General features: G+C 44.9%; 2 protein-coding genes across 2 annotated transcripts; one reads left to right on the forward strand and one right to left on the reverse strand.

Moving 5' to 3' along the window:
- The first annotated feature begins 17231 nt into the window (after positions 1–17231).
- SOBP (sine oculis binding protein homolog) lies at positions 17232–134882 on the forward strand. Its single transcript, XM_074150715.1, has 7 exons — positions 17232–17327; positions 26652–26790; positions 28703–28888; positions 41057–41208; positions 80857–80952; positions 115849–117803; positions 133167–134882. The coding sequence occupies exons 1-6, from the start codon at positions 17232–17234 to the stop codon at positions 117799–117801; spliced, it is 2622 nt and encodes an 873-aa protein (XP_074006816.1). The 3' UTR covers positions 117802–117803; positions 133167–134882.
- Positions 134883–171185: 36303 nt separating this feature from the next.
- On the reverse strand, positions 171186–219802 carry SCML4 (Scm polycomb group protein like 4). The gene is made up of 7 exons (XM_074150947.1): positions 219602–219802; positions 211916–212045; positions 209153–209353; positions 205554–205748; positions 190270–190536; positions 176488–176633; positions 171186–171311 (listed from the first exon to the last, which is right to left on the reverse strand). Exons 1-7 carry the CDS (start codon positions 219800–219802, stop codon positions 171186–171188), a joined length of 1266 nt encoding a protein of 421 aa, XP_074007048.1.
- Between the last annotated feature and the right edge of the window lie 36949 nt (positions 219803–256751).

Raw genomic sequence — 256751 nt, forward strand, 5'->3', positions numbered from 1 at the left:
CAGCTAATTTGGAGTGCCCAGCTGAAGATGTTTGGGTCCTGTGATTCCACGGCGTGGTCTACTGTGTTTCATGTAGTCTTTCACTTATTCTGAGCACAGCCATCACTTAACCCCTCTTCACAGCTACATGCAGCCAAAGCTTTTGTGAATTCAGAGAATAGATTTTCTGTACACTGTAGGGGAGGAAAATTCACTGGCTGTCTTCAGAAGTGGAATTTAGGTGACTCGCTCAATTCCACAAGCAAGAACATGATTTATTGTGTCTTTACAATCACTTACATCCATTCCTCCTATAACTTCCAGGCTCTGTTAGAGAAAACAGTCCCATTGACAACACATGAAAAATGAGGACGTTATGTTTCTTACCTTTACAAATACAAGATACAGGTCACTTTGTTTTGCTTGCATTATTCTACATGATTAAAAGAGTTACATTGAAGGATACTGTAAAGCAAGGTGCAAGTAGCGAACAAAACTATTACACAGAAAGACCAAGTGCAGCCCAGGAAAGCACAAATAACTCTTGAAGTTACAAGGGGAGATCTGCTAAAAGGGAATGCCCTTACCTGCTTCTAGTGACAATGACAAGGTGTTTATTGTTCTTACACCTGAGACCACTCATAATGGGCACCATAACATTAGGTGCAATGTCACTGTCTGAAGGAAGGGGGTTTGACTATGGAGTCGACAATTGCTGGACATGCCTGTGGCATCTCATAAGGGGGTTTCTCCCAAACTGGAGAGGGGAAAACTAGGATGAAGAGAAGCTACAAAAACTGGAAAGATAACAGGACAGTTAAGGTTCTGCTGTCAAATCTTTGCTTTCTGTGCTACCTGTCTCTGAGAGAATAAAGCTTTTGCTTTGAAGGAGCTGCCATTGAGACAGTTTAGTTAGCTAGTGTCACACAACAAACTGTTGCTAAATAGGGAGTTTCAGCTTACAAACACAGTCTAAAAATGACAGAATGAAATGGCATGTTTCTGTGCAGAAAAGCTAAGTTAATGAAAATTGCCAGAGGGATGCACTTAAGAGGTGCTACCAGGGCACCTCATCCTGTAATGGTGACAAGTTCCTTGATTCATTTCCTGAGCCATATCCATTCTTGCACTTAATGTGGTAAGTGTTCTGTGAAAAACTAACACGATTATGCAATTAAAGTCTGCTTAAAATTACATATATAAACTGAGGAGAATTAGGGTTCTCTGGGCAGTAAACCTACCATCTCCTAATGTGTGAGATTTCAGCTTTTCAAAATCACTGTTCTGTGTGTTACAGTCTAAGGAACTGAACACCTCTGCCCCCTTTATGTAGAATTCTGCTATGTCTAAATGGTTTAGAAGTAGGGCAAGACCCTTGATATCCACAATGCCACATGCTGCCACTAGAGCTTCCTCAGGATTCACCAGCAGTAGGTTGATGTTCTTTAAATGCAGCAGTCACTGGAGAAATAAAGCATACATTTTGTCAGTGAGTTTCACAGCTATTTTTGACCACAGAGACTCTTTGAAAGGATTATACTGTAAAACCCGAGGAACCTCTGTCTTTCACTCTCAGCCCAATGCCCTCATCCCTTTCCCTTCTCTCAACAACGTAACGTTCTTACTTCAGTAGTCCATTTCTGACTCCTGGTCCAAGTTCATGGTTTCTTTTTCCCAACCTCCTCACTTCTTCACTTGAGTCCCATACATCATCCTTACTGGCTACTGGTTTTTCATACTTGTCCCAGCCTCCTCATCTTTTTCTCATTAAGTCCTAATCATCCTCTGGTCTGCACAGCCTGCATCCTAGTCATGGACTCTTCTTTTCATACATGTGTATGGGTGGAACTGTGGGGAGCAACAGCAGAACCCTCTCTCAGTTTTTGTGCTCAGCTCCACAAAGGCCTCTGTTGCAAGGAAAAAACATTGCTGGAAAGTCTTGCCCATCCCCACTAAACCTACAGCAGATATCCATTACTGTTGGACTTTTCAGACAGTAGGATGTGGAAAGACCATTCTATATTTATGTTATTTAATGGAAACAGTCTCAGACGTCCCCTTCCCATCAAATCCCTGGCAAATTCTTTGCCAAATTTCAGTTTTATAGCATGGAGCTAGGAGAGTTTCTCAGTCATGCAGTCCAACAATATTTTTTAATGTGAGCAAAATGTATTTTTCAACAACCTCATTTTGCAAACTGACAACTATTTTAAAAATCAGCTTCAGGCTGACACACCAATCGCAGAAAAAATCTTTACAAATTAGTTAATATTTGACAGTTACAGGCATCAAAAGCCAGGGTCTTATAATGGGTAGTGATGGACCAACTTACCCATAGGCATTGCTGCTTGTGCTGCCTGTAATTTAGAGTTTCTCAGTTTTTCTCTCAAAAAAAACCCATCAGAAGTGAAAGTATGATGTACTTACCATATTTTAAGTTGTGGACAAAAGAGTGTGCTTTTTTTTTTTTTTCTTTTTTCCTTTTTCCCCTTCTTGGCTCATTTCCCCTCAGGATTTGAGAGAAAAACCCACACTATTTCAAGAGCCTCAGTGACTGTACAATGGATGTGTCTATTTCTTTAGAGTCTTAAGTAGGGAAGAAAAATGAAGCTCTTTTATTCTCTATCAGTTGACTTTGTTAAGCCTCCCCAGGAGGAGAAAGAAGCCACTGCAGGGGGGCAGTATCAAAGTTGAAGAACAAAGATGAAAGGTGAAGAGACACTTCTGTTTACAGCAGCATGCTCTGGACTAATATAACAGAGAATACATCAAAGCCACCACTAATGACAGCTCTGGATATCTTTTCTAACAAATGAAATGTGGAAATACTTTCCTGACTGCCATCTAAAGTAAAACAATTGCAAAGTACTCTCATTTGATTTGCAACATTTGACCTTTCAATCTTTCACAGTTACTCTGGCCTTATCCAAAATAAATGATGTCCATAGGAGAATGAGACTAGTTAATATGTTATACTTACTATACCTTGCCTATATAACTTGTTCTTCTAGATGTTGCTTCATTTTTTAATATGTTAAAGCTCAGGTGCACTCTAAGGCTGTTTACAAAAATGAAAGCTAGCAGAAATATATTTGTTCCTTCCAAAGTATCCATCTAGTTCCCCCTGCCCCGTACATATAGAGAGTTGATTTACTCCATAATATCCTGGGGAAGTAGACAGTGATGATCATTTCCAATTTAGAAGTCAGGAAGTTTAAGAGGTTGTGTGATTTGTCCAAGGCTTCACAAGACCCCTAAGGCAAACTGAGAAAAGAATCCACTTCTCTTGACCTGGTTGTCTGTCTTGACAACAAGGCTGCCTGTCTTCCTACTAGCTGACAGACTACCAAGAAGGACGAAGGTCTTATTGATCAGTTAGATGCTGAAAAAACAACATTGTTTAGCATCAGTTGATTTCAGTAGGAGTCACATCCCTTGGACAGAATTTGGCACTAAAAGGTATTAATTTTTAAGCCTTAATATACCTACTGAGATACCAATATCAGAACATTATGTGTTGCTGGCTAACAAATGATAATAAATGCATAATTATTTTGATTTTATGTAACAAATAAATAGATACAGCTGTGATATGTAGCGATCCTTTGTATGGGTAGGTGTATGTTACCCCTTTCACTCTGCACACAACATGCAGCGATACAGTAGCTCGTCAGTGCAGGGCACGGATGAGAAGCCGAAGCTCCCGGCAGCTCTCGGCAGCGCTGCGCAGGCAGTGGGATGTGCCCCTCCTGTGCCGTATGCTCGCAGAACACAGCTCCTTTCTCACTGGCTCGCCAGCTACCACTGCAAAGAAAACAAAATCAATTGAAATCCCTCCATTTCAGCCAGCTGAGTAGGAACAGAAGCAGACGAGTGTGCAGCTGATAACGCCCCTCCTTCCTAGAGTCACTGTTTTTTCACCTCCCAACCCAATTCCAGTTGTAAGACAGCCTCTTAGGCCATCTCCTCTGACGGGCAGTGCTCCACTCGGGAATTCGGACAGAGATTCTCAAAACAGCAATGTTTTGGAGCCGAGTAATCTACGGAAGAAGGAGGAGGAAGATAAGCACAATGTTAGTTCTGGTCATATGCAATTGAAGCTGACAAAGCATCCATCATCCTGTACAAAATTATCCTTGAAATATTCAGCTTTATCAGTTCTCCCATTCCTAATCCATCATTAACCACCCCATGAAGCTTCAGCTGATTAACCCCACCTCTGCAGCCTGGCAACCTATTAACTATTTATTATTTGTATTTAATTGGACTCTGGTAGCAGTGGAAAACTCCAACCAGACACATTTCAAAACTGGAACAAAGGAGATGGTCCCTTGCTGAAGGAGTTCATGGTCTGGGCAAGAGTGAAATGCAGCAAAGAGGAAATGACAGCCATGCTGAACAAAGGCTTACTCACATGTCCTCTATTAAACTCCCTGCCCCACAAATCTATGGATTTTCTATGTTGTTTTTTTTTTTCCAGTGAGTTCCATCTCAGCATCCCTTAAAATCACAGAAGATGATGTGATTTGGGAAGGTCCAGCAGAAAAAAAATGGGATTTTGTATGGTAGGTGAAAAATAGATTGAAAAATTCTACCTAAATCATTCCTCAATTACTGAGTAGTGACACAACCCAGGGATTAAAGTCATAGCATAGTAGGAAACTGGCAAACATATACAACATACATATTTCATATGGATCTAAATAAATAAATGGAAGCATTTCTCAGTTAAAATTCTTATTTCTCAGGGACTAAATATATGTAATTTATGAAGTGTTATTTGTATTTTGCAGCTTACTATTCACATGCATAATCAAAACATAGATACAATACTAAATGTTCTTTCTGCTGGGAATGCTGGATTTGTGGGGGGAAGATCAGTACACCTTTTTCTGTCTTTCTCTATTTTTCGACTTTGACGGGAAGCTGTGTATTCTCCGCCAAGGCTGGCTGCACATTTCCTCTGAAGTAAACTTTGCAGAAGTCAACCCGTGCCTTTGTTACCTCCACCTGGGTTCCTGTACCTTTCTATTTATGAGTCCCCTTTGAAGCGTGCCTGAAAGATCCAGTTCCTGAAAAAGCCACTGCCCCGCTCCCTGAGCAGTGCGGCACAGCACGAGCACTTCGTGCCGGAGACTCGGCACTGGCTGGCTGTTTACTGATCAACTTGAAAGCCCAGAGCACTTGAAGAAATAGTGATCTTAGGGGCTCCTCTCACTCTGTGCCCACTGCCTGCCTCGCTGTCAGGTGGAGAGTAACGTCTTTCCTGGAACCAAGTCTCAATACACGAAAGCCAACTTGGATGATAAAGAAAATGGTTTTAAAATTTGAGCTAGAAAACCCAAGTTAAACAAAATCATTTGAATCCATCCTTGTAATTTTCTGCCTGAGCAAAGTAATGTCTTTTAAGTAGCACTGACTAAATGGCTTTTGGGAAAATTAAAGCAACATAAACAAAGGTATTAATCTATACTATTCTGTACTATCGATACATTTTCCCCCCTGGTCTAGGTAAACCCTTCTGTTCAATATAGGTGTTTTTCACTATGATTCCCTCTGCTTTTGAATTTGTCCTGATGTCAGTCTGTTGGAGACAAAGAGCGATGACCCTCAGGGTATAGGGGGCAATGCATTTATTTTTACCTAGCACTTGACTCACTTGCATCTGTTCTCATTTTAATCCCTGTAATTAAAATGCCTGCCTGCCACTTCAGTACATGCTCTAGAATGATTAAAATTTGAACATTATAGTAATCATAGTTACTGCTGCTGTACAAGAGGAAGAACAATTGATCTAGGCCAACACAGTTAAGCTACGGAAGGGAAACCATAAGCTACTAATGCAAAATAGAATAGAAGAGTATTGGGTCGGATGAAAGGAGCATCTAAGGTATTACACCCTGTCTCTGATAGGAGCCAGTATGAAATGCTTAAGGGAAGAGAATGAAAAATTGAGCAAGTATGGAGAAGTATGTCCTGTGGCGTGTCTGCCCAGCTTCTACCTGACCACACTTTAGAGACTTCTTGAGCCAGATGCTTTATCAAGTCTGTCATGTTTAATAAACCAAAATGGATCTATGCTCTAGAACTTCCAGGTCTGGCTTGTCTAAGCTCTTCTTTGAAGCCGTTTAGACTTTTGCTCCCCTGAACATTCTGTGGACTGTTCCACAGTTTTATTGTGCATTATGTGGAAAAAAACCCCACTTCACCATGTTTATTTTAAGCCTCCTAACTAACAGTTTGCATTCAGAGCCAAGGAGGCGTGCCCAAGCTAGTCTAAAAGGAGGCTTGAACAACATCTCCATCCCTTTCTGTTTTATTTATTCACCCATCTTCCTTTTTTTCTCTCTCATTCCCTCTTTCTTTGTATTATCTCTGGAGGGTGTTACAAGATACACAGGCAATCTGATTTACAAATGCCTGCCTATTACGTATCAAAATTCAAAAGACCAAAAGCATGGCAGTCCTTCAGAGACACACGCTTCCACGATGGTGTCACTTGCTTGTAAGTTTAGTCTTAAACTTTGGCACCTTCGTTCCTTTCTGAGCTCCCGAGTGACAGTGACCTGGTTTTTGGAGGTGCTTAGCACACCCACCGCCTCCCGGGGGGAGCTGCAGGCGCTCGGTGCGCACAAGAGAACACTTTTATGCAGAGCATCTGCCTGGCTCTGGGCACTCAAGTATTAAATTGTTATTCTGGATTCAGCTTCACAGTGTAGTGACACAGGAAATCGTCAGCCCCAGAGTGAAATTCAGAACCTTAGGACAGACGGTGCAACCCTTACTTATGATGATTTAAGGTAAGCAGTCCTCTTGAATTAAATGTTACTAAATGTGAATCTTCTGATTTTTTCAGGATCAGTGGCAAATGCTACAGAGTACAATCATCTTACAGACTTTGTGTAGTATAAATGTATAGGTCATAGCTATATGAGGAAGAACCGACATCTGATTTTCAGCTTTGTATCTGTTTCCACAGTAAAACACACCAAAACTTGAACTTACCTGTTCGCCTGCACAATCATCCAACAGATACACTTTTCATCTGCCCTATAATTTTTCCTTCTTTCTCTGTTCTTCTCTCACTCTTGGAATTTGCTCAGACCTGTTCCTAGCCAAATGTCTCTTTTTTTTTCTTTCTTTTTTTTTTTTTTTTCCCTTCAGTGTACTCCTCTTTGCATTTCCTTTTGCTTTCTCGCCACCTTTCTATGTGTCAGCCTTGTTCCAGTTCTTCTCCCCAACGGCATTCAGAACTCCTGCTACTTTCATACACTCTCACCATTTTAAGCCGCTTTCCCACATGCTCCCTTTCACGGAATACCTTCCTTCCACTGATTTCCAAAGCACAGATGCTTGTTCGCTTTCCATGATGGCAACAACAGCTCTAAAAGAAACATATCATTTCCCCTCCTGCAATTCATGCACAAATGCCTGGCATGTGCTGCCTGGAGGAAGCCTTTCGACTCTGAATTTCCTTGCCTTTGTGGAATCTGTGAAAAAGTCTGATAAATTACAGCTTTGGCAGTTATTTCAAATAACTTTATTTGCAGCCAACTGAGGCAAAATCTGTCAATGGTGCCATCCCTGTGTTCTTTCAAAGGTCATTGGCGTTCCATGAGTGAGCTCAAAGTCAAGCTGGTTCAAAGGGAGTCTCACGTTTCATTTTCTTCCAAGGAGGTTAGATTACATGTTCTAATGGTGACAGGACTGTCCTACAAGACATAAGAGCTGGGTTCTAGTTGAGGCCATGAGGCTCTTCAAGTACATGTGTTTTGTCACTTTATCTCTCTCCCGATGATTTCTCATCTGCAAAATAACTGTAATACTAACTGGTAGTTGTAATATCAGTTAACAACACACAAGAAGACCCCAACTAATCATATGGGTGGCTAGGAGCTGAAGTTGGCCTTGGACCTGGTTTTGGTGTTCACAGTTCAGGTAAAGCCAGTAAAGCTCCTCCCAACAGGCACTTAGGAGGCTGTGACACACCTACGATATGTGAGAGAGAATATTTCTCACGTTTCCCTGGGGGGTGAGGGGAAGCAATAATATAGAACCTTGGCTCTGCAAGCCAACTGAATTGCTGCCTGAGCATGCAGGAGTGATGGGGCACCTGGGGACCTCTAGTGACACTCAGAACAAACCACAGCATGGCAGGGGTTGACATGTTATGTGGGCAAGATGTCAATGCATGCTGATCAAGATATGCATGGAGCTCCTGGCCCTCGACTCCCTGAAGTTACCCGGAGCTGAAGCCTTGTGGCAAGCCTTTCCCATGCCAGCTGGGTGGGATGGAAACTGCCTGTGATCATCTCCCATCAGCACCCTCTGGTGATCCGAAAGGGAGTGGTGAGGACATGTCAATTCTGCTTTAGCTAGTAATTTTGTGAAAAGAAATTGATAACGACACGTGACTTCAAGAATCTCAGATGGAGATGGATACATACATTGATCCTGTTTTAAGGCAAAAAATCCTCCCTGTGTAGAGAAGGATTCTCAGGACTGTCTTTGAGCAAAATCTATTTTCGGTTATGGCAGTAAGAGACAAGATTATTATCATTAATATTACGTGCATGATTTAATTAGGCAAAGCAACACAGTTCAGGAAAACAAAATCTTTCCAGATAATAGTTATACTAATTACCTCAAAGATCATAAATCAAAGCAAACTGAATAAATTACAGGACAAATGGGCTGACAAGAATCTCATGAAGTTCAGCAAAGAAATGTGAAGTTCTGCACCTGGAGAGGAATACTATAGGTGGGGGACCGAATAGAAAGCAGCTTTGCAGAGAAGGTCCTGGGGACCCTGGGATTCAACAAGTTGAACACGAGCCAGCAGCGTGCCCTTGCAGCAGAGAGGGTTGGTGTGCATTAAGAAGAGCACCTCTGGCAGGTTGAGGGAGGTGATCCCTCCTCTCTGCTCAGCCCTGGTGAGACACGTCTGGAGTGTTGGGTCCAGGTCTGGGATCCCCAATGGAAGAGAGACATGGACACACTGGAACAAGGACAGCGAAGGGCCATGGATATGATTAAAGAACTGGAGCATCTGACATATGAGAGGCTGAGAGTTTTGGGGTTGTTTAGCCACAAGAGAAGGCTCAGGGGAGATCTGATTAATGTGTATAAATACTGATGCAGGGGAGGAAGTAGAGATGGTGGAGGCAGGCTCTTCTCTGTGAAAGGACAAGGGGCACATGGGCACAAATTGAAATACAGCAAATTCCATTTAAACGTAAGGAAAAGCTTTTTTTTACTGTGAAGGTGGTCAAATACTGGAACAGGTAGCCCAGAGATGCTGTGGAGTCTCCATCCTTGCAGATATTCAAAACATGACTGGACACAGAGCCAGCCTGCTCTGCTTTGAGCAGGGAGGTTGGACTATATGATCTCCAGAGGTCCCATCCAACCTCAGCTATTCTTTGATTTGCTGAATAAAGAACATTTTCCTATGCTGAAAATATGTGCTACATCCTAGTCCTGAATATATTTCTGCTCTACATTCCCAAGATATGTTTGGGATTTTGTTTGACAGACTTTTCGCCACAGCAATGTGGATGCATTGCCATTATATATTAGGATGTGTAAAATTCATGTAAATATAACTGAGAAGATCAAGAGATTGAATCACATGTCATGTAGGATTCTGGTGAGATGCTGGCAGGGAAGCAAGCATTGCAGTAGAAGAGTAATTGTCAAATAATGACATGTCAAAGCCCAACTTTACCCAAGTCTAAATCATTTAGTATGTGTCACTGTAGATACTTTGACATGTTTCTTTGGGTCCAGGACAGAAATGAATAACCCACTGTATCTTGTATATGCAATGCAGGGGGTAATTTGGACAAAATGATGTAATGTTTTTGAAAGCATGACAAGAAAATTAAGGATGAAGTAACTCCAGAATGACTTTTATGAATGAAAAGAACCTGTAATTGTTTTCCATCCCTTGACAGATGTTACTTAAACTGACACACTATATCATGCAACAAAGCTCACAGGGGGAATACAGGATTATAAGAAAATGTATAAACCACTATCTTTATTATAAAAAAATCTTTTATTCTTCACAGAAAGACAAAGAGAGGAGGGATTCCTTTTAGGAAGAACTTGATGCAGATTACTGTAATAATATTTTCAGGAACGTATCAGCACAATTGATCTACTTAAAAAAAAAGAATGTAGTTAAAAAGAAGGGAGAACTTTCCACCATATCCCAGTCCCACACAATCTCTCCCTTTCTCTCCTGTCATTGTAGCATCTGGGAGACTTACCTGTTTCTTGAAGTGAAAACCAGAAGACTCTCTTCTGCTGCCTCTGCGTGGACAAGTAAAAGCAATGGGAAGGGGTGGAAATGGCTGTTGTTGAGAAATGACAGGCAAAGAAATGAGTTTGCCTTGGCTGTAAATATTCTCATTTCAACTCGGAGGGAGGTTTACAGCTGTGGGACAGCTGCAGAGAGCACAAGTCTCCACCTCTCACCGGTTTTGCTTCTGGCTTTGACAGTTGCCTGCTTTCAGGGTGTGTGAGAAACAGAGGCATAGAGAGTAGGAGGGTCTCTTGGGTACCTCAGACCTTCTCCAAAGTAGCCTTTGGAGGTCAGCATTTCGGGTGTCAGTGCGAGGAAATAAGAAGTCCACAGGAAAGTAGGGTTTGGTATATGCTCTTACCAACCTGTATGACAGAGCAAGTGGACCACTCTTTTAAACCAAGTGAAACTTTTAAAGTTTCCCAAGTTTCATTCGGAGGTACAGTCTTTAACTGCCATGAAGTCTAGAGGCTGCAAATGCATAGTTTGTCACAGCCAAGTTCCAGTCTGGTGTAATGTGTCTAAGTTTCTTGCTCATCCATAGGTCCTTCATTTTCCTCTACCTGATCCTTGGCATTATATTCAGTATGGAAACGTCACAGCAGAGTCACTGAATAACCGTAGTGGACAGATAGGGTGTAGCAGTAGACAGATGACAAAGATTTTTCCCCAAAGTCAATACTGATGTCCAGAGCATATTTTACTAATTTGGTTTTTAATGCATTGCTGATACCTTTTTAAAGGTTTAATATTGATTGATTTTTAATGGCATGGGTGTTCGATGCTAAAGAAGGAAAAGACCTGCCCTTGCTTACTTTTGGTGTAGGGAACGTCAGAAATGAAACAAGAAAGAAAAAGGCATTTTAACAGAAGACTTGAAAGTATTTAACAAAGAACCACAGAAACAAGTTAACATTTCTTTCTGTTTATTAAATTATGTGACATTTCAGGCAAGAAGAGCAATCATTAATTAATGATTTAATAACTTAAACAAAGTTGCTCTCTGTTTGCCAGAACTTTAGAAAGCATTAACAGTATTAAGGCTCTATCTTGCCATTAATCTGTACAGATTTGACACTGATACCCTAAAGCAGCACCAAAAAAATGAAATATTCATCAATATTAAAATACCTCCAAGCATTTCCAGACTTTCACATTTGGAAAGCCGCCACTACTCCCATTTCAACTGCCATACTGTGTCTGCTTTGGAGTGGCTACCTTTTGACATTTTGCAGAACAGCCTCTAATCATCTAAGGAAACTCTGGACTGAGGTTAGTATCCACAGCAAAAAGAAATCTACAGACACTACTGTGTGTGAGTAATGCTGTGGGCGTTCATCCAAGCTCAGGAATGAGTGGAATGTACCCCTTCTCAAAGGTATGGGTGAAATAACATCACTGAAGTGGAAGTGGGGATTGGGTGGAACTGAAGCAAGAGAGAAGTTTACATGCGTGTTTTCCATGTGTATGAAAATGGCTGGCTGTACTAAAAAAACATTTAAAAATTGGGAGCCAGTATTTTAATTATTCAGTGCATTTATTTGCTTCTGATGGCATAAATAATCTATTGCCTTAGCGTGTCATACAAAAAGTCAAGGGAACGTTTCCACTTCAAATCAAATGAAAAAAAAATTTGAAAAATCAACGTAACGGTACTTTTCTATGAACACATATAATGAATTTCTTTGTTTAATTAAACACTTCAGCAAACCAAATACCTGAATTTAAATTGCTGTTTATTATGGTTTCGCCTTGGATACAGGTGAAACGAGAACAGGTTAGCTTGTGAAAGACTGCGTAGACATATGTTTCCCACATTGACTGGCATTACTAAGCAACCTGATGGAGAGCTGACAACATCTTGGCAAGCAGAGAACAATAAGGTAAATTATCAGCAATATTAAGAGAAACCAGTTAAGAGCCACATCTTTACACTGGCCTGCGACGTCTGTGGCTGTTATTTGGGAAAAACCACAAGAGCCTCCCTTTTTACCTTCGGCTTTCTCCCTATATGTGTGGGTGTACATGTGTGTTTATACGTGCATAAACGCACGCAGACTTGTGCTTACACACGTTTTGGTATCCGAGGTTCCATGATGCGTTTCCCACCGTGCCGAGAAGGAGAGAAACAGGAGGGGGAGCTCTCGCCGCAGCCGCCGCGGCGGCAGCCCGGGCTGAACCGGGCAGGGATGCTCTCCCGGGCAGGGATGCTCCCGGGCAGGGACGATCCCTGGGCCAGGGGTGGCGGGGCCTCGGCTCCTGCCTCCAACGGGGCAGCACAACTGCTGCAGTAATTACCCCGGTTGTCCCAATTTTGGGTCTGAAAAACCATCCCGTCATTTCCAGTGTGCCCACAGAGTGCCATTTGTTTGATGCCGTTGCCTTTTAAAACCTTTCCCTTTGAAGCCATCCTGCCCGCTTACATATTTACCAGCTGGAAAATCAAGCCTGCTTGTTTATCTCGTCCTCTCTGGTAGGCAATAATGAGAAGAAATAGCTCAATAATAATATTAAAGAGAGTTACACATTAATAAAGACTAAATTGAAGAACTTATACCAAAGTGTTGCTTTCATGTTATCTAAAAAGCAACTCCGGTAAGTGGATAGGTGCCCTTTTAAAACTTGTAAATACTAATAAATAGGAATATGAATAATAGAATACAAATTAAACCTGGGGTGATTTATTTTAGGCAACTCATTTGCACCTGTTGTTTTATGAACAATATTTGTTTTTCAGAGGTCCAAATTACTGCACTTGCAAAAAAACTCAAGTGCAAATTCAGAGCTGGAAATGCAAAGCTGTGACAGAACAAAAATAGGGAGCTTGGCAAAGCACCTTGGGTGTAAAACATGCGCTTGGGCAATGGAAGGAAAAGCTCAGGTTCCTGCCATCACTCGGATGCAGCAGGGACCTGAACCTTAGTCTTGGAGGTGACCTAGCAACCACCGAAAAATGTATCACGTGGCTATTTTCTTCCCAACTTTGAAAATAACTGCTGAGTGGAGCAAAAGAAACGCAGGCCCAAACCCTTCAACGGGTGAGGCAGTGAGTAACTTACTCTGTTGCAGCGTGGTTAGAGCATGCACTCATCGTGGGAAGCCTCATATGCAGGTCCTACTCCCTTTCGAGATGAATTACAATAAGGAATATGAAGCTTTTTTTCCCCCTTAGACTGAAAAATCTTATTTTTGCTTGAATGAGAATGGAAACGTATTTTGAAAACCCTGCATTTTTTTTGCCTTTTTTTTTTTTTTTTTTTTTTTAGAACATGGGATTCTTGGTTTCCAATGCACACTGTCTAATAAATTGATTTAAAATCACCTTGGAAATTTCACATGGAATTTGGTCTCCTTAAAATCAAATCTTCACTGACTTCTGCAGGATCAGAATTTCATTTTGGGCTGAAAACTGCTTTCTGATACCATGTACCCCAGTATCTGGTAGAATAAATGCGAGCAGCCCTGTTGATCCAATCAGGCACCCTTATTCACCTGTTCAAGATGTTTGCAGAATCCGTATAGAGCACTGCTGAACCAGGTTTCTTTACCAAAAATACAGGTTTTCACACAAGGAATATGTGCTGTCACAGTTCAGTAAATGTATTTAATGTTAAGGTCTCTGCAATGTAAATACCAGATTTATTTTCTCATAACTTTTTGGAGACGTTCAGATCAATGCCATTGTAAAACTGACAAATTCATGGCTTCCATAGATTCTGATAATCTGCCTGCCCTTACAAGTTCACAAGCTACCATTAAAACCTGAAAATGTTCCTTTCTGCTAGTCATTCGCTCCCCAGTAACAAGTGGAATAATTAGACAGTTTCCAAAACTTATTTCGGTAGCTACGATGTGTGTCAGATGATAACGTCTGAGCACTCTAAATGCATGAACTTCTGTGTTGACAGTTGATGGTCCTCCATATGCTATCACTAGAAGAACAACTTCCCAAGAATATGTAGTATAATAATATGCAATATGTAAAGGTAATAACAGCTCTAGAAAAATAGGAATTGTGACAGATGCAGACATAATCTGCTGTCAGATGAAGAGATATTATTAGGACACAGAGAGGTAGAACTTTTGCATCCATCCAAAGCCTATATTAGATACTGAGAAAAACAGGATATGCTCTAAGACCATGGCGTTCATCTGGTGGGTGATGAGGTTCTGAGCTACTGTAGGCTGGTTTTAAGGAGCTTACCAGAAGTAACTGAGAAAAGTGAGCATAAATTCAGGGGGCATAAATTCACATCTCCATTCAAAAGTATTTGGAGTGTGCAACCGGAAAAAAAAAAAAAAACTAACTGAAAGGTACTATTTTTGGTGATCAAAAAGTGAGGATCAGCATTCAGAATTGGTAGCAAGAGGGATGGGAAGAGCTTCAATTTACAACCTAACCTTCGGCCGTCAGTCAGGAAAACTGGAATGACAAATTTGATCCTGAAGACATTCTTTTGGTCTTCTCACTGTAACCTGCTGAAGACAATTGGCACCCTTTGGGCTTCCAGATACACTCTCCAAAGCCCCTCCCAATAATAAAGGAAATGCTGTCTATGCTGGGAATTCTGGATTAATCGTTTTGTCAGATTATCGACTCTGTTAAACTTATGCAGTGAAACAGAGCTTTATTACAATACGTACAGTAATGTTGAGAAGTAGCCTTCAGATCTTTCGCTGAATGAGAACCATTTGAGGCAATCCTCAGAAGTTTAGCAGAAGTTCTAAGGTTTTTTATTAAAACTCTGCTGTCAGCTCTTCAGAGAAACTAGTGATATAACCCTAATGCAAGCATTAATTTTACCTTTTTCGTTTGAATGGCTTTGTGTATCAGCAAGGTGGTGGCGATTCAAAGCAGAATAGTTGTCTGAGGTTGGCTCGCTTTTTCCAGCCAAAGGTTTCAAAGAGCTCCCAGGCTACGTGTGACTGTGTTTATAAGCAACTTCCCCTTGCGTTGCCTGTCTTATCCCTACTGTGCGAGAAAATACATTGAGATTCTGGGAATATCTCCCGTACTTGATGAGAGATCAACCATACCAATTCGTTTTTAATAAAATACGGTGAACAAAACATAGAGATGAGGTTGCTGGTGGTGGTGGTGAGGCACAGAAGGAGGGAAATCTCCCTGCTAAGCACCATCTTCTGGAGGTGACCCGTAGAGTCACAAGTTAGTTTCCCCAAGTTTCAGAACTCACTGTCTTTTAAAATATTACAGTCAAGGAAAAAAAAAAAAAAAAAAGAAAGAAATCTCAGCTCTTTCTCATGCTCGCTGCTGGTGAGGCTGAGGGCAGACCTTGTGTTCCTGGTGTGCAGAACAGACGGAGCCCACGGCACGACCCCTTCTGCGGCAGGCTCCTGCAGTTCCTCGCCGCCGGCAGAGCCTTCTCGAGGGTCTCCGTGAGGTCCTGCCGCTCTGCGAAAACAAACGCGGATCAGATCTGCTTTTTCCCAACATCTGCCTGATTCTTGCAGGCAGCGAGGGGAGTGGCAGCACCTTCGCTTCACAGCGGCCGTGACCTTACCGCTGCAGATGGGCTCTTGGATTTTACAGGCTGAGGTCTGGTTGCTATCTCTCCTTTCGATGCTCGCTGCTCTAACGGCTAAGGCTGTGCAAAATCCCAGTTTCTTCCTATTTTCAGTGCCACAGGGGAGAATATGCTCCGCGTCTCTAATCACTCTGCCATCTGAAAGCAGGCGAGCGAGGCTCATTTTAGTCACGAAAGGAGCAAAAGGAGTTCTGCTCAACTTTTCATACTGAAAAATGTCAGTGGTTTAAGCTTCAGAAACAGAGAATGTTAATTAGACATTGTTGCACGCAAAATGAACTTATCTTTGACAGGCTAAACAGAGATTTTTATGGGGAGCCTACTCATACCCACGCGGAACGCAGTTTATCTTTCAACTGCGGGGTTTCTTAAAAAAATAAGTGTAATTTTAAGGTGTACCGCAGTCATCATGAGAAGCCCCGTACAATTACAATTTTGACTAATGGAACAATGGACACCCCCGTACCGTACTGTATTGTATCGGGTGATTAGGGAACTGCCAGGGAGCAGGAAAGCACAACCCAGGAATAATCAATGTATCCCCCGCAGTGTGTGCTGTAATCCAGCACCTCGTCCCACCGAACCATTCATCCTCCCTTCCCAGGCGCGGATGAAGGGGAAAAAAACAGGAGTAATCGCACCTCGGCACGCCGGGGAGCCCCGTCCGACTGCGGCGGGGACGGGACGGCAGCGCGGGGAAGGGGGGTTCCGGGCACGCAGGGAGGGGGGCACGGCGGCGGCACCCCGGTGCGAGGCGCAGGCGGGGCCGACCCCCCGGGTGTGCGGGGACACACACACACACACACGGCCCCCCTCCCCCATCCTGGCTGTGGGCGGGTGCGGGAGCGCACCGCCCCCTCCCCTCCGCTCCGCCCGGTGCTCGCCGCCGCGTCCCCCCCTCCTTTCAACGCCCCCCCCCCCCCCCGCCCCGGGCTCCCATGGCGGGCAGCGGCGGCCGATTCGGTGCCGGCAAGCCCCGCCCGCCGGCGGGCCGAGGCCGGCCCCCCCTTTCCCTCCGCCGCCCCCTCCGCGGCAGCCCGCCAGCAGCGCCACAGCAGGCGCGGGGCCGGCTCGCTCCGCGCTGCCTCCTCGCCCGCTCGCCCGCCCGCTCGCCCCGCCGCCCCGCCGCTCCCATGCAGGCCGGCGGCGAGGCAGAAGATGGCTGACTCGCCGGGGCACCCGCGCCCCTGCCCGCCCGCGACCCCCGCCCGCCCGCCGCCGCCGCCGCCACCGCCACCGCCGCGCTCCCCCCGGGCCCTTCGCGGCGCCGCCTGCCACCACTGAGAGCCGCCGCCGCCGCCACCCCCGCCACCCCCCCACCCCGCGCCCCTCCCGGCCCCCCCAAGAGCACCAGCAGCCATTTCATCTCCACCACCACCACCAAGTAGGCGCAAAAAATGGCAGAAATGGAGAAAGAAGGGAGACCTCCCGAAAATAAAAGGAGCAGGAAGCCGGCTCACCCGGTGAAGCGGGAGATCAACGAGGAGATGAAGGTAGGTGCCTGTGATGGGGAAGGGAGCGGGGGGCTCCCCCCCCCACCGCCCCCCCGCCTCCGTGCATGGCAATGAAATAAGAAAGGATCTCTTGTCATTTTTTTTTTTTTTGTAGGATGCACTGAATGTGTCTCAACTCCGCCTCCTGGGCTGAAAACAGAGACGAATTCACAGGCTGCAAATCCTGTTCATTGACCAGCTTTGATTTATTTATTTTTTAAAAAAACCCTCTCCCTCGTTGGGCTTTTAAGCTCTTTGGGTGACAGTGATGAACCTTTTTTTTTTCCTTTTTTTTTTTTTTTTTCTTTCTTTCTCTAGCCATGCCCTCAGGTAGCTGGGAAGCCCTAAAGTTAGGAAAGAAAGGGACCTCTTTTAAACACTGCCTTTCTCTCCTTTTTTTTTTTTTTTTTTTTTTTTTTTTTCGGTAGCCGGCTGCAACTGTGTAATTAAATTGTCAAAGTGAAATGTTGCGGGCTGAGCCGCGCATCCTTCTCGCACTTAAGCGCGGAGACCCCTCGTCTCTCCGTCTGCCTCTCGCTGCCTCCCCTGCTTTCCCTGCCCCGCTTCCCAGCCCGTCGCGGCGGCGGAGGGCCTGCTGAAAGGGGGCTGTCCGGGGGCTGCTTTGGGGATGGAAGTGTATTTATCGTGCGGAGGAGGGAGGGCTGTCCTGCCTGATAGGAAGCTGTGCCAATCCAGCTGTGCGCTGGAGGTAGCGCTTGAGGCGGCCGCTCCAGATGTTAGGATGGCTGCGATCGCACAAAAACGTTATTTCGGGATTTCTTTTATCATTAGGTTGCTGCTCCAGCCTTGACTGGTCCTGTTTTTTTTGCGCCTGTTTTTCACGTCTGTTCTGTGTCTGTTTGTTTTACGTCTCTAATTTCCCAAAGTTGGGAACACCGTATTGCGAGACTTCAGCTGAACTTGTTGTTGTTGTTTAATGCACAGATAAAGTGACTAAAACGGCATAGTCTGGTTATAAGATAAAGCTGCTGTCATTTCATTTGAATATGTCATTTATTATGAGGCTGATTGTAAGTGGAGGACTGCCTGGAAAATGTCACACACTTGCATAGTATGTATACTATATAGACGAGTATATAAATACGCATGCTTCCTAGTGAAAATATTTTTGCTTTCTGGAGCATTGATCTCCCCATGTGAAATTAAAGGGGAATGCACAATCCCCTCCCCTCTCCACTCTTTTACACGCCACTAATTTTGGTTAGGTGCCCTTTCCTGCCTAAGGCAGGCATTGGGGCTCCTGCTGCCTGTGTGATGAGCGCGTACACAGTTCTGCGTGTGCATCAGCTGGGGATGTGGACAAGAGTAGTATTAGGGGAACGAACAAAATAACGTGTCGGGTGCATCTCTTCGGAAATAAACCGTCCTCGTTTCAAGTCCCGAGGAGCGGCGGTATTATTCTTTGCGAGATATATGACACATCCTATTTTGGGAGAGGGCTCTGTACAGGCACCGGAGAGTAAGAGTCATTGCTCATGGTAATCCCACGTAGTTTTGAGGACTGCGGAGGTCTGTAGTATAGGGCATTGGCCCCTCAGAGCATCGCCTAATGCGATCTATATGGATTGCAGCTTTTAAGTTTCATAGGTTCTAGAATTACAAATTAGCTAATTTTAATCAAAACATGTGAAATGTTATCCTGGCTGGATATAAAGGCTGACTGTGCTGGATCCTCTGGGTTTGTTTTGTTTACTTTGGCTGCAGGCACACTCAGCGGTTTGGGAGATAGTTGTTCTTCTACAGTATAACAGATGTTTGTCTGAAAGGGTGAGGAAGAAACAAAAACAACATTGTGTGAAGGAGAAAAATTACACAATTTTAAACTAATGCTTTGGTATTAAGCACTGGCGTTAACCTTCACGTAGAGAGTTTCTCTTTTTTTAACCATGGGTAGCTGCTTAAGGTTAGAAACCTCAAGATTTCAGCTGACTTAAAAATTAAAGGCAGGTAAAAATGGCATTTTGAACCAGTGTGATTTCTGGTTGAGAGTGAGATAGCTGATGGCAGAACCTTTCACAAAACACGGGCTATCTTTCGATGTAAATTGTGCTACATATGCTGTGCTGGGAGGCTGCATTTTTAGTAGGACAGTTGGCTGCTGTCATCCAAGAGGGGGAAAGAGAGAGGAAGAAAAAGGAGAAAAAAAAAAAAAAAAGTGGCTTGAATTTTTGACTTGTTGAGAAAGTTAAAATCCTGTCGCGGTCCCTCACTCTTTTTCTTTACTGATGAATTAAGATGTCTGGTTGTTCTCGGTAAACCCGGGGAATACAATAATGTAACAAATTGGTTACACTGTGCAAAATGTTTGCAGCGAAATGACAGAGGGAGCACAATGTGCCCTTGTGTAGGTTCATATCTGTAATGTTCAAACAGACTGGCTGTTTCCCTTCATCTGAACTGCTTTCATCTGGACCAGTGTAAAATAAGCTCTGGTAAGTAATCACGGCAGAGCAGAAAGAAAGGAATGTATACAGCAATAGACAGCCTAAGCTGTAAAAACTGTAACCCGAGTATCAGCAGCAGATCAGATATCAAGGCTTTAAGGTAGGGGAAATGAAAGAGATGAAGGGGAGGAAAAGACGAGAGAGAGGGAATGGAAAAGTCAGCTTGGAAAGTGAAGGAGAAGTAGGAGGGCCCCCTCAGGGAAATTTGGCTCAGGGATTAGGGAATTTTATCATGGTGTACAGTGACCTACTCAGGTTTCAGCCCACGTTGGATCAAATTGCCTCCCTTTGCTAGCAGAAAGAAAAAGGACTGGTGTATATGTGATTTTTTTTTTTTTTTTTTCCCTTCGGGTAATAAAAAGGCCATTGGTACAAGTGTCTATTTTAAGTACAGCAAATGCAGGGCACTATGAATGAGCAATAAAATTACCTCATCCCAGAGACTTCCTTCAAGATTTGCTGTTTGATACAGTCAGATATTTACTCGAGAAGGATCACAACACCTAACTGCTTGGTTTGTTGTCTTCCGACAGTAGTGTCACAGCTCAGTTTTAACACGACTGGATGGATATTCAGGTTGCTTGCTCTTTCCTTATGCCAGATATTAAGTTACATTTTTGTTATCTCTAACCTAATGTACATGATGGTCATAACAAATTTTAATACGATACAATGTTTTGTGCAAAAAGCGCATTACTGCACAGTTTTCTGATATTACATTTCAATGAAAAATATATTCAGGAGGAATTGTTTTGTTTTGCTGTGACCTTCACAGCCTCTCTTTCTTTTTTCTGATTATTGTTTTCTTTTGTCCCCTTTCCTCCTTCAGATGATACTCACCATTTTTATTTCCAGGGGTAGCATTGTTCACCTCCTTCAGTGCAGTGCCATTTCTCACCCACTGGTGAATAACAGAACACCTAATAGATAACAGATCCAAAGCTATTGTAATCAGGGAACCCAATACTATTTTAAGACTAAAATATTTTTTACGGTTTAACTGATGAAAGTGCCTGTCAAGGCGCGGTGATGGCTTCCCCATCCATCCCCCCTCAGCTTATTTCTATTTGCTGTCCTGCTGCTCAGGAGCAGCCTGGTGTTGTGAAATGAAGTTACATCCAGTATGGATTGCACTGGAAGTTCTCCTGCACAAACAAGACAATGTATCTGCACATCTCTGTCAGTTGAAAGGCGAGCAATTAATTTGTGCTGTAATTTCACAGGGCTGCTCTGTGCGCCCAAGGAGTTTACCATCTATAAATATTCTCAATAACTAATTTGTATCTAAAATTGGGCTTCGTTCCCGATGCCTAGAGCTTAAGACAGCCCCATCTGTTATAGTTTAATAGTAAACTCATCAGAAGATCTTTCAGTTTAGTGTTTTAATATCCCCCATTTGGCATTTAAAAGTACTACTGTCGGAAGGAGGAAAGCGGTGAAGCAGGCGTAGCAGCGCTGCGCCTGGAGCCAGTCAGAGCGCTCTGAGCGCTCAGAAGATTCCAAGGAAACTCCTCCCTTCTCTCCTGAAAAGCAAAAAAATCTCTTTGGCAAAGTGGAAAAGCAGACAGACTTTATCAATTGTACTATTTCAGGAGACCGAGGTGGGTTTGGATTTGGTTTTGGGTTTTTTGCGGAGTCTGCATGGAAGGAGTTTTGTGGGATGGCTGCAAAAGGGAGCTGTGTTGTCTGTGCAGGGAGCCTCACCTGCCTGTGCATCCTAGAAACAGCACTTCCCCGAACAACCTGGGTGTTATGGAACCAAAGGTGTATGTGGGAGGACAAAGGAAATTAAAGCATCAAGAAATTTTGCTTTCTGATAGCCTAAAGGTCTAACCATAAAATGCAATATGGCGACAACATAAATAAGTGAAGAAAGTGAGGGCTGGTAAAAAAAAAAAAAATAAAAAAAAATCCAAGTTCGTATTGTGGCTCTAGAAACATTTATATTTCCTCGGTGCAGTGAAAGTGAAAAGTGAATTTGTGGGGCTCTGCACCGAGTGGGTTCTGCAGGCAAGGAAATGGAATGGAGCCATCGTGCTTCCTCCCAGATCTGAAATAAACATTCAGCAGTAAAACCTAGAAGAAAATGAGTCTGACAGACTCATTCTCCCCTGCGTTTCCTGCCTCCATGTTTGCCAGGCCTCGTTCGGTGAAGCCAGGCCTTGCCCCCTGTGAATAAGGTTCATAGAGAAGGAAAGGCGAGAGGTCTAAGATGGAAAGAGAAGCGTGGCTCAGCTTCAAAATGTATTAATTAGTGAAGATTTGGGAAAATGATGCATTGCAATGTAAAAAATCAAGCTGTAGGTGTACTGTTACGATGAAACGAGTCCTAAAGTGGGGATAAATGTGATTATATTTTTACTGTGTAGTGTATAAGTCAGCCTCACAAAGGAGAGAAACCATAGTCTGGCGAGTTAACACACTCTTCTTCATCTTTGCCATGAATAGGAAGCAAATTCAAGTCAAAATACCAACGAGCATAACAGTTAGTTAGTTATCCTGGCTCTTCCAGGAGGGAGGATATTTCTACATAGTACAAGAATAGAGAAATCATACAGTTAAAACATGCAAATTACACATTGCCCCGCAGTGGTGATAAGTGGTTTGGGACTTAGCAGGGGGGCGACGAAAGAATTGCCATCTATGAGGAAGGGAGGGCTTTGGCAGTGCTGTGTGAGTGGGGCCACTGGAGTGTTTTGGGGCCAGTTTCTTCGGCAGGGACGAGCCCGTTGTGCTGCAGCCATGGCAAATGCTCTGGCAGCTGCCACGGTGTGTGGCTGCACACCCGCACTGTCGGCCAGAGGAGCGCGGGAGATTTGGCTCTGGTGGGATGTCAACCCACTGCCTGCGTGCAGTCTGAAGAGGAGGCTGAAGAGGTTATCGGTGTTTTCCACCGCAGGCTCTGGAGCACAAGAGGCTGAGCGTGGCGTGGTGGTGTGAGCACAGAAGGATGCAGGGCAGGATTTCTGTACTCGTCTTCTCAGCTCCGACACTGGCCCACGCTGTGAGCGGGACCGGGGCTCGGTCCCTCGGTTCCCCTGCGAGGGACTGAGCGTTGCCTCCCTGGCAGGGTGAAGTTGGCTTCGGTGCTGTAATTTCGCAGTGCAATCCACGGACCCCTGCAGGACTCCTCTTGGGTTCAGTCGGATTCACTCTGAGCTCAAGGGTCCCAGCTTGGCAGTGTGATTGCTGACTTGGGATTTTATTGAGGATGGGCAAGGTTTTCCCTGGTGTGCTGGTCTTCTGTGTCATGCCAGCCCTCTGGCAGGGCTGTGGGGCTGGGGTGGCAGTCTCCATCCTGCAGGCCCTCCACATCCTTTTGGGGAATGGGTCTGAAAGTAGACATGGACTAGCTCAGTGCTTCTACTCTCCCGTTCCTGAAAAACCTTGAAATTGCAGCTCCTTGCACATCCTACATCTGGTCACCCACACTTGTTTTCTCCCTGGGCTTTGGCAGGCCCATTGTCTCTCAGTTCAGCTGATTACTTTCTAGCCTGCTCCATCACTGCTTCTTCTGCTCTCCTGGTCCAACATCAGGCCCCGCATTCTTGCTCTTCTCAAGCACCATGGTTACAATCATCACCTTTCTTTTCACTAAGCCTTTGAAGCTTGTACATCCTTCAGTGAGCTTCTGCTCTGCACATACAGGTTATGTATTAATTGGCTTGCTTCCTTTCCTTAACTTCATCAAGGACTGGGCTTTTTTTTTTCCCCTCTGCATTCAGACAGAGAAAAATTGTCTCCTCTCATCTCATCAGTTTTATTTTGACTATTGCCACCACACCGGTCTTTACGTGTCCCATCTTGTTATCTGTCTTGAATCCGCATAGACTGGGCCTATCACTGAAATGGAAAGAAGGAAGAATACATGGAAACAATGAAGTAATAGTGGTCATCTCCAGGGCAGCAGCTTCAGCAAGCACGTGACCCGGGCGACCATCATCTTGATGGAGAGGGTGTTAGATATGGCTGCAAATGGGTTTTGTAGTCAGGAGTCTGGGGGATGGTGATGTCATAGTTCTGTGGACTCCCATCTGTGTGAGAGGGTTGATGTGGAAGGAAACATTTCTCAGCTTTGACCGTCAGCTTGTTGAGGATGGGATCATCCTCTTGGTTTGCTGTGTACAGTGTGCTGTGTAATGAAGCCCTGGCTGTGAGCCACCAGGAGAATAGTATTAAGAGTGATCACTACCATTGTAATATGTAAGATAAATTATGAAGGAGAACGGCTTAATTGTTTCTTTTATCCAAGCATCCTTGTTGAGAAATCACAGTGCTTACTTTTGTTACTGATAATATGTAACCTCATTCTACTCTCACTGAAGTTAATAGCAAAGGTTCCCAGTCATTTTTATTATTTTTTTTAAAGAGTCAGGTCTATTATGAGTAATTTCAAAATCAAATGTACTTTTTTGTCATTACGACTGTTCATTTTTGTGTCTCACTCATCATGGATGGTAAGATGAGGCTTGTAAGGTACTGAAACTTTGTGCCATTACAAGCCCAACCATCACTTTGACTAGATTCTGAAGAGACATATACATGTATGAATTTTCAGGAAAAAATAAACATATATGCAGCCTTGCTTGCATATTTCTTGATGAGTAATTAGAAATTACTCATTGCCTGAGTTGATCAACAGTGCAAATAAAATACAGAGCATCCACAGGAGGCAAATTTAGAGCTACTCAATTAATTTGGTTGCATGGGGTTTAAGTCAGGAAGGCTTTGGTCTCTACCTTGCTAGATCAGTCTCTTGGGCTGCATCTCCATCATTGAAACTCAGCAAAGCAAGGGAAGCTGGTGGAGCTTGTCTTTGGGCATCCATGGACCCATCGGGCCATTCTGGGTGAGCTGCAGTGGCGAGGTTTCACTCTCCATCCCCACGTCATTTTGTTGTTGGATTCCCATGGGTTAGAGACAGGGTTTATGCATTGGGTCTTTCAGCGCTGTGAGAAAGATTTTCCAAAAAGCTAAAAACCAAAAAAATTCGGAAAAAAATCCCATTTTTGCCAGTATTTAAAACACTTACAACACTGCATCATTCAAATGAGCTTATATATATAATTTTAGAAATGACTGTAGGTATTAGCCACAATACACTGCATTGTATACGCTGTTGCAAACTGTAGTAGTGACATAACGGGTTGTCGTACTTACAGTGCTAACAGTAGAGGTAGAGGTGGAATGATATGATGTTTTCCAGCAATTTGGGGCTGCAGAGGACAGCCACGGAACCGAGACTTTCAGCAGGAGGTCAAGTGAAAATGAAAGGGGAAAACCAGAGGGGAAATTGATGCTCCAAGGGTCTGCTGTGGCATTTTGTTTTGTTTTTTTTCTTTTCCTGAAACATGTGTTTGTAGCACAGTTGCACAGAGGATACTCCTGGAAGAGTATAAATTGCTTGTGTTTATTGCTTATAGCTGCTTTACAGCGCTCCTTGAGTGACAGGAACACCTATGCAATCTGGTGTGATGAATGAGCCAGGAGCAGTGAAGCTCTGACATTCCAGGGCAGAGCGCCTGCTGTAGCTTTGAATTCAGAAGCAATTATCATCTGATTAATTTTATTTATTTATTTAAATGACTGGAGAATTGCTGTGTTTTATCATTAGACTTGCTCCCACTCAAAAATTAAGCTAGAGCAGTTACTAGACAAAATCTAGCAACCTGCAAATTTGACACGTACCATTTGTTTTGAATTGGTGTTGTATTCTCCTTGTTCCTTTGCTGGTAGCCAGAGTCCCAGAAGAGAGCGCATATCAGGAGCATTATTTTAGATGTCAAGATCTTACAGGAAAACGAAGTTTGGAATTTGTTTTGAAAGAATGATAATAAAAAAATGCAGAGACCGAATCGGAAGGCTTTGTGTGTGGCTTTTTCGTTTCATTTTATAGTTGTCATACTACTTTAAACTGGTCTTTGCCGTCACAATAATTCATTAGCTGGTTTCCTTTGGTAGTTCCCTAAATCCGTAAGCCCTAGAGCTCCATGGCACTATTTGGTTTCAGAAAGCTTTGTTGCCTGGCTGCAGATTTCTTAAGTTGCTCCACTAAATCTCCTGGCCCAGTAATGAGCGTTTTCTACAGAAATATTTTTGCCACATGACCTAGAGGATGTGTTTTTAATAGAACTTGAGAGTTATGACAGTCATGTTCCATATTTTGCATTTCCATACAAACATAAAATGTAACCACACGTCTGCTTGGAAATCGGTTTGAAAATAAATATGGCAAAACTGAGAAAGGTTTTCTTAAGCAAATATAAGAGGTGTTTATCTGAAACATTATGGTAAAATGATTTCATGATGAAGAGTTTTTAAGTGGTTTGACTATGCAAGGCCTTATAACTCTGAGGAAAAACGTCTTTGCTGTGATTTTATTTGATTTGGTTCATGGGCAACTCAAGGAACTGTAATTGTGTCAGTGACCTGCTCCAGCTGAAAAGACTGTAGCGCAGTAAGATTGATTAACTGCTGGTTGAAAAAAATCCTAGTTTTCTGTTATTCTCTTGCTGCAGTCTTAAATATTTTATGGCAACACAGACAAGTTTGTGTGACGAATGTATGTTAAAATATTTCTGACATTGAATGCCGGAGCAAAAGTCATAAATATCTCTCCTTTTCATTTTCTTTAAATTACAGACGTATGAGTCTCTGTCGTAATTACACGTGCCAGTCAGAGATTTAAATGCATTACACTTTATGCACTTGACTTATGAAACGAACATTAGTCTTTGAGGAGGTGGGCCAAACCTGACACTTCCTCGTGTAGCACAGATACAGTTCGATTTATGCAGTCCTCCCTTCCTTCCAAATGGTTATTGATTACATAAATAAGTAGGTAATTTTTCTCTTTCAGAACTTTGCAGAAAACACTATGAATGAGCTCCTTGGCTGGTACGGTTATGATAAGGTTGAATTGAAAGATGGAGAAGATATTGAATTCAGGAACTACTCGGCAGACGGGGAAAGCCGCCAGCACATTTCTGTTCTCAAAGGTAATGAGACTTAATGTTTCTGTGTTCAGGCAAAGAAGGATTAATATCTCAACCTGTCTGAATTGGCGTGGACTGGGAAGTGTGTTCTGCTGCTTGCTTCGTGGTTGGTTTAAATAAAAATATCGGAGAGTCCCTTCTAGTACAAGGAAGCCAATAGACTACGGGGAAAATCGCTTAACAAAATTGCTGTCTGTAGGCACTTACTAACCTGTCTTCACAAATAATACCTTTTGTGAGTCAGTTAAAAGTCATTTACCTGTGGTACCAATGAACTGCTCACAACTGGAAAAAAGAAAGAGCACTTTCCGAGCTCTGTGGCTTTAAGGAACCCTTTTGCTTCCAAAACTAAGGCTTTTTTGCCTATGGCTTTTTGAAATGCTGAAAGATTTTGAGCTGGAATATTCACAGCACATGTGGGAATCACTGTGAATGTTCACAAAAGGCTCCTCAGGGATGTTTGTACCATAGTGTCTTCTGCAAGTGCTGCAGAAGTTCTCCAGGGGTGGAATTTGTTTGGGACAGTGCTAGATCTTCATGTAGTATGAGATAACTCAAAATGTGAAGGACGGGATCCAGTCTTTTTGTTCAGCCGTTCGGTTGCTGCCTTCTGACTCCGCAGCCACAGCAAAGGGGCAGGGACTTGCGACCAGAGTGAAGCGAAGAGTAGGAAATTGCTGCATCTTAACTTATCCAACAAGAGTTCCTCAAAGGTGAGGTAAAGAGAGGAAATTGCAGCAGCTTTTATGCTCCCGGACTGCCACTTATTCACTGCCTTTGTGGCCAGCAGGGTTTGGGTTTTCTTTCTGAAGGCCAGCAGCAGTGCTGTATTCAGAGAGTGTTACAATGAGTACTGATACCAGAGACCAATTCTGAAGTAGAGGTGGCTAGAAAAAAGGTAGAAAAATTAGAGGTAAGGTGAAACAACCTAATTGTGTTAAAATTGAACGTTTGCAGCTTGTTAGTTCTATAGTGACATTGGTGATGAATATTTATTTTTCATTGAAAATACAATGTCATTAAGCCACCTTTGAAGAAACTTGTTCCTATGCAGTAATGCAATTAATTTATTTATGTTTTAATAAATAGATCTTTTATTGAATGATTTGTGGCTCCAGTCTATGCTTGATGAAATTTGTGACATTTTTTTTCTGTAGACACATGATACAAACCATATGTTTTATGTACCAAACAAAGATGTCGAATACTCGTGCCAGGTAGAAACTTTTGGTGTATGCAGTCTGTGGGAGGGAAAAAAGTGTGTTTCTTTTTCTGAGAGATGGGAGGAGAGGGAATAATAAGAATTAAGTCCTGCCCCATAGCTAACTGAGGTGCATTAGAGAAATTTCTACAAATAAGAATCCTGAGGTGATTTGGGATTAAAGAATTAGAATAATAACTGTCATCATTTCATGCACACTTTGCTGTAATTTCAATATTTTGTTCCTTTCTTTAAATCCTTTCCATTACTACTACTGCTACTAGTATTACTGATAGAGAATTAGGAATTCTTTTATTTTTCAGTGTATGCTTCCTGCATGGGTGAAGTCACAGTACACTGAGTGTGATGACCATGCAAATGGTGGACATGAAGGACACGAATAGGGTATCATTGATTAAATCAGGCATACTAAGGATATATATTACAAAATAATCTCACCTTTAAAAAAAAAAAGTATAGTTGTGTTTAGTGTGAGTTTGATTTATTAAAATGGAGCATTTCTGAAGAATACTGGAAAGTATCCATATTTTAAAAGGGAAAATATCTGGGGAGGGTTGTGCACTCTTCTTCTCCGTATTAGGGAGAAGTAATGTATTAGGGTAAGTAATTTAATGAACGGATTGGTGAAAGTATGGAGGGGCATTTAAGAAAGATATTTGTCATACTGTACAATGTGTTCTTTGTGTTTTACAGAAAATTCTTTGCCAAAACCAAAATTACCTGAGGACAGTGTTATTTCACCGTACAATATAAACCCAGGCTACCCAGGGCTTGCCACAGGAAATGGACTTTCAGACTCACCAGCAGGGTCGAAGGATCACGGGAATGTACCTATTATTGTCCCATTAATTCCACCACCTTTCATAAAGCCACCAGCAGGTAAATCCTAATGAACATTTCAAAATGGTAACTGTCATTGACACGTGTCCTGAGATTGCTAGATTATGATGTCATTTTAAGAGAGCTGATTACAAAGTCTTTAAAAACCAGTCACAGGGAACTTTAAGACCATGGGAGAGTGACTTTTTTGTTACTATTCTTGAAAAACTTCTGAAAACGCAATGACAACAGACCTGTGCTGCTTGTGACACTTTGTGTGCTGAATTATATTCTCAGCATTTCAACAACCTCTGCTTTTAGGAAAAAAAAAAGAAAAAGATTTTGTTTTGATGAATAAAGCCTTTAAATAAATTAATGGAAGATGATTAGATTAAAAATAGGCTACATGAAGGAAATGGCAAAAGAGACAAAGCTATCAAATCAATATCATGTCTTTATATCAGGTTAACAAGCTCATCCTGGGAAAACTGTCTCTTGATTCTCATTGAAATCCCTGACCGTTGTCTCTTGAGGGTTTAATATGATCTTGACTCTACCCAGGAGACTGTACTGAGATGTTTTACATTTTCATTAGATTTTTATCAGGAGTGATTTTATAACATGCCATTCCTCAGAGTTTGCGTGAAAAATGATTTATTCCACACTGTGTGCTGCTTACCATAATCTGTGAAAGTAACTCTTATGGCTACACCAGGGTGATTAATTGCTGTGTTATTGTTTACTGCTGTACACAGTGCAATAATTGGTGAATGTAGGTAGCAGCAGGCTCAGTCCTGCTTCTGTGGATGTCTCTGGGTGTTGTTCTGGGTGCTCTTGGGTGACCGAGGCGCTGAGGAGTTCAGGGTGACCTGCAATACCTTCCCGAGAACAGGAGCTCGCCGCACACAGGGAGGCAGCTTGGCTGAAGAGTCCCCATGGGCTGTGAGGACGCTTCTGCAGAGGCAGAGCAGCTTGTAGCATCGGGTCCCAGGTGTTAGATGGTCACCTCTGCCCTTCATTGCATTGACTAAAGGTAACTGTAAAATACCGATTGGTCCAACAAATTGTTTGCCTCTTGACAGTCACGTGAGAGAGTAGAGTTGCCCCTCTCAAATTATTTTTATGCCACTGAGTTTTATCTCTAAAGAAGTATACTAATATGCTTTGAATAATTTTCAAATGTTACTCAATATGCATTCCCTGCCAAAGACTTTTCATCTATTTTATACGATATTTGCTAATTACCAAAGCTATTTGGGCCCATTCCTGTAGCCTTTACACAGCTAAAGATCTCGGGCCATATGGGCTGGATCCTCAGCTGTTGTTGATTTGGCCCTAAAGCTTTAATCAAGGGCTTGTGCCATCCCAAGCTATTTTCTCCTCCAATCTGAATCATGAATGAATCCAGAATGCTGAATTTGTGGTACACGAACACAAGGCTATAACATGCATTGTGCAAACTGCCAGAGTTGCTGGATTTTTATGACATCAAACAAGCAGGAGGAGATGGAACTATGAAGTAGAAAAACAAATTACTGCAACAGTAGTTAAGTGGACGCAGGGGAACCTTGGCCAAGTCAACTGCCTTCTGTTCTTTGCCCATCCACCTACCACGTGTGATCCCGTGTTCAAATGTACTGCTAAGGGTAATGTGCAGAGAAGGCTTTTTGGAAGTATTTCCCCAGTTTAGATTTTTATTTCAATAATTCATAATCGTTGTTTTACTCATATAGGGGAAATGAACGCATAGTCTCTGCCTCCTTTGACTTTATCCCATCATCAGTAATGAACGTGAGATTACTATGACTTCTGAGCAAATGAGCATATTTTTCTCACCTTTATTTTAGAGAGCAAAGTTTGGGAGGACCGGAGGGGAAGGAGAATCTTTGTGGGATTTGCAATAAGCATCGGTAGAAATTGTTTTGTTTTATCTTAGGGCGTAGGTGCCCTAGTCATGATCACCCCAAAGAGCCTGGCAAGAAGCAACTGGTGAATACAAGTAGAAAAGGGAGTACAAAGGAGCCAGGAGAACCAGCATGCGAGGCAGTGGTCTTGGCACTGCACTTTGACAGCGTTTTGTGGGCACTACATCAAAGTAGAAAACTTCAGAGTGATAGAAAGCCAGACAAGAGTAACTCTGGGGATGTTTTCTCGGAGCCCCTCACAAACACAGGGGGTGACTTTGGAAACAGCACAAAGGTACTTCTATGTAAGTACCTTCTATGTAAGGCAAATGAAAAAGATTCACATAATTAATTGCTGTAGCTGAAAATCAACATTTTCAGCATGGAAGAGAGACAGGCTATGACTGACCTGCCACAAGAACAGAAGCAGCTTACATTTGCTCGGGTTGATAAATGAAGAAATGGGACAGAAGGGAGAGGCAGAAAGAGTCCAAGAGAAAGCTTCAAGGTTAAAATGGTGGGCAGAGAAAGGGATCTTTGCAGCACAGTTTGAACAGATGTGCATGGAACAAGGTTACATTAGAGGCCAGAGAAAAAACTAGGTAGTGATGCACTGCAGTGATTGAGATGCTGAGAATCGGGATGAGTCCAGACTTGTACATGGATGGGGAAAGCTTTTAGATATTCTACAGGAGAAAAATCTACAAGATTTAAATATAGCTCAAAAGAGAGTGCCCACAGATGAAAATGATATCTAAATCATGAACCTGAAGGACAGGAAAGATGACGGTGTGGTCCACCGATATTGAGCAAATAGTATGGAGTGAGCTCTCAGGGAGAAATTATTAAGACTTTAATTCTTGCCATATTGATCTTGAACTGAAGGGTCAGCACCAGTAAAGAAGTGTCAGAGAGACAGGCTGAGGTATTCCTTTGGACAGGAGAGAAACGGTCTGGAGAGCGTAAGCAGATCCAAGAAACAGTCACAATGAGTTATTAGTTGAATAATTTTTTGCAGATAAGAGGGAGAAGAGAAAGAGCAGAGCATGGGGAATGCTCACAGAAGCCTGAAGGGAGAAGTAGGAAGGATACTCTGCAATGTGCACTGATGTAGCCGTTGCAGAGGCAGAAAAAACACCGGGGGAAGACAGAATCAGGAGGCCAAGGGAAACAGGATTTCCAGGGAGCCAGATATGATTCTTGGTATCAGAAACAGCTACCAGCTTGAGGAGGACGAGGAAGGAGTACTGGTCCTGAACTATGTCTAGAAAGCAGTCATTGAAGATTTCAGCAGATTAGGTCTACCTTGAGCATGCTGGAAAACTTTGAAGTGTCCTATCTGCACTCATATTTTGTATGAACAGGCTAACACCTTGAACAGTTAACAAAATTTCCTTTCCCCCTCCCCCCCCCGCTTATTTCACAGTAAAGTGTTTTTTTTTTTCTTTTGAAAACCAAAAAATTTTGAGCAGTCTGACTAAAATTTTATTTCCAATCTGTTCAGCTTTCTGTTTTAGTCAAGTGAAATATTAGGTAAAAATTTGCCTGTACTATCCTGGAATACATTAGACCACTACCTGGCCAAATATAAACAGCTCCAATAAAGGCACTCTCTCCTTGCCATATCTCAAAATTACACCTGAAAAAGGCTGACTTAAACACACGGGCCCTATGTGATGCACTGACCATCTACAGACTCAGGTTACGGCATGTCAGTGGAGGATACTAAGTCCAGTCATGGGAAGCCTCGACAAGAAGGATCCCAGTTTGGGATCCTGGAGACTGTTTGCCGGATCACTCCACTGACCTGCACTACCAGGCAGATAGACCATGCTCAGGTGGTGCCAAAATCAAAAGGGGCTTTGTCAGTAAACATCAGCCATCCAACCTGCACCTGGGAGCAAATGAAAAGTTAGTGCAGCCTCCAGAGAGTTGGTGTAATAGTCTCTTTGTGGCTGATAACCATACATGGCCACAGCAAGCTGGTAGCTACGTTTAGTGCCAGCAGCAGATTCTGAGTGATCTTCAGAGTTAGTCTAAAGTACAACCCGTTGTGACAACCTGGTACTAAGATTAGTTCTTCTTGGTGTTGGAACATTGTTATTTTTTACACAGCAATGTAAAGAAAGTTTTTGGTTGTTTTTTTCAGTTAAACAAATTACATAGAAATAGCAAGAAACAGAAAAGCAATAGCCGGGAATGATCTAGAAATAAAAGTCCCACCGCAGTTGTGCAGGGTGTACGGCCATAGTATGCAGCCATCCCAGCTGTTGTTCTGCAGCCCGTAGCGATAGAGTCAGTCTGAGAGGGCACTTAGGGTGACTCTGCCCCTTTGCTCAGACAAGTTTGGATGGCTGTTGTTACATGGGATGAAGGAGGGCTAAAATCAAGGCTAGTCAAAGAAGAATGCAAAAAATTCTTTCAATGCAGGTGAGAACATGCAGCCTCCTTCCCCTGGCACCTGCTGGAGGCTATGGTCTCTCAATTTCCCCGTTTTTTTAAGAGCGCTCTTTGGTTTACTTTCTCTTGTGATCCCCATGGCAGTGCCTCGGTAGGGGTGGTACAACTGCTGGTTGGTCTAGCCCTTGAGCAGGGGTGTCGGCAAAACCCTTCCCTTTCCTGCCTCCTTCTGTGTCCCAGTGATGCACAGAGTACATCGGCTGTTCTAAGCACCCCAAAAAAGAACCGTCTCCCTGCTGTGCTGTGCTGCGCTGCGCTGCGAGGGGAGCTCACTGTCAAGGAACGTGGTGGAAGGGGAGGCAGAGAGGGTGATACCGTGCTGTTGACTGAGCTTTCCACAGGGGAAAGAATTACAAGGGAAAAATAATGCTCCCTCCCAGGGTTTTCACAAGATAACGAGCACATTTGAGAAAGCAAAAGGGATTTAAATCCTCCAACACAGAGATCAGTGCCTCTACATAATGTTTGGTTCAGTGACTTCCAAATGGTAACAATTGGGGTGGTACCAAAAGTTATCAGAAACTGGTGAAAGTGAAGGAGGAATGTGCTGGAGGAACTGTATCTGGTGAGGAAAAATGTCTTAAAGGAGTAACAGAAGCATTTCTCGTTACTGAGTACCTTGTAAGGTAGGCCTGTGACCTAAGTTAGCAAGGAGATGTCATATTCAAATACTAAACCGAGTAATTAGGTATTTTATAGAAAGGAACGAGTGATTTTGTGTCTTATGGCTTAACATAACTTTAGAATTAAAGTTTACAGGATTTTTTTTTTGTAAATGTAAGTGCACAGGAGTAACTTGGTGCAACATGTGGGATTAAGCAGAGCCCCTGCCCTACGAACACTCTGGAACCTCTCTCAATATCTAAATTGTGTTGGAGGAATCTGGAAGCATAAAAGATGTTTTAACTGGTAGTTAGCAGGGCAGTAAAAAATTATTTCCAAGATCATCTGTCTGAATTCACAGAGGAATTGGTTCTATGACTGCATTACCAAGAAGTCTGATTCCAGGCAGGACCCAGTGGCAATTTTCCTTAAATAAAGACCATATTATCAGATCTAATTAAGCCTATATATTGAGGAGACTTTCATTTTACTACACTCTGTATCCCGCTTCAGCATTTCCCAAAGCTTACTCCAGTTGCTGAACAGCATTACAATTTCTCTAACTGCAGGTTTAGCTCTATAATAAAGACTGCTGCAACAAATCCTATAGTCACTACTCTTCAAATTCATTCTCTTGTTTTCAGTTTGAAATATCATCTCATTTACGCTGATCGTAGGGTTATTAGTGCCTGTGTTTTAAAATGTCAAGGGTTGCCAGGATGCCTGCCCCATCTAGCCCACTGTTGATGTCTTTTGCTCTCTGTGGAGGGCCAAGTGTTTCCTTTGTGCTAAAAGGAAAATCACAAAGTCCACGTATGCACTTTAATAGCATATATTCAAAATACACAGGGAGTTCCCCCCCTATTAGCTGAAATAGGTGTTTTTTTGTTTGCGTGTTTAAAACCTGCCTAAATGCCAGCTTTTATTTGTGTTGTGCATCCAGTCCTTACTGAACTATGCATGAGAATGTGCCTCAACTCATGCATAGAAAATGTAGGCAGGCCGTGGTTCCCCAAAATGATTTTTTTAAAAGGAGCTGGGACACTTTGCATTATTGGCAGAGTAGTGAACTTCAAGAGACTGGTCCTTAAAAGGAAGCACATTGTAGAGCCCCTGAGGTATTTTCATAGCAGTGGTTGCAGCAAGCTTTCTGTTATCATCCCTGTTTTTAAATTTTCCTCTTGTAATTACTTTTTCCAAGGTACTTTTTGTACCTTAGGTTTGTCACACACCCCATCTATTTATTTAGAGGATCGGCGCTTAAGTACTATCGCAAAGGGGGTCTGCAGCAATGTTCAGGAGTTTTGTTTGTTCATTTTTTAGTTTGAGGTTAATCAGATAAAGCTTCTTGGATGTAAGAAAAATGACTGTAATGGTGTTTCTACCTTGCTTTGGATCATCAGCCTCAGGAACTGCTTTGGGGTGAAAAGTCCAACCCAACAAAAGTCCAACATGCTACTGGTATTTCTTCAATGGCAAGCTGGGGTTTCAGGAGGGGCAGGCGAGTAACTTGGAATTAACCATTCTGAAATTCTGGTAGGTCCCAATGGAAACAGTGAGCCCTTATTGTTAATACTGCAGATTCTAGAGTCAAGTTGAGATCTAATGTCTTTAAAAAGGAAGCTTTGCAGCTTTTCATTAGAAAGTAGTAGTGAAAGCAACTAAAATATTTAAAGATGTATATCAGTGGGTTAAGCACAGTTCCCAGCGTTGGGTAAAAGGGTTATTCTAGCTCCCCTCAAAACCCCTGAGATCCAAATTGCCTGTGTGACGGGATGGGACTCAACAAAGAGAAAAGAAAGGAGAAAAGAAGAAAGCAGTAGTGTGGCGACGGGGCTGCTGATAGCTGTGGTGGAAGGAAACTCACATGCCAGGAAGAGATGGGCAGTGGGGAGACATCGAGGAGGGATGGGGTGCCAAAATATTTTCTGTATCAGATCACAGGTACAACCACAGCCAAGGCAGAGGTATCACACAGGCTCACTCAGTCCAGCGGACGTACCCTTTAAGATCTCAGTCCCAAACCCTGGGCCCATGTGGTATTCTTTCTGCACAACAGGACTTCTTCAGTACTGCAGTTGGGCACCTTCAGGAGTGGTATTTTCTTCTTGCTAGAAGAGCTGAGTATCTTGTGCTGAATTTCTTGCAAGGAAATGTGGAAAGTAAGGTTTTGGAGTACTTGTCCAGGGATCATCATCATCTGCAGGATTAGAGTTGTAGCTGCATTTAGTTTCACCCAAATTCTTGAAACTGGAGTTAAAGTTGAAAATGCGTATTAGTTAGTTCAAAACAGTATTAGTAGAATATTGGAACCTAAAAGTTAGTAAACTGCTCAGGATTTAACTCCAGAATTGTAGGGATTTTAGGATCATCCAGCTAAACACTGTAGGCCATGCTGGTTTTCTTAGTTAAAGGGACAGAGCTGTACATGATGGATTGACTCTGTTGTAGCTGTTGCCTTCCTTCTCTCCCCCCTACCTCTCCAAATTATTGTTCCATATAAGATCGATTAGTCTAAACTGCTGCTCATTGGGCTTAAGAGGAACAATTTTCTGCAGCTCCTTCACACTGGTTTGAAAGGAAAAAAACAACCAAGCATTCTGCTTAATTAAGACCTAAAGAGGCGGTGCAAACTTTTGATGATTAATTGAAGCATGCTTTAGACTGATGCATATTTAGTTATTATAATGTGATAATTTTATCTTGTTATACAAACTGCTCCCTTTGGGAACATGATTTAACACTGCAAACATTCTGTGTTTATTGCATTGTTCATTATGAAAAATACACAGGCTAAAAACCACAAGGAGATGTATCTGAGCACTATCTGTGCGGTGGGTGCAGGGAGTACTTCTTCAACCTGTAATGACATGACCCAGGGGCAGAAAAACATGGTATTGGAACTCCCACAATAGCTCTCCCTATGAAGAGTTGAGTACTCAGAAAAGCAGAGGCTGGAAATTCAGATCTTGTACTGTATGTGTAAGGAATATGTCTTTCTATTACCTGGTGTAATTATGGAAGACAGCGGTATGGATGTTCTGCTGAAAACTCTTCTGTGACTATTCAGTTGTCTCTCTGCCAGCTCCTCTTTGTCTCACCTGTGTGAGTACCCACGCTCCCTGTTGTAAGTGTGACGGATCCGAGAGCATGCTAAGCACATTGCAAGAGCAGGTCATAAAGTCGCAAGCCCAGATGGGAAAAAAAAATGCAGTTATTAAAAAATGTTTTCTTTCACTTCAAAATTATCTGTACCAGGACTTGCAAACGTTATTTTCGTGCTTTACAAACATGTGTCAGCCTAGCTATGTGAGTCCTGAAAGTGATGGTCAGGGGTCGTCATCAGAAGAGCTGCTCCAGCGAACGCTCACATGATGGACACCAACCTGCTGCCAGGGTGAGCTCACGTTGCTCCAGCAGATACGCTCAGCTAGGCTGCCAGCAAAAGTTTGTCTGTGAGCAAAGGAGGGCATTGCCGATGTAGTATACTGATGTCATTACTTAGTGCAGACCCAATCAGAAAAAGATTAGAATAAAGATTCAGGACAGATAAGTGGTCTCAAACTACTGGATTTGAAATTCCCCGCTTCCTTGCTTTCTTGTTGCAATAGGTTCTTCTTGCTGAGTGCTCTAGGGATGGGGATTTGATACATTTTCCTGAAAGGAGGACAAGAGTCTGGTAAAGTGATTTTTAAAGAATTTGGCCTTACGAAACAAAGGTCTGTGAAAAAGTGAGAGGAATCTCATCTTGAATGGAAGATTTGAATTGCTGGTTTTGGATTATTCCAGTTTGTGTTTAGCAGAAGACAGTAATTAAATCACCAGCCTTTGGCTTTCCTTATTTCACAGAATCTTAATTTTTCTTTTTTTTTTTATACGTTATCACTTCCCACTGCTGTGGATTGTGACGGTAGAAATACATGGACTATTACTTCTCTGTTAATGTTGCAGTCCTCTTGTTCAGTCACTAAACTTAAAACACTGTAATAAAACAATGCTGTTAGTTATTTTTACAACTTCTTTTCGGATCTCTACTGCAACCAATGTGAAGAAGGAAAGCACCTGATCAGGTTTGGAGCTTCATCATTGTCCCCAGCTGTCATCCATACCCATAAGGCATGGCTTTGGTCCTTCTCTCTGCTATTCGTAGCTCCACTTGAAGCTAAAAGAAAGGGATTCATTTTAGAGCAAATCTTCCTCGTGCTAGGCTCCACAGGGCTCTTGTTGGTGGTCCACAGGGAATTAGTTGCATGATATCGGATGTTTTCCTTTTTTCACCTGATGAATCGCATTACAAGCAGAGTTGCATCAAAAGTGTACTTGCGCAAACCTACACCTGATGGAGCAACGGTGACTTAAAAGAGACGTATTAGTGTACTGTTCCAGGAAGCGCATGCTCTGAAGTACTGTTGTTTCCTGGCTGCTTTACGTGGCTATACTCAGCTAATCCCTTTGTAGCCATGTTCCCGAGTCTTTTAAATGGAAAGGCATCTAGTTTTATTGCTGCTGTTACTATTAAAAGGACTATATTGCATATGACCATTCTTTGATGACTGAGGGAGAAGGGAGTTGAAGAGAGAAATAATTCAAGTTCTTTTTATTTAGGCAGACTCTTTCTCTCCCTTTCTCCCTTCTTTCTTTCAAAATGATGAACATTTTGATTAATATTGATGATGCCTTCTGGATATCAGCTGTCTCTTCCTGGACGTGCAGACAGCAGCTGGAAGTAGTTTGTGGACCATTCTCTGCTGTTTTATTGACTATCAGATCCACGGACCACAAGTGAAGCAATGCTACTTCAAAGGATTCCGCATGAAGTGGTGGTGGAGTTCTGCTGGTCAGGGCATGGACAGACAACAACTTGACAGAGTAGGTGCCTCTCCTTCTCCTCTCCTCTTCTTGCCAGGGACTTAGAGAAGTCTTTAGCAGAAGGAGGTGGATTGAGCCTTTCTGTCTTGCATAACCTCCTACAGAGATGTGTAATGCACCTTTTCCACGTAGATAGTTGTTGCTGCTGCTGGGATGCTGTGTAACTGAAAAGGGATGATTTTGTGGTCTTTCTCATCACCCATGGGAGACAGTTCATGGGTGTCAGTGAGCAGGGAGTTGAATGGTAGCTGTGGTGCTTCCCCTGTGAAGACAGGCATGAAAGCCCCTGAAAATCCCAGTGGTGGAGCTCTGTGCTTCTCCTTAAAAACTGTGCCCCAGAAGCCAATCTGCTTCAAAAAGAAGTACTCTAGCACCTACGTTGCCAGTGAACTCTCTTTCAGCTCTGTAATTTTTTTTTGCCATTTATGACAGTTACTCTTGCCAGAAATGAAGGCTATTATAAAGGTATCACTGGTAGATCTTCTATTTTCCAGAGAAAAAATACTTATCAGTAGGAGAGTGTATGTTGCTGTTATCTGAAACGAGGTTGCCGTCTGTTTCCTTTGGTTTGCAGGACTTTCTGTTGTCCTGAGACGTTCAAAGGGGTAAGTTCAGTCTGCAAGGAATCGGTTTGCTATGGTGCAAAAGGAGCGGACACCTTTGTCAAAGCTTAGCACTTCAGATGGCTCAGGATAAAAATGGTGGGAAGAGCTCTTGGGCTGTGCTGTAGTAGTCAGCACCCTGGGCAAGACTGGTCCGGAGGGAAGGCTGTGACAGCACCACGCAACACCACCGTAACAGCCCTGTGGTCCCATGCGCCTGGCTCAAGGACAGGCTTCTTCACCCTATAGGTGGCTAGTGATAATTTTGGCCAAAATGTTTTGATTTCCCTTCATGTTCAGTATGTGAAAGCATTTATAATATTGGCAAATCCCACTCTAAAGGGTAAGTGATAAAATATATTAAACGCAAATCTGTGTTGTAACTTAGCCTTAAATATAGGTTTCAAGGTAGACAGTCTGATTAAAACTAAAAGGTCATTATTTTACATTGTACAATTTTATTTGTAGCTATAAATCATAACACAATTTGTGGAAGGAAAAAAGTTATTAAACTGGCAGTATTTATTCCGTTAAGGTGAATAAAATGCAGCACGTAGTTCTGAGTTATGATAGCCGGGGAAAGGAGCCAAATCACTCTGCTAAAAATTAGTTTGCCAATAATTTTACAGAACGATGACAGCGTAGCTTCAAAAACAAATCCTTTATAGGGAAATGGGATGGCTGCATGACAGACTCTCTGAGCTATGAATTCTCCACAGCTCGTGGACCAGGAACTGCTTTAACAATTAGTCTTCAGGGATTATTTTTTTTTTTCCAGAAGTTAGACAATGGCTGCTGTCTGTAACTGAAAGGTCACGCTGTGTTATAGACTGGACATAAGAACTGAAGAATTCTGAGTTTTAAGTCAGAAAGATTCCTGCTAACTTACTGTCTTGATCTGTTTAGGAGGCTTAACTATTCACTGCCCTCGTCTGTGAAGCTGGGGTGGGAGTGATGAGCACACAAGGATATTGCTAGCACTTTAGCAATAAGACCTGTTTGGTTTTTTTGTTTGTTTGGGTGTTTTTTTTAAATTACATGGCAGAAGGCATACATGCCACATTCGTAACACATGTTAGAGAAGAGCTCGAAAGAGACTCGGGAACTCTGTCTGAATTGAAATTTGACTGATGAGCATAAAGACCGGAAAATAACCCGGCAGACTTTACCACAGTGCTGCATCTTCCTTCCTGGTCGGGTTTGTGTTTCTGTGACTGCTGTATTCACAAAAAAGCTCCCTGTTTTGTACGCTAGTCATTATTGTGAAACAACACTGAGAAGGGGTATTTCATGGTTCTTCTTATTTGGAAGAGGGTTCTTGTTAGAGGCCCGCCTTGGTGCAGTACCTTCTGGGGGTGTTTTATCACCAGCTTGCTGAGCAGAACATCTCAGGGGCTCACTACAACAGACTGTAAGTAACAAGAACAAAGCAGCAATACTCATTAAGCCTCTAGTCTTGGTTACTCGTTTAATAAAGAGTTGTGCGCTCTTAAACATGCTAAAGAGCTCTCGAGATTTCCAGTGCTTTTCAGCAATGCACCATTTTTTAAGCTAATAATCTTTTCCAGCCATCTTAGAAGCTTTGCCAATCTGCTGAGCCTGGCTGGCACAGGTCACTGGCTGCCTGAGGACAAAGCTGGTGGTCGCAGGCATGCACAGTTCTGCTCTCAGACAGTGAGGATTTAGAAATAAGATGAGCCGGTGCTGGTAGTATCTAAAAGTAAGCGTGCAGATGTCTGAGGAAGGTGTTTTCATCTCGTGTAAACATTGTTCTTATATTTTTATTGTAGAAGATGATGTGTCAAATGTACAAATAATGTGTGCCTGGTGCCAGAAAGTTGGAATCAAGCGCTATTCCCTGAGTATGGGAAGTGAAGTGAAATGCTTCTGCAGCGAGAAGTGCTTTGCAGCTTGCCGAAGAGCATATTTCAAGAGAAACAAGGTAAGAGAAATAAGGAAAGATGTAACCTACATAGACATAGTTTTAATCAGGCCCAACCTGGGTCTCATTTAGCATCTAATAGAAGCTCTTTTCTTTTGTTTTCTCTGTCTCACCTAGACCCTCCACTTTCCATCTGTATTGTCTGTTGGACTGTCAGCCCTTTACTAACCCTGTTTCTTTCAGTTTCCTTCAGCTCAATGCTTGGGTTTTGTGAGAGTCAGGGAATTTAAACACTAATAAGCAGTAAAGTAAGAGTCCCAATTTGGCCCTAGAGTCCCAGGATACTTGCTGCATATACACAACCAAGAGGGGGAATCATGAAAATAGAGTAGAGGAGGGTTGCATGTGGCAGTGTCACTAAGTCCCATGACGTTGGGATCATGGCTAGCGAGTAAACACTTTTAGGGCCTAAGTCTAGGTCCTGTCACAATAGCGGATATCTTCCCGCTGCTGCTAGTGAGCTCTAGTTTCATCCTTTTAAAGTGTATGATTACTAATAAATTATCATTGCTGCAAAATTCAGAGACTATACAAGTTTTGGGTTGGGGTAAGCAGTGTTAGAACATCTAGAGTCACATGAAAACCCCTCCTACTCAATTTAATTTTAACTCTGTCTAAAATTAGAATGCAATCCTAATATTGAATGTCTACAAAAATTGCTGTAATCACTGAAGTACAGTGCCTGAAAATGTCCCCTAGGTTACTTCAGCAGCTGTTTCTGCAGCAGAATGTGTGCTATGTCATTTAAAGGAAAATAACGAAGGAATGCTCCAGCATTTTTAGTTGTTGAAAAAGTAACTGTGTCCTTTCAGTTCTTAATAGTGTGAGTCTTTGGGTAGCCTTTATTGTCTTAGAAATATCTATTATTCATAGAACCCTTTGCATTTTGTTTTTATAAATGGTACCATTTTCCCTCATGCTACAGAACATACAAAGCCTGTCAAGTTCAAACTGAATTCAGGTCTCTAAATCTGGTCTTTTACATCTGTGGTAATAACAAATAAGTACATATGGATCCTAGATTCAGGACATAATGTTATAGCAAATCACCCTCCTTTATGAATTTGGGTCACATCATCCTGCCAAAAAAAAAAAAAAAGGAAAAAAATGCCTGAAGAATTAGGTTGCAAAAATCAGTAGAGTGGAATTTTAGTGGCAGTCTTGGAGAATCAAGCTCATAATATCTGCTGAAGCAGACAGGCAAGTTAAAGTCACATGAGTCTTCTGCGAGGAGTGGTGTTTACATCATCTAGAAAAAGTGTAGAGGATGGAAATACACGCTCCTCAGATGCTCCTCATTTGAAAACAAGTTCTCATGGATGTATGTGTATGTGCACACATGCGTGTTTATGCACATGTAGTTCCCTGTGCCTTACAATGTGTAAGACTTTCTGGGGTGACAGGATCCAGATCACTGTCAGCTGATGCTCCTGTGACTTTCAGTCACAAATGTACATGGGTGAGATAGTTCATAGCAATGGAGGCATTGTCAGTGGTCCTAGTTAGGTAGTTCTGTATGTCCAGCAGTGATGAGTACCAGATAATTTGGGAAACCTTGGGGAGGCAGATGAACAACAACCAGTGCGTGGTGGATTCTCCTTCATCTACAGCTTAGATGCTGAAATAGGAGGTTTAGATCCCTTTCTAAATCAAAATAAATACATGTTAATATAATGCATAGGTGTACTTCAACCTTCTGCTAACCCACGAGTAGTAGACTCAGTAATAGTTTATGGCCATGAATTCAATCAGTTGGGCAATATATGAAAAAGTTCCCTTTTACCTGACTTACAATTTATCACCCATGTGCTTTGTTGGAGGCCTTCTTGTCCTTGTATTATGAAAAAGGATGAATTAGAGCATCTCATTCCCTCTGGTTCCCTTTCCTACACCTCTGTTAACTCCTTCTGGAAGCTAAAAGGTGCTGAATATTTCCATCCAGAAGGCTCTCTGTATTCTTTATACTGTATATATCTAAATAACAATAGGTGTTCCTAATATTTTCATATACCATCATGTCTCAGTGAAGTGTCCTATTCTTCACTAAAGAAGTTGCAAATTAACAAAATGTCATATGGGAGGACTTGGCAAAACGTGGCAAGATAACGTATAATTGATAATATGTTGGTTGCTACATTGGCTCCGCTTCAAAGCTAAGCAAGTGAGTCAGATTTTCTTCCTCTTTGCACCTATGGAATCTGGAATTGCACAGGATCTGACCCAGCAGGGGAAATCTGGAGCTGCTCCTTGCATGTGCATTTATGGCATTAGGTGATCTGAGGACAGAATATTTAGGAAATTCTGCTGTTAAATTAAGACAGGTACAGTAGAAATCATCAGACCCTCATGCTTCTTAAGTTGCACTCCACCTGTTGGTAACAGAGTGGAGTCTTGAGGAACAGGATCAAAGGAAAAGGCTGCAATAGTTTCAGATTTAACCACTGACCTCTAATCTGTTGTTACTAGTCCGACAGCATACCTGTCTTCTCCATGAGTCTAATGCTTATTTATGTATTTGAGAAATTATGCCACTCTACACTTTCTCATTTTTCAAACAGAGAAGTAAAATAGTCACGTTTCACCTGCCTTATGTATGTTTTAAACAGCGGATCTCCGCAACAATATAGTGTTGTATTACATTAAATATGTACAGCTGCTGCATTTCTGGGAGCTGATAGGACTTTGTGGTCACTTCATTTCAGGCTTGAATTTCCTAATGGATTGTGTTAAGCAGTCTTCCCTCCCTCCCCTAGATAAGAAATGCTGTAATAAGCACTTGCTTAAAATGATAGGACTGTTTAAACAGTAAAGAATAAGTCATTGCTAATGTCTCAAAACGGCACTAGGTAATGCTGCAAATTATCCATCCCTGAATGCCAATTGCTGTGTTCAGAATTAGGATTTTTGTCGTCATCTGATAACCAAATGCTCTCCCATACACAGGGCAGATGTGGGCTGAAGCGACACATGCCTGTGAATTCCCAGCTGGGAGAAGGCTAGGCATGAGGCTAATGGAGAGCAAAGAAAGTGCTCAAAAAAAGCCCCAGCTTAGGTGGGCACTGAATGCTCCCAGCCTCTAACTCTTTCCCAGCCCTCTCCCACAGTCAGTTTAGCAAGATCTTGCCGGCCTCAGGAGTGTTTCAACCCAAGCAGTTTATTTGGAGGTGTACATCAGTCCTTCCTGCCTTTTATCCCAGGGTAGTTGAGTCTGTCTGTGGTCCAGAATCTGTGTCCCTGCACCCTCTGCATCCATACGTAGCCAGGGTTGTCAGGGACCTTCACGGATGGGACAGGGAAGTTTTAAAGAAAACGACTTGCACGATTGTAGGTTGCTTTTCTCATAAGGAATGCAAATTTTGCCCCAGGTATCCTGCAGTCATGACCATTTAAAATCATCTAATTAGCAACTATGCCTTGCAAGAATAGAAATATATATATATTGAAATTACAATGGGTCTCCCCAAAGAGTGTAATTTAATCTAAATTACTAGAAATAAATGAAGGAAAAATTGGGGGTTTTACCCCTATAGGCAAAGAGTGAAGTGTTTAGACTATATCCGATTTAGAAAAAAACCTAAAAATATACCACTCCACCACCCCCACCCTGAACAAAAATAACCCAAATCTGTATTCCTGATCCTGTTTGGTCTAGTATGCATAGTCAAATACACATAATGAACTAGTGTATAATGATAACCTGTTGTGCATAATAATACCAATTAAAAGGAAGTGTAGCAGGAAAAGGGAGCATTTCATACTAATGCTTGCAACTGAAGATTTAAGGTTTGGAGCTGTTCTGATGCTCCCATCCTTAGAGATGTAATTTTACAAGCCAACTAGTATAAAGTTAAGTACCAAAGAGGCACATAAGGGCAAAAAGCACTAGACCACCAAGTTTCAGAATATTAAACTTAAAGGAAACAATTGGATTCATAATTGGATCCAGTGAGTTTGAAGCCTGAAAAGATTAATTTTGAAATTAAGTTTATTGACTCAATGGGTCAGAAAACAAACTTATTATGACCAAATAGCCAAACCTAGAATGAGGACTGAATTCATAGAGGTTATAGGCTCTATTCACATATATATTAAAGGATAATCTACTCGATTTGACTAAGACATGGGAGACAAAGTGACTGCAAGGTTGTCAGATGGCGTTTTATACTTGACCTTGTTCCTGTTTCATGCTGCCTCCCAATCAGGAAAAAAAGATGATAGATGTTTTTGTTTACAGTGCAGTCAAATTTCATTTATACTAATAAACAAAAAGGCATCAATCAAAAAGTAAAAGTAAACTGCTGTTTAGCAACAAGAAGAAGTAAACGATGATGGCTCTTCTCCCTGTCCGGGACAGTGATGGGCAGCACCGTGTGAGTTGGTAGCACAGACGGGCGGTGTGATTTATGCCCTTTTATCGCATCTGTGTAGCAAGAATGAAAGTGGACAATCAAATTGGGCTGTAAAAGGTAATCTGCATTTATTTAGTTCTGAGTTCTGTTGCATTAAGAGAATTCCTTACGTTTCCAAATTATATTTAAAGACAATAAAGTGCACACAACATCAATACGCCTTGGTACTCCTGCATGAATTGTTTTTTGGTTGATTAATGTGTATCACTATGTGATTAATGTGGACATGTATATACAAACACTTACTAAAAACTGGGAGTAAACAGAAGCTATCATTCCCCCAAATTATTACCAAGGGTTGTCAGAGAAAGTTCTCTTGATTTCAAGCTTAATTGTGCAGCCTAACAGTGCATAAGAAACATTTAACAATCTCCCTGTTAAGTCAATGTGTAACGGCAAAAAAAAATGTTACTTTCTTCTCTTACGCACCTGCAAAATTTAATTTGTAAAATGATCATCATTCATGGAAATTTGGAAAATTGCTCAAAGCAACCTGATACAAATAATGCCCCAGAGGAGAAAAAGAGAAAAAAAAAAAAAAAGCTTAGCTGTTACATTTTCCTTTAGAGTCCCTTTCCACCCTTTCCATAAGAAGTTTTGAAACACAAGGGGGTCTGAATAGAAAACCTATTTCTCCTAGAGGTTTAACTTCCATTAATTAGGTGTTCAGAAAGGTAGAAAGGTCACTGTAGAGCAGGGATCCTACTTGGTTTGTGTGAAATCATCTCTACTTGGTTCTGCGGAGCTGTAGAGCAGTGGGATTTAGTAAATGGATCACAAAGTTTCTTCTTCTGCTGTGGGTTTGCGCAGAATATGCACAAGTGTATTTATGTGTGCTTGTGTGCAGTATGCGCTTGTGTGCACACCTGCATGTGTGCGTATGTGGATTTGCCACAGAAGCCATAAGCCAATTAATAAGGCCAATTAATAAGGTCTCTTGCCAATGCTTGAAGGTAGAAGGGGAAAAGGTGACAAACTTCTCCACAGCTATGATTGCTGTGTTGAGATATAAATGAGTGCTGATGAATGACTGCAGATGAGACGCTGAGTCTGCAGAGGAAATAGTTTGAGCGTGGGGCACGATTGGAAACTTCTTTGAGGAACTGTGTGGAGAAGGAGGGGGAAGGAAAATATCCTCCCTCAGAGGATGTTTTTAAAGGTTGTGGAGGGTAGAAGGCTGCAGACAGCGACCAAGAATCTGGAATAGATACTGAGATATGAGTTGTGAAAGAGATGGGTGGCATCAGTCGGAAAGGAGAAGAGTCGGCATCGTTGTCCAGCTGTCATCAGCTGGCCTCTTCACTTACTGGATACTAAACCCAGAAATCTCATAAAGCTCCTTCCCAAAACCAGCACTAGGATGTTTCATGATTAGAAGAGGCAAATGAAACTCCAAATTAACCTACTGAGACCATCAGTCAGAACATCTCATTGCTCACCCACACCAAAGCAAAATGTGTTATTGCGAACGATGAAATGCATCAGCACCTTACTGATGCCACCAATGACTTAATGAAGGGATCTGGCAAACCCAGTGTGCTTGTCAGTTTGCAAACTCAATGGACATTTTACTGTCCATCTGCTGCCATTTAATACTATAAATTTGAATCAAATTCCCATTGTCTGAATTACTAGCAGGTATCCAATCCAATTAAAAGGCGTGTTCACTTTTAATTTTAACCACCATGTCACATTACATCAGTCGTGTTGCATTCTGGCTACTTTGTTTATATCAAGATGAATATGCTAATTACAGCTTGAGAATCTGCTGCCTCTTGGACAGCAGTCATTTGATTCAAACGAAGCACCCAGTTTACATGAGCCATCAGTTCTGAACAGCCTCAGCGACTGCATCTCTCCTTCTTGCCAGAAGTAGGCTTTGTTTACATACAGATGTTACAACAAAGCACCACTAATTGCATTACAACTTGACTAGAAATGCTTTTAAGGTTTTCGTGCACTAGGTTGTACGCAGTTTAGACCAATGATTTGGATTTAAATAGATGTCATGACACCTCGATATTGGAGACGCGGAAGAAGTTGCTGCCTGCCAGAGTGACTGAGTGGCTGGTAGTCATTTTTGTGGAGGTTAGTAAGGTGCTTAGCTGGAGTCTTAAATCACTGAGGGCAAATTTTTGAAGGGGAGAGGCAGACACGAGGGGAAAAACAGACATTTTGCTCCATTAAAACGTTTGGCAAGATAGACTTCATGATCTGTATCCAGGACATTTTTACATCACCAAGGGATTTTTGATTAAAGAGTTTAGATGCATAACAGTGACGCATTCAGAAAATGAGCAGATATAATACACATGGGTGCTTACTTTACCTCTGAACCCTTTTGGCTCCAACCTACGTGAGCTAGGCAATCGCTCAAAAAAATACCGCTCTCCCTACGTTCCATGTCTGGGTTCACGTTACGTTAGATTAGCCCACATTGCCTTGGCCTCTCATGAAATTAGGCACCTTCCTGCTTTGTTTCCATGTGATCGACACAAAATGAGCATCAGTTCTTTATTCTGAGGAAAACTTAGGGTAGATCTCCAAAGTGAATCTAATTTGCACAGATTATATTTGGTGCCACTTTTCCCTTTCCTAATGAGCACATCAATCATTAATACTAATATGAGCTGGGCAAATAATGAAATGCATATTAAATAATATGTTTGTTCAAAAATATCATGACATTTGAATAAATTATTGCCTTAATGCATCTGTTCACTTATCAGTCAGCTCATTAACTTAGGGAAATATTGAAAAAGGAGCTTGAGTATTTTTTTCACTCTATATCTTTTTATGTAAAAATGAAAATTAAGCAAATATGTTTTCAAAAATATGTTTGGATTAGGAACAATGTTGTGAGTGCCACCCTTTGTACACGCTCCTTGAAAGGACGTATGGAATATTACAATTAACGGCATAGTTTAATGGGGTTAAACTCTGCGCAGGCAGGGGACCACAGTGGGCAGCAGTAGAAAGCCTGAGGGGCCCAGCTGAAGGTGGAAGGTCATTTCTAGTCCTGAATTTTCTTGGGAGCACAAGTTGCTGTCACACTTTGCTAGTGGCAAAAGCATTTGTGCAGGTGAGGCTGCAGTTCAGTGGAGTTGGGGCATTTCTTGTCAGCTGATGGTCTGTATTTAATTACTCTCTTACTCTTCCGAAGTGGTGACTTCCCTCTCCACCATGCATAGAGATCTTGGGACAAATTCAAGGATGCAACGGAGTCAGACTGAGGGAGTAAATCACATGGTATATCTTTTGCCCCCTCTAGGACAGAAAGTTTCATCCCTTTTAGGTTTGTTTGCAAACATGTGCTGGTTTATGGGAAGACTGAGGAAACCCTTACACACGTTAACCTTGAATCTGGCCTCGTGAGTCTAAATGAGGCTAGGAGAGGCCAAATGGATATAATTTATAAGCTGCCGGATGAACAGGAAAAATCTACTACCGGGAATTGTTAGTTAAAGTCAGCTTCTCGCTGTATATCAAGCCATGCTCAACGTGCAAGTGTTAAACTTGCTGGAACAACGAGGTGGGTTTTATGGGGCAAAAGTCTGAACATGTCAAGTATCTTTCCTGTAGAAAATTGTTTCTGCAATAATAAAAGAGAGTTTGCTGGCCAGCTAAGTTCAGTGATGGGCTGCTCTCCGTCAAAAACCCCAAGCATTTACAACTCTCCCATTTGAATTTAAATTGGGCTGGAAGTGAGCACATGTTGCAAGTTGTCAGCCTGGATGCAATTTTGTATCTAAAGTAAATGTACTCATCTGTTTAATAATTTTTAGAAACGGTCATAAAGTATCTCATGTTTTGGGGAGTGGGAGGGGTGTGTGTGTGTGCGTGTGGCTTCAGATGGTTTTGGTTAATTTAATCCCCTGCCTAGGAAGCAGGAGGCCTGACTCTGCCTCCGATGCACGGAGGGGCTGGTGGAGATGCTCAGGCAGGAGACGTGGCCCTGTGGTGGTCCATTTACTTTAAAAGCAAAGCAGAGCATCTCTCTGGCTCTTTTCTGAGCTTTGCGAGGGGAAGGATCTTCAGTGGGGTATGGTAGCCCAGCACAGCTTTACCGAGGAACGTGTGAGACCATCAAGGACTCAGCTTCCCCATTAGCGCTGGTCAAACACAGCAATTTTCCCCGTATTGCATAGATGGATACGGTGGTGCCGTGTCCCCTACATCTGTGGCCCCTCCCTCCCCTGAAATTTGCCCTGTCAAATCAAAAGGGAGACCTGTTGAGTTAGAAATCAAACATCAGCCCAGTCTCAATTAGTCTTATTATTTTTAATTTAGTCCCCAGGCTTTCACAGTGGTGGTGCACGGTGCTACTAAATCAGGTGGAAGAGAGCTCCTAGAGCTAAATATAAGTCTTGAAAGCTTAATCTAGAGATTTAGACAGAACACTGACATTTAGATATTTATGAGGAGGTAGGTTTGAGTAGTTTCACGGTGTAGAAGTAATAATGGTCAGCTCTGTCGAATGGTTCAGTCTCGTGCCTCCATTTGCAGGAGCAATTTATCAGTATCAGGGCCTTGATAAGGCAGCTCCCCACTGAGTTTTGTCGGGTGGCTGTACTCCCAACTTCCCCGTTGGAAGTTGGTAAATTTATCCTAAAGAAAGGAAGGACCGGGAGCTCTGAAAGAGAAGGCTCTAAAATACCAAGGAAAAGGGTTAACCAAGAGAAAGTTTTAAAAAAAGGAAAAAAAAAAAAAAAAGAAGCATTGAATCACTCTGGAGGCTATTTAAGAACACCATATTAGATGCACAGATGGTACGTATACCTCTGAGCAAGGAAAAAGTAGAAAGGGGAGAGTAAATCTGGCATAGTTTAGTGAAGAAGTGCATAAGCTTAAAGGGACACTGTCAACTTAAAAATCGCACTTTTATTGGAAAATTTGTTACCTACTACTGTTGCAAACAACACCTATGATTACTGTAACTGAAAGATGAGACAAAAAGCCTCCCTCTGATTTTTATTGTGCTTCCTTTGGGCCTGATCCAAATTCCATCGGCGTCAGTGGGTGACGTCCCATTGCTTGTGATGAGTTCCAGGTCGGCCCTGTGCATATTTGCCTGTACATTGTGTACGGGCAGTTTCACTAATTTGCATGCAGGCTGTTTTCTTATTGTTTCTGTGGTTTTTCACACAGCAAGAGAGGAAAAAACCATTTTTTTCCAAATTGGAAGTGTATTTGTTAAACTGTGGAAATGCCAACAGGGTCCCAGGCACACTTGTACCAGAAATACCAACTGTTTTGTGTTTTTAAGACAAAACTCATTCTTCAAAGAATTTGAAAACGTGATCAAGTCAGTTATAACCAAAGGTCTCTGTGATAAAATGCATGAATAAAAGGACAAGGAAATTATCTGAAAGGCGTGTGTACAAGGCACTGTGGAAGGTGTAGGAAAAAACAAAAACCACCTGTAAGTCCCCCGCTCCCTTGGGCCACCCAGCTGAAACTCTTGCCCCTTCTGAAAAAGCGGGAGAGCAGAAAAATTAAATTAAATTTTCTGTGTCCATCTTCACTGCAGAGGATGATGAGGAAATTTCTGTTCCAAGGGCACTTTTCACAGGAAATCAGAGTGTGGCCTCATAACAAAAATTGAAGTCTCTTAGGAGGAAGTTACGGAGCAACTTCAGCAACTCGAGAGCAGTAAATCACCAGGAGCAGATGGTACTCAGCTGAGTGTTCCTAAGGAAATAAAAGTGTGAAGCAGCAGAGATATTGACAAGGATCTGCAATATATCATTAAAACCAGCAACTGTTCCTGAAAATTTGGAAGTAATTTGTATAGTGCTTAAAAAAAAAAAAAAAAAAGAGAGAAGAAGGTTGCTTTCTTCTTGAGCGTAGGAAATGAAGCTGAGAGTTCCTGAGTAATTTTTGTTTAATTTGCTTAATGGCAGAATAAAGTAACTTTCAGTTAGGCATGACCTGGCAGGTTGTAACATTGTAAAGAACAGCTGGGATATAATTTTTATACATAACAGCTTTTAGAAAAAGATATTTAGGTGAACATAGTTTATTTGGACTCAGGATCATGTTTGCTGGATAAAGTTGTTTATTTTTGATGTGTTATTTGGTGTCTATGGCTAGTTTGATGCCCTCCACGGAAAAAATGAATGCATTTTGGCACAGCAGCGTACCTCAGTCCACATTTTCATAGCAAGCTGGACATTTAAATAAGAAGCTGATTGCAATCCAAAGGACTCGAGTTCAGTGCCAACACAAAAATTACTTTATAATGCAGAGGAATGTTTTTATATGTGCTATGAAAGTTTTTAATTCAATTTGGTACAGAAAAATTATTTGTTTTTAGAAAAAAGTTGAATTTTTCAACAAAAAGCAGATACTTCAAAGCACAAATCCACTCAACTAAATCCCCATTTTCTGCAGTTATACCATATGGGCAAGGAGGAACAGAGGAGTACAGAAGTTTTGCCAAGCAAACACAGCTAGTATGTACACACACGCACGGAAATCAGCTGAGGGAGGGAAATTAGAAGTTCTAATGGATTTGGAATTTAGTAAAGCACTTGAAATAGCATCTCATGAAATCTTACCCTCAGATTAATTCAAATTACTTTGGATATGAACACTGTCAAGTGGCCTGAAAACAGGCTCAAGGAATAAAGTAAAGGGTGGTGATAAAGAGCAGCATATCAGGTTGTAGATAGAGAAGTGCCGGAGGGACTTTCATGAGGTTGGTCTTGTTTCATATTTCGTTAATGATCTCCAGGAGAGAACAGAGAACAATTTCACAAACTCAGCAGATGATACTAAACTAGGGGAGGAGTTGCAGATACTAGACAGGACAGAAAATAATTCTCTGGAGGAATTAGAAATAATGGGAAAAGGCAACTAAATTGCTTGTACTTTGACAAAAGTGAGTAAATATGTCAAGAGGAAAAAAAAACCAACCAACTGAACCTGAAAAAAGTATCTTAGTGGAATGAGTGAAGCTGGACAAGAGGTTGAAGCCGAGGATAGGAAAGGGCAGTAAGTTGGACTGTACAAATGTAATGGTAGTTAAATGGCCATAGCTAGGGTCTGGAGCCTGAGGGTGTTGAGGAGGATAATTGAGTAGCTGCTTAAACATGGATAGAACAAGGAGGGGCAAGATTTGCAGGGAGTTTGGACAGGCAGGGTTAAGGGATGAGCAGAGTCAAAGATGAGTTGGGGAATATGAAGGCATTAAGCCTGAGGAGAAGGCTGGAAGAAGTTAATCTTTTGCAATTTTGATGTATAATACTTCAATGTGTTAAGCACTTGGAACTGTGGCCTGAAATGAGCCGCTTTTCTTGGTATGGCCTAAGCTGGGACGAGCAAACTCTAGTAAATACAGAAGCTGGCACTGGCAGAGGGAACACATACACCGTCTTCTGTGTATTTTCCATCTCTGACTTCTGCAGAAATGAAAGGATAGCCTACTTGGATTCACCAATGGTATTACTTCCCAAAATTACACTGCCCATTTTTAGTCTGAACTATCACAAATAGTAGTTAAAGGTCTGAGCCACAAGCCGCTGAAGTAAACAGGAGTGCTCTGTCCGCATGAGCAGTTGAACTGGGCCTTAAATTCAATGGTATAGTTGCATAGGTTTGATAAAACTGATGGTTATTAGCAAAACTTATAGCTAAGCCAAGTAAAAGAGCAACGGAAACCAAACCTCATTCATCAGAGATACTGCCTGCCAGTGTAAGCCCCAGATGCATCCTATGACTATGTAGATTATAGGATATTTTTCACTCCTTCCTTCAGGTATTGGCTACTGTCAGCTGCAATTTGCCAGACGAGATGAGCAAATGGGCTGATCACTATGGCGAGACCCATCTTCCTAATCAGAGCGGTTGCACTGATGGCATAGCAAGCGTGAAGGGCTCCGTGACATAATCCAAATCTAAATTGACATGTCCCATTTGGTCGGCCAAATACATAACTGGTGTAAGCAGGCGTAGCTTTATTAAAACCATTGGGGCTGCTTACGTCAGCTGTGATTTTGGCCCCATGTGGGAATTGTAATAGCTCCATTTAGTTCTTACTGGGTCTGGAGAAGCAAGAAGTTTGCTGTGGTGTCACTGGAAATTTTTTTTTTATTATTATCATTAAAATGAAAATGTTTTGTCTCACTTTCAATCATGCTCAAATATCTCAAAAATTTTCAACATTCATAACGTGGTTATCAGTGTCACCACACTGCTTTTTGGAAGAATTTTGAAAATGTCAGTATTTTCTAGTATTTACTGTTGATACAAATATAGCAAGTGTGGAAGACTTTTTATAAAAAGATTAAAGCAATATGTGAGATTGTGTTCAATCTCACATAATAAGGGCTATTTTTAAAGAAGTGTTGTGTAGAACTCCAATTCATTGTATCTGGACATTTCAGCATTGTGTAGCACCTTTGCTATGCCTGACACAACTAGAGATATTAGAGCGTGTTCCATAGTTTATTCACCCTTGAATTTAGGTTTGAATAAGTCAATATACATTGCAGAACAGAATATGCTGGTACTGACCACCAGTAAAGGAGGTATTTTGGTCCTGTGGATATCAGGGGCAACATTTCCATGCACATCAGTGGGATGAGATTGAATCCCAAGCTAAAGCAAATAGTGGCATTTTAACAGGAAAAATGAGGAATTAGATATTTGTCTGTGTACTTCATGATCTACAACTAGCACTTTTTGCTGATAAAGCTGTGTAAGATATTTTAATTTGACCTAATTTATGTTAAATAAAATAAAGCCCAAGTCTGCCACACTTAGTCAGGCTGGATAGCTCTTTATTCTCCGGTAGCCCAGGGCAGGGAGGTAATGCACATTTTTCCTCCTTCAACATTCTGCCTTATCCTTTCCCTTGCTTTATTAAGTGGAACCTTTCTAGCCTTTGCAATAGAGCTACCAAACTTTTAACCTCTTTCTGGCTGTGTCTCCCTACATTTCCTAGTCTATTTCTGCATTTTCACGGGCGAGATTAGGATAAGGCATGGCGTTTACTGTTCCATGTTGTGTTCTGTATTTGCAGCATGTCTTGTGTTGTCTTATGGATGTTTTCTTTTTTTTTGGTGAGAGGTACTGAGGAGATTCTCAGTTGTTTTTCCTCTGTGCCCTTAACGGGGTTTAACTTATCACCCCATTAAACAGTCATTTCTTAATGTGCAATTGTAATTACTGGAATGTAGGTTGCTACTATTAATCATCATTCCATTCGTACCATTACATTAATCATGTGAGGAGACGCGGGTGTAAGTTTGGATCCAGCAGGATGACAACTTCTTATTCACGGTGATCCGAAATTCAACCCGTGAAGCAAAGAATGACTTTTACAAGTCATTTTCATGTTTGCCAATTTTGAAGGCGGCTCTGTGCCATTTTGCAGTACTCCATGCTAATTGCGACCCGTGTGGATTTAGGGATTTCATGAATAATACAAGAGACGCAGGAGCAGTTGGAAGAAACCAGTTTCGCACGTTGTTTGTGTCAGGGCTCAGTAATGGATTTACCCTCAAAGGCAGCCACCGCTAAGAAGACATTCTGGTTTCCAGGGCCTCACATGGCGCACGCAGGAGTCATTTCAGTGTTGCACGCCCGGCTCTCTAGCTGCTCTCTCCCTTTGTTCCCAAATAGCGCGTGCTCTGCCACGGACATGTGCCCTCGGATATTCCTACAGGAAATCTACTTTCACGCCCAAGAGGAAGAAAGTCTAGCACGTTTTCTGCAAATAAGCGTATTCCTTCGGGAAGCGTGCTTGCGGAGGAGCAAAGAGGACAGTACAGCTGTAAACATTCTGCTCGGAGATAATCAGCGCCCCAGCAGGAGCACCTTCCCCACACAGCTGTACAATTCCCTTTGCTCTCTAGAAGGCACTGCACCCTACGTGCAGTTTCCAAGCTACATTTAACACAATTGACCATCAGCACTTAGGAAGCAGTTACCACAGAAACCCAGCAGAGACCAATTAGTCACATGATTAAATTAATTAAAATAACCCAGGGTATCTGCCATCTTGCTTCTTTCTGCTACGCGTAGCGCATGACCCAGGCGGAGCTGTAATTGGGCAGCGTTATTGTGCCTTTTAATCCTAGAATCTTCTTCATACTGTAGTGGAGGTGGTCTTTGATTTTTCCTTTTCCAGTGGTTTGCGTAAATCCCTTCCCAGAGATCCGCATTATTCCCTTTCCGCAGAGATGCATTATTCCTTTTCTGGAGATCTGTGTTACTGCACAAAAACATTCTCCAGCCCCCTCAATAAGCCAAGTAGTATCAAATTTACAAAACATCAGATTTAACAACAGTGAGATTTGTTATGTTTGGGATAAGAGGATTTGGAAACATTTTCAATTGCACAGCTAAGACTTTTGGAGGTCTTTAATGACAGCTCTAACAATACTTGCCAGAGAGAGCTCTGTAATATGTATTAGCACTTGACCTGAGAACTGTAAAGCACTAAGAAAAGACTGTATGTTGTGTCTTGATTTCCCAAGTAATGCTGTTATTGCAGTGGGGCGCATTTAAGTGGAACAAGCTGTCTGCCTTGTAAAACTGCTTCCTGGGAAAGGCAGGCAGTTCTGTTGCCTCGCTTGCTTTTAAAACCTAGAAATGCACTGTCATATTCTAACTTAGTAAATGAGTCCTTTGTCCTTGGTCCTTTGGCTGCTCTGATAATGACATCCCCCGAATATCCGTGTCAACTAGAAGGGTTTTCTTCTATTATATCAGTGTCATACTTCTGCATGCACACAAATCATCTCTACCTGAAATGACATAAGCCACGGGACAGTGCAATTTCCATCTCATCAAAGATTTGCTGGTGACTGCTCTGAAGTTACCTTGATCCATGGCACCAAAGGGAAAAAAAATATAAAATTAATACTATTTCTGGCCTCAGAGTACAGAGCAGCTTGCCTCTCCAAAGCAGATTCCATACAAACAGACTTGACAAAATAGCACGCATAAATTACACGGCTCTGATGCATTAATTCGTGCCTAACAGAGCAAGTGGCAACAACACTACATCTACAATGGGTGGGTATAAGATGGAAGAAATGAAGTCTGTGGGTTAATGTATAAATAATCAACTGTTACGGAATTTGCAAATATTATGGAAGAAAGCTAGCAGGTTTTGCGCGTGCTGTATTGCTAAAGCGCCGTGCACACACACATTTGATAGGCTTAACTGCCTCTGACTGGCCTGTCAGGAAGGATGTACATGTTTGGCAGTGCCGAGGCACAGATGCTCCAATACGAGGTAGGGTCTGCTCGTGAAATGAGGTCTCTGTCCCCCCAGAGTAGTGTCACTGAAAAAAGTGAGCCTGCACCAAGTCATAGGACATTTCCCGAGGTGAAGCAAGCCTTGTGCCAGGTGTAATGTGGCTCTGTGATTTTATAGACATCACCTACATCCAGGGGACACACACAGGGGTTACTGGGTATAAATGAAACCAGTGCTCAGAATGTTTCCATTTTGCTTGTGTTTTACTTGCAAATTATCATGGGCTGCTGCAGTGTGTGTAATACCCGCTGAAAAATTGCCTCTTGTGTAATGCTTGATCTTGCTATTTTTGCAATAAGTGACAATAAGAACACTGAGAAAAAAATTCTTTGTGGGATCACCCAGTTTTACAGTGTAGTAGTCCTATAGAAATTGGTTGGATTATATTTCTATAAAACTGAAGTAAACTAGTGGAAAATCTGGTCTGAAGATTGCAGATGCAGTGGCCACATGCTGTCGTTTCCAGAATTAAAAATTTCCCCTAAATACACTCATGAAAAGGATCACGAGAAGGATGCTTTCTGTTTTCATATTTAAAGTGCTTCGTCAACAGACCTGCCTACTAATTTCTCAAAGCTTTTCTTCCTTTGTAACTCAGAAGAAAAAGCATTTTTTTCCAGACTAGAGCAATGAAAAGTTTTGACTGCTGTTTCTTGTCATGCTACATAAAATAAATGTGGCTGAAAGCAAAGGACAGGCTTTTCTGTAACAGCCAAAATGATGGCAAAGGCTGAGGTGGCTGTTTTGAAGTTTCCTTCCAGGAAGGGAAGGGTTTTGCTTTGATGTACAGGGTCTCTATGTTCTTGATGCAAGTTCCTTGGTATGGGTTTCTAGCTTTACCCAGGGAAAAGGCAGGCCCTGTCAGCTGAGTGTTATGCAGGAGCAAATGGCGATGGAAATATGGGTCCTTCTCCCAGTCGTCCTTGGAGTGGGATTCGTAAACAAGAGAGCAGAGACTGAAATGGGTCAGTACATACCTCTGTGCCATATCTGCATTTGAGAGTGATGTGCTGACCTCTTCCAAAAGCAGGAGATGGAGCTGTCCCATGGGCACTGTTCCCCTCACAGGGCAGTCGGGGGGTTCATAGGGGCGTTTCTGAAATACAGGCACTGAGCTGCTGCTGGGATGGTCACTCCGGGAGCACACAGATTAGAGGTAGGGATTACAGAAAAAGAGAAGTACTGGGGAGTAAAGAACATAATGTTTCAGTTGTGGAGGTATTGGGCAGTGGGAGGTTTGCAAAGGACTTCAGCAGGATTCCAGGCTTCCTTTATAAAAAGGCGAATAAATTATATTTGCCCTCCTTGGAATAGGAAAAAGGGAGGATATAAAAGGAAACTTGATGAAGTGCAAGCAATTTTGAAAAAACTATTGTGAATTAATGTTATAAACACACAGCGTATTCCATGCCAGAATAAATGAAAGCAAATCAAGATAGCAAAAGAAATTGTGGTGGTATATTTTCTGCTCACCACAGTAGCTGAAGCAAAGAGTAAAGAGCCATATCGCAACGATTTGATTTTTCTAGGTGTTGTGAACACCTCATCTCTCAGGAACTGTGATGGGGCTTACAGCTAGACATCCACATTTATGAAAGTCAGGTCATCTTTGGCCCATTTGTAGGCAGGCTGAAGTCAATAGGAAGCCTGAGCCAAGTGGCAGTAAGTCATTAGCATTTTTTAATCATGATTTTAAACAGGAGGAATGGATAAAACATGTACTTCTGAATCATTTATGTATAATTTTTTTGTGTGGTAGAGGACATATAAGGTAGTCTTCAGGCCTAAGTAAATAATGTGATGCATCGCATGAGAAGAAGTGCCAGTGAAAGAGAAATGCTATGCCCTCTGAGTCAGAGAGAAGGTAATATAGGTGAGAGGAAGATAATTTTGGGGGGTTCCTTTTTGCAAGAAGTCACTGCTCTAGTTCAGAAAGAGCTGGTGATCCTACAGCAGTCAGATATCCAGGATTCATCCATCCCTAATCTTTCCACTCATTTGTATTCCCAAAATGTCTCTGACATAGAAGTAGTTAGGACAGAAATAACCTTCTGAAGGCCATCCAGGCATTTCCCTACATTGCAAGAGGGTCTGTTTAATTTAATCCTAGTCTATCCTCATGGCATTACTCGACAAAAGCTATAATAAATAGTCTGAGAGACTGTGATGAGGTACTCTCTCTTTGGATATATTTCAGTAGCTTTTCTCAACTCCATGAAGTCCAGAAAGTTTAACAGAATAAGCAAAAGTTGACAGCTAACTTTCCCAGTTTGTATATAGTATTAACTATGTATGTGGGGTTGAATTCTGGTCATTCCCATCAGTTTGTCTTGAGTGATTTTAATAGATTAACTATTTATTTTGGAACAGCTGTATTCACAAGTGGGCCATTGCTTTAGGCATGGACCTGCTAGCATGAAGGATGTTTCTGGTATTCTTGATTAGAAAGAGCGTATGATTTTGGATGAATGTCAGGTGAGAATTATCTAACTCAAAGCAGGGGACACCTTTTCTAGTCAGCTGGGATAAATGCAGATCCAGTTGATTCCAGTTTAGACAGATACAGCTTGTTCTGAAGCGATTTGGATTGGACCCAGTTTCCAAAGCTGTATCCTGTATGGCTTGTGTTATCATTTAGGCTTTATGTAAAATGGACAGGAGAATTTTGCCGTTGCCTATTTCTCCAAAATTCCTTTGTCTGAAGGCTCCACACTTTTTACTTTTCTCAGCAGCATTTCCATTAGTCTTGATTTCCTTTGCCTGTCCTTCTCCCTCTCCTGCCATCAGCTTCTGCTCACTCCCTTGCCTCTTCCCATCTGTCGTACCTGCTCTGTCTATCTGCCCTCACGGATCCTGGCAATTCCTGTGCGCCACTGACACTTAAATTCCATGAGAAATCAGAAGAAAACTGTTTCTAAATTCCAGATAACTAAGACTTTTTTTTTTTTTTCCCCCCAGAAGCAGTAGCTTGTCTTTTAACGTATATTTGTACATATTCCTTGTGCTAGGAAGCGATAGTAACTGTGTCCCTGTTATTCCCCTGCCGCTGTCAGTAGATTCATTGCACGATGGCAAAATAACATCTCTGCCTCAGGAGCTGACTACCACTGCACATGGCAAATGCCAAATAAGTAATGCTTCTATTTACATGTTTTCAACAGATTCCCCCCACATTTCTGCAGAAAAAAACTGATCTCCATGACGAGCAGGGAGTGACTCTGGGTGAAGTTTTAGTTTATAGATGCAGTCTGTGGATTTTCATGACCCTTTTGCTCTCCAGCTGTCCCCTCTGCTTCCCTCTGAGCACATGGTACTGTTCCTTTTCCTTTCACAACTCTCTGGGGTCTAAATCCCGTCCCCTTTGAAAGTCAAGGGTAAAACTCAATTGTCTTCAGAAGGGCTGGATTTTAGCTCAGCCACTCTGGCTGAGCCGATGCCTGTCCCACATTGCGGGAGGGTGTGCGTGGTTCTCTGCTGGGACGAGGGAGCCGTGTAGCAGGGTCAGTCTAGGGAGAACATGCCAGCGAGTGCCAGAGGAGAGGCTGAGGACACTAAAGCAAGATACCTCTGTGTTATTATCTCTGCCTTTCTGAGCTGCTTGTAGCACCGCATGCTCCTCTGTCAGTTCCACTCAGATTAAAAACTACAGTGAAATGTTCTTTTTTGTGCTTCTGAATGGGAAATCAGAGATAACTTAGATACCTAATATGTATCTGAAAAGATAAGTGTGGGTTTTTTTCCCCTCCATTGAAGAGTGTTGCAGAAAGAAACAGTTGTCATGAACTATCTATAAGATGGTTCCCTTCTCCAGAGAGTTTATTACCCTTCATCTTTCATTACCCTAGGATATTTACAGGTAGCATATTCATTACCTTGAACACTCCTGCATGCTTGTATGAGCACACAGTGTACAGATGCTGGGAGACAGGCTCCTTTGCGCCCAAAGACAGGGTATTCTCATTTAACGTTTTCATTTCACTGCACCAAACTGTGGAGCTGCAACATAAGCAGCTTCGGACTTATTTACTCAGCGTGCGAGGCTCAGCGACACGGGGAGTTTTGACTGGTCACATTACGTGTCATGTTAAAGAGCCTTTTGTCTCCATTCAAGCTTTCTGAAACAAGACAAATTATGATATTTTCCTGTTAATTTCTGTTAATTTCTTTCCTTAATGAGTTTCATTAAAATCAAAGCTTCCGGAAGCCTGAGCCATGACAGCTGTCTAAAGACTGTTTCACTTGCTATGGGCTGTTTGGGCTGAATAATTATTTCAGCTTTGTGAGGATTATTTCTTTAAATAAGAACAATGAAGCTGTGTTTGGGAAGAGAAACAAATCCTTGGAGTGGTGCAGCATAATTTCGTAGTGCTGACTTGTAGTACTCAATGTCTTTCAGGAATACCTGGGAAAAACACATCTCTCTCACTCTGACACATTTTTTAATGATTTCACTTAAGGATACAAAGGCAGCTATTTCAGCTGGCAAGAGAAGGAGGGCTTGGCTTTTAACGAAGCAAATCAGTTCTTCGAAAGAGAGAGGGGCTTATTCTTTACTGTTGCATTGCAGTGAATGTGACCCAAGAATGAAAAATCAAGTCTTTCTGGTTTGCCATTCATAAAATATTCCTGTAAGCTACAGGCTTGATACTTTGATAAGATAATGGCACATATTTTAATTCTTTCATATACCAACACTGTAAAATCTTAAAGATATATTGTGTAGTTCGCACCTATTGTAATTCAAAAGGCGAGGCTTTTACAACATATTTCAGTCTGTTTGCTGAGCTGACCATTTTCTTTTGACATGGAAATTCTTAAATCAAGGGGTGGGAAGATGGGAATTTTACAGTAGTCCACTGCTTCCAAGTCTGAACTGGACACTCACCACCTGTTTTCACGAGCTGTTGCACCGAATTCCTTGTCAGAGTTGCAGAAAACCCGCCTGGTTTGACGGAGCTCGTGTTCCTATTGTGAGTCTCAGATTTCAAGACCCAAATGGTAGATTTTTGCTTGGGGAAAGTGAGCGTTTTCTGAGGTTTTGTGACACCCTCTCAGCTTCCCAAATCCTTGCTCCCTGGTCCCTGTTTCTAATCCTATGTCCTTCCTGGTGCTGATTTTATCACAATACTCTTATTCCTTGGAGGATAGAGGCCAGTGACCTCTGCTTAACGTGAGATTGTAGTTAAGAAAGTGGTTATTTAGAAATGGCACCTTCTTGTTTAACAAAGAGACTCTGCCTGCTCTATGTGCTTCCTGTGTTGACCCAGATGTATCTTGTCCCTGTCAGTGTGGCTGGAGAATGAGTAGATGACTTCCCACCTCAGCATCATCAGGATAACGGTCAAGAAAGCCTGACACGCAAATTTTTTACTACCAGGAGTGGCAAAACACCAAAAGAGCACAGCTTAATTTTTGAATCCCGGATTGATTTTATCAGACAGACAGAAAAGCACAACCCTATCCGCCCTCAGAAAGCCACCGCTGTAATGAAAAGCGAAGCCGAGCGTATCTGATGTAGTAACTGTCAGAAGGGAAGTCAGGCTTATGTCGGTACCGCGGGACTGGTCTCACGCAGCAGCTGCTGCTTGATGGATACCCAGGACACAGCACAGGTCAAGTGTTTAAGGTAATTGTTTGTGAACTGGCCAGCTGACAGCTGAGGGTCTGTGGTGAATTTGCAGCTTGGCTGGAGTTTCGTCGGGAGCAGCCTCTCCCACCACCAAACGGCTACAGATGAGGAGAAGATGGGCTTCTGCCATTTTATTTTCCTTTCTGATCGATGGCTGTCGCAGTCGGAGAGGTGCGTGCTCCCAGCAGGAGAGGAAAGGCGCCCACAAAGGCACGCTGGAAGCCACATGGGTGCTCCTGCACCACGTGAGCACCTTCCTCCACTGAGCACCCGCTAAAGGAGCAGGAGGGCGTCCCACCACTCCAAGGGGAGCACCAGTCCTGAGCAGCCCTGATGCAGCCAGGCATTTGTGGCCAGTCCTGTCATTGTCACAGCTCTGGAATGAGGAAAAATATTTCCTTTGTTCCTCTCCCCAAGGCTGGGATTTCTCAAAGTATGGGACAAAATGAAGCCACCAATTTCTCTTGAGAAAAGCAAATAATGCGCTTTGTTTGCTTAACCTACACCAGGTCTTCTGAGAACCCAAGCCCAAGTGGGTCACATGGGCAAGAGGGAATCACACGGGCTTTCGGCTCTGGCACTGTCGTATAAATCCAGAATCCACATTGTAATCTCCTTCTGTCATGTCTTAATTACTGTTGTGACATACTTTTAATGGGAAATTTCTGCAAGAAATTGGTCCCTCTTAAAACTTTCTTCTGATGAAAAATGAGAGTGAAAGATGTAGTTTTGGGCTGATTTGAGGAAGGAGACTTACTCATTGCTAGGAAGGCCAGAACTGTCGCAATTTTCTCCTCATGCTCGTGCTAACATGATCTTCCTTTTACTTCTATTTAAAAAAAAAAATATCCCCCAAACCAGAAGGGCCACTTTTCAGTCTGTCACTTTGTAGGCATCCAGTGTCAAAAAAAGCAGGTGTGTGTAAGCCTGTTTATAAAAAATACACCCACAATTGCCTTTTTTTCTAGTTCATATATTCTAAGAACCCTAGATTTAGTTGTTGTCTAATTTCAAGTATTAGCACCATAAAATTAGTCGCATTTAAATGCTTTTCTTGAAAGAGGTGCTGTCTTTCCAATCAGTTGTTGGCTTGTTTTGCTCCAGGAGTTTGGGCCCTGCCCCTCCGCCTTTGCCGTTTCATGAAGTTTCACTGCGGAGACTTGATCTCCAACCATGAAAGCTATTTCAGATTTGCCGAGAGCCCCGCAGCTTCTGTGCCCAGGGAGCCCGTGGAATGAAAGCCTTTGCGTGTGTGGCGGGCTCGGCTCTGCCGCTTTCTGCTCCGCGGCTAAAAGTAGCCGGCGTAAAAATTCACTGCCTTTCTTGTTGAGTGGCGGCTTTTAGAAATCAGTCCATCTCCTGCATATCAGACCTAACGGGTCTGAAGGGGCCACGTGCTTTGTTATCACGAGAAGATGTCCTCGGAGGGCTGTTTAGAGTGCAGGCTCCTTCCAAAAGCGTTGGTTATGTTTTTGTGGTAATCGCCACCAGCCAGTACCCACCCTGGCAGAGAAACTCCAGAAGTCTGTGCTTTCAGCCTCGGTGGGTGAACCTGGAACCCAGTTGTTTTTAGCACGTATTGTTCATGGATGCCTAGCTGCCTCTCAATGATGTAAAAGCTCTTAATTGAATGTAATCCATGAAAGATTTATTCTCCCGATCAGCTTTCTCGGAGGAAGTGATTTTAGGCTCATCAGATTCCAGCTGTTGCTTAAATCCATTCAGCCATCAAGCCTGTCAACTTTATTGTGAGTATTCCAGGTCGGTTCCCTGCAGAGGCCTAGATGTGGGCCTCCAATTCTTTTGTTTTCCATTTAAGTCAATCTATAGAGTAACACAGGTCTTCCCTGGTGTGTGGGGAGACGAGCAAGGATGTGGAAAAAATGGAAGTTGATCTGATATAGCTGATCCAACAAGGGCGGTTTAAAAACCTCTTTTCGGCTTTGTTCTTAAGATCTTCTGCTTCCTGCAGTGATCTTTCTACAGCAGCCAGCACTTCATAGCCAAAAGGGATGAAAAATGATTAAAAAAGGTAATAAAAAACACATGGACTTTTGTGACCTCTCAAAGCATTTGACCAACGTCAGCTACATGTGGCAGCTCCACCCGTTTGTGAAGCAACTCAGTTGTAGTTTTAGGATGGTAAAGGTTGACTTTAAAGTTTCCAATTTCTTCTCACGAGTGGTGGAACTAAACCTAGAGATTCATGCTCATCCACGCGTATATGCACACAGCAAGGCCACTGTACCTTTTCCTCGGAACCATCTAAAAAGAAATAGCGTATCTGGGCACAGCCAGTAGGTTTTACTTATTTTCTATCACCACATTCTCCTTTTCGTGTCTCAGAGCTGCATAAATGTTCCCCATTTCACCTGTTACCACAGCATGTGACTGAGAGTAGCAAGAGACTGTGGATTTGAGGGTCTCATAGAAACCAACGGAGCTATTGAAGATGATTTTGAAAGACCTGGGTGATATAGCTAGTAAAACTGTAATATCAAAGTTTGTTAAAAATGGCTCCAAGGCTAGTATTTTCTTTTTTTTTTTTGAATCCCAGTTTTAATAAAGAAAATGTTAAAGGTCTTGCTGAGGGTCTAGACAAAATAATTTCCTGACATCTATAATAGCCCTTTCCCCTCCTGCTCATATGTTACAGGGAAAGTGTCTGTGTAGTTGGTAATACTTTAGCAAGCTCCCATTCCAGTAGTGGTGTTTTCTAGGATATTCATTTGTAATTGTCTGAATTCCTCTGAGCAGCTCTGCATTCCTTAGATTGGGAGAGAAAGATTTAAACTCCTGCTGAAAGACATCATGACAGTGATGACATTTCCGGTTACTTCATGTATCTCTAGGAGTATAATCTAAGTTGGTTTCCTGGACAACTATGTAACTGAACTCAGAAATGCAGGAAAAATGGAAGAAAGAAAAATTAGGAATCAGAGTGAAATTTATCTCTCTTGTACTCCTCATTATATTTGTATGTTTCCATGTGGATATTTATATGTTTGACGTCCAGTTGTCTCATTTTGGCCTGTCAGGATATTCAAAAATTGTTGAGTTTCAAGAGCGCTGCTCTTTCTCACAACATGAGTAGAGCAGGTGTGCTTGCTCTGCATGTTGAATTCAACCCCTGTCTCTGAAGTCTTTCACCAGTTTCAGGAACAAATTATTTACCTTTTTCTGGAGGTAGAAATGATAGCCCCAAGTAATTTCCGTGGGTGACTTTCGGGGTTTGAAAACAGATCCAGAGGTCCCATCTCCAAAGTCCCTTTCTAGAGCTTGACTGCAGAGAGGCATGAGTATCCTGAAACTCCGGCTGAAGTCAGCCTGCACCCCGCAGGTCAGGCTCATGGCTCTTTACATCGAGGCCATCTCTCTACCGGTTCCTTCAAACTACTCTAGTGTGGGAGCGCTTGTACCATTGTTGTTAATAGCGGATGAATGTGTCCTTCCAGAATGCGTTACGCTCCTCCTGGATTGGTGTGTCCTTTTGGCCTGCACACTACCTAGCTTGGTGACTTGTTCTGCAAGGAGTTATTTTCTTTCTTTTTTTTTTTTTTTTTTTTTTTTTTACGTTTATTGAACCTCTAGCTTTTTGCATTGTGAGAAACAATGGATAGTTAATGGATAGTTAGTAGCCACTTTTTTTGGTAACAAAAGTATTGGAGTTTTTTTGGTAACATAAAAATATAGCAGCCTACATAGGCTACTATCATACTCATTCTCGTGGTTTTGTGTTTTTTTTTTCCAAGTGGATAAGTCCTTGTTATTTAATATCTTACGTAAGAGCTGTTCCAAACCTCTGATTACCCTTCGCTGATACTATTTCCTTTAGTGCAGACCATGGTCTGGTTTTAAGGAGGAGCCTGCCATGTATTTAAAATAATGTTTGAAAAAGAAGGTTTATCTAGTGTGGAGGTGCAATTAAAGTCAGTTGTTGAAAATGAACTAACATGAACAGCAATTAGTGCTCAAGGCAAGAACTTGTTATTTTCCCCTTTCCTTGCTTCTCTTTTATTTCCATATCTTTGATAGAAGAGGTGACAAAATGTCTGGCTGAGCCTTAAATTACTGTTTCTTATCTGTCTCCCCCCAAAAGTGTGACAGCTGTGTCCCTTTTCCCCTTTGCTGTGGAGTAGGCAGGTAGTCACGCAAAGGGCTAGGATAGAAGGTGGTGGACACGGGGCGATGGCAGAGCCATGCAGCCGTGCTCCCAGGAGATGAGGCAGACAAGCTAAACTTAGCTGGGGGTTGTATTTCGTCCTCCCCAGTGACGCACTGTGCAAGGCGGTCATCCTTCCAGGGGAGCTTCCAGGGCTGCGGTGGGAGCAGGCTGAGAGCCAGTGCCCTGCTGCAGGACTCCTCCAACTCCTCTTGGGCAGCCCTGAGGAGCAGCTGGGTTTGGAGGTGTCGTCATGACTGTGTTGGAGGAGGAAAGCCCCCTCTCAGCCAAGGGATTTGGTGGAGGGTAGGAGAAAGCTTCCTCATGGGATGCCTTTCTCCTTCGGTTCCTGTTGGCAGAATGGTGAAGCTCCCCTTTCCCCTTGGGGTCAGGTGGGCTCTCGACTGACAGAAATAAGTTTGCGTGAGAAGCAGAAAAGAGTGTGATTCTGGGGTGCTCTCCCACCATGAGGTTGTGCTCTCCACAACCTGCAGCCGTCAAGGAAGCTGCTGGAGCCAGAGGCCCACGTTGGGACCTGGTACCATCTCAGGCAGTGATGGGGCTGAACAGGAGGGATTTTTTCCCAGACATTAGCCGAGGCTTCCTCTGGCCAGGGAGCCCTCACAGCACCCAGGGGAAGCGCACAGGTCATCCCTGATGGCTCCAGCACTCAGCTGCATAAGGAGTTCATTCCTATGGGATCAGCGGGGAAATACGATGTCTCCAGTCATGGCTTTCTTATTGGGGCAGTTCCTCTGCATTCTAAAAATGCCATCTCACCTTGTGTTTCCCTTTCCTCTTTTGCTTCCTCACCACGGTTCCTCTACCTACACATACATGCACATGTGGAGTCCATCAGTAGGTAAGAAAGGAGATGGACTACTATCTCACCTAGTTCAGTACTGCACAGTGCGATATATGTAAAAAAATCCAGGAACAGTGGATGTACAGGCCAAACTCACTTGGCCTCACACAAACCTCTCACACACCCGCTCCCAGTGCCCTCACGGCAGGTCTGTACCCTTGGAAGGACTGGTGGCCCATTGCTCCTCAGACTGTGTTCAGGAGGGTGATACTGGCGGCTGCTGCTGGAGACAAGCCTGGGCTAGGGTACCTTAGATCTGACCCAGTGTGGCTGTTCTTGCTCAGATTAAAATAAAGAGTCCCTGTTTCAAGGTTGTGGTGGAAAAATAAATCCTACCAGACATCTGGTCCAACCAGCACAGGAGAGTTTCCTACCATATGTTTCCACTACCTTCAGAGCTGGGGGAGTAGGAGACACAGGACTGATCACAGCTTGAAGGCTACTGTGCTGGGCGAGGAAGAGACCCACGACCGCTTCTTGGCTCTTGCCCACCTCCTCCTTGAATCCCTTCCTAGTGCAGGCTGCGGCGAGCGCAGTGGGGCACTGGAGGGATGATGTGCGTGTTTGCTTGCCGGTCGCTCACTGGAAGCCACCCGCTGGGACTGGGAATCATTGTCCTGGAACAAAACAGTGATGCTGTTTGTGACCCACGGCAGCGAAAGGCCAAAACATGAAGTTAGGGCTGAGGTTCCCTCTTTAACTTGAGCCGCTGTGCTTTTCATCACGGTGCCAGGAGTTGTCAGCTTTAACTCCGGCTTTTTTTGGCTTGTGTCACAACCTAATAAGTTATAGGCCAGCTTCTCCTGTCGATGTTTTTGCTGCACAGAAGGCTTCACATTTTGTAAGCTTTTACAGCACAGCTGTGCTCAGAGATAAAACAGAATGTGTATACAGTACAGTATGCATTCAGCTGATGCACTAGATTCTTCCCACCATATGTATGGAGTGGTGTGCATTTCACTCCGATACCTCACTGCCAAAACTGCCAGAAGCAAATAAACAAATGGCGGAAGAGAGACACCATATGACGCAGTGCCAGGCACATGACCTAGGCTTTCTGAAAGAGACCCGGGCTGCTTTTAAAGGATTATAGTGGTCCGATTTGCTGAACTTCGCTTCCTACCGTGTGAAACGTTCTGCCAGTGTATGCTGTGAAGTGTGCCGGTTGTTAAAGAACGCTCATAGATTTCCCCTTCCTGTTAAGCAGCTGATGTTGGAGCTCCTCGTGCTCAGCACACATTTCCCTTTTCTCCGATGCCAGTAATTCCCCATCAGGTTTCTCAACCGAGAGAGAGGAACAATGGAGATGTGTGAAGTAGGCTAATGCTGGAAGGAATGCTACTGTAAAAAGACAGAACACATGTAATTAGGATAATGAGATTAATAATATTACTAACAATTTAACGATTAATATATAAACAATGCAAGTGAGACAAATGGCTGTTCCATCTCGTTCCCCACAAAAAAAGTCACTAAGTTGCATTTCACAGCATCGATGGTGAAGATGCCTGTAATAAACTGACACAAACGTTAATTACATGGATTACATGGTTAGATGTAATTAATTTAAATTGTAACTCTATTCCTGGAACTCACACTCTGAGTATGAAAAGAGATTCCTTAGCTTCTTCTCTCTGACCAGCCTGTTGCTAAAGAAAAAACAATGACAGCCACCACCACGGTGCTTCACCTGCTAGTAGTACTGGGAGACACGGGTGGATTTTCCTGTCTATTGGCCTCAATCTTATGTTAGGCTGAACATCTGTCACTAGCCCGGTGGTCATCTTGCTAGCTCAGGCCTTTGCCTAAGCTTAGCTTTACTGGTGATTGCATGAAGGGCAAGCGGGTGCTTTCGTCACTTTAGAGAAGCTTTAGGTGCAGATTGAAAAAGTGCACTAAGAACAACAGAGGTCAAGACTGTTACCGCACTTTACGAAGCTGATACCCACTGCAAAGCAGTCTGGATGCAGGCGAGAGAAGTGGGTCTTGGATTTTGATGGAATCAGATATGGAATAGAAAATTATGTTAAGTTTTTCAGATAGGAGCAGTATTCAGTAGAGTAAAAAAGTGCTTAAAGTGTTTATTTAGAGCTGGTTCTTTGCTTGATGCTTTTGTACTTCTGTGTAGTGGTAGTAATAAGAGCATCAGTTTCCCCCAAGCCTTACTGCCTCTTGCTGTAATATACACTGTGACCAAGATAAAGACCTCTACATCTTGGCCAAACAATGGGGAATTTGTGGAGCTGTGCACCATGGCTGAAAGGCCAAAGGCCACATTTCTGCAAATTTCTCCAGACTCTGCTTAGACAGAGATGTCATTTCGACTCTGCCCTAAAATGAGACAGATAAGTCTCTGCTCCAGTGACAGAAAAGGCAAGCGCTCGATTTAAAGCCTGGGAATGGAGAAACACCAGGAGTGCTTCGCTCTCCAAATACTGCAAAGCCCACCTGGCCGCTTCAAGCCCAACCCTTGAATGGAGGAGCCAGGGGCACTCAGTGTGCAGGGACAGCGATTTTGGCAGCTCCCAGCTCTGTAGCTGTGGTAACCGGATTGCAGAGGAATGTCCTAGCTCCATCTCTTCTCTTCCCTGTGGAAGCAGTAGCTCCGTCTGAGGAAAATGGGACAGACCTATTGCAGCAGACCTATTGCCTCGGCCACCAGCTGGACTTCAGTGGGCCCAGCAGCACAATGGGTATGCATTTGAGGGGACACCAAATAGTCCATTGGACAGTGAGAAAACATTAAAGGACAGAGCTGTAAACAACGTTATTGGCTAAGTACTTGTTGGAGGTGTTGGGTGAGTAGGAGTTATATAAGGGACCTGCACATGAGAGGCTGGATTAAACCCATGGGAACTTTACAAAATTGATAGTGCCACCCTGAAATGGTAAGGATCCATGGACATACTCATGCAGACACATGAAGAGACAGCAGTGCTAGCTGGGAGTGTTGCAGGAGTCTGGTGCAGCCTCAAGGGATGCTTTCCAAGACAGGTGCTGTGAGTGAGAAGTAGGAAAGAGCAAGTCAGGATTGCAGGAGAGGTGGCAAACCAGCAAAACATGCAAGCCTCTGCCGTGTGGTAAGGGGCCAGGCAGGTCGGGTTAGGGATAGAGGCAGGAAACAAGTCATTTGAGTCAATGCAGAAGACAAAAAGATGGTGAATGTGTTTCTGCCTGCTCCTCTTTCCAGTGGAAAAGGTGGAATCCCCATCTTTAAGCCTCTCTTTAAGAGTTAGAGTAGGTTGTTTTTTTTTTTCTGTAATAACAATGCACAGGTTGAAAACAAAGATGTAGTCTGATAAACTGCTGGGAATAGTTAGAAGTGCATTCCTTTAGCTCAGAAACATGGCCAAAGATCTACCTGCAACTGCTCCCCTTGGAAGATGGTAGTGAAAGGAACTGGGAAGACAAAGGTGTTTTTCAGCATGTTTCATCTTCTTGTAACAGAAAGGAGAAAGCTCAGAATAGGACTTCTCAAATCCCAAGGCAAGTTGGGAAGATGATAAATTATAGTTAGTTGCCTCCCATTGCCTGAGAAGATCTGTGTGCTTTGAACTTTCTTATGAGTTTGAACAGACAGTTGCCTGGTTTTAGACGTGATAAATATTACTGGAATCCCACTGTCTGACAGAGGGTTGCGGTGGGCAGTGGAAAACACAGACACACCACTGTGATTTAGAAATAACTTTTGCCAGTGTTGGGAGCAAGCTCAGAGGTGTTTGAGTTATGTCCCATTTGTCAGTGAGAGCGTGGCATCCCCCGTGGTCATCACTTCTTCTTCTTTAAAGAAGAGTGGAAATGCTGGAAAAGGAGGGCTACCTCACTTGGACTATATCAGCCTATTACTCTGCGAAATGCCTTTGAAGGTAAAACTTTGAATAAAAGCCTCAAAAAAAGGTGGCAGGAGAGGAGGGAGAAGTACTGTACCTGGTATTAGACCCAAAGGCAGTGGCAATTTCATGACCTCAGACCCTGACCTCCAGCTGGGCTGTCGGGAATTATAACGAATGCTCCTCACCACCAACCAGGTTTTGCTTTTGTCCTGCTTATAACTGCCACTATCCCACCTTTTATTGCAGCCATTCATCATCGTCAGAAAGACTGGGAGATGATATTAAGGTTGTAGAAGATGTCATTTGTATCAAAGCTTCCCCTCTTTTCTCTTCACCCTCTCCTTGCCTGTTCTCCTGCATATGCTCCATTCCTGTGGGGTTTTGCCCCCCTATCCAGACTGGTCATCCCTTCACCCAGCTCATAAATGATTGCTTTCATAGTATTACAGCCCCTCCATTTTCATGTGTGAATGGCCCAAGTGGTGTGTTGCTCCTAAGGAAAGCAGGGAGAGATTTCTATTTTCAGTCTTTAAAAGGCCACAGAAAATACAGAGAATAGGATCCTGCCTGTCATGCACTGATCCCAGACAAGCATATATTGCTGTGGAGCAGCTTGCAGGCACAGCCCATTTGAGGGAAGGCTTTACCAACCAGACCTGGCCATTGTTTTTCCTCCTCCACATTTATTCAAAGTGCAGAACTGTTTATATACCACAAAGATGGGAATTAAAGAAAAAGAGTACATGTAGAATTTACCAGCTGTTTTAAGTCTTATTGTTACCTTCTGGATCGATGAAATCCGTTGCCTCTTAATTGGATATTGACTGTTGTGAAGCAAATAAGGCAAGCTGTCAGAGAGGGGAGGGATGGGGCGCGAGGTTTATCTTAATGGTATGTTGATCATGACTAGTCTATAAAAGCCAGTGGGAGAGGAGTTCATTAAACCAGCCTGCAATTGCTTTAAAAAAAATATGCTCTGAGTCAAGATGATTAATCATATATGTGACACCGCAATCGGAGAAAATCCGCATTGTTGCTCTGGTATTTACAACGCTGAAGCTTGAAATAAGCAGATGCATTGAAACAAATTCATTAGGGACAGTGATTTGTTTGGTCTGTGAGCCTTAGCTAACCGTAACCAGCATTTGAGGGTTTGGTTTTTCTCCCCCTTTTTTTTTTCTTTTCCTTGGTGTTGTGTTTTGTTTTTCTGCCTCCCTGCTTCTCTGGCAGGCCGATTGGAAATGTGTGCTTGCCCTGCACAGGAGACTCTCTGGGAACCTCTGCTGGGGAACCCTTGTAGAAATGGCAGCAGCGAGAAGGGATACTTGAGCTACCTGACAGTGAACAACACTTTGGAAAATGCTTTTATCTCATAAATTATAGTAAGCAGGGAATGCAAAGAGAGAGGAAAAGCTTATCGGCTATGCTGGTGGGAGCTACCCATTACAAAAATGGAATCTGCTGGGAAGCCTGTAGTATATTTTCATTTCTTTCCTAGCCATATTTTAGGCTGTGTATTGAATATGTTGCGATAACTGTCAAGCACGGTCCATTAGTGTCTCTGGATCAGGCCTGTCGTGAATCAGAAGGGAGATTAGTAGGACAGGCTCACTTTTGTGAAGGTCCCATGCAGCTGCGGCTTATCAAAGAAACATTCAAAGGGGCAATAAACAAAGTTTATTTCAAATTATCTCAATGTTATGTATTTGTTATCATATTTGTTCTTTGACAATTCGGAACTGGTTATTAAAAATTTATGACATGGGTAAAGGTTTTTGCGGTTTGAAAAATGAGCTTTTGAGGCAGCCACCTGAACACTTCTCATATATCACCGTGCCATGAACTGTCAGGGAGAGGGTAGCACAATCCCACGGAAGCCAGTAAAGCTGCAGAAACTGCCTAGTTATTGGCCAACAGAGGAAGGAAAAAGGTGCATAAGTCTGGAATGCAGTGGGAAAATGAGGTTTAATGGGGAGTTTTCATTTGAAAGCATAAAGCAGCTGGATCAAGGCTGGACCACCTTCCCTTGCTTGTGGGCTCGAGTCATTTAACATCTCAATCATTCTTGTCCTCTTCCAATAAAAATTAGAAGAGTGGTCCAGTAGACACCGCTATTTTTGCTTCAGTTGCTCTTTCTGGATGTATTGTGAAACTGGAGGCGATCATCAGTTTTTCCTAAGTATTTTATGACTGTGGTAGAAGGTACCACAGTAAAAGAAAATCCTGATTTTGCCTGGAAGGATGAGAAGTCCAGCAGAAAGTCAGTGTTCTTCTATAAAGTATATGAAACAAAACTGGGTGGAGGGGAGAAAAAGGTATATAAAATCCAGAAAGCTGAATCCTCCTCTTTTTTTTTTTGGTGTAAGTTTTGAGTGACTTTTAAATGCAGTAGGATGAAAGTTATGACTTTAGCAGGCACTAGGGTAGTACTGTTATTAGTATTTCCTTTTGATTCACTTATAATATTACTTACATTATAATAGAGTTTGCAGCTTGCATTTAAAATATAAACTGTGGATGATTTTATACCATGAAATTCTGAGTGAGAAATTTAATACATAAAGCTGGACCATTGGAAGCCATGGAAGACAAGCATTATTCAAAAAAAGGAAAGATCCATAAATAACTGTTTATCAGATTTTCAGGCATATTGTTTGGATTTTTTAGTGTGCTTCAGTTATGCAAGAAAATGAATGTGACATTCCTCAGTTGCTTTGACGAGGATAATTTCAGAAACACTGCCCTATCATTCCACAGATTGGCACTTTCTCCTTTGTCATAATGCATTTTTTCTGGGGCGGCTTTTCTCAGCAAAACTGCCTGTTTCCCAGGAGTTTTACACCTGTTCAGAAAGGGACAATGAGGAGGTGTGGGCTGGGCTTGGGTAGAACAGCAGGTTCAACCTAGTGACTATTTATTTTTAAAGTCAGGGAGTATTTCTTCTGTCAGCACAATGGAAAAGATTGCAGCATATTCCGAATGATGTATTTTCTCTGGTTTTAATCACACTAGACAGATCGCTAGCTCCTGAAGACATTTCTACACCAAACCTTCTCCTAAACGTGTGGGCTCAAAATGCTTTTCTCATCCAGTCTGCCATTAGTGGTGGTCTGTTCAGATTTTATATTCACTTTTGACAGCAGTAGAAATGAAATAGCAATCAAAATGTGAACACAGCTTAGAGTTTGGGTCTAGATCCATCACTGTCTATAATGGACGTACCACAGTAAAGCATAAGCAGGTCTTACCAAGAGATACATCAACTATAGGGTCCCTTGTCTTGCTGGGGATGCCTGCAGGGAATCAAACCTCAGGCTCTACTTCAGGACTACATCTTTGCAGGGACATCTTTGCTCCTTCTCAGTGACCATGTAACTTCGCTCTCTGTGAAAGGGACTCTGCAGCTGTGGAAATCTGTACTGTAATGCGTAGGAGCCAGAAGCAGCTGAGTGCCAGGGAGAGATTTCAAGGAAGGCTGTGGATAGATCCCAGGCAACAAAATGGCACAAAACTGTCTCCAGCGGTGCACTCTCTGCTCAGGGCCTGTGAAGAGCTGCATGCACAGTCCTGAGGTTTTGCTTGCTGCACTGATGTTGTTCCACTGTTTTTTGTCCACTGGTGACTTCTTCCAGGGTAGACAATCTCAATTCCTATTTTAAATAATGGTTGGAGATTCACGTATGTGTGTTTGTTCACATGTTCATGTGTGTCTTGGGGCGGCATTTGTGGGGAGAGAGGAGAGAGGGCAGCAAAAGAAGTCAGTGAAAACCCTTCTGGTTTTCCTCTGCATACTTAATAAAGAAGTTATAAGAGGGCATAGTCCCAAATTCGTTTTAACTTTGTAGATCACCTCCAGCAGACAGATTGTCTCGTGGACCACTTCCCCTCCCCTTGGCGATCAAATAACATTCCTGTGGTGACTATAGCAGTTGCTTACATGGAAAAGTAACATTAGGAAAGTATTTAATGTATTTTTAGCTGTCTTTAAATGCATTTTAGCAGCTGGAAACAAGGGGACTTAGTAGCACGTGACCTGCAAGCTCTCCATAGACCACCAGCAAGTGTGCAGAGAGCCACTACTGGCAGAGAGACCTCAGGCTGGGAGACATCGGGTAGGGTGATCACCTCTAATCTGGGGTGGCCATGGGAGGTCAGGCAAAAGGGATAACCTTGATTTTAGTAGGATGTAAATGATAATGATGTGATAAAAAACCAGTGTGATTTTAGATTTTCACTGTTCCGAGTTTGGGGAGATTTTATGAAACATTATTTTGACGTTTCAAAATACCTGGGACTTTTTTGAAAAGCTTGAGAAGATTTTAGAGGCTTGGAGTGGCAAAATATTACAGCTGTAGAGATTAGTGAATAGAGCACAGCTGAGAGAGGCAACAAGCTAATAAATACCGCTTATTCCATCACGCCGCGAATCAGGAAAATCCTGAAATCCTCGAGAAGAGCAAACCTCTTGTCAAACATTAGTGGGGGCTTTCCCTGAGGGAAGACGAGCCCAGGGCTCGCTCACTTCTATAACTGCACAGTTGCTGAATCAGGGAGGGTCTCTCTGGACCGTTGTCCCTGGCCCTGTTCCACTCCCAGCACGGAGCCACGACCCGACACTCTTATGTCAAGCTCCCCCGCCACCCCAGCGCACACCAAGTACATTCATGTTTCTGGGAAGAGTGTACTGAACAGATGGAAGTTTAGTACTATTTTTACCATTGCTGGTTCAGTGAATGTAGAGAGCATGATAATTGATTATCTGGGACAACAGAAATGCACAGGAACTAGAATTTCAAGGATTAGGGTCTCCCCCAGGATTTCCTTCGAGTTTGAGTGAAGGGAGAGATAACCTTTGTGGTGGAAACGGAAACATGGCTTTCAGTTCCCATCTGTGGCCAGCCTCCGGAGACAATAGTATTAAGGGTGATGTGAACTTCCTCTGTTCATCGCCATGGGATGGGAGCCTCGACGCAGTTATCTGCGCTTCTATAGCAACGCTGTTCAACTTCTCAGAGCTTTTTTTTGTGTCCTACTAGAGGCATTCAACTAATGCCTGTGTTTAATGTGTCTGGGGGTAACGGTCCCATGTTTCATCTGTTTTAAAGGACATTTATGGAAATTAGGTGGCAATTTTATCCTAAGTAAGCAGGCTAATATTCTGTCACTCTGCATTACTCAAGTGGCAGTTGCTCTTAGAAAATAGATGTTAGGTGCTTTCAGTTAAGTGGCATTAAACTTTTGTGGACCGAGCAGTAGGATTTCATTGCAAATGCATTGTCCCATTTTAGTGGAAGCTTTGCATTAACAAGTACCATCTTAATAAATTATTCTGTTCAACCTACCTTGTGACTTATACTATCATATGATCCTGCCCTTAATATTAGAATGTAAGCACATATTTCCTCTCCCAAGGCTAAGGCTGCATGAAAAGACTTACACCAAAGCTAAGAAATCCTGTCTGGATCAAGATAACTTTTCTCTGAGAATAAGGAAAAACAGATATCCATGCACTTCAGAGAGGAGGAAATTCTGCTGTAGATTGTTCTTCCTCCGTCATGTTAAAAAAAGGAATCTTGACTTAATATATAGTCTGTTTCCAAACTATTGGCATCTTTCACAAATATAGGCTGGCTGGCTTGTGAATGAACAGCGCAGTTTGTGTAGCCAAAGATGGTTGTCATTGTGCACTTATTAATGAGTACACATATCTTTGAACATCAAATGCTGTGCTGTTTTCAGAGAGGTCCTTTCAGATCCTATTTTCTGTTCTTTTTTTTAATTTTTTTTTTCCTTACCCTCCTGCCATTTTCCTTCAAAGCTCAGTGGCAGAAATCAGAGAGGAAAGGGACCTGGGAAAGGCGATGTTCTCATCCGTCCAGCTTCCCCGTGTCAGGAGTTACTCTGTGCATGTCATTCCTGACAGATGTTTGCCTAATCTGCTCTTAAAAAACTCCAGTGATGGGGCTTTGACAGTCTCCTTAGGCAATCTGCTCTAGTGCTTTGCCGTACCCATCATTAAGAAGAGTTTCCTTATATCTAACCCGCAATTAAAGGCCACGATTTCCTGCGCAGCCCATCATCAGGCTGACCTTCCAGCCAAGACAGCTCCACCAAGTTGACTGCAGTTTCCTAGCTAGACCTTCCTTGCCAGCACTGCTCCTTGGGTAACGTGCCCTCTTCTGCCAGGACCAGCCGGGGAGGTGCGAGTGCCACCGCTTTTGTGGAGTGTCCAGCCCTGCATCCCACGGGCCAGCGATGGGCAGGTTTCCCTCTCGGATCCTGCGCAGCTGACGGGAAGGCGGCTGCCTGCCAGTGCAGGCTATTGAATTCGGAGATCCAGTAAATCCCAGGAGAGGCTCTGCCACAGTGAAGTTGCAGCAGTTTTGCGCTGATAAAACCGGCAGCGCTCACCATGGTCCCAGGCCTCAGAACAGGAGCTGAAGCCTTTTGTCCTGGAACAAAATGTGCTGTTGAGAGTGGTTGTACCATATATTTCATATATGCAATCAATCACACCTAGCATTTTGGACATATAAATATATATATTTTTTTTTAAATAAGAGCATTTCTATAATGATTTTAGCAGTTTAAAAGCATTTTAAAAAATCAGAGAGATCACAGGTTTGGCTTGGGTTTTTTTCAGTTGCTTTCTTTTAAACAATAGCAGACAAAATACATCCTGTGGCAGCCAGGCCTGATGGAGAAGCTGTGAGTGAGGTCGGGATGCTGGGGAGCTGAGACAGTCACTTACTGGTGTGCAGCAGCGACTGAGAGTGACTCAGTGTAGATACAGGCGTATCACAATATGACCATGGCAAGATAAACTCTGAGCCACTTCTTTAACGCTCTTAGAACAGTGCTGAAAATTGTTTCCTTCTGCAAATTATTTACGACTGGAAGATGGTAGTAACGAATTAATGTAAAGCAACTGGAGAATTAGCCCTGACTGCTGAGAATAGGTATTTTTTACAATGGAAACCAGCTAGCTAAACTAGGTATACTTTTGCTGCCTGAGTAAATTATAGCAGTATGTAGCTAAACTGGTTTTGAAACTAGGAAATTATAGTGGCATCCAGAGTTAAATAAAATAAGGTTCGGATCAGTAGGGGGGAATAACCTTTGCGTAACTGGCAATTTTGGTAAGCGGGTGAAGGTCAGTGGGGTTTGTCCCTATATTTTGACACATGCAGTACAAACACCCTGATATCCATTTCATTTTACAAGGTGTGTGCGTGCACTAAGATAATGCTCCAAAGGGTCACCGGCAGGTTACAATGTGCCAGCCGTCACGTGCACAGTGTGGTGTGCACCACAGAATGGTGCCAAGATACGAATTCAGGGGTCTGGGGGGCGCTGATAGCATGCAGTGCCCCACGCAACGTCTCGCCAGCTCTCTGTCACTGAGCATCCCGTTGGCACCTGTGATCCCGAGCTGACAGGTCCGTTTCTATTTGTGCAAGGCATTTTTAGGGCATTCGTTCCCCATTTGTCTTCTAGATGACCTGGAAGAGCTTCGTCGAGTTGCCCATATTCCTTCATGGAGGAAAGGAAAGGACAAAGTTTGTTTTCAAAATGAGAACTGGGGTGGTTTTTTTACAAAACACGGCCAAATTTGAACTTTGTACTCCACGCAGCATGGGAGGCAGATTTATTGTGTGGGAGAGGTTTCAGTTTCAAACTAGTAATTAGAAGAATACATTTAAACCTTTGTCAGTATAAAAGTGATTTCAGGTGCTCAGGAATGCTCTGCCTCTTCCTTGTGGTTTTAAGGAAAAATTTTAAACATTTTCCACCCTGCAGCTATTGAGGGCAGTGAAAGAAAATTCCTATAAGCTGTTAGGAAACGTAGAGAATAAACTCGTTTCCCACTTCCCACTTCTTGTAATAATCATCAATTGTAGGTGCTACTCAAAACATACTTTTAGACAAACTGTACACTTTTAAAAATGGTATTTTCTGTTAGGCAGTGTTTGTTCACGCCCCATGGCTGACAAGCAGAGGTCCAAGTCAAAGCCTGCTGGAGTCAATGGGCTTTCATTGAGGTGCAACCCATCCATGTTTTCCTAAAAATCCCCTGTGCTGTTACCCCACGGCTCCCCTTTCCCACCCCGTCTCTCTCTGGGGAGAGGCAGAAGCCTATTTGAAGGCAAACAAGCCGTAGAGTCTACAAGGTGTAAATATCTTTCATAAATGCCAACGCTGAAAAAGCTTGGGCGCCGGGAGTGTGACACACGACGACAGGCAGTTCACGCAGCGCGAGGGGGGGACGGTGTGGCAGCGCTGCCGCAGCCGCCGAGATGCGAGTGCATTGCATTTGGGCATCCCTGGACCCCTCTGCCCCGGGGAAGGGGGACGTGGGGCAGCTGGAGGGACGGGGAGCAGGACTACCTGCTCCTCGCCCCATTGCCTCCACCTGCTCCCCTCGTCCCCATTCCGGTCACAACCTACCCATCCCTTCCTCCCCTTTTCTGCCCTCCTCCTCTCCCCGGCTTCTTCGGGCAAGGGGCTGATTTAAATAGGTTGGCAGGGAGCCAGGAGCTCATCATTTTAATGCAGTGTAAAATGGAATGTGCATAATTATATGCAAGCCATATGTGAGGGAGACAGCTCAGCTGTGAATTTCGGGAGGCTGCGAGAGGGAGAGAGCGAACAGTCAGGGATCAGATGAGATGGAGCGGAACGGAGTGCAAGTGTCACCCAAATGAACAGTGTAATGAGTGTATTGCTGACACTCCTCCTTTCACCTGCTTCTCCCTTTTGCTTTAACTCGAAAGCAGAAAATGCTGTAGATGAGAAGGGAAAAATACTATATGCAAGCAGGATTGCTAATGGGCTCTGGTAATGTCTCCATTTAAACTTCAGCTTTCTTAATTAACAGTGCAGTTCCAAATAACCAGTAACTTTTAATGCATCTTTGTCATTAAATATTTTGACCGCATTTGACTGAAGGATCATTGTTCTTGCTAGATGATTGCTCCTTTCAAAGCTTCACTTAAACATGGAGGGGGAATCCATTTATCTATAATAGTAATACATGTAAATTATGAGTATGAAAACTTACTTTTTTTTTTGGCCTTGCTGTTAAACTTAAAATACAAGTACATTATCTAGGGATTGCTTAATCATGTCAAAAAGTTTAAACAAGTACATATGTAATGTAATCCTGAAAAATGCAATGGAGTAAATTGAAACCCTGAGTTACAGTTTCCAGCTCAAATATTTTGTTTGGGGTTTGTCTTTTGTTGTTCTAATTATTACACCACAATGAATTTGCATGTTCAACCTAAGCTATGTAAGAAAACAGCATCCCAAGTTCTCATATCTAAAAGGTGTACTAAGCATTTAAAGAAGCTTTTTAATAATGTTGTATTTGGGGATTCCCGTCTGTTTTAATGATCTGAGCTGTTATGCTTTTAGCTATTTTTTTTTCCTTCCATTATTTGTAAGTCCCTAAATAGGCCATTATATTTCCCTTCAGGCTAGAGATGAAGATGGACATGCTGAAAATTTTCCCCAGCAGCACTATGCTAAGGAAACTCCAAGACTTGCCTTCAAGAATAACTGCGAACTACTTGTAAGAATAACATACTTACAACAAGTCTAGATTGTTACTTTAGCACAGTGAAAACCGTTTTTTTTTTTTTTTGAAAGGCTTTTGTTCATTATGACATACATTATGAAATATGATAGGTTTTTTTTTTTCCTGTTTAGCGTTCTAATGCTAGTTCTGCTATCCATGAACAATTTAAGATCTCAAATTGCTTGAAAAATCTCTTATATTTGATGACAGCACGTGAATGGCCTTGTCGTACTACCTTGTCTCGCACGGTAAATCAGGGAGAGCCATGCAGGGAGCGGATGGGTGATGCACGAAAAGTCCCCCCCCCTCTCCGAGACGCCCCAGAACTCCCATCCACCTTTTAGCTCTGCCTTGGTTTTGGGCGGTGGCGGCGGGTTTTGCTCTGCTGACACGCAGTACTCCCTTTAGAGCTCGCCTATTCCTCCCCTTCCTAGCTGCATGCAGGTGGGAGCATCCTCTCCTCTCCTCTCCTCTCCACTCCTCTCCTCTCCACTCCTCTCCACTGCTGCTGGGAAAGAGTGAAAGCCAGGAAAGCACATACAGGGAGCCTGGAGTGTTTACAAGCCGTAAGAGAGATGATGTCAGCTGTGAAAGGATCTCTGTTCCAAGGCAGGGTTAATTCTCTGTTCATTTTAGCATTTGCAGCTAGGCAAGATTAAAAGCAAGCAGGAATGCCTATTATATTTCTATTAAATGAATCTGTTGGGACCTAATGTTCTTGATTAGCTTGCGAAAATGAGTGCTCCACGATGAGTTTTTCTGTTTGCCTAAAGTAAACAGAGAATGAATTGTAATACATTTAAGAGAGATTCACGCATGGCTTTCCAAAAGGGAGTTTTAGATGAATTGGTAGATCTCTCCCTCGCATTCGCCTTTCTTCTCAGCCATACTTAAGTAAAATGTATCGTTTGGTTAAATGGAAATATTTGTGGAAAGTCAGAACACGGGGTCATATTTTGAAAAAGCAACACTTTTTTTCTCATTCTAACTACAGAAGAGGTGAGTGGCAACGGAGGAGCAAGCTCCATTTCCTCTGCATTAAAACCCGTGTCTGCCTCCCCCGTAAAGGATGCAGGGCCAAACGCTAACCTTGGTGTCCCAGGTGTAACATCCAGCAAAGTCGAGCAGATGAGCTGACGTAACCCAGTGTCGAAGCCGGCCCCCAGATTCAGGCAGTTGATCAGAGAAGCCCAGACTGGAAGGCAGCAGCCCAGGGGTGGTGGCCAGTCCCCACTCCTGGCACTAGCCACTGCACAGAACATCTTGGTCATACCTGTGCTAGTGGGCGCACAGGCTCTCCTACCCCCAAGTGTCCCCTGTGCTGAGCCAACCCCTGGTTAGGTAGTGACAATGCTTTTTAGAGCCACGGGTGTCACTCGGAAGGGTCGGTTTGTTCCCAGTATAATTCTCCTCAGCCAAAAGCAACGTGACCCCTAAGACCTGATCTTGTTTTCTCCCCAACCCTTTGCAAAGTTCCTGTTGGTTTCAGGGGCAGCAGTTTACGTCCTAAGGGGATGAAATTGGACAAACATAAAAAGTGATTCCCCGGTGCAGTCACAATTCTTGTGCCAAATAAGTGAAACTGTTTTTCCAAGGCCATGATTAATTACTGTGCCGCGGGTCAAATCAGGCCTGAGGAACCATCACAGTGCACCAAGATGCCCCTGAAGTCAATAGGGCTTCTTGGTGCTGGAGAAGTTTAGGACTAGAGTTGGGAGACAATGCAATATAAAATGTCATGTATTATTTCAGTTTAAAATCTGCTTTATTTTTAGTGCAAGCAATCAATGAACCAATTAACCCCCTTAGTGCTATTAAAATCAAGCATTCATTTAATGCCCAGTTAATTATTCCTCTATTGGTATGCATTTAGGTTTTTGCTTTATTATATCACTCCTGTGCCTGGCAAAAGCTCAAGTTATCCAAGTTAGTCTTTCATGTGCTTTTTTGGACAAGTTTCAGTTCTTGTTTAAGGAAGTAATAAAAGCAATTTGTTATAGTTTTATTTTTCCTATGCTATTGGAAACAAAATTGGCAGGGATGTAATCTTTATTATATTTGCATGTGAAAAAAAAAAAGTAGATGAATAATGAATGTGTACCTCTGCTATCTTTAAAGATGTATTTTAGGAACTTTCAGTGAAAATATGATGTTGATCCTAGGCTTTGGTGGTGGGGAAACGAGTGTTATTTGTCAAAGATGCTATGTGTTTCACCGAGGTAGTGGTTTTCCTTCTGTATTTTTACTTTTTGGGAAACAATGCTGTATTAAAATGTGCTCGAGAGTAAAGTGGATTTCACAGGAACTGGCCATTAAGACAGCATCTTTCTTCTAAAGGCTAGTCAGTATTCCTACGTTTGTGCTAGGAATTGTCTCCTTGAGAGGAGAGAGGGGAAAAAATAGGAAAGAGAGGAGTGGGGACAGCTGCTTCCTCTAAAAAAATGTATTTTCCCAATGGTAAAAACTTACCCAGAGTCTAACAGTGCAAGTCAGATGCTGGCTGAGCAAAAAGCTGAGATTTTTTAAATGAAAGAGAAACTGAAACTTGTTTATATGCTTTTGAGAATCGAGAAATCCTTAGAGTTTTCTCAGTGCGGTTGAGAGTGAGTACTGTAATAGCCTGTCAGGTGAAACTGGAGGCTTCCGCTCAAAAGTGCTTTCTTTGCTTTAGGGTTCAGCTGCCATTTTCCAGCAAGGTTTGTACCAGCAAGCGCGGGCTCCTCTGTTTGGGAAATGCTCGTGCTGGGATCCAGGGGCTGGGTCTGCGTGCCAGGGCTCTCCCACAAGAGCTGCGCTACACCGGCTGAATCTTAACATCCCAGGTCACCAGCATGCATGACAAGCTTTAACTCCTCAGTACTTGGAGGGACTTGAAAGCATAGTGACACAGAATATTACAGATTGTATGCTTTCTTCATTGCTTCCTCCTCAGAAGAGGAAATAATTTGGTTAGTGAGGTACAACTCAGCTATTTGGGGTTTTGTGTTTTTTTTTTTGAGAGAGAGCGCTTGATAGGAAATAGGACGAAGAAAGAGGTATAATTTAGGCGAAAGAAACCCCTGAAGTGCTTAGGGTAGTTCGGTGCATTAAGAAAAGCAGTGGCAATTAAAGGTTTTGGTAGGGTATAGAAAGCCATTGTGCAGTCACGGCGTTAGGGTATTCCTTTCCTGCGCTAAATCCAGGTACGTTGTGTCATGCCCATTTGTTGTAGAGCACAGAAAATAAAGCAGTTAAGATGCTCTAGTCAATGAGGACATCACATTTTTCTTGTGAACTTTTCAGTATTTTTGAGAATCGTGTTTTTTTAAGTTTAGCTAACCATGATAAATACTGGGAACTACATAAAACAAAGCTATTTTTAAAGAGCCAGGCTAGCATGCCGTCTTGGCCAGCCGTACAGCCTTCTCCCATAGGCACTGCCTCAGGATTTTAATTTCTTATTCCACGAGTGGCTGGAAGCTTTTCTTTCAGACACATTTCTTTGTTTCCAGAAGGAAAAGGCAGAATTTAGTCCTCTGGAAGCCGATTGTCAAGGAGCAGTACAGTCCAGCTAATAGTGGATGTGGGGAGAGAGATGGGATTAACTGCAGAGAAAGGGTAGGCTGAAGTGAAAAGGCCAGTGAAAAGCCCATGAACAGCCCAGTGAACAGCCTGGCTCTAGCCAGCTGAAATTCCTAAGCCATTGCCTAGAGAAAGGAAAAATCCATCTGGCACCTACCCAGGTTAGTCAGGGTAGGAAGAGCCATGCTTGGATGCCTTTTAACAAAAGTCGAAAAGAAAAAACAACAGTTCGTCCTTCCCCACCCCCAGTTCCCCAGAATATTGAATCAAGGTTTCAGATTGGCACGCTGCTGTATGAGCAAAGGAGGGTTTGATGGGTTAAGGAAATTAAACGCCAGGTTGCTTTCCAGATCATTTGTTTATGAAGATGATCTGAGTACCACCCACCACTATGGGATTATATGTAAAGCAAATAAATAACCAAACAAAATATAAACACCCTGAAAAAAATAGTTCATTATCAGTCCCACACCCAGCTGTGATCCACAGTTTTCCTGCAGTAAAATCATGATCTTTTCCACTTTGAAATCAGAAGGTTTGCTCCTAGTAGTTCTGCTCTGGGAGGATAAATTCTTGAGTCCAGTATGTGATGAATTATAAGGTAGTCCTGGTGTTTGAAAGCTGTTATGTAAAAGACACAAAATAAAACATGTTTGTTACTGGATTTAATGCAGATTCACCTACGGCCAGTTATCTTCAATCACTAACAAAAAGAGGCAGAGAAAGCTCTGAAAACAGATCTGCAACTCAAACATGAAATGCAAAACGTTCTCCCACAAGCAAAAGGCCTTTGGGGAGGCTATGGCAAGGCTGAGAAGAACCAAAGCTACAGCTGATGCTTCGCTTGAAGTTCCATCACTAGAGGCAGGGTCAGGAATCATGGCACATGTGGGGCATCTGGCCAGGGCGGCAAGGATGCAGGCAGGTTAACCTCAGCATTACAGTACTGGAATATGGGAAACATTTCATGCCTACAAGCTGGTTTTAAAAAGCAGTGAGAATATTTGTGATCAAATGAGGCCAGTAAGTTTTGTAGTCATAGTCAAGTTAAATGTAAATATGCATATTGGTATCCTTTGGAGGCCGTGAGAGTTTTGGTTTCAGAAAATGAAGTTTGAATTCTTTTTTTAAAGGTACCTGATCTGTTTCCTGTGTCCCAGCGTCAAGCAAAGCCGCTCCCTGTTAGTACTTCAGCATTAAAAGAAAGTACTTCTCAGTCCATTTATAATCACAGTGCCTTCAAATGAGGCCTGAATTAGGGGGAGATAGCTTTGCTCATCCCCTCTCTTGCCTTTACACCCTTTTAATCTTCCACGCTGCCTCCTTATTCTTAGCAGAGAGGAGAGAGAAAGCAAAGTCTGTTCCCTGTTCCCCCTGTAGCTCTCCCTGGCTCTTCCTTCATCCTGTTAGGTGCAAACCAGCAGAGAGAGAGGGAGAGCACTTCCTTCATCCTGACCCAGGCTTTGGGACATGCAGAGCTTTTGGCCAGAAAGCTGGAGCGGTACTGCCGCCCAGCAGCTCTGAGGGATGCAGGGCCGCATCTAGCCTTTAAGGTACCAACCTTGAGGTCAGGAGGTGATTTTGCCACCCTGGAGAGGCAGAGGGGGAAAGGGACATGAAACCTGTGACACCCTGTGGAGCTCCAGGTCATATTGCTACTGGTACCAAGCCTGCTGAGAGTTAAAACCTCCACAGTGGTGCCTGCCACTCTTTAAGCATCGCTCGATGTTTGCTGCGTCTCATCGCTGGTGCTACTTTTTGGTGGTTTACCGATGGATTTCATCAGTTTCTTGCTCAGTTTGCCGGTGCAGTCTGAGAGCAACCGGTCCCGCTCCATCAGCTGCCCCGTGGCGTGCGCAGTGATTCGAGCAAATGGCCATGCAAAACCCATAACAGCCGACGGAAAGCCCGCCATTGGTTTCAGGGACTTTGGACCAGGCACAGAGAGCTGTCAGAATGGCAGTTATGGCTCTGGAACAGAAGTATTGAGAAAAACAATTGTAGCAGTGAATTGATACTCATTTTCTTAAAACCTCAGTAATCTTGGCCACATGAAATTCAACCTTTCTTGTGACTGAAATAACAGTGAGGCTTAGGTCATATCGTAGGCTGTAATGTTTCATTTTCAAAAACGAAATTGTTCATGAGTTATAGTGGAATATTTTAAAAAGAACCTCCCCAAAACCCCACCAAAAAAACTGGCATTCTGCTTCTTTTCAAGCAAGGGCAACAAACCAGGCAAAATTACTATAAAGGGTTTTTTTGGCCCTTAATTGCTGCCAGGCTAAATGGAGGGCTATGTGGTGTTCACCTTACGCACGCTCCTGGAGACTGTTGGAAGTCCTCGGGCACTGGGTGAACACACTGAAAAAAGGCAGCACTCAGCCCACGGGCAGATTTGCAGCCCTGGGGGGAGAGGGGAGCCCCAAAACCTGGCTCTGGCTGACCCTCCCTGCCTGCTGCCTGCCTGTGCCCTGATAGGCATCTCACTGGGATAATGCAGGACCAAATGCAGAGCTGCAGCCTGCCAGCCGCCCTGCGATATGCCATCCCCGGGAAGTGATAGGCTCTATGCCTGTCTACACAGATCTATTTACTGTTTTAGAACAAATGCGTCCACTGTCTTGCCCGGTCTTTCTTGCCCTGCTTTTTAATTGTATGTTTTTCTACCCTGTAATGGAAATGAAGGCTGTTGCTCGCATTGCGGCAGGATGGGCTGGACTTGGAAAGTTTGGGTCCTATTCCTGGGGCTGCAGCAGACCTTCTTGGGGTTCTTGAGAGATCTCCTTGGTCTTTCAGGCCTTCTGTTCCCCTTCCCCTGTCCTGCAGCACTATCCTGCTAAAGAAGTAAGTATTTTTTCCTTGACTCACGCCATATTTAGGACTCCACAACCTCTGATCCAAAGCCCAGTGAAATCAATAGGATCTCTCCTGTTAACTTTAAGTGGGCTCTGAATGACACCCTGTATTCTGCAGACAAGAAAGGTCGAATGACTGCTTTGAGACATCTTCCCACTCTCTGACCAAAAATTGCTGTAGGACAGCTAACAGCTAATTTGAAGTGTAGAAAACATGATCTTTATTAATAATGTTTAAGCTGAAGGCTGCAATCAGAGACCGGCTGTAGGAACTCAGAGAAAATACAACCCTGTCATAGCAAGTCTGAGATAGAAGCTGTACTGGAAACAAGACCCAAACCTCACTCCTTTTATACTTGGGGATAGCGAGTGACCATGACCTACAGCATTAAGGAGGGTGAGGGATTCCCCACACCTCCGGCAGAGGTGGGCAGGGGAGTGCCATTAACCCTTGAGAGCAGCAAGGAGGATAAGTCTCTGCCCATTCCCAGCAACACAGAAAATACAAGGTATAAAATGCCCGGGAGCATGGGGAGCAGGGGGGAAGGAAGGGAAGGAGATGGGGATAAAAAGAGCGAAGCTACCCCCAGTAGCTCTATGTAATCCCCACCTTTTCCGTCCAGTGAACCGAATTAAGGAAGACAATTCAGGGAGCTAAAGGGATGGAATAGCAGGTGTGACAGCGAGAGGGGAAGGTGGCATGGGAAGATGGGCAATGGGAAGGGGGCAGATTTGGGAAAGACCATGGCTACCGCTGGTGGGTGTTTGGCTTCCCAGACTCAAGAGCAAGTCATATCCCCTTTCCTGCAGCACTCGCCTCGGGTACGCTAGAAATAGCAAGCAACTTCGCCCCAGTGTCTCTGGTTTAGCATTTTCCTTCATACCAATACAGGCGCATTATTTTAGGATGTGACACTTGACAGTTTGTGAGCACAAGCCTGCCTTTCCTCAGAAGGAGGCATGTTTTCTAATTTTTAACATCACCGTTATTATTATTATTTTGACAGAGAAGCAAAATGCATGTGTTAAAAAGGAAAATAATTAAAACCCCATTACAGCTCCAATTCTGTCATCTTCCTTCCCAGAAGAAGCATTAAATTTTTTATTAATAAATATGCAATTACTAGTGACCTCTGAATAATTTCTCCAACCTTAATTTCTCCTCACTGCAATACTGTGTTGTATTACTCTATTTTTACTCTTTGCTTTCCTCATTTGATGCTTTTACTGAAGTTATAATTTTCATATTAAACATGTTCTTGCTGAAAAATTGCTTTTTCAAAAATTATTTTAAAAAAATATCAATCTTTTTATTGACCAGGAATTTAAACTAGTAAAAATTTAAGAAACTGTTGGCTGAAAACACATTTTTAGCAGGCTACTTCTTAATAACCATTTCAATAAATTTTAAAGTAAAAAAGCCTGAAAAATACTGTCAGTCTTCCCCCCACCCAAATCTCTATAAAACTGGGGAAATAAAGCAGGTTTGTGTCCCTTGGAAAGAAAACCAGTTGTGAATCGTGGCTTTGCTTTATGAAACTGGCATTCATAACCAATTTAAATAAAATTCAGACAGTTTTTATAGAACGTTAAAGAATAAAGATATGCCTTGTTCCGAAGGAAGTGAAGTGTGGTGAAATAAAATTCATTGGATTTCCTTCCACATAAATTGGAAATAAAATTTCCAAAGTCATCACCCAGAGCTATAAATATTTTCTTCCTGGGGTCTGTGCAGGAGATGCAGATGACTCAGTAGGGCGCGTGGGGCGTCCCGGCAGCTCCCTGGGAGGAGCCGTCCCTCGCACCCCATCTCGCCACGGCCGTACCTGCAGCACAGGGGCAGGGCATAAAACTGGCTTGAGTCCGCTGGTGCTCAGGTCCTTTGGCACCTCTGACCCTGACTCTCACTCCTGCATGGTGTTAATGAGAAGGGGGTTTGTCAGTTCTGAAAAGATGCCTACGGAGACCAGAGTGACTTTCTATTAATGGTACAATTGGCTTATTCCTCATCTTGCTGCATGCGTTGTCCTCCTCATTAAAAAAGAAAAGAGTTTGAAGGCTTTGACCCCTTTAAGAGCCAACAGGCAGCAGTAAGAGAATGGGATTTTGAAAATCAGGAGCCCGTGCTCTCTGTATTTCTCAGAGTTAAGATCCAGCTGGTGGGAATGAGGGTTGCAAAGAGCCTGGCCACCATTCATCTGGACTCCAGGGAGACTTGGGGGTGCTCTGGGATATCAAGTGTGTGGCCCTCTCTCTTTGGGAAACCTTAGGACTGTGCAGGACTTCCAGGAATGACATCCCAAGGAGGCAGATTAACATCATGCAGTTATCTGAAGGCACACTGAAGAAAATCTTCTCTGCAAGGAGTGGGTCTCTCACTGCTGGCTGTAGCAGACACCATTTTTACATCTCAGCAGTGACATGTATTATATTGCTTTCAGGATGGGAAAAAAAAAACCCAAAATATAAATCCTGCATTTTATTATAGAAGTTAATACCAATAATTACTTAAAATTTAATGAATTTCAGTTCTCACTTAATTGCTTTTGAGTAGTTCACTTAACTTATTAAAAAGAAGCAAGGACATATTCATTTAATGAGCAGCAGCAGCCTTGGCCTAGCATCTGCCTACATTCTCTTTTCAATTAATCAATTATAGTCCAATGGTGTGTAATTACACATTAAGAAAGTTATTGGATATCGCAGCATGGCTGTCCCAGGGGGCTCATGAATACACTAATATAACACACCTGTAATGACCTGTTCTCAGATCTGCAAATTGCTCCCATTTCTCTCTCTCTCTCATTGCTAAATGAAGATGAGAGCAATTACCATTAACTTTTTGAGTCACATCTAGTCAATGAGAGAGAAAAAAGATCCCTACCAGCATTCATAATAAATCTGCCTGTTGGTACTGAGTATTTTAACTGCACCAGGCATGGAGTTGGAAGGCAGTAAATGCACATCGGGATGGCACAGGACTGTGGGGATCCCAGGGCCGGTTTGGGCTGAGCACACTCTTCTCCTGTAGACAAGAGAAACAGGCAAGCAGGAAAACATCCTCTGATCACATCCAGGCATAATTTGTCTAGCTTGGTTCGAATCAAACCAAACTCTGGAACTGATCCCTATGCAGTGGCTCTAAGTCTTTGCGTAGCAACTAAGCCGTGTTGCTGTTGTGTTGAGGTTTTTTTCGAAGGCTAGAAAGAACAAAATTTACTATGTAATGGCAGAAAGGCTTTGGTTGTGTGAGAGGATACAGTCACTGATGCTCTCTTATTAATGCATAACAAATGAAACCAAGGAGAGACTCTTAATCTGCATAATGAAGTCTGACAGATTCTAAATTGGTGATTTAGTCAACTAAAGGGTCCAAAAATGCTCCGTGGAAGTGAGCTTTTGATGGCTCCATAAGTCAAACGGGGGATATCTGTTTCAACATTTGATTTATATTCAAATGTTGATATCTGTCAACATTTTTATAAATGTTGTCTTGCACAGTGTGATTTCAATGTGCTGGTGTCTCTCTCTGGGAAGAAGTGTCTGTTTCCCTACATGAAGTTTTCTTGTTCATGCTCTCATTTGCAGACTGAGATCTTTCAGGTGGGTGTACATGCAGATCAACGTGCAGCAATACCTTGAGCACAGCTGTTCTTTACAAGCAGGGTCCATTTTGCTCATAGTAATCTGAATTATTCCATGCTGTAAGCCTTGCAGCAAACTAGCATTAACGACTTCAGTGAAACCTTCATCATGCTGGAGGTTACTTCCCTTTTTAAGGACCGTGCATGTCTCCTTGTGCTTGATATCCCTCAGAAAAACACTGTTGTAGGATTCAGGTGGTCAAACGTTGCTCTCAGCTGCAGCCACGGTGAGGCAATGGATGTTTCAGTCTGAGCCTCAACTGGGTCCACATTTCATTCTGGTTTTCACCTGTGCCACATTTCTTCCCAGTTCCACAGCACCCTTTGGTTTAAGACACAGTTCGGTTCACATGCCTAGCAGTAGCATCTCAGTATTTGATATCTCTCTCTAGGTCCCATTGATGGTTAACAGAGGAAGGCAACGACTTCTAGAGTGTGATTTACTCAAAATAATTAGGTGCTGATTTGGGATTGGTTAAACAAGGCCAAGTGCAAGGTCCTGCACGTGGGTCAGGGCAATCCCAAGCACAAATACAGGCTGGGCAGAGAATGGATTAAAAGCAGCCCTGAGGAGAAGAACCTGGGGGTGTTGGTTGACGAGAAGCTCAACATGAGCCGGCAATGTGTGCTCACAGCCCAGAAATGCAACCGCATCCTGGGCTGCATCAAAAGAAGCATGGCCAGCAGGTTGAGGGAGGTGATTCTCCTCCTCTACTCTGCTCTGATGAGACCCCACCTGGAGTATTGCATCCAGCCTTGGAGCCCCCAACATAAGAAGGACATGGGCCTGTTGGAGTGAGTCCAGAGGAGGGCCACAAAGATGATCAGAGGGCTGGAGCACCTCTCCTGTGAGGACAGGCTGAGAGAGTAGGGGTTGTACAGCCTGGAAAAGAGAAGGCTCTGGGGAGACCTTCTAGCGGCCTTGCAGTACTTAAAGGGAGTCTACAGGAAAGATGGGGAGGGACTCTTTAACAGGGACTGTAGTGATAGGACAAGGAGTAACAGTTTTAAACTGAAAGAGGGGAGATTTAGATTAGACATTAGGAAGAAATTCTTTACTGTGAGGGTGGTGAGACAGTGGAACAGGTTGCCCAGACAAGCTGTGGATGCCCCATCCCTGGAGATGTACAAGGCGAGGTTGGGCAGGGCTTTGAGCAACCTGGTCTACTGGGAGGTGTCCCTGCCTATGGCAAGGGGGCTGGAACTAGGTGATCTTTAAGGCCCCTTCCAACCCAAATGAATCCATGATTCTATGAAACCACCTTTAGATGTGCCTATATCTGTTCATTAACCATATAAATACCCCATTAGCTACAGTCATGAGTTGAACTGCATATTTCTGCATATAGAAATGACTCATAGAGTCATTCAATTCAAACAGGGGGACTGCTTGTATGCTTGAAGTTAGGTATCTGCTAACTTTGTGTTTAGATGTCTGGTCTCCAGCTTTGAAATGGGGATGCTGTTGTTTAATTGCCTTTCCATGCAATTTGAGATTGAGATTAAAATGTTAGAAGTGCAAAATGTATTATTTAATGTTGTGTTATACTCCAAATAGCTAACAATAGCACCCTTGGTATTCGCAGAGTAAGTTCATTTATTATGAATTATTATTTGACACAATAGGAGAAAACAGGTTCTGAAGTTTACTTTTCGGTATTTAAAAACAAATTGACTGCCCAGGCAATGCATAGGAACTGAAGCAAGCAGAGCAGTGACTGTGGATCCCACAAAGTGATCAAAGTGTGCATGTGTGCAGTATCCCCAAATTCTGCTCAATGCACAGCTTTGTTTATGCTTGGGACCAAAATTCAATTCTGTGCTTTTTTTTTTTTTTTTATCGGTGCCTGAATGATCAATTAAAAATGTTTTAAACAGAGAAAGGAACACAATTATAGTCTAGAGCTTTAATATACAATACAATTTTTGGTTATGTTTGGTTGTACAGGCTAGTTAAATATTGGTCCTAAAATACCTGCCAGTTGGCTCTTAAGCTGTGTAGTTTTTGTGTGTCTGATGGGGAGAAAGGGTGGTATTTCATTCAGCTGCAAAAATCCGTTGCTAGCTGCAAAAATTCATTTCTAGCTGTATTCTCCGCAAGAGGCTGTAACTCTTTGCGTGTCACTTTCCTAATTGAGCAATAAACTCTGCATTGTACTAATACTTTTTATTAAGAGGAATAAACATGCTTCTTCTAGGCAGGCAGAGGAATAATTGACCACCTGTGGCCAGTCCTGAATGAACATTATTGCTCATGCCGCTGAAATTAATGTCTTCTTAGTCGAGACGGGAAACAGACAGTTTTTGAGAGATTTTTTTTGTGGTTAGGAAGCTAACACACCCCATACATTTCCACTTTCTAACAACGTGGATTCCCGACTGCCAAGGGAAGAAGCGCTCGGTGCTCATTCGGTTACTGACCCTCCCTCTGTCTTCAGGATTCAAACAGCAGCTTCATTTGTTAAACGCATTAAGCAAAGGGCCAGATTCTGGCTCGAGCCAGGGATGTCTTTACCTCACTCTGGCAAGAGGAAGAAGTCTCAAAAGGTGGTGTGCATGTAATGGACTCCCGTGGCCCCTTTCTGCTGCCAGAGTGGTGCAAAGGAGTTTCCAAGGGGATGAGAATCTGTCCCAAACACGGGTTTATGCAATGCCGGAAGATAGCGCTAGGACATTGTGCTGGTATATCGTGTTACAGCTGGCACGGCACCAGGTCCTAAGGGCTGCTGAAGGATGCTGGAAACTAAAATATTAAAGAGCTAAGAGATTGACTCGGTAGAGAGAAATGGTAAATGCTTCTCTTATCAGTTATTTTTCACTTTGTATTAATAAATCTCTGAGACCATATCTCACGCAAACTGCCAGATCCCTCAGGATCCGGTCTCCTCTTCAAGTTAGAAGCGGGGATTGCCGTCAGAGAAGCAGGCAGGTGAGACTCCCGGGGGTGCACCCACCCGCCGCACACTGTGCCCCCGTCTCAGCACGTGCCCGGGGAGGAACGGTGTTCCCCCAGCTGCACGCACACCCTGACGGGCACAGCGGTTGTGTGGGGCCTGGAAAACGTGTCCAGCCTTACCTTACTCATATCCTATTTCTTCTTTCCCAAGAGACTTTAGGGGGCTGTGTTGAGCGAGTGCTTTTCTCCCCAGCGGGTGTGCTCAATGTATTGCCACAGGACCTGTGCTGTTGTCCTTCCAAGTCACCACGCCATGTTCATTTAATGAGGGGTTACAGCTGAAGTGCTTGCACGATCTGGCAGTCCAGCTTTAGGTCTCTTCTTCCTCCAGCCACAAGCTAGGGCTGAAAGTCTCCCCGGTAGCAAGGCATGGCCAAGGCCTGGCTGAGTGCAGGCTGTCCAAAGTTCAAACTAGATTAGCTCAAGATCACTGCCATCGGTGAAAGGAAATAGCCAGAGGGCCGGGCTGCTGACATGCCCCCCGCAGATGAAGATACTTGCCCACATTGGTTATCAAAACCCTTCCTTAGGGACCTCACTGAATCTCAGCTGCCCTAAGTCACCACAGAGCAGCGGTGACAGAAGTGGTGGCTTCTTTCTGTCCAGGAGCAGAGAGCTTTTCTCCCCAGTGTCACCCTGGTGAGATGTGTCCCTTTGGTGTCCCCAGGCTGCTGTCCCTCTGTGACCACCTCTGCGCTCAGCCAGGAGATGGGGACCGACTGGACCGTAGTAGCCTGCTTGGGTGAGCTGCAGTACCTTGCTTGTGTACTTGGAAAGCAGGCTGTGCTTGCCACCATCAAATTTACTATAATCCCACCGCTGTTTGCCTCCAGCTCAGCTGAGTCAGTGTGAGAGCTGGGAGGAGCCATCATGTAGACAAGTTTGGCCCAGTTTCCCACCCATGCTGTTGGAAAGAAAAACCAGCAAATCTTATTAACACAGTGGAGAAAATAGCTCTGCTGTAAAACGCTGAGGATTGCCACTAGTGCAGGTGCATTGCAAGGAGATGTAGAAATAGCTTTTTGAATTTTCGTGGACTGATGGGCACTGCCATTTCATGGTCTGTGCCGGCTGTCTGCGGGTTCCCAGGTGCCGAGTTAGCAAAATCCAGCGTGACCTGGGGAACCTGCCTTTTATTTTCAAAGCTGCTTTTTGAATGTCAGTGTTGGCAGCACATGGATACCATGGTGCACTACCACAGCAGGAGTGTCGTGGAGGTACCGCATCCCTGGTGTGCAAAGCCCTGGTCCCACACCAGAATCCATCCGGAAGAATGCAGGTACCCATGGCCGAGGTATGAGCTGCTGCAGGCATGGGGACCTCCCAGTGCTCTCAGGGTTAGAAAACCACAAAGAGGGCAAATCCAAAATAGCCTGGACCTTGTTGATCCTCCAGGAACTCCATGTAGCTCTGCCTTAGAAAAGGGATTTGGAGAGTGCCCAGATTGCAGCACTCGCTCAGAGGGAATCAGAAGTGTCTAGATTTCACATGGTGTGTTTTCTCACTGCTGCTTGTTTCCTGGGTGGGATTTGCTCCATTTCATTGCAGTAAACACAGTGCCTGGGTGAGCTCTGGGAGGAGCCTGACTCCAAGCAGGTCACCCTGAAATTGAGACAAGTGCTTCATCTGACTATATATACAGTGAAAAAACTAGAAATGGAAAAGATCTATTAGTTCCTCCAGCCAGGGCTTCTATTCAAAAGCGTATCTGTAATGTGCTGTAGGCTGAAGGAGCAAGGGGGGGGAAGAGAAAAATGCTCACTTTTCTGTAAATGGAGAAGAAGTGAGTATCACGATCTGGGCTGAGAGAGACCGTTCCGCAGTCTCGACAGTGTATTCTCCCTTTTAGACAACCTCACTCTTCAGTGAAGGTGTTGGGGGCATTTGAAGCTGTGCCTGGCGCCCCTGACTGTAAGCATAGATAAAGAGAGCAAGTGAGAGGAGAAGAGAGAGAAAAGGGCACAGGCTTTTGGTGAGGACAGGGAAGTGATTTCAGGTGTTTGTGACGCCACATGAACCTTGCGTGTTTAGTGTCTTCCTGAGCACAATATACCCTGGAGGCAATGGTAGAGATGGGGTCAAGGGAGCAAAAACTACCTGCAGACATGGCCTCTGAAAAAATGCAGAGACCATGCGACTATTTCTAGCAAAAGTGCAAACAGTGATAGATGCCACAGGGCTGCTGTCACTAAAATTTGGCTATAAGCAACATATTCATATTTAAACAAAAGTCAGCTTTGCAGATTGAAATGAGCAAACACTGTCTCTGTGCTTGTTTGTTTGTTGTGCAGAAGCCATCAGCTTCTCTCCTTATCCCTTCACCGTGGTGGTGATGTGGAGTCACGATGATGGATCAGCTGTCTATCTAGCTTATCTGCAAGGCCACAAAACATTTATATCTTGTACGGCATGGTAGGCTGTTCTCGTGCAACAGTGGAAAATAGGAATTTGGGGCTGCCCTTGCAAAAAGTACCGTCTCCTGCACAACATTGCCATTCTGGTAAGCTCACTTGGCACAGTTTGTACAGCTAAGCGCATCCACTGTGAAACCTAACACTGGGATGCACATGAATAAAATCACACAAAATCAGGAGCGGAGCGAGCATCAGAGAAGCTTTTGAACGCAGGGGGCAAACCAGCAAGGATGGAGTTCCTGCAGTTTCTCTCCTGCTTAGAGCAGGCCTGTGTCACCTCTGGTAAAAGGCCTCCAGCTTAGACCAGCATTATACGTGGCCAATTATCTTATTTAGGTATCTCGTATATATTTAGGTCTTGAAAAGGTCAACAGCAGAGCATGGCTGGGCAGGGTTTTTTGAAGCTATAGGACTGGAAGCTTTGCTTCTAGCATCATTAGAAAATAATTGCTTGTGAATGTCCAGGGATTTGAATCTACATGTTGGAGCTCTGAAAAGGAGGCCAGGAAGGTTTAAAACATGATCGAAACAGCTGCTGCTAATGTTAGACGCCGAGCAGGGAGCAAGAGGAGCGCACTGGGGGAGCACAGTGGCTGTGCCTCCCCTGCCTTGGTACCCTTGTGCTGGGAGCCCCTCTCCTCGGGATTCTCCTCCTCTGACTGTCCCCGGCACAAACACATTTTGTGTGTTCTGTGATTCTGTGGTTCTGTTCCTCCGTCCAGAAGTCACACAAGCTGGTGCATGTTTATCGAAAGCTGCAGTGAGGCAGGTATCGTCCCTGTGGCACTCCAGCTGAGATGTTTTCACTTAAGTATATCTGCTGCTCTTCCATTTTACATTATTTTTGTCCTTTGCTTTTGGTTTTCTGCTCCTTGCAACTTTTTTCTCAGACCTCTCTTCCCCTTCTGAATGTTCTTCCTCCATTACGATCTTTCCTTTCTCTCAGTTCAACTGTCTTCTACCCCAGATCCATGATAAATCACATCACTTATTTTTTATGCCCCCACTTCTTTTCAAAGTCCCTGCAGTCTTTGGCTCCTCACAGCTGTTAGCTGTAGAAAGTCCCCTTCCCTACATGTTGTAAGGCCCAGATTTTACTAACAGTGATTTTCACTATCTCAAAACCTGCCAGTTGCCTGCCATGGCTCACAGCTTGATTTCTCAGTACGACCACACTGGGTGGCTTGTGACTCTGAACGCAAGCTCTGAGTTTCTTACAAGGAAGATAGCCTCGAGGCCGGGTATTAGACCAGTTCTTAATGAGGCATCCGTTCACTCCTCAGCTCTGTTACGGATACTCCCCATGACCCTGGCCAAGTCATTTTATCTCTCTTTGTCTCTGCTCCCCATTCAGAAAACGGGCATTGCTGCACTTCTGAAGCTCATGTGGAATTGCAGCGATGAATTCCTCCTGCTTGCTTTGCCTTTCCCTCATCCCTTTTGTCTGCAGGATTGGCAGCTGGGCTAAAGTGCCACCGAATCAGAGTATCCATGGTCAGTGCAAAGCTCATGCTCCAAGGGGCTGGCCCAGCTGCTTGCCATATCCTAATAACATCGGTGGCAGAGAGTCAGCTTTATTACTGTTTGCATAGCGGTCTTGTGTGCTTTGAAGAGCTTCCTATGCTGTCTGTGAATAGCAAACAGAGAAGTTTCCAAGGCGGGGTGCTCAGTGCTTATTGCAGGACAAAGAGATAAAATGGCTTCCTTTAAGGGCTTGCTCCACCGGGTCATTAGCAGAAAATGTGGGGCCTTGGAAGTACCAGGAGGAGAGGGATGGAGGGAGGCAAGGCAGTCACTCTGTTTGTGAAACCCATCTCTGGTTTTCATCCCTGTCGTCCATCCTCTTTCCCTCACCCTCCCCACTTTAGTTCTGTGACAATAATGAAGTGAAGGAATGCAAGGGAAAGGCATCCTTAAGGCTGTCATTGTTGCCAAGTAGTGCTAATAGCACTTTCTCTCTCACATACCTGCTCCTGAACACTAATGTCATTTAATTATTGTGATGTTGCAAATGAAGGTGCCCACACACAAATTCAATATGAATGTAATTATTAGAGGTGGAATGCCAATTAAGCACACACCAAAAGCAAGTGGTGTATTTTTGATTTGTCATCTGATTTATTATCATTTACCGCACGCGCCTCAGACAGCACCGCCTGAGTCAGGAGTAGAGAACCAGCCCTTTGTATGTAAAGCTTTCTCTTAAATCTACACTACACAAGAAAACATCAACTGGTATAAAACATTTGTTTTTAAAATACAACTGGGAGCGTAGCTTTGGGGCATTCTCCATCTCAGGTGAGGAACGCAAGGGAAATATGATTTTTGGTAGGCAGATGCACATCTCCAAAAAAAGCACAATACCATTCACATACATAACATATGTCAAAAAGCCTTCAGTGAAAATCCAAATTATGCAGGGAAGAAAATCCAGCTTGCAACCAGTTTAAGTGTGTTGGCCAAGTCAGCCAAGAGGATCTGCAGGCTTGGGCTTCAGCAGCTGGGGGCACATTGTCTGCCTACCAGCTAATTACAGGGGTTTTCAATTTTTAGGTATCTCCTAGCATTCCATTTTTCAATTCTTGTCAGTGAGTGTTGCCTTTTGGGGTGAGGAGCACAATGCTGGTGGAGCATCCCACCTTGTTGTGCAGCCTGGGCACATTTATAATGTTCTCCTGTTCTCCCAACCTGTAAAGAGTCCTTCTTTGAATACTGTGCACCGCTCACCATGCAAGCAGCTCATTATCCCAGGCATTTCAAGACTAATTTATAGGACATTTGGTTAATTTGCATAAGCCAGCCAGTACACAGAAGATGTCTCCACAATAAAGTAATATGCCAAAATCGGGATTTATGTGAAAACATGAATATTGGAGGGGGACACACACACACACATATCTAAGAAGCTGTCATTAGCACCAATCTCTAAACGAATACCTCTGATAAAAAGTCAGAATCTGCCTTTCCACCTACTGTATGTGAAGCTCCCATATAATTTTCTGCTTTGAATCTTGCTCGGTTTTTTATTAGGTAAGATGGGGTTTGATCCTTAAAACAGCCTTGAAATATGAATACTTGGTGCTGTTGGCTTTGTCTGAAAAGGAAACAAAATTCCCCAAACTGAATCCATATCGAGGGCTGCCACGTTCAGCTATCACTGCGAGGAGCCTCACGCGTCCGCTGCTCTGATTATTACCTTGACACCAGAAACAGGAGGGCCTGTAATCCTTGAAACAGCTGACATCTGAAGCGCTGATTCTTCCTGTGCTTTGAGTTAGTCGGTCCTTGATCTCCGTGCCTGGCATGCAAGCCCGGCTTTCACTGAAACCTGACCTCGTGGTCCCTTCTTCTGCAGCCCTGTTTGTCTTCTGCCGTTCAGAAATGTGCGGCTTCTGTCCTCGGGACTCTGAATTAGAGCTGCATAGGTCAAAGGAGCAAATGGGAGAGTTGTCATTATTGGATCCAATGCCTGCCCTTGATTTATGTGTCCTTGTTGGTTGTTTTTTTTAATAACAACTACAAAATAAGAACGTTGCAAGAAGTTTTTTGAGCAAACCTTTCCCCTGCAAGGTGACACTGGCTTTCTGTGATCCCTAACGCATGAGTGATTCACCTACAGGTACAGATGGTTTTGCTCCCTTGCTTGCAAAGCCAGCCTGGGATTTGAAAGTCAAGTGAGTTTCTTTCTTCTCTCCCTAATATGTCTTCTGCCATTATGAGGCCTCTGAAGAGCACATTAAGTCCATATTCACCCCTGTGCAATCTAATTAACTTCCAGAATAACTGTGAAGGTGTAACTGAGATTGCAGTTTGAAGGCCGCTTTGCTCCACTTATTATAATCAAAGGAACTGTTTGTCCAGCAGCATTTCTATTAGTAGTAATGCTGTTTGAAAAGGAAATAACTTAGTTGGACTGAATTTGTAGGAATGCCAGCTAGAATTGCGTAAGTGAATGCACATATATCTGTTTACTTGTAAATAGAAACTAACTTGAGCTGGAAATCACATGTACAATAAACATGTAATCCTGATGCCATTGCTACAGATTCATTTCCCAGGGCAGAGCTACGGTTTCAAGAGCTCATTTCAGTGCTTTATTGTTTCGAGGGTTTGAACAGTGTTGGTTGTTCACTTTGGTGCATCACGTGTAGTTCCAGTTAGGTGAAACCTGCTGGGTATTTAATGGCTTGTTCAGCTTGAACCAGAAGTTATTCTGTTTTATCTGTTATTCTAGCTTTTGAGATTAGTATTTTCAATTGCAGGAATTTGTGGGGGGTTTTAATCAAACTGTACTAGAGCTTACATGGAACTGACAGCACTAGCTTGAACATAATGAGTATGTTCAATAGGAACAATACATGCGGTTTTTTGGTTTACTCTCTTCCAACTTGAATCACTTTTTGCTATTCTGTTGGAAGCACATTTTTTTCCTCTGGGGATTTACAGTTTCTCTTAGTGTTTTGATTACTTGTGAATAATTTGATAGAAAACCCCTTACACATGTGCGTATGATGTACAGCATCAAGCTTGGATTTGGTTTTTGACTGATCCCTCAGAGCTGAAGTTACTGTATACAACAAAAACCATTTGTAATGCTGTCAGACAGGAAAAATCTCTCTTCTGCAAGTTGACTTAAATTTGTTATGTGTATAGCTCCATGAAGTTCAATAGATGTAAATACAGATTAATTATTTAAAAAGTAATAGGAAGGAATGAGCTTCGAAACATGTAGTGTTTAATTATTTAAAACCTATAATGGAATTTCAACCCTCATGCATACCTCAGATCTCTCGTTGTGCTTGGACAAGTGCCTGAGGTTAACCAGCATGTCCCCACCCCCCACTCATCTCCCCTCCTATATCACAGGTGATAGATGTGCCTGGTAGACGTGAAGAACAGTCAATATTCTCAGTCATGTTTACTAGTGAATATGCTATACTTAACTCTGTCTTCCTTTCCCCCTTTACTATATTGCATCCTGCAATAAGCCATTCCATATAACTTTTCCTATACCAAGATGTGCACGAGCGTGCGCACGTCTGTACCTAGACACAGAGGACCAAATCCTAAAGTCTCGGCTTGGGCAAAGCTCCTTGTGGTTGCTGGCCCCACAGAGTGGAAAGAGCCCCATAGTAATGTTGCACTTTGGTCATTTGATGGTGGTGGTTCAAGGCACCCACGCTATGTGACTGATTGAACTGGGTGTTGTACACGCATGTAGGACAAGCTGATTCCCGTTTCAAAAAACCCATGCTCTAAGTAGGCTAGTCAGATAAGGGGAAGCCTTCTCACCATTTTAAAAGGAGGATCAAAGATACAGACTGAAAGTAAAGAACATACAAGCCTCCCAGCTTTAGAGACCTGTCTGAGCTTACCCTCCCTTTGCTCCCTCTGCAACGGATGGAGAGAGTTCTGCTGAGACCCGTTCAGAGCCTTAGTGAGGCTTCTGCCATGACCCACCCTCCTGAGATGCCCACCGCTGTCCACAGACCTGAGCTGGGCAATCAAAGTAAGTATCTAAAAATGAGCCGTCTGGATTATTTCACTGCCTACCCTTCCTCTTGTCTGAAGTTACTCCGAAATGTTTTGTTTGCGGGGAATGACTAATGCCAATCTGACAAGTCCCGTCTCAGCACCTAGCTACATAACCTTCCTTCTTTTACTGCTGTAAGTCACTGGATGAGGAGCACTTGATCCGGGGTGGGTGTTAAAATAAATCTGAAGAAAAGCCCTTAAAAGAAAAGCAAACACTTCAGTTATATTGAACAAATACACAGTTAGGAGTCTTTATATGTAATGGCTACTGGTCTTCATTTGCCAGACAGATCTCAGCTCATTCGATGAGGAATATTTCCAGCAGTGCTCTACCCTGTGAAATTGTTGTCAGAAGGAGTTTTGTGAAAAGACTTAGGGAAGGAAAAGGGCTGGAGAAAGCAAGACAGAGTTAGTCCTCTTTGAGGAGGAGTCTAAAAAGCTTAGCACTCTCAAGAGCCTTGCTTGCAATGCACTTGCAGGGTGATGGTTTAAATACGTTGATTTATTTTGTCCTTGTGTGTAACTTCCACATAGCTGCTTTGTCACGCATGTCATGCAGTGAGAAAATCATCTGCGTGATCTTGTAAGTATGAAAGGGTTTGCCATGATGCATTTACATAATAACATCTATGCAGTTGCAGCATGCATCATATGTACAGGCAAGGAATGAGTGCCATCTACAGTAACACAATGCGTTACTGAAGGATCCTCTGCAATTGTGTTCTTTACCGAATAGCATGTCTGATGCCTTCTGTTGTAATGTACCCTCCTTGGTGAGAAGTTAATATTTTGTGCCAAATTCAACTCAGTTACATGGTTCAAATTGAAAAAACAACACTGGCTTCAGTGGAGTTATCCCAGATTCATCCTGGGGTTACTAAGAATAGATTTGATTTATGTAAATAGCTGGGTGTCAGGTACGCTCCAGCGCTAAACGCTTTCTAAACAGAGGGATAAGTAAGACCCTTTCATTTGAATAGGAAAGACCTAGTGGGACTTTTTTTTTTTTTTGCACATCCATACCCTACTTAGAAAGAGGTAGATGTAAATCACCAAGGAACAAGGTGCGTTTTCCATTCCTTGAGAAACAGCAAATGTTTTGGGCCTGACAAAAGCATCATAGTGGGCAGTGGGGTGTGTGAAGAGCTGGCCCTCCCTCCCTCAGGCATCAGTCACAAGTAGAGCCTGTTGCTGCCCACCACCCTTGCAGCTGGCGGGTCCTGTTGGAGGACACCCGGCGTCATGGCAGGAGTGTTCTTAGTAAAACAAGAGGGGCATTAGCAGAAGAAGACAAGGAAGTTTTCATACTCATTAGTTCACCACATGTTTAGCTCTAGGCTGCAGTTTCAGATCTTTATAACTCCTCATTTACTATTTTTAAGGCTAAAATCCTGGAAAACAGTGTTTTCCAGGTAAATCCTACCTACCAGTGACAGAGTAAATTTTTTTCTATTTTTTCTTCTTTTTTCTCTTCTGTTTTTCCGTTTCTCCTTTCTCCTTTCTCCTCTCCTCTCCTCTCCTCTCCTCTCCTCTCCTCTCCTCTCCTCTCCTCTCCTCTCCTCTCCTCTCCTCTCCTCTCCTCTCCTCTCCTCTCCTCTCCTCTCCTCTCCTCTCCTCTCCTCTCCTCTCTCTTCTCCTTTCCTCTCCTCACTATTTGGAGGATATGCAGACTGTTGCATTACCCATTGCTTCTTTTCCCTGGCCCTTATTTCAGTTTTACCTGCCCCATATGGGAGTGCCCAAGAGCAAGCCTAACAGTTGCTCAGAATAAGCCTCTCTCCACTGGTGATTTTGTGCTAATAGAAGGGGGAAGGGGAGCTGGGTCTGTACCAACGGGCTCTGGGTTTCAGCCAGGATCAGTGCCTCACAGCAAGAGAAACTAGAGGGACACAGAATGCTTCCTCTGTGCGCGGCCGAGCATTTTCCCTCGCTTGGCTTTGTCTTCTCCAGCCCCCAACTCCAGAGGAAATGGGAAAATGAATTCCACTCTCCATGCCCAATCTGCAAGAGATGTGACACGTCTCAGTCCTGGGCTGAAAGTGATGTGACACACTTTTCCTTGATCCAAGCAGATTTTGGATCTGGCCCAGGGTTGTTCTAATCAAATGTGGTTTCCAGAGAGAGGGCTGCTCTTTAAACTGAACATATTCTGGGACGTGGGGTGGTGCGTACCATTACCAGCGGCGAAACCAGCAATTCTCAAAGTGTGAATCACACGCAGTCAAATCTGGAACAGTTTTGACTCCCTTCAAAGTTCTATAGACTAAAACCCAGCAATACTACTCTTGGAAACTTTTGATATTTTTTTTTTCATCCATTTTTACTAATGGTTAAGTCAATCTTTCCCTAATCAAGTCAATCTTTCCCTAACATTATTTTTCCAAGTAAGCAGCTGATGCAGTCCCTCAAGGAGTTTATATGTTTGGGAAAGGTGGGGAAATGTGTGTGTGGGATCTGCCCCAGGTAGGCTGTGAGACCCGGCCAGTTCTGCTGCAGCCCACGCTATGGCCATGTATATGTTAGAACACATAGCTTAATGGGTCCTGGCCTGTAAGTATTATTGCATGATAAAGATTAACATATAGTAATAAAGACTGAAGATTCCTGACCTATATAGATGGGTGGAAAATCCCCTTTTATATAAATATATATATATATATATTTCAAAGCACCTAGAGACTTCTATTCTGTAAGCTTCTTGCTTGTACAAGCATAAATCAGAAGAAACAACACAAAGATCTGTGAGAGTTATGCCACTGTAAAATTGCATAGGTGAGGGGAAGAATTGGGCTTAGAACCCTTCATTACAGGTAAATGAAGATTTCTCAAGGTTTCAGATTGAATTCCTACTTGCTATTCTACGCACTAATGATATTTCAAATCTGGATTACAGTAACATTCTCTAGACCCAGTACTATTGCATTTAAGTCTGAGTGATTTAATGGCTGTTCAGTGATGATTTTGGTCCAGGTGAAGTGGTGTTGGCCTCCAGCAATGCTTTAGGCTAAAAGCATCATGTGTTAGCAAAAAACATTAACTTGCCCCTCAAACCTCCTCATTATTACATTTATAGTCCTGTCAACCAACCTGTGTGCCACTGGAAGCATAATGGAGGGGGTTTTATTGTTATTTTTATATTCTCTTGAATATTAAAAAGAAAACATATTGGAGAAAAATACATATAAGATATTACTAGATATAAATTCTAGACAGATGAGCCACTTGGGTTATTTTCTGTCTCACAATGTTACTTTACTATATGACCAGAATAAAGTTTTGTTCAGAAAAAAAAGGTGAACGTGTTTATTCAGGTACTGAATAAAAAAAGAGAATTGATTAGAGTATATAAATCTTCATTTGGCTTCTGAAGTTATCTGCAGACTTGATAGCATGACATTGTCATGGGTGAAGATTTCTCATTTGGTGAGATTTTGATAACTCAGTAAGTGGGATACTATTTGAGGCTAGTAAAGTGCCCTTTTCCTCTTTTACTTATAAGTTTTCCTGTACTTAACAGCATCTGTAATTCTCAAAAGAATTTGATAGACACATTTACAGTGTTAATTGCTCTCTGTTTCCCTTTCTTTTCCTGATTGCTGGGGCTGGATGCAGGGAGTGTTGCACACAGGCGCTCTTTCCTAAGTGCACTGGTTGACAGTCGCTCTACAGAAGAAACCTTCTGTGGCTGATGTTTGGTCCTGTTTTCGTGAGGAGGAGGGTCTCTGCAGCCTCTTGTGAGGAGGAGGGTCTCTGCAGCCCCTGCATAGGAGCGAGGAGCTCCTGGCGTGGCAGCTGTGCTGGCCTTCTTGTCTATCCTCTGAAGAGGGGCTGGCAGTGGTTCTCAGCCTGGGCATTGGTGAGTCCCCACAGCTTGGGTACCCCAGGGATGGAGAAGCTGCTCTGCTGCCTCCTGTAGTCGAGCATGTGAAAATGTAAACTGTACAGAAGGTTCTCCAAGGACATGGAGGTAAATGTCCCCATGAGGAAAGAAATGCATTTCCACTCTCTGAGGGAGAGGAAGGAGGGGGATTTCCTAGTGTGACCTTCTCCTGCTGCCCCAAAGAGATGGCAGGCACTGGACACTGAGGAAGTACTTCTAAGCCCCAGAAATGTTTTTCCAGCTGCTAGGTTTGTTTTCTTTCCTTTGGCTTCCTGAATACTCAAAGCCAATAGTTCTTGTCCTGTTCTCAAGGTGTTTACAACGCTTCTCACTGCCGATGCTTTGCACAGCTTTAGTGGCAGCGGTTTGAGGAGTTACATTCATGTCATCTTTAGGAAGAAGCAAAGCTCTCACTGTGGCAGTAACAGCTTAAGGATCATAAAGCAAAACCTCCTGTTGTGGAAAGGCACCTACTGTAGTTCATCAAGGCTCCCAGCTTCACCTACTCGATGTAGTTCTTGCTTCTCGCTGCTCAGTTTTTCCCAGATCATTTCAGGACCAGGGGACTTTGAGAATGCACATCACGGGAAGTCTTGGCCTGGAAATCAAGTGTCTGACATCAAGGTGACCAATGCCCACATAACCTGAATCAAACTTCTTGCCTGAGCAGCAAATATGTCTGTGCCATTGGTCTGCCAAGCTGGCTTCTCCCACTGCCACCCACAAGCTAAGGGCCATGAGGAGCATGATGTAGACACTCAGTTGACTCCACAGATCCCTACCCTCAAATTATGCTCACCAAGAAGGAGGCTACAGACATACTTGAATGGTCAGACCAGGTTAAGTCTGGAAGAGGAACTGCCTCTTGGCCTTTTTGTGTGGTCACACCACCATGCAAATATTGGGCCACTGCTTGCAGATCCGTGGCAGCCTTCTGATGAGCTTGAGGCTTGGTGGGAGTTGGAGAGTTAAGCTTGGAACTCAATGGCTTGAGCTGAGGTTTGCTCTGCCCCACAGTCTCTTGCAGGATATAGTTATACTCAAAGGCCAATGGACTCACAGTGGGATGAGGTTTCTCAGGGCCTGCATTACTGTTGGAAAGGTCATTCAGTTAGGTGATCTTCAGGCATTTCTGCAATGTGAGTTTTGGTGAGACAGGTTGCCTGTCCTGCTGAGTGCATCTAAAGCTCCCACCTCTCTCTCCTGCTCTTGCCCTCTTTTCATCTTCTGCATCATCTTAATTTTATTTAGGACTTCTGTCCACCTGGAGTGGTGGCCTTAGCCAGTACTGAAACAGCAGTGTGGATGTGCCCTGTAATCAGCTCTTCTATGGTACAAGTGTGAAAAACCCACATTAGGGATTTTAAGGTTTAAATGCTGTTATTGTCCCATTCTGTGTTATTTCAGCCAAAAAGGTTTCTGGGGAGAAGAACTTCCCTCTTGGCAAGCCCCACCTCACACTACATTCATTTTCCCTGAAGCTTCGCCCACCATATTGTGGGCTTCACCAGTGGTTTCAGATCCAAAGTTCCTCCTGTGGTTTCAAAGCCTCAGACTGAAGTTGAAAACACGGAGCTTAGCTGTTTATATACAAAATCAAATATGTAGCCACTGATGAAACAAGACCCAACCTGGATTTCCACTGGGCATTAGCATAACTTATATTCGTTGCTTTTGGCTAGGAACATTAAAAAGCCCCCCAACACAAAGGAATGCAAGGGCTTTGAAAAGACTATGTTTTAAATACCACAGATGACAACTGCAATGATTCAAAAAATGAAATCAATTTATCATTAGCCATTAATTACCAAATAGCTCTATTTTCTCCTTATGCTTCATGTAGCTTAGATTTTTGCATAATTAGGATGAAAAATGGAGACAGAGTGGGTCTTGCATTTAAATGACATAAAGTCAGTATTCGCTCCTCAGAAAACTGTGGTAAAGATTTTCAGGAGGACAAAAAGTTTAGGAGGGTTAAGTCAGAGAAAGGAAAAGCAAGTAAGCAGGGAAGCTTTGGTCTCTTCTAAACAGAGAAGCTCATCATAGGACAGTTTTAAGTTGTAGGCAACTCCAGTGTTCTGTTTTGTCAACTGTTTTTGCACAAAGCTCCAAACATTGTAAAAATCTGTTTTCCTTCACACCTAGCATTGCTATGAGCTATATTGTAACCACATTCACAGTGTGTTAGAGCCTGCCTCAGGGTTCCTTCGCAGCAGGTTTCAGCTGGAATAATTTTTTTTGTTTGTTTTTTGTAATAATCACTCCATTCAAGTGGAACAATCATTATAAAAAATTATCACAAGCCATCTTGGACAGAAAAATCCTGGAACAATAAACACGCTGAATGTCTTGCAGTAAGCACATTGAAAACGGTGATGGAGGCTGGATAACTGCTTAATCCACACTTTGGATTATGCCTGTTACTGGGGTTGGTTGACATTTGGTAGTGAAAGAGCATCAGTTCCCAGTAATGGCAGCTGAGGTGGGGTCTTGGTTACAGTCGTCTTGAAAGTAGATGCTGTAAATTGCCCTCCACCTCTGGGGACAGTCTGCATCCCTGCCAGGGACCCCTGGACGAAAGCCCCCCACCCCATGGGCCAGCATGCAGCAGCTGCAGTGCTGGGCACGCAGACCCCTGTGTACCTTGCTTGGGCAGCAGCCGTGCCCCAGTCCCTCTCAAGAGGAAGCCTGAACAGGTCCAGGGTGGCCATATTGGGGGAGGATTGGGTATGGAGACGTGGGACACCTTGGTGAGTGACTGTGGGTTGGGTAGCTTCTGGTGAGGCTGTGCCCACTCCATCACTGCAGGGTGCTGGCAGCTGAATACCTTTTATGATAACTCAATTAGCTGGGAAGAAAGTGCAACAGCGTTAGGATAAGCAAAAAAGCCTTTACATTATGAATTTCAATTCCTTTATGCTGATTATCACTAACCTCTCAAAGGAGTTTGTTATTTGCTGTTGTCTCTGAGTGGAACGCATTCCCTTCCTCTTCCTCACTCTGACCCTGCACATCTGAGCAGAGCATGGCCATGCCCTTCTGCAGATCTTTCCCAATCAGCACAGCAGGGTGCCTACCTCGCACTTCTTAACATTAGTCTTTTTTCTGAGTCATAAAATGCTGAAAGGGAACTCCAGTACCTTGGAACAATCTTTATGTCAAAGAAATGGCTGCATGTTTGTGTGCTAACAGCTGAGCGGTGCCTTCCCAACCTGTCAGGGGCTTTGCACCTCAGGGGCGTCTCCGCAGGGGGACCCCCAGGAGGTGAGTGGGGCAGGGGGTGAAGAGTTAGTACAGATCTCCAAGTTGCTGTTTGCAGAAGGGGTTGGTCTGACCCAGAGCCCCACTGGGACCACAGCTTCTCTGTGCTAACAAGCGTTGAATATGTTAACACTTGAGGTACAGCTCTTGCCCCAAAATTTCTGTGCTTGGTCACACAGCAGACTGCAGAGATGGGGCTGTGTGCAGGATTTAGTACCATGAGTGGAATCTATGAGGGGATTTGTTTGGAAATTGCCATTCCTTTTTAGGTCACCTGCTCCGAAGAGGAGTCTTGGTGGTGGGTAAATAGAGGAAAGAAGGAAGGGAGCAGGCAACCACATTGCCCAAGAAGCTGGGGGAGCTGGCAAGGACAGCTGGGAAAGGTTTCACATTCCTTTGCCATTTGAAGATAGTTAGGCGCATAGTCCTTCAGGAAACACAGTTCTAGGTTGTTTTCCTTCTGATATACTGAATTTTTCCCTGGTGTTCTGCTGGGAGTGCTTCACAACCTTGCAAGGGGGCCCGGGTGGCAAAGGGGCCTTGGTGTCCATGTCACGGTGGCCGCTGGGTGATCTGCAAAGGGTCTGACTGAGCTGTGTGTAAGAGCACTAGTTGTGACTCATTTGGCTGTTTACTAGAAACCTCTGTTATGTGAGTTTCAAGCCACTTCCTAATTTCTAGATTGCTGCCGCGTCCAATGTTTGGCAGGCTTCAAAAAACTTGAGCCCTTGCTGAAAAACATATGGCTGGTGTGTCGGGTTCTCTCTTGGCGGCAAGGCAGAAGCCTGTGCAGGGGGAAGGGGGTTGTCTCCTCTCTGTGCGGCTTTTGGGGTGGGGTGGGAGCCTCTGCCTTCACGCCTCACACATCCTGGGTGGGTGGCAGGGTTGGAAACTGCAGGGAAGGTCCTGGGACGCAGTCTGGGCTAAAAGGAAAGGCAACTGGGGACAGAATGGGGTACAGGAAATGTGCAGTGGCATCCATGAAGCCAGAACACATGCCTAAGTGTGTATGAAGAGACAGCAGTTGAATACCACAGTGGGAAAAGGGAGTAGAAACTACTCAGCAAAGTTGAATACATAGATTTTATGCCAGGAAGCAAGGCTTTGATAATCTTCAGTCCCATGTTTCGGCATCTTTGGTAAGAATCTGGTCTTCAGGATGCGATGCAGCCCTCCCTTTTGCAAGGTGTTCCACAACAGCATTCTCCTGAGCAAGGAGAGGAGCTTCGTTAGTCACCCTCTGGTTCTGGAGAAGCTGAAAAGGGACTGTCTTTGCCCTAGTGACCTCTTTCTGTCCTCTCTCTAAGCTTTGCCAGGGAGCTGCTACTAGTCCGAAGTGCTGTGCATAAGGCACAGGCTGTCGTTCACCGCAGTGACGGTGTTTGCCCGTTACTCATTCCTGGTTTCTCTCAGGCTGATGTAAATACCTCCATAGACAGATTTTAGCAAATGTATTTCTTAACAAAGTAGTGTCTGATACTAGATTACCATTCAGAGGTTAGTGGTGGACTGCACTAATGGATAAACTTTGTGCCTGCATTTGAAAGCCTATTAAAATATTAATAATTTTGTGCCTAAAGCCCAAGCATGGCTCTTCTAAGTGCAGCAGGATGCCTGTGTTGTGCCCACGGGGCAACCTCTTCCCTGTTTGAACTCCGCTTTGGACATTTCTATCAAAATAAAGATATGGACACCAACAGGAATGGCTCTTTCCCCCTCTTTGTATTAGAGAAATCCGAGCGTTACAGGATCCCTCGGTCCTGGTTTCCTCGGTGTTCCCGTATCGGGTGTGAGTAGTGTTTCTGCTGATGCGGTGTCTTCTGAGTTGTCTCCCGGTGTAGATTGCTGCGTGTTTCACAGGAAAGCGGATGAATGATATCAAGTCATTGAGCTTATAAGTAGCACACTGGCAACCCGCCACTAAAATATAAATACATTAAACGTACTGAAGGAAATGTTCATTCTGTTGTTTAGCGTTGGACATGCCCCAGTTAGGTAAATTTAATCTTCCTGAGGGTTGTTGCGTTACAGCTGAACGAGATAGGCAGTTATCTTATTACTGATCTTTCTGTCATTCAGGGTTTGTGTTCTGGCACTCGCTGTGTGGAGTGTGCTTGCCCAAGAGCGGTCCTAGGAGTATTTTCCAAGGGAGACGGAGATGCCTAGGGGATCACCTTGCAAGGTTAGCACTTCGCAAGGTCGGACCCTTTATCTCAGAAATGTTCACGCTCCTTGTCAGTCACACCACTACCCACCTCCTTTTGGGTAGAAATGTACAAAATGGTTGTTTCGCCTATGTTTGTTAGGAAACGTCTGAAACTTGGCCTCGTGGCATTTGTTTTATTCCTTTTGTTAACTTGCGCTATGGGATTTTCTGCCGCAGCTCCTTCCAAAATCCCAGGCTGTGCCTCTGCTCCTGTTGAGGTCAGGGGCAAGGCTCCTGGCGACTCCAGGGTGAGCGGAAGCTGGCGCTGAGCATCAGACCCAAAGCCGTTTGATTGCATTAAAGAGGAGCCTCTCCACTGTTTTCCACGGGTGCTGGGTCAGACCCTCCCGACGTGACCCCGCCGCATTAACTCTCGTGACTAATCCCGATGAGAGCTGGGGAGCTATTCCCGTGCGTAAACACTACCAAATCCATCGCAAGGCGTGAACACTCTGCAATGGTTTAGCTCTTCTCTTGGTTGTATGGTGAAGGGAGAGGATGAGGCAGGAAAAGGGAAGTAGAAGGAATAAATGAACAGAGAGATTTTTGAGCTGGTTATGAAGAATGACGATGTTCTGTACAGCCTGCAAGTACTTAAAAAAATAAGATATCGGCTGTGTTTTACAGATAAGAAAATATTATTTTATTGAACGGAAAGATATATATGTTTCACCTATCACATCTGAACTAATCAGTGTAGGCTTTTAGAAGAAGTCTGTAATTACTCTGAGCACGTCATTAGTTAGATGTAAAATGAATGATATTGCTCCATTTTATTACTTCTAGTGATATAGCCATTTGTATCATAAATTCATTGACCTCATCTTAAATGATCAATCCTCTAAGACAGACTTGATTCATTAATTCTTAAGTGACATTTTTTCTCCTCCAGTAATTTCCTCCTCATCGCAGGGACTGTTCTTCTGCCTTTTAGTATGGTATTCTAAGGTGTCACGTTACCTGTGTATGACATGCACATTTTATACTTGTATCTTAAATAAGCAGCATAGACTGATTGCTTAGATAGATGGACGGACATAAAGAAAGAAAGAAAATAATTAAATACATGGATGTAGTACATAGTCATTTCTCACTGACGTTAACTTCAACACTTCGAGATGTTGCAGAAAATCAATGAGACAATTATTAGATATTTGGTCCATCCAGGATGTTCAGAGGAACAGAATTGCTGCCTTTAATTTCTGTGGCTTTAATTCATTTTAGTGATAAAATATACAGAATGGTCTGTGATTAATATGTGAGTAAGGCAGGCAGACTTCAGAGTTTCTTGTACCTCAGTGAATTATTGAAAACAGCAGAAATCAGTAGAGAATTTCTAAGCAGGATTTCTAAATCTTTTACCAGGGAAGAGAAAATATTTGTTTAGCTAGAGGTGACATAGGAGCCCACCTGAGATAAACAAATCAATACGGCAATAAAACACTGAATTATTTAAGTGAATTTTTCAACTGATAACTAATAAAATTAAATTATTAGAAAAGATGCCACAACTTTTTGGGGGTCTGTATTTTTCTTTCGGTCAGTTTAATTAAAGTCACTGATGGGGGCTCTTCCTAGAAAGATAAGGAGGCTGGGTTTACTCTCTCGTATTTCTCAGGTGCTTGTTTGGCAGCAGGCTTACAAGTTGGTTTGCTTCCTTTCCCTTCCCAAAGGAAGGGCAAGTCTTAGCTGCACCATCCCAGGACCAAATCAGGGAAGCAGCTGCATCTGAAGTCCTTCCCCATCCCTTACAGCAGCCTCCAGGACCAGTCTCTTCCTCATCTTTCCCCTGCAAGCAGACACTGTTTAGGCAGGTGATGGGCTGGGGTGGGCTTCATCCTTTCCCTAGCCTTTCTCGGGAACCAGCTGGAAGCTCCTGATACCCCTTTGTGCAGCTCTTGGCGTACATGGGGAGATCCCCTGCCTCTGCACAGCTCTTGGGGCAAGAACATACCCTGCAAGTGGCAGAAGGAACATTGTGGTTTACCTCCTAGTTCCATACAAGCAAAAAGGCAGCATTTTGTGGCTACAGGAATGAGCTCTCAATCAAAAATGACTTTAAGGTAAATTCAGCAGCTTTAGCAAGTTAAATAGTACCTTATTAACTTGCGGTGTAGACTCACAAATTCCCCTTTTGTCTGCTTGGAAAACAGTGGCAAGTCAGAAAATTTCAGGAGGTCAGTTATAAGGTGTTTCCCTCAGATCACCCTGTGTTGACTTGCCAGGTGGGTGGCAACGTTCCCATGCCAAATACCCGGGATGGTTCAGTGCCCACTGCTGCGTGTTTGCACTGTTTGTGGCCAGGGGTTGCCCAGCTCCGGTGCTGTCTGCAATGGCCGCTGAGCCCTCCTGCAGGGAGCAAAGGGAGAGCCGATGCCTGGTAAAACCCGGGGGCCCTTGGAAGTGGGGGTGCCCCTGCTTTGCCTTCCTCTGTGCACCCCTGCTTCCCATCCTCCCTGCACCTTGCGGGGATGCATGTGCCATGGCAGCAGAAGCATTTATCTCAACTCTTCTGTGTGTTTGATGGCCTTTTTTGTCCACATTTTTTAGAGCACTACATCGTCAGTGTGTGTTCCATGCAGAGCTGGCCCTGTTTGAACTCACCAAGAAATTATCTTCCTTGCATGGGGCATCGTGCTGGAAATATGCCTGTCTTAATGCCGCACGCGTCGGGCAGCACCAGCACCCCCTCTGCTTTATCTCATGTGGCGCTGTGTCCATGTGCCCAAGCTAAAAATCTGGGCCCTGCATTCCCAAACTTCAGGGGTGACTTAATAGTTCCTGCTTCTCAAGTAATTATTTAGTTTGATTTAAATGTTGGGATAAAAACTTCATGGTAGAGAGAAGGAGTGTGTGTGTGTGAATGGGCGGGGGGAGCAAATAGCAACCCAACTGGATAACCAAAAGGTTGCAGAGTTAAAATAAACAGGCTAATAGCCATAGCGTATAGGGGGTGTGGGTGTGTATATGTGTGTGTATATATACATTAAAGATATATTACTGAAAACTCAAAAATGTCACCACTGTTTATATTAAAGGAAAGCTGAGAGTTAAATGAGATGGGTAATCAGATGCCCGACATATGTTGTTTGGAATTGTTTATATGGCCAATAGTTATTAAAATTAATTATCCTTTTAATGCAGTCTTTTCACAATAATTTTCTTTTTTTTTTTCTTTTCTTTTCTTTTTTTTTTTTGGTACAAAAGATACAGTCATTTCAAAACAAGCTAATATGGGCTATTAGGAAAAGGCAGAACAAACAATACCAGGATGTATTCTGACATGGTCATAGGCTCAACATGCTGATAGCACCAAAATTCTCTGTCAACGGAGTATTTTGAGAACTAATGTAAATGACAAAAATGGTTTTTTTGTGTGTGTAAAATTCTGTCAAAAAAGTAAGGCACTGAAAAATCTGACATCTGTTTATCTGTTTATAGCTATGGCAAGATTACTCATATTAATTCTTGTTTAAAATGCCATATGAAGGAAAGGCATTTGTGCAAACAAGAGTCATATTTGAATTGTAGATCATGTCTTCACCATCTGTGAGAGCTGTTGGTGTTGCAAAATTAATGTGTTAATGAAATCACAATAATTTCTCTGAAGTAATGGATTCTGAAGCCTAGAATGACTATTTTTTGAACTTTGGTGTCTAGTGGTTTACAACTGGGAAAACCTTTCACAGCTTAATTAGTTCTGCAGCCTTACTTTAAAAAAAAAAAAAGGCTATGCCTTCACCACACCAATAGTAACACAGAAATGGATTAAATGGAAAGCAGAGAAACAAAACAGAAATGAGCCTGCAACACAAACTTTTTGCCATAGTATTTGAAAAGTTGCTAAACAGACCCTTGCTTGCCAAGAAGTTTTACTCAGTGACTCGTACACAAGAGTGGGCAAACAGCTCAGAAAATAATTCCAGCTTGCAGAAACATCACAAATTGGGACTATTTGAACCTCATACAAATGTCCTGACTATTTCCAAGCTTCTCCTTGGAATGAAGGGGAAAGGATGAATGATGCTTTTTGCTTCATGATGCCATTTTAAAATACCACACCCTTTCCAACTTAGTATTTTGATACTCTTAATAGAATATGAAATGTTACAGTGTGCTGCAGTTTAGCAGAAATTATTTGCATTCATTTCCAGCAACTTTCTGAGTCCTTTTCCAGTTATCATACTCCTGGTGTAGTATGGCATCTCAGATGGTACAGGTGTGCTTAGATTACCACCAAGGAGTAACCACAGCCATACTCATATGGATTTTGTATGCTTATATATGCATGTTATAAGAGTTTATGCCAGCTGAGGATTTTCTGTGGTATGGGTTTAAGATATAATTTATTGTGTAAGGCAGAACTGAGATCATGGGAGCCAGAAAAGGGAGTGGCATTCAATTCACCAATATTTTGGAGCAAAGAAAGCATAGTTTTCACAAACATAACTATTTTTTTTCCGCTAGAAAAATAATATGAGTATTTAGAAAGCAACTGAAAAATTACTTTTGAAATAACACTATGAAGAGAGGATTGCTATTCTTACCTGATTTGATTTTATTACTGTGTTGTAGGTATGTGACTGGTGTAAGCACATAAGACACACAAAAGAGTATCTGGATTTTGGGGACGGGGAAAGAAGGCTTCAGTTCTGCAGTGCAAAATGTCTCAATCAGTACAAAATGGACATTTTCTACAAAGAGACACAGGCCAATCTTCCAGCTGGACTGTGCAGTACATTACATCCTCCAGTCGAAAATAAAGCAGAAGGCACTGGGGTGCAGCTGCTGACTCCAGATTCTTGGAATATACCGCTAGCAGATGCTCGGAGAAAAGCCCCATCCCCAGCGTCTGCAGCTGGCCAAATTCAAGGTCCTGGACCATCAGCGTCTACCACTGCCTCTCCGTCTGACACTGCCAACTGCTCTGTCACTAAAATCCCCACACCAGTTCCCAAACCTATTCCCATCAGTGAGAATCCAAATATTCCACCAGTTTCTGTCCAGCCACCTGCTAGCATTGTGCCTCCAATTGGTGTCCCACCTCGCAGTCCTCCCATGGTGATGACGAACCGTGGGCCAGTTCCTCTGCCCATATTCATGGAACAGCAAATTATGCAGCAAATCCGTCCACCATTTATTCGTGGGCCGCCTCACCATGCCTCAAATCCTAACAGCCCTCTGTCAAATCCAATGATTCCTGGAATCGGTCCCCCACCAGGTGGTCCCAGAAATATGGGTCCCACCTCCAGCCCCATGCACAGGCCAATGCTTTCCCCTCATATCCATCCCCCCACAACACCTACCATGCCTGGGAATCCTCCAGGCTTGTTGCCACCTCCCCCTCCCGGAGCTCCTTTGCCCAGTCTTCCCTTTCCCCCTGTCAGCATGATGCCAAATGGTCCTATGCCTATGCCACAGATGATGAACTTTGGATTGCCATCCCTTGCCCCGCTGGTGCCACCTCCAACTCTACTAGTGCCATATCCTGTCATTGTCCCTTTGCCTGTCCCCATCCCCATTCCCATCCCCATCCCTCACATCAACGACTCCAAACCCCCCAATGGCTTCTCCAGCAACGGCGAAAGCTTCATTCCGAGTACCTCCAGCGAGACGCCTGGGGCAAAGCCAAACAATAGCTCTTCATCCCCTCGAGAGTCAAAGCAAGGATCATCTAAATCCTCTGACTCGTCACCGAGCTGCTCAGGCCAGTCCCTAAATCAAGCTCAAGTGCTTCAGGAGCACAGTAAAAATGAAGTTGTTGACTTGACTGTCAGACCTAGTAGTCCAGTGAACAGTAAATTTGGTTTCCCCAGTGTGCTACAGGGTCCACAGGATGGTGTGATAGACCTAACAGTAGGCCACCGGTCTAGGCTGCACAATGTTATCCACAGGGCTTTACATGCCCAGGTGAAAGTTGAACGTGAACCTAACAGTGTTGTAAATTTGGCTTTTGGTAGCTCAGACAAAAGGAACTGCGGTGACTGCAGGGACAACTGCAGCCCAGTTGATTCAAAAACATTACCGTGCAGTGACGGAGCTCACTGCTGTCCTGTCTCCTTGCCCTCTGGCACGTCGGGACTGGAAGCTGGTGCAGCAGTGTGCAACGTCATTGTGAATGGCACGAAGAGCACGGAGGGTTCCAAGAACCCGGAGCTGCCCCAGGAGCCGAAAAAGTCCCAGCCCCCAGAGGAGCTGGCGGTAAGCGAGCTGGAGTCTGTTAAGGAGAACAACTGTGCATCAAACTGCCACCTTGAGGGAGATGCAGGCAAGAAGACCGGGGAAGAGCCCCTTGTTGGGGGAGACAAACAGGACCCGAACCTTAACAATCCAGCAGACGAGGACCATGCGTATGCTTTGCGGATGCTGCCCAAGACAGGTTGCGTGATCCAGCCTGTGCCAAAACCAGCAGAAAAGACTGCTATCGCGCCGTGCATTATCTCAACGCCAATACTCAGCACAGGGCCAGAGGATCTGGAGCCACCATTGAAAAGGAGGTGTCTCCGAATTCGAAATCAGAATAAGTAAAGGTTTGTGTAATCACTACTGCCTTCTGTGTGAGTAGAATGAGTATTTTCAGGTGTGAGGTCAAACTCGCGTGGATGTGGCCTTTGTGAAACAAGATACAGGTCCCTATTTATCAGCACTTTCAGAAAACTATTGGTATTTATGTTTGATTATTGTTCTTTGTTTTGTATTGCATCTGTACTTGTCAGTACTCCATCCATCAGCAGCCTCATTACACTTTTGCTCACAGAACATTTCGTGATGGTGCTGGCTGTGAAATTATTGTGTTGTGTATGTCAAAAAGTCAGTGGTTTTCTGCCTAGGATATGGTTTAGGTCTGGGCCATTAATCTGCTTACTTATTCCAGCTGAGTTACGCAGCAACTCAAGCCTTCATGATGATGATTGAAATTGCCCTACAGCAGAGCACAGAGCAGGATGACCCAGCTGCTTCCTGCTAGCTCAGATCCAACTGACTTACCAAATGGTCATCTCCAACCATCTTACTTTGGTCTGCCTCCAGACTGCACCCTGGCTTTCAAGCGGGCTGGTCTCCAGGGAGTAAACCCCCTCTCCCTGAGCTTTCCTTCCTCGGGTATTGGTGCTAAGGGACTGCCTGCTGTTTGGGACCTGCCTGCTGTAGTTTATCTCAGCAAGACCTGTGCCATGGGGCTTTACTTTCTGACCTGAGGCATCTGCTTTTGGTGCAAGTCTCCCACCTTAGAAAAGCAGCTGAGGTTTCCCCCAGCCCTGCAGTTGTTATATGTGTGTGGCTCTTGGTAGGGCTGCAAAGCAAGGCAGAGATACGGGTAAGTCCACCAACAACCAGCCTTCCAGTACCTGAAAAGGGCCTACAGGAGAGACAGGGAGGGACTCTTTATTAGAGAGTGTAGCAATAGGACAAGGGGTAATGGTTTTAAATTGAAAGAGAGGAGATTTAGATTAGATATTAGAAAGAAATTCTTTAGTGTGAAGGTAGCGAGGCACTGGAACAGGTTGCCCAGAGAAGTTGTGGATGCCCCATCCCTGGAAGTGTTCAAGACCAAGCTGGATGGGGCTTTGAGCAACCTGGGCTAGTGGGAGTTATTCCTGCAGGCAGGGGTTGGAACTCGATGATCTTTAAGGTCCCTTCCAACCCTAACCATTCTGTGATTCTATGAACCGTGGCTTGTCCAAGGACAATGCTCCAGAGGCAGAAACCCTCCACCCTTCATTCCCTATTCCAAGCCTACTGAGTCCCTCTGATAAAACAGCGCCTTTGTAAAACTGTTAGCTTAATATATGTCTGTTGCTTCAAACCTGTGAGCAAGAAACAAATGTAATTGCATTTGTTTAGATTCACAAGCGTGGAGAGCTTCTTTCAGGAAAAGGGAAAATGGTGGGTGTTGCAAGAAATCTGTTCAGCAGTAAAATACTGACGGTTTGCCGGATGTGGCTTGATGACATGCCAGATTTCATTACAATCCGTGGAATATTCTGTAGCCTCCAGTAAATCCCTGTCCCTGGTAGCACAAATAGCGACTGGAGCGGTGCAATACGAATATTGCCTTGAAGGGCTTGGCACCTACAACCGTAGATAGCAGTGCAGGCTGTGGAATCTGGGCCATTGCAGCCTCTCCCTGCTCCATCAGTGCAGGCTAATTGCACTGTCAATGATACTGCAGTATATAGTCAGGACTCCCTTTTTATTTGTTAACGTTGCATTCCCTGTGTTGGCTGCAGTGCTGGGAGTGTTGCTTCCCTTGATCACAAACGGTATTTATTTACTTTCTTCAATGGAACAAAACCCTTATTCTCTGCTCTCGGCATGTGCTGACACATTTAAAAGATACATTTCTAGGAACAGAGCACAACTATAGCTTTCTTGGACTAATAGCCAACGAAGGCTGAGGTGAGACCTTATCTGTGTTTACAAGTACCTAAAGGGTGGGTTGAAGGATGATGGAGCCGGACTCTTTTCAGTGGTTCCCAGCGATAGGACGAGGGACAACGGGCACAAGCTGGAACGTAGGAAGTTCCATTCAAATATGAAGAAGTACTTCTTTCCGGTGAGGGTGAAGGAGCACTGGAACAGGCTGCCCAGGGAGGTCGTGGAGTCCCCTTCTCTGGAGATTTTCAAGACCCGCCTTGATGCAGTCCTGAGTAATGTGCTCTAGGCAATCCTGCTTTAGCAGGGGAGTTGGAGTAGGTGATCTCTAGAGGTCCCTTCCAACTCTGACAATTCCGTGATTCTGTGATTCCGTGATATACAATAACTCAGAAGTCAAGTGAATATTTAAAATCTTTGCACACTCCTAGCCCCTGCTAGTGGGCCTACCCACCCCTGAGGTATGGACGGACAGTATGTCCCTCTCAGCAGTGAGATCTTTATTGCAAACCCCAGTATGCCACATTTAGAGCTTGAGACATGGTCTGTTCATAAATGAACACATGCTTTTACCTAGGGATCATGATTTTATCTAGTGAGAAGGCCAGTATTTGACTGTATCCCTTCTTTTTAGTTCTAAGAGAGCCATGGTTAACCCACCCTTTCCCACCTTGCTCAGTCTCCCTATAGCTGTGGTTTGTTTCAAGCCAGTGCTGAGAGACTTGCACATTTGTGTGCTGGTGCTGTAGTCAAAGACAGACCGGTTCTTACCATCTATTTATGCTTGTCCAGACCATCCAGGCTGCAGTAATGCCACCTTTCCACAGTCCCAATCCCAAGAAGAATTTAGCATCGTTCAGAGCCAAAGCCTTAAAACTCCGAGAGAGTTCTGGCTTCGCTGAATTGTTTATTTTTGCCTGTTGACACGATTATACATGACATCACTTCACAGATAGTATTTGACAGAGAAAGTGGGGAAACTGAACAAGCTGCATTGAAAAGACAAGAAGGATGCTTTATCACTCAGTTATTGTCCTCAGCTCTTTGTATTATCTAAATGTCAATAACTGTCACTGTGGTTATCCTCAGGAATAACCATTTTTCCATTCACCAAGAATTTTATATATTCCTTTGTCTCGGTGTAAGGGTTGTCTTACGGGAAAGTTTTCAGGTTGCCAGGCAAGATTAATCTGACCCAATACAGACATCTGGAATGAAGACACATGAGCTAATTGTCTAAATTCTCTTTAAAATCAACCTAGAGAAGCAGGCACTTCAAAGAGACAGCTGAGCTCATCCTGAAGTCGACAACTAAGACAGCTCGGACAAATTGTGCCCTATTTCTCCCTGCTGTGAAGGAAACTTAGGGTGACTGGCACAGACATAGATGTCCCCACAGAGACTGAAAATTAAAAAGCCCAGCCTAGGTGTCTGCTGTGCCTCTGGGGTTTGTGCAATAGCATAGCACAGCATGGTGATGGTTATTAGTCAGTCTGTGTTCATCCCCTCCTTTCTCCACAAAAAGAAAAGAGGTAGCCTCTATGCAGAAGAGATATGACACCAGGATCCTTGTGTGCTTCAAGGGAAAGAGGATACGCAAAACACTCTGCAGAAATAAACAGTCTGATAACCATCACATTCCAGTGAGTACCTCAGTGAAATGCGGGTGGGTTTTGAGCCTCTCAAGGCACACACAAGTGATTTGTGCAGCTCTGATGATTGATTTGAGGCAAGGACTCTTTGGTTTCCTGCAGAGCCCTCCTTCCACTAATGCTGGTAATATCCAGTCCAGGGGAGCAGGATGGCTGCTTAGATTTCTGCCCCCCCGGCAGTCTTTGTGTGAAGGCTGCATGGGGCTCAGAACCTGCCCATGTCTGTATAGAGAGGGCGAGCAGGGGCAGCAGAGCATCAGTGCAGCCCCTGAGGCCGCAGCTCCAACCTCCACCATGCCCATGAGTTCCTCCTGCCCAGGTTTGGGGAAGGTTGGAGGTAAAACCCTGCTCCTGCTGGTTGTGGGGAGGATCCCTCATGAGAGACTTGCAACCTCGTAGAAATTCTACTAAAATACAAAAAGGGTAGGAGCTGCACTCATAATTGTGTTGACTTGGGCCCTTGGAGGTTTGTATTGATTGCACTGGCCACACTGGAGAAGAAAACTAAGGCTGGAGAAGAAGTAGTCCAGAGAATTGTCTTTTTCTCTCTTGTTCCCCACCTACCCTAACTGGAAAATCTGAACATATTGCCCTAATGTGCAACTTTTCCTGGATTTTATTTCCCATCAAATTGTATGAAAAGAAGGAAACTAGCCAAATATTTTTACGCTAGAGTTCTGGACAGACAGATTGAATTCATGTAATAGCAACATGGACTCTCTAAAAAGGAATCAATGCAAGCGTGACCTTTTCGGGCAAGTTGCCAAACTCTGGATTATTTAATGTACGAATTACTTGATTATTGGAAGTGCTAATCAGCAACATAATCCTTGATGTTAAAGTTTAGTCTCTCCATCAGGATGTGGACTGTCAAGCTGTTCTAGCTTGACGCAATTCGAAGAACCAGCAAGAGATGTTTTGGTGCCAAAGTCCTACTATCATAAAGGAATAAGGCTAGGAAGAATACTCTGTTGAGTGTTATTTTTTCAAGTTTGAACAACACGAGTTTCTAAAATTAGCAGTGTTAGTATTGCCTGCCTACATGCTTTACGTCCAGGCCGGATCAGTTTTATCCCTCCAGTTTTGGTGTCAAGGTTTCCTAAAGCAAATAAATGGAAACACTAAGTTCTGCTTGGATTTAACATGATAGTTATGGTAAACTAAATTAGAAAGTTAAGTGGCACATGCTAACTCACAACTAGCTTCTGTGTGTTTGTGTGTGTGTATGTTGGGGGCAGAAGGAAATTATTCTGCTTTTGTTAGCACAATTTCTCCCAGAAGTAATGAAAATAGTAGGAGTATGGCCACCTACAGAGCCAACCTATATGTCCTGGGGTCAGCATCTGTTGAGTTATAGGCCCAAACCTCCAGCTGTCTAGTCCATACATTGTAGTCGTAAAAATATACAACATGTAGAATGCTCCAGTTCAGAGCAGAAGTAGCATGTATCCCACTGTGAGCTCCCCTACCCATAATCGTCCAGCACAAGATTTCCTTGCTCTGATCAGGATTCCTGAGGCAAGGGGCATAGCTATTAACCTCCCTTTCTGCCTTAAGAGTTTTTATCACTCCCCTGTCAGTGTAGCGTCTATCTACCAGCATCTTACCCTACCCTCTTCACTCTGATCAGGATAGAATTTGACCTTAAAGGTATACTTGAAAACAGATTTTATAGATTTAAACACATTTTTATGCTAATCATCTTAGTTGACACAGTACTATGGGCCAGAGCCTTAGCTAATTTTAACTGGGTATAGTGCCACTGGTGCTAAACTATTTTAAATCAGCAGAGTAATTGGACTCATACACTTAACACCTACTCTTCTGATTCAGAAGCTTTCCTTCACCTGGCTTCTTATGAGCCAACAGAAATTTTCCATTTATCCGAAGGGGGAGAAGAGAGACTGTTAACACCACAAAATCTTAAACACATTTTCTCAGAACTGAAGCTTTGCTCTTGAGAGCTGCGTGGCTCTAGCAGTGTGATCTACGTTTCCAAATTGCCCATGTAGCTTCTCAGATAAATTAAATCAGAAAAAGGATTTCCTAGGGAAAAAAAAAAAAAAAGAAAAAAAAAAGAAAAAAAAAAAGTAGTTCTCCAAATGGTGAAGTATAAAATGACATACTTCCAGAGTAGCTTTCAGCTCCCACATCTTGCTGTCGGGGTGTGGGAGCGCTAACTTCCGACTCAGTGGCAGTAAATAGCAGGCTCGTGGTACGCTGCTGCGGATCACTGCACACTCTTTGAATCAAAGGAACAAGTGCTGATTTCTGATCAGTTTCTCCTGCTTTCCTATAAAACCTCCTAGGGCATATGTTTCAAATACGAAATCTGATTCTTGAACCCAACTGAGAAAATAACTACACCTGGTCTGATTTGCAAAGGTAGTGAGCATCGAGGGCTGCTGGCAAACAAAACACATGGCCAGAACTCCAGCCAGCAAAAAATGCCATAGCTCAATCGACAGACCCACAGAAATCTGCAGAGCCTGCGGCTCTTGGAGGCTGTAGCCTACCTGACAGCTCCTGGGACCACTGACTTCAGAGGTCATTTCAGTGCTTACTTGCCCTTATTTGTTTTAATTGTCTTGTGAAATGAAAATTCTTTGAACTGAAATAAGCATCTAATCTGTGCCATTCCCTAAGCTGGTACAACCCACATTCATATTGAAACAAGTTACTTATAATTCTTCACCAGGCTTGAAAGACTGACCAGGCACTTTCATACATATAAGGCCTAATGCTCCTCTTATTTAAGTTGTTGTAAAGCAGATTTGGCTGAGTTCAAAAGTGTTAAGTATAAAATGGCATAGGGGGAGACTCTAGCTCTCCATAGTCTGTTCTTGTGCTGTTGAGCTACTATAGTCAGTGGCGCAGGGAAAGTTTATGGGGACAAAAGCACAATTAAATGATAAAATACAGAGACCCTAACAACAAAGACCATAGTAAAACAGACAGGCGCCCTTGTAAAAACATCATCTGCGACAACGATTGCCTTTACTTTCAGAAGCCGAGATCCTGGACAGTATGTGTCTGATGATTGCCACGGAAATCTGATAAGGAGCTAAGCACCTAATAGCCTTTGTGAAGCTTGACCCTCAAACAACCACGACCAACTTCAGTGCAGAGCAGTGAGCTCTGAACAACTGTGAGGAGCTTATAAACTATTCCCAGTGTTACGAGCAATACCTGAAAGTGGGTCAGAAAGGAGCAAAACACTTTTGAGGACTGTGGTTGTGAAAAAATTGGACACAATCAATCAGTGAGCAATAGATTTTAAGAGAAAATTAAATTCATGTTAAAAAAGCAGTGGGAGATTCAAGCAAAGCAGAAGCAAAGCCATTTGAGCAAGAAATCAGGAGGAAATCAGACTGTGACAAGCAAGCCTTCTGAAGCACTTTTTTGTTTCCAGATTACCTGCTGAGTGTCTCCTTGTCTATATTTAGGTCCCATAGTGCAAAACAAGCAAGTTAAGCACATTCCTGGGTGCCTCCATTAGTCCAGGCCTCATGGCTGACGCCTACCAATCGTTACCTTATTTACACTATTTTGATAATGAGCTACATGTCAGTCCAGGGAGCAGAGGCTGTGTTTGGAAGCGTGTGTGATCATCTCGTGAGAGCTGTGAATCGAAGTAACCTCTGACATTTTGCAGAACCCTCAACTATTCAACATTTACTTCTACCATGAAAATTAGAGCTGATTAAATATCTGGTCTTGATCCTGTCCAGTACTGCGCACACTCAGCACTCGGTGCCTTTAATGCAAGTTGAAGGCCCTCGGCACGTTACAGACCGAGGTCCTTCCTCTGACTCATTTGCATGGCTTTACTTCCCCAGACACGATTTTGGTATTTGAAAAGAATGGTATTCCTGTACAACATGTGTCTCAATTTGTAACGATATCCTCCCTGCAGCTGGCTTGCTTTTCCAAGTGTTTCTGAAGCATTACTGTCTTAAATTCGAGCCAACCTACAATAACAAATTATCTAGAGGCGAAGAGGCTGAATTGCGTTTGTGGAGAGGACGCCCCCACTCTCTGCTGTGCTCCATCTTCTAGTCCTGGTTTCAGACTCTCAGGCTTTGTAACGTAATCATCTTCTACGGAAGCACACATTTCCAAAAAAAGAAAAAAAAATTAAAAAAAATAGAGGTTTTAGGGATTGGGTAGTGCAGAGTGAAATAACTACTGAGTTCCGACCTCTATGGAAAGATCTGCATCCCATCATTGGCCGATTGATATTGAAACCTATGGTTAGAGCAATTTTCAGCTACTTATTTGGAGCCCACGTGGTTAAATGTAAAACTTGGTGTTGCCTGCTTGTGCTCCAAATATTTATAAGCTTTCATCAACCACTTGTGCTGCCACTTCTAAGTTGCTTATCCAAAAAAAGGGGGGAAACCCCTTTCCCCACAGGAATTCTCCAATTGAGAGATGCTTGAACACTAGTATAAAAGAAAAGGTACATGATGAGGTCACCAAGAATTTGAATTTTGACCCTGCCTTTCAAAGTACAATTAAAATGCTAGTGCTGTTTTTTTTGAAGCACTTTACCAATTATTGCTGGACTGGTTATCTTGGTGGTAAAAATACTGTTCGTGTTTTCTTTGTGTGGGTAGGGGAGGTGGGAATTAGAGAAAATCTAAAACAATGGTTGCATCCAATGCAGGTTGCTCCATGGCCAGCAGTGCTGGGGGTAAGGGAAATGCCCTAAGGTGCCTGGCTCTGCACTGAAGTCTATGCCAGGTCTCACCTGCTTGCTCCTTATGTGTTCTGGGTGGGTTTTTCCTCTTCCTTCCTGCACAGTATAATCTACCTGACATTTTGGGCCACCTGAGCACGGCCCCTAGCCTTTGGATGAGTCTGCATCTGCTCTTGCTTAGACTGAAACAAACCAGGAGGGGTTGTGAAAACCAGGAAGAAACCCCATGGGGACAGTTCCAGGCATGCAATCCTGGATGGTTATGGATGGAGGAATTGTTCATGAGAAAATGGGAAAATGTTGATTGCTTCCTGATATGGGATGCTGAAACTTTTCACTTAAAAGATTCAATGCTGCGTCTGCAAAAAATTATTATTATGGTTATTGTATTATTTTGTGGCCCACAATAGCATTTCAGATGAAAAAGGCAGACCTAGGTGTAACCCAGGTGAGGAGAAGGACTCTCACAGGCTGTTGCTCGGCAAGACCCCCATCCTCACCATTTCTCTTCCTCCACAATGCTACCCACAGTTAATCTGCCTTTTTCTGGCCACTTAGCGGGTTTTACCAGAGAGATCAGCTTGGATAAGAAAATTGAGAAGAGCCTCAGAATAGCCAAAAGCCTAGTGGTTTGGGCCCACAGAAGGCTGCTGAAATTCAAGTTGAAGTTTCTATTCTGATTCAGACAAAATCGGAGGCTTAAAGAAGGGTTATCGCATCACAGTGGTTGCCTGTTTTCAGGAAAGGAGAGTAAAAACTGTCTGGATTTGGTTTTCCTTCTGTTTTAGTTTTTATGTTTTGTTTTTTTATTTGTTATTTTTTTGCAAAAAGATTCTTGCAAAGTTTCAGCTTTATCCCAGCGCAGAATGGGAGAATTAGTTGAAAATTTGGCTGTTCCTTTTAAAATGAAAAATCATCTTCTGCCACATCTGCACATGAAGCATCATTAAGGCAAAGCAAACTATTTACAGGTCTGCCAAATATCCTGGTGCTGCACTAACTGGAGGGCAATGGGCTGCCTTGCTGTTGTGGAGACATACCTGGTTACCCCACTGTAAAGCAGGACCTGGCCTGGGAAGGCTCTGTGCTGTGCCATAGGAGCCACAGCCAGAGGCAGCAGATGCTCCAGCTGAGATTGCAAGTCCAGAGCCAATGGTGGCATTTTCCTCTTTGCATGACTTGCCTGCATACCTCAACATGCCCCAAAATGTGAACCAGAGACCCCCTGTCAGAGAAAGCCAGGAGAAAGATGGTGCCATGGGGCTGGGCAGGAGGACCTGGTTGACATTAGTTTTGTCTTCAGATTGAAAGTGAAGCAGGGTTTCATGAACTCGCTGAGCAACTGTTCTGTAAAAGGTTAAACCATGAGAAACTTCTTTGAAATGGTGAAAAATTATATGAAGACAATATTTAGAGAGGTTATGGGAAGATTGCTACTTTGAAAAGTGGAAAGTGGTATAGGTGGGGAAGGAAGGATGACAAGGCTAGAGAAACCTGACAGCACCACTGATGCTGAAATGTGGAGAACGAAGCCCAAATATTTATCTTGGCCTACCAAGACTGATCTTCTCTGCCTCCCTCCACGACTAGTGGATAGGGAGGCTCTTCCCAAGATGTGTTTCAGAGCACCTAACGCAGTGCCTGTTCTGGAGGACCCCCGGGCACGGGAAGGAGAACAAGGACACTGGTTGCCCTGGGTTAAAGTTCATGAGCCCCTGCCTCTCCTCTCCCTGTACCACAGGAAGAGGAAAGCACAAAGCACTGCCATTCAGTGGGGAGCCACTTTCACGAAAAGCTTGACAGCGATGGGAACATGAGGAAATGGAAATTTAAAATGCTGCAGCATGAGTTCCTGGTGGCAGCTGTTGTGCCCAGGAGAATCCAGACCTGAAGGGGTGAGGAGGTGCCGTCTGTGCAAAGCAAACTGCACCGTGAAGTTGTGTTGCTGCTTTGTGGTACAGGGGAGGATTTACAGCAGCCTAGGCCATTGTCCCCAAGTATGTGACTGCTCTCGGCTGAATTTAGGGGATCCTGTTTCCACTGGCTATAAAGAAGAGATGCACGGCAAGACTGTATTCCTGTTTTGGAGGGAGCACTGTCTTTACGGAGATGTATAATGGAGGGAAGAAACTACTTTTCCCTTTGCCTTATGCTATACCCCTACCATGGAGCCTGATGGATCAAAGCAGGCAAGAGCAGATTCTGCTGCTAGATAGCTAGGTTTTGAGCAGTTGCCACTGATTTTGAAAGAGGTAGAGAGGGCTTCCTTTCTGCCTTGTTTCTCTTCAGTGAACTGGCTGCCTGGTAAATACAGGAGCACGGACCCCGCATCTTCTTGGTGACTCTCAGGGCCTCTTCCACAGTGATGACTCCTTTGCTCCCTCTTTTTAAGAGGTGATTTTCCCTTGGTTCATGTAGAAGCATGAAGGAGAGCCTGGAATCGTATTTCCACCATTTCCTTGCTACATAACAAGGGAATGGTGACATACATCCCTGTTCCTAACTTCACTAGCTAGTTTCATGGTTCAATTTTACATACATTGAATGAGTTTAGTGAGAGACAGTATTAAATGTAGCAGCAAGGGGCCGAAAGTAGATGTAAACTGGTGAAATTTCCCCAAAGGCTTTTCTAGGAATAGATGCAGGGAAGCAGCACACAACAGACCTTCTGCTTTCCAGTCCACGTTTCTCCCTCAAGGTCCTTCCCCAGTGACAAGGCAACTGGATGCATCCCTTCAACAATTCAGTCACAGAGTGGGGGATGACTAAGCTGTTCCTACCACTTCTTCTGCCTCGGCATAAAAGGAGGGCAAATCCCAAGCCTCTTCCCCAATGCGTTCCTTGAAGTCACAACATCTGCTCAGATTACAGCTCACGTTTCCATAGGCAGGAGAGCCTGAGTTGCATATCTGACCCAAAGCTGAGAAGGATCCATAGCTCACAAGACCACAACAGAAGGAAAACACCGCCTTCAAAATCAAAGGTCGGTGCTTAAGGACCCTGCTTGTTATCCCATTCGTGCTAAAGGCCTCCCTTGACTGTTGCAATGTGGCATCCCTTCAGTTAGCTCATGGAAAGATTAATCATCAAGTATTCAAAGGGGAAGGTTTTAATGAAGAAGCTTGAACTGCTTTAAGAATTGCTAAAAAAAAAAAAAATTAAAATAAATTACAGAACTATTACAAGTAACAGATGATTCCAGAGTGTTTCCAGGGCTGAGTTTGCTCCCATGCTGACTTTAGCTGCACTCTTGTGGTTTATCTTCAGAACAGTTTCCCTGAGAAAATAATTGCAGTGCCTTTACTCTAGGGCCATGCATGTCCCAGATGAACTAGGCCTCTTTTAGCACATCAGCATTCATTGTCCGGGTGAATTAAGTGCTGTGCTAAATGATGGAAACTCTGCCATGCCAGCCCACATCAACGGTTGCCTCAGCCCTCCCCACCCAGTCTCTAATTTGTTTCTGAACAATAAGATGTGTATCTGGAGACAGAAATGTTCAATGGAGCACAGAACGAGGGGGAAGCAACCATGGAAAAAACTCTGTGTGTTTGCGTGCACGCGTGTGTCCACAGCCGTGTTAATGACATGGCCCCTCTGAGGAGGTAGGACATGATCGAGGAGGGCATTTGGTAGAAGCAGCAACTTCTGGTGGCTATCACTGCCAGCAGGAGCGTGCCACCAGTGTGGCAACAGTTGGCTTCTGGGGCAGCTCTGGAAGCAGGCACACAGGGATCGGTGCTTGGATATGGGGGAGCAGGATAAGGAATTGCCCCCACATCTGAGCTGCCCAGCTCCTCGGCACGGAGGGGGAGTGGAGCGAGGAGCATTTCTAGCAATCGGCTCCACCAAGCAGGGCCAGGCTTCCCACCGCAGCAGTCCCAGGGGCTGCACAGGACGAAGGGCTGTGGGTCTTCAGCAGCACCTGGGAAGAGCTGGCTAGGTCCCTGGCTGGAAAGGGAGGAGGGAAGCTTGCTGGGGAGGCCTCGCCCTACTGCCAAGATGTCCTGCCAGGCTCTAACTCCGTGTCGTTCTGAGCAAGGATTTAAATCCTCATGTGTGAGGGCATAAACCAAAGAGGAAACTCTGCATTGGTGCAGCCTGATTTGTAACTGCCCATTTCTCAGGTTACGACTAACAGCCACAGAGGGCATCAGTGCGGCTCTCAGTTCAGAGGAGCATCTGAGCCCGCGTAGGTGAATCTCCATGTTACCTGCTTGAACTGGGTCATTGTCCAGTTGAGTTATTCTCCTTTTGCCCCCCTGCATTGACAGTAGGGCAGAAATGAGCCTTCCTACTTGTTCTCTTTCTGTCATCTTTTCCATGCTGCCTCCTACTGCCCACCTCTAACTTCTAAGTGGTCTTCCATCCCCGGATCAGCGCAGCCCTGCTGAGCTTTGGAAAGCAGGCAAAACCCAGCGTGCTCACCTCAATGCAACTCACATAAGCTCAACTCCATGGCTTTATGCTTACAAAAATTCTTCTTTTGTGGCTGATGCAATTATTTTCTCTGATCAGCAAAATTTGATGTGCGTTGAGGGCAAATTCAGCTGGGGTGAAGAGTGCCTGTTGCTCTCCTAAAAAGTAATTTGTTTTTTTGGAGGGAGATATAAATAGCTGACTTTGTTGTGCTGGTCATGCATGCTGGTGTTGGCATGAGGTGTATAACATCTAACTGTGAAGTGGTGATGACTAGTGTGTTCTCATTTCTTCATAAAACTTTGCATGCTATGCCTGATATGGATTTTTATTCTGTCACTTGATCGCTACAAAGAGGCATTCATCAAACGCAATGACTGCCATATGAGCCAATCAACAGGGAAGGTCCTTCTCTCCAGTCCGCACAGTCTGTTACAGAGTCTATCTGCGGTAGGGGAAAACAGACAGGAATTACAAAGCTAGCTGACGGCTCCAGGCAGAGAGCATCGAGGGCTGGTGAACTTCTTTACGCCCTCCCTCCCAAATCACTTATCAGTCTGTGCCATGCCTATGCCATGCCATTTGAGACTGATTAGTGAGGGGTGGAAATTCGTTTCTGTTGATGTATGGAAGGAGAGGGGCAGGCAAAATACCTGAAGCGCAGAGTGAGATTTCATGCAGACGTTACAGATTTTATTTCCTTTGCTTCCCTTCTTAGTTAATCTCAGAGCAAGTTTTCAAGCCAAAAAGTGACAGAAAGCAGTCATGTACTTTATGAGGAGTACTTAGTAAGTGGATGCATCCCAGTTCTCAGTCTAGTTCTTGTCCACAGCTCTCTGTACACGCAAAGTGGCTCATCCTGCTGGGCACATTGCCCTAAAGTCCAAATGTTACTCCTTAACCTAGATATAATGGTCTCTGTGCTCTGGGAGTTCATGCAGGTCAGCATATTCCCTGTGCCTTCCAGTCTCTGCTTTGAGAAGAGTGGGGGTTTGGCAGGGGATATGAGCACAGTGACGAGAGGGATTGCAGAGCCAGTGTGAAGGGCAGATCGTGGAGCAGACTGAGAAGGAAAATGTGACCCAGCACCAAAATTAAGGCCAATAAGCACTCATAGTTTCAGTCTGAATCTTTAGGGGACAGCAGATCCCATACAAGGAGACAGAGTCCAAAGCACGCTGTGTGGAGAGAGAGGACAGTCCCTGCTAGGCACTACATGGTCAACTGACAAAGGAAGCAGAAGCACATGAGGCCCTAGTGTATCACCCAGTAGCTCCTAGATAAACTCAGGCATCAGGAGCTTATAACCACTGTGTTGCAGTTAGTTGCATTAGACTGATGAGAAGGTGATTTTGGTTTTCAAAAACATGATTCCAAAGATTTTTGTGACCTTGGCCTTCACCACTGGCAAAGCTCTCCGTATTTTAGGGGAGCTATCACCTTTCTGAAGGCCTCGAATCAATAAATCAATGTGTTTGTTCCAGTATTGTTCACCCAGTCAAAGCACCGGTGGGCTTCAGAAGGAGGTTGTCTGAATAAGTCCTATGGGATGCATCCCTTTTGTGTCCTAAAAAATGAGAAAAGAAAAAAGAAAAGAAAAGCATTTAGTACATCTGGTCTAACAGGAGAAAAATTGACCTGGAAATGAGGACCAGGATAGAAAAAGGGAACAACTGAAAAAACAAATTATTTGTCTAATTCTGTGATCTGCTCTAGTAGGATCTTGAGGGTTTTGTTCCCCTCTCACACATGGTCTGTGGAAATGTATGCATTCAGTGCTAAAAATACCAAATGTTAGTAGCAGTTCACCTCAGTGAGAATAATGCCTAGCTCTGCTTTGGGTCCTAAAATGGCTTTAATTGAATTCTGTTTGTCATGCGAGGCACTCAGTCACCGTGCTCTGCTGGTGGTGACCCTGCGGTGCTGCAGCTGCTGTTGTGGTGGTACAAGTGGGAGGAGGCTGGTTGCAGTCCATCCCAAGGGACGACCGAGGAGGTTGTGGGGAACTCCAGCCCGACCTCCCTCATTGCAGCTCAGTTTTGCTGTGTTGAGCATACATCTCGCCTCTGTATGACTGTGGATTTGGGGAAAGGCCAAGAGGGGCATCTTCAGTTTGCATGCATAGCACGGATAGTACCTACAGAGTTAGCTGTGTTGGTGGGAGATGTGTATTTGCATGAGAAGGGAGCTGTCTCCCAGTTCTGTTCCAGTTTCTCCATGAGACCAGTCAGCCCTGTGGAGCCGCACACCAGCCCGTGCAGTGAGGTGTCTGGGCAGCCCTGGCACGTGCCGTGTTCCCCATCCGATCCCATCCCAGGTGCTGGGAGATCCTGCTACAAATGCCTCTCCCCCTCTGACTCCACTGCATTTCCCATGCAGAGAGCGGTACATCCCAACTCTGTAAAGCGCACTGAGATCAAGGGGTGAAGGGTACTGTATGACTGCCAAGTATCATTATTCACCCGTGCTCTTGTAGGATGAAAGGTGCTCTATGAAACCCAGAGAATGAACTATTATTATATCGGTTTCCAGCTTTCTATCACAGGAATTCCTCCATCTTCCTTTCCAGCAACCTGGGAGGCTGCAGGTACTGACAGCCCTTGTGGCACGAGGGGCAGCCGAGACCGAAGCGGTGGGCTTGTGTCTCAGCCCGGCCGCTTGCCCATGTGAGCTCAGGGGGTGCCCAGCCTGCCTGTGATGAGTCTCCCACCACTCGCCCTGACCACCTCTCCTTGTCTGCTTTGCAGGAATGCTCTCCGACAGGGTACCTTGCATGGAGAAAGGGAGCAGAGCAAACCACGTCACTCCACCGAATGACACCAGCTGGTCCGCTCACCACCCCCTCTGGCTGAAAGTCAGCAAAGAAAGCAGCTTCCTGTCATGAAGCCCCTCCGAGGAAGCCTCGGTCCCACGGGTGCCTTTGACCCAGAAGACAGCACATCATGGACCCACACAGTGTGCTCAGCATTCCTGCGACCACCCCTCTTCTCCAAGGAACGCTTTTTTCCTCTTGGTTTCTTGCTGGGGGGGATTTTTCACCCTGGTTTCAAAAACCACACGGACCAACATAGGTACTTTTCCCTCTCTGACTTCAAAGTTCAGATATTTGAGACTGGACAATGATACGGATTTTTTTTTTTTTTTATTTTATTTTTTTCCTTCAAAAAACTGCTGTGGTTTTGCTGCTACACTAAGAATCGTGATTTGCATTGTATGGTTTTGGACCTATTCAAGTTTTGATGGGGGAAAGGGGTAATACTGGAGTAGCAACGCTTCAGAGTCATCTCTGTCCTACCCACGATGCACTTTTAAATGAAGAGTTAGAATATTTTATTGGCTAATATACTTTCCTTGTTATTTTTACAAAGGCCACCTTTATCCTTTCTAATGCCATATTTTCAGTGTTACACTTTTATGGCTTTTAATTTTTGATTTGACAGATGTAAGAAGCAGCATGAATAGTTTATACTGTGGTTTTTCAGAGACTGAATGCCAAGAGAACTCAGTAAATGTTTATTCTTCTCAGCTTTCTCTTTAAATTCCCCTAAATAGCGCCCCATTTGGGAACAGAGCAAGAGTGTTGAACTAAAGACCAAAATTCCCTCAAGGTGTAAAATAATCTGAGGGGAATATTTGCTGGGCGTCACGAAAGACTTGGATGAAATTTCAACCCTGATGGTTTTCAGTGATCCAGGAAGGCAGTGAGACAATCTCTCCATATGCATAGCCCTTTCATGATAATTAGAATGGTATGGACAAACCAATGAAAACAAGGGTAAAGTGAGAAAGATCCCCCATGATTCTGTTTCACTGTTTGCTTTCTCCTGTCATGGTTAAGAGAAATGTGCAATTCGATCCTCAATCAGTGGGTGGAGGATAACAGGGTAGAATTTACTTGTGTGCACTTGTACAGTTGTAGCCAAGAGTCCAAAAGTACACTAGAGCATGTTATACTGGCACTGAATTGGTAAGAGAGTCGTGGAGTATCCCATTCTGACAAATACAAAAAAGAAAAAAAAAAAAAGAAAAAGAAAAAAAAAACAAAAAAACAAAAAACCCCCACAAAAACCCCACCAAAAAAATATCAAAAACAAAGAAAAAAAACTTAAAAAAAAAATCAGATCACCTTGTGATTCAGTGTAACTGTTTACTAACTCGAATAAAGCAATTGTTCACTCTCGAGTGTTCAGAGTACACCTTTTCTATAAGGCTGCTGCGGGGGAGTGAGGAGCAGTTTGCAGGAGCAGTGCCTCCGACTGTCTCAGCGGTGTTGGGAGCAGGGTAGTAGCAGAGTCAGTTGAACCAGAGCCTTGTAGTGATGGTGCACTATGAGCACTATGTATATACTGTATTTCTATATTTTCCTTTGTACAGATTCACTTAAGTCAAGCTACTGTTTTACAGGTGCTCCTTATTTATTAGAGCTGTGAAAGCTTGGAAAACACACCGGGCGAGTAAGCTCGCTTTTTAAAAAAAAAAACAAAAACAAAAAACAAAAACCCAACAAAAAAAAACAAAAAAGAGGGAGAAATCCAACAACTCCTGAGTCTAGGGAGAGAGCTCAAAGAGATAACGATGAAACACCTTAAAGAGAGCAAGAATCTGCAGCACCCTCAGTGTGCTCTGCTTTCCTTTTGGGCTTGCAACGCTTTTCTCTCTCCCTGACTGGTGTCAGATTTATTAAAACAAAATAAATCTCCAAGAAAAAAAAAATGCACTTAAATGTGCTGTTGTTTTATTATTCTTTTTTTTTTTTCCTTTTTGTGCATGCGGTCATTCATTCCTCTACCTGCCTGGTCACAGATCAAACAAAACTGAGTCTGAATTCTCAGCAAAATATGTGTAAGTGTTCTTGGAGGCTGTATCTACATCCCTTGCATTTTTGCTCCTCCCTCATCACTTCTCAGTTTCTGCAGTGTTCGAGGCGTGGGGGGAAAAAAAGACCCTCATGGTTAGCACAGTGCAGAGTTAGGTCCTGGTCTTAGAGAAGAGCCCCGACGGGTGCACTGGCTGCAGCTTCATTCGTTTCAAGGGGATCCGTGCAAGTGTAGCTTGCTCATGCTGCCTTTGGGGCTGTGTACCCAGTGTGTTCTGCCTGCCTTTTGGAAGGATGTGGTTTTTCTATGCATGAAACCCCCCTCCTGGAAATCAAACCTAGGTTCTTCAAAGTACAAAACTCCTCCCAAATGCCCCCAAAAATTGCAACGGCAACAGATTTGCGGGCCCTGAGCTATGTCGTGCAATAGGGTTTGCTTCCCCGCTCTTGGCCAGCAGAGCCAGCGCTGCTCATGGAGGGGTCTGAAATGTCCAGTGAGCTCTCTAACTATTTGACTGATTTCATTAACCAGCCATGTAAGGCAAACAACAACAGCATAAGCGTGCCTGCTTGGAAGGGCACGTAGAGCAAAGCTTGTCTCCCTAGTAAACAGCTTGCTGCATCTCTATTTATTCATCTGAACTTGGCTGTAAAATGAAGGCCGTGTGTATTGATTTTGCTTTTGTCAGTGGTCCAGAATTGTTAGCACACATTTTCACTCTTCTGAAAAACAACAGACTCTTTAGAGAAATCTTTCTCTCTCATGAACTGCTTTTTCCAGAAATGGAATCAGCTTGTCAAAAATCATCAGGACAGCAGAGGTAGGGAAAGCCATCTAGGCTGGAGCTGGCTTGTGCATTTCCAATGATCACAAACTTACCTTTGATTTCCTGAAAATTTGCCCACCTTACACTTTCTTAACAACTTACCCCAAAATTCGGAATCTGAACAACTGCTTTGGACAGTTGAATCAGTTCATTGTTTGCTATTTTAAAAATATCTCCAGCTGCATATCTGGGGAGAAATCTCCAAGTACACATAAACCTTCAGCAAAATGTAGACCAAATGGTACGATACATTATGCAAAAGAAACCTGCTTTATTTTTGAGGCCAAATCCATCCCTTGTACAATGCCAACAAAATGAATGGAATTACACAAAGGATGTAAAAGGTCCTTCGCAATTAACAGGAACCCAGCAAAGGCTTGCAGAACGGTGCTCGCTTGCTGCTGACATTATTTATTACACACTAAGACCTAATAGTCAAGCCAAGCTCTTTCCTGGAGAACTCGCCGTCAAGGAGCCAGAGAAAGAAAATCCTGATGCACTGGGAGATACAGGGGAAGGTTCCTGCGTGCAACAGCAATCACTCCAGCCCTTGCACACGTACAGTTTTGAGATGCAGAGATTGTTTTTATGAGCAGAGAGAGGCGGCTTTGCCTCAGGTCTCTAAGCAGCCGGCCCTGCATGCATCCCTTCGCGCTGCCGGGGCAGAGGGGGAGTTTGCTGTGATCAAGCTACATGGGTCCTTCTGCTGGCGCTGAATTCTTGCTGTCAGCGAGAATTTTGCCCTTGCGATAAGAGGGGGCCTGCGTGCTGCAAACACTCTGCATTAATTTCCTCCTGCGTTGTCTTAGATGGTTTTGAGGGCTCTATTTTTTTCAAAACTACTACACACGTCAGTATTTGAGTGGCCCAATTCCGTGAATAAGAAGGTCCCTCAAAATGAAAACATTTCATGCTTTTTCCCTGCTAAATGATGGAAATAAATTTGCTTTGTTCAAATAAGTGCTGCACGCCAAATTTACAAGGATGCTTATCCAAGTGAGATATCCCATTCTAAGGTCCATATTTGGACACCCAAATCAACACTCAGCCAAACACATGCATGAGGCATTTCAGTGCCATTTGGAGTGTCCATATATAGAACTGGATGCCCTAACTTCATTGCCTTTGTTTTAAAAATAGGCCTGGAATATGTAAAGGCATCATTTAATAACAACTATGACAAACATTTCTGTGCTCAAAACGAAGAACAAATTTGCCGGTCCTGGTACAGGTTGATTCCCCTGGAATTGCTCTGGATTTACAGAGGCATAACTCAGAAAAGAAACAGTCCCTTAAGTTGTTTTGCCTTCCACTCCCACCCAAAGTTGACTTTGGGATCTGTGAGTGAGGGAAGGTGGTACTCGGGCAGTATCCACACACATGCGTGCAGCAGAGGGAGAGAAAGAGGGAGTCAGGAATTGAGTTGAGCCTGCTCCATATTGAACATAATGGCTCGAGTGTCTTGAAATGGGTAGAACAGCTTCGCAAAGGCTTGCACACAATTTACGTGACATTTATGTGGTACTGGGCTAAGAAATGCAATGCTCCTTTAAGCAACCCGAGGATATTTTCCACAAAGCATAGGATGCTGTTTTCTTCCAGCAACAGTGGGAGCATGGCCCCTCGGAGGTGCAACGGATGCTGGCTGCGGGGCGCTGCAGCACCTCCAAGGGAGATGGGGTCTCTGACGCATGGGTGTTCCTCAGCCTGTCACGTCGGTCAGTCATGACCTGTTGGCACTTGAGCTTCTGTGACACTGTGCCCCAGCCACGAGGAAAACAAGAGAGTAACCTAGGCTGCTGACAGTCTCTTTTCTTGAAGATGTTCCCTGGTGTCTAAAGCATCACCAAGCTACTGGCACAGGTGAGTGTCCCAACCACTTCACCCACTGCTCTACTGAAATCATTTTCCAAGGACATCTGAGACACAGAGAGGCAGCCAGGTGCACGGACCAGGACCTTTCCTCACAAATGATGCAAGAACCTAAAAGTTGTGTGTCCCTACACCAAGTGCCCAGCCACCTGGCTGTCATGGGAGAAGGGGCAGCCTTGCCTGCACTTCCTACGTGGGACATGTTGGCATCCGGGCAGCCCACGCTGCAGGTGGGACACTGCCCAAACTGGAGGAAGGAAAACTTGGTTATTATTAACTGATAAGATAGCCGAGGACAGAGATGTGTTGTGATTCCCACCTCTCAGCAGGGCTACTTTTTCTTTGAAGGACCGTACTGCACCTATTTAGTAAAAGGAAAAAAAGGCTTGAGGAAGAAGTAATTCTGCCTTCTTTGCCAGAAAAGCGTTGTGGTTAGGGGGATTGCCGAGGGGCCGGGAGACTCAGCTTCACTCCCCTTCTCCAGCTGAAGGAATCAAGCCCACATTGGCCCACACAAAACAAGGTGTTGAGAGAGGCTCTCATCCCTTCCTGCATCCCAGGCCGGGGTCGATGAGATGTAATCTCCCCCAGCCTGCCCACTGGGACAGGAGCTGTGCCAAGAAAGGCAGGAGAGGTGCTCTTCATGCCTCGTGGAAGAGACGTGAATGCGACATCCACAGGGCCGGGAAGAGGGAGCGCAGCCCTTGAGTGAGGGCTTGCGGCTCTCTCCTGGAACAAGGACATCTGCGTCTTCTCCCAAAATGGCTTCAGAGTTGCTGCAGTACATACTGACCCATTACAGAGCCCATCTCTGAAGCAAAGGGAGCCTTCCCTTGACCGGCTCTCGGGGTCCACCTCAGCGTCTTGCAGACCCACGGTCCTCCATGGTGCCAGGGCAGGTCAGGGCAGGGCAGGGCAGGGTGGGAGGGCGGCGGAATAGGTCCCGGGGGGGACAGCAGCGCTGGTGGTGTCACCTTAGTCAGCTTTAGATCAGGGTGGGCATGCCAGGCTGGCAGGATTGCACCAGCAGCCCTGCCCCGCATTTGCTGTGTGATGCCAGCCCTCTGCCGTACCTGCCCTCTCCTTCTGGAGTACCTCAGGAGACGCGGTTTTCCGCTCTTACCACGAGAGAGGGATTTATTGCCTCCCCATCGCTAGGGCGGTCTTTGGCATGACATTACATGAAGCATAATGTTCGGGGGGGAGGCGGGGGGTGGTGGTGGTGGTTGAGAGCAGCCCGCTATTTAGTTCGCAGGTATCTTTCTAAACGTAAGCCCGGGCGGGCGGCCGGGCACTGAAGCGCAGCTGGATGCTGGGGAAGGCTGGCTGCCGCCCGAGAGGTCCAGCGAGATGATTTACAGGCAGGGTCAGGTAGAGGAGCTGACACAAAACGGGTCGGAGAGGACGGGTGCCAGCCCACAGGCTTATTGTCGGTCGACATCCAGGGAACGGGGCGGGAAGGAAGGAGGGGAGGGGGGGGGGGGAGCGTGAGTCGAATTCCTTAATAACGTGAATTATAAAATCATTTCCTGTGTTAGGGGTTAGGAAAGAGAGAGAAGGACCCGGAGATCTTCCAAACAGAAAACAGCTTTTGTTAAGGCTTTTGGCCTAAGGAGTTTGGGGGGGGAGGTGGGGAGGGTGGGAAGGGAAAGTGCTGGCACATTTTTGGCTGGAAGCCTCAGACAACATATTTTTTATTCTAGTCTTTATTTTTCAAAATAAAATCATGGCGAGGCAGAAACAAAGAGGGGGGAAGAGGGTGAAATTAGGGGTAACAGTACCCAAGTATTTCCCCCTTCTTTCTGTCCCTGCCATTAAACACACAGGGTCTCCTTTATTATATACAGTAGCGGGATTAAGCCAGCGGCCCCAAGGCTAGGAATGCAACAGGATACTTTTATACTTATTGATCCTTTTTTTTTTTTTTTTAGGGAGATTGTTTTCATGAAAGTTTAATTCACCTTTTTTAGCTTTTGAGTCTAACTGCCACACATTTTACCCCGCTTCTTTGTGAAATGCTAAATCCATCGGTAGGTTTTAGTTTTCCTGGTGTAACTTTTCAGAAATTGTATATCTGCATAGCAACCCCACTGCAGGCAGCTTATGTCACGGTATCGCATGTCAGAAAGATGAAAAGAACTCCAAATCTGAGCTGCTCCACAAACTTATGTCCCCCATTCTCGGACATATATCTTCTGTACTTAATATAAGTGTCAGGAAGGCAATTTCAAGGCCAGAGAGGTGCAAAGTTTTATCTCGGAGATGACTAAAAAAAAATAATAAAAGGACACATGACCTCAGTTCAGCCTTGTGCGGACAATCAAATGAGAAACAAAGATTGTCTTTTTCCTCTTCTCCCCACTTCCCCCCAGCCCCCACCTCCCCGTGTCCCTGTTGTCTGCTTCCAACTGCAACTTGAGCCTGGATCCTGAGCCCGGTGTCCAGATTAGAGATTGTTGACTCAGATTTAGTGGTGAAACTTGAGCCAGGCCCTGTTGATGGCATAGCCTTGAAGGAGCAGGTTTACTTCAAGCCAAAAGAGATTACATGTCAGACGAGAGCCTGCCTTTTCTTTATCACAAACTTCCTCATCTCCCTCTGTTTTAATAGCATGTCTTCCTCCCCCCTGCCCCCCATGTGCCCACTTTCAATTCCTTCTATAGGGTGTCATAAATCAGGAAATTAGCAAGTGTGTAGCTGCCCTTTGCCACAGGCAGAGACAATGAGCTTGCTGTGTTTTTAACCAGTGGGTAGCACTTAACATAATCAATGGAGAGCTACGTGCAGAAAGGATGAAAAATTGGGTCTCAGTCTGACCACTTACAGGGTATTTCTCATCACCCAGGCAAGCTGCTTTTATGAGAATATGACATGCCCTGGAAGCTTGCTCTCCATTTTGCAGGAGAGTCATTAAAAGAAATCATTACATGTTTTTTTTTGTTCCTTGGCACACACGCTGCTTTTCCTTGGCTTCTGATTTCATCCATCTTTCAGGCGCTTCGTGCCTTTAGTAATTTATGTGCAAGATTTTTCCAAACCTCCAAATGTTTTTCCATTTGGCAAACTGTGTCCCGAAGCCTCCACAGAATGTAACTGTAGAGTTTTCTTGTACTTCAAAACATGAGCCCTGTTAGCACAAAGATGCATCTAATACTTGTAATCCTGTACATAAAGGCTATAAATTAATATAAGACAATCAAAGACATCGTTCCTTCTTGTGAGTCTTTACCAGCCTTGTTGCTGTAACCCCTTACTTGATACACAAAGGGAGAATTTCTCTATGAGCATTGTTGTTTTCTTTAACTATAGTTTTTGGAAGCTTTACGGTACCATATGGAGAACTATTTTATGCTGCTGCTGGTAGCTTTCTCAATACTGGCTATAAATTAGATAATTTTCCTTGTGTCTGATAGCCACACGCTATCAGTCAGACATGTTTGCTCTCACAGGAAAATCCAGCAGAATTTGATAGAAAGTGATAACCTTCCCACCGTATAGAATTTAATGGAAAATGTTATCCTTACTCCAAGACTTACAACGATTGATTAGAAAAAAAATACCGCGTTTTTCACTCTCCATTGAGTTCACAGGTTTGTAGACTGTTTTTCACAGAAGTCTCCTCTCCTTGCTCCTGTCCAGCCCTAGTTCTTCTAAGAAGGACACATGCTGGCAGACACCGAGGCTGGGCTTTTCAAGGGCTCCCAAGGGAATCGGGCACTTGCATGCTTTTTGGGGAGACTTGAGGAGGTTGCCCAGAAGGGTGAGCATGGGCTCAAGAAGCAGTTAGGTTGCTGTGAGTTGCAATCTGGGCTGCTGTGGCTTTCTTCAGGAATGCAAACCCAAGAGGAGATTCATTCAATGTTTTTTATAATGCAGTCCAGTGAGTGACATCCCCAAAATGGCAGGGTATGTAACCACGAGAAAAAAGATCCTTCTTCAGCCATCCATGCTTGTGGGAAATCACTAGCCATTGAGGAACAGCAACAGTATCTTTGCTTGTATTTGTTTATTTTCGAAATCCCTAAGTAGTTTACAAGCTTGCACTATAAAATACTTGCATTTGTTCGAAGTCCCAACTGGACTAAGTTCCTGAACAAAAAGTCTGTTTTGCCAGCAGAAATGGGTCCAGATCAGGCCTAATGTATTATTTACTCTGAGTTGTGCTCCAACGCTCCTTCTCGGCATGTACTGCCCTGCTTGCCCTGGAAATAAATGCTCAGTGAGACTATAGAATAACTGGCGGGGTAAGTCCCTTCGACAGTTCTTCACCCAAACTCCTGCATCTAAACTGAATTTATGTGGAAAGAACTATGCGTGTTTCACTTAAGAAGGGCCAGATCTGCTGTCAGCTAGCACAAGTCTATCAACTCCTCCAGAATCAGTCCCGATCTACCCTGGCACAGGGGAGAGGTGAATCAGAGCAGCAGTAAGGACTTTGTTTTTAAAGAAATTAGGATGAACGCTGAGGGTTTTGACAGCCCAGTCCTGCCTTCGTTTCCATGTGTGTCAATCCAAAGTAACTAGAGGGAAGGGTCGGTGAAATTCTTCCAGCAGACACTGCTGGGATGTAGAAGAGAGTTAGTCTCTTATATGTTGTTCCTCAGCCTGCCAAACTATGGTGACATTTTTCTGAGATGCACATGACATCCGCACTAATAGCAGAAGACGTCACTGTGATCTGCGCTATTATGGTGAATTGATGGCTGTTATATCACTTTAAAATAAACTATTCCCCGATTAAATCAAATTAAGGGTACTTTATCAGTGTAGGCGTGAGGCAAATTTTCTTCTCATAATTTACTTCCTCTTCAGTGACTCTAGATTTTTGTTTATTTTATTGGGCTGATAAAGTAACATGCTCAATTGTCAACACGCATTAAAAAAATAATATCTAGCCGTTGAGGGAGAGAATGTGTGGGAAACGTCAAGGACACTGGGAGCGCAAGCATGCGCTTTGCCTGGGCTAATTGAACTGCAGCATGTTACCATTTCCATAGCTCTTTTTTTAATTTTTTTTTACCTAGTTTTTATTTTTGACTGGCTGAGTGCTTTTCCTGCTCTCTCAAACTCCCCTGCATTGCATCCAGTTTGCTCTTCCAGAACTGATCGACGAGTACAGCAGGTCACCACCCCTGCTGAAATCAGCCAACAAGCCGACCATAACCCCAGCAGATGTTTGCGGTTTATAGGCCAAATGAGAGCCCCGCAGACCAGCGAAATACCAGCACCACAGATGTGGAACCTGGCCACTCAACGAGAGCAACACAAAGCCCCATCCTGCCCAGCCGGGCTGGGACTTCCAGAAGAGCAGAAGGTCTGAGAGACTAATTAGCCTGCAGAGCCAACACGCTGGCCTATGCTCCATCATTTTGATGGGCGCAAAGTCCTTTAATGAAACGCTGCGTGAGCGAAGTCAGATGAGGCCCCTCTGTAACTTCACCTCTGAGTCTGGCAATCACCTGAGTTCATAATGCCCCTGAAACATGCCAGGCGGCTACGCCAGGCTCTGCCACTCGCCCCAGCTGGGCCAGTGATGGCCAACCGGCCTCATTAACACAGCCTGAACCGCTCCCGCGCTCTGAATGCAAAACGGAGAGGAAGGCTGGAGCTATAAATGTGACACCATGGAGAAAAATCTTTTTTTTTTCTTTTTTTTTTGTTTGGTGTTTTGTTTTGTTTTTTTTTTTTTTTAATTACAGATTCTTCTGGTAAGTAACGAGGAAAAGGAGGACTAGCAGCTCTCAGCAGGACATCGGAGACGCTGTGGATGGCAGAGGTAATCCTCAGCCAGGCTCTTTTGTTCAAAGCACGCGTTATTTCTCTCCTGAAAAAGCTGAAAAAGCCACACTTTGTGCTTTCTGACCCTAAGGAGACAGACACAGATGCTGATTGGGGTTAACGCTGGCTCTTGCAATCCCCACACCTCCCAGGACGCCTCGCCGTGCGGGTTGCCACCAGAGTACCGGGAAGATGGTGGTCCCGAAGAAAAGCTAGGGGGGACAAAAGAGCGTTTTGGACACTCCACCAGGCAGAGAGGCCTCAAACCTGTGTCCGTGTCCTCGCTGATACAAGGCGCATTTTCTCAGTGTGCCACTTCTGGTGCCGAATAATTTAAGCCGAAATCGAGCCTTTTAGTGTCACGGTGCTGGGGCTGAGGGGGAGGGCAGCAGCGGGGACGATTTTTTAGGGATTTCTGCAGGTCGTGCTTTCGCCCGGGGGGGATGAGCCCGCACCCCGCAGCGCCCCGGGTCCGGGCCCGCCCCTGCCCGCACCGCCCGGCTCCGGCCACCCCCGCCCGCACTGCGGCGCCACCTGGCGGCGCCGGCCGGCCCCGGGCGGGAGGCCTGCCCCGGAGCGGGCACGGCAGCCGGCGGAACTCGGGGGAGCCGCGGGAGAACCCCGCCGCAGCCCTCGTCCCCACCCAGCCGAAAGCAAGCCGCCGCCGCCTGTCGCTGCCCACTCTCCAGGGCGGACGTACGGTCTGGCAGCCACAAGGTGTCAGCCGCGAGCCGGGCAGGTGGCCGCCGGCAGCTCCGCGGGGTGCGCAGCCGGGCGCCTCATGGCTGGGCCGGGCTGGGCTCCCTGCGGCGGGGCGCAGAGGCTGCTGACGGCCCCGAGGAGACAGGCCCCGGGCCCGTCTTTTGCCCGCGGGGTGGGCGGGCGGGTCGCAGCCGCGCCGCGCCCCCTCGGGGCCCGGGGCGGGGAGAAAATGGCCGCTGCGTGGCTGCGGCCTGGCTAGGCCCGGCCAGGCGAGGGTCGGGGCTCACCGGCCCCCACGGCCGCTTCTCCCGGCGGAGCGAGGGATGGGGAGCAGCACCTCTCCCGGGGGGGCTGTAAGCCCTCTCAGACGTTTGCCGTGGGTGATACTGTGGCACCTGCAGAGGTCTGTGGATGTCTCTGGGCTCAGGGCAGATCTATCAAAGGTGCTAAAGGAGCTGCTCCCACCAGAGGCATTGAGGCTGCTGCCTTGGGCTGAGAACTTTCACAGGTTTCGAGGGAGCTGAGCAATTCAGTAGCAATTAGGGACCTAAATGTTAGCTGAGTCTGTGTGATTTAGGGGCAGAAGTGCCACTGGAAACTTGGGGACCTGTGCAGCCATGTCGGTGTGAAAATTGCAGCACAGGTTTGCTGGGCCAGGTGGCCCTGTTCAATGCAGGTACACTAACTTCTGTGGGCTAGAGGGTTTTACACCCACAGCAAGCAGGTGAATCTTTTGCAGTGCTGCTCTAATGGCACCCTTGGCCTCCAAATGAATGATCTCACTGAGGTCCTAGCCATGGGATAGCTCTTGTCCCTGTGGGCAACCCTGCAGGCTTCCGTTCTCCAGGTTGTGATTCCTTGCTGGAAACCCAGCACACAGGATCTGGCAGCTCCAGCAAAGCTGGAATCAGTCTGCTGGTGGACTTTTCTAACATTTATCAACAATTCTTTGTAAATCTTGAGCGTCTCTGTTGTAGGCCAGTGTGCATCGTACTTAAAATAAGTCCCCTTTTATTGGTAGGAGACAGGAAACAACAGAGTGATTCACTTATTCCTAAAGTATGTGCTTAACTCATGGAAATAAATTAAGAAGCTTTTTTTTTTTTTTCTTCTGCTGTGTGCAGTTATTTATGATGTCTAGTGAGGAGCCAGGTCTCAAAGCAGTGTTCCTCATTCCCTAGGTAAAGAGCAGGAAACTGATTTCTCAACTGTTCTTCATTATGAACTCCGAAGTTCATTGTAGATTGACGTTTACTTCTGCTATGAGTAAACCTGTGGCTGCCCCTTTGCAGGACTGTGAAACCAATGCCTCAGAAAATGCTTTGTCTTGAACCTACAAGTGCAGACCCTGGAAAGGAAAGTATGTTTTAAAGGAAACTGTCCTAATCTGAGAGGGTGTATCTGATCCAAAGAATCCTTTTCATGGGATGATTTCTTGGATTACATCAGTTAATGACACATAATGTCAAGATGATCTCTCCATGGTTCTCCTTCCGTCTTGTAGAGCAAAGGCTGAAGGCTGCTTCCCTGTGTATGGTCTGTTACAGCTAGAGAGCTGAGATGGTGCTTTTGGCAGAGGAGGCCTCGCTGCAGTTAACAATAAGATTTCCAGGAGTTTCAATTGACTCTGGATCACACTTCTGTGTAACTGCTTTTATACTCTGTTCTTGAAAGTATTTATGCGTAAAAAATGCCTCGCTGAAGAAGTTTCCTTTTCTCAAATAAAAAGGCATATGTAGAGTTCCTACAGATTATATTCCATAGAAACAAAAACAAAAGCAAAGAAGATGTATAAATATGCCTTCCTGTGGCCTGAGCATGGCCTCAGCATGGCCTGAGTCAGCTGGGGTGTGCAAGACACTGCAATTTAAAGAGATAAAAAAATAGAACACATTTCACTTTAGGATCAGAATCAACCTAAACTGGATGTAGAAAACATTCTGAAAGATGAGCTCGAAAAAAGTATTTCTTCATGTCAAATCAGTTATTACTTCAAATGTGAACGGAGAAAACCAGTTATTTCCGCAGCTCTAATAAAATCACAAAGGCAGCATAGATCTTTAAACAGTAGGTCCGAGATATTTTTTTGGACTTTAGCTTTAAAAATTGCTGTAAAGCTTCCGTATCTTTAGCTGTACGCATGCTTTAAATATCTATGAAATTGACTTTATTACAACTAATTAATTTTCCTGTTAATTCACTTAATTGAAATGAATTAACTAAATACCAACAACCATTATGTTTGAGAGAAAAAGATCCGAAAATGGGATTCCCAATAGGTCAAATGGAACACTTTTCTGCACCTTATTTTCTCCAGGAATCCTTTCCAAAAAAAGTACAAGAAAGATGTGGGGTGAAGAGCAGTGACGCTGTTTCTTCGAAACACTTTTCTTTCCTAAACCTCTCCCTGGTCTCCTGTTCTGCAGTTCTGTGTCCTTGGCAGTCCCTGTTAGTTTCCTGGCTTTCCCCACCTTTTTCTGAGTAAGGGGAGAAACGCATCTTGCTCAGGGGGCGACAGTGGGGAAAATAACGTTGTGACCCACTGGCCACATACATAAAGGTGCTGGTATCTTTAAGGACATCTCTAGGGCAGGCTCTGTCCTGTAGAGAAGAAACCCTTCCTCAGCAGCTGTGAACAGCTTCAGAGTGCTGGGACAGAGCAGAGCTAATGAATTGCCTGTTAATGCCCCATCCGTGCTTATGACAGTTAGTAAAGGCACCAGTGACAAGGCAATTTTTAATAGGATGAACGGTGTGTCAGAATACTAATAGGGCACTAAAAGGAGTGGTTTCCAGGGGAGTCACCTCATTGCTCGAGTGAAAGAGGGGATTATTCCCTCCAGCCCTTTCTTCAGAGCTCCCAAGGACTGTCACCTATAATGATCCGAATCCCACAGCCTCTTCTGAACTACTGCTTAATTGGGAAAGTGCTTCAGAGCAACAAGAGTCAATCCTTCAAGCCGCAGAGCTTCCCAAACCTCACTGAGCTTAACTTGAGCCCTGATGAGTTTGGTTAGACTTGGAGGATTCAGCTGGTTAACGGTTAATTATTTGTGTTGCCTAAATAGCCCCTATGGATGACTTAGGCCCTGGGGGTCACAGACTGTCTAAAGAGTGGGAAAAGGCAATCCAAAGGAATCCAAAGAGTTCACTGGCACAGCTATAATATGAATGGCATTCCCTACATATAGACTGGCAAGGGAATACCAGCAAGGAATAAGTCCGTGCTGTTGTTGAGCTAGACCTGCTTACCTGAACATAACTCTGGGAGGAATAAAGGGGTAACAAAATTGATTGGGAGCACGAACAGGCTTCCGTGCAAAGAGAGAGGACGCAAATATCCTTTGGAAAGAAAGAAGCACAGAATAATGGCACAGGAGGTGTAGGTAGAAATACTGCTCACGGTATGGAAATAGATTAAAAAATCAATGCAAGGATTTTTTAGCATTATGTATAAACCTGAGGATGCCATTGCAACAGGACTTTAGAGGCAGAGGAATTTTTAAAAGGATGACATATGTTTACAGAGGAAAAAACATTCAGAGTTATGTTTTCCAGAGCACAAGCCAGCTGTTAGCTGATAGTGACTGGCAAAACATCTGGATGTATTCATGGTCTTTGCATCTTCTTCTGCTACTCCCATTGAAAGCTGGTCAGAGAGATGTTACAGTCTGAAATGGGCTTGGAGCTTCTAGGCAGTTCTGTCAGGGGTAAGACAACCACGTCCATGAGTAAAAGCCAGATCAGTTCAGTCCTTTCACTGTACAGTGTTGAACTCTGAACATATGCTCATTTTTTGGCATTTTGTGAGTCTTGTGCACTTATTTTTAACCCATCAGTGCAGTAAATGCAAAACACAAGAAAGAACGGTAATGGCACAATTATTCCCTTGTGTAACAGTAAAACCACCATATCTTACCTGCTGGGAGTAAATGTATCAAGGACTACTCCATAGAAAAATGGTGTCTGCTATAGATCACTGTTTTAATGATGAAAAAGCAGCACACTGAACCCTCGGTTTGGAAAAGTTAGTAAGTTTTACTGTGAATGTGCCTGAAATACAATGAAAAAAATGTGTCCTGGTCAGATTTCTTCCAAAGAAACCTTACAATCTGCATTTTTGCAAGGAAACCCACCAAAATCAATGGAACTATTCACTATTAAAGCTTATTAATGTGAGAGCACGTTTACTTTACAGGAACCAGCTGCAAGACTCCTCTCTTACCAACCAAAGATTTATCTATCTCCCAAAGATTTATTGCTCCAAAGCTAAGGTTGAAACATGTGCATATCTGTATATCCCTGTAATTACAGTATGTGTCCTTACAATTGCTTCATATATCTAGGTACTCTGAGTGGCCTGATAGCTGTATGTCAGAGAGATGTTGTGAACTGATCCTTTCAGCCTTTGTGCCTAAATGTAATGTTTGCCAGGCACATGCCATCACTGATGTTCCTGGTTTTAATATTAGAATCATCCTAGTCACACAAGTAGGGTCGTTAAACAGTAGCCAGTCAACCTTTTACAAATCATAACTGCTTTTTATCATTATTTTAAATTTCCCTCTAACCTCTGCCAGCAGCCACAGCTGCTTGTTCCTAGCCCCTCCTGGAAGCTTTTAGCCCTGACTTGGACTAGCTCTGCAAAATTTGCTGTTAGTATTTGGTTCAGCCTGGGGGAGGAGGGGATTTGAAGGAGGATGGGAGGCAGAAATGAGCAGTGAAGCAGGGGGAGGCAGCAGCCTTGTGTCAGGCAGCTTCTGACACAACAGAAAATTTCTCTCCCAGTGGTAGATTTGCCATTAGAGGATCCTTTACCCCTTCTCTTCCATGCCTCAGTTATGTTGGATGCAAAATCGACTGTTTGTCTGGCAAATCTCTAGCTGTGGGGTTGGAAACCTCCCTCTTTTAAGGGGAGAGGAGGAACAACACACAAACGATCATTGTCTGTTTCTACTTCCTTCCAGATTATTGATCAATTGCATTTACAGAGCAAAATTAGCAGCTGTCACCATAAGTCTGACTCACTCCTGATTGATAGACACCGAAAAACCTATGTATATAAATATAGATCTATACTCATACTTGGGTATGTTGGTGACAGGGGTCTTTCACCTCTCAGGCACTTCAGCAGCAGGGAAGTGTGCTGTTTCTCTTCAGAATCAGCCCTCAGCCCTCTCTTGAAGTTAGGCACATTATAAGGCAATTAGATGCATAATAAGAAAGAAATGAGGACAGCCCTTTTATTTGGAACCGTGAAGGTGAGCAGCACTGAAATGCTTTAAAAGTCTGGACCCAACATTAATGATTTTAAATGACAAATAGTAATCCAGCATCTTGGTTTTATCTGAATGAGACTCCTGGGTAAGAGTCACAAGTGATGGTGAGTAAAGCATTGGTTGTGTTTTGCTCTCACTGGAAGCCACTGGGATAGTGCTGTGGAGTTTCAAGATGGTACAGTTGGTGTGGATTGACAGTGAGGTATAATCTAAAGCACATTTTGCCTCTAACTGTTGCAAACCATCCGACCACACAGCTAATACACCATGAACCTTTCTCAGAAATGCCAGCTGGTCATCTCAAGCAAATGGAGAGCTTCACGGGGACACTCACACTCTTCCTTGGGTAGTGTCCCCTGCTCTGGGAGTGGGGACATGGACACCCACTGGTCTGGAGCTGTTGTGGACAGAGCTGTGGTGGTGGAAGCCTTGGCGCACCCTTTCCCACTTGGCTGGGGGGCTGCGCTGAGGCCCACGCTCTTCACCTTGCAGGGTGCAGGGCTGCCCCGCGAGGGAGGGTGAACCAGGAGACAAGGGCTGTTTGTTGAGGTCTCCAGCCCTGCTGGGAGGCCAGGAGTTTATCACACAACCTATCTGTCTCCTGTCAGGCAAGGATGAGTGTCCTTTCCATGTTAACTTGGCGGCCAGCGGGACGGCAGGTCCAGGGAAGCTCTCCAGAGCAGCACTGCTGGTGCTTGGGCGACACCAGACAGGATTTTCTGCAAACCAGGAGCGCAGAAAACTCTTGTCCTGGGCAAGTTGTCATGGCATCTCACCCCTAGGTGAGTGGATGAAACCCTGGGCAGAAATAGCCTGTTGATTTACACACGTAAGCCCCTTCCAATACAGGAGAAAGCCTAACTGGTGCAGATTAACCCTCTCTCTGTGAAGCCCCCATCAGATGGCTGCAAGGAGAAGACAGGTACTGCCTCCTGCCATCCTGGAGCCAGAAATGTGAGAGTCACCAGGGTGACCCTGCTGCTGCCTGAGCACCCCTCTCCCTCTCTGGGGGGCTCAGCCTGCCTGCAAACCATGGTGAGGTCAGGAAAGGCCCTCTTTGGGTTAATGCATCTGCCCCAGCCTTACTTCAGGAAAGTTTTCATTAGGGCTGGAGCGCTGGTGACAGCTGTGGCTAAGGCTGCCAAAGTGTTTCCATTATGTTATATCTCCCTGTTTTCACTTGCTTGTGACTATCCAAAAGTTTCACCTAGAAGGCTGAAATTTTCCAGGCCTCCTCACTAGCTGGAGGTGAAGGGTTTTTTGGAAAGTTGGAGGAAAAAAAAAAAAAGAGAGAGGAAAAAAAACAGTTCTGCTCTTTTAGAAATGGCAGCATCCAAGGAGAGGTGATAATTTAAGAAAACAAAATTTAATAAAAGCAAACGCTGCAATTGCAACCTCAGAAATGGTTGACATGTTGAATTTTGGGTGAATCTCCAAATAATTTTTTTATGCTAAGAGATCCAGCTAATTTTTACTTGGCCTTTTTGCTGCATCCTTCCCTTCAGCGCAGGGTGTCTTCTTCAGGCAGTGCTGCCTGCCTTGTGCTGCTCAGCCCCCAGCTCCCTCCTCCCGCTCCCTCTGCTCTCTGTCCCAACGCTCCAGGCTTGAGAACAGGCTCTGCGACCTGAAACTCCACGAGAACCCACTCACTGAGCCAGTGCCTGGATGGTTCCTGTGACCAGCAGGGCTCTTCCCCCAGTGCAGCCCTGCTGTCAGCCTAGTGAGTATTCTTTTCGTCACCCGAGCGTAGATCTGGTGAAATTGGGAAACTTTTGCTGTGCTGGACTCTGTGTTGGGGTGGGTCTGGAAGTTGCAATATCTTCAATGCAGTGCTTTAATGCAAGTGTCCGTTCTGAACCAGAGGTGGGCTGCAGACAGTAGACTGTTAAACCATGTGGCCACGTAGCATGAAACTTTAGGTAATAAATTTACAGTGTAAAAATCAATTAGCATTAATAGAGTTTTTATTAGCACCAAGTGTAGGTGCTGTGATTTCTCTGGTAAGCGTGCAAAGTAGAGAAATCTGAAGCTAAATAACCTGTAGCAATTAATCATGCTTTTTAATTCAGCTTACTTCTCAAACTGGAGAGTCTCCTCCCCACATTGCTTATTTGAAATTGTTTCTGAGCTAAACAAGGATTGCAGTTCTAGGTCTCTGCAGCTGGTGTATGGAGCTATACAGCTGGCTTAAAATGAACCAGTTCACATTTGAAAACCCCTGCTTCACAGCTCTCTGCAAAAGAAACAACCGCTCATCTCAATTAACATTTCCAGTAACTGCTAAAGGAAACCCAGAGTAATTCATTTGCTCTAATGGAGGTTGTTTTTTTCTTCTTATGTAACACATTGGCTTGGGTGTTTGCGTTCTCTTTTGGGTATTTTTTCTCTGGAGAATGTAGAAGCCCAGCGCTGCCCACGGCTGTTGGTGATGCTTCTTGCACACAGGCAGTAACAGGACATGGTTTTGGCTGTGAAGGACCCATTCTCAGGCCCTGCTCATGAGTGATAGTGGAGCCAACAAAAATACCCAACTCAATAAAATCAAGACCAAGTTGAAATACTTCGAACTGGATAATTAAAACACAGGAGACAGACAGCTTCATGTGTGGAAATGGAAAATCGAGATATGGAAATTTAGGAGAGAAAAACTCCCCTTCCTGCCTCTGCCATCCCCACAGTCCGCTGTCACTGTTTTCAGATGTGGACTTTCTCCCAGCTCACGCTGAGCTTAGCTGACTCTGTTGACTACCCAGGAGGAGATTTGTAAACCATCAGTTTCATAACAGTACTCAAAACTGTAAGATCCGACTTTATGTTCCTGGTCACTGCACAAGACCCTGACGCCCCTTCAGTTGTGAGTATGTGAAGGCAGAGATCACCTGAAGCTTGCTGATAGAAAACATAACAGACAAGGGCTCATCTTAAATTTTATGCCCCCCCCCCTCCCTTCCCCAGGGTGGGTGAGCTCTGTATGCTGAAGGAGGTACTTTGTTTCAAACAGGATGCACAGCTCTAAACCTCCTGGAACTGAAGACCAAAGCTCAAAGGAGCTCAGTCCGTCCGAAAGACAACCCAGTGACATGGTTGCAGGTCTTTTATTTGGCTAGTTAGGTGGCTAGATGACTTGCTGAGGTGTGAAATAAATGAGGATAAATTTTCAGCCCCATTGAAGTGATTAAAATTTACATTTCCCAGGAAAAAGGTTAAAAAACCCCTGCCACGTGAGGCCCTGTAGGTGAGATAAGCCAGAAGGATGCTTATCTTGTTTATCTTGCAAGTATGAGTAATGTGCAGAGTCTCACCCTCTTGAGGGCTGAGGAACTGCTGCCCATGCCCAAAACCAAGCTGTTAAGGGTGTCCAGGGAACTTCCCTGGTGAAAGCTGAGGTCCTTACATCAGCTTTTGGTGGAGATGGCATTACTGTGCCTTGTTTTAAGCCTACAGCAGCTGAGACTTCAGGTGGATGCCAGCATGTGAGAAATAATGTGTAAAATTACTCATCAAGAGAAGAATTAACTCCCCTTTGCAGGTAGGGAGACTGAGGCAAAGCTGAAGTAGTGTGACTGAGGGAACATCGTTGGCAACAGGAACAGAAAGTTAAGAACTGCGTTGGAGGTCACTGGCCTGCTCTGAGGCCACATACAGCCTTTCATGTTGTACAGCTGTGACAGATAATGAGTTACGATCTTTCTAGACCTGCTCTCTGGAACTTGAATTTCATGCCTCAACATTTTCCAGGTTGAGGCAGAAATCTCCTAGCTGGCATCCTGATTGCTACCTACAGAGATCCTGAAAGAAGGGTCCACCTGGAAGTGGATTTTTCTGGTGGAAAATACAAAGTCATAAGAGAAGAACCAAGCTGTTCTAACTGGGGAGAGGAGGGAAGGGGAAGTAATGATTAGAACAGGGTTAGCGGCTAAATGAAGGAAGGATACAGAGGTGCAAGCAAAAGTGGGAAAATATGTGCAGAAAATGTAGAAAGTAGAGCATGGCCAAAAAACACAGACTTTCACCCAACAGGAAGCTGTACATAGCTCTAAGATATACCAGAGAAAGCAGAAGATGTGTTAACAGAAAGGAAAGTGAAGAAGAAAACACCAGACATCACCAGCCGGCATCATCTTGACTGAGAAATTCACAGGCGAGTTTTCCAGTGCCAAGAAAACACAGTGCCGAGGATCCAAAAGGCACTTTGGTATCAGGCTCTGACCCTCTGGTCCTGAGCCCTTCTCAGCTTCTAACAGGCACCGCTCGCTGCAGCAAGGATACCATGGCACACACAGCGTATTTTGTATTCTCCCGGGCCACATATGCTTCCCCATCAAAACAACTGTTGTCTTTCAGCTTTTTCCCCATGAGGGAATAAGCTTCCCTTGGACCAAAGCACAAGATTTCCTGTCTGCCGCCTGTACACCATTACACCATCTCTCCTTCCCCGGGGGGCCAGGGCTCTGTGTATGCTCCAGAAAAGGGCTGCCCTGCAGCCTTGGAAAAAAAAATGGGATTTCAGTCCCAAGCACAACATTAGTAGCATCAAGAGGGGAGCAGGGAAACATCCCTATCAGCACCAATACCAAGGTCTGCCTGCCTGCCCCCACCCCAGCACAGAGGATGAACAACGTGCTCCACAGTCAAACCAACATCCATCAACATTAAATGGGGGCCATGGTTACTGCTGTGGGGCCAGCATGTGTCTGCCCGGGTGTGCGCGCTCATTTCTACACAGAATTAAGAGAGCAGTGCAAAATCCGGGTCTCACCAATAGCTGGATGAGTCTGGAGATGCTGCTGAAGGTCATGGTGGGGGTGCCAGGAGTGTGGGCACTTTCATTTTCAAGCGGTCAGCAGAAGTGAGGCAGCCGTATCCCTGCAAAGAACATTTGGCACTGGAGGGAGCAGCTTTGCCTAAAGCAGCTGAGTTTTGTATAGCTATCTCTGGAAATGTAGATAAAGAACATTTCATACTGGAAAAAAGCCCTGCTGTCGAGTTAGCTATTGGCACTTTTCATCTTCCATTTCCAAGCAACTGACCAGATTCTGAATTGGCTGTGTCTGGGACAAGGAAAGCAGTACAAAAGGGACTGGTAATCAAGGAGCACCTCCAGCTTTCGAACCATAATTAAACACATTCTTGTCTTCTTCTTTGGACACTGATGGCAAAAATCCTACTCTCTAGTAAGAGAGTTGAAATCTGGAACGACGATTGCATCGGTGGAAGGAAGCCAGATTTGCAACGCTGTGAGCGAGCAGAAGATCTGGCTGACAATCAAGATGCACCATTATAATGAAATTTTTTGGGTAGTTTCCTTTTTAATTTTGTCTTAAGTGTCTGGGCCATGTTCTGATTTCACTTACATCAGGCTACGTCTGACTTTCAGATGCCTCTCATGCAGCAGCAGTGTGCCTGAGATCAAAACTCAGCCCTGTAGGCTTCCATTCCCCTTCTAAATATAAATTTCAAGGTGGTAATAAATACCAGAACAAAAAAGATACGTAATTTTAGTGACAGAGAAGCAAATTGATGCTGAATGTATGTGACACTTTTTCAATTTTCCTCTTGTTTTTCCTGATGGTGTTTTGTGCTAAACGTTACATTTGCAGATGCAAAATTTAAAGAACACTTTATCTTCAGCACTGAGAAACACAACATGTAATTTGTAGCTTCAGCCAAGAGTAATGGCCTTATTAGTAATGGGAATTTACTGATTAACTGCTGTTAGCAAAACATCATCTTCAAACCCGTTAGTCTGAAACTGGCAGCCGCTCTGTCGGCAGGAGCTTTTTTATTTCATCTCGGGGGAGTTCTGTAGAAATATTTCTCATTTAAACAGCTTTAGCCTTGGCCTTTCAATAATTTTTATGGTCTCAACTAATAGGTTAACAATTAGTTAAGAGCAACTATCAGCTTAATGTCAAGTCATTCACAGGGAAAAGTTCAAGGAGAGAAGTAACACTATTTCAAAAGATGGGTTATTTTTGAACAAAGAGCTCCCATCAGTTTGAAAAGCCAGAGGGATAAAAATGAATGTGGGAGAGAAATGGAGAAATCAGGAGTGGGGAGGCAAGGCCTGGGGTCTGAGGAGGGCTGAGAGAGGGGTGTCAGGGGGAGCAGGGGGGTCAGGAGGCACAGCACAGTGCCTGGAGGTTGCCCACCCTCGTGGTCCCCTGCCCCGCTCGGGGCACATGTGTCTGTCTGCAGCATGGCAGGGCTTCGCTCCTGGCTGCAACTGCCCCTGAGGTGCTGGTGGGGGGAGCCCACGCCACTGGGGTCCCTGTTCCCCGCAGCTCTGCACCCATGCTCCAGGTCCCTCCAGTGAACCCCAGTCTCTGCACAGGCATTGCCGGGTTCAGAGCACGTGCTTGACCCTAGGTCCCAGCTCCGGCATCTTATCCTCTCACAAACTGTCACAGTCTCCTCTTGTCCATAGTTCCTTCAATAGCTTGTCCCACATTTCTCCTCTTTTTTTTTTTATTTTGTTCCACCATTTTCCCTTTTTGCTTACAATTCCTGCTTTTCCTATTTTCTGCTAGTCTCAAGCAACACCGTTAGCCTTTCACCAGTTCCCAGTCTCTCGTTTATCTCCAGGCTTTCGTCCATTCTCCTCCCACCCTGTCCCTCAGACCCAGCTCTCCACCCCAGCTCAGGATGCGTCTTTCTCCTTCATGCTCTCTAGGCACTAACAGGGCACTGGACAAGTCTACAAGGAATATGTATGTTCTTCCTCTTAGCTTCTGTGCCAGATGTCAGAGTGGTCTACACACAGCTGGGAAGGAAAATCCTGCTGAGCCATCGGTGGCACGTGTGCAATCAAGATGGCATTGGCAGATAGATGTGTTCATTAGAATGAGTCTCATTGTCAGGGCATGGATGGAGGTTGTGGTGGTTTGGGTGATTTTCCACAAGAGCTCTTGCACAGTCAGATCTTGAAATTATTTACAGGGTTAGAAAAGTGCACGTTGTTGCCTCCAGAGTAAACCTCTGCTAAACTGGAGCTCTCTGATGCTTCTCCTGGATGTGCAGACTGAGTCAAGGGCATGGGAAGTGACTCCCATCTCCTAACAGCTTCTTCCAGCTTAATAACTCATCTTGCCTGGACACAATTTTTAACCAGCAGTTTTCCTCAAAATACAGGCAAATGAAAGTCCCTCCCAGGCGTGTGCAGTGTAAATGACTGTGGGAAAGGTGGGCAGAGATCCTTGCAGACATCTGAACAGCCTGAAACATCCCTGGCATATTACACACCCCTTTTGTCCAGTAATACCAGATAAACAGTCTGTGTGAGGGGCTGCATAAAATGTAATCTCCTGCTGCATCGTGGCTCTTGGACCACAGGTTCCTGGCAGACGTGCGAGAGGTGGACAGCTGTATGCACAAGTGACTGACTGGTCTTATATAGGATGGGTTCTTATATGGGGAGGAACAGTCAGGCCACTGCTGCCATCACACCAAGTAATCAGGGGAAGAAAAGAGCCTGCTATGTTTACATGACAATTATAAAGCACATCCAATCTTTTGTTTGCTTTGCACTAGCAGCTTTTGCAAATAGTGTTTATATATATATATATGTACATATATATATATTGGTGCATATATATATTTTTAATATATATTTGTATAGATATATATATTCGTCCGCTGCCTGAGATCTAAATCTTGGTCTGTGAGCTGTGCAAGGCAGGAATGCTGATGTCTTATTTCCTTGTGTGATTCCTCACGGAGCTGGGATGTGAGCCCCAACTGGGGTCTTTAGACAGAATAGTAAATGAAACTGCCACATGGCCCATGTTATTCAGTGATCTTCAAGATCAATGCTGGCTTCCTGAAGTCCAGTCTACTCTATAGACTTCTCATAATCAAAGGAAGGAGCTTTCTCCCTCCCCCCAGTATTTATTGCAGACAGTGTCTGAGCTTCAAACCAAGGCGACAGAGCACTTTGCAGACACATAAACCAACGATGAAGTTAAATTGCTTCACCTCAGAAACGGGGCTCTAAATGACTTCAGACAGCTTCTGAATATATTCAGTCTGAAGGAAAACTTCCTTCTGGCTTTAAAGTCTGGAGATAAAAGAACTGTCTGGTGAAAAAAAAAAGGCAAATTTCTCCTAGCCAGAAGAGCCAAAATGCTGCAGTCTATTGTTTAGGGGCACAAGGGAGGTATATAGCTAAGGTTAGGCTTGATGTATGAACTGCGTCTCAATGCAGTGACCCACTGGGAACGTGAGCACCCATGTCAGGGGAGAGGACCCTATGGTCATCGCAGAAGTTGGCCCAGGGCTTGCGGCCAACTCTGCCTAGGCCTTTGGCCACTCAGCACTGGGACATGTACTTTCCTGCTCTTTCTCCTGTACCTTGAATGAAGGCGCAAGCGACAAGTCACAGCTGGTGATGAACAGCAGCTGGGTTGGTACGTGTCTCACAAGCCTTGGTTTTCAGTCCTAGAATGGGAAGGAATGGCATAAGGAAAAAACAACTTTACAACATTGTTTAAAGTCTACCTGAAATTCAAGATTCATAAACAGGGGCCAGAGTCAATGAAATCAAGGGGTGACTTGAAACCACTTTTCTTTAGTAGAGCCCCTTGGATACATTCATCTACCTTTTCTGTAACATTAGGTTTTGCAGCTGATTTCTATCCGATTACAGAGAGCAATAAGAAGATAGGACCCAAACACTATTATCCAGGGGCCTGTTCTCACTTTCACTGACGTGGATGGTAAATTGACTTCAAGGGAAACTTCATCATGCTGTAGTGTTGATAGCATCATAGAGGAAAGTGTAATTAAAGGGCAAAAAAGAGGGGAATCATTCAATGCAATGTATTTCTTGGATAGCTAGAACCGACTCTACATAACAGGGAAAGCATTTCTTATTTTCTAGGGGAAGCTTTTTAATGGTAGTTGAGCTGAGATTTTTTTGGCTTTTTTTCAGGCTTTTTATTGAGACATTGCTAGAGTATTCCACTAGCTGCCAGCGTGTAAAGTGGGCAGATCAACCTTGAAATATTATGGTCTTGGGACAAATTTTGCTCTTGTTTTCTCCCCAGTGTAAATCCAGAATAACAGTAATGACTTCAACTGAGCCACTTCAGATTTACATCAGCATAAATGAGAGCAGGGTCTGCCCATGCGGATGCAGCCCGAGGGATTAGGAGTCTGTCTGTGCGTTGTACCCTTGCTTCAAATTGACACCCTGGCCTTGATTCAGTGGAGACCCAAAGAAACTGCTTGCCCTGCAAATAAGCATTGATGCTAATGTATTGCAGTGGGGATTTATCAACAGGCTGACACCTCAGTACCCATCTCTTATTTGCATAGCAGAGAAATGTGAATAAAAATGTGAGATTATCTCTGCACTGGTCAGGATAGGAGGTAATTCTGGCATTAGCAAAGCTGCAGGCTCAGCCACAGGGAATTTGGTAGGTAAAAATGCTTTGTGTGTCCATGAATGCTGCAGGTGTGTAAAGACCAAGACCAGACCCTTATTTAAAAAATACAGTTTATTAGATAAAACGTACATAGAACCAAGTAAATCCAATTCTTTATTAAAAATACAGAAATAATTTTGCAATAGTAAAAGAAAGTACTGGCTTTTTCTATGAAACGTAAATCTGAAGGTTTGGGACATTTTTGCTTTATCACAGCCGGTCCCCTTCTATACTACGTTTGTAAACACACAACATCATTGTGAAACGCAAACAAAAGTCTGTTGTACAAAATTAAGAACATTAAGACCAGTAATACTCATTTTAATTTAGATGCATACAGTAGCATACAGCACACGGAACAGTCAATATACAGCTATACATTAAAACATGCCTCTAAATAGTGTCAGAGAATCCACTGCAAGGAATAAATTACAAAATAATAAAAAAAAATGTCTGAAGTAATAAAAAAGGAATCACAGTTTGACACTATATTTGTTAAACGGTTGCATATGTATTGAAACACTGTACATATTAAGAATGAATATATTGGACCCATCCATACAGAACATGCTAAATCGACAGTTATTATTTCACTTGGATGCATGAATATGTATGAGGTGTTCATATGGTGGGCAGGTGCATATCTGTGTGCGTACATCAGACCTGTGCGTACATACACATAGAAAGGCACACACCTCCCCAGGTGAAGACAAATCACTTCAATAAAAGCCTTTGAGGCAGGGTGAGAGCAATACTAATACGCTGTTTGTCATAATTGTGCTGCTCTGTGGTCTCCAGGCATTTTATTCACATGTTATTCTCACCCGTAAGTTCCACATTTGTTTCACCTCAGCTCTCCCTTGTTTGCATATTTGCAAAGTGAATACAAAGCTACTCAATATAATGCAGTGTTCACTGTTAGAGATGATTTATTAGGGGAGGTTTTGATAGCTGAGAAACTGCGAAGTAATAAAGGGTTTGCATTGCTTTTCCAATGAGTGGAACTAAGGGGCAGATGTCTTTTCCCCAATTATTGTTAGCATCATAGGGTAATCCTGGCATTAATTAATAATATATCCTATATGTCATGTTTAGTAAGAATTCTTGGTCGAAAATGGAGAAGGCTTGCATTAAGAAAAGTTATAGGCATCTAAGTCTACCTAGCCATATAAGCAACTCAAATTGTTTATCACCTCGTGACAATAATAGAAAAATAAAATAATGCTAAAATATGGTGCTAAGTAAAATGAATGGACAGCAGAATGAACATTAAGTGAAAGAATCCCTCAGGCTTCACAGGATTAGAAATTACCTAGATTCAGAAAAGCATGTCGAGCGTTCAACTTGAAACAAAGCTCAGGACTGACAGCAGTGATACAAAGGTGCAGGCTGGGCATCGAATGGCACAGAACTGCATTGCTGCATTGGGACCTTGAGGTGGTCACAGGGTAAGATGATTTTTTGTTCCTCTCTCATTGAAAGAAAGCAAAACAAAACAGCTCTAAGGCAAAGATGTGTAAAAGATGAATACAGAGATCCTGACTGTTCTCTTCTCTCACCAGTGAGTGTGACATTGGTACCCTCTCACTGACGCTGGTGGGGATGGTCTAGCATCAGCATCAGAAAAGGAGCAGCCCAGGAAGGTTTACACAGCAGGACACGATTGAAACATCCTGGAAAGCTGAGTGGTGCTGTGCGCTGGGGATGGGGCCAGAAGCACCGTCGGAGGGCAGCGGTGGATACACTGAGGGGAGCTGACACAGTCTTTTCTTTCCACGGGGACACCCAGGCAGCATCTCTCATGTCACAGCCCACAGAGCTGCTGTGAGCAATGTTATACTGCCAGTGAAATAAACCCGGCTGCCTTTTGCCATCGGGAAAAGAGTAGGAGCCTGGTGACACCAGTGTGGCAGCACTGGGTAGAGTAAAACAAGGCAGAATGCTGAAAACAAATGGGACAGTCTGAGCCAAGGACCTTCAAAATATGTCAGCCATATATACACCTCACGTTGAGTCACGAGACCCAAGACTGAAGTCGCCATCATTCAAGCCCATAATCTCATCACCACAGCATATTTTTATTAAAAACGAAATCTCATTATTTACATTCTATTTTTAATATGCAGGCTGGCAGGTGAAGAAAGTCTGGCGAGCTAGGGTACGCAAGCTGATTTCTCATTTTTGAGAGCAGTCACAGAGGAGAAGCCTGTGCCACATGCTGGACAGGCTCCTGTTAGCGCCTGTGGGATTTGGAGGAGAGCAGTCACAAATGCATTTTTCTAATGATGTGAGATTTGGAGATGCTGCATCTCTCAGTAGTAAGGTATAGGCTGTGATAAATTTAGGAGGGACTGAATTCAAGACAGTGTGAGTTTGAACTCTTGATTGTAACCAAATTCTCTGTATATTCAGGTTTTTTTCTCTCTGGCAGATTTTGTATATGCTTGAAAAGATGAAAATAACTATATATTCACTTGATATCTGATATCCCTTAGAAAATTTCTACTCCTAAGGTTGTACAGTGCCGGGAAAGAGATGTCATTCACCAATCAAGGAGTGTGAGATTAATATATAGTAGATAAGTTAAAAAGTCCCAGATTGTGAAATACCTGCAAGATGTGATGAAAGCAGCCCTACTTATCCAGCCACTGCAGAAAGTGAGGCTTATCTAGCAAATTACAGAACATTAAAAATCAAAGTTAACACACTTTGAGCCCAATTAGCTATACAAAAACTGATAGCTGCACATACATCAGAAAAGCCTTGAACATGCTTCACTAGCCTTGGAAGCTAATGCTGAAGAGTTGGAAGGGAGCTCAGAGCAGCGTTTTCAAAAAAAGAAAAGTGTGAGCAGGAGTTGCGCTATTTTGTGGCCTGATTTAAAGCTGCCACTTTCCAGCTGGATAGAAACTGTTCTGCTCTCATTCTTCATACTGTTTGGAAACAGAGACCCAGAGCCAAAATCTGATCTCATTCCCACTGGTAGAAGTATGCAGTAGCCCCACAGAAGCTACAGTCATTACTCTAAACTCACACTTGTGCATCCACGTGTAAATCTGCCCTGCGTTATTGCACGTATTTCAGTATGAGGAATGATGCTGTAAATATTGCAATGCCTGTTGCCATGCGGATTTGCTCGCTACTCTTAACGTAGGCTTACAAGCGTGCCCTTCCCTCACTGCCGATTTTATCAATCCCATCACCCCCTCCTAGCTGGCCAACATCGCTTCTCTTCTTGCTCCAGCCGGGTGGCTCTTTCCTACCTTCTGTTGTCCTCACCATTGGCAATGGGCACCTCTTCTTTGCAACCAACTCTCTGATGCTGGCTGAAAGCAAGCTGGACCTTCTCCAGGTCTGGGGGAGTGATGTCGGTGGCTCTGTGCTCAGCACACATCGATGCTCGCACCTGCCTAATGGTGTGCCATTCACAGGGCCAAGCCTGGTCCACGTGGCCATCAGCAACAGGGCAGGAGCCAAGGATTCATCCCAGTGAGCAAGGTAACTGGGACTGTTAAAACCAATAAGCATTTAAGCAGCTTGAATATCAAGAGGCAGCACAGGAAAAGATGGAAGATAGCAGGGAAAACTGCAGTCACCCTGCATAAAAGTGCTGAGCCTTTAATGAGGTATTTATTGCAAAAAGTCATCAGCCAGCTAGTTAAAAACCATCCTCAAAAAGTGCCTTTCATGCTGGTGAATGAAAGCAGTGGAAGGTTTTTTGTGCAAGATAAAGAGTATGTCAAAAAAAAATACAGACAACCTAATTCAAAGATGTCAGCACATGGTAGTCTTTGTCGCAGCAGAGCTGGTACTAGACTTTCCTGTGAAGGGCAGTCAATTGAAAGGAAAGAAAGGGTTGCAGAAAACCACAGAGAAAGAGAGAGGGGAAACAAAGAAAAAGGAAAGACCAGGGAAGAGCCAAAAGGTAGAGAAGGAGTTGCAGCAGGGGTGAAGGAGACACATACATGGTGACTGAAAGATGGAAAGGAAGAAAAAGGAGAAGAGATGCTGCAAGAAAGGAACTGAGGAGAAAAGAATGAAAGCACCTATAGTGAGGCAATAGGAATGGAAAGGGGTGGGAAGGTTCAGGGGAAAAGACTAGAGAGCAGAGGAAGACTAAGAGGGAGAAGAATGATGGCAGGGTGAGGGACTAAGTGACCCTTAAAGGCCTGTTTGTGTGCAATCTTTCTGGTGTGTAAGGAAGGTGTGGGCAAGGGCTGTGTGAGGAGTAAGTCAGATGTGGACAGCATGGGGAGAAAGGGTGGAATACGGTGAGAGCGGATGGTCTTGTGGGTAAGGCACTAGATTCAGAACAGGAGATCCGGGTTCAAACTTCTGGCTTCACCAAAGGTCAGGTTTAACAATGCTCGGATGGAGGCAATACAGTTCACCTTCATGGAAGTTTTGCTTAATTTTTCTCAGTGTTCTGCTGTCTTTCCCTCATCTGCCGTTGACTTCTATCTGTTTTCAGCATTTATCTGCAACAGGGAAGGAAAACTGCCTTTAGGAAATCCTTCTCCTTAGGTTGTCCCTTTTGCTGCATGAAGCTGTCAACTCTCTAGGGCAGGCTGAGTGTCTCATAATACGTCTGTGCAGCACCGGACACGATCCCTACATACCTTTGTGACACAAATACTGACTGAGTTTTGATAACAGCAGCCAAACATGTTCATATTTGAACTGTTAGTATTGCCAGACGGTAGATCAGATACTTATCTCATTTACACTGGTAAAAACAAGGAATAACTCTGCTATATTTACAGTAGGGTCAATGAAAGACTGTAGGTTGGCTTCTTGTGAGTGGATAGACTGAGTAAGCAAGACACTTTCTTTTACTACTAAGTTTCTGAGAGGCATAAGATGAAAAGCCGATATATGTTGAAAAGCCTGCTACACAGCTATGGCTACAGCTGCTTTCTGAAAAACACAAGAAAAAAAGAAAAAAAAAAAAAGATGTTTTTCTTTAAATACTGACTCTTCCCAAACTGATCAGAAGCCGTCTAGATGGTACAGCACATTAGAAAAGCCATGAAGAAGACAGATAGGTTGTAGAGACAGACATTTGGTTCCAGTGGAACCTGGACACATGGATCAATTCACAATACTGCCACTGCAGCAATGCTCAGGGCCATAAAACACATTACACATCAGGAAACCACCAAAGTGAGGGATAAAATCAATCACTAGTCTTTCACTGGCTTGGATTCACTGCAATTCAGAAGTCCCTTTTCTCCACTTCTCCTGTGTTTCAGCTGAAAGACACCGTAAGCTGTGAAACTGCTCCACTCTGAAATGTCCTCATTCCTGTACCACTGGGACTTCAGTTTTTTCCCATTCCCCAGTCTTTTAGAGATCTCTGAAAATAGGAAATTGGTTGCCCGTATTTCATGTTCAAAAAGAAAAAGGCAGCATGATCCCAGTTTTATATAACACCAAGGGAAAACTCTGGGTAATAAAGACATACTGCTCTATGCAGGGAAAGTTCAATACAAACCACGGACAGGGCACAAACTCTGCAGGAACCCCAGTGAAGCCTGGGACTTGCCCATTTTTTAAGCCCATCCTTCCTAACTGCTCTGCCTTGCTCTTATTTCACAGGCTTTGTAGCCTGTCTGTGCAGCCAGGCAAGCCTCTCTGAGCAACATATACACTCTCACACACTCCTGTCCAGCCTCCAATGCTGCTTTCTGGCAGCTGCCCATAGACCAAGAGGAGCAAGACTCTGTAGTCAGAGATGGAGTCTCTTCTGAAGTCCTGTGAGCTATTCCTGTCCGATTATGGCACTACCGAGAGACTCAACCGTTTGAAGTATGATGAAGTGCCGTGGATGCTGAAGGAGCCAAAAATTGTGGGTCACTGGGGCTGATTTTGAAAAGTTTTATTTTTAAATTCCACCAAGGGCTTCGCCTCAAGAACGTGTGGAAGTCTCCCAGTGAAGTCATATTCAGATCAGGGCGAGTTTCTGCTTAGTGGCACGGCTGAAATCCTCAGCACACGGGCTTTGGTTTGCTGAGAAGTGGAAAACCCAAACCACCCTCCACGAAAACTCGTAGCTAAAACGCAAAGTTAACTGGAGAAGGTGTGGGGGTCAGGTAGAGGTGCAGCTGGAAGAGCTCTCTACCAGGAAGCTAGCATCTCTCCCGGGAGCCAGGGAGAGGGGGCTGGCCAACGGCGGCTGTCTCCGCTCTTTGTAAGGGAGGATGAAATAGCTTGTTAGGCTCTAGTTACTATGGGACGTGGCTGAAGCTTGACCTGGTTTATGAGCCAAGCCCCGGTCTTATGAATTCAATAGAAAAACTTACGCGGACCTCAGTGGGACCTGGGTTTGGCCTAACATGCTTTATTTAGCGTCTTGAGTGAGGGAAACATTTTTCTTTAGATTACAGTTGAAAGATTCTTGGGTTTCAGCTTAAGTCTTACGGTGGCGGTGTATTGCACACTCATATTTCTTTCTTTTTCTTTAATAAATCACATTTCTCCTACACTTAGCCTCTGACCAAAACCTGTCCGCTTGAACTGCAATAAACCTGGCCGGTCAGTGATGTCTCTGCTGACCGCAATCCCCTCCAACCCCACCATGCGTGCACCGGCTGACCTCCAGGCTGCCACATCCCCACCCGCCCCTCCAGCTCCAGGCACCTGGTGGGGAGCGAAGGGAGGCAGGGACTGTAAATTCACGTTTGCGTAGCCGTACTTCTGAGGCACGGGGATTTGCTGGAGCTGGGGCCAGAATGAGCGAGTCGTGCTAGAGTCTATCAGATTTGTGAAGTACAGATGTGATAATACCGCTGCAACCACAAAAGAATTTACAACAGGAAGCGTTGCAGCTGTTGCTTATTAGCATTAGTACAAATTACACAAAGCAAATTGTTAGCAGACATGTTTCCATAATATTTAACTCATGGCAGTGAATAAAAGTGATTCTTTTTCAAGCAAAATTTTGGATTTCTAAGGGAATCGGTTTCCAATTGTCCATGAAGGGAGCATGGATTAGAGAGCAGCGTGCAACTATTGCAAGGCATCAGAGGCAATGTGTGCAGCGGCTTGCCTGCTTTCTCTGGCGAAGGTGTGTGAATTTGGGACCATATTTCTTGGTGAGAGAAGGAAAATCCATACGGCTCCATATGACCCAATTACCAGCCACGAGGAGTGATGGTGTGTGGGCCCCATTCTGAAGCTGCCACAGTAAGGTTCTGTGCACAGGAGTGCTTGGAAAGGGAGGGAGGCTCTTGCTGACCTGCCATTTCCCTGAATTTTTGCCCCCAAAGTACTTATTATGACTTATTTCCCTAGCAACCCCAAGCCTGTTGATGTGGAATCGGCCCGTGCCAGCAGAGCAATCCCCTAACACGAGCTCAAGAGGGTGGATTTGGAGACAAAATCCACACAGCAACAGACTGAACGTGCAGACTGAAATGCTGGGCTGTGACCCGTGAACAACTGACAGCAAAATCCCCAGCACCAAAACCCTGGGCACGACACCTCTCTCTGGCCAAACCAGTTTCAATCTAGGGCAGCAGCTGGCTTTAGTCCTACCATACCTGTTGCCTGGCTGGGCCACCCATTCGGGGCACCTCCTCTGCCTCCCTCCTTGCTGCGTGGGGAAGAGCCAAGCAACTGGCCCTGGGGAAGGATGCTGCGGTTCAGAGAGGAGGAGTGCCCGAAAAGCATTTAATTTTAATTAATAAAAAGGGGGCATTTAATTCCCGCCTCCCTCCCTGGTGCCAAGGCAGGACTGGTTGCATCCTGGTGGATGTCTGACCCCAGAGATGCTCCTCCACAGAGTGAGCTGTGGGAGGAATTGGGGGAGCTGTGAGGGGCTTGGGGGATCTTCTGCCTGATGTCTTTTTCCAAATAGAAGCCATTCAAAGGAAGAGAGAGAGAGGGAGATAGAGGAGGAGGAAAAAAACCAAAGGCGGCACTAAATAATTAACTGAAGGTTTTGGGCTATGTTTCGGGCAGGTAAGAGCTGCCAAATTCCTTCCTGAGGTTGCTCAGTCCCCGAAAGGTGCAGGTGGGAAGGGCAGGGCACTGCACCCATGGCAGAAAGGGGCCATGGGGTGGTTGCACTGGGTTGATAGGAAAGGCTATCCATGGCTGCTGGAGTCTGGGCCAAGCTTTAGAGCTGCTCCCTCCCTAAAGCCATACACCTGCACCCACGCTGTCCTTTCATCCTGCCTTGCCCGAGCAACACTGCTTGAACCACAGGATGGTTTATCCTGCTGCTGCTAATCCAACAGAGGCATCTTTTCGCACCAAAACTGCATTAGCCATGTTCGTATTGTTTTGCTGATTATTGCTGCTTTTGCTAATAATGTTCTACTTAATCTCTCGCAGCCATCCTTTCTTTAAGAAGGAAAGAAGTGTAACTCATGAAGACTGCTGACAACCTATAGAAATTCAGCCATCAGTTTAAGGGCAGTAGCAGCCAAGAGTGATGCCTTACATGCCAGTCCCATGGGTGCCTGCCTGCATTAATCACGTTGAGCGAAGCTGCCAACGCTGCAAAGGCCGCCCCGCTCCCCAGCCTGCCGAGCAAGAGAGTGGGCTCGGAGAGATGGAGGCATTCCAACAGGCGTTCCTTGAAACTCAGTCAGGTCCGGCTGGGGAAGGAGGCGTTTGCCGGTGCGAGAGAAGAGGCCGTGACAGTGGCGTGGCTGACCTGTCTTGCAGCAGCGGAGGCTGAGCTGGTTGGCCATGCTCGGAGCAAGAAGCCGGTCTGCCTGGGACCACCGGCTCTGTGCTCCGAGTGCCTGGCACTTGAGCAAGGGAAGGGCTCTCCCCAAATCCTCAGACTTTGCCTGCTTCCTCTTGTTTTTTTAAAGCGGATGCTCACAAAGTATTGAAACTGCCTGAAGCAACCAAAGTGCCTTTTGATGCAGCTATGAGTGCTTGGAAGCAGAAAAGAGGCACATGTATTGCTTTTGAGGGTATGCACGTCCACCCACCTTTTGGGAGCAGATCAAAAATACAGCTGGGTCGGCTGCAGTCTGAAGCCAGAGCCACGGATGGAATAGCAAGTGAAGTAATTTGTACAGGCAACGTCTCAAGCAGCAGCTAATGGAGAAGTGGCTGGCATGCATGTTCTGGTTCTTTAGTGCTTGTTCTGAGGAAATGGCCTGACACCCTCGGCACAGGAGAGCTGCTTAACTACCCTCACCGACAAGACTTGAAAGAGAAAAAATAGTTATAATTGCAATATTATTGCAGTAATGTTTGCCTCCTAATTGCCTTTCAGTGAAAAAAAAAAAAAAAAAGAAAACCAAACAAACCACATACGGTGAGGAATTTTTGTAAAATGAATCCACTAAGTGCCTCCCCTGTAACAAATGGAATGTTAAATATCATGGTCTGGACAGTCCATGTACCTACCAGTGTCATATCGAAGGAGATAGCACCACTGAGTGTTTACATCAGATACATACATGAAAACTATTTTAGCGTATTAAATGTAGAAACATCATTACCACTAAGGAGTTTATAAAGACCGTGTTGGTATTATCAGCCCTCTGAGGCGTAATGTCCAGAGCAGGGCAGGTGGAGAGAAGGGGTAAGACACGGAGCTGAATGGGAAGGATTCTCGCTCCAGAAAGTCTGTAGTTGTGGGGGGTTTTTTCCCCCACTCTCAGAACAAAATGTAAAAAAAGGTTACAGATTCTCCAGGAAAATACAATAAAACAAAAAAAATCTTCTTGGAACAAAAATGTTCCACTTCCAAAATGTCAAAATGATGTTTTGACATTACCAAAAGCTGTAGTTTCAGTTAAATAGAATTTTACATTAGAAAGTGACATGCTTTTATGAAGAGTTTTGATTTTGACAAAGTGGGATTTTCCAGCATTGAAGCCATCTGATAAATTCTCACCAGCTCTGACTACTGATATACTACAGTCAGGTGGGTTTCTAAGTGGAGGAATTAAAATCACCTTTTGAAAAAACAGAGATTAACTAAGTTCAAAATAATGAGGTGGAAAAAAAAAAAAGAAGAAAGAAGATTGTTTGAGGACTCTCTGAAGGTGACATTTCTAATACAGCAAGATTTTTACATATTTTGGGGATCTTTGTGGGGGAAAGATTAATTTTTTAAAAGATGTAAGAGTGAGAAAAGATCTATACATGTTTGGTGTTGATGTGAAGTCACCTCTGCCTCAATCAGACAGCCGGCTGAACAGATTTCCGTTCTCTACACCATGGACACAAAGTGATGCAGGTGGGTGTTACCTTCCAAGCATTGGCACATTTAGGGTTCAGTATATTGCATCACTGGATAGTATACAACTTTTCATTTAACACACCTGTTCAGCTATTCCTGTTAAAGGTGTTTCAGCGCGCAAACAGGATTTGCTGAAAGCTGGTCAGTCCTGTAAAGATCCAATCCTGCAAATGTATGCAGACAATGTTTTTAATTTGGGGAAGTAGTCCCCAAGAGTTTACTGAAAGTCTTGTGGGATATGGTTTCTTATATTGTTTAGGATTTTCAGGATTAGGTCTTGAACCACTATCTTTGTAGGAGTTCTAGTCTAGCAACATGCGTCAAGTTGAATTTTATTCCATGAGGTATTTTTGGTAATATTCTGTTCTGCATAAACAGGGTTGGACAGTATGATGTCTTGCATATTATCAGGACCCCGTTTCTCAATTCAGTTGAGGCTAGCTCTACGATAACCTGCACGACTTACAAACACTTGCTACCACTCCTTGTCACACACTAGGGGTTTAAACTGTATGGATGTGTCCCTTCGTCATCCTTCTTTGTGAAGGATGAAAATGAGGGCATAACCACGCCACGAATTACCTCCTCAGCCTGAGACATGTCCTCTCCCGCCTGGCTACATGAAATATCAATGAGCACTTTTTGGATTTTTATAAGAGGCAGAAGAGCATTATTTTTAATCCACTTAAGACAGAAATCCCAGCACATCTGCATATGTGCTGAAAGCCCCAGCGCAATCAGGAACCAACCCTACCACGTCCACCCTGGACCTGACCACCGTTGCCAAGTGCAGAGATGTGCCCTGCATTGCCAGCCCCACCCGGGGAACGCTCCCACCCAGCTCCCTCGCTTTTTAAAAATGCAAACAAAACCCAAACCAGAAATTCTTCTTCTTCTCAGAGTGCCACTGCCACAAACTGTATGCCAGACAGAAACGGCTCAGGGAAGGCAGCCGACAGCTGAGCACGCCAGACACCGTGGGAGCCGTCCACCCCCTCTTCGGCGTAACGGGAAACATCCTGTCAGAAACACTCTCTGCATTTGGGCTTTTCTTGAATTAATTATCTGTAAACAGTGACGGGTTTATCCTGCTGGGAGCCTGCGATTCCTTGTCGGTGTTTATAGATGTGCTCGATAGGAGAGTTGTGATGGTCAAAGCTCATCAGATAGAAAGCACCATGGCATCAGAGCTCCAGCCTCAAGTCTATTAGGGCTGCTCCCTCTAGTGGGAAAAAGTACTTTAGCTGCAAATCCCCCTCTTTTTTTTTCCCATTTTTTTTAACTTTCTTTTTTTTTTTTAACTCTCTTTTTTTTTTTCTTTTTTTTTTTTTTTTTTTTAAAGTGAAGAATCAAGTTTTCCAGATAGTGCAAGACATGGGACAGTTCCCATCAGACAATAGATGACCAAACGCCGTGCTTTTCCAGCCCCTGAGCATCAGTGCTGGAGCTGGAGCCCAGTCCCTGCAGGTCAGCGGTTATTCCTCCGAGGCAGACACGTGGTAAGACTCTTGGTTAGTCTTCCAGCAGTCCTCAGCATATGCCATAGCTGTGTTTGTTTTTGATTTCCCACTTCTGATTACAAAAATAGGACTTACTATAATCATAATAATATTAATGATAGAAAATAATTACTGTAATTATATACTTTTTGGCAAATTATTAACACAAAAAGCATCCCAAAAGACCCCATTGGATTAAAAAAAGGTGACAATGCACAAATGTTAAAAAAGACAAAGTCTTTGTTAAAAAAGAGGGAAAAACAATCTGCAAATTAATGCATTTCTGTAAGGCAACATGTTACCTTTAGTTTTCCATCTAGATTTAGGTCAGGTTCTGTTGTTGTTCAAGAAATTGTTAGAACTTGGCTTGCTTGAGCTTATCAATGTGGTAACACAATTTCAGAGCAGGTCCCAGTTTCAGCCCCAGGTACTTCATGATCATGTCACTTTTCAGCAGCAACAAAGCATTGCCATCAATCTCCTGGTTCCAAAAGAGAGAAAGAGAATCAAAATGTGTTAACCCTGTTCCAGTGCTGTGTCCTGACACATTAAACAAGGTGAATCAGAAACAGCATGCCTTTTAGAGTACAGCTAGCTAAAATGTCATGCATTTTAAAATGTCATTTAAAAAAATTAAAATCTGTGGTATGACAGAAGGAAACTCTAAAGGAGGGGTTAATCATATAGTACTTTTTATCCTTCAAGGAGCTGTAAGATTTGTCTAGGTTTTCACTTATTTTGCAATTAAAACAAGGATTTTTTTAAAAAATCAGGTTTGCTCCAAGCCCAATTCTGGGAGAAACCCGTCAACCTTGAGAGAAAGGACTGAGTGATGGAGAGAAGGAGAGGGATGTGGCCTCGTGAACTGCTAATGGCACACCGCTGAATCAGTTCCAGCTTTGTCCCTGGCTATCTGCATAGGATTTCACATATCCTCAGTGCATTTATATCGGGTGATATATATATATATATGTTTCTTACATCATAGTAACGTGCTTATTTTATTAATATTAATATCTATTATTAATATTATCATTTTATTAAAGTTAATAACATATATTCAGATTTCATTTAACCATCACGTAAGTGCTGGAAATTACGACTGCGTTGAGTTTTTTATCACAGACCTGTTGGCTTGAAAACCTTTTGAAACCACAAAGTGAGCACAAAGTAGCTTGGGTGCACAGAGAAAAGGGTTCTGTTTTACTATGGGCTGTAAAACACAGAAGCTTTCAGCTACACCGTGCTTCCTTGGATCCTGAGCTTGTATGTTTTTTCCTGACTATATTAGTGGATCTGCTAAAAAACACCACCCCTCTCCACAGTCTCCACCACACTTACATACTCGGACCATTGGAGCTAAAACATAACTAGTGCTATTGTGTGCAAAGCTACATGCATATATACACATACTAATGCTGCATATATTGTATTCTGGTTTTGATGGTCAGATCTTTCCTCTGTGATCCATTACCTACTAATTAAGCAATACTATGGATCCTAATTTGCCCTGATCATTATTATTCCATTCAGTAGGTGATTTAGCTGATGAGCAGTTAAGGTCACTTTCTGATTAACTCAATCAATTAATGCTCTTCATTTTGCAACCCCCACTCTATCCATAATAGAAACTCTCTTCACCTTCCCCTTCTCCTTCCCATTATTTTAAGGAAGCTAAGGGAAAGTAAGAATAAGTACTACATGCAATTAATATTTGCATAAGAAAGAAAAACAAATTCCTGGAACTGTGGTGCCATAGGGTAAAAATACTGTCAAGGGTTTGGTGCGGGGGTAGCTGTTTCTAAATGTTGAGTTCAGCATTTTCTTATTTCCTTTATTATTACTGTGTAGGGGTCAAAATTAAACTCCATGACAAGAGTATGCCAGAGGGAGCATTCATATCCAATTAAATATCCCATATTAGCCACGTCTCTGTGCAGATTGTTGGCTTGACTTCTCTACAGTGTTACTGTGTCAGCCTTTTTAAAAACTAATTTAAAAAAGAAAAATTCTATAGCATGGTCCCCAAATCTGCAATAGCCCCACCAGAAGATCTTGAATGAGATCTGGAGCTGGTAAAATTCAGTGCAATTATCTTGTTTCACATAAGTTGAGATCTGGCCCACTGCAAGTTAGAACATTGCAGATCGTTGCCATGTTCCTGCAAGGGGATGGACACAGCAAACGTGTGAGCTGTGAGGTCATGATACAGTGGGTATAAACATACACCTTCCACCTGCAAGAATGAGTATCACTATGTTTGTGCCAGCTTCTTGCAGCATTTGTTGTGAGGCTACTGTTCAAAAAGCAGAGCAGCCCCTAAACAGGTCCTGTGCCATGCAGACAGGTATTGCACCTGGTGATGGATGTCCCCCAGGATCAGGCTTTTAATAAGAAAAGTTAAACCGCCCATCTTCATGGGTATTTAAGCACTTATTTCTGAGTAAAATGAAAGACATCAGGATCTATATCCTGCTTGGGAGATATACATATATATATATTTATATATAAATCCCTACTTTTGTATTCTGCGATCTTGTGAACAGATTCCAACCCTGGTAAGGCCACCACCTGCGACAGGAGTGCAGTGAGTGGCATCTCAGTGGTCAGTGCTCAAACACTCCAGATGAAGAAGGTCTAGGGAAAGCTGCATGCTCACAAGTCTGGTGTCTAGCACAGGCAGAGACAGGTTTCTGTTTGAATAAATTGGATTAATTATGTTAAACTCAAAGATTTTTGTCTCTTTCATACATGCATTTGCCAATCACTGGCCATAATTAAACCATCAGACCATAACGTTGCTTCAGTCCCTTCCAGCTTGCATTTTCTACCTGCTAATCACCTGCGTAACTCTTTCCTCTCCTCCATTTCCCCTTCCTCAGTCTTTCTACCAAGTCTTTCTTGCTGAGAGAGAGTACTGCATGGGGCTTTCATGCAGTGCTGCTCCAAGGTCCCTGCCAGGTCGATGGCTCCTTTGCACGAGGCCAAGAGACCTGTCAGTTATGAGCTAGGCTTTTCTCAGCACATGTCCCTGCAGAGGGAGCAGGGGACAGCAGAGGGGAGGTAGTAGGCAGTTTCATGGTCTTTGGTGGACAATCTCAGGAGCTGCCTGTGACAGAGCTCCTTGGATGCCTCAGCAAGAAGAAAAGCTTCTGCTCCTGGTGGGAAGAGCAGAGCCACGGTCATCCTTCAATGCAGATGGCAGCTGTGGAGGATGCGGGCTGCACTTCCTTACTGCACCCTGGAAGAGCCGGCTCTAGGGACTGCAGGCAGCACCCAAATGTCTTAATACAGAGGTGGGAAAGAGCACTGCCTGCTCACAGAATAACTGCCCCGGCCTTTTCTTCCTGGTGGTCCCACCACCCTCTCTCTCGCTGTGTCATAGCTCAGATGAGTTGATTGCCAAAGCAACGATTTCAGGTGATAGCTGGGCCTGGTCAATGACAGTAAGTGCTTCTAAGTAAATTATGCACCTGCTTCATAGAAAGATTGAATGTACAGGAAGATATGGCTAAGGTTAATGGACTAATCACTTGTCTTTCACCCCTGGGGTCTCTGTGCTAGTCCAGATGAGATTTGAAGGCTGAAAAATTGCAGGGACATATATAACTCGAAGGTGTAATTGAATTGAGTTGTGTGGCAATCTCACACCTACAGCATATTTTGCAAGGAAACCAATGATAAGTAGAGCCCATGGGTTTTGGGTGTTCAACAGAGGATGACAGGGACAGTCTTTAGTGGCAATTTAGCTTGGTCTCTTTGGTCACAGAGCAGCTGTATTATCGTGGCATGCTCCAGCTGGCCCACAAGTGCCTGGACCATGTCACTGCCCTGCTGCTAGATAAAAGCACACTGTGCCATCCTTTGCTGAAGTGGAAACTAGACAAAACCTGTACTTTTGCACTGTCCATATTCACAAGATGAACTTTAAATGTTTCTCTCCTTTGTTCTGTAGCTATATGCCTCAGACCATGGCAATTCTCTCTCCCTTGCATGAAGAGTTTTCTCTTGATGCACAGCCCCTTCTGATAGTCTCAGAAATTCATGCTAAAGCAAGTTCCTTTAAATCTAAAGGTGGCTTATTTATCTGCTTGGTTACCCACACGGCCAGCGTAGGACATGTTTTCATTGTCAGCTTATAAGGCAGATCTGACTTCTCTGCAGAAGGCAAGGAAATTAGGCTGGCACCTGACCTGTAATTGCAGATTTGGTCCTAGCACCACTGTGCCTGCTCTGTTGTTCTCATCCCACCAGCCTGTCTGCAGAATGGCAGGTGGCTTCAGTACCTGCCTAGGGTGAGCAGACATCAAGGCCTGTGTTCATCTTCATTTTCATCTGCTCCTCAGCCACCTCCTCTCCTCAGTATCTGGAAACCCTGCATCTGGGGTGTAGCTGGAAGTCCATCAGTTGTCTCCCTCAACTGTTTTCTGCAGCCCCACAGTCCCACCTGTCCCCACTGGCCCACAGGCAAGGAGCAGGGCCTTGATCAAGCCCTCTCCCTTGCTTTGCAACCTGGTGCGCTGAGCAGGAGTCAGGGCTGGGAAGCTCTTTTCGTTTAGACCTAGGTCCAGGCACTAACATCCAAAGCTATGACCTTCAGCTGAACACAAGCAAGTCACTTTTAGGGTAAAATCCATTTTCATAGCCAGACTGAATTGATCAAGGAGGGATGGAGGAGGAGGAGGGGGCTGAAGGTGCTATTACATGCATTGGTGCCGACTCCATATACAACAGCAGACCAAGAAACTCAAGATCAGATGTGTGTTTACAGTCTTCCCCTTTACAATTAAGGATAGTATCATTTCCCCCACTGGAGATCGCCTAGCAAAAGCAACTATCATATTCTCCAGTGAGTCAGCAGGTCTGTTAAATTTGGTTATGTAGTCACGTAATACCAAGGGGAAAAAGATTAAAAGCTTGGCTGTTTTGGGTTTCTCCTGCTAAGTGTCTAGAGAAACATAAAAAATCCTCTCCAGACAAGAATCATAGGTACCCTGGGAAAAAAGTTGTCGTTGAGATGAGGCTCTTTTGTGACAATGTGACAATGAAAAATAAGCACCAGATCCTCTGTGCTTTCTCTTAGGCTTGGCATGGAAACAATTCACACTGACGTAGTTGGGAACAAGTAGTGAGTATTTTCTCAAGACATTGTTAGAGTCTCCCCATTGAAGGATAAATAGAATAGAATTAGGATAGCATAGCATGGCATAGAATAGAATAGAATAGAATAGAATAGAATAGAATAGAATAGAATAGAATAGAATAATAGAATAGTTGGAAGGGACCTACAACAATCATCTAAGCCAACTGCCTGACCAATTCAGGGCTCACCAAAAGTTAAAGCATGTTATTAAGGGCATTGCCCAAATGCCTCTTCAGCACTGACAGGCTTGAGGCATCGACCACCTCTCTAGGAAGCCTGTTCGAGTGTTTGACCACTCTCTCGGGTGATAAGTCAACCTTTCTTCAGCCTGACCCCTCCAGTGGTACTGAACACCTTGCAGGGTCCTGCATTCAACCTGGCTGAGCACAAACACTGCCTGTAGCAACCAAAGGCAGCTGAGGGGGTGTGTGTGATGTGTACTGCCTATCTCTAGGGACTGCTCACGCACTTAGCTTCAATTACCCAGAAGTGGCAAGGGCAGCCTTCTACATACGTGTTTTCTGAAGAGCTCCACGTGGGGACCTAAAGCATGAGGGTCTGCATCCTTCACAAACCAAACCACGTCATCCACTGTCCAGGTCAAAGGATTCTTGCTTGATGGCCGAGCCGCGTCCTGTCGTTCTGGTGAAGGACTTGAGGCTATTGGTACAAAAAAGCCCACAACAGCACATTACAATGGCACGCAGCGGTTTCCTCAGCTTGTGAGCGTGCAGTGGTACTGCAGCACTGGATGTTGGATCTGCATGTGCAAGCATCAGCCTGAGATGGTGGGGTGGGTGAAAGAAGGGGACTTGGAGCAGTTTCCAACCTGACTACTTATCAGGAGACACAATCCCAGCTGGCGAATTGCGTTAAAAAACATGAAATCCTCAAGTTCCTGCTGGGGAGGGAAAAATGTGCCAGCTGCCAGGCTCTTAAACCGAGCTGCCCCTGCTGTCTGATCTGCAAGCAGTGGGGATCTTGGCTCAAGAAGACACCACCCTCCCACCTGGAGAGAAAGCACTTCAGCACCAAACAAAGGAGTTTGACATTGAATGCAAAGGCTAGAGGATAAGATCAGGATTTAGCAAATAGTTGGGGTTTTTCTTCACATTCAGATATTCAGATTTCTTCACATTCAGACTTATCTTAGAGCTTAAAGGAAGGTCCCTAGTCAATAACCTCCTAATCTTAGGCTCTCACAAAGGTGATGGTCCCCAATGAATGCCTATTTGGAAAGCTACTAAAACATGCAAAGATGAACATTGCACATGTGACTTTTTAATGGTATAAGCCCTGGATGATTTAAGGTCACTTCGGCTTGCTGTAGCTTTAAATCAAGTGAATAAAGGCACATTGGAATGAAAGTGCATTTATGTTTTTATTCTTAGTCTCTGCAGAATTATAAATCTCAGCCTCTACATGAATATAATTTGCACCCCCACTTACGCTGCTTCACTATTACAATAACTATATTATGCTAGGTTACAGGAAAGCTGTTTAAATTTGTTTATATCCACACCAAGCAATCTTTGCATTAGCAGGCGGCAGCCCACAGATGTATAAAATGTCACTTGCCCAGACCTGCTCATCTCTTTCCGTTAAGGCCCAGTTTTTAATGAGAGAAGTGCAAATGGTGAGCAAGCAGGCACTTCAGAAGACAGAAAAGGAAACAGAGGAGGGCAAGTAGAGGGAGACCACGGATACCTAAACTGGCGCCTGGAGAAGTCCCAAGTAGCCAAGAGGGCTGAGCTGCTGAGGAGAGATGGGCTGAGCTCTCCAGAGAAATACTGAGCTTATAGAGACAGAAGAAATCTATGTGAATCCCCATGCATGACTCAAAACACGATCCTAATGCATGTGAGCAAATGTCCGGGGCTGGGTTTGTGGCTTATGTACATTGTGATTCTATTGACTTCAATAGAGCTATGCTCATTTATATTAGCTGAGGATCTGCCCATATATGCCCAATAATGGCTTTATGTGCATATTGGTCCTTTTTTTCTTGCCACCATGCTCATCCTACAGTATAATGTAATGAGGTATATTTTGCAGTTACGAAGGATGAACTCCGGAAAGCAGCAGCGCTATGAATGTGCAAATCTGGTCGATGGGCTTCATAATGGGATGTGATGTAAATATCATGATAATTACACTCTCATTTGCTAAGTCACTGTTCTGGATATAAAGGACAAGGAATAGCCGCAGGTCCTCTTAATTAGACAGCGAGGATTGGTGTTCGTATGGACTCAGACAACGCTGGGCTCTGCTCGCAGAATAAATGCAATACACAACGGTACAGACACCATCTGGAGCCTTTGGCATGAAACAATGAAGACAAAGAGTGCAAAATGAGCAGGATAATCTTGGCCAACCCCTGGATCACCAGTAACATTGAGTAACTTTGTCAGGAACAAGTAGGAGACCTAAGACTTGTCTTGGAGGCAGAGGGGTGAGTATTTCTCCCCTGCTTGATCTGCCGATGGACTGGGTGCCGGCTGATGTGTGGAGATACTGTCCACTTGAGCACCTCAAACTAAAGGCAGGAAGAAAACCAGACTTTCACAAACCAGCTGGGAAATAAAGAGCAGGGAGAGAAAGGTTTGGCTGTACCCAAAGAATTGTAGAAGTTTATGCTACTGCCATAATGTGGTCGGGGGAGATGTGCCACTACCAAGGATCACCTTTTTTCCCTTAAATTTGCATGAATGTAAGGAAAGCCCATGGGGCTTAGACTGGGATTCACATTGGGCGCAGAGAGAGCAGCCTGCGGGCCAGTGACTCCTGCCCACAACCCGCTGCTTCCAGAAATGCCAGGAAAGGGCAAAGGGGAACAGAGAGCCCCCAGAGAGGTCAGGAGCCTTCACAGGTATTGGAAATATCTGTAATGAAAGGAAGGGGGATGAGAAGAAAAGGTTGAAATGACAGGGGAATTCTGTTCACTCCTTTGCAATCTAGCAATCAATAACATAAATCTGATTTTTTAAAGACAAATATATAAATGACCTTTCTAAAAAGACTGCATGGCTAGAACTGTTCCAGGCCCCAGCAGGTGAAGATAACCCTTTCAGATCCCTACCTGAGGTACAATATAATGATATAAAACCAAGAATTTATGTGTAGATACTAACTCTTCAAAGATGGTTTAATCTTTATTTACCTACCTACAGTCAAGTCCTGGACTCTCGGCCACTTTTTCATGAATTAAGATGTGTTATTTTATTTATGTGTAAGGGGCTACCTTTAAACATTGTTAGCAAAACTGGGATACCACCAGCTTGCAGACAAATGTCTTGAACACTGTGGGAGAATGGCTAGCTGAGAAGGGTCACGTAGACATGATCCAGCTGGCCGAGCAAAAGCTTGAGAAACATCGGATTCAGCCCCCGTAACTACTGGGCTGGTAAAGACACCTCGTCCTTGACTATAATTGTTGTAAGATAACAGAGAGGTTGCAGCTGCTCAGGCATGGGAAAAGAGGATGAAAGTAACTGTAAAGAAGGAACCAAGGGTGGAGTTGATCTTTCTAAGAACTAACCAATCATGAGCTTAACTTTTGTAATATGTATGAGCTAATTATGTTAGAACATAAAAGGCCACTGTGTGAATCAATAAACGAAGCTTGCTGATCACTCATATTGAGTGGCCCTGTCTTCCCTCCGTCGCGACAAATGGCGCCCGAACAGGGACCCTACAGAGGGCTGAACCTGCGAGCCACGGTCAACGGAGTCTCAGTGCTGGTCCTGTAAGCAGCGCAGGAGGCGAAAGGGATTAAAGGAAAAGGTCCCCGCGCCCGAGAGCGAAAGGGATTAAAGGAAAAGGTCCCCGCGCCCTGGAGCACCTATAGAGAGTGTCCTGCCGGCTACGCGCCGCCGAAGTCTGGAAGGCTGCAACAGCGCGCTGACGAAGGTATGAATAGACAAGCGGCGTATGATCTGCTCAAATGCTTTTTAGAAAAGCGGAGCATAGAAGGTTTACATTGTAAAAAGGAATTACCAGAGTTATTAGCTTACGGGGCAGCTAGAGGATTCTTTGCCAATCCCGATACAGTTTTTGAGGAAGAGGAGTGGCGGAGATATGGGGATAAAATATTTGATGAAGTAATAAATGATGAGAAGTTAGCCAAGAAACTGATGAAGCCTTGGCGTGCAGTTACGAACGCTCTGGTGATGCATAAAGCAGAGCAGAGAGCTGCTGCTGCTGCGTCTGAAAGGTTAGGGGGATTAACTGGGACGGGTGCAACTGCCTCGCAACAAAAGCCAGGTCCCCCTCCCTCGGGTTGCCCGTTGCCTCCCTCGGTTCGCACTATAGTCGTCCCTGAAGGGGTAGCGGGAACGTGGGAGCACTCGGTCTTTGTTCCATCTCCTCCCGAGTCACCTGGAGATAGTGAGGACCCATCGGCCCCCCCGATGGAAACAGAAAAAGGAGAGAAGTCAGAAGAAAGTTATGCAGGGAAAGGAATGAGCCATAATCCTTCCACGGAGGGGCAGAGTATTATCACAGAAAGACAGAGGATGTGGCAGCAAATTGCAGAGGAGGCGATGGCCTCCGGAGATAGAGAATTTGCCTCGAGCATTGTACATGAGGCGTTCCCGGTAACTTACCAGCTAAATGACCAAGGGCGAATAACTGCCACAATTCAGAACCTAGATTGGAAGTTATTAACTCAGTTGCGATCCACGGTGAGTGACTCAGGGATCAAAGGAGAGCCCACAAGGCAAATGCTAGACTTTATCTGGGGCACCAATATATTACTCCCGGGGGATGTACGTAGTATTATGAAGTTGATTTTGACACAACACCAGCAGCTGTTGTTTAATGCGCATTGGCAAGCTGCTTGTCAGCAATCAGTTGCCACAGTAAGGCAACCGGGAGATCCGTTACACGGAGTCACCCTTGATGAGCTATTGGGGGTGGGACTGTATCTGCGGCCAGAAGCACAGGCACTTATGGGACCGGATAAAGTAAAAGAATCAATGACATTGGCAAGACAGGCTTTTGATCGTCTTAAGGAACCTGGAGGTGTGCCTTCATATATGGGTATTAAGCAGGGAAGGGAGGAACCATTTGGCCTATTTATAGATCGAGTAGCAGACGCCATACAGGCGGCCGGGGTGCCCGATTATCTCAGAGGCACTATACTAAAGCAGTGTGCTATACAAAATAGTAATCCGGCCACACGCAACATCTTGGCTACATTGCCAGGGACATGGACTATCGAGGAAGGACTAGAAAGGATGGCTCAGGTACCGGTAGGGCCACAGGCAATGTTAGTTGAGGCAGTAAAGGAACTAGGGAATAGTTTAAAGGAACACGCGCAGGCTACGCAGAGTCAAGTTCTTGCAGCCCTTGCTCCTTTGCAAGCCTCCGTTCATCGATTAAATGCTAGTGAATCATCTCGCCCACGATGCTACCGTTGCGGCGCTGCTGGACACATCAGACGGAACTGCGACGCCGGCTCAGTATGGTGCAGAAACTGCCGGTCGGACAACCACAATGAGACTGCATGTCGCGCTTCCAAACCGGGAAACGGACGATTCAGCGGGAAGAGCCGCCCCGCGCCGACACAAAAAGCGGCTGCATATCCGGCAGCACTCAATCCCTTCAGCTCAGACCAGCCACAAGCGGAAGCCTCGGCTTGGACCTGGCAACAGCAGTAGATTGTACCCTGTTGGACTCAAAGCCTGTCAGCATTGCTACCGGCACACAGGGACCAATCTGTATCAATGGACAAGCTGTCGGAGCACTACTTATAGGCCGTTCATCAGCCACCATGCTGGGACTTAATGTGTTGGTGGGACTGATTGATAAGGATTACCACGGTGAGATCCAGATCATGGCCCACACGTTATTTCCACCGCTCTTCATCGCTAAAGGCACCAAGGTGGCGCAATTAATTCCCCTACCACATCTTGCGGGAGCCCTTCCACCGCTGCAAGAGCAGCCACGAGGGCAAGGAGCCTTTGGATCTACAGGACAAATGGCCTTACTAACTGTCGGCTTGCGCCAAAGGCCACAACGCCCGGTTGCTGTGCAATACGCCAACCTAACTATATCACTTGTTGCTCTTCTAGACACTGGCGCTGACATCTCCATAATCAGCACGCATAAGTGGCCGGCTCAATGGCCGACCTACGCGAGCAACGCCACGGTCACGGGAGTAGGAGGATTGACCCTTGCTCGCAAATCACCCCTTCTACGATGGACCATAGGGGACAAGGTACCATCTGGGTTCCCAGCCGTTGGGTAAGGCCCGCCATCGACCACCCTGAAGTCGCCGCTGAAGGTGACCCGACTAATCACCGTAAACCAACGGACTGAGACCGCTGCGCCTGAGTGTGAACCACGAGGTCGCAAAGACAGAAATTAATTGTATAGTCTGTGGGGTTTGTAACCCCTAGATATTATGTGCATGCTATTTGCTTAGAAGTTGAAACAGAGAAAATGGTTAATTTAGGTATAGAAAGCTTTATAGTAGTTGCCTTAGTTGTAAGCATAAGAGCCATCCCATATAGCGAGATGTTTGACCCACGAGAAAATGTGTGGATAACTTTAGCTCGATCACTCAACACGACCAGCTTTTGTGCAAGCCTAGCAACACCCCGCTCCCCATTTACTACGTGCCTTATAGGGGTGCCCTTGACCAGTGTCACCTTTAAGGTATTTTATGAATCCCTCTCAGTATTAAGACAACAGTATAAGGTGACAAGCAAAATCCAATTCATGTGGAATGACATTGCGGAAATGTTTGAAAAGTATGACATTTGGGATGATAAGCTCCCTGTAGGTCCCGAACCACAGGAGATTGATCTAGCGGACTCCCTCAACGCCAGTTATTGCATATATATTGGCACTGAGAGTTGGACCGGGGAGCAAAAGGAGGGACGCATGGTCAGGGAGACGGCCCCTACAATCCTCTCTCCAATAGAAAACCATACTAGTTGGAGGAAAACCTGGTGTCAAAGAATGGCCCGTAGTGAGAGTTCTCCAGCTCCTGGCACTGTACTGCCCAGGCACCTTCCAAAAGGATTCTTTTTAATCTGCGGCAACCGAGCATGGTCAGGAATCCCTTCAAACCCTCAGGGAGGACCATGTACTATAGGCCAACTTAGTCTAGCTGCGCCACTAATGCACCCTAATAGCACTCACCGATATCGATTTACAAGAGACACTTCCTACAGCCTGACTAGCGATTGTTCCGACCAAATTAGCCTCTGGAATAAATGGGAAGTTATCTTTGCATCCCTTTTTACGCCAGGTATTGCCGCAGCACGAGCACATAGAAATTTGAATAGTATAGCATGTTGGGTGGCAAAGCAAGCCAACGCAACAAGCAGAGTCCTGTCCGAACTTGCAGATGATTTATCCACGGTGCAACATGCAGTATTACAGAATAGAGCCGCGATAGATTTCCTTTTACTAGCCCACGGACATGGCTGTGAGGATTTCGATGGAATGTGTTGTATGGATCTGGAGGATCATTCAAGATCTATCCATAAAGAAATTCAATACCTAATGACACATACTCAAAAGATACAACAAGATTCAGGATTCTTTGGCCTGGGTGCTCTTGGAGACTGGTTGGGTCTGTCCGGATGGCTGAGAAACCTTTTACAGACGGGATTGCTAGTCTTAATCATTGTACTAATAGCATTGCTTTGTGTGAGTTGTGTGTTGTCTTGTATGAAAACCCTTGTGTTACGGATGTTTAACCAAGCCTATGTCATTCAAAATAAAAACGGGGGAATTGTGGGAGAATGGCTAGCTGAGAAGGGTCACGTAGACATGATCCAGCTGGCCGAGCAAAAGCTTGAGAAACATCGGATTCAGCCCCCGTAACTACTGGGCTGGTAAAGACACCTCGTCCTTGACTATAATTGTTGTAAGATAACAGAGAGGTTGCAGCTGCTCAGGCATGGGAAAAGAGGATGAAAGTAACTGTAAAGAAGGAACCAAGGGTGGAGTTGATCTTTCTAAGAACTAACCAATCATGAGCTTAACTTTTGTAATATGTATGAGCTAATTATGTTAGAACATAAAAGGCCACTGTGTGAATCAATAAACGAAGCTTGCTGATCACTCATATTGAGTGGCCCTGTCTTCCCTCCGTCGCGACAGAACACAGTTTGTAGCTGGTAAGTCTGGAAACAATCTGTTTTTCCATATCTTTTAAAATGTATTTTTTTGTTTAGTTTACTCTGACTTTTTAACATTGTAGTTCACACATTTAAGTGTAATCTCTCTATTTACAACAGAAAATAAATCATTTCATGTCTACACAAAGGCATGGGGTTTGTTTCAATAGCCTCACTTTACTGAAATATTATATTAAGCACAAAAGTGTTTGATGACAGCAGGGCAAGTACTATACATTTTTTCTTATCTGAAGGTATTCACACTTAACCTAAGAATTAGATAAATGAGGAAGTCTCATGTCTCCCGGGTATCCTATGCCATCCTGTCATCAGAATTAATCAAGATGATAATGAATACTCAGATTACAAAGAGATGGGAGTGCTCGCGACCAATAATTATTTTTAGAGATCGTAATCTAGGTCAAATCCAATTTCCTGTTTTTGACAGGTGGCAAAAATTTGTCAAATTAATGGAATGGGATATGGAAATTTAGGTAATCAGAGGGAAGCACTTCCCCCTCCTGCCTGAAGCGGTGTCGGGGAAGGAGAGTTGAAGAGGTTCCTCTACAGGGGAAAGTCTCAGGGCATCCCAGTTGAGACCATTGCCTGTGCAGAAATGGATGGAGATATCAGGTCAGCGGCCAAAGCCCAGCAAAGTCAATGAAAAGACGTGGCCTGGCTTGGTCTGAGCTCTCACCTCACACAGGATTTTCTCTGCCTCACACCTCTGGCCTTGGGACCTTCCTGAAAAGGAGGATGGAGAGAGAGAAAGCCAACAGCCAAACAGCTGCAGAGGCATGACAAGGAAACCCACTGCGAAAATGGAGTTAAACCTGCGAAAGAAGGAGAGATAAATAACAGACTCCCTAAATATGTTCTTGGCAAACAAACAGAGCCCAGAGGGAGTACGGTCATTGATAGATAAGAGTGGAAAGGGAGTGACAGATGAACTTTAATACTGCTGCAGGCCTAAATGATTTCCTTGCCTCAGGGGAAGGGGGTGGGAATGAAATTTTAAAAGGTTCTCTCTGATTGCACTGGAGCAGATAATAAGGAGCAGCAGATCTACTGAAACTAAGCAGAAGTAGCAGGCCCTCCAAGGCGCAGAGAAATGGGAAACATTTTAAAAAACAAGCAACCTCCCACTATAAACAAGGACAGGAGGAAGGCTTTGTAGAAGACACTTTTCTAAAAGTCTGGGGTGCACCAAGCAGAAGAGCAGAAGCATCACAAAAGCAGGCGTGGGGGAGAACACAATTACAGGATATTTATGGGCGCAGGGGGGGTTTGATGAGCCACAATCAGCAGAGAGCTCTAGAGAGAAGATTGGGCTTAGCACGTCAATTTGCCCTGGCAGGCACTTGCAGGAGATGCCATGCACCACCCGGCTGGTGGCCTCGGCACCACGGTGTGGCAGGGCAGAGTCCTCCTCGTTCCACCAGCATGGCGGCTGCTCCTGCTCCCAGCATGGCATGCACCACATGGGGATGCAACATCGTGGTTGCTCCTCTGCCCACTGCAAAAGCAGCCCAGCATCCAGCTGTGTGAGATGCGGCCATGGGCTGGTGTTAAAGATTCATTTGGGCTTCTCTTGATTTGCTGCTCTTTTGCAGGATGGGTGGGGAGAAAATAGGAGCTCACTGAAAGCATGGAACCTTTCACGCTGTAAATGTCCCCAAAAACTAACAGGCAGTCTGTGTTTGCCAAAGAATTGGTACCCAGCTCTGAGCCCCACAATGCCATCAGCAGCTCCTTGGGCACTGCCTGGGGGAGGAGCTGGATGTGGCCCCCGCAGGGTGCTTGCAGCATTATTCTGGAAAAAGAGAAACTTCAGTCCCTGCGCCCCCAGTTGTTTTCTGGAAATAAATGTATTAGCAAGCAGGATTGCCTCTTTAACAAAGGCCCTCAGGTGATAATAATTAACTGCTAATATTGGATAATAAAATCTACATAAAAATAACAAGCTACAGGGCTTAAGGTTAAGGTTATTATGTTGTGGTTGAACACACAATTCGTCATACTTGGAATAAAGGCTTTGTTTGTTATGTAAGCAGGCTTGGAATGGTTTATGATGTCCTTGACTATTCCTTCCCTGATTTAAGAGCTTCAATTTGGCAAACGATGACAGGAAAGTGAATGTTTATCTGTTAGCAGCCCCAACTGGCTTTCTGAAATGAGATTTTTTTTTTTTTTTTTTTTTTTTTTTGGTTTGGAATTTTTTAGCATAATCATGGAGAATTAGACATTGAGCTTCTGATCACATTAATGAGAGCTTTGAGGTTTAATCTCATCCATTCCGCTTGAAAGACATGTTCTGCTATGCACTGAGATATGTTTTATGGTTATGGTTTTTTCCATGATATTTGCCAACCATGATAAATAAGGCAAGCTATTTTTCAAAAATATCCATAAATAAAGAGGATTGGTTTGAGGTTTCAGAGAGAAATTCTTCCTCTTTTTAATGAGTCTTGCCCGTCTCTGCCTTCTAAGTATGCAAACTGAGGAGGATAAGAACAGAGACTGGCATGCACCACTTACTCATCTTTGCTTACTTATGATTCAGCAGCATATAAATTACCCCTAGGAAGAGGAAAAACACAGGCAGAAGCATTGTAGTGAGAGCGTACATTCCAAAGACCTTTGCAACAGAGAGTCTGCGAAGACAGTAATCAAACTCTAGTGTGGTTGCACTAAGTCAATTGCAGAAAAATGTGCATTTTTGAAGTCTGGGATTGGCAGTAAAAGTCGAAGCAGCATGGTGGTTGAAAGTATGATAGCTGTGAGGAAATACAGTCTTTAATTTTAAGAAGGAGCAGGCAATGCTTTGTAGAACTCTACAGTGGGAATTCCAGCACTACAGACCTGATGTTATCACAAACAGAGTAGGAGATGAAACCAGGCTCTGACTGAAAACAGCACAGTTTCTTTAATGCTAGAAGTGATATCATAATGAATCTGTGGGCACCTTGACTTCATGGATGTCTCTGTGTTGCCCATTACAGCCAGTAAAAACTGCCTGGCCATGTCTGAGAGCAAAAGCTCTCCTCTGCCTCAGAGGACACAGGTCCTGCCGTGGATTGCTGGAGTCTCCAGAAGGCAGCTGAGTGGATCACACTAAATATGATGGATGGTGGTGGCACGAACATGCACTAGCCATTTGTGCTGCTGTACATGGTGGAGTACAGGGGTTTGCTATTCCTCCTGTTGGAGACCTCGACAGCAAATCAATCTCCATATGGGTTTGCGTGTACCTTTATGTTGCACTCTAATCTACAATGGATGATACCAGGACTAATAAATTGTTAATAATTGTAAATAAGCAATACTGACGAATCAATAACCACTTTCATGTTGTTCACTGCTAACTACCAGCTTTAGGGAGCCTTAACTGTTGAGCTGGCCTGGTGACCCAGAGGTCCCAGAGGAGCTAGTCTTCCCAAATGTCAAATGCTTGTCATATAAAAAACAGTAAGCAGTTTTGAGATGAGTCCTGCTACCCCAAAGTATCATATGTAGCAGCTCAAAGTCACTTGTAACTCCTTCACAGACACCCAAATGTCACGGGTGCCTAGTCCAAAAGCAATCTGTTTCTCTTTGCTCCTCAAAGTGCTTTAATATGTTTCAAGCTAGAGCGATACAGGAACTGGCAAAGCCTACTTACTTCATGGCCATTCTATGACTTTTCTCTTGGTTCAGCTCTGAAAAAAAGCCGTGCCATCTTTTAGGCTTTCATTTTGTCAAGACTGCAAAGTTTGTGGGAAGTCTTAAGAGAGATGAAGCTGTCTCCTGAAGCTTAGCTTCCTGCCTCAGGACCATGCTGAGTTTTCACAAGACGTTGGCTGAGACTGGGAAACAGTGACATTCACAGTCAGAAACAAGAAGGAAAGTAATGCAGTTCAACAAGCTTAAGGACCTCTGATTTTAAGCTTCAGTCCCTTGAACGTAGATTCAAACCCCTGATACCACGGCTTTTCTTCACACAACACATTTTTAAGCACGGGAACTCTAACACAGTATTTTTTGGATGCTGAAAATGCACAAAGTATTCAATAAGCCACTGGGGAATTCCAGAAAGAAAAAATCTATGAAGCGTTTCTAAATATGAATCCACCACTTCTGGTTCAGGAAGTCCTTAAGCCAAAATTTTCTGAAGGATGAGAGGGTAGTAGGGAAGCATCACCATCTCTGCACTTATCTCTTTCCTGGGAGTGTGCTGCTGTCTCGTGCTGGAGACAGGATGCACGGCTAGACAGACCTTTGCTCTGAACTGCCCTGACCCTTCCTATGTACTACAAAGAGATAACGGCTGATCCCAAGCAGAATGGTAAAGATTTTCAAAGCAAGCCAGTAACAACATTGTTAAATCTTGGCTTCTCGCCACTGCCAACTAAAAAGCTTGACGAAAGGGTCCCAGTTCTGCTAGGAGGCTCTAGGGAAGCAGTGGGAGAGGGGAAAATGAATCCTGTGCACAGTGAGCCTCTTGTCCTCCCAGCACCTGATTATGCCAGCCTGAGAGGCACTGAACAAGATCTGAAAGAAAGGGCTTTTCATTTCCTTTTCTTTATAACTGAAGTCCCCAGTTCTTAGTGACAACCTTTTACAAGTTGTTTGCAGTAGTGCATTTCTATACTATCCACTTTGCTTTGAGTGAAGTTGACTCTGTCAGTAAAGAAAAAATAATGATGAGAATTGAATGCTTATCTGTGCTCTGTATAATAGAGTAACACAGGGATAAACCAGGGAAACAGGTGTGTAAAAATAAAGGCAAAGTGAGTGATGGTTTTGAGCAGGTATCAAACATTTAGGAAGGCAAAATTAGATAAACAAAGAAATACAAGGATAAATACTGGTTATACGTACTTTGCAAGAATAATGTTCTAAAATATTAAATAGTGAAAGTTCAGAAACAAGAAATACAGATGTTGGGGAGGTAAGGGATATGAAGGAATTATGCAAAGATCTGCAGCTAGTGGAAAGAAGCTCTGGAGTGGCTACCAAGCAAGAATATGCAGAATCATTTGCAGTTTCCAAGAAAAATGCACGGGCAGAAAGACAGTGCAATGGTAGACAAAGGGGCTAGGGGAACCATCAAGTCTTCTGCAAATATATCAAGATTTTTTAAAAAATAATATTAGAGTGACAGTAGATTCCATTAATAAATGAGTAAGGGAAAGAAATTAATGACTTAAAAATGGCTGAGACACTCAACTCCTTTTTTAGATCTATCTTCAAAATGAAAAATGCATAAATGAAGTTTGAATAATTAGTAAGGGGTGAAGACACTGTTTGAATCACGACTGAAAAAGACCTGTTAATGAAGAACTTGGAAAATGCAAACAAAGACAAAGTTAACGGAAGTTCAGGGAATTAGCTCACCCATTTGATGAACCCAGGTCATTTCTAGAGAAAAAAATATCACGACTAATAGGGAACATAGATAATGGGCAGAGAGACTGACCCAGAAAATCTAAATCCTAGCAGGGTAACTGGACAAGAATACAAAGAAAGGGGAGAAGAAGGGTTGTTGAATGCGGTGGTTCCCATGGCATCCCTTGAATTTGCAGATAAACTTTGTGTGACTTTGCTTCCTGAAGGATGAAAGAGCCTTGAGCAGTGAGCTGGATGATTTTTAAAAATATGTGTTTTGCTGGGCAGTCTTTTTCAAGCAAAATCTGGGTTGGTTCATGATTAAAGGGGCCACGCAGTTTGGAAGCAAACCCTTTTGCTAAAATGCTTTGAGGCAGGCGCTAATATTTGGGTTTGCTCTGCATCATATCTTGTACACAGCTGGTGTCACACAAATAACAGGTACCTGCCTGCAGACAGTATCAATCTTTGGGAGGAATGTCTTATATATTAATATTTATATCTGTAAGTCAATAATAACAGTTGTGATTGCCACACGATTATACATGATACATATGTTTACATAATTAATAACAGCATTAGAAAACATTCACCCTTTTACTTAATGATGAACAGATTGATTTTGTGTTTACATAGGTTATTATTTCTCCTTCTAAATGGAAGCTTGAGTGGTCTGGATAGATGTCAACCCAGACTCACCTCACTAATCTTCCTGGGAATTTGGGAGTGAGTTAAGACTCCAGCATGGTACCAGCATAGCAACACACATTGCTAAATGGAAGATGTTATATTACCACTTCTGTTTCCATCAAGATAGGTCCCGTTCCTTGTTGGGCTGGACGTCTGATGCCACAGGTCAGTAGACGAGGACCCCCCTGAAGATATCTGGGCAGGACGATGGCTACAGGAGGAAGAGGAGCCTCCAGCAGGACGTCCATCTGCAGGACTCTGCCGCATGGCATACACGGAGCCCATGCAACCCAAGGCAGAATCAGCAGGATCCACGCTGTACCGTTTCATGTTTGCAGCATCAACCAGGTAGTCCTCAGGTATCACCGTTTCTGCTCAGGAAGCCAAGACACAAAAGAAACACCAGTAAAACAGAACCAATTTTTAATTCAGCCCTTGAAAAAATACTTTTTCCAAAATTCCCTTTTTTTGGCAAAAATTTTAACTCCATTTCCAACTTTCTGTACAGACAGCTGGCTGCAGGGCGGATCCTTGCTGAGAATTAATAAATAATAAAGGGAAGCACAACCACTCAGAAGTCAGTAGAGTCACAGCAGGGAAACTACGGCTTGATGTGACTCATCTGTGTCAGTTTATGGCAATACTCTCTGTAAAGTCCTGGGCCACTGACTAGCGGGTCCCATTTGCCTCATGGTGCTCCCCAAATACCTCCGAGACTGGGGGATTGTGCTGCTATTGTTTGCTCTGTCTTTCTTTTAAAAACATGGAGGTTGAAAGGAGGAAGGCAGAGGAGGACAACAGGACAGGCAGTTTGTTGGGCTCGTAACGCCTAGCAGCCAGTAGGAGGGAGTGAAGGTAATAAACCAAATCCTTTTGGCTGCAGTTAATAAAATTAATCAGAAAATATCCTCAGCTGCAGACATCCATCAGGCCCGGTAGCCCACAAGGAGAAGAGGCTTGGTGGCTGATGAGCACGCCCAAGGTTTATCACAGGCAGAGATGTGTGAGTGCGTCACTCAGGCCCGGCTTGGGTTCAGACACGCACGCCGGCGTCACGGACAACAGCAAACCATTCTCTGGTTCCTCTCCTCTGTGTTGCACTTTGCATACCATGCAGGAGTTAAATACCTTGCTTTTCAGGCTCTTCCCAATAAACCAAATTTTTCACTTGCAGACCTATTTTAGAGAATTATATTCCCCTTTGCTTGGGGGTCTAACGCATGAGGAGGTCTAGCCCCAGGTTTTGCAGTACACAGACTTTTTTTGTCTGTTCCCCACAGACCTAGGTCCAGGTCCCTCTTGCTTTGCTCTCTGGACCAAGACCTCCATGTCTGTGTCATTGTCCTCCTCTGGCCAGCCCCAGTCTCCTCCCAATAGGCCTCAATGTTGAGGCGGTATATAACAGAGTTTTCCTTTTAATTTACACTTTCACTGTTTTCCTTTGAAAAAAAACAAAGAAACCAAAAAAAACCCCAAACAAACCAAAAAACCTTGGCAACTGCGTACGGTAGTTGATGTTAAAGAAACATGATTTAGTTTGACAACTCAAATACTCAAGAGTTGTGCCATGCCAGCATCCTGGCTTGCGTGTCAAGCCATAGCAGAGATTTTTGTTACATGATAGCCTGACTTTTCATTTTCTTGTTGTTGTCTTTTAAGACTTTGTCCCATTCTGGGCCAAGGCTGGACTTGCCATAAGGCAAACATCAAATCTGAAGAACAGCTGTAAATGTGAAGTTTCCTTGCTTTTGGGCACTTGCCTTTACAACTGCAAATAACTTTCCTTTAGCAAGGCTTTTTTCCCTGAGGTAATTTGGTTCCTTACAGCACGCATTCAGGTATCCTGCTGCTTCCTGCCAGGGATTTCAGAGCTTGATTCTCACACAAATACAGATAGGGTGTAATTCAATTGAATTCAACGGAGTTCAACTAATGTAACACTAACATAAGAGAAATGGGAATCAGACACTCTGAACATTTTTCCCCAACCTCCAACAGATGCCAAAATTGTATAGCAATTGAGCTAAATACCTTGCTTTTCAGACTCCTCCCAATAAACCAATGAAAATCCAATCAAGCCTCCTCATTCAAAGGAATTTAATTACTGTGTAGAACACTTGCAATAAAAGCCTCTTACGCATAAAGAAGACAGCTCTTTCTGCAGCATCCTGCCTGCACTGCATGGAATAATTATGCCTCTTGTGAATCATTACCTCTTTATTCCAGGAAAAGAATGTTCTTTTAATATGATTACAATATGAAGAAGACACAGACTATCAAAACAACAAACAGCACATTAAAAGAGCCCTGCTAAATAAACGGCATACAGCTTTTATTACTGTGGATATAAATGACTCCAAAATTTGTGAGCAGACACTGGGGATTTTTTGTCTGATGTCAGACTCTCTCAGTAGTCCGTGTGAAATAAGGCATGTGTGGGTAAAATCTCCCCATGGAAGGACACCCATGAATTGTGTATGAGACTGTGATGAGGAGCCAGACACTGTCAGTTCTGTTCTTGACCCTGATAAGACTTTTTCTTGATCTAGATCAAGTTATTCCACAGGTCTCTGCCTTGAGTTCCAAAATGGGATTGCCACAGATCAAGCAGGACCCTCCATTCATTACTGTTTGAAACATGCCCCAGTGGAAGGCGCACTCTGAAAAGTCAGGCTCCACTGTCCAAAAACTACAAAAGACTGTGGAAGCTCTTTGTATTCATATTTCTCCAGCCCCTTGTTAGTTTGTACCACAGAGAAGCCCCATGAGTTGGGGCTGCACCGATGAGGTGTATGAGAATATCTGCATTTTGTAAGCTCCCACAAGGCCTTGTAAAGTGTACGGTTTTCACAGCTACTAATCCCACTTTGGCCAATTAGGGAAAAACCTGTTTTCTAAGACAATAGAATAAAACATAACTCTCTATTGAGGTTTAAAATGCAACAGTTTCATAAATCTGTAGCTTAGCCCTTCTCTATTCTGTCACATTTCCGTATTTTATTTTCTAGGTAGTCAGCAGAAGGGCACACACTAGTGAGAAATTAGTACACAGTGTTTTAAAGCAAGATTTATGAGAAAGCTGCTTTGAGCACAGTAGTCTCCATTACAACTATTCACCACCCTGAGATGCTCAAGCCATTTTGGCATAGTTTTCCTTTCCATGAATGGTCCACAGGCAAATGGATCGAAAAGCCCAAGGCTGTTACATCCAGCACACCTTAAAATGGAGCAAAGGAGGAGAGAAAAAAAACCAACTGCTTTTCAAATTTAAAAATGCACATTTCTTTAGCTGAGTATCTTTAAAGCCTGCATGATTCCTAGCCAAATTTCTGAAGATGGGTCAGCTGAGAGTTAAAACAGCACAAGAACCTGCAGCTCACATGCCAGCTTTCTGGAGTAACCTTGGTCAGGTTATCCATCATCCCTGGACACCAGTTCTCCATGAGGATGAAGAAAAACATTTGTTTTGTCTCTCACCTGTGTAACAGGTTAAGTTCTTTGCCTTGGCGGTATCTGTATGCCACTACAGCGTGCCACATGGATCTATACTACATGTGTGAATGCACAACACATACAGTGGACCTTTGGTAGTAGCTGGGAATAGAGACACTCCAGAAAGACAAAAAAAATTATGGCTCCCATTTGCATTAGGGAAGCAAACGAAAATTAGTTTCAAGCAGGAAATGAAGAAGAGTGTGAACCCAGAGAATATGATCCTTAGCTGACGTTTTCCTGAGCAGATCTAATCTCTCACATATTCTTTATCATTAAAAAACTCAAAGTTTTATTCTGCTAAAATCTCTCCTACAGTTAGAAGCTCTTTCTGCACTCCAGAGACAAGCTCTAGTCTGCGTTCTCTGCTCTCCTCCCAGGACAAAACATTTTATGCCACTTTCCTTGTCTGCTGCTGTTCCCACATCACTTCTTGTGTTACATCCCTCTCTCCTGTTACCTGTCTCAGGCTCCCTTCCCTTAAACACCCCGCCTGCTCCTCCCTCCATTCTTCCCCACCGTCTCTTCCTACTGCTTCTTCCATCGTATTCCCACAATCTCAACGTTGCACTAGTGCTGCTTTCCCACACCAGCAGCATCACCCTTTTCCCATTTTGCCAGCTATATTTTCCTATCTGCCTCTTCTATTTTCCCTCCTCCCGCCCCACTGACCTGCATAGCCATTTCTTCCCCAGGCTGCTCCCCTTCCATTCATCTCACACTTTCATTCTTCCAGCTTTCCCTTTCCAGACACTCCCATGCCTTTCTCTGGGTTCATCCCCAAATTGCTGCTTGGATGGCAGAGCCCGAGGTCAGGGCAGTGAACTGGATCCGAGGTCCTCATTCCCAGTTACCAGGCCGTGTTCTGCACAGCCGTGGAGTGGCCGCATGGGCAGGGGGCGGAACTTGACCGATGGACACTGATCCCCAAAAACAAGGAGGTCCTCTTTTACACACCAGTAGCTTTCTGGGACAACTGCCCTTCCTTCTAGGCCAGTACTTTTGCGTCATTTCATAACCTTTCACTCCACCACCTGCAATGCTCGATGATATGTATTTGCTCTAATTAAATTCCCCATTAACTTCTTTTCCTCACAGTCAATATAGATTTCTTTATTTTTTCTTTTCTCTGCACCCCCCCTCCTTTCCTTTTTTGTGTTGTCTCCTATTCCTCATATCATTTAGTGATGGGCTTTGCCCTCTGACCCTTCCCTGTACCTTTTTAAGTGCTACCATATATTTTCTATAATGGGTTGACCAGATGTGAACTCCATATTTTAAGCGGCATGATATCATAGCTTCCTCAGACTTCTCCTCTCCCCCAGCCGGGGCCAACCTTTTCTCATCTCCCAGTGGTTTTGAGAGGAGCCAGCCACAGTGTCAAAATCCTATCGGGAGACTCCTTGTAGGGTTTTATCTTCACCTGTATTCCATAGGTCCTGAGCTTGGCTCCAGCTCCCCACACAAGGATGGCATTTGCCCTATCTGTGAGGCAGTGGCAGGGAGTAAGAGGGGACAGTTTTAAGCAGCTGTGGAGGTTAGAAACCCTGCATCTCAGCCTTCAGGCTGGGAAAGGAAAAATAAAAGTGGGGAAACACAAAAGGCAGATGCAGAAATGCAGAAGGAAATACTGAGGTGAGTTTAACCACCAGTACGATCTAGTGTAAGCTGGAGGGGAGAGAGCCGAGAGATCTAAACAGTATTTAAGAGTGCAAAAGATATGCCTTGGTTCTGAACTGCTATCTTCTCTTTTAACATTAGCTCTTAAAAGATTAAAAAATAACTTTTTCTGTCTGCCAAACAGTCTCATACATTTCTGCCCAGTCAGAAATGGACCGTGGACCTTATCTGCCTTGTAGCTTGAGCCTGCATGCATCTATCTAAAGATAAGAGCTTCCTATGATGGATTAAGACTTTCCAGTTCTGCCTGCTGTGATTTACTCTGGGATTACAGCACCAGCCCATTCCTTTTTAGTCCCATCACCCATCCAGATATGCAGCTCAATGAAAATATGATGTCACCCCTTTAGCAGGCGTTTCTACACCGCGTCAACACCACTCTCTGGTGCATTCATCTGCACCCACACGGCTGGGCAAGGACCGGACCTTTTCCACACCAGCCTGTGGCTGCCACGGTTTGGCTGGACGAGGAAAGCGTTACAGGGAGCGACATCTGTTTTGTGGCGGCAGAGACGAGCTGCTCGCCAAGGCAGAGTGGCACGGAGACGCGCCCCTGAGGAGTCACAACATCCCTGAGGCTGCTGCAGAGAGGCAGCAAGTGAGCAGGCAGCCCAGGGCATCCGCTGACAGCAGTTCAGGGCTGTCACGCCCGTGGTTTTCTGTCTATGGGTTAACTTTTCCATGGTTGTAGGAACACACAATTGCATCCATGGGGGAGTAAAAGCGGGGGTACTAGTCAGTCAGAAGAGGAAAATGTAAATAAGCCTCATCCACTTGTGAATGCAGATATTATGAACACTGAAATCATGGCCACACTGTAGAGATAAAACCTGCAGTGAATTCTCCAGGGCTTAGTCTGAGGCTTTACTGCACCATGTATCATCTCGCTGTGTCCTAGCTGTTAAAAAATATTTTGTGGTAACTGAAATACCAAATCCCCCAAGGAGAAGTTGCCAGTCAGTTAACATCAAGAATCTAAATTTTTTAGAGAACTTTCCAAAATCCAATGTTGTCCTGATTACAAGGACTTCAGCATAGGCAATTTTTTTTCCATTATTTAAACAATTTCCCTTGAGTGTTTGCAGCCCAGACAACACCCACATTGTGTTTAATGCAGTAGAACCAGGGAATGAAACCAGCTGGGAACAGATCAACACAGTTTTATTGTCCAAAGTGAGTAAAAAGGTAGAGTAAATTCACAAGCTAGCTGCTGACAAATTTATTAGATTTAATAATAAAAGGTGCTCATGTGTATAAATAACCCATCGAGGATTTTTTTTTTTAAGTGCTTGGGGATGATTGAGTAAATATCTTGTATTGCAAGTAAGAGGTTTTAATCCTGTCTTACAGCACAGGTAAATTGTTTAGGCACTGCTTACCCTTGAATGAAAGCAAAGGGATTTCAATGACAGGGATCTGGCTTTTAGAAAAAGTCTTCCTTTGGTCTCTTCTCCCTGATTTCAGACCTGCTCCTCCATTCTCTTCCCTTCTCCCTTGCCTTTATGTTACACCAAAGTGTACATCATGAAAAGGAGATTTATCAGGGTTGTAGAGTTTTGTGTCTTAGCACAGCAATAGTTCCACACTGGCAGAGGGAGATGGGAGAGGCTGTGATCAATCTTTTCTGTCTCCAGCTTCTAGTAGTACCTAGAGGGGCTTTTCTATCCAGGTAGTTTATAATGTACTCTGCATGCTTATTAATCAGCATTGATAAAAGTCACAAAAAGCTGTATATAAAATAGACTAGATGAAAATGACTGTGTTATCTGAAAATTTCAAGGTGTTATATACTGGGATTCTCTGCAGCTAAAGTACTTCTGTTTCTGTGCAGTTCTGTTCTGTTACCACCATGATTAATCTCCCTGCATTATATTGGTTTATTACTGGCTTAAAATATTTAACAGCAATTTTTTGTGTGAAAAACAAATATTTTGAGACACAAGGAGTGAGATGTCTAGAGCAAAGTGCAGTAACTGCAAAATAAGCCGTGTTTGCCCATTAATAAGTAATAATATCCTCCAGAAATCAGGTAGAGCCCATACAAAGCATGAGCCTGTGCATGTATTTATATGTAGGTATAAGACCTTTTATAAAGTCCTTGCTTCATTTCTCTCTGCCCAGTGCTGCAGCTCAGATTTATATATACTTTCTGATATTTCTTCTGTGGATTCTTCTGCCATACAAATATAACATACCTGTGCCCTAGAGCATTAGTTCCCCTTCACAAATCCTGTCTTTTCCTGCCTTCTCTGTTGCTGCTTCTCATGTCCCTGGCCGATCTCAGTCCCAACAGCTAGGAAATCACCAATTACCCTTTCTCAGGGTAATTTTATCCCCACCTCTCCCCATGATTCCACAGAGCCAGTTTCCCTTCACACCAGTGAAGGGAAGCTGGGCTTGCTCTGGGACCCCATCCCAGGACTCACCCCCAGCCTCGCTACATTTCCTTAACTTTGGGTTTCTGCTGAAGTCTAGCAAACCAAGCTGCATATCACTGCCAACAGTTTGCTTCCGTTACTCTCTTAATTGCTTTAATCTCCTGCTCTGCACTCATTTTGCCAACAGATGAATGAGCTTCGGGCAGATGCTGTGTGTTACTACTATCTGAAAGGCACTCTGATATACTCTGTATAATTACCGCAAACAAATAAATCCTAAGGAGCTGGGGAGCACTGTTGGTTAAACAGGGGTCAAAGCTTTTCCAGAAAAATATGGATGTTCTATTTCCATGGAACTAGAAATGCTATTGTGTGTGGCTTTCCACTTCTTTTGTAGTGAACTGGAAAAAGATAGAGAGAAACACAAGGTGGATAAAGACAGATAAAGGAGGAAGAGCCTTTTAATCTTTTAATCTAAAAGGCTAAAATAGAGAGCAACATGGGGGAGGAGAAAAACTGAGCTGAAAAACTGAAGAACATCCAAGCAAAAATCAGTAACGTCCTCTGAAAAAAATTCTGAATCTGCTTTGAAACCTGTTAAATGGAAATAGCTTAAAGACAAGACTCCCTTTTCCCCCCTTTCAGCTGTCTCTGCGTCCTCCGATGGAGGTGCAAGTCCAGGCCCTGCCATAGGCATCACGTAGGCAGTCCCAGAAGCAAGGGCCCTCTTGTCCAGATTCACAAAACACGAGCAAAGGTTCATCTTTCTTCCAAAATATTTCTTGTTCAGTCTTTTGCTTAGTAAGTGGTGGCTTTGCTAGCTCTCGTAGCCCTCTCCACTGCCTTAGCCAGTCTTTCTATTACCCTGGCTGCGACAGCAACCCAGCAGCAACGAGCTACACATCTAATTGCCCATGGCTTTCATGGGCTATCAAAGCCTACACTGACATATCACATGTGGCTCCCAAGTAATGTTATCTAGTGTGGCTTGAACTGGCACAAGGTAAGGATCCTGAGGATCATCTTTTTCCCCCCTCACATCTATGAAAAATCTGGTGGGTCATGCTGGCTTATGCATGTGGCACTTGGATGGGGGGTAGGTTTTTATCATCAGTTCTGGCCTGTGGCCTGCTGATCTGACTACCTGAAGTATGGGTATATTGGATCACGGGTGTTCATATCAATATTTAAAAAGTTTAGGAAGGGAAATTCCTGTTTCAACTTAAATTAAATAGCTTTAATTTAAGCTATTTAAAATCAAAGCCTGGACTCCTAATTTCCGACATCTCCTAAAGGAATCATATAACTCTATGGAACAGTCTTACCCAACTAAAACAAAGTTAAAACCAAAACTGAAGCTAAAACAAAGTTACAATTACATGATTTAGCTGACCAGGGCTCTAAAAGAGTGTCCATGCTTCCTCCACATGACTGCACATGTAAAGCTTGAATTAAATGCTTATACCCAGGGGTATTTTCTTCTGTAGTGGATATGATCTCATCCACCATGCTTCATGCATTTACGCCCACCATTTCATCTACTTTCCTTATGCATACCCTTTGATATGGGATAAAAAAAGAGCATCTTTTTTCCCTTCTTTAAACTCAGTTTCGTAGCCTAGCTCTCTCTTCTAATCTCCATGGCTGCAGCCCAGGCAATCTCCAGCACCGCCGGTGCCTGTGCCATGGCCCTGAGCACATCTTTGGCTGAAGGACAGAAGGGCCTTTGGGTTTCTCCACATCCACCACTGGGAGCAGAGCGCCTCCCCCCTGGGGAGTAGCTGTTCAAAAGGGATGGGTTTTCTTGCATGCCCTCAAGACTGTGAAGGTAAAACAGCCTGGCAGAAGGTGAAGGAGAATTTCCCTTGGGCTGACTGCTGGAGGGGTGTCGGCTTATAGCTTCATTGCTTAGCATCCACAAGGAGATAAAATTTCATGAACTTAAAGGAACAGAAAGGGGTTCTTTCTTCATTTGGGAGTTAGCAAACAGTAATCGCCCAGCATAAGGGTCAGAAGACTCAATTTATCCAATTCTGCCAATTCTACAGAGTGCAGGCAAATTATATCACAAGTGAACTTCATCTCTCCCATCCATCTCTTACTTTTCTTCCTGCCAGGATTTACCCATTACTGTACATTTCATTAGTTTCTTCTGGTCTAGGTTTAAAGGGCCTAAATACCGGAGCCTCTACTACCACTCTCATGAAACTTCTCCATGGGAGCATCACCTGACTGTCTCTTTTCTTTCATCCTCCTGCTTTTACTTCCTACCTCTTGTACCATCCTAAACTGTTCCTGTCCCTCCCCAGGTTTCTGAGTGACAACATGCAGCTCCAGCTGCAGCTGCCTCTCTTTCTGCTCTGCCACAGAGTTACCAGCCTGGACACCTCATTTCAGGAAGCCAGTCCTGGGATGGTGCTCCAGCTGCAGGCAGGGGGCTCCTCGGTGGGATGCCCTACCCTGGCCTATGTCAGGTCTGGAGAGGGAGGCGCCTGCCTGCTGATGGATGCATGGACTAAGAAGGAAGGAAGGAAGGAAAGAAGGCAGAAAGGAAGGATGGAAGGAATGCCAGCAGCCATCCCACCCTTTCTTTGCTCTACTACAGGCTCTGGCATCAATTTAAATGCCCCAAAGACCAGACAAACTTTTTATATTAGACGTTGCTGTGGCTGGATGGCTTGTGCAGTTCCTCTGCTCCCACTTTAAGAGTGACCTTAATATTTTATTTATTGTTTAAAGGATAATGTTCATGGTAGAGGAATATATGAGGCAATAAATGGCCTTTGCAGGTAATTAAATGCCGAAGAGAGCCAAAGATATTGATAGCCATAAAAGCCATTTATTCTGAGTGCACTGAGAAGCCAGGAGCACTGTTCCTCATAGCAGGCAACAAGACAAGATAAAACAAGCCACGGTACTAGAAAAGGGAAAGACAACATTTTTCGTGCCCTCTCAGGGCTTGAAATTTCTGAGCTGCTGTTTATTTGGTGCTTGGAAGAGAAAATATTGATTGTAATAATATGTGGTTTTCTATCATGTTACTCTTTTTTTTCCTAGCTGTTTTAGAAGAGCTTTGCACATGGTGGCAAGAATTATTGCCCTCCTTGGACAGATGCTCAAATAAAGGCACAGCAGGGAAGGGTGCCCACACAATCAATGGGAAAGTCTCTGACAAAATCCAGCTCCCAGCCTAGTGTCTTGCCTTCTAGTCACGCTCTTACACTACATTGCTACAGCGCTTCTCGTACCAGCTTGGAAGAGCCCACCTTCCTATATATAGAGGCACTGATGTGCCATAGGGTACCTCCACCTCCTGCTGTGCTTCTGCTTCATATGGGGCCTGGCCTTCAGCCACCGCCAGAAGAAGTGCTGTTCTGTGGACAGTGGTAGAAGACACCATATGGTATCTACTCATACAAAGTTGACTTGGCCATGGGTAGAGGAGCAAGGCTGGGGACCTTATTCACAGACCTTGCTGTCATCCCCCCTGATAAGGACAAGGATATAGGGTGGCCACAGGAGTCCTTGCACAAAGAAAGGTTTGCTGCAGCTACATGCAGCCATGCTCTGCATGGAACACAGCCGTTGTCTACCAGCACAAAATAACCAAAACCCAAGGTTCAGGACAGAAAGAGCAAGGAAAGGATTGACTGAAAGGGGAAAGAAGAAGATGCTTATCAAGTCTGATGCTTCCCAAATAAAAGAAACTACTTACGTTTTTGTGGCCACCATCAGGTTGGCAAGAACTTTTATAGCAAACTTGCTTTCCTCTGAAAAATAACAGTCTAATATTGCATGGGTGAATGTCAACAGTATGTAGGTCTTCCAGAAATGTCCTTTTGCCGTGCCCACATCCAAGTCTCCATTAGCTCAGCATGGGAGGACTAATGAAAGGTGAACACAGAGAGTGTGGATGGAGACACTTCACAGGATCTCTGCTGGCTTCCCATCCATGCAGCCCCTGGCACACTTCACAGCATTTTCTGCAGATTTCACCCAAATCTTGCTATCATTTTGGTTCAAACTACACTATCAGTCTCATGGAAAATTTTTGGGTGCAGCTCCAGAGATGCTTTGAACCTAGATGCTGCAGAAACAGGTAACATCTCAGTATTTGCTGTAAAGCAGACCTGAAGCCACGCACTTCCCAGATGAAGTCCTGGGAGTCACCCCACAGCTGCTCCCCACAAATTGCTCTCATGAGCCAGAAAGTCTCCTCACAGATGAGAAGGAGCCATGGGGTATGTCCCCAGATGTGCCAAGATAAGGCAATGAAGCCACTGATGTTGGGAGAGGGCTGGAGAGGGATCCTCGCCCCATGTGTGGTGCGAGAGGCTTTGGCAGGGCAGGCAGAGTGTGGGGGCTCAGGTGCAGGGAGAGTAATGCACAGCCAACAAGGCTCATTGCAGAGGCTGGTGCTGGGTACAGCCCGGTGAGTGCGTGCTTCTTAGACATGTAAAACATCATTGCAAGTGATATATGCATATATCAACAAATCCCACCTGGCCTGTACACAGCCATTAGCATCTGGCAGTTTGCTGTGAGCACAGGTGAATAATGGCTTAGGGGCATGTGCTTTGGAGCAAGGTTAAAAGGTGAGTCCTGTATGGTGTAAGTGGATTAATATGAGTGCACACGATGCCGGCTTCTCCTCTCACTTCTGCCAGTGTAAATCAAGAGTAACTGCACCAAAGTCAATACATGTATTAAATTCATTGGTACACAGGGGCTGAAAAGCACATGATTTTAAAAGAAAGAACATCTCGATTACAAGCTGGAGAACAGAAACAAAGAAAAATGTGGCTGCTTTGCATGGCTTCCTGTGGTGCTTTATTATGGCCCTGCTCCTTCCATGCGAGCTCTATCCCCACAGGCACCCTCACAGACCCGCCTGCGAGAAGGGCTCCTAATGTTCTGCTTATTATGACCACTACAGGGAAGCTCTGTCTCTGTTCTGTGTCCCAGAGGTCCCCCCTGTGCTGACCTTGCTGCAGAGAAATGCTGGCTCCTAGGGAGATGGAAGGAGATTTAGGCAATGCAGCATTAAACATATCAGTGGCTCACTCTGCTTCCTCTGCTGCATAGCCATGGACACACAGCTCCTGAGCTGGGCTTGAGTTGTCCTGGGAAAGAGGCAGCTTTTCGCTTTGGCAGAGCAACCTGGGGTTCACAAAACTTAGTACACCAGATCAGTGGCCAGCAGAGTGCTGAAAGTGTCCTCAAATCCTATCTCTCCATATTTCTGTTAATCTTTGGTGGAGGGAGAGTCCCCTTTTGGGGCTGCCAGCTCAGAGAGCCACCTGAGCACTCGTCGGCTCTGGAAATGGCACTGCTTATCACAGCCTCTTTCGTTATGGGACCAGGTGGCTTCTTGATCACCGCTCCCACATCCCCACTTCCACAGGGGAGCACCCAAATCTCTGCAGATCTTTTTGACCCACGCTGTGGCGCTCTGCCCAGCATGCCAGTGGCTATCAGACCCCTGGGTAAGCAAGCTGGAGCCTGGTGGGATAATTTCAACCCCGTGTATAATCGCTGACCTCAACTATTCCAGAGCTTGTGTTCTCCACTGAACTACAGTGCTGCTGGTGATGGAAATATAAAAGCCCCAAGAACTTCTGTCTCTTCCCCCATCCCACTCCCAGGCAGAGGGATGGAGAGCCAGCACTAACCCTGACTAGTTCAGGCTGCCCAGCCCATGCCCCATGCTGCCTCCAGGGAGGGCTGTTAATTACCCCCCAGCCATGGGAGAGCCAGGGAAGGGAAGCCTTCCCTACATCCATGTCTTCTGCCGGGTCTGTGGCAAAAATATTTTAACACTTCCTCAGTGTCTGGGCAGAGCTGGTGGGAATGGTGTCAGGGACATCTGCATTGAAATTATGTAGGGAGGGAGATGCTCAGTGTAACAGCCACTGCAAAAACTCCTGTTGTGCAGTTGCCTTCCATCACATACAGCCTTGCCGCGCAAAAGTAAATGCAAATGTACATGCAAATTAAAATGCAAATGCAAACACAAATGCCAGGCCTCCTGGGCTGCACTCACTCAGTACTACAGAAATCCCTTGACCTCTCAGAAACATTCAGGTTACTGCAAATGTCTTAGTCCAGAGCAAAAAAAAAATTGCCTTTCAATCTGGGTTCCTGCCTTTGCTCCCCTGTGTGTAAGAGTGGCAGGTGGATTTCATTGCATAAAAAGGCAATTTCTGTACTGTGTACTCAGCCCACTCCCAGCTTTGGTGTGACAAATACACACTTAGGGTCTTCCTGGCAAAGAAGCGATTTGTGGATCATAATTGTGGACACCAAAATACCTTTCTCTCAGCTGCCAGCATGTAGCTACCATTAAACTGAATGCATGAGAGACAATGTGCTCCCCAAACACCCACAGTGTTGTTAATAAAAGAGGAGGAAAAATAATTTAAATCAGGAGGAAGCCTGCAGGTGAAGTGGAGGTTTGGGGCCATAACTTTGCAACTTTCTTTTTTTCTAAGTTTTTTTTCTAAACTAACTTTTACAATGTCCGTAGCAGGGCCCCAGGGCAGTTTCTGGCCACTGATTGCAGATGGGGGCTGCAAACATGTCACAGCTCCACGGGGACTGCGCGGGGCCAGCACCCCTTCCCATCATGCTGGGGTGTGGGCAAGAAGGAAGCCTAGGCATGCTGCCCACCTGGGAGCCTGATGCCTCCCTGAACCACCATCGTCCTTGGGTGCATCTGCTCCACACCACAGCCCCTCCAGACTTTGCCCCACACAGTCAAGCACTAAGGCAGGGAGCTTACTGATGGCCGTAGGTGTTTTAAGCTAGCAGAAACACACCTGCAAGTAACAAAGCAATCCCTTTAGCAGTCACAACTCTCCTTTAGGTTTATAGTCAGGGGTGCAGATGACAAATTGGGATCCAGGCTGAGTGCACTACAGCTAATGATGTTATCTTGGACTTACACTAACAGCACTGACCCAAAAGTGCTTTGCTGCAAGTGGCGTTCTCCCCTCACCTGGTAAGAGGTCCCCTGGGGTGAAGGCAGACCATGCTGCTTTGCAGGTGATCATTAAAACGAGCAGCATGAAGTGGGGAAGCACATGGGTAATGAAGTACTGGGGCAGTACTAGGTCAGAGTGTACCAGTGAAGGCAGTGATTTCCTATTCATGCCAAGATGACCCCAAATCCTAGGCTGGGGTTCATGCCGTCACCCAGCCTCCCACCTCTCACTGCAGCCAATGAGCCAAGGCAGTGCAGGAACAGAGGGGCCTGGGGAACAGGGACAGGCAAGACCTTGTTGGGGTGCCCGGTCCCCGAGACCGCTCTGCAGCAGGTCTGCAAGCAGAGGAGTCTTGGTAGTTGGTGGGGATCCTTCAGTGCCTAATATGGTGGTTGAGTTGGATGAAGGGAGTGATTTCCACACTACCTACCCTCCTGCCTGAAACTTGGAGGAACTTAGTCCCTTTGATGCTTCTACCCCAGGGCCAAGTATGGCTGAGGAGACCAAAAGTTATGGAAGATTGGACCAAAAGATTACGGAATTGATAGAAACAGGGACAATAGGATTGCACAAGCCTTGTTTCCTTAGGAAAAGAGATAAAAGAAACAGAGATAGAAAATAATAAAAAATTATTCCCATCACTGCTGTGTCTCCTCAACGCATTGGTTTTCACCTGAAAGCCTCCTCTATAGGAGGCTCACTGGAAAAAAACAATGCAAATCAGCCCTCTCCCTCCCTCTTGAAAGGTCCCACTGGGACCTGCAGTTCTCTAGCATATACAGTACAGGACCAAAAAAAGACAGATATTTCTTCAACCCTAATAAATCTGGAGCCCAAGCCGATCAAGCAGCCTACCTGCCTCCATCTGTCTGTTTTCATACACCTCTGGGCTTTCTGACACAGCGTTGTACTGCTGGAAAGGCTGGTTGCTGAAGAGATTGTCACACAGGAGGCTGCGACAGAGTTTCTTCAGGAAGCGGAGGACGTACCCGATGCTGTTCACTACCAGCAAGCTCAGGAGATGCTGCTTCCCCTCAAAAGAAGCTGTAACTGGAAAGTAAGCAGGAGCAATTCAATACCTCAGGATGCACGGCAGGAGGAGGAGTGAGAGCAGGGGAAAAGACTTCACACAAGTATTTGTATGTCTTAAAATATTTTGCATAATTGCCCCACTTGACGTGCAAAACAAACTGGAGGAGCTTAAGGAGCTGAGTTTGTGTGACCCAGATCACCTTCTCCCTGGAGTGCTGAAAGATGCCGACTAGCACAGCCAGCAGTGCGAGGATTTCTAATATATGCATCCAACTGAAAACTACTGTATGATTGGAAGGAGGCAATTATGATACCCTGGTCTAAGGAAGGGGAAAGAAAGTGATTTGCCAGTGATGGGCTATTAGGCTGACTTCAGCAATACCCACGGTTTTAAAAGATAATGGGGAGACAAGAATTAAAGACATGGCTGTGAATGAATAAAAGGTACCAGGGATGTACTGAAGAGAGGTCTACCAACTTCACCATGGATCTTTATTTACTGATTTAATTGCATTTATAGGCAACAGAAGGTTGTGGTTTATCCGGAATTCAGTAAAGTATGAGAAATCTTTCATCAAACTGGAAATGATTGCATATGAAAGGTGGGTCAGGAGATGATAACAGGCTCTGCTGGCAGGAGACCCCAAGCACTGGAGAGGAATCAGCAGCGGTCTGTGCTGGCACAAAAAGATTTTGTTGACAATGTAAGCTAGAAGGCACTATCAATGGAGAAGAGAACTGGGAGATTGGACAGAAAAGATTGGCTGATTTTGAGCTCTGCAATAATAAAAAAGGGTGGAAAAAAATACTAGAAAGTACACAGCAATCCATGATTTTTTGAGGAGGCTCAACATGACCTGATGGGAGGAGAAATGATGGGATAGGCTCACCAGATGCCCATGAGCCACCAAGGTGACACAGCAATTAAAAAGTCAGATATATTTCAAAGAGGTATTGAACAAAGCATTTCCAGGAGAGACAAGGGAGTGTCAATTCCACTATATAAAGTCCTGGTGAAACCTGAGCTGGACTGATGGGCATCATTCTGGTCATCCAGGCTCAAGAGGCGTGAATACACCCTTGACAAGGTACACAGGCAGGCCACAGCAACGTTCAGGGAACAGAAAGTTTCCCTGGGCAGTGCAGCCATCACCATCTCTGCTGCGCGAGGCTGAGGGAGGATACTTGCACTACTTCCACTAATCCAGTGATCTTCCTCACAATGCAGAGAGGACCTTAAAGAAACTATATTTCAGCCTTGCGGGATGAGAACTGCTCTCTAGACATACATCTCAGATTGAACTCGAGGGTGAGAGCAGAGCAATTAAAATTCCTGGGAAAAGCTGTCAGGGAATATATTTAGCCAAGAATCAAAAAGGGCATAGGTCCTAGGCATGAGAGAGGTGGAGGGGTCACAACAGACCTATCAGGATCTATTGTAGCAGGACACATTCAGGTGTCAACAGGCTTGCAGGGAGGAATACATTATATGGCTGCCTGAACTCCACCACCTGGTAGGTTTTTTTCCAGTCCTGCAGCCTCCAGTCACCACCTAACTAGTATAAATTGCAATATTAGGCTTATAATCTTTGGGATAACTTCAGAGATATCCTGCTGGCCTGATCTGCTGTAAGAGATCATGCTCCACAGCTGGTTGAGCATCTGTGAGGCAAGCCATGGGAAGACTGGAAACCCCATGACAAAAATCTGTCTGCACTGCTGCTGGGCTGGGAGTGAGCTGTAATCTCAGAGCCACACCAAGACTAGGAGGCCATTAACCCCTCCTTGATGACTAGAAAAGGCACCAAGTTGGGGGCAAGGTTGACCAGGTGCTTTTATCTCAGGCACCTGAAGCCGGCCCAGCTCAGAGGAACTGAGACCAAGGGGTTTGGCAGGCTTGGTGCACGTGACTCTTCTGCTTGTAATGAAAATCATATATGCAGCAGAGAATCAGACAAAAATGAAGCTTTGCACTAAATTTCTTCAGTCTCATGTTTCTGTGAACAAATCTGGATCACTCTCAGAGTATTTCTGATGTCCCTTAGGGAGGGCACACCTGTTATTAGAGAGGACAAGAGGAGAGGGAGGAAGCAGGATTTATATGCTGTACAGCAGGCCAGAGCCTGGGCTCCCAGACAAGAGGGTCCCAATGGCACAGCTGAGCTGCTTGGTCCCTGCAAAACTGATTGGACTTGCAGTCCTTGGCTTCATGTTTGTGCCTGACTCATTGGCAGCAGCTCACTGGGGAGCTTTGTTCCCATATTCCCATGCTTGTTTGACTCCCACCGCATCCCCGTGTGCTGAAACCATGTTGTGACACAAAACTCTTGCTGTGTTTAAAAGAAAAGTTCATGTTTGGTCTGAGAGCCAGGGCAGGAGACTCAGCATGGGACATGGGAGACTCATGGGGACACAGCGAGAAGTGTCACTGTGGGAAGATGAGGAGCTCCTGGGAAGTTTCCTCTGATCCCTGATTCTCTCTGATATATTGGTATAGTCCTGCTGTATGAGGAATTGTCGCAGGACTTCTGCAATTCCTACAGCTCAGAGCAGGTTTGGCTCATGAACTGCAGGCGGAGGACACACCAGGTTTTCCTTTAGAGCAGCATGTGGCGGCAACATGCGGCTTGAAGCAGGCTTGCAACGCTGCTTATCCTTGTACAGCTGCATGAAAAACTCCGCTGACAGAACTGGCCTCAGCACTGTTTCAAAGAGCGGTAAGTGCAGGACTCTGGAGCTAGCCCTATTCCTCACCTGAATCCCCGCTGCAATGCTCTTCACCGATACACTTTCATCTGACACCAAGGCAATTCCTGCAGCAGCTCATTTTACAAAGGCATAAGTGATGCTCAAAGCTGGTTGCCAGCCTGCTGATGTGAAGGGAACAGCTAGGACAGGCAGGATTGGGGACTAGCGAGTCCAGAGGAGGGCCACAAAGATGCTCAGAGGGCTGGAGCATCTCTGCTATGAAGGCAGGCTGAGAGAGTTGGGGTTGTTCAGCCTGGAGAAGGGATGGTTCCTGGGAGTCCTTATAGCAGCCTTCCAGTACCTGAAGAGGGCCTACAAGGAAAAATGGGGAGGGACTCTTTATCAGGGAGTGTAGTGATAGGATGAGGGGTAATGGTTTTAAACTGAAAGAGGGGAGATTTAGATTAGATATTAGGAAGAAATTATTTACTGTGAGGGTGGTGAGACACTGGAACAGGTTGCCCAGAGAAGCTGTGGCTGCCCCATCCCTGGAAGTGCTCAAGGCCAGGCTGGATGGGGCTCCAAGCAACCTGGTCTAGTGGGAGATGTCCCTGCCCACAGGAGGGGGGGTTGGAACTCGATGGTCTTTAAGGTCCCTTCCAACCCTAACCATTCTGTGATTCTATTTCAAGCACTTCCCAGTTGGCCACTAACCCCTTACAAAAATGCTTTACCTGACACCATCTCGCCTCCATAGCCCTGCTTGATGAGCGAGAAGACAGCCTTTTGCTGGAGCGCGCAGTCGATGCATGCCTGGACAGCCTGCTGGAGGGCCGCCGACGGTCTCTCGGGCCCAAAGTGCTCCGGCAGCTGCTGCACCTTTTTTCTGTCGAGGTACGGCCCCAGGTTCGCTTGTTTGTTGACATAAATGCAGACTGTAGAAACAAAATCCCACCATGATTAGTAAAAAATGGCCCTGAGAGTGTCCTAGTGAATGCTAGCTTTATACATTTCCATTTATTTCTTCCACCCACTGGTGAATTGCATGCCATTTGCAATGGTGTGGCCAGGCTTCCTTAACACTGACCGCCCATTGCCAAAATGAAGTGAGCTGAGTTTGGGCCTTTCCTTGGTGCCAGAGGTGAGGATAAGCTACATGCAACTAAAGAAGCTCATGGAAGCCCCTCTGTGCATGCCTGGGCTCTGCTCTCTTGCAGACTACCTCATCCGTGCAACTGGTGACAAGAAGAAATGCCCAGGGAGTGCAGGGATGACCTTACAGCAATGGGTAAACTCCAGCCCAAAGCGGTTTTGTCTCTTTATTTATTTTCTCTACGTGGTCTTAGACTGGTTTCATTGAGAAGCCCTTTGAGAAGTGCTGCTCTGAGCTGAGTTTTGGGAGTCTTCGGCTCCTTGCTGCTTCTGGCCTTAATGCCAGAATGGAGGGTTATGCTGTGCTGAGCTGCACACTGGCATGGCAGAGACTCTGGTCTTTGGGAGCTTCCTGACCCTCTCTTGTGTTCAACCCAGCACCCTGCAAACTGCATCGCCTCGAGGGAAACTGTATATCACATTCAGTGCTAAATCCCCATTTGGGACCACAGCCGTGCGACTGTGCTGCACAGGGGTTCTGCGAGGGATGCCCCAGCCTCTCCGCAGCCAAGCCCCGCGTGCCTCCTCTCATATGCTGTTGCCTGAAAAAGCAGTTTTTCTACACGCCATCAGGCCTGCCAGCAATAGCCAAAAAATCAGTGCGCTCCTCTCACTAGCATGAACTTATTTTAAGCTTGGCTGAGACTAACTGCATCTTGGAGGAAGTGGAGATAAGGCTGTGGTAACTAAGGGCGACTAAGACAGAGCCTAAAGTCAGTCTAAAGTGAGACATATTATAATAGCTGGCTGAGTGTGCTCGAGCTGTCTTCGCTCAGACAATATAACATTATCCTCTGACAGAAATCAGATATGTGACAAAAAAAACCCATCAAGCGGAGTGGAGGACATGATGACAGCTGTGTAAAGTTGGAAATAATTTACAGTTTGCATCACCATAATGAAAATCTAGTGCGACTGTCACAGCGCACTCTGCTACCCCATCTCTCACTGAGCAGCAGAAGGGGCTCAGGCAGTATATCCTGGGTAAACAGGAGGATAATAGCAATCATACTTATCATTACATAGCACTTTACACCTTCCAAGTGCCAAACAAACAAAGGGATAACACACTGAAAGACAGCAGCAGCATGCATGAATTGCAGGGGGTTGTCGGGGCGCAGCTTTCCTGGTGTGCCACTGTGCCAAACCTCACCAAATCTGCAGGAGGTGGCTTCTGCTGTGACAAGCCACTGGTTTTGTCTGGGGCTCAGCTGCAGGAGGGACTCCACAGCCTGCAGGCAGCATGCTGGGTCACTTGTTGGGGAGCCGGGGCCCCTCTGGCCCTTTTAGTACAAATAGGGAGGTAAAAGTTGACTTGAGCCTGCCTCCACCTCCTGCAAACCCTGCTCCGGTGGGAGCCTCCACACAACGTTGGGAAGGTGCTGGGAGAGCAGGTGGTGGTGGCACAAGGATGGACAGCTGTAGGTGTGAGGTGCCACATCCACACAGAGCCCAAAATGACCCACAGAGCCTCTGCAGCCACCCCAGCGATCTGATGGGGCTGGCAGACTCTGCCTCCCTGTCCCTCTCCGAAACCAGCACCAAGCATAGGTCTCAGAACAGCACTATGAAATGCCACTCAACTGATGTTTGCCAAGCGCTTTGCAGTCTTTGCATGTGAAGGGATAAATGAGAATAAAATATATTATTATCGCCATCATCACTACGTTTAGTATCATTCCGCTACCAGAGCAGATGGAAAACTTCTCCTCTGTGCATCCCAGCTAAGAAATAATGGGATTTATGTGTTGCGTTTAGATTCTAACATTATCTAATCCATTTCTCTGCTGAAACCTCTGGGTAAATCAACTGTCTTGTTGATTTTCTTCTCATTTACATCAGTTTAAAAGCATTGACCTATGTTACTTCTGGTAATATAAGCAAAAAAAAAGAACAAGGCAGTGTTTTCCCTGACTACAGTCAAAAATGACCAGGTCTGCTGCTGTGATAAGCCATAGGGGTTTATGTGCTGGTAGCCCTGTGTACAGTCAGACCATGGCTTCTCTGTCCTTTTCGCCACAGCTGTAACAGATGCTTCATGTTCACACTGGGGTTTAGCCTGGTCATTGCAACACATTTGATAGGGTAAATATAAAATGGTAGCATTAATGGGAGATTGATGTCCGCATTTCAAGAGGAATGCGTCTGTCATCTCCACTAAACTTGACACATGGCAGTCAAAATACAGTCTTGCAGGACATCTCTGTTCTTTGTCACTGGTCACCAGTCTAATCTACAAACACCCCATTTTCATGAGCTCCGCTTGTTCTGGAAAGCACAGCATCTGGCTGTCAGGCCATGGTTCCTGCTCACCCCTTGGCCAAGGAGCACTTGAGGCTGGGTACCTGTGAGAGCCTGCGGGGTGGCCGAGTTGGGTATCGTAGCTGCATCCTGGGGGATTGAACTAATATCCGGCTCTGGTGTGCTTCTTGGCGGAGAGATCGCTAAGGGAGTCATCAGGACCCGAGATTTCAGCTGCAAAAAATAACCGGTTGGGTAATGAAAGTATACACAAGATAGTCCATTTTTTTTCTGTGTATGTCACTCCCTATGAACTCCCACTCATTAGCAATCTGCTATTGCATCACTTTCTCCAGGCCAGAAGCATCCATTCTGCTCCCAGGAGGATACTGGAGCCTGATGCCTGACTGATTTGCAGCAGACAGCAATGCCTTAAGTTACGGGATGCAAATATTATGCCACCCACTGGGTAGTTATTTACACCTGAGCAAATTGGGTCTAACGCTCTAACAAATCAGCGCAATGGCATTTTACGACACATTTCGTGTGGGTGTAAACAATTCTCCACAACTCAGAAACATGGGGTCTTTAACCACATCATAATTTAGGGCCAAATTCTGCTCTTGGTTACAGGGGTGTAAATCTTGTCTAAATCCAGTGGCACCTAGAGGCTACTTTGGGCTGACACCCATGTAAATAAGCTCAGACTGTGGTCCGTAGTGGGTTATTACCAGGCAGTAAATACAAACTGCTGCACTGTTGCACCCAGCAATCTTCGTGACCTGCAGCCCGGCTTGGAGCAGTGAAACATGATGGGAATTTACGGTGCAATATCACCCCATCTTTACGCTGCTGATACCTGGCAACGTCTCACCAGTCAAGTGATGATCAGATCCTCATAATTACGAAGGGTTGACGTGATGGATGTGACCTGAAGGTACCACTGTTGCTTTTCCTTTTGCTACGAAGGGAAGCAGGGGAAAGCAGAGAGCCAAGCACACAGCTGGCTGGTTTGTATATTTACATATACTACACTGAGCTGTTCTTCTGGGAGGTGATTTTTTTGTTGTTGCTGTTTTTCACTGGCCAAAGGTAAAAATGCTGTAAGTGACAAGCACAAGAATGAAAAGGAATTTTTAGCCCTGCTAAATTTGCAGAGTATTTCTTCTCTCAGAGCTTATGCCCAAGCCAGAAATAATGTACAAAGTATGTTTTAGGCAGAAATGAAGCCAGACTGATACCTACAAACCAAACCTTGAGCAAGTCCTGGTGGAGAGTAGAAGTCATTTTGGACAAAGAGTCATGTTGTCCATGATTATGACTACAACTGTCTAAAATAATGGTCACTGTTTCAGTGTTAAAGGTAAAAACAGAAAGCTGGGGAAGGGAGGGGGAAAGCTGTTGGACTTCGTGCCATCCAAGTGAGTTTTCAATCACTAAATCTCTGGGAGTCTGGATCATTCCCCAGTTACTGGCTTATCCCAGCAAGGGGCTCATTAAGAGAGAATTCAGGGTCTCTCTTGCTTTCAGTAGCACAGTAGCCTGTGCTGGCATGGTACTCATCAAAACAAACAAAAAAGCATCTTTGTTGAGATGGGTGTAATTTTTGCCTGCCAGCTCTCCACCAAGCCCTTCCTGAACTTGCTCCTTTACGCAATCTAGCGTTTCCCTCCGAGCAGCCTCCGATAAGCCCGGATGGAAATAAGAGCTGGGTCCTCCTCTGGGCACCATCCCCTGCAGGGCTCTGTTTGGTGCCTGGGGCAGAGGCTGTGTCCCATCTGTCTCAGAAGTGCCAGACACCACCTCCACATGGTGCCACCACCATCCCTTTGAATTTAGCCTGAACAGGGAGAAAATGTTCCATAAGTGAATCTAAGACAAACTATGGATTTGACCTCCTGCTGTATGGCAGCCATAGGGTACTAGAGACCCTGAGCTGGCACCTGGCTAATGCCAGTCCTCACCTACCTGTGTTGAACTGTTTTTGTAGGGTTGTCTTGCCTTCAGATTGGCATCAGGAAAGACCAGCAGCAAAGTGCGGTCGGTTTGTTTTCCAAGCAATTAAAATAAATGGGAAGAAAACGTGGGTTTCAAAAATCAAGGTCCCCCATCCAGTTTGGGGTTTATCCCATGTGAGAAGGTGAGAAGCAGCATGTTTTGTTATTTTCTGTAGCAACACGTCAATGACTGACTTTTCTATGGTGAGGTGCACTAGCACTGTGAAACTTCGGGTAGCCCCTGTGCTAGGCTTCTGGGCTTGCTTTAGATCATACACGTATATGCATATATAATAAATGCACATATACATACGTGTATTTGTACATAGTATATACATAGATATAAAAGTACATATATTTACATAGAGATGTACATATACATACTTGTATATATATTTACATATGCATATATATAAAAATACATATATGCACTTACACAAGCACACACCTATAGAGATACTATTTAGGAGACAGCAGGCCTAAAAATTTCTGTTTCACTTGCATATTGGCTCCTTAATGTCCTTACTGGCTCACAGCCCTGTTGTCCCAAACACAGGTGCCCAAGTCCCCCCCTCCATCCTTGTGCACTGAGTGTGCACTGCCCCAGCCAGCACCATCCAGTGAAGGTGGAGATGGGACACTGCGCAGTAGGACCTCTTCTCTGCCTGTTCCCTGGTTCTCGGAGGCCCAGGCAGGTTTATGTTCAAGAGCAAATAAACAGAGGGCAAGACTTGTGTAAACTCTCTAGCTTGGAAGCCCCTTCTTGGCAATTTGCTGTTTTAGCAAACAGTTTACTGCAAACTTAATTGCAACAGTATGTCCTCTACAGCCTCTGGATACAGATAAATGCCATTTTATTAGGGGTGGCAAAGAATGTGCCTTCATTAGATCAAAATAAAACAATGCCTCATTACAGGAGACAATGCACTAGCAAACACGGTTTAAATACCTCCTGGACACTGAAACCCTGAGTAGCCCCTGAATATCAGTAAGCGTAGATCTCCAAGTATTTAATTTAAAGATGTCTTTTCTTGGACTGATTCTTCTCTATCACAAAGCCAACCCAACCAACCAGCTGACTGACTCAGAGCTTGGCAGAAGAGAGCACATATGCAGAAAAGTGAAAAAAAGCGGCGAAGAAGAGAAAAGAGAGAAAGAGAGAAAAGGAGACAGAGCAAATCTGTCAGAGCACTTTGGGAAATCCTCATGGTAAGGCATTCAAATCAGCTTTCGAATATCAAATGGCATAAGTTCTAATAGGCACAGCATGAGATATAAAAGGCAATAGTTGCTTTAAAACAAGATGTACAACCAGCCCCCCACTCTTATGGACCTCCTACCATGGAAAAGAGATCAGAGAAAGCTGATCAGAGGTTAAGGGAAGAAAGTAAGTGTGTCTACTTTGCCAAAGTCACAGTGCATTAGATGCAGAGAGAATGTGGGCTTTCGTGCTGCTGATGCCTGCTGCAGGCTTCTCTAAGTATACAGCAGCCACAGAGGACTCTGTTCAGTCCTGGAGTTTCTGTTACAGTCTGCACATCCCTGTGGAGCGGTCAGGGTTCATCTAGTTTGTATTTCTGTCATCCCACACCAAAAAGGTGAAAGAGGGGAAAGAAAATTTCCCGGATAATTGCTTTTTCCTTCTGAATAAGTACTCTGCCAGCTTGTACGATAAAATACACAGGAAGGAAACTAGATGAACAAAGATGCAAACTTCCCCTGTACTTTTCTTAAACCACTTAGATCACAGGTCCTCATCTTTATGGCAGCTAGTTCCCCTGTACTGGTTGTCCCTTGTCCTGACAAAACATTTGCTAGAAAACGCTGGGGTTCACACCGTCCCTTCGGGCCTGTGTTCTTCCAGCCAGGAGGGCAGGGGCACCTCCTGGCCATGAGAGCTTTTGCTGCTGGAGAGAAAAATCCCCTCCAGCCCCTGCAGATGTGCACACAGATGTGCACTGAGTGTCTAGTCCTGCTGTTTGGGCTTCTAATGGCTGGGCAGAAAGGTGCCATTAAACCTGCACCAGGGAAGTACAGAGCTTTGGAGTACACATTTTGGGGACCTTGGCATTACCTCTCTGTGCATGTGGCCTCAGCACGAGGCAAGTCAGGGTTCAGCTCAGTCACTGGAGCAGAGAGGGACCAGTGCTGTGATGGCAAAGGCAAAACACAGTCCAAGGTCTTTCTCACCTTTTCTTCTTGTGCCATGCAATACCTTCCACACAGCAAATGATGCAGGGGAGTCTGCACACAGCCTCCTACATCCCCTAAGTGTTTTGCAGTGAATGAGGCAGGTGACCTTAAGAGGAGTGTATACAACCTTGAAACCCAAGACTGTATCACAGGACAGGTGAATAAGCAGGGCACTGGAAGGTTGCCTGTGCAATCTCAGTCCCAGTGTGTCTGAATCCTGACTGCTTATTTGTCATCATTAATAGTGACTCCTAGGGCAGCAGGGGAACCTATACCCTGTAATGGAAATTGTCACTCCACGTGCTGTCCTGCACAGAGCAACTCTCGCTGCCCACCCTGCCCGGCAGGAGCTTGCAAGGTCCCAGCCAACTGCTCACCCCAGGCTGGGGCCACCTCCCCAGGTAGGAGCTGCTGCGGTGGCACAGGGGCGACAAAGTGCCCTTGGGCTGCTTGGATGGGGCCATTGCTTTGTTGCCCTCTGGGAGGGATGCAGTGGTCTTTGCTGCACTGCTGCCCCACTTGTCTGTTGCTCCGATGTCCTCTAACACCAGAATTCCCCCCCCGATGCTAACAAGCATTCCCTCGTACCGGCTCACTAGGCAGCTCTGCGGGGCTGCCCCTCACTTACAGCCAGAGAAATAAAACTGATCCATCTACTAAACTCCTCCCTGGCTGCCAGAACAGACTTTTTCCTAGAGATTTAGGCAGTCAAAAAGAATATTGCATTTAAGGGAAAATGTAGCATTTTACAGCAAATAGCTCCACATCAGGTACAAAACTGGTTTTGGAAAAACAGCTGATGAAATTTTATAACCAAAGCTGTGAAAAAATAAACAGGATAGTGAGGAAAAGGACTTTGCTTGGTGGTGAAGCGTGATGAAATGTCATTTTAGGAAGACACAGATATTTGTTTTAATATCAATAAAAACAGGCAATGGGTCATCTGGCTATAAAGAGCATGTGATTAAAAATATCTGTTATTCACATCTTAGTCAAAATAAATTTAAATCTAGGCTGTAAATTCCTAGTTTGCTAAAAATTCAGAAGTATTTTTCCATCTGTTCTGTAATAATTCAGCTATCTGGTTGCTATAAAGAATTTGGTCGTCTGCCATTTGGGCAGGGAGTCATTTTTTAAAATGCATTTAAGTCTCATGGTATCTGAAAGTCATACAATTAGCGAGCTAATTAAATCAAGCTAGAGTTCCCCATCAAAAAATGTAATCTTTGACTCACGCTGGGGAAGTGTTTTTAATGGAGAGGGGTTCACTTCAGCCGAGCGCAGAGCGTACAAAGGCGCCTCACAGAAAACATCACTTTGGTGTGCAAATCCTATAGCGCAAATAAACAGCGCCAGGCCAGATGCCATGGATGCTACAGCTCATGAGTGACAGAAACTTAAGCCATCGGTTATAAAAGGATGGCTTTTTACTCACCATCACTCACCGAGAAATAACATCATCCCAGATTCACTGTGGAAGGAGAGATGCCATCACCTTCCCACTGAGTCCCTGGGGACGGGGAGGAGGTGTGTGTGGCACCCAGCAGGGGGAAAAGCTTCGCTTTGGGAGGGGAGGGGGCAATGGCAATCAACTGCTCAGCCACCTGGCTCCAAAGCTCCAAAACTTGGTATTTGTTGTGTTACTGCAGCATTTTAGGAAATTAAAGTCTCCCTTTTGGGCTTTTCCTGCATACAAATACATGGTGGTTGGTGAAAGGCTTTTTTGCAGGTGGATGGGTGCATTTGGGGTGGAACAGAACATACTCCCCAACATTTTTTTTTTTTTTTTTGTCAAATTATAAATAAATTGTAAATGCAGAAGTAAGAAATGGAAATCAGCAAGAGAAGCAGGGGCAGAAGGGACGGGGTCTGCTGAAACTCTGCATAAAAGGTTATTGTGATATTTGGCAAATCACTTGATCATCTCAGGGACTCAATTTCACCACATCGCCAAAGTATTACTATCCCAGACTTGGATGGTTTTGATCTAAAGAGCCTACAAATGACCCAGCTTTATTGATCATAATTTTAATTATTACTTGTAATAAATAAAGTGAAATAAATATAATGAAAAATAAACTTGTAATAACAAGTACCTCAGGTAAAACAATTCAAGTGTTTCTGTCCCAGAGCTTTAACCTAATACTGAAGTGAAAAATAAGAAGTATTTCCCTATCTCACATTTTAAAAAACACTAGAGTATTTGCCCCAGTCTGAGCTTGGACACGCAGCTCTGTTTTGGACTATAAAATTCTGTGGTAGTCCCCAGAGGGACACCCAAGCCTGCTGTCAGGTTGGCTCTGTTTGGCCACTGCTGTTGTATCATTCACATTACCAAAGTTAGGGCTTTTCAGAAGAAATGGAAAACTGCTGCTGGAACTCTTTCTTAGCCATGCAAGGTCTGTGTTCACACACGCTGAAATGCCTTCAAAATGTGGCCCCGTAGCAGAGAGGGGTACAGATGAAGTAGGGAGAGCACGGAGAGAGGCGGGAGGAGGCAGATGAGGAGAAAGCATAAAGGGCTGAGATGCTGATGTCATCTGCAGTAGGTGCTGCACAGAGGGATGTGGAGGAATAGGGGATTCTGGAAACAGGATGCAGAGGGGTGTGAGGAGGGCTTGCCTGGAAAAGAGAGAGGAGGGAGGATGGAGGTTAGAGGATGGGAGGAAGAAGAAGGTCTGACAGAAGGTGAAAAGGAGGGAAGGGCAACGATAAGGGTAGCTCTAGACAAAGCCCAAACCCAAGGAGCTGAGACATTTGGTCCTTGTGCCCAGTGCTGACCCGGCAGCGCTGCGTGTACGGTGCCCCTAGCTGTCTGCGGACAGAGACAGAGAAAATAAAGGAGCAGTTGACTGACAACAAGACCCCTCACTACAGTGTAGCTCATTTTCACTCCCTAGAATAAATTCCCCTCCCCTCAGCACCACGGTCCCATTTTCGCCTGGGCTGAGGCGTAATGGTGGCCCTGCTCCTGCCCAGAACTGAGCCCACTGGGGGATACTGGTGGAGAACCCCAGCCCACCAGCAGCATCTGAAGGGCTTAAGGCACTCGAGGTTTCTTTCTTTCTTTAGTCCTGACTCCCCACTGGGGTCGCATTGAGAGCTGGGCATGATTTTCCTGCAAAGTGAGCAGAGAAATAATCAAAACTGCCTTTCCCTCAGTAAGTGAAATCACATTCTTTTCTAAAACATCCCTTTTTTATTCCTTTGGAAGTTAGTTTTATTTTCTGCTTTTATTCCCCATATTCCTTTCCTTTTCCTTTCATTTTGTTTAATTTCTAATCACTATTAGTGAGAGAGAAGAAAAAAGTGACAAATGAGAAACATTTCCCAGAAGGTACACAGCCATCTCACACACTGTGGGAGACAAGTTATTTTCAAACAACGCAAATTAAAATAACTGTAAACTTTAAAAAAACAGATTCCCTCTATTTTTTACTAGCTCAGGCAGAAGAGAAACCGGCTTCTTTCACTTTTTTGGCATTGCTCTGCCTAACGCACAACTTTGCCTCCGTTCCTGCATTTCACCTGAAATTCTAGGAGAAAACATATTAAACCCAGCAGGAGGTGGAGAAGGAGTGTGAAAAAACACGTATCTACCTTGTACCCGGGTTTTCTCCCTCTCTTCTTTGGGATCTTCACGACTGGCAGAGCACCGGCTGGTGCCGAGTAGAGGTTGTGAACGGCCACTTTGATGGGCGCCGGCTGCAGCGGGGGCCGCCCTCGCTTCCTCCCCGCCATTCTGGGGGACTGCATCTCCCCAGGGGCCAGGCTGGCGGGCAGGCACGGCTGGTGGCTCATCTGCCCTGGGGCTGCCAATCAACCAGAAGGAAGAGGAAAAACAAGAAAAAAAGGGAAAAAAAAAAAAAAGAGAGAGTTTTTTATTTATTTTTCAGCTTAGGTTTTTCATCCAAAGGCAGTTTTCTCATGCTGTCATTTTTCCTGTTACCATCAATCATCAAGCAGCAAGAAATACGCCATGAGTGTACACTCCTTGGTGGGATTCACCTGACCACAGCTGGCTCAGCTTCTCCAAAGCAGGACAAAAGCCTTGTCGTGCCCTTTTCTCTCCAGTGACTGTGAATACAGTACAGGGAGCTGGCTCAGGTGGCGAGGTCTCTGTCCCAGATGTCTAATAGGTGAATCCCACAACAGCCACCTTAACCCTGCATCCTGCAGAGAAGCGTGATGAAGGCACGAACTTGCACCCATCAGTCAGTGCCTGCTTTCATGGGGAGTTTGGAGTAAACGGCCTCCTGAGGACCCTGCCAACCTGATTTTTTCCCAAATTCTGTGGTTCTGCAAATCCTCCCTCACCTGGGAAGTACTTCTGATACCAAAATGGACTTCCCTCCACTTCATACACAGGAGGCAGAACTGGACCACCAAGCTGCCAGCACAAGGTAGCCACATTAGAGGAGAATTGCCAAACATTTACTCTCTGCAATTTTATAGCATCTGTTACCACGCATGTTAGTAGTGGGCTTTTGGATGCACTCCATCAAAAGCCGTTATTTCTCCACAACTCCATGCAGCTGATGAAGTTGAGCAGGGGTAATGGAGTGGAATCTGGTCCATTTTCTTCTGTCCAGGTTTTAATAAAGAAAACAAATATACAACCATACACAGAGTACCAAGGGAATATACAGCATTCTTCACAGCTTCTGACAAGGGTCACGTGCTAGCAAAGGTCAGTAAAAAAACCCAACTGCAGAAATATGTTTTCAAATGTTGGTTTGTCCAAGCATCTGCTTTCCTGCGCGTGGGCAGAATACTAGCCCCAGTCCTGCCTGCATACATTGCTAGACATAAGGGTCTAAGCAATTCTCATGCTTTTATGATAAGCCTTGCCATGGCTGATGTTTTCAATTTCATGCTCCCTCAGGCCAGTGATAAGGAAAGGCTCCCAGCTCTCCCTTCTTACAGAGCAGACTCATAGCCCTCTCAGCTACAGAGAAAAGCCTAAAGGTGTGGTCCAAGAACATCCTCTAAACTCAAAAAACATAAAGCAAGTAGAGGTTTGCTTATTACTACAAACAACTACAAATTTTTACAAAACCTACAAATGATAAAATCTACAAATTTCTCGCTAGACTGTGAGTCTCACCATTTCAGAAGCCAGTGTGATTGGACTGATCAGAGCCGACATTGCTGGAAAACGAAATCAGGGCTGCTTACTCATATAGTGGGAAGGGTACCACTTGATAGGGACCTCTGGTGACAAGTGTCTGCAACTGGTGGCTTCTCTGCTTCAAAGGCAAACTTGTTTTGCCTCATTAAAACTTTGTAAGCATGACTGACTAACAAGTGACTCAATTCTCTAGTCTTATCCAGTCAATAGTTTACACAGTCTGCTGTAGGGTAAGAAAAACAGAGAGCTGCCAATCTTACCATCCAGTAAATGCATTTATTTGCAATATATTAAAAACCGGGTTTTTTCAATAACACTAGGGCTATCTGCTCAGTTCAGACAGATCCATTACATATGGCAGGGCCAGTAGATTGACTATAAAATTTCCAGTCTTCAACACTGGCTGCCTAAAACTCTCATGCAAACACTGAAAGTCTAACATCAGATCAGAGCAAACCTGCAGTGCCTAATTTACCATATTGTCCAGGGCCGCTGTGGTTGCACTCTCCAGGGATGCTCAGCCAGCTCAGGAACCACCTGGAAGCCTGCCATGGGGCTCTGATTTTTCCCAAATAAAAGTCCCATGTGATGGCAGAGAGTATACTTTCAGGGTTAAAAGCATCAGGCTTACCACAGCAGGAGTCAAATGGAAAAGCTCTGTCTATCCTGAGCATCACCACGTTCCTTCTGTCTTCAGCAGTGTGCATTTTCCTCCCCGTAGTACTTTCTGAGGGACACCCTCAGTGTCTCTTCCACTGCCCAAAGCAAAATGTCCCCGGACTGTTAACGTTACAGGCTGGCTATGGGCAGGGAGTTCAGCAGGGAAGGGAAATACAAGGATTACATTGGATTTGGCACAAAAACCCACTATGAAAGCCTAGTGCTTCAGCATTTGCATTTTGGTCTGCTTTAAAGTCTGGCAACGCAAACAGACAAGCCCAGCTCAGGTTTGCTCCCTTACTGGGGAAGAGCAGTGGTTCCTATGGTGGGGGCCACTGGTGGCCATGAAGGTGTGAAGTATGGACCTGCATCGAACACTACACTGCATTGCCTTTACTGCACTCTCCTTTAATGGTAAAGGTAGGTGGTGCCACCTCAGAAATGGAGGGTTAACAGCTCCCAAAGCAAAAGAGCTGCTGACCTAGAGCACTTCTTTGACTGAAATGTTGCTTTCTTTTGCAGCTGGTAAGGTATGAAACACGTGGTGGTCAGGAAACACACTAAGTATTAGCAGTCATATGGTTTTTTGTCCTCTAGCTCTGTTTTTGAAACTTGTGCCACTGTGCTTTGGCAAAACCTCTTAAAAATCCTTGCCACATATGCTGACACACAGGACCCAACTGGACCATGCGCAAAATGATCTCAGTGTAACACATTTGAACTAATACAGCAAAGACAAGATAGTCAACTACAGTGTACAAGCTGTTGTTATTACACTTAATTACAAGCCCAACCGTGACTTGATTCTCCTTTCTTGTATGCTAAGGGAAATGGGGAGCGCCTTTGGTGGCATTTACTGCATTCTGCTGCTGCAGATCCTGGAGGGCAAATGTGCTCCCCAGCAGCAGGGGAAGACAGCAGACAAGTAAAAATTGCCTCTGTCTGACGGTGGGGGGGGTGACAGCATGACCCGCTCTTACAGCCAGGAGAAAGCTCTTGGGCAGGCTGGAAAAACACACAGTCAAATTGGGGGTCGGCCAGGGGGACAGAAGGGCTTGTCTGACTGCCCCCCCGACAAAGTCAGGGTGTTACCTCGGAAGGACTTTCCTGGGGCAGCTCCAGCTGCTGCCACAGCCTGGGCTTGACCCACGGCTGAGCGGCGGAAATGCTGGTTTACTTCAAGGGAAGTTAAGAGAACTTGATGCAATTTAAGGGCAAATTCAAGCAAGCAAATTACAGACTACTAGCAAAGGCACCGCCCCAGTTCAGGAAATCACGGTAGTACAAATAGCCTGGGAGAGTACTTTGGGAGGGAAATCAGTATGTGTTTGCCCTATCCTTGTACTTTTCCTAAGGCACCAGCTTTGGACAGCTGAGGATGCTACAGCTTCAGTCTGACCTGTGTCTATCACTTTCCTATTCTTAGTTTAAAAATAACAGCAGGAAACAGCTTTACATTTGTGGCTTCTCATTATTTAATGCAGGGCTAGACACAGGGTAACCTTTTCTTACTTGTCTCTCAGACCTTGTCATCTGGAAATTTAATTTCCATCCCCGCCTTCCACATTGCCCCATCAAATCCCAGACAAGAGGTAGCAGGGACCCCCACACCAGCGCCTGGGTGAGAGCTGCAGGAAGGGTGAAGTCTTGTCCCTTCTGGGCAGCAGACGTTCTGCCATGACTTCAGAGGACCCTGCGCACAGCAGTCCACCTCTGTGGAAGGCCAGGAATGGAGAGAAAAACATACCCTAGACCAACACTGGCGACCTGTAGGATGTTTCTAGCAGCCCGCGCTTTGCACTGTGCTTGCCCTGCATCATGTGCTGGTGTACATGCTATTTAATTAGCAACCCAGCTTACCATGTTGGCAACCGTGGCTAGGCGCAGAGGGAGCTACAGTGCCTTTCCTCCTAAGCTGAGTATTTTTGATGGACTGCAAAGATCCGTTCTTAATAAAAATAAATGCCTGCAATAAATGCAGCTTTTAACCTGCGCTCCAGTAACTGCAAGGGCTGAAGGTAAAAATATCACATTAAATTTTATATCAGTAATTCTAGAAGATGATCATTTAAACCTGGTTTAATGCTGGACCTCATGCAAACTCATGCCTGGACTGGCACAGGGCTGATGCATAGGGAAGGAACAAGCTATTCATGCCTTAAGCCAAAGGTGCAAAAGTGCAGTCGAGTAGGAAATGTGCCTGTTTCACAGCAGCTGAAGGAGAATGCCCTTCACTCCCAGTACAGCCACTGGTCCCAGCTGCAGAAGTACTCTGACCCTGGAGACCCTGACAGCACTTGCAGCCCTGGCTCCAACTCTCTACTCCTGCAGAGCTTCATGTCTCCCAGATCTGCACACCCAACAGCTGCATGTGGAAAAGATATAAACTTCTTGTAATCTTGTCTATCTTTCCTTCAGCTGTTGTTCAGGAAAGCACACGCTGCGGGGGAATATCACATTATTAAATGGAAGGGAGGGGATACTTTTCAACCTGTAACAGGACTATTTTCCCCTCCTTCTCTGTGCACAGCAGGGCAGCCCTTTGACTGTGACCGCTCAGAGATGGTGGCCTGTGGAGTAGGTGAGAAAAATGAGAAGCATTGCCTGATCTAGAAGCAAAGCTTTATACCTGCGTGCTCCTCTTGGATAGTATTTAGGGACAGGAGGCGTTACACATCTCTTCATCATGAATACCAAAGCAGCTCCACACAGTACATGAAAGGTGTTTAGTGAAGCAGACAGTTGGATTTTTTGCTAATAAAAGCTTTGAACCAATATTCTCCTCATGTCTGGATGTGATTGCCTAATCACTTTGCATGGAGAGCACCCATCTCGCTGTTGCTCAAAAAAAGGTCAGGATAATTTTCAGCTGTAGCATGAAATTCTTCTACAGTGATTTGCAAGGCTCTTCTCTTTTCTTGCCTATTGCCTTGGGGACTGAAGTGAGAAGCTACTTCTCTGAGGGACATTTTTGCCCATTTTGACCCCAGGAAGGGAATTTCTACATAAAACCCTTGAGACTGTCCAGCCAATGGGATCTGAGTAAAAGGGCTGTTTTCCTGAACCAATCATTAAAGAAAAATATCTGTGCTGGGTGTGGGAACCAAGAATGGGGTTCTTCCCACCTAATTTCAAACCTCAGTTTGTCAGTCGCCTCAGTATAGGTCTCTCTGGTCATTTCAGATGTGATCTCTCTTACACCCTGTGTCACATCTGCCAAAACGTCTTGGCCACCTCAAGTCATCTCAGGTGGCACTAGATGACTATTTTAGGCAACTAGAGTTAGCTATAGGGAATGATTCAATAACAGATTAAGACACCTAAATGCCTGCATTCAGACCCTTATACAGAGGTGTCTCTGTGTGTGCTGGATATCTGAAGTCCCATGGTATCAGTGGAGATACAGCCAATATGGTTGGGAGGTGTGCAGTCATTCAGCTGGCCAGATATACACGTAGTTTGTGGTGGGCTCAGTGGCTCTAGGGTCCATTGACCAAGTGCAATTTGATGATCATGGGAGCTTTGTCGCTTCCTTGTAGAGACCTGCATTTAGGTGTCTTAATCCAGAACTGATCCCCTTTCTAAATGCTGGGTTTGACTCATCTGTTTTATTGACAACATTAGGGTGAGGTTAATCAAGTCCTATGTATACATGTTTCTTCTGTTTATAAAATAGGTCCAGGAAAAATACCTCATATCTAGATATCTACAATGTCCAGTTGAATCCCACCCTTGGTCATTCATGCCTACCTACAATGGCCAGTTCTGCCTTATCCTGCGTTCAGAATATTTCTGGTTAATAGTACATTGCATTGCAGAAGAAAGCATTGCCTTTTTGGAAGTGAAAACTCAAGCTTCACAGGTAAGAAAGACTTAAGATTCCTGGGTTTATCCCAGCCTCCCTCTGGTGTCACGAGTGAGAAACTTCCTACGTTTTTGGTGCCTCACTTCTCCCACAGCATCCGCTCCAGGAGGCAGGAAAACAACCAGACTTGCAAATTGACTTACTTGGGACAAGGCCGGCCGATGGCAGGGTCCAGGCTCCTCACGCTCCCATCACCCGTATCCTAACCACTGCCACATGTCAATTCTCAAGCAAAAGTAGGCAAAATAATTTCAGTGCCTCTCATTTGGACAAAATAATGTGTTTCCCCTCTTAGTTCTTAGAGTAGTTGAATTTTGCCAGCTATCTTGTGTTTTAGACACTCTCACAAGCAGTTTAGGAAAGGCTGAAGAAAATACAAACACCTTTTCTCTGCTTGGAGCCACTCCCAAGGAAACTGATCCTTAGGTACTCAAAAGAGATATTTGTGAGTTTTCCCTACATGGAGCAGTGCTACAGCGAAGCCTGTAAGCAGCTACAAGGAGGAGTGAATATGGTCTTGTTCTGGGCTGTAAAAACATGGCTTTCTAATGAGCTGTAACCTTCTGTTAGAGCTGGTAGCCATATATCATTCTATCCCTGCAGCACAATAGAGATTTAAGTCTCCCTGATAGAACTGAAAGTAGTAGCAGCATCCCAAGCAGCATATACCAACACCCATCACTGCACAGACTCTGTCTGCCTCACCTTGGAGCCATCATGTCAGCCAGAGAGACTATGGGAGACAGCAGCACCAGTGAGGGCAAGATGGACCCGTTTTCCTTCAGTGCTGTCATTCCATGCGTGAGACACACATGGCAAAAATGTGGTTGTGCATTTTTTAAGCCTACTTTCCTGCAGAGAAAAAGTTCATGTACTCACAAACTCGTGCTCTCCTTCACTCCTCGTATGACTTTTGGATGTGTTGACTCTTTTCAAACAGACCTGATGGGACACAAGAGCAAGTGGTGCAAAGATTTGCAGGCGTAGTGGAAATGTGTAAAAGACAGAGACGTGAGACCTCAGTTGTGCTCCCCCAGTTTTGGCCACCCATCTTAAGAGACAGTGAGAGCAGAAGACAGAATATAAAAGCTTCAGTGCTAGGAAAAGCTCTTATCAAACCTGACACCCTCTCAGACACCAGAATCCAGCAGTTACAGGGCACAAATCTATAGAACACCAAGCATCCTTCTCTCCTCAGCTCAGGAAACTACCTGGGGCTGTTCTTTTAATTGCTCCATGTTTGAGTTTGTCTGCTGCCACATGGGTACTGAAGGAGGTGCAGCATCCAGTCTGGACATGGCTGGCACACTGCTGCTTGGCTATTCGCGTCTCGGGAAACAGCACATTTCTCTTTGCAGCTAGTTTCTTACCTGCATGTCTCCGGCTGAAAAATGTGCTGAAGGCTACACTCCAATAGCAATTGCATGGCACTTTATTTAAAAAATTGCCAGAGGATCCAAATCAAACTGAGTTCAAACAATAAAACATCTTTTTTTCTCTTGCAAACGTGTCCCAGTACAGCAGAAACCCAGCAACGTTTCTGCCATGGGTGCTTTGCTGGCTGCTCTGGGCTCACAAATGGCAGAGCCCCTTCAGAAGAGGTTCTGCAGCAGGTTTGCTCTTCAGCTGCTGAGAGCAGGTCCTGCAGAGCTGCATTTGGCATTTTCATAGTCACTGCATTAGGGTGGGAAAGGACCAGGCATCATGCAAGCAGCGTCCAGTGCTGTACCCTTCCCTCTTCTCCCTCTGACGGTCTGGGTGCCTTAATGAAGGGGCAGGGAGCTGGTAGGAAATAACACAGGATTCTTCAAAATCCAGACAAAAAGTATTGATGGTGTCTGTTCCTTTTCTTGTTACTAAGAGCAAAAGAAAGAAAAAATGGTTCCCGGTGTCATCTTAGAGTCCGATTATTATTTTTTTTTAAGTTAAATTCAGCAGCAGTGACAGCGCTGTCCTTGAGGAGGTGTTCTTTTGAAGGATAGCACCCTGGTGACGGCAGGTAGAGCAGTAGCTGCGTGCCCTCTCTCGCTCAGGTTTGTTTAATGAGCCAGAAGAACTTGAAAACCCTGGCGAGAATGGGACCCCCAGGAGCAGCTGAGGCCAACCTCGCCTCCTGATCTTACCTTTCCTCATTTGGCCTGACGGTTTTGTTGCAGAGGAGTAGCCTGTGATGGGGAATTGAGGAAATGAAACTTTACAGAGAGCGAGCGAGCGCAGGCAGAGCATCAAAAGAAGGATGTGAAAAATGGATGTGACAAGGCCATGGGAATGGCAAGGGTCACTCTGCTGAGGGTGGTCAAGCCAAATGTGCAGGAAAAAAGGGAGAAAACAAAGGCAATTCCTTCCGTCTCTCCCTCTTATATGGAGCTAGTAGCACCATTTCTGATATTGCAGAGAAACAAGAAGAAAAATAGTGGTTGTACTGTCTCCCACCTCGACAAGCTGCAGGAGAGGGTGGAGTTCCTCTTGCAGGTCTTTGCCTCAGACTGTGGTTTACCATTTGCAAGACGAGGTCCCAGCCAAACAATTTGAGTCCCTCCCCTCACTACTCCGAGGCCTCCTGCCTCAGCATCTGGGTATGAAGAGGTGCCATTTCAGTTTTCTAAAAAGAGCCTCTTAAAATCCCCAGTCCTGAAATCCTGAGGATGGTAAAGCATAGTGGGAGGTTCCTGGAGCACTCCAGGAGCCATGCTAAACTTCCTCTGCAAGTTCGGAGAGGCAGGATGGAGAGCTGAGGCCGAGGGTTGAGTATATTACAAGGCTGGTATTTATTATACAAGTACTTACTCCTGCAGACTTGCCATCTCAGGATTACTGTTTGCCAAGCCTTCCTACCAGCCTACCTCCACTTCATCTCCTCACCTTCCCCACATCGTCTGAGAGCCCTCCCCTCCACAATGACAGACTGCAAAGCTTCCAAAGGAGGTAGTTCCTCTCCCCCATCACCTCCACAGCCCGTTACGCTCCCTCTGCTCAGGAGGCTGATGGAACACTGCATGCCACACCAGCATCCTTCTGGGTAGAGGGGGGTGTGATGGAGCTCTGCTACCTTTCCAGGCTGCCATCAGCTGAAAATGCCTCCCATGGGCCCTCCACATGCTTCCCTGCTGCCCTGCTTCTGGCCATCTGCAGTCTGGGACCAAGGGACTTTTCCAGTGACCAGGAGGATTGTAATGCAGAGCACATCTCTCTTTTCTCCCTAAACTACCAGATGTGATTTCCAGCACCAAGATCCTCCAGCCTCAGTTTCCCCAGCACAAAATCCCAAATGCTGGAGATTCGAAGATGGTCAGGATATCTGTTATTAACTAATTAGATGACACTGGAACAAATCTTTCTGTGAATGCATGAATCTTTGTAGCCCTGATGGGGCTTTGGCCCGTAAAACTGAGGCTGAGTGATTCTGAACCAGCAATTAAATTTAAATTGGGCTTTGTATTGTAGCAGGTCCTGTTTCACATATTCAGCCAAGAGATTGCTAGCTGAGATGCCCTTGTTTCTGATCACACACTTTGCCAGTGTAATTTACAGGTTGCTTTCCAGAAGCCCCCTCCTGCCATTAGCTTTGTTACCAGGGAACTTGCGCGTTTAACAAGCTAACCCTTCTTGAACCACACGCACAAAAAGCAATACCTTATTTATCTACAACCTTCAGGCCAGCAAAGAAAGCACTAACTTCTCTTTTGAACATGGTTACTTTCTCATCTTGTCTTGTACAGAAGCCAGATGCTTTCATCACCCATAAGCCACAGATCCTTTCTGCTCTCTGATAAATTTTCAGGGGCAAAGATTTGGAACAAATGAATGTGAAATGAGCAACATTTATATTATGGCCATTCAGTTCTCCGGCTGAGTCTGTAATTGGCTGATACTCATATTTTTTCCCCTCTCGCTTCTCTGGCAGTACTCTGGCCTCTTCTTTTATAACTGCTTGCCTTTTTCCCTGCCCTCCATCCCAACCTCACACAGTGGATAGGAGGGCAATGGCTTGGTGACTTTCTCACACACAAACACTTACAGGATTGTGATTTAAACCCAGCGTGGGATGAGAAAGAACTTTCCACCCCCAGAACACTGGCAGGACAGGAATCTGCTTCCCACCAGCCCTGCTGATGGTGCCCCAGCCTTTCCCCAGCGCATGCTGCACTGGGTCCAGCCTGGGCTGCACAACCTGGGGTGATCCCTGAAACCATCTGGAATTAGCAGAAAGAGTCACTAGCTAGAGTGAAGTTGAAAAACTCCCCTTATTCCCCAGATCCAGTGGACCTCCAGCAGTTTAATAAGAAATACAAGTAAACTTGATAGTGGAAAAGAGAAAATTGTGGTGATGAGCAGCTTGAGGTGGTCTGGATGTTTTTTGCTGGCATTTATTGCTTCCTGTGCTACTCTAGGCATTTCATTACATACCAGCATCCTCAATTACTTCGCCAAGTAAATACGTTTTAACACAGAGGCACCCCCTGTCCTAGGTACAACCCCCATCATTCTCTACCTTTCCTGAGCCCAAAATATGGAATAAAACTTCTGTGCTTCCATCCTTGCCAAAGTATGTCTACTGTAAAAAATAACCAGGGCTAATGTGCTCATTTTGGAAAAAGAGGTGGGACACTCCCCCTTTCCCATTAGAATGTGCTCTCCAGGCAGCCTGAGCACTCCACTGCTCCTCCTGTCCCACACAAATGCTATCCCAGCAGTGTGCTGTGGAACCCTGGGAGGCTCAGGAGCCGGGTCCGGTCCCCCTGCTCCCACGTTGCCCCATGATCTGCCTCCCTTTCTGTCCCCAGTAACATCCAGCCACTGACTCCAGGATAATTTCTCTCCAACACCAACACACTTGGCTGGATCGTGCATACCAGCAGATAAGCCTACCACAGACATCTGTCCCAGGAAATAAATTAACCCCCTAAATCAGAAGAAGTGATATTACAAAAGTCAATAGGGAAATATCTTTCTTAGACAAAGGGCAGGAATTTCACATATTTCTCACACAAAGTTATCCTTATTCTTTTGGGACCTGCTGCACTTTTATATTACATTTTGAGAAATAATATTTATAAAACATTCATCCTTTTCTGGCATAAACTGGAGCAGCTCTTATGGTTCTGTCTATAGAAGCTTCAGGGACCACAGCTTCTGAAGATGCTCAAAGCTTTCACTTCCACACATGGAAGATACGCTTATATTCAACCACATTTTAACATTGTAATTGGACAGTATAAGTAAAAGGATATTCATTTAATCATTAAGTTCAGGGACAAGGAAAGCACGTGCATCACTTGCTAGAGTACGCTGTGTTATCCAGGACTGCTTAGGAACTAGACGGTCACCCCACTGCTACCACTTCCCACTCCAGAAGAAAAACTCTGGTGCCCGAGCAACCGCTGGGCAGGCTGGAGGAGGTTTGTGGGGCCATCAGCAGTGACTTCGCCCTGGTGCACCCCTCTTTGGGAAGGTGAGCTCTGGCGTTCTTGCTGTCTGCCTCCACACTGAATCTGTCTTTGAGGGAGGCTGCAGGTGGCTCTTAAAATGCAGAGCGGACACACCTGGAATAAAAACACACGGGGAAACTGCAACATATCTCGGACCTGAAACTGAACCGTGGGAACACCATGGGCAAATTAGCGAGGTGTGACTCGCTGTGACTGGGGAGCAAAGCTTTGCTAACTGGGGCTGGCTACTAAAGCATGAGGCACCCAAGGGCAAAGTTTGCCCCTGTTTGATTATATCTGTAATTCGTTTTCTAAATAAACATATAACTTTCATTTTTGAAAGCTGTTTTGATCCATTTCCCCTTCCAACAAACCAGTGTTTCCCGTTTTCTAGATGATTTTTACTTTGTGTTTGGCAACAGCCCTGTTTTCATCACCTAGAAACTCAATACTCAGAACAAAACCACTCCAGCTGGCTTGTGTGTCATTGTCTGCATACCTTGGGCAATGGATTTTGCAAAATTGTACTGATTTAATGTCTGCTTTCACTTTTCTTTAAAAAACACACACCAGATGAAAGGTTCCACTGAATGAATTTTCAGCTGGTTTGTCCTTGCAGGTGCTGGTCAGTAGAAGGCACACTTCCAAACCGTCTCTGAGGGCAACGAATGGAAAGCTTTCAGGCATGTTATGGAAACTAATGACAAAGTTTTGCCCCCATGTAATTGCTAATTGGTGAGAGCAACGCAGAGCACTAGCAAAAGGCATATATGCTCTTACAGTCCAGCTTAAGCCTCCGCAACAGCTCTCTGTGGGACCAGAGAACAGCTCCTGTTGCGTACTCAGCCCCTGCATGTTGTAATTTTTTTCCCCACAACACATTGAATTATTTACTGGTTCTTGAGATATCACTATTTTCATATTTTCTATGTCAGAATCACAAAACTGGCAAGTGATTTCTAGCAGAGAATGGCAACGTCTTCCATTCCTGGATATATTTCTTCTAGCTATTGGGACACCAATTCAAGTAGCAAAGACAACTCATGACAGCTCTACAGAAACACCTGGACCTGCCAAGGAAGAAGTGTCTCCACACACAGACCAAGGCACACAGCAGCCTGAGCCTGACAACAACCACCCACTGCCTCATATTCTGATTTAGCTGGGAGGTTTTCATGCTTGGTGAAGCACTAGAGAAGCAACGCACAGTCCCAACTGGTGGCACCCACTTTCCTCCAGGAAGGGAGACCTCCACAACCTGCTGAGCGCTTGTCCCGGTTTGAAGTAAAACCGAACCAATTTTCTGTTCTGTAACTTTACATCCCAGCTAGGCCTCCTCTAACTCTCTGAAATTAACGGCATATTGTGGAGAAAACTGCTCGTTCTCAGAGTGATAAGCCCAATGTTTGTGCTCCATGCCAAGGAACGGTATGCAGAGAGGCCCTTGCTTATACTTATTGCTATAACAACCAAGGTCAGCCAATTTCGTTATTTGCCCCCTTAGAGGGTCGGAAATGGAAAAAACGTAGAGGGGTCACATCGGTGGGGAGGAGTGGACAGGACAGGTGACCCAAACCTGACCAACTGGCATATTCCATCCCATCTGCCCCATGCTCAGTATAAAGGCTGAGGGATCAAAGGGTCAGCCCCTTCCTGCGATGGCCGACGTCCAGAGAGGACTCTGTCTGTTCATCTGCCTTTGATCCCGATCCGTGTGTTCCTGACTCCAGAGCTGGAATCCAGTTCCCATTCGTCACTGAGTCCAGTCTGGGACTTCCCCAGTGCCTGCCGGTGATGTAACTGACATCCTGGGAGCTTGATATGGTTTTGTATATATTGTATCTATTTCATTATTTTCTTCTTTATTTTTATTTTAATATTAATTCTTCATTAAAGTAGTTTAGTTCATTCTAAACTTCTGAATCTCCTTATCTCTTTCTCCTCCTCTCTCCTCTTTTAGGGGGGGGAAGGGGGGGGGAAGGGCCATCTGCCGGTCCGGTTTTGGTAAATTCAGCCAAAACCACGACAGCGCTGCAGGAGCTAAGTGAGAAGCACTGAGTGAGCCCCGGACAGGAGAGTGCTCTGCTCTGGAGCCCCATCCCACAAACCTCCCTAACCCAGAAGCCTTCATGAGGACCTCCAGGGCCTGAGCACTTCTCTCCCTGCAGAATCATTTCAAAATTGTTCAATAAAACATCTTGGCTTTTAATCCCTCCCTTCTGCCAGTAAGAAAGCACAAGTGATTACATACAACATATGACATATGTTTATGAGACATAAAACATCTGCAGGTTGCAGTTCACTCTGCATAGGGTAGGGGGACAGTGGATGGAGGTAAGTCATCTTTTTTTTAGTTTGTGTGTGTGACCACATGACTTAGGGACACATTATAAGCCCTTTGGGGCAGTACAGTATTTGAGACAATTAGTATGTATCTCTTCATGAAATGTCTGTGAAATTGCAAAGGGAAAAACCCAGCAGATTTAAATGCTCTTTGTATATCTCTTGGAAATCCAAGGCAATATCTAAATGTCACTGGATCAGGTGTGCTTCAGATACCCACAGTAGAACAGGCAAAGTGCCCCACTGCAAACTCCTTCCTCTGCACCTTAAAGCCAAAAGTCAGATTAACTTTCATATGGGATCCAACACCATCAATGTCATAATTATGCCCCAAATTCTTTGTCTGAAGCCATTTTCTCCTCTCAGAGCTTATCCTATTTTTTCCCCCCAAGCTTTCTTAGCTCCTTTATCACCTTTGAGAACAGATGATTTTAACATACTTCATTCAGAGAGACCTTCCATGCTTGCAAGGAACCTGCAAGGGGCTGTGGCACGGTGCCATCCACAGCGTGTGACGAATGGAACCTCCTGAATACCTGGAGGGATTTCAGGCTTTATTGATTTCATTTTCCTTCTGCTTTCCTCTAATTTTGCATTCCTTTATGGAGCATGCTATCCTGGCCTTCCCAGCACATCACTTCTCTCCTATGCTTTACCACCCCTACATTGACCAGCCTGAGCCGCCCTCTCTAGCAATCACCAGGCAGCAGGACCATAGCGTCAAGCTTTTCACTGTCCCAAAATTAGCATAAGAAACTGGCACATTGACTATGACTGTAGGCAAATGTGACCTTTTCAGAGGCCGATTTTATTTATTTATTCTGTTGCCATTTATTTCTCTGTTGCCAAAAAAAAAAAAAATCATAAAAAATGTCGTGGACTGTCTCCCAGACTTACTAACAATAATTATTAAAATATTTCTGACTAGCAACACTTTTTAACCAAAGAGTAATTAAGGCTGCAGTCGCAGCCTAGGACAAAGGCTGAGCACATGGCAAGACTGTCATTTCCAGTTCCAGTTCCTCTGCGCTTTCCCTTAGCTGGTAAAGTGCCAGGCGGGAGCGCTCCCACGGTTATAAATGTACCCACGTGCTGGCCCCAGTGGTAGAAATAACTTAGGGGCAAGTACAGCCCTGTTCACCGCTGGACCTATATATCATGTATTTCTATAATCTCACATGATGTTTGGGAAAACCGGCTCATGTGATGTCCTAAAGCACCCAGATGGGCACGCATGGCAATTTTGGCCTGCTCTGGCAGACTCTCTCCCTCTTTGGGACCATTTCTCTCAGCACAGCCTCCCACGGGACTCACTGTCAGCTGCACTCACCGAGCCGTCCCGGAGGGCACTCAAGACAGGCTGGAGCCTCACGTCCTTCCCCTCCCGGCTCCCTACCTCCTCTGAAGCTTTCACCCAGGCAGGACGATGGGCTCATCACCCCTCCCATATGCATGACCTCTCTATCTGCAGACCTAAATATTAATGAGTTTGGGAGAACTCCCCAGCTTTGGGGAGTTTGAATAAATCACCCACCAGAAGCCTCAATCATTCCTTCTCTCCCTGTTTTGCAGAGGAAGATGTTCCTGCATGCCTCCCTCCAGACCTCACACACTGACCACCCTTCATTTTCTCCTCCTGCCAACCCACGTAAATAAATACCTGCATCAGCCCTTCCCTGGACAGACTTTCTTGCTCCTTGCAACCCAAGCTGATGGAGAGACAAAAGCCCTGCCACGAGGTTAATGGTAGCTCACCTGAGTAGATCTTTACTTTTGGGCAGCGACAAGTAATTGAGTTTCTTTGCTGGCTCGGTGTCAGTCCCTGTTGTCAACAGAGACTGCCACTGCTAAGTCTGTAAAAATAGCGGGTAAGGATAAAAAATCAATCAACATTTTTGCAATATTGTCTCCCAGTTTAATAACCTCATTTAATTAGAAATCATAGGTAGTAACCATGGCAGGTAAATTTAATATAAGTTCTGAAACACCTGAGATTGCAGGAATTTTACCATCTCTAATATTCTTATTAATAATAATGTCTCTGAAGTTGAAGGTTTCTCCCTGGAGTCTGCCCACATACCACACAGCTCAAAATCCCAGAGGACTAGCACAAGCCTCCAGCAGGTCTTTGTGTCTGCTGCAGGGTTCCCTGTCATGCACGAGTTCCCGACCACTCGTGTAGCAAAGACACAAACCTGTGGCTACACAGGGACAGGGTGAGATGTGACTCCCTGCTCGACAGAGCTGCACAGAGCGAACCTCCCCGTGCCCAAGCTCCCTGCAGCAGCAAAACTGCATTTTTGCTGGTGTAGGTTTTCTCAGCTGGCTCTGGGATGAGGGGCAACTGTGCTGCCCAGCCATGGGGGGGTGCTGGGTCCCATTAGCCTAATTACTTGATTTTTGGTTTCAGAGCAAATTTACCTTCACCTAGACAGCTGTAAAGAACAAAAGAGCTACATTTTCTGTTTTTTCTTTAGAAACACCCAAAAAGCTCATGGTCTGAGAGGCAAGGATATTTGCACAGGTTTAACTTCAGCAGCCTAATATAACTACAGCAATCCCATGAGGAACAAAACACATTAATTTATGTCCAATAAATGCAGTCAAGGGGAGAGCAACAAGTGATAAATATCCCTGGACTGTCGGAGCTGCAAGGTGTCTCCTGAGCAGGGGGCCAGCAGTGCCATGTGCACCCATGAAAGGGTCAAGATGCCCCTGGAACCTGTTCTCTTACCGCAAGATTTTTGTTCTCCTGCCTGGCTTCTGGCTCCTCTGGCTGATGGGAAAAGAAGATGCTCAGCTCTGCACAGGGCTTTGTGGCTGAGCGGAGAGGACAGCATGGCCAGACAGCTGAGAGCATCTTTTTCACCTCACTGCTCTCCTGCAGCCAAGACAGCCAAGGGGACCACAACCACAGCTGATGTTTGGCCACCCTTTGCTGGCAAGTCAAGAGCGGGGCTTCTCATCCTGGCCCCAGCACAGTACACGCATCCATGCAAACAGCGCAGGGTCCCCAGAAGACGAGCTGGACCCAAGGAGCTGTAGAAAGGGCAAGCTTGGATTAAAACTCACCTCTGAGAAACCGCACAGCTCCTCCTCACCGAGACTTGTGGATTTTCAGTTTCAGCACTGTGGGCTCTCTCTAACATTCATTGGGAAACTCGGTCAAAGCCACCACGCTTCACCTCAGTGTTGCTGGGAAGCTGTGGAGATGCCCAGTGCCCAGCCCAAAATCAGGCATGCAATTGCAAATAAATGAAGTAAATAGTTGCTCTCCTCAGCTCAGACACCCTGGGGAGCAACAGGCTGGTAATAAAAAGGCTTTTGTCCCATGACAGGCTGAGGGTACCCAGCTTCAGCCTTCACCACGGACCCTTCCTGCCCTGGTAGAGCAAAGGGTTTTGAGCTGAGTGGCTGCAGCAGGACTTGTACCCACCACTATCTTTTGCCCAGATGGAAGGGGCAAAAAATAGAGATGCAGGGGAATAGCAAAGCTGGTTACTCCCCAGAGCACACCCTGTCCATGTCTGCAGCCTTGGCAGCAAGGCAGGGCCAGTTCAGCAGTCCCTGGGGGCTCCAGGCAGCCGGCAGCAAAGCCCCCAGCGTTGCAGAGGGGACATCCTGGTTTTTGGGAAGGGAGATGTAATACGCTGCATGCATGGGTAGAACTCAGCCATGCTGCTCACTGACCTACACAAATGCGGCCTCTTGGGCAAGAGGGAGGAGAGCCAAACCAAATGAAACCAGAAAGGTCAGTGCCACCCCTCCTGGGCACACAGCAGGGCCATCAGGTGGGAAACGGGGAATGCCTTACCCAGCTGCACCAGGAGCTTATGAGATACAGAAAAACCTGTTTTCTCCCAGCTCTCACATCCCACCCAGCGGAGCTGCCCCGGCTCCCACATGGGACACTGATTCAGCAAGGGCTCAACCCTGCAACACTTTTCTCACTCATGGCCACTGAAGCCTAAGGGACTGAGCCACCTCTGAGTGCGTGCCAGCTCAGATGTGACACAACACCCTACATGAGCAGCACCCTCCCTTCCTGCATTTTAAGGAAAACTGATTGAGTATCAGCACCAGAGAGGAGTTTTAGATTGCTAGGCATCCTTTTGAATGACTAAACGGCAGTGAGTAATATGTATTTACATACATTATGGTCTATTCCCCCATTGGAAGGCGATTTGTGTAGATAACTTCCATTAATGTTAAAAGGAGTCATTCACATAAATCCTCAGCACATTAATGGCCGACTAGCCTCCTCTCTGTAGTATTTCGTGTTGCTGCATTTAGTGAGCACAATATAAATGTGGCCGATTTAATATGCAAATAAATTCAAGTATTTACTGAGCCATAAGAGACAGTTACTAGGCACATCTCTCATTCATCGTTTATAGGGAAATAGATGGAGGCTGCCAGATGAAATCGGGGGATAAATGCTATAAACATTTTTTTAAGGCAACAGGGGAAAAGGTACTGAGTCTCCACATATACATAAATAATGACCAAAACCAGTTTCTTGAAGACATCTTCTCTCCTGTTTATTTTTACTCTGCATGTGTGTGATTACTACACATCTGCACTGAAGCTCTATTTGTCACACTGCTGTTCTCTGCTGGTGCACTGAAGTTCCTCCTGTCCCCCCAGGACAGAGCAGGACCCTGCACCATCCCCGCTCGCTTGCCCACCGCCTCCTCCTCAGCAGCTGCCCAGCTGCAGGACAGGAGCGTGCTCACCTTGAAGAGATGGGCCACTCACTGCAACTCTTCCTTTTCCTGGCACCAAAACGTGAGCTCTTCTGTTAAAGGCACCTGGCACAGGAAAGGGGAGGGAGACCTTTTGTGCCATTTCTTCTCTTGGATGCTCTCTTGAGAAGCTGCACTGGGCGTTTACAAAACAAGAGCCCTCTCCAGGTCTGCCCTTTTCTGTGGCAGAGGAAAGACATCTTCTATGGTAAACAGATCTTTAAAACGCATCCGATATGGTATTACTGAAGTCTTCCTTCAGTTCCCTGTGTAAGATTTTTAAGATGCCATGCCAAATGGATGTGCCCTCTACAAGACATTTCTTCCCAGTAACACTGACTCACTTGTTTATTCTTTCAGATGGAAAACAAGGCAAAATTCTCTGTCTCTATTGCACAGTTCAATAGGATGGTTCCTATGCACATACACGCTCATGAAAATATGCAGATGCATATATTAAGAGACCTTATCTACCATTAGCCTCCACAGCACTCTTCTGGGCTGCATCCCCATTGAATGCTGTGTGGCTTTTCCATAGGAGTCACCAACAAAACCCTGAGACCTTTCCAGCATCCCCATGTTGGGTCTGGGCTGGTGCGTTTGTCCAAGTTTGAGGGCACAGCAGTGAGGATGTGCAGGCATCACCCTGCAGAGCCGGGTGCGAGCCGAGATGGAGTGGCCAGCACCACCACCCTGCTTGCAGAACAGCCTGGGATGGCCAGGTGCAGCAGCAGCTCAGCCCCAAACAAAAATGACAGCAGAGACAAAAAATACCAAGCAATCTCTGTCCTTGATGGGGAATCCCCTCTTCTAATGTTTCCCTTTAAGGTTGTTCTCAGCTAAGACCCCTTTCCCCTGTTCAGTGACTACCTCTCCTTTCAAAAATCTCTTCTGCCCAAGTGCTGTCCCTGGCCAGGTTTAAAGGCCCCTCCTGAATCTTTGCTCTCTCTCCTGAGGCACATTTCTGTCTCCACAATGCCTGCAGGTGCAGATGGCTGCAAACCTCTGATGTATACTTAGGAAATCAGGTCATTTTACACACCAATTCTATAAAAGGGAGCCCCAACTCCAAACCTGCTTGTTCCCGTCCTGGTGTTGTTGTGCACCTCTGCTGCCCCCCTGGAAGAGCCTCCATCACCCCTTGCAGGGTGCAGTGCTGCCTCAAGGCTCAGGTGTCCCCACTCTGTCCCAAATCCAGGCCACGCTGTGGGGCCAGGGAGCAGCAGGAGGCACTCAGGGAGCTGGAGGGCATCTGAGGGATGGATTTTGTGGCAAGGGGACACCCTATAAATGGGACCAGTGGTGGTCCCTCACTCCCCCTTTCCTCTTGATAGACTTGCAGTGTTTGAGTGACACGTTCCCTCTGACCCTAAGTTTATAGAGTGTCTGAACATTTGCTGGAGCCCCTTGGGATGACAACAGCCATAATTCCCAATAAATCCGCCTGTGTCACAAGAGAAGGTCTTGAGTTAAAAACTTACCTGTCTGTGGTGTCCTCCCTGGCAGGTGGGCAGGAAGAAATCATTGGGAGCCAATGCTCCTTAGGGGCTTTCAGGTCACCAAGGGCTTCTCCTGCATTACGGAGATTTGGCAGCCTCCTCCTGCTAGCGGGAGGGGGCTAACGCACAAGGCCACCAAGAGCCCCTCGCACAGGCTCAGTGACATCTCAGGGCAGCATCTTCCTCCAGGGACCTGTTTCAGAAGGACTTCCCTTGTAGGAAATGCTCATTGCAGCCCGCAGGTAGCACTGTCAGCTGAGGGGGAACTGGCTCTCAGGAGTTCGCCCTGCAAGGCTTGGGGTGTGGGGAAAGCACGTCCTCACCTGCCATTAAATCTTAATCAGTTTGGAAAGCAAAAGCGCTCACAATTAGCTTCTGCATTGAAACCTCAGGCGCGTGACACCTGCAGGAAGATGGGGTGAAGAAGAAAACATCTCATACCTTCCCTGCACCTCCCACCGAGTAAAACACACCACATTTTGTGGTACCTCCTTCACACTGTTGACACACAGGAGGAGGTATGGCGAGAGGGAGGCAAGCATCAGGAAAAGGTATTTACACAACAGACAAGTAGGGCAGCTCTCGGAGGCCAGTCCCTCAGCAAAAGGCGCGTGGACACGTGCTGCTCGCATCCAAAGAGCACGTCAAAGACCAATATAGCCGATTTTTTACAAATTACTTGTGCTGCTTGAGATCAGGGAGGATGTTGTGAGGAATCACCTTGGGCTTTCCCCCGCCCCGTGCCAAGTTGCAGCCCCCTGCCCCCCTGCCACCAGCCGCAGCAGAGCTGCATGGGCACCCAGGGTCCGTGTGCCCCACGATGCAGGCAGGAGCAGACTCTCTGCGAGGAGTACGGCAACCAGAGCACCCAGAGCAAATTAGGGCACAACCCCAAGGGCTCAATTTCAGGCACACCTGCTGTAAATCAAGAAAACACTGGGGAATATTCCTGGGAGCCCCACGTATATAAATATTCTAAGCAACAAGAGCAACAGCTGGCCCCTGTGAAAGCTTTTGTCCGTCTGGCATTTCGAATGCCGAGCACGCCAGTGTCCACACATGGACCAGGTAAGAGGAGCAGGAACCACAGGCATATTCCTGGCCCTGCTGTCGACCAGGGATGGAAAGGAAACCACATCCTTTGAATCCCACACCCAAACTGAACAGAGCAACAAAGTCAAAGAGGCAGAGAGCAAAAGGCTGGCGTTTATAGCACTATTTCTCCTGTATGATGAGAATCACCTTTAAAGATGGGGTCAGGATAAACGGCAGGGCAACAGCAAACTGTTCGGTTCAAGAGAAATTATTCATCCTTCGGCAGAACATAATTACACATCCAGACTCTCTCTGGGCAATTCTGTATTCGGGCCAAATTTACACAAGTTCCTAAAGGGAGCAGTCAACCTTAATGAATGACTTAGAGTTTCATCATCTTTATAAGGCTTTATTAAAAAAAAAAAAAAAAAAAGAATATCAGAAGTTTAGATCTTTAATTAGTAAATGTTAACCCCACCTTCACTACACATCACCGTTTCTTTTGTCAATTCCTTCATTCTCATCAATAGGAACACTTGGGGCAAAGATGCTACCTTATATTATAAATTATTTTCAATTTTATTAGTCAATAGCAAATTTAGCCAGTACATTTAATGCACCCATATATCCTGATTCTCTTTGGCAGAGCTGTGTGTAATCCCCTGATGCACAAATTTGAATGAGTTTTTTTTTAATATACAGCAAAATAAAGAGAAAATTTTGCTTCCTTTGCACAGGAAACCAATTCCTCATGAGGCAACTTGTTATGACAGAATTAATATACATAATTCATTTTCCCCTTTAAGGTGAGCCTGGAATATTTTTCTTCGCATAAGTAAACCAATTATTGTTCGTTCTCACTGAGGGGAGCCCAGTGGTGACCATCACCTGTTAAATACTGTAGCTGCTCTTAATGGTCAGCTGGAGAACTCAGCTGGGAGTGTTTTATGTAAATAAAGCTGACTCCTCCTTTGCACCATTTTAAAGCTGTAGGGAGAGAAGTAGGGCAGGATTTTAGGGAACTGGGGTATTTTTTTCTCATCGTTATGTTTTCCTTTTAAAAAACACCACGATGCCATTGAGTATACTTTATGAAAGTGAACTAAAATCCCCTGAAGATAATAGGGCTTTGCTGACTTCAGGGATAACCAAATATAAACAGTTTGCTTCATTCAATTTTTAACAGAAATCGTTCCTGTCTCAGTCTTGCCAACAATTTTCCTGAAGGTCTTCCTTACCCAAACTACTTTTATGCCTTGCATTTAATTGCCAGGCTTACTTGGGTTCCCCGCCATTTGCAGGAGGACTGTGTGCCTTGGTCTCCAGTTTGAAGCACCCAAGATGTTTTCAAACTAGTGCTAGGAATATTGGCTAGCCTTAGTGACATAAGTTCAGTCTGCAGCAGGAAAGGAGCCCCTGGGTACTTCTGGTCAGAGCCCAGCAAGAAGTGGTGGTGCTGGAGAATCAGTTAAACCATCCCCTTTCCTACTGCAGGGTTTCGGTCAGTTCCCACCAGAGTTGGGCACTGGGGGAGCCTGTGAGGGTGCCGACTGGTCCCAGTGTGGCCAGGAATGAGGAGGTTGAATGTGTCCCCACCGAGGGCAGCCCACATCCCAGCAGCGAGGTCCTCCCTCACCTGCCTTGTCCCAGCGGGGCTGGGTGAGGGAGTGGGCAGGAGCCCAGCTGGCAGGGCTTGCCTGTCTCCTGTTCCCAGGCTGCGAACGGCCAACCCTCCCACATCCCACTTCCTCGCTTCACCCTACAACCTGTGCACTGCCTTGCTTTTTTTGCTTTTTTTTTATGTGACCTTAATTTCAAAGGAGGGAAGGTGCTGGGGAGACATCTGTGTAAGGTCACATCTCAGCCTCCTGGAGCTCAGGGTGTCACCCACTCGCCATGATGGGGTGCTCTACAGTGTTTCTCTTTTAAACTTTGTTTTTTTAATATGTATCAAAAAAAACAAATTTTTGTGTCAGGCACAGGAGCTAACGGAATGGCTGAGGGAAAAGCATCCTACTGCAATTTCTTCTTTCTAGGTACTGTAGCCACTACCAAGCACCTGTACAGTCATGTGTCCCCAGCAGGTGAGAAACCTCAGGGCAAGGCACTGATTGCCCAGGAAAGAAAATTGCCTCTTTCTGCCCACTCTTTTTCACAAAACATAGGAAAGTACTCATTAAACATAGCCGATAAACAAAATAACAGAAATATCAGAGTTACTGTGCTACATCAACAAAGCATTTATGGAGGTATACCCTCTGCAGAGTTTCTGATCTAATTCAGTACATGTGCTTTTTCTGTTGGCAGATTTTTTTTCATGTCCCTCTTCCACACTCCACCATTAACAAGCTCATGCCCCTGCCAGCCTTTCTAACCTGAAGAACACGTGCACTGGCTAAATAACTTTTATGATCAGACAGAGGAGCTCTGCCTTATCAGGAAAATCAGTGTGATACCTGAATTGAAATACAAAGTCACCGGCAGCTGGAGGGAGATGCCTCCAGCTCCCAGCTGGAGATGGGAGAAACCTCATCTAAATAAAACCACAAAACCTGAACTTGCAAATCTCCAGACCATATCCTCAGCTGGTGTCAGATGAGGCTGGAGCCAAGGAAGTTATGCTGATTTACACCACTGGCTGACTGAGCCCGGTGTGTTGAGCCGGACTGAGGACTGGCAGCACAGTGTGGTGCAGGATGCTGTAAGTACTCTTGTAGCACAAAGACACTTCTTAGACTCCAGCCCCGCTCCCACAGACAACAACATCCCCCCCACTTTCCAAGTATTTCCTACTCAACCCCCCTTTACGTGCTTTACGCTGCCTTACTCAATTTGAAAAGCCTTTGGTCTACCCTTGTGCAAAGTGTCCTCAGAAGCCCCTTGAAATAAACCCAGGATTAAACAGCAATCCCCCTCCAAGCAGAGAATCGGAACAACTTTCCTCCTGCAGCTCACCACACTAACTTTATACTCCCGCCACCAGCCTCGCATGCACCAAAACCAAAAACCAACTTCTTTCCGCCAGACGGCTGCCGCTAGATGAACCCGAGGCAAAGAAACCAGCGCTCACAGCCCTTCACCGGGGATGGAGAGGGACACGGCGCCCGGCTCTCACAGGCTGTTACTCACTGAACCACGCCGGGCTTCACCCTCTGTCAGTGAGCGGTGGGCTGGGGCTGGGGGGGCGGCAGAGGCTTGGGGGGGGCGGTCAGGGAGAGACCGGCAGGGCTACCCGGGGGCACACACGCATTTCATCCCCCGTGCCCTGTCCTCTCTCAAAGTTACCTTTAAAACACCTGAAAAGACAAACAGGTACAACTCTGCTAAAGTGGGCTCCTCGGTGACTCTCACAAGCTCGATGCCTTTTAGCCTCAAAGGGAAAACCCAGCATATAGACAGTATCATTCCTTTCCATTTTCAGTTAAAGATAAAAATTCAACTTACCATCTGGTTTGAAGATATGAGGAGATCATAATTAAACTCATTGCTCTATGAACTATACTAAACCCCAAAAATCTGTGATATTAATAGTGCCTGCTATGTATATTGCAAAATAAGTTGCTTTTAAAATGGAAGAGGCATTTACCTGACAGCAAAAAAAAAAAAAAAAAACAACACCAAAACCTGCTCGGATTCAGGTTTGGAAAAGCCCGAAGCAGCTCTGCATGCAGAGTGCTCTCTAGTCAGAAGTCTTCACCAACTAGTGCACACAGTCACACACACACACACTCCCACCGCCGCGCAGCACAAGCCGGTGGCACACACAGGTCTGCTGCCCCTCTCCTCACAAAACCTGCTCCCAGGGCCACGTAGGGGTGTGCTTTGGTGGAGAGAGTCTCCCACTGAGGAGCTGCAAAGTTACCATACACAGACAAGCAGAACCAGAACTGCTCCAACAAGGCTCAACGACAAACATCAGGCAGAGAAGAAGAAGCATGCTTTCCCCTTACCTATTGCTTAGGTTAAAACACTGAGTCTTTAGAGAGCCTGGGCATTGGGACCCAAAGGGCAGAGGACTTTCAGCACAGTCACATAGACCCCGGCAAAAGCCATCTTCTCCCTGTCTCTTAGCACAGTGCAAGTCTCCAGCAGCTCAGCTCTCCAGCTGCAAACATCTCATTAGACTAATGCATTCAGCACAGGCAGAAAACTCGATTTACCATAGCTACAGCAATGAATTTCCATTACGATGACAGCTTCAACCACATCATGTCCGGAAAAGCAGCCAACCACTGCCTTTTAAAGAACACACACATTTTACACGCAGAAAACGAGGCCTGCGCGTCGGGTTTCCTTTCTCTTCGCAGCTACACCGAGAAAAAACCCAAACTGCCGTTTCTTTTTATTTCAGAAATTCCACAAGCGGAAAGGTAAAGGCATTTGGACTCTTGCCCCCCCCCCTTCCCGCATCCCTCCCAGTAGCAGTATCTTTCGCAGTACCATGCATCGGGCTGCGATGAGCAGAAGGGGTGTTTGCAACATTTCTGGTTTCACTACGCCTCCTCTGTTGCCATGGAAACCGGACTGTAGCATCAGCCCTTTGTCCCGCTCCTGCAGCAGCCTGGCCTGATGCTGAGCTTACGTGATGCCAATGATGGGAAGGACCAGTCACTTCATTTTGGATAATTTACGTGGAAATCAGGGGGAATAGCGCTTGGGATCTTTTTGCCAGTGACACGAGGTGTGCATGTACAGAATTGCTCACACACACACACATTTGTACATAAACACACAGAGTCAGCTGTGCGGATAATTTTACAGATATGGCCAGGCAATTATTATAAATTGATATGTAGAAATACCTGTTATCACAAACGTACCACAGCATTGGGCAGGACGCAGGAGCAGCTTTTCATTGCATTTCCAGTCACTCATCACAGAAGGCACCGTGTCTTCCCTTATTTAGCACAGCACTAGCAGTTCCTACCACCAAAAAAAATATAAAAATCTGTAATACATATAATAAATAATGATCATCATAATCCTGTCATGCTCCATTGACTCTGGTAGATCAAATTATCCCAGCAAAGCAGTTTGTCGCAGTTGTCTGCGAGTGTTGCACAGCTCCCCGCTGCCCACTTCACACACTCACATATATTGTTACTCAGTATTTTTATCACGAGACAAAACGTGCTCCTCACCTCTCTTTGCTTCCACTCCTGCAAACGCCTCATCAGACGGGCTTGCAGCCATGGTCACTGGTTCTGCTGGTTTTGTGGTCCCCCGCACACTGGTTTCATGCTAGCCTGGCATTGTGGGTTTTAAGGGAGTTACTTTGGACTTATCACGACAGAAAATGAGATAAGCATTAAGCCTGTTATATTTACTGAGGAAGAAGAGGAAAAGCAAGGAACCCCAGATCCTGGACCATCCATAACAACAAGAGCGGGGGCTTTACTGGTGCCCTTCCCCAGCAGCGGGGAGGAGAGCAAGCACCTCCCTACCAGTGACTTCGAGCAAGGTGAGATGCTTGAGGTCACACCACCGGTCCCTTGCAAACAGAATACGGATGGGAGGATGGCCGAGATGTTTATTTTCTTTTTAAAATCACGGCTAGAGAAAACCTTTGTACATTTAAAAAAAAACTAAATTAAAGTTTGGTAGATCCAGGAGAAACAAGTCAGCATGTTTTCTTTTCCTTTTTTTTTTTTTTTCTTGCATTGCCATAAATTGGACAGACATTGTAGGTGTGAATAAAATGTATTGTCATCACAGAATGTATGAAACCTGTGATACTGGCAAACAGACCAAGTAAGGAAGTACCCAAGCACTCCTCAGCACAGCCTTCATCCTGGCAAAGGCCTGTAATCCCTCTTTCCCCCTCTTTTTTTTTTTTCTTTTTTTTTTTTAAATCAAGGTCAGTGGTCCAGTACTCATGGATTCCCACACCAGAATAAAACAGAGGGAACTGGAGCACCATACAAATTACTGCTTATGTTCCCTAATAGGAAAACCAGGGAAAAGTGTTAGCGATTAAGAAAAATCATGACACAATCTTTTAAAAAGCCTGTCTTCTCTTTTAAGCTGTTTAAAATTTTGGGCACGAGTCTTAGCCGTCCCTGTCATCTCACATTGCCTAGGCAGAAGCGTTGCTGCTGTGGCTTGTCACACCCAGCGCTGTTGGTTGTGTCACACCACCTCACCGATGCCACCTCGCACGGGCGGGTTGGCACAACAGCACCGCGTGCAGGCATCAGCTGCGGCCTCACGCAAAAAATATGATAGTAATACAATTACATATTGTAACAGACGAATACAATAAACAGCAAAGTGTTGGGGAGGGGATCAGGAATTTTTCTTTTTTGTCGCTGAATGCCCTGCGTAATTTTGGAGGCCTCAAACCAGCCAAATCCCCATTGCTTCAGGGACCAAGTTTTGCTTGGTTAAGGATTGCAGAGTTCTTTGGACTATGCACTTTGCAGGGCTCATTTGCCAGCCTTGAATTTAAAATTTAATTTAAAGAGTCTTGAATTTTTGTTTAAAACATACGGCTGGTCTGGAGGGCAGATTAAGTTACAGCTCAAAGCAAGGGAGGACAAGGTAGTGGGGGAATAGTTCGAAGCATTTACGTCGCCTACAAAGCCAAATGCAGGGCTTATTTCCCCATCTTGGGGTCCACAAGAGAGGGGCGAGGGGCAAAGGGAGATGAGCCAGAGGTGGGGCTGAGGGGAAGGTTTTGCCCAGGGTAGTTTGGGGGAACGGTCTGTTTGCATGCTGGTGGCACACGAGCACAGAGGAACATCTGAGCATCCACAGTCTCACATTGATGGGCTTCAACTCACAGCTGGCTCTTCCAGCCCCAGGCTTGCCCACACCACTCTCCCATGTACAATGATGTGCCTGACTGCGGGGCAGGGCAGGGGAGATGGAGGAGGTACAGGAGCTTTAAATCTCTGCCCAGGTAAATCTGCCGTCCAAACAATAGAAACACGGTGGACTGATGTAACCACTTGCTTCATTTCCAAATAGAAATTAAACAGGTGAAAAGTGGCGGGGGGAGAGGAGGAAAGGGGGGGAAAGAAGAAAAGATCTTGTTTACCTGAGGATCTGGGTGTCAGCTAACCTCAAAAATGCTAAAACAGTTTCCTCTGTAGGCATAGGGTTTGCAAATGAAGATGATGCTGCAGATAAATATTAAGGATCTCTGCACAGAGAGGCAGGTGATAGCAGAGCAAGGAGCATGACTGAAGTCTCCTGCATCCTGTCGCTGCTTCCCTGACTATTTGCACCACAGGCCACCACCAATTTTTTTAAAAAATGTAAATCTTTTTCATTGTAATCTCCTTCCCCTGCCATGCTCTTTTCATCAGTGTCCTGATATTTATCTTTTACCTATTTTGTGCTGCTTATCTTTCAGCCCTTCCCTCCACTGCTTGTTGTCGCAGCCTCCTCTGAGCAGGAGCAGGACCCAGACGTGGGACTGAGGCTTTTGAGGCAGGTGGTGGCACAGCAAGGGGCATGGGTCAGGGCTTTAATGACTAGCTGGGAGGCAGCCCAACACCCAGGGACTGGACATGAGCTTTCCAGTGCTGGATTAGCCCCTAGCTCACCTGGTCTCCTGGGTGTAAGGGCTTTGTTTGCTTGCCTCCAGACAAGCTGGGTATTCTTCTGTGGCACATACATAGATTTTACCCTTGGCCACCTGAAGTCACATCTGAAATACCAGGAGCCACACCAAAGCCCTGCCCTTCTGGCTGTTGTGGGCGCCTCTTTTGCTAGCGACATTGGGTGGGGTCACAGGTGTCCATCACCATCCGCATGGCAATGGGGAACAGGTATGGGAACAGCCCTGATCCCCAGGGTCATCTCTGTCACACCCTGTAGATGCCCTGAAACACCCTCAAAGAGAGTCTGACCCACCAGCTCTTGTTGAACTGCCCAGGCCGTTTTGGACTGAGGACAAACCTGGCCATGAGAGGGCGAGTGTCCTGGGAGATGCAGGATGCACCCACGCAGGAATGTGCCGGATCCCAACCTTGTGCCATCATCCCTCCCCAGCAGCTCTCTCCCCAGCACACCCATCCCTGCAGCCCGGCACCGGGCGGGATGGCACACAGCGCTCCGCTGCTCTTCATCCACCACCAACGTTAATAAACTCCCACAGATCGTCAATTTATTTCAAGCATTACCCTATAATTTAAATAATTTGATTCTTTAAACAATTACATTCAATTACCTTCAGATTTCCATGAAATCAGAAAGCAGTCAGGGTAAGTGAGAAAGGAAATTAAATATCCTGAAACAGCCTAAGTGTGTGCAACCCTACCTGCTATTTGGGCAGAAGACGAGCGAGGCAGGAGCTCATCTGGAGCTCTTCTTTCTGCCACCAGCAAACGCCTGGCTGCGGGGGTGACCTTCACCTCCTCAGTCACAGCTGCACAAAAGACAGCAGTGGGTCTTTCGGGGCATGTGCCTGCCCAGGTTATGCCCTATATGTGATTTTTCTCTGCATCTTTATTAGGCTTTTCAGTTTAACAAGATTTTTACCTATAAATCTTTCCAGGTGCTGAATCAATCTCGTGACACCCACCCCAACCCTGTTCAATCCCCCCGTGCCTGCATAGACACAGTTGGTTGAGGTATGATGGGGTCTGGTTTAAGGGGTTGAATTTAAACAATTACCTTAATTACAAGAGCAGTATCATCTTTCAAGCAAGCAGGTCTCCAGGGAGGACGGCTGCTGAGAAGTCATTTAGATGTGCGAGCCTTTGACAACAGCCGTGAGAGGGGTTGTGGCTCCAGCCACCACCAGTGGTCCCCGCTCACACTCCAGCTCCTTCCCCCTCGCCCAGCGGAGGAGGCGAGGTGGGACAGCAGCGCTTGGGCAAGCAAGACGTGCCTAGGCTACCTGGTCCTCACATCACCTGCCACTTGCCCCCTGCCCAGCCCGTCCCTGGAGGTCGTCTTTCATTCAAGCACTTGCTAAATTTGAATAAAGCGGCGGAGACTTCCTGAGGTACCCCGGCAATTTGCTCAGGAGGCTGAGCTGAAAATTAAGCCTGTGCCTAAGCGTGCTGCAGAAAAAGCAAAGGGAAACTCCCAAATAAAATCCTGGCAGCATCTTGGATGGGCAAGGGGTGGGAGGGCAGGTTTCCCACCCCATTCAGATCCCCCACCCAGTCCAGCCGCATCCATCGTCTGCCCCACAGCCCCCTTTGCCCCTGGGACGGGCTCCAGAGTGGCTCTGCCTCCTCCGTCCTCTGGTGCAGCAGCCCCTGCAAGGTCACCCCAATTCACTTCTCCCACCCCAATTCACTGCTCACTTGAGGACATGATTATTTCCCAAATCACTAAACATCAGGAGCTGCTTTGTAATTTGCTTGGTTCTTTATTACATTTATTGATTTTAAAATATTTTAATGGCTCGTTTATTGCTGTGTTAAAGAGCTTGGAAAGGCAATAAAGTCACGCAGCATCCTTAGTGATAAAAGGAATAATCCTTTGAGCTGCAGAATTCGTGCCTTCTCCCTTCCCCTCCGAGCTTCTTTTAAGCAAAAAACCAAGAGCGACAGTACCCAAAAGGCAAAATCTTCACATCCAAAGCGGGACGGTAGAATAAGGTGTAATAAACTGTCTTCAAAGCTCCGGAGCACCAAAGCAACCCGCTGCAGCTGAGAAACAAAGAAACCTTATTCATTCCCCTTGGTTAAGGTGCTTGACATACAAGGTCATTTTTTACACGTTTGTTTACTCAGCTGAGGTGACTGGCCATGGACTATCTCTCTCTGTCCAGCATCAGCCGTGAGGCTAAACCAGAGATGCGCCTCCAGGTCCAGCACAAGGAGGTTGCGTCCATGCCAGCTGAGGTGTACCACACTAACTGACCTATCTGCAAATGTTTCCTCATGAGACTCCCTTGAGACCCAGCAATCTGCTGGGGTCCTGTCCCCTGGTGAACGCGGTGCCTGCTGCAGATGCGTGGTGCTGCCCCGGTGCATCAGTTCCTGTGGTAGAGATAACTGGGTCTGGGCAGTAATTAAAAAAAAAAAAAAAAATCCTCCCAATGAGGAGTTTTGTTCCTTGGATTATTCTGCTGGTTTTACAGTCATTTCCAGCCTAGGGCATCCCCCAGCACTTAACCCATTAAACACCTACAGCCTGGCAGCAGCCGGCAGCTCCCTCTCCGCAGCAGCAGGCAGCAAACCCTGTTCCTGCACGAGGTACCACCAGATTTCGTTAATCAGCCCCCATTCAAGCACAGAGGCAGCACAGATGCCCTTGCTCTGCTTCCCAGCCTGTCTGTCCCTGCCTTACAGAGGCAAAGCCTGAGCTGCTGGGCTTGCTGCATGGATGCGATTAAAAGAGAAGCAATGGTGAGCTGTTGTTCAGCGGAGGGGGGTATCAAACAGGACTCTTCTCCTTCCCCTTTATCTACCATGGTGCATGCCATGCCCTTGTGCGGGCTTTTCCCACCCTCTTCGGTTTCCCCCTCTCCTCCCTCAGGCTTGGAAAACTGCTCTGGTATTGGGAAAGCAGATGTTATTCCCACCCCAAAAAGTAGGGCACTCCTGAGAGGACGTTAGCACAGAAATCCTGGAGGAAACAGTGCTGAAGATGCTAGGCAGGGTGGTGCTAGGCACGTGCCACACACCTGAGGAGGTGAAAGCCGGGAAAACCATTCCCAACCAGGGGTTCAGGCCCAAACATTTGGTCTCTGAACATTAATGACTGCAGCAGGGAGGAAGCTTCCACCGCAGGTCCTCCCCAGCAGCCGCTGCATGGCCAAGCCACAGAGAAAACCTCTCTTCCCCAGACTGAACGCTTGCTCACACACCAGAAAGAGAGAGGAGACAAGGTGCGATGGTGCCATCTCCTGACTCTTGCCACATACAGAGTGTGCTGCATCTCACTAGCTGGGACGCACTCAGCTGCCACCCTCAAGTAAAACACATCAGAGAGAAAGCCATTAAGAGCAATTTCTTACAATAAAATCGTATACAAAAGTCCAAGTCCAGTAGATTTGATTTTTTTCCATAGCCAAAAGAGCAGTAAAGATATATGTCTCTATATAAGCTATGTTTTCACACCGCTTTCCCTTAATTCAATAGAAAAAATAAAATCAGTTGCTATCCAAATTCACTGTAAATATCTCTTTTTTCCTCTTGGCAAGTGCTATTTTTAGTCAATACGCATGCATAGTCATACTATAGCATTGCTATTTTTTAAATTACATATGCCAGCGTAGTTTATAGATTTTAATTAACTGGGGAGTTGGATAGCCATCAGCAGTCAGGAGCTGTATGTTGTTTGCATACAAACTCAGTCGAGAAACTTCCCCACGCAGCGTCTGCTTGTTTGACCGAGGAGGAGCAGACCCTCTCCAGCAGCCAAACAGTTTAGAGCCTGCTGGATGGTAGCTGCGATCCAAGTGCTCAAATGCCACGGCTCTTCACTTGGAGACAGGGGGCCTGGGTGGAAGAGGGTACTTCAACGATGAGTGTGGATTTAGGAACATAAATGCAGCGTTCTGCTTCCCAAAAAAAACCTGAAGGATGGGCACATGGGCCAGGCATCCCTCCTCTGTCAGTGTACCAAAATGCCACGTCCAGCACTGGTCGCAGAGACCAGTTTCTGCCCGGGGCACGCTATGCATAACCCCGAGCTGGAACAAATACACAGACATGAACACATTGGAGGTCAGTGGTGGCTGCGAGAGGCACGGGGAGCCCCAGGACCTTGCCGACGGGTGCGATACCCGTGAGCAGAGCTGGGGAGCAGGGCTGTCCTGCCACCGGAGTGAAACGCAGCTGTGCAGCCACCTGGGCGGCTGTGGCACCTACGCACTCACGTGCCTCCCTCCAAAAACTGCCACCAGCTACATCTTTTGGCCACACATCACTTTTCTTGAAAACAAAAAAATACTAGCAGAGATCAGAAATATATCAAAGTTTCATCATTCATTTAGCTTCTGAGGATGATCTGTATCTAGGTTTTATTTTACTGGTAGTGAGGAAAGTACTTTAGTATCATTTAGCCCCAAACTACCCCAAAGTCGCGTGAAATCCAGAGTCCCAGGACAGGCTCTGTTGTCCTTCATCCACATGTAACTCTGCAATGACCTGTCAGATCCTGTCACAGGCAAGCAATTAGTTGACCTAGCAAAGGAGGTTTAAACTTTGCAAGTGGCCTCTGCTCTGTGCCAGAGACGGGACAAGTTTTCTTTCCAGCTGTGGAATAGCTGCCAACAGAAAAAAAAGGAAAAAAAAAAACAAACCAAACAAACAAAAAACAGAACTAAAACATACTTCCCAGTCATCTGAGCTAGCTGATCAATTGCTCACATGCTAAACTTTAAAAATCATATTGTGGTTATAATAAAACTAATTTTAGCGGTGACATCTTTTAAATGAAAGGATTGATTTTTTTAGGGTATTCCTTATATTTTGCCTCCTCTGTATTTTGACACTTCCATCATTTTTGAGGCTGCCATGATGTGCATACCAAAAAGCCTTGCCTGTGTCTAACAAGCTGAATTATCTTATTATTGCCTAGCCTACAACCTCGCATCTACAGAGACCTGGATTACAAAGGCTGGTGTCAGCCTCCGTGTTGGTGCCGTTGTAATATTTAACACTGAGCACTTACATGAAGATTCAAAGCAAAGTGGTGATTAATTGCTGTCATTCCTGCGATTCTCCCCGGCTCACATTTGACCGAGGGGGCCATGCTTCCCTTTTAAGAGATGCCGGGGTTTGAACAATATCATTCTATTTTTTGTTTTAATTGGCTTTTAGCAGCGAGGGGGGAGGACGTGGCGCTGGGCAGGGCTGGCTGGGTGGCTCGGGCTGACCTGCGGCTGCTGCCTGGCACTGACACCCTGGTGACATCTCACAGGCACCGCTCCAGGCATCTCCATCCAAGAGCATTTTGGAGGAAAAGGTTAGAGACACACCAGGCGGGGCTGGCTTTCATGCCGACTATTTCTCTTTTTAGCCCTCTGCTCCTGTTGAGCGCGTAATGGAGGCGGTCTCTGCTGCCTCACCACCCAACCCACTCTCGCTTTCAGTGCTTGGCTTGTCTCACTGTTTCCAAAGTGCTTGATGCAGCACTCTGCCTGTTGGTGTGTGCCCGGCAGAGCCAGCTCTGGTGTCACCCCAGGCGGGACCACGTCATCTCGTGAGGAGCAGCAGCACCCAGCCATCCCCCACCAACACCCTCTTTCCGACAGCGACAGCCCTTCAGGTGGTGGGGGCCCATCATCCTGACTGCCACAGCTACCAGGCAAAAATGCTAAAGGGAGAAGAGGTCCTTTACTCGTCCAAAACAGCCTGACTCCCCACGCTGGGACCCAGGGGCAGAGGGTCTCTGGAGGGGACAAGCAGGTGACATGGGCCACCTGCACCCCACTGCGAGGTCCAGCCCCAGCTGCCCTGCCTGATCACCTCTGAGTCTTATAAGCTCAGTGAGAGATGGGCCAGACATTTTAAAGGCATTTCTTGCCAAGAAATGCAGAGGCTGTGTATAGAAGTCTCTGTGTTTTAAATCCCCAGTAACTTTTAGCATACATACTATATATTAAACGGGAATTTGAATGTAAAATATAATGGGACAGCTTTTCAACATCTGAATGAACTATTCATCCCCAATTGCAATGAAGGAGGAAAAAAAAAGAGGTATCAAATACACCTAACAAATCTACATCAGGAGGGAACCATAAAAAGATACAACCAAGATAAAACCTTATGTGAGGAAGTTAACTGCAAAGAGTAAATCCTCATAGCTTCAGGAAGAAGTACCTGTAGGCAGCAGTGCCTTCTGCCACGTGAGGTTTAAGAGAAGCAGCTAATGACGTAAATGAGGTTGCTCAAATTGTCTCATGATGGGAAGCTGCCACCGGTGTGCTGCACCCAGGACCAAGGGAGCAACAGGCTCTCCTGCACCTGAACTGATTTGGAGGGACCTGCAGAGCTGGGCGGCTCGGACAGACCCAATGCCTGGTGCAAGATGAAGCAAGAACTATCACATTTCACCTCTTCATTTCAAGCGACAGAGGTGATTGTCACCTGGGCCTCCAAATCTCACCACCCTGTCATGGACAGTGTCTATTTTACAGCCATTATAACCTAATCTCAGCTAATGTGATTTACACATAGTAATTAATGGAGCTTCAGCTGTAAGGAAATTGGTCATTCAATTTGAGTTTAATTTACTGCACACGCATACATTAGAAAGCACAAATTCCATAGCTGTGATCAGGCCACGGAGAAAGGGTTGTGTGCAGGGAAGGAAAAAATAAAACGCCCAATAAAAAATATGCGTCTGGCCTTCCACACCTCCTGCTCCTGAAGGGTCTCCTCGATGGGAGAACAGCATGCAAATCCAGGCATCTCAGTACGGATGCTTGGAGGCAAAGTCCCTGCTGTCGCTGTTATCCTGTTTCCCAGCTGCGGGAAACATCAGCCTGGTCTATTGGTGAGTATGGCCTCAACCTGATCCCTGGGTACATTTGGGGGGGTATCCATCAGAGAGAGCAGGCTGGCTTGATAGGATATAAGGGCACAGGGTATAATGGTACGGGCTGTAAGGGTATGGGGTAGAAAGGCTACAAAAGATGCTGTATGTGTGGCACACACATGAACCACTCCCTGTGATGGAAAACCATGCCTAAAAGCCAGGACAGCCTTTCACAGCAAGGACAGCATTTCATTTTCAGACACCTTAAGTTAAAGGTGGCCTCACACCAGCCTGGCCTTTGGAGCATCTAAGAACCGTGCCCAAGCAAAGACAAAGGCAACGCCTGCCCCGTGTGGGACCGGGAATGCCCCAGCGGCATCGGGGCTCTCCCAGCTCAGGAACTGCCCTGCAGGAGATGATACCCATAAGATGTCCAGCTTTTCTAGGGTTTCTGTCCAGCTTTGTGCCATGAAGCATCTAGCTACATTGCTTGCATAAAAAAGAAAGTATTCGCAACTTATTTTAAAGTAAAGGTGGACAAATTAAAAACAATTGCTCAAGGTGGTCCATGCAGTCTCCTGTGTGCTACTGAATTCCACACATGCTATATAATGGTAACATCTTCCCTGTGTAATTATTAGAGCATATACGTGGAAGGCTTATACACAGTGAAAGGTTGAAAAAGCTTCCTGATTCAGCACACATTGGAAATGTAATTCGAAGCACATGTATGTAATTTGGCTTAAAAACAGTATCATTAGCTTTACAATCTATTGTGCTAATTAGATTCATTAATAACTGAATGATAAATAAACAATTTTGGCAGAAAATTATTTCTACCAACTAAATAGTGTCTGTGTGAGCTCAAATTCCATCTTAAACCAAAACATTGACATGAAAGAAACGAAGTGCAAGCCGTGAACGTCACCCAGATGTACGGTGTGGGCAAACTTGGTATCTCGTCTAGAGTTCGATACTGAACACGAGTCACCCAAAGTCCTCTCTGCCATCTGTTCCCCCGATTGCTAAAGCCCCAACAGAGCACAGCCAACAAAGCTCCTGCTTACCTTACCGAAGAGAAACGAGTTCAAGCACACGTTCAACCTCTAATCCAGCACTCGGGTGCTCTGCCAAGTCTTCGACAAACCCTAAGAAGAGAGAGAGTCATTGCCCTGTGAAGGTTTTAAAGATGATACTGCCAGGGACATCTTTAAATGTGTCTCTGCAGGGCACGCTGCGAATGCAGGCTGCTGCCCACAGGGCACCCCAGGTACCCCATAAATCAGCTCTTGGAAGCATGGGCATCCTCATGGTAGAACCACTTGATGTATCTCACTTTGCAGAGCTTAAAATACAGCTGAACCGGAGATACCTCCATGATGTCCACCTTACACAAATACATTTCCAAGAAGTAGCGCAAAGCAATGCTTAAGGCTCAAAACGGATTCATGAACACCCCAATCCCTGCTACAAAAGGAACCTCTGCCTTTCTTTCTCTGCCAGGTTTTAAGTTTTAAATAATTAAATAATAATAACAACAATTTAGATAATTCCAATCTTAAAATGGGTTTCCTTCAGCACTTTTTAAATGTGTAGTCAGCAAGGTGTTTGGGGAAAAAAACCCCACAGATAAACAGATATAAAAATAG

The sequence above is a fragment of the Numenius arquata genome, chromosome 7 (genome assembly GCF_964106895.1).
Source record: "Numenius arquata chromosome 7, bNumArq3.hap1.1, whole genome shotgun sequence".
In the NCBI taxonomy this organism is placed as follows: domain Eukaryota; kingdom Metazoa; phylum Chordata; class Aves; order Charadriiformes; family Scolopacidae; genus Numenius; species Numenius arquata.

Coding starts and splice junctions, on each gene's coding strand:
- SCML4 (XM_074150947.1), bottom strand. CDS start 219,802: ATGAGCCACCAGCCGTGCCTGCCCGCCAGCCTGGCCCCTGGGGAGATG. Junction 209,354..211,915: donor CACCCCGCAGGCTCTCACAG/GTACCCAGCCTC, acceptor TTGTTTCTACAG/TCTGCATTTATGTCAACAAA. Junction 171,312..176,487: donor TGGAGCTCTTCAGAAAACAC/GTATGTAGAAGG, acceptor TTTTGGAACCAG/GAGATTGATGGCAATGCTTT.
- SOBP (XM_074150715.1), top strand. CDS start 17,232: ATGGCAGAAATGGAGAAAGAAGGGAGACCTCCCGAAAATAAAAGGAGC. Junction 26,791..28,702: donor GCACATTTCTGTTCTCAAAG/GTAATGAGACTT, acceptor TGTGTTTTACAG/AAAATTCTTTGCCAAAACCA. Junction 28,889..41,056: donor TTTCATAAAGCCACCAGCAG/GTAAATCCTAAT, acceptor TTTTTATTGTAG/AAGATGATGTGTCAAATGTA.